Raw genomic sequence first — 233521 nt, forward strand, 5'->3', positions numbered from 1 at the left:
ATCAGCTGCCCTGTTCATGTGTCCTCTCCCGGGAGGACACTTTTATAACACAGTAACACTTAGGGAGACATTCCCCTCCTTTACTTCTGTTTCTCTGCAGATAAACAAATGTCAGGTATGTCTTGGATCCTGTCCCTAACTCAGTCAAGTTACTGTGTATCCATTACTCTTTGTCCTCCAAACACTGAGCTCTCAGTGTTCATCTGATTGGGTCCAGATTGTGAAGGCTAGAGTAGTCGTGAACAGGACTTGGGGGCCCAACTTTCCTTCTCCAGGACCCTCAAGAAGCTTCTCTTCCAGTTGGGTTCCTAATTTCTGGTGCTGCTGCTCAAAGGAGATGGCATGCTTTGAACTAGAGCCTATAATTAATGCCTACAGCTATGCCTTGATGGGAGACTGGAATTTTCATGTCAGAGAACAGGGACCTGATAAACAGCATGACTAGTCCAAATGAAACGGTCCACCCTTGGGCCTTCACTACCTTACAAGAAGAAAAATGGAAATGTACAATTCTTCTGCTTAAGGCACTGAATCTCTGCAAGTGGAAGGAACAAGAAGGTTATTAGCGCATCATTCTGGGGAACGTGAGGGACAGGGCTCTGTAGGAGAAAGCATCAGCTTAATGAAGGGCAACATAAAGCTCTACACCGCATAAAAAGGGGGAAGCTGCGCTTTGGCATCATCTTGCAGGTTTCAGTTCCCAGCAATCACGCTGGCTCAAGAGCAGAAGCACAACCGTCATCTTCTTTCTGTGGGATTCAGCCATAGGTGGAGAAAGGTGGTACCACAATTCTCTCCCAGTGGATGATGATGACGTTTTCTAGGCAGATGAGTGCGGAGGCTCCTGTCAAATGAGTGAAGAGAAAAAGGAAGTGGGAAGAGGAGGAGGGACTCTAGAAATGGAACTGCAACAACCCTGGAATAAAAATGAGGGGCCATAATAAGAAATGATAAGCACAATCACCTTGAAATTCAACCCTCTGCCCTTTTTTTCCCAACTTGCTTCTGATAACCTCTTTTACTATTTTGTAAATAACTTAAAGCAGGATGGGAAAAATGAAAGAGAGCCCCTAACAGGTTCTATTTTTCACTCTCCTTTATGATTGCTTTAAATAACAATTATACCATAAAAATCAAATCCACCCTTTTTAGCTTTAGGAAGGTATTAACAACAGCTAAGCCCTTTGAAACACTGTATCCCCAAACCACGACGGGCCTCTAAGGTGACTCTTCTCGACAGAAAGACTACTCTGGTTGTGCCCATTACATTCAGTTTTGTTGGGTAAAGGGCATAACGTGCAGCATCTTGAGTGCAAACGTGTTTGAAATGTCTGTCGGGAGCAAGTGTCGGGGGAGCCATGCCGCAGCCTCCGACGAGATCCGCGCTTTCTCCCTTTTGACCAGCAGGCGGCGCTGTTTTCCGGGCGCCCAAGGCCGCCGCCCCGCCCGCCTCTAAGGTCACTTCCGCTGCGGCCCCGCGAGGCTATGCCCTGCCACGCCTTGCTGGTCTTTTTCGAGCCAGTCTTTCTTCACCCAGCGCTGCCTACTGATGTTTGTGAACCACTGTGCTCTTGTGACAGTTTATGCTACTTGAAAACTTGCTTCTTGAGTCCTTTGAGACAGTGGAAATTCTTTAAAAAAACATGTATTTGGGATTGCGTAATCACTGATTTTTTTTTTAAACGTCTCAAATACATTTCAACTTGGCTAAGTAAAAAGAGCTTCTGACCCGACAAAGAAAGCAATATATGTTGGAAATTGGAGTGGTTAAAAAAACAAATTCCCCTTCCTGTTTATTCCAGACTCTTGCAGGTTTAGAGAGAGGGTCGCGAAAATTCAGCTGCGGCGCCATCTGCTGGAAGCGCCGCGACGCTGCAAGACCGTGCCGGGGAAGGAGAAAACGGGTTGCAGGTGAAGGTGTGGCCTTTTGCCCAGGAAAGCCTCCGCCACCAAGGTAGCATTTACATGCAGTCCCCTTATCTAAAAAGAGACTAAAATGACCCTACAAGAAAATGGCCTCGGTTTTGAGGAGCCTTCCGGCCTAAATGAACTGACATATGTTATATGGGTGTTCTCAGGAAAACCTGGGGCTTTAGGAGAAGAGGAGGCTTAACTCATTTCATTACTCCCGCACGATTCTCAGGTGCAAAGCTGAAAACTAAAACTCTATTTTCCACCAGTGCACACATAGAAGTATCAGGCATAGAAGTCACAATGTATTTGTTCTCTTGAATGGAACCGATTTTGCTGAATGGAAGGAAATTTAAAAGCTGAAGGGGGTGACAGAAATAAAATTAATCTGGGAGTGGGGAGGTGTTAAAATGTGGCCTTGGCCGTGGTTTGATATAAGGTCACTAAACCCTGCTACCATTTTCCAGACTCTTAAGTCAGTTCTGATTTACTTGATGATTTTTCTGTTTAGGAGGCTTCAGGCTCTTTCCACACAAGGGTCTAAACCCGTTTGCAAACACATTTATATTCATACTTCAAAACAAATCTCAATTCACCATTGCTGGAAACTTTGTTAAAGGCCATAATTAGAAAACTCATGGGGAACTGGAAGAAAGCAAGCTTTAGAGCAGAATTACAGTTGGCCCACCCATCTGGAAAAATATGGTATCACGACAGGAAACATTTGTAATGGAAAAATGTTATCAAACTGACCCTCCAGAGCTTGATAATAACATTCTAACAAAAATGAGTTTTTGTTTTCTGGGACGAGCTTGTAATGGTTTTCCTGAAAAAGATGAAGTAGATTTACCAACAATATAACCTTTTGGAACCTAACTGGTTATGTAGTTCTTCGGGTCCATGTCATGTGACTTCCATATACAGTCAGTGTTTTATAAAGACATCCTTTGGTGCTTCGATAACTAAGCCCTCATGGATGAGACCTACCTGATTCTACTGCCACAGTGAATACTTTTATAGAGAAAATGTTAACCCTCCATATGGATGCTTGAAGAAAATAAACTAGGAAAACAGGATGAGAAATAAGAATCCATTGTGATGATGCATGGATGGACTGTATCAGAGAACTAGAAGATTGAGTATATTTTCTATTTTGAATGAGCAAAGAGTTATTGGTTACCAAATTGTTACCAGTAGAGAAAATATTTTTTAATTTATTTATTTTTGGCTGCATTGGGTCTTCGTTGCTGCACAGGCTTTCTCTTTGTTGCAGTGTGTGGGCTTCTCATTGCAGTGGCTTCTTTTGTTGCAGAGCACAGGCTCTAGGCGTGCAGGCTTCGGTAGTTGTGACACACAGGCTCAGTAGTTGTGGCATGCAGGCACAGTAGCTGTGGTGCATGGGCTTAGTTGTTCCGCGGCATGTGGGATCTTCCCGGACGAGGGATGGAACCCTGCATTGGCAGGCAGATTCTTAACCACTGCGCCACCAGGGTAGCCCAAGTAGAGGAAATATTTGATGGCTGATGCCACATCTATCATACCTCTCTTCTACCAATGTGTTTGTGAGGAGTGTCTTTCATAGAAATAAATAGCTTGATAACAAATCAGCAGTGTGAGTGGTGGCATGCAGTGGAATTGAGCATCCCTTGGTGAAGGTATTTTCAGGGTCTCTGGTTTAGGACAGTGCAGGAGGGGATCAGAGGTGGAGCAGTGAGAGCCAGATAACTTAAGCCCTCGTGATCTCTTCAAAATTCAGAAACTGAATTTTTCTCTTCTATGGTTCTTATTGTTTCATTAGCTTATTTGTTTAGAGGGTGCCTGCACCCTCAGAACAGAGCCCCATGTACAAACTTCCTGTGACTTTCTTCACAGATGTCTCAAGAGTATTCACTGAGCACTATTTCTGGTGAACCCAATATAAAAAGTCTACACATTCCCCCAGCAATTGAGCTTGGGGTTCAAATATTTTGTGTTTGGCAAAACGCAAGGGAAATTTTTTCTAGAGATGAACTCTCCCTTGACTTTCAGCCTGTTCTAAATTGGGCTTTAGAGAGAAATGTGACCATTCTTTCAAAAACATGAAACAGATTGAACTTGGTAGAAGTTTCTATCTGGACCCTAGAATTAGGTAAATGTGTCTCTCACGGTCAAAATCCTGACTTCACAGAGGACTCGCCTTAACAATGTCAATTCAACTCACTTTTGTTCTCTCAGCACCAGTCAGTCCTCTTCTCCTCACTCCCTGCAAAATGTCAAGCTAACTCTTGCTCCTCAGTGGGTCTTGGCTTTCTGGACACTTCCTCCAAGACTTCCTTGATCTTTCCAGGTGAAGGGAGGGTGTCTCTGCTGAGTTCCCAACACGTTGTGGTTCCCCATCATAGCTCTGTCATACCATATTCCATTGCTTATCTGTCTCCCATACTAGACTCTTAAATCCTGTGAAGACATGCTAAGGCTATTATTATGTTCATTTAGCATCCTCAGTGCCTAATTAGTGCTTCAGTCCAAGCAGATATCAAGTTTTCAACATACAGAGATGGGAAGAAAGGGTATTTCTGATGGAGGAAATGACATGAGCACACACACAGGTATAGACTTGGAAGAATGCCCAGGAGCATGAGTATGGTTTGGCTGAAGCCTGTAAGGGACTGACAGGAGATAAGATGGGAAAGAGTCTGGGGTGGTTATGAATATTGTGAATGTTAGTTTAAGGCCGTGGTCATCAGAAGTTGAAATAGTTGCAAATGGTGACATTTTTGGTGTATTGTATATCGGATGAGTACTTTGCATATATTTTCATTAACAAGGCGGAGGCACAGATCTAGCCCATTTCACTTAAGGAAAATATCACTGAATTGGCAAAACTGGTGTACATGGTCAAACTGGGCAGGTAAATAGAATTATTTTCTATCAGAAAAAGGTTAGCTCCATTTTTAAATTAAAAACACCATATAACGGGACTTCCCTGGTGGTCCAGTGGTTAAGAATCCGCCTACCAATGCAGGGGACATGGGTTCAATCCCTGTTTGGGGAACTAAGATCCCACATGCCGCGGGGCAACTAAGCCTGCAAGCCACAACTACTGAGCCCATGTGCTGCAACTATTGAGGCTGCATGCTCTAGAGCCCGAGCGCCACAACTAGAGACAAGCCTGTGCACTGCAACAAAAGATTCCGCATGCCTCAACGAAGAACCCACGTGCCGCAGCTAAGACCCGACACAGCCAAATAAATAAATAAATATTTTAAAAATTAAAAAAAAAAAAAGAACCCAGTGTATTACTTCAAGGTCTTCCACCACCTCACTTGTGACTTCTAATTCTAAGATAGTCACTGTGCAAGGCACAGAGGCTTGCCAGGAATTTGTTCAGGGGATGAAGAAGCTGCTGCTCTGTCAGTGTTTCTTACTTGGCTCTCAAGAGATTCTCCCTCAGGCATAATGCATTCTCAAATCATCCCTTGCTTTGGGGACAAAACACAGTTCAGGATGGCTGAGGAGTTTCTGTTGTGAAGGGTCAGAGCAATTGGAAAGGGGAGGCTGGAAAAGAGAAATCAGCTCAAAGTCAGCCATTTCTTGGCAGATCACTTTCAGGAAAGGAAACATTTGGTACTTCGGAATCTGGAAATTAAACCTCTTAATACTATCTATGCTATGTACCCTTAAGTTACCTAGATCCCAGTTTGAAGACTGTGGTTTTAAAAAACCTGGATCTTGGACTTCCCTGGTGGCGCAGTGGTTAAGAATCCGCCTGCCAATACAGGAGACACGGGTTCGATTCCTGGTGTGGGAAGATCCCACATGCCGCGGAGCAACTAAGCCCGTGTGTCACAACTACTGAGCCCACACTCCAGAGCCCGCGCGCCACAGCTACTGAAGCCCACGCTCTCTAGGGCCCATGTGCCACAACTACTGAGCTCGCATGCTGCAACTACTGAAGCCCACGTGCCTAGAGCCTATGCTCCGCAGCAAGAGAAGCCACCGCAATGAGAAGCCCGCGCACCACAACGAAGAGTAGCCCCCGCTCGCGGTAACGAGAAAGCATGCGTGCAGCAACAAAGACCCGACGAAGCCAAAAAAAAACAAAACAAAAAAAACTGAAACCTGCATTTTATCCTACAGAACAGTGGTCTCCAGAGTGGAATATACACGAGGTACAGAAAGGAAATATTACAAATTCTGTTTATACTTTTTAAATGTCATCCTCTTAAACTTTCTATGTTGGTAGATGTTTACAATTTATATAAAATGAGCATAATTGTTGACTGCAGGTGAGAGCAAGGAATAGTGCCAGGCATCAGGGAAGATACAAAGAGGTATTCCCTGCCTTCAGAGAGCTGGCAGCCTAGCTGACACATGAAAAAGCAAGTAACAATAGTGAATGCTTGGCTAACTAAAGGGAGGATAAAAGGGAAAAAATTTAAAAGAATGTGGAAAGAGCAATTGTTTTTTATTCTGTTTTTAAACATGCATTTCCTGCAGAAAGAGCTGAATTTTCAGTAAGGCCCTAAAATGGTGATAGTCTTGCCACACTATTTTCATTTCAAATTCCAAGCATTCTATTTGGTCATGTTTCTTTTTCTCCATCTTTAACCACCAAATTGATGTTTTATTTCTGAGTCAGGGGACCATGCCTTTCAGTTCTTAGAAGAAGAAATACCTAAAAATGTGAGATTAAAAAGGATTTATCCATAGTCCTGGTCTTTCAGAAGATATCAACATAATGGTTAAAATGTCCAGGGAAAAAGGAAGTTAGGAGAGTAATTTCAGTAGCTTCCCTATTTTTAGAAATTCTGCTATGATCAAAATTTCCCAGGGAGAGGGATTTTTAAGTTCCCAAAGAACATCATAAGGCATAATGATACATTATAGCTGTGTATAGTAGATCCACTCTCAAAGGAGTTTCATGATCTTATCCTTGCATTCCCACCATTTATGTCTCTATTGAGTGTAAGGGTGATAAAAGAGGTCAAGAGGCATCCCAGACTCAGTCTGAACAGAAGCTCAGGCCTCCTGACAAAAACTGTGTTGGAAAAGAACCCTGAGGTGTCCATCTAGGTGCTTACTCAGACCCCACCCTCCTCACAATAACTCCATAGGCATTGTTTTAGCCATTAAACAGAATAAAAGAAAAGGAAAAAAAAAAAAAACAAGACTTGGAGAAGATAAGTATACTTGCCGAATACACAATTGCTAAGTGGCAGAGCTGGAATTCAACCAATGTCTGCTTTATTCAAAGCCTGTTTTACTTCCTGGGAGGCAACTGATAATTTTTGATGGGACAGTCTCAAAAATGTGGTAGAGGTAGAAGACAGATAACACAGGGTTTAGTCACTTATTATTCATCAAATATTTATTGACGAGGGTGGGACTTCCAGGTGTGGCAGAGTGAAGAGGTGGGCAAATCAACTCCCCCCCAAAAGCAACTTACAAACCTGGAAAAAAATGGTGAGAACCACCATTTTAGCACCTTGAAAATCGAGCAAAGGCATAGAATAATCTGAGAAGTGTTTGTGCTTGAACAAGTGCTGAAATTCAGTAATAACAGTGGGACTCTGTGGCATCCTTGCTTGAGGATGCTTCCATTTTCCAACCCTCTCCCCAGCCCGGTCAGCATGGAGATTTTGCCAGGATGGGGGGATGCTGTGAGGACTGGCACAGTCAAAGAGGGCTCACTTGAATTGGAGCAGGAGAGGGCCAATGGTACTACCAACCTGAGGTTGCAGTTGTGGCTTGGGGAAGAGTATTCCTGGCTGAGGTTGTGTACATTTGCAGCTGAGAACAGAGGATCTAAGACAGCCACATACTCCTGTCTGACTTTGAGGATTTGAGCATGGAGGAGCTGTGAAAGGGCCCAATGAAAAGTAAAAGTAAAAGCCCAAGTAGAATTGAAAACAGCCTGAACTTTAAATTTGTTCCCCTGCCCACACACCCATTACTAGAGGACAGAAGCCAGTTTCTGTCCCAACACTGGCTAACCTTTAGGCTACTTAGACACTGGAGTGACCCCTAGGAAGCCAGACTTAAAAATAAAAACAAGAAAAAATCAACTGAGCAGAGATATCGACAGCCACACCCTTCAGAGGAGACAGATTTCATAGATTTAACCAAGGCATGTTACTAAACACACAAACACAAAAGACAGCCTTAAGGGAGAACTCAGAATCCAGAGTTGCTACAATATAGTATTTAAAAATCTAGCTTTCAAAGAAAATATGCAAAGAGATAGGAAAGTATGACTCATTCTGAGGGAAAGAAAAAATCAATAGACTCTGTCTCCAAGAAGTTGGATTTATCAGGCAAAGACATCAAAGCAGTTATTATAAATATGTTCAAAGAACTAACAGAAATCAATGTTTAAAGAATCAAAAGAAATTAGGGCAATAATATATCAACAAATAAAGATGCTCAATAAGGAAACACATAACTTAAAATTTTAAAAATGTAATTTCTAGAGGTGGAAATAAGCAATACTTGAAACAAAAAATTCACTAGAGGGGCTGAAAGGAAGATTCAAGTTAGCAGAGAAAAAGAATCAGTGAACTTGAACCGAAGAGATCAACCGAAATTATCTACTGAAGAATAGAAAGAATGAAAATGGAAGAAAAGTGAAGAGAGCCTCAGAGACTTGTGGGACAACAGACCAACATATGTGTAATGGGAGAGGGAAGAAGAGGTCAGAAAAAAAAAAAAATGTCTGAAAACTTCACAAATTTGATTAGAAACATTAATCTACACATCCAAGTAGCTCAACCAACCCAACTAGGATAACTACAAAGAGATCCACACCTAAACACAGCATACAAATTGTTAAAAACCAACAATGGAAAGAAAATCTTTAAAGCATCAGAAGAAAACCGCCATGATGGGACTTCCCTTGTGGCACAGTGGTTAAGAATCTGCCTGCCAATGCAGGGGACACAGGTTTGATCCCTGGTCCGGGAAGATCCCACATGCCGCAGAGCAACTAAGCCCGTGCACCTCAACTACTGAGCCTGCGCTCTAGAGCCTGTGCTCTAGAGCCTGCGATCTGCAGCTACTGAAGCCCATGCACCTAGAGCCCGTGTTCCACATCAAGAGAAGCCGCTGCAATGAGAAACCCGCGCAGCGCAACGAAGACCCGATGCAGCCAAAAATAAATAAATACATTTTAAAAAGAGCTTAAAAAAAACTCTATATTGATGGGTTATAACATGTACATGTGAGATATATGATAACACTTAATGTATTATTATGTAATATAGATATAACTATATGATAAATAATATTAAGTGTTAATACAAGGATATATTTGAGATATATATTATAGCACAAAGGAGGGTCTGGGATAGAGTTATATTGGAGCAAAGTTTCTATATTTTACTGAAATTAAGTTAGTATTAATAGGCAATAGATACTAGTGAATTAAGATGTATATTATCCCTATAGTAACCGTTAAGAAAATAATTTTGAAATATATGGTAGGGACTTCCCTGGTGGCACAGTGGTTAAGAATCTGCCTGCCAGTGCAGGGGACATGAGTTCGAGCCTTGGTCCAGGAAGATCCCAACATGCCGCGGAGCAACTAAGCCCGTGTGCCAGAACTACTGAGCCTGCACTCTGGAGCCTGCAAGCCACAAATACTGAGCCCACGAGCCACAACTACTGAAGCCTGCGCGCCTAGGGCCTGTGCTCCACAACAGAGTAGCCCCTGCTCGCTGCAACTAGAGAAAAGCCCACAAGCAGCAACGAAGACCCAATGCAGTCAAAAATAAAATAAAATAAAATAAATAAAATAGTTGGCTTAAAAATAAAATACCAATATTTGGAAATAAAAAGGAGACATCAATGTTTACCCTACAAGAATTAAAATATTGGGACTTCCTGGTGGTCCAGTGGTTAAGAATCTGCCTGCCAATGCAGGGGACATGGGTTTGATTCCTGGTCCAGGAAGATCCCACACGCTGCGGAGCAACTAAGCCTGCACACCGCAACTACTACTGAGCCTCCACGCCACAATTAGAGATAAGCCCTCGCACTGCGTTGAAGGTCCCGCATACAGCAACTAAGACCCGAGGCAGCCAAATAAATTTAAAAATTTTAAAAAGAGTCTAGGAGGGACTTCCCTGGTGGTTCAGCGGTTAAGATTCCATGCTTCCACTGCAAGGGGCACAGGTTTGATCCTTGGTCAGGGAACTAAAATTCCACATGCCACGTGGTGCAGCCAAAATAATAATAATAAAAATAAATTGTTATAAGAGTTTAGGAGACCAAGGAGGAAACAACAATGGCATCTGAGAAAGAGCAGCCAGGAGGAAAACCAGAAGGGTCCCGGAAACCTAGTGAAGAAAGTGCTAAGTGAAGTGTTTCACAGTGTCAAATGATGTTGATAGATTAAATAAAATGAGAACTGGGAGTGACCATTGGATTTGGTAATGTGGACGTCATGGGTGACCTTTGGAGAAGTGGTGAGGGTTAAAGTCTGATTCCAGCGGGTTCAAAGAGTAGGAGGAGGAAACCGGAGGTATTGGTGGTAGATAATTCTTTGCTATAAAGATGAGGAGAGAAATGGGATAGTAGCCACAGGCAGAAGTGAAATCAAGAGAGGTTGTTTTGGAGATGGAAGAGCATATCTTAATGCTAAAAGTAAACGTAGAATAGAGGGGGGAAATTGATGCAGGAGACAGAAAAGAGAATCACTAGAGTAATATCCTCGAGTAGGCAAAAGTGGATGGGATATAATATACAAGTGGAAAGGTTGGCCTTGAATAAGGGCATGGGCAGTTTATTGTCAGTAGCTAGAAGACAGGCAGAAGTGCATGGGGACAGTCACAAATAGGTAGAGTGTTAAGAAAAATTACCCCAAATTTGGAAATAGGCTAACAGGATTACTGGGTATCTTTTTAGTGAAGAGCTGTGCTCCATCCAGCAGGCCCTCTGGGGATTATCTCATTTTCTAAGGGTCACTACCTTTGCTTGACTTTCTACTTATTATTGATTAGGATATTTAACAATTCTGTTTCTTTTCTTTAATAAACTTATTTATTTATTTAATTTTGTTTGCGTTGGGTCTTTGTTGCTGCACATGGGCTTTCTCTAGTTGCGGAGAGCGGGGGCTACTGTTGTGGTGCGTGGGCTCCTCACTGCGGTGGCCTCTCTTGTTGCGGAGCACGGGCTCTAGGCGTGTGGGCTTCAGTAGTTGTGGCGCTAGGGCTCAGTAGTTGTGGCTCGCGGGCTCTAGGCGTACGGACTTCAGTAGTTGTGGCGCACGGGCTTAAGTGTTCTGCGACATGTGGGATCTTCCCGGACCAGGGCTCGAACCCCTGTCCCCTGCCAATCAGGCGGATTCTTAACCACTGCGCCACCAGGGAAGTCCAACAATTCCGTTTCTTATAGCAAACTTATAGCAATGCAAATGGTTCTTGTCTGAGAGAAATACAAATGATTTCTATCCTATGGAAAAGATAACCTCACAGGTTAAGATTTTTTTGTTTTCTCTTGTAGGGCATTAACCAGTTTTGTTTCTACCTAGCAATCTTTTTTTTTTTTTTTTTGACTGCGTCAGTTCTTCGTTGCAGTGCACGGACTTCTCTAGCTGTGGTGTGTGGGTTTTCTCTTCTCCAGTTGTGGTGCGCGGGCTCCAGGGCACGTGGGCTCTGTAGTTTGCGGCACATGGACTCTCTCGTTGAGGCACGCGAGCTCAGTAGTTGTGGTGTACAGGCTTAGTTGCCTCACGGCATGTGGGATCTTAGTTCCCCAACCAGGGACGGAACCCACATCCCCTGCATTGGAAGGCAGATTCTTTACCACTGGACCACCAGGGAAGTCCCTCTTCCTAGCAATCTTATTCTAATATTTTTAAAGCACCTTTCCTGATGAAATATATCAACTCCTATTCCTCAAATGCTCTTTGCACCAGCCTTATCATTTTACTGGTTCCTTAGTCAATAAATCTTGGTCACATGTTTTTTTCTATATTTATATGAGTCATAATTTTAACTTTTTTCAAAAAAAATAAATTTATTTATTTATGGCTGCGTTGGATCTTCGTTGCTGCTCGGAGGCTTGCTCTCGTTGCGGCGAGCGGGGGTTACTGTTCGTTGCGGTGCGCGGGCTTCACATTGCGGTGGCTTCTCTTGTTGCAGAGCACAGGCTCTAGGTATGTGGGCTGCAGCAGCTGCAGCACACAGGTTCAGTAGTTGTGGCACACGGGCTTAGCTGCTCCGCGGCACGTGGGATCTTTCTGGACCAGAGCTCGAAGCCGTGTCCCCTGCACTGGCAGGCAGATTGTTAACCACTGAGGCACCAGGGAAGCCCGATTTTAACTTTTTGAAAATTATATTCTAACAAGGAAGGCACAGTACTAGTTGGAGCTGTGGACAGTCTCTTCTGATTGCTTCTATTTTCTCAGTGAATAAAGATGCAAAGGTATGAACTGAGTGAGAATGGAGGAAATTTGGAGGGTTTGAGGGTCCTGAAGAAGATATAAAAAAATTTTAGGAGAGTAGGAAAGTGAAGAGATTAAGGGAAATATAGTATTACTGCTGAGCAATGGAAGGCCCACTGGAGGTTAGTGGTCATGGATTTTAAGTGGATCTGTAAGCATGCCACAGCCATGCCTGCAGGCATGGGGTAGTTAGGGTTAGATTTAACCAGGTTTGAAGTTTTGCTAAGTGAGCACAACAAGGAAAATGGAACTAGGGAGTTGCAGGTGTAAGCAGGAGTGTAATTATAGTGATGGACTATGGAAGGAGAGATGTGAGGACATAAGGGGGTAAAGGACAGTAAAAAGGTGGTAGGATCAATGGCTTGTCAGTCTTATTAAGCAGAAGGGTTGTTGGATTGCTTTTCTCTTACTGGAAAGGTGGAGGTGGTGGTTGGATAATGGGATGCTTAAAACTGAAAACTTGAAGTGATGGGGTCAGTGGGGTGGGGATACTTATTAGAGCTAAGAAGTAAATGGGAGTATGAAAAGAAAAGCCATAAGTGTGAATAAAAGGGGAGAGATACAGGATAGTAACTCAGGCAGGAAATGACACTATGGTGGTTTAGTAGTAATTTGTGTAGACAAAGAGAATTAAGGGTCAAGCAAAGGGGTTAATTAATAAAGCAAGTTTTCAGAGGCTGTGAGCAGGAATAAAAACTAGGACACAAGTGGATGGGATTAGTATTAATAAAATTGGAGGGGACCCTAATGAGATAAGAGGGAGGATAATATCAGGTACAAGAAAGAAAAACATTTTGTGGAGGATAGGATGAAAGCTATTGGAGCTCAGGTTAAATCCTTTAATCCTGTCACTAAATTAGGAATCTAGGTTATCTGCTAGGAGTGAACAGGTAAATGTAGATTAGGAGCTTGAAGGATAGAGAAGCAATTGAGCGTTTCATTTCTTGGGAAATGAGTAAAAGAGATGGATGAAAGAGTCATACAGTAGTGTGGGGTGAAGAAAATTATGAGAAGTTCAAGTCTTTGAGGAAGGTGATAGATTAGTTTAACTTCCTGTGTCTCTCTGTAAAAGTGGAAAACACAATGAGCTACTTATGTGGGTTAATTAATATAATTTACACAGGTTACATGTTTGTCATGTTTGTCGTGATAAGCATCACAACAATGGGTACTTTAAATCCTTCTTGAGCTCCAGATCCAGATCCCCTTACTTACTAGACCTACCTGTGTGTTCTGGTGGTGTCCAAAACTCTCTACTGGGAGGCCAAACACAATCTCACTTCAACCTCACATCAAAAAATAAATAAATAAACAGAAGTAACCCCCGCCCTCACCTCCTCTGGTATTTCCTATCATGATTACCAGCCCAGGCTCCAGAGGTAGAAAATTCAGGGTCTTTTCATGTCCCTCACTCTCCAATCCAATTAGACACCAATTTCTACAGATTTCTACATTGTAAACACCTCTCAAATCTTGACCCTCCTATTAGGATTGCTCACAGACTGTTGTGAAATAAAATTCATATTTTATGACAAGACAAGAAAAATTTAAACAAAAAAGCTCTTCCCTGCCCTTTGGCCTCCCCTCTCCCCACTGTGCATTGTGTATCTGCGTCATGTGTTGACTAAACCTCCCCCATCAGGCAGGAATAGCTGCTTAACCATAAAGAGAAACATTCTCCTAGCATCAGCAAGACAACTCCATAAAAGATAACATTCCTGGGCTTCCCTGGTGGCGCAGTGGTTGAGAGTCCGCTTGCCGATGCAGGGGACACGGGTTCGTTCCCCGGTCCGGGAAGATCCCACATGCCGCGGAGTGGCTGGGCCCGTGAGCCATGGCCACTGAGCCTGCGCGTCCGGAGACTGTGCTCCGCGGCGGGAGAGGCCACAGCGGTGAGAGGCCCGCGTACCGCAAAAAAAATAAAAATAAAAAATAACATTCCTTCTTGATCTTGCAAGGGGTCACATGACCCACCACAATGACACCTAGATATAGATTATGTAAACTGTCAATAATACTTCATTTGATGCATAGCCCTCTGTCTCAAAAAACTTATATAACTGTGCCTTGACTTCTAATGGGCAGAACAGTTCTCAGAGCTTTCTGAGATGCTCTTCCTGGGTTATAATCCTCAGATTTGGCTTGAATAAAATTTTCCATTTCTTTCTTAGATCAACTGATTAATTTTTCGTCGACATTGTCCAAAATCTTAGGCGGTTTACATATTCCAAATTGGGGCATAAGGGAGTGAGGCAGATTGGTTGTGTTCTAATTCCAGGCATAGTGGGAACTAGCTCTCCCAGGTCAAATTCTCACACACTCTTGGATCGCTAGGCTCTAATGGGCTTATAGTCTCCAGTTCCAATTTGCACAGGAGCACAATCTGTGGTATCATATCAATACTTGGGGCCTTGTCTTAAAATGCATCTTTAGCCTAGACTTCTTTCCTCAAGATGATTTCATTTTGGGTCTCAGTGTCCTTTTCTGCCACTGGGTTATTGTCAAGCACTCCTAGCTCTACCCAGACTGGATTCCCTCATGTAGACATTTGAGGATCTGGGTTGGAAGTTCTGGTCCCTTCCCACCCTAGGATCCTTATGCCTATTGGTTCATTTCCTACTTTACTTCTCCACTTGGATGCCTAATGGGCATCTCATCCTTAACACGTCCAAAGCAAACCCTGACGGCCCTGCTCCTTACAACCCTTAAACCTGCTCCTTCCAAAGCTTTCCTCATCTTAGTATCAACTCCATTTTTCCAGTTGTTCAGGCCCAAACCCTTGGAGTCATTCTTTTGTTTTTTTATAAATTTATTTCTTTATTTTTGGCTGTGTTGGGTCTTCGTTGCTGCACGGGGGCTTTCTCTAGTGGTGGCGAGCCGGGACTACTCTTCTGTGGTGGCTTCTCTTTGTTGCGGAGCACAGGCTCTAGGCGTGCAGCTTCAGTTGTGGCACTCAGTAGCTGTGGCTCACGGGCTCTAGAGCGAAGGCTCAGTAGTTGTGGCTCACGGGCTTAGTTGCTCCGCGGCATGTGGGATCTTCCCGGACCAGGGCTCGAACCCGTGTCCCTGCATTGGCAGTCGGATTCTTAACCACTGCACCACCAGGGAAGTCCCCCCTTGGGGTCATTCTTGATTGGTCTTTTTCTCACTACCCAAATCCAATCCATCAAAAACTCCTATCCAGAATCTTGCCACTTCTCATCATCTCCTCTGTAACTACCCTGGCCTGCTCAGATTATTACAGTAGCTGCTTAACTGGTCGCTTGCTTCCATTCTTACCTCCCTACAGTCTATTCTAAGCATAGAGGCCAGAGTGACTCTGTTAAAACAAAAGTCTAATTTTTGTCATGACTTTACTCCAATGACTTCCAATCTCATTCTGAGAAAAAGCCAAATTCCTTATGGTGGCCTCTAAGGACCTACGCAGTCTGGACCCCACTCTCTCTAACCTTGTCTTCTACTGCTTTTTCCCTCACTCACACTCTCCAGCCATTCCCTCTGCCTGGAATGCTCTTCCCCCAGACACTCACATGGCTCAGCTCTTCCTTCAGATCAGAGACGCCTTCTTTGCCCCATTAGGTAAAACAGCACTCATTACTCTCCAGCTTTCTCACTCGGTTTTATTTTTCTTCCTACATCGTTTTTCTTCCCTAAATGCAGTATGAACTCCTCGAGAAGCTTTGTCTTGTCCTTAGTTCCTTGTACAGTGCCCAGTACACACTAAGGGCCAGATAAATATTTGTTGAATAAAACAAAGAATAATGTAATTTTGCATTTCTAGACAATCTTAACGTTTTCAGGGCACTATACGAAGTAACTAAATTGTATAAGGAAGCTTAGAAGCTATATTTTATTTTACAAATGATGAAACTAAAATCCACTCAGTCAGTTGTGCTAGAACTAGAATCCAGATCTCACAAATCCCAATCTAAGGATCTACTTCCGAGGCTGTTTTAAAGCAGGTATTATCCTGCAGATGGGGAAACTCCGATGCAATACAGCTGGAAACCTTGCCAAAGCTCATGTTATCTACTCACACTAGAAACCAGAATTCCCAGTTCCTAGTAGTTATAAAGGCTCTGAGAGTTTACATTCTTGTCACTGAGGAGTCAATAAAGTCATTACTTCAATATTTTGTTATCCTAATCTTTGCTTCCCCTACCCACAAGTGTCTTTCCCTTTGTGTTTTATTCCATCCTTGTCTCTAGAGATCAGAATGATTATGCTTGCTAAGTAAGTAACCACTACTTTTTTTTTTTTTTTTTTGCGGTACGCGGGCCTGTCACTGTTGTGGCCTCTCCCGCTGCGGAGCACAGGCTCCGGACGCGCAGGCCCAGCGGCCATGGCTCACGGGCCTAGCCGCTCCGCGACACGTGGGATCCTCCCGGACCGGGGCACGAACCCGCGTCCCCTGAATCGGCAGGCAGACTCTCAACCACTGCGCCACCAGGGAAGCCCCCCACTACTTTTTCTGATATCCGGACTTTGTCTTCTTCAGCTTCCATAACAACATGCTTGGGGTTAGGCTGTGTCTCCATTCAGGCTGCTATAACAAAATCCCATAAACAGAGTGGCTTATTAACAACAGAAATTTATTTCTCACAGTTCTGGAGGCTGGAAATCCAAGTTCAGGGTGCCAGCATGGTCAAATTCCAGCGAGGACCTTCTTCCGGGTTGCAGACTGCCATTTTATTGTTATATCCTCAAATGGCAAGAGAGCTCTCTGGGGTCCCTTTTATAAGGGCACTAATTCCATTTATGAGAGCTCCACCTCATGACCAAGTTACTCCTCCAAAGCCCCACTTCCAAATACAATCACAGTGAAGGTTATGATTTCAACTTATGAATTTGGGAGGATACATTCAGTCCATTGCAGGCTCCCTGGGCCCTGACCAGAGGCCATGAAACCCCTCAATTCAATCAAGCAAACCTGCATCAAGGAAACAGGTTTCATAACTTGTTAGGTGACCTACATTCCAGGGTTTTTTTTCTCTTTGAAACAACTTTGTTTTACTATCAGTCATTTCAGGCACAATAAAGGAGAAGAGCAGCCTGAATGTAAAATTTGTTTCTTTGTTTTGAAGACAAAGAATTCCCTCCTTCTCCTTTTCTTTTTCCCACAGTATGTGAACCTGGCTCTTTCCCTTGGGTTCAGTACAAATAAATGGAGCTGCTGAGGGAACAGTGTAAGCAAGTTGATTTTTGTAGTTACAGGCTGTTCCACATAACCCATTTACAAGGTCAGTAGGGACCACAGCTTACCAAAACAAAGAAGTATGTAATTTTAAATGAGGAACTCTTGATCGATCAGAAACAAGCAAAGACCTTCCAGGGTTTCTAAATGGTTTATATTCCTGACTATATTGTGAACAAAATATGCTGGAGAGTAAGGAAAAAAGAACACAGACTAGAGGATCAAAATATTAAAGTGCTACAAAAATAGAGTTCTATGAGTACAGCCCGTGTCTCTTAGAGCTCTGTGCCAGCCTCCTTCCTTCACTGTGTCTTATAACTGAATGTGATCATTACAGGTTTGAATGATTTGGGGAAATAAACATGTAATTAAAGTTGTAGACATAAAAGTGGTTTCATATTAATGTTTTTGGAGAGAAGACAGTGGTTAAGAAATGGGAGCCTTAAAACCAGACTCCTGAGGAAAGGGGTGAGGATCCCAGAGAGGAAGGCTGGACGACAGGCAGCATGGGCTGGCATGTGCCTTTAGATAAGTTACTTAACCCCACGAACCTCAATTTCCTCTTCTGTAAAATGGAGGTAGCAGTAGTTTCTACCTCATAGAGTTATTGTGGAGAGTAAACAAGTGAAAGCATGTAAACTCTTCTGTCTGGGGGTGAAATCCCAGAGTGATGATACTGGTACTAGAGGTGGAGATGCTGGGGTGGAAGGGTGGGTAGTAAAGGAGTTGGGGGCTTTTATAATCCAAGAAATAAAAGGACTGGAAAAGAAGGCATTGATTGGGAGTGGAGGGGCTAGGAGGTAACCCTTTCATAGCCCTGAAAGCCTGAACTGGGAGGAGAAGCCAAGCTGGGCTTTTGGGCTTTGGTTGGCTGTGAGGAGAGGATTGATCCAGAAGCCAGGGAATGAATCAAGCTCTGAGATTAAAGAAAAAAAAAAGTCCTTTTTATGCCAGAACTAAAGAACTAAGAGAAATGTCCTGACTTAGATCAGTGTGGAAGTAGGGGCAATGGTAAATGTTTAACAACCAGCTGAGAGTGGAGGTGAGAGCCTAATGTGTACTATTCACCAATTTCCATGGTGGAAATACATCCGTCATTGTTGATTTCAAGCTACCAATGTGATATCCAGCTGGCTTACAAAATTCCTAAAAATCTAACAGTTGGCTCTAGCAGGCTCTAACACGCCAATGAGTAGGAGGACTAGGACAAAAGAATCATAAAGCGTTCAGATTAGGGAGCAGCCCACTGACTTGTAGCGGGAGAAACAGACAGACACTGGAAAAGACCAAATGCTTTCAGCCAAATTAAACTAACTTCCTGAGTAATACGAGACTGTTTTCATCTCTAAATTTCCTAACTGTGTATAATTTATGCAGTGATATTCCTTCGTATTGAGGTACTATTGGACTAATTAGGTAGGAAAAAACAAATACTTAGTGTACTTGAAAATGGCTAGCTCTGTGTCCTGGGAGGAGGGGGAGGGGCAGTTAAAGACGTACCAGGAAAAGTGAAATGGGAAAGATTATCCTGAGATTCACAGTCTCTAAGTAAACCCCCCACCATCTCAGCTGCTGGCAAGAAGTTATAGTCAAAGGGAAAGACGACTCTCAGGCCCTTCCACTTTGGGCTGCCTGGGTGCTTTTTAGGTACATGAATAAATAAAAGTATTAAATAAGCTATAAATAGAAAAGATTTCCGGACTCCAGGATATGGTCTACTTACTGGAATAATAATGTAGATGATTGAGGAATGTGAGTAGCTCTTTTTAATTTTCTGCAAGAGTATTTTACCTGTCTATCCTAAAGGGATAGGGGAGGAGAATCAAGGGAATGGTTATTAATTACAGGAGAGATTAGAAAGAGCTTAGGGTAAGAAGGATTGGCTGTAGAATATAAAGAGGGAATACAGGGGAAACACAACCTACTCAGTTGCTTCATTTGGTCACTGTGAGGAAACGATCCCCAAATATTGTATTTTTAGGTACTATAAGGCAGATGAGAACAAACCAAGTGATATCTCAGTGGAAAAAAGATGTGAAATTTCAGAGATGAAAGCCAGTCCTCGCTGGTAATCTCCTAGAATGGAGCTCACATTTCACCTAAAGAGTCTTGATGGAAGAGAAGGCCAAAATACTGCTCCAGTCATGGGGGAGGAGAACTTCGAAAGAGTGTGTAAGCAAGTTATAAAGGTTGCAAATATTTGCAGAAAAAGAGCAATAAATGAAAGTTAAATGATCTAAGGATTTTTCCCATAAGAGAAAATAACATATTACCTAGAAGATAATGTCCTGCTCTTCTGTATTTACAAGACGAAGAAGAAGAAGAGGAAGAGGAAGAGGAAGAAGAAGAGGAAGAAGAAGAAGAAGAAAACTGCTTCAAAATATACACATGTTTTTAAATGCTTGTCATAAAGAAGGTGGCTGACTCTAACTGCAATAAGGAGTCCTAGCTGCCCTTTGGCGGTCTTGAAAGTAGGACAAATTCCCTTTTTTCTTGTCATGTTAGCCTGCCTTAAGAAAAATTCAACAAGTGGCTTTTCTAGGACATCCTTTAAAGAGGCAACTGCCATTGTAGGCGTTTGTTCTGGGTTCCACCTCTTGTGGTTCAAGGTAAATTATTTCAAGTCTCAGGACCTTATTTCCCACAGTTCCAAATAAATACACTTGTTAAAAACTTATTTTTGAAAACTCTTTCAAGGCACTATTGGAATAGAAAATATTTTGTTCTAAATTGCTATATGAGCACAAAATATCCCCATGCCATTATTATTTGTAACGTGTAATTTGTAACTGGACCAAGATAAATTCTTCAGTATTACTGGAATCCTAGCATAGCAATCAGGAGTTAGACTGAAAAAAACCTAAGGTTTGGTTATATCTGAATTCTTTTCTCTTTACTAATGTTGTGGACATCCTATATGCAGTGATTTAAAGCCCAAGCTCTGCGTGCCTACAGCCCGTGCTCCGCAACAAGAGAAGCCAACGCAATGAGAAGTCCACACACCGCAACGAAGAGTAGCCCCCGCTCGCCGCACCTGGAGAAAGCACGCACGCAGCAAGGAAGACCCAACGCAGCCAAAAATAAATAAATAAAATAAATAAATAAATTTTAAAGCCCAAGCTTCCCTGGGCCAGAGTAGATATGCAACACTTCTTTCCCTAAAGCATTGTAAGACTCCAACAAAAGCCCCATGTATAAGTATGTATCTAATGTACTGGTAATTCTTAGAAGACCCGGACTGAATGAAGCATGTTTTTGACTTTGCTCATTTTTGTACAGCTCACATGTACAGCAGAAGTCTCAAGTCACAGTATTACAGAATATTAGGGCTGGAAGAGGCCTTAGAGATGACCCTGTCCATTCCCCTCATATTGCACACACAAAGCCTGGGGTCCAAGGAGGAGAAATGCCTGTCCAAAGTTATATTGCCAAAAATGGCAGAGCACTGGCTCTGTTAATAACTCAACATGTTTGTGGTGAATTCTGAAAACTGTCAACTAGAAAGTAAGCCTCTCCTCACTTAGTAATTTTTAGACCCATAAAGACCTGTTTACGTAGAGGTTAAATTTTTAAGTGTCCACCCAGGAAAAAGATTCCCCACCCCCCCAAAAAAAAACCTAGCAGGGGGAAGAAAACTTAAATATGGATCCCAATGTTTAAAATGATTTTTAAATTAATTAATTAATTTATTTATGGCTGCGTTGGGTCTTCGTTGCTGTACGTGGGCTTTCTCTAGTTGTGGTGAGCGCAGGCTGCTCTTCGTTGGGGTGCGTGGGCTTCTCGTTGCGGTGGCTTCTCTTGTTGCAGAGCACAGGCTCTATGTGCGTGGGCTTCAGTAGTTGTGGCACGAGGGCTCAGTAGTTGTGGCTGGCGGGCTCTAGAGTGCAGGCTCAGTAGTTGTGGCGCATGGGCTTGGTTGCTCCGTGGCATGTGGGATCTTCCCGGACCAGGGCTCGAACCCGTGTCCTCTGCATTGGCAGGCGGCTTCTTAACCACTGCACCACCAGGGAAGTCCTTAAAATGATTTTAAAATGCAAGAGGATGAATCTTCATCTCTAATTTTGTCTACCACCACCACCTTAGTACCACTTAGTCCTTTACTATGTGTATGTATTCCGTATTATGTATCTCATTTAGCCCTCACAACAGTGTATCCACCTATGAATTATATATTATCCCCATTTTATAAGGGAGGAGATTTAGAGACATTAAGAAATTTGCTCAAGGAGCCACAGCTAGAAAACAAAACAAAAAAAAGCCAGAATCCAAACTGAAGTAATCAGGACTGCAAAGCCCTTAAACATAGTGTGTTTCCTCAGGGGCAATTTGCTTGAATATGAGGAGGTAGGGAGTTAGAGGAAGAAAAATAAAGGCACTTCGTTAATGAGTCATATGAAAACAGAATCTAAAAGTAAAATGCCGGGCTTCCCTGGTGGCACAGTGGTTGAGCGTCCCCTGCGGGTTCATGCCCCGGTCTGGGAAGATCCCACATGTCGCGGAGTGGCTGGGCCCGTGAGCCATGGCCGCTGAGCCTGCGCGTCCGGAGCCTGTGCTCCGCAACGGGAGAGGCCACAACAGTGAGAGGCCCGCATACCGCAAAAAATAAATAACTAAATAATAAATAAATAAAATAAAATGCCTATTATTTGAAAATTACCACACTGAACTATTCCCATCCAGGTTACTAGTGACTTCTTTTTCTTTTTTTTTTTTTCACACACACACTGTATTTTATTTTCACAAGAGATAAATAAACTGACACCAAGCATTGTAAATGGATGACCACAACAAAAGCAACAATGATTGCAATTACCAAACATGAAACACACTCATACTATGTCATAATATTGACATTCAGTCCAGTAATCCTCCACTGTAACAGCTCCTTTACTTTGCAGTGAAAATTGATTTGTGTATTTTTGCCTCTGAGTCCTTGTGGGATTTTTTTTTCAAACAGAAGGTCACAAAGATTATAATCATCCGCATCAGTTCACTCAGTCCCGTGTAATTCATTTTCTTTTTATCTTGATCTTTTGTTAGCACTTTTATGAGTTCATCAGTTTTCCATTAGAGTTCTGAAAATGCTTATTCATTCGGTTCAGCAGTATAGTCAGTTTCCAGAAACCTGTACTTGTCGGAGTGTTTTCCATGAATTCCTTGAAGATGAAGCGCTTTTATAGGAACATTTTTGCAAAAGCATCAGAGTACACCCAGAACTGTCTGTAAATTACTAGTGACTTCTATGTGGCTAAATCCAGTGGTCATTTTTGAGTTCTCTTGCTTGGCCTATTGGTAGCATATGACACTGCTGATCACTCCTTGCTTGCTTTCCAGTACCTCACACTCTCAGGTTTCCTCCTAACTCATTGGCTGTTCCTTCTCAGTGTCCTTCATGGTGTCTGCTTCCTCTCCCAACTCAATCCTTGGTCCTCTTCTCTCCTATTTCTACAGTCATTCCCTTAGTGATCTCACCCCATGTCATAACTTTAGGATGGAACTTAGAAGTATATCTCTACCCAGATCTCTCTCCCTTGAGATCCAGACTTTCATATCTAGCTATGTCCTGGGCGTCTCCACCTCTACGTGGACATCAACATCTGGACTTAACATGACCAAAGACAAACCACTCATGTCATCCCCCTCCAAGCCTACCCCATTCCCAACATTTTGCATCTGTTGATGGCAAAACCATCTTACTCAACCAGGCTAAAATCCTGGAGTAATCCTTGGCTTCTCTTTCCCTCACATGTGAGCCTTCAGGAAATCTTTCTGGCCCTATCTTCAGAATGTAGCCAACTCTAACGACTCTTCACCACTTCTTCTTGCTACCACTCTGGTCTGAGTCTCCATCATCTCTCAGAAGGATTACTGCAGTGAGTTATCATCCTGCTTCTACCTGTGCCCTCCTATAATCTATTCTCAACACAACACCAGAGGAATATTTAAAAAAAAAAAAGGTAGTCAGGTCATGTCCCTACAATGTTTTGAACCCTACATAGGCTCCCCGTGTCAGGGTTAAAACCACAGGACTTTGTAGTGGTTTACATGAAGCTTCAAGATCTGGCTCCCATTGCCTCTCCAACCCTCATCTCCTACTATTCATCTCTTCCAGCCAAGCTGGCATCCCTGCTCTTCCTTCCAGGAACACTCTTGCCTGGGGGCCTTTGGTGCAGCTGCTCCATGTTCTGGGACCACTCTTCTCCCAGGTAGCTACTTTGGCTAGCCCCTCAGGACCTTCAAGTCTTTGTTCAAATCTCACTTATCATTAAGGCTAACCTTGACCATCTTGTTTACGTTGCAACCTCCTCCCACATTCTCCCTTCCCAACACTCTCATTCCACTTTACTTTGCGCTGTTTTTCTATAGCACTCGTCACCTTCTAACAAATTATATAGTTTACTTATTATGTTCATTGTTTATCTTTCTTCCCTATCCTCCTCTAGAACATTCACTCCATGAGGCAGAGATCTGTCAGTTTTGTTCACAAACTTTTTTCCAAGCACCTAGAAACTGTGTTAAATATATATTTGTGGAATGAATTAAAAAGTTGGAAAGCACTAATTAGACTAAAATATCTAGCAAGAGACTAAGATGCTAGTTATTCCAGATTTCAGAATATCCTGCCACACAATAGGTGCTCAATGAGCATTTGATGAATGAACTATGTACTGTAATTTGAAAAGGAATCTCTGCACATATTTCCACAGCCTCCATTTTGTGTGGATGAGTTGGAGTGTATCTTGACTTCTGCCTATTCAGTATCCAAAACCTATTTTGCCTTTTTCTTCTTCAGGAAAAAGCCCTGTAACATATTCTACTATTCAGTCACTTTTGTTATCTTCCTCTCTTTCCTTTCTTTCTTTTTAATTGAAGTATAGTTGATTTACAATGTTGTGTTTCAGGTGTACAGCAAAGTGATTCAGTTATACTTACATATACATCTAATTTTTTTTTTTCAGATTCTTTTCCCTTACAAGGGAATTCCCTCCAACAGTCTGTAAACGCCCTTGCCTGGAAGCAATTGGGTAGTTCTGGTCTTTCGAGCATCAGCCATCTGTTGTTGCTTAGCCCTTGCAATAAATCTACCTGTGCTCCAAACTCCCATGTTCTAGTTTGTTTGGCCTCAGTGTGCCTGGGACACAGGAACTTGGGTTCCATAACAAGAGTGGTATATTTAGGATGAGGTAGTACAAGGTAGTGAGGGCCCAAGGGCAGCCCCACCACTCCAGCTGTGTGATCTTCAACTAGTTTAATTCCTCTAAGCCCTAGTTTCCTCATCTGTAAAATGGGAATAACTCACAGGGTTTGTCCAATGTATGAAATGTGATTAATATAGTCTGAAAAACAAACAACTCTGAATAGTACGCAATCGAAGAATAAAGGCTAATATTATAATGAACTGAAAAACAAAACAACAACAACAAACCTGCTTTTGCACCAAGTGGAAGGAGGTTGCTGTTAGGAACCACAAGGTTCATTTAAAAGAAGGTAGGTAAATAAATAAATAAATAAATGGATGAATAAATAAATAAAAAGGTAGGAAAATGAATAAAGAAAAGCAACAAGAAAAGGTGAGAAGTGCTCGCTTCGGCAGCACATATACTAAAATTGGAACGATACAGAGATGATTAGCATGGCCCCTGCGCAAGGGTGACACGCAAATTCGTGAAGCGTTCCATATTTTTATAACAAGAAAAATTTTTTTAAAAATGGTGAGAAAAAGGGCTTCGGGCCGGTTCATGGTAATTAGGACCTGGAATGGGGAGCCAGCCCTTCTCTCTTGGAAGTCCCTCAGCTGCGAGGGGAGCGGGCGCCGGAGCTCCGCGTAGGCCGGGCCCGCTGGGGAGCTGTTTTGCCGGGCCGCCCCTCCAGGGTCCGGGGTCTGGGGCCCCGGGGGCGGAGCAGGCAGCGGGAGGAGCTACGCTCCTGGGGCTCCCGCCGGGGCTCCCTTTAACTCGGTGCCTTTTTTCGCTTAGGCGTTGCCCCCTGACGCCTCCCGCACCCACTGAGGACTGTGCAGACGCCTCGCCTCCCTTCTCCTTCCAGTCGCCGTGCCCACCCTCCTTTCCACCCCACCGGCCCGTTCTCCGGCCCCAGGATGCCCCCTCCCCTTCCGGGTTCTTCTGGCTTGTTCCGTAGAGTTCGTTTCGAACTTTTGAACCCACCAATCAGCGCCACGCGCCCCTCCTCTCTCCGCGGGCAGGGTAAAATCGGGCATCCGGCCGGAGACCTTGGGCTCGGAGGCGGGGCCGCGGAGGCCGGGGCGGGTCCGGTGCCCGCCCTTCCGACACGTGGCCAGGATCGTGGTATATAGGATCCCTCGGGGCCGTCTTCCCTCTCACTACTTCTCCCCCGGACTCCTTGGTAGTCTGTCAGTGGGAGAGCTTCGTGGACGTCCCCTCGCCTCCTCCAGCCCCGCAGAACCCTACAAGTCTCAGTCATGGTGAGTGGGGTCCCCGGGTGGTGGCGTTGGGGGGAGAGTGCGGAGTCCGAAGGGGCGTCGGGACCCCAGTCCACGTGGGGCCACGTTCCGGACGCCTCCAGGCAAACTGGCTTCTGGTGGCCTTGCGGAAAGCCGAGTTCACCCGGGAGACCCGTCTACCGGCTCGAAGACGCGGCCTGGGCACTGCCTTCGGTGGAAGTGGAAAGCCCATTTATTTGATCCTAGATAGAGGGCACCCATCCCCCCCAGGGCCCGCTACCGCCCCAGGAAGGCCAGGGAGCCTTCACACTGGCTCCCAATGACTTATGAAACCTGAAAATCCCTCCCATTTCCCCCAATGATCTCACTTTCCCACTGGAGCATCTCGTGTGCTCCCGCATGGTAGGCGTTGCCTTTCCAGCGCCCTATGACTCGCTGCTGAGTCATCTGTGGCCAGACTCTGGCGAGAGCTTTCAATTGCACCATCCTCACCTGTTGTCGGGCTCTGGGGAGCGCTTCCGTTCGCACCCATCCTCACCTGTGGCCGGGCCGGGGTGGGGTGCGGTGGGAGGAGCGCTTCCGTTCGCACCAATCCACCAGGAGGGATGTAGGCAGGCTCCTCCTTTGAAGGGAATTACTGTCACGTTGTTTACTCCTGCATTTCTCGTGTTAATTTAGTGGGGTGTTTATAGCTGAAGCTTTCTACTTACAGGTTTAAAAAAAAAAAAGTCCACAAAGAGAGATTTTCTTATAAAGTCACAGAGTAAGCTAGTACTGACAAAGTATTCTCAGTTTTAAAGAAACTTCAAATTACACAGAACTTGAGAATTTTCTATATAGCTTCCAGAGGTATTGGAAACAAGTATCTGAGGAAATATCTGTTGGAAGTCTACTTAAAGTAGGCCGTGTGTATCAGATGTTTCAAAATAATATCTTTTTAAAAAGCAATGCAGTGAATAAATAGTTACCTCTTTAGGGACTACCACAGTTATCAAACGCATGTATGACTGTAACAACTTGCTTGAGTGCTTTTTACCAGGCAAGACCAAAAAGGTAGTGGTAAAAACGTGTTTCAGAAAGCAGTGGGGTAAAACAACTATACCCCAATGAAAAAGAAGAAGAAAAAAAAAAGAACGTAAGAAGTGGGACTGTTTAAAGGGCAGGAGAGCAGCAGTAGCAGCAGACCTATTCAGGCATACACTGGTTAGATTAATAGTTTTTTTGTTTTTAAACAAGGGACAGGGGCTGCTTATCCAGTTAAGGCTAGACTAAATGATTCCATTGTCTCACTTCATCTCCCGAGTGGCCAGGGGAGAGTGGAGGGCAAGCAGTGGCCACAGTCTAAACCATACCGTTGCACAATGAAAGAAACTCAGAAGGCTTCAGTAGAAGTGCTTCATTAGAATGACAGGATCATCTCAGATACTTTATCTCCCTGGGGCCTGGGGCTGTCACGGACAGATCTCTGGTTCTCTCCTTTCTAGGGCTGTGGAATGTCCAAAGTCCAGTTAAAGGTAAACATGATGCAGTTTTAAATAGTCATGGGTTCATTAGAACAAACAACTCCCCTTTCTCCCACGGCCCTAGAGCTGGGCAAGTAGAGGCAGGTAACAGTGAACTTGCTGAGGAGGTCAGCAGACCATGATTGTTTTATGGGGAGTGTAGGTGAGAAGGAGGGGACCATAAATCAAAGGTTGTGAGTGATTGGGGGTTTTATCTTGGGTTATGAAGCTAGGCCCTTTGAGATCTTAGGTGGTGTTGAATTTTCTTTAACTAGATTCCTATTAGCAGTTTTTAAAAACTTGAAACCCTCTTATTTGGAGAGAATGTAATGGGAGATATTTGGTGTGGATATGTGAAAGACCTCTGTCTCCAAAACCGCTAATCTGATTTATGATGGAAATACAATAAAAATCCTTTTTTTGTTTTTTCTCTTAAGTCTGTGGGTGTAGATTCTGTGTTCACTGCCTTATTTTACTAAGCAGAAATGAGTTTGGTAACATCCTAACATCGTTACAGTTGTGAAATTATAAGACTTTTCCCCCACGTTGCCAGAGATATACGTACATTCTACTAGAAGACAGCTAATTTCTTAAACTATTAATAAAGTCTTGGTGACACTTCTAGCTTTTATTACCATGTGTCTCCGTCCCCCTCCCAGCTTCCCCACCACTCTCCCCTCAAGATGCATTGATAGTGAAGGAAAATGTTTTTCCTTAAGATTAAATTCTTCCACAGGGTTAAAAGGCTGCCTCTGACCACAGTTTTTAAAATACAGGTAACTGCTGCTTATCTGGTGTTTTCTCCATGAGTCATATGGCTGTAGTTTGCTGGTTTAAGCTGGTTTTAAAGGGAGAGGCGGAAGCTCTTCTCTTTAAAGAATAGGATTAAAGAGGGACCAGAATGAGCTCTAGTTACACAGTCATACAGAGAATGAATCAGCTGGAAGGAGGAATTTTGCATGCCTTTAAGGAATCAGAAGGCATATTTCCCAGGAGTTGGGGAAAGTCTATTGCTAGAGCAGCTTGTATCATTCTGAAGGTAGAAACCTGACCTTGAACATCTAATGTGGCTACAAAGCGAAGGTCTGGTCTCTGGTCTTGCCTAGTAGTTCATTAACATATCTGTGGTTTTCCAAAGCATTTTCTCTGAGTTAGGCTGTTGCTTGTGAAATAGTCCCTGGGCAGGAGTGGCCTCCAGAAAGGTGCTGATCTCTTCTGAAGGCTAATAGTCATTTACAGTGAATCATTCCTAAATGTCCCACCTGATGTGTCATGTTCTGACATTTCCTTTCTTCCTCTCACAGCGTGAGTGCATCTCCATCCACGTTGGCCAGGCTGGTGTCCAGATCGGCAATGCCTGCTGGGAGCTCTACTGCCTGGAACACGGCATCCAGCCTAATGGCCAGATGCCAAGTGACAAGACTATTGGGGGAGGAGATGACTCCTTCAGCACCTTCTTCAGTGAGACAGGCGCTGGCAAACATGTGCCCAGGGCAGTGTTTGTAGACCTGGAACCCACGGTCATTGGTGAGTTGACCTCAGTAACCCCAATGAGATCCTGGGGGTCCGGAACAGGAGGTGTATCCTGGGGGCTCCATTGATGCTCTGGGGTCAAGCAGACTTGTGCAGGTTGTTAGTGATGGGTGGCTGCTTCATTTTCCTTTTCCAGATGAAGTTCGCACTGGCACCTACCGCCAGCTCTTCCACCCCGAGCAGCTCATCACAGGCAAGGAAGATGCTGCCAACAACTATGCCCGAGGTCACTACACCATTGGCAAGGAGGTCATTGACCTCGTCTTGGACCGAGTTCGGAAACTGGTAAACACAGTACTTTATTTAAAGTGGATGAGAGTTTTCTCTTACAGTTTTGAGAGACCAAACTGCAAGAATCACTCTTTGCACACTAAAATGAACTTTATACTGCCCACTAAATAACTGGACTTCTAAACCAGAGGGTCCTGAGCTATGGGACAACTATGTGGGGTGGGGATAGTGTTCTTTTGCCTCTTTCTGTGTCTTACAAGGCAGATTTGGGCAATTGCTCATTCAGTGAGGGCAGTTTACCTGAAGTCAAGGTGAGTACCAGGACACCTTAACCGTGTTACTGACATTTAAGACCATTAAATATCCTTGTTCATATTAATCAGGCAGCTTCCCAGCTTCAGGCCGAGACATCCCTTTTTAGGTCATCCTAGTCACAGTGAGTAGGTGGCTGACTGACATGTAACTAGTTGATCAAATTCATAAAAATTGGGCTGCTGACATGTTATTACAGAAAGTTCATAGCAAAAGAAGCCAGTGTAACACTGACTAGAAATAGCTGACACTGGGAAATTCCATCAACACTGAAAGTGGAGTCAATGGAGCTCCCTTGTTACAGAAGCAAGTATAAGTCATTGGAACTTTGAAAGTATTAAGATATAATCACAAAAAAGCAGTACCCTCGTTTTTTGTACTAGAGCTCAGGGCAGTGTGGACGGGCCCTGTGGCAGAAAAATCTAAGGCAACTATTCACATCGGTAAAGTTGCTAAGTGTTCTGTTTGCATCATTTTAATTAAGAGTCTGGCAATCAGATGACTCTGCTCCTTAGGCATGTGGGCAGCTTGTAAGTAATTAAAAATCAAGAATGAAGGCCTGGGTGGAATAGCTTGTCGGGAAAGTCACATTATGCTAAGCCCAGCAACAACTGGTCTATTTTGAAAAGAATGGCCTTACATCATTCATGGCTTCATACTTTTTCAGATGTTTATCATCGTCTTCCCAGCAGAACTGGGCTAATGGTTCCTATGTTTGCAAATCAAGCTTCAGCTACAAGTACTGACTTGGAAATCAGGACCTGCCTTTAGGGACAGGTAAACCTAGTAAAAGCCATTGAGGGTTCTGGAGTGAAGTTCATTAACTACCAAAACAATTGCATTTGTCCTTGGTGTTATTACTGTGTCCACATGAGGCTTAATGGGTGAAATTGGTAGACTAGGGCCTGCCCTGGCATTGATCTCATTCAGAGTATGGACCCACAGGAGAAGTGAACTAGGGGCTCAGTAGAGAATGTCCATAAATCTCTGGGCACCTTGAGAAGTGAAGATTGTCAACAGAATACTTTGTTTGAAATGACAAAATCATCCTTTCATACAATAGTCAGAATAGCTCAGTTAACTGGCGGAAAGCCCCAGTGACACAGGGACATGGAATTGTGACAGTAAATCGCCTTTCCCAGAATGAATAGACTTTCTGATAACGAGTGCTTGCTGTGCTGAGCACTGTTCCGGATACTCATTTAATTCTCAACAACCTGAAGTAGGTTACTATTCTCCTCATTTAATAAACGAGAAAACTGAGATTAAGAAATGAATTTGGTCAAAGTCACACGGCAAGGAACAGGTAGAGCCAGATCCAGACCCGGCCTTACTCCAGCACCAGGGCATTGGATCTTGGCTATTCTGTTGTGTTCCAGCTCAGAAAGCAGCTGCCGAAATCTGTAAGACATCCATTGTACGGGGCTGGTGGTCCCAGGCCTGCTGTTGGTAGCTCTCCAACTGATAAGAGGTTGCCTTTGTTCTGCGGTCACAGCAAGGGCACCAGAGGTTGCCCTCCCAGTCACCAAAACTTGAGCCCTGCATCCATTCCAGACCTCATGATTCCTCTGCCTGCAGAAGTGAAAACAGTTCATTTAAAATAGCCTTTTAACAGATCCCCTCCCTCCAGCTCCCAAGAGTTGATTGTGAAAAGTTTCTCTGAATCACTTAGCACTTAGAAGCTCTTTAGGGCTGCTTTCTTAGCAGATATTGTTCAGAGGATTTTTTTAAAGATCTCAGTCAATGTGATTATGGAATTCAAAGAAGTCATTGCACCTTTCACCAAGGCTAAAATGAAAACTCCTTTCTTTCTTAGGCTGACCAGTGCACAGGCCTTCAGGGCTTCTTGGTTTTCCGCAGCTTTGGTGGGGGAACTGGTTCTGGGTTCACCTCCCTGCTGATGGAACGTCTCTCTGTCGATTATGGCAAGAAGTCCAAGCTGGAGTTCTCCGTTTACCCAGCCCCTCAGATTTCCACAGCTGTAGTTGAGCCCTACAACTCCATCCTCACCACCCACACCACCCTGGAGCACTCTGATTGTGCCTTCATGGTAGACAACGAGGCCATCTATGACATCTGTCGTAGAAACCTCGACATTGAGCGCCCATCATACACAAATCTTAACCGCCTTATGAGCCAGATTGTGTCCTCCATCACCGCTTCCCTGCGATTTGATGGAGCCCTGAATGTTGATCTGACAGAATTCCAGACCAACCTGGTGCCCTATCCCCGCATCCACTTCCCTCTGGCCACATATGCCCCTGTCATCTCTGCTGAGAAAGCCTACCATGAACAGCTTACTGTAGCAGAGATCACCAATTCTTGCTTTGAGCCAGCCAACCAGATGGTGAAATGCGACCCTCGCCATGGTAAATACATGGCTTGCTGCCTGTTGTACCGTGGCGATGTGGTTCCCAAAGATGTCAATGCTGCCATTGCCACCATCAAGACCAAGCGCAGCATCCAGTTTGTGGACTGGTGCCCCACTGGCTTCAAGGTTGGCATTAATTACCAGCCTCCCACTGCGGTACCTGGTGGAGACCTGGCCAAGGTACAGCGAGCTGTGTGCATGCTGAGCAACACCACAGCCATCGCTGAGGCCTGGGCTCGCCTGGACCACAAGTTTGACCTGATGTATGCCAAGCGTGCCTTTGTTCACTGGTACGTGGGTGAGGGCATGGAGGAAGGAGAGTTTTCTGAGGCCCGTGAGGACATGGCTGCCCTTGAGAAGGATTATGAGGAGGTTGGAGCTGATAGTGTTGAGGGAGAAGAGGAGGATGAAGAATATTAACCTGTCTGCTGTAATTTTACGCTCTTGTCTTGGGACTGTCTCATTTGTGTTCTGTGGAGCTGCCCGTTATGGCCCTATCTTGTCAATAAAAGCGATATTTCTGTTTTCAGTGTCAAGCTGTATCATAGTAAATATTTGCTCTGCTTATTCAAGGCCCGTGTGGGATGGAGGAGGCTGGCGGTTTCCATCTTATCATTTGCTCAGTGTTTCAAGTGGCTTCTGTGTACTTGTGCCATGGGGTTTGTCTATTTCACTTAGACCTGAATTGACGACTGGTTATAAAATCATTTTGTGAGGCAACGGGCTCACATTGGGCCAGTGTTTTTCAAACTTCAATGTGGATGTGAATCGCCTGCAGATCTGAATCTGTAGGTCTGAGGTGAAGCTTCAGATACTGCCTTTTTTCTGGTTTTTTTTTTTTTAAAGCTCCCAGGTGTTCTTGGTCAGCTGAGACCATATGTGGAGTATCAAGGGGGTAGGTAACATAGCTAATAAATGGTGGAGCCAAAATTCAAGTCACCAGCCAGGCTGCCAGAACTATTGCCGTCATTATTCATAAAATATTGGAGTCATATGGGAAGGGCTTGGAATTGTGCCGATTTATCCCATACTTAGCCAAAACCTCCAATGGCAGATAAGATTGTGCTTTAAGAAGTTACTGCTTGGGGACTTACCTGGTGCTCCCAACTCAGGGGGCATGGGTTCGATCCCTGGTCAGGGAACTAGATCCCACATGCCACAACTAAGAGTTCGAATGCCACAATTTAAGATCCCAAGTGCTGCAATGAAGACCTGGCACAGCTAAATAAATAAGTAGAAGTTACTGCTTGGAGAAAGTGGAGCAGGCCGAGACACAAAATTACAATAGTCTCAGGTTGTTATGGTGTTGGTCCTTGACCCAGTGTGTGTCATTGGAAATATTTGAAGTAGGGGAATAATAAGGAAAACTGAAGGAATGTGTGTGTAAGGAAGGTTGGAGAGGAGAGCTCCCTAATTCGGACACTCTTCTGAGAACCTGTTGGAAGCAATGTGGTTCTTGAGCAGGGGCAGGAGGCAACTATGAGAAGATGAGGGTGGGGGAAGAATGCACATGAAAGTGTGGGTGGCTGGAGAGCTTGGTGACGTGCTCAGGGACTAGTGGTGTGGCCTGTAAGGTTGAACCAAGCAATGAAAAATGACAAGGATGATCAGAGGGCCAGGTCCTGCCAAAGGGAGGAGCCAGCTTTGGTGCTTAGGTGCTGGCCAGAGAGGGGAGGAGCTCTCAGTGGTAGGAGCTGGGGGTGGGTGCAGATCCGTTCACCTGAGCTTATTCCAATGGTGCTCTGTTACCATCTTTCTTTTCCTCCTGGTGTTTTCACCCGTTACCCATTGCTCACCTCTGCACCCTTAGTCTTTAAGGAGAGCATTTTATTTTTTTAAATATTTATTTATTTATTCGGTTACACTAGGTCTTAGTTGGGGCAGGTGGGCTCCTTAGCTGTGGCATGTGAATTCTTAGTTGCGGCATGCATGTGGGATGTAGTTCCCTGACCAGGGGTCAAATCCAGGCCCCCCTGCATTGGGAGCGCGGGGTCCTATCCACTGTGCCAAGGAGAGCATTTTAAAAATGAACATTCTGGGGCTTCCCTGGTGGCGCAGTGGTTAAGAATCCGCCTGCCAATGGAGGGGACACGGGTTCGATCCCTGGTCCGGAAAGATCCCACATGCTGTGGAGCAACTAAGCCCGTGCGCCACAACTACTGGGCCTGCGCTCTAGAGCCCATGCTCCGCAACAAGAGAAGCCACTGGAATGAGAAACCCGCGCACCGCAATGAAGAGTAGCCCCCGCTCTCCACAACTAGGGAAAGCCTGCGCACAGCAACAAAGACCCAACGCAGCCAAAAATAAACAAACAAATAAATAAAATGCACATTCTGGGAATTCCCTGGCAGTCCAGTGGTTAGGACTTGGCGCTTTCACTGCCAAGGGCCAGGGTTCAATCCCTGGTTGGGGAACAAAGATCCAGCAAGCCATGCAGCACACCAAAAAAAAAAAAATTTCTGTCTTGGAGCATAGCACAGCTTCCAGCCTGCGCTATTTCAGCTTTGTGCTTGGAAGGGTCTTGCAGCATTCATCATGAGAGCAACGGTGGTCTTATGCCCCGCAGGGCGAGGCCCAGCCCAGCCCCATCCTTGAGTACGGAGTCAGCTATTGCTATTCAAAATGATGGGCCACATTCCTTCTACAGCCTGAGCATGGGAGTTCCGGGGTGAAAATGAACCTTGGAGTGGCTGGTCACCCCAACTGTACTCAGAGACCTTCCCAACCCGGGGTATCTGCTGATTGCCACAGTGCGAGCTCTGGAGGGAAGAGGACCTTCGGGTGTGAGAAGGAACAGATAAGTCATCCAGCTTCAGCTGGGCATGATACCCCACAATACCTGAAAGGTCCGTTCTCTGAGCTCGCATGTACCAAGCTGGGTGCCCCGAAATGGGATTCAGGCCTCGCCAATTATCATCCCTCAGCCTTCAGAACAGGCTGGTGGAAACTAAAGAGCCTGAAGCCCCTGGGCCAGTCACCTGTGGCCAGTAGCGAGCCCCTCCAATGACCTCTGTAAGCCTTACAGGTGAATTCTCTTCTGCCAGGATGTGAAGAGGGTTGGAATCCTTTAAGCAGCCTCTACGGTTTCGGGGGGAAAGAAGGTGAAAGAAGAGTTTAGCTGAGAAAAAGTATTCCGGTAGAACAGAGCCTGGAGAATTGAAAGAGCAAAGGGCCAGAGGTTGAGGAGGGATCTGTCCTTGCAGTGAGGATTTCTCTCCCTCCTGTGCTGGCAGAGAGAGTGAATAGAAGTTAGCCTGCAGCAAGAACAAACATACCCCAAGGTCTAGGTCACTGCTTTGTGGATGACAATCATCTGATCTGCCCTTGAGCACAAATGGAAAGTCTGGGCTCAGAACTGCAGCCATTGCTGAGGCCACTGAGGCTTGATGGGGATAAATGGAGAAAGCCTAAGAGGGTGCAGCTCCAAGACTGGCCAGGGCCCCAGATTCTGGCTGTGCAGCTTATACGCTGCCCTCACCTGACCTGATCCGTGGAGCAATCTGCTTCCACCCCACGGAGGCTGCCCACCCTGGGAGAGGCCAGTGGGCAGCCCAGCAGAGCTGAGGTTCAAGTTGGGGTGAGGAGAAGAGAATGGCTGCGAGGACCAGTGTGCTGGCTTGTCTACCTGTCATCCCAGGTGTTTGGGAGGCAGCCGGCAGGTGTCTCTGCTCCCGCGGGAATCTGTCAAACAGCCCGCTATCAGGCCAGAGGTGGCCAGGTGGGGTAGAGCTTAGAAAGAGCCTGTCTTCAGGCCTCTAACTTCTGGAAGGTGTGTGGCAGCCCTGCCTGGGGTTGTGGGAGGGAGGGGAGGAGGCTCTGTCAGGGTGGCAGGAAGACCCTTTCATGTCTTGGGTGTTGCATGATCTTCACAGCACCTGTGAGGTGAGGTCATCACACCCCTCTCCACAGCTGAGGAAATCAAACCTTGGAGCGATTAAGCATCTAGCTTAAAGCTACAGAGCGAGTGGCCGAACTGAAATCTGAGCCCAGAGCTCTGACTCCAAAGCAGCACTCCACTCTGCTGGGCAGTCTCCGAGCACCCTGAGGGGAAGCTGTCACCGTGCCCGGAAGCCTTTCCAGTTCTCAGGGAGAAGGGACACGGAGGCCAGCCCTTGGGTGGAGCTCTAGGTGGAGCCACCGTTGGAGAAAGGATATCTCGTTCTGCTATTGTCAGATCGCCTCCCAGGAGCCCCATTCCTGGGACCAGGCGGCAGCACACTGATCCAGGGGCAAAGTCAGCTGGTCGCCACTGTCCAGGCGGCAGCTTCCTAGTGAGGGAGCTTTCATTTCAGGCTTCCTTCTGATCTCAGGGAATCAATTCTCAGATCGTAGAGATACGGAGTCTCTCCTTGGTGGGTAGCTGCTACCACCTGGCTGGACTCGTGCAGACAGGACAGCTCTCACCTGGAGCGTTGCTCCCCTAAGCGCTGGGGCCAGGATGGTCAGCTTCTGTCCACCAAGGCCACAAGGTGAAGCTGGCAGAGATGACCCAGGCAGATGGCTCCTGCAGCCCACTGCCATGGCCCATCATTTTGAGTAGCAATAGTCACAGGACAGCAGAAGGTGAAGGGAAAATACACCCAGTGTGTTAGGGTGGGGAAGGTTCCCATCTTCAGCCCCGTGAAGAAAGAAAGTCCCCTTTGCTGACATCTTATTAGCCTGTCACTGCCCCATTCATTGCAAGAGACTGGTGTCTCTGAGTTTGTCAGCCCTGATCAGGTTCTGGAAAAACTGTTCTTTCCTCCTCTGAGGGTCCCTCTGATTCTGCAGCAGGAGAAAACTATTCAGGAGCAGAGTCTTACAGAACTAGAGACATGTCTTCTTTAGTCATAATACAGGAAATGCTTTTGAACACTGGTCTCCCCACCAGAAGACTTCTTTTTCTCTCTCTTATAAAAAAGAGAACAGAATATAAAGCATTCCTAATTACATGAGAATTTTGTCTACATTCACAAATTAGTTTAATTCATTGGGGAGGTGGGTATAAGTACAATCTCATTGCTGTCACACTTCATCCCCTTCCCCCACTCCACTCTGTTCTTATTAAATATTTCATTTGGCTCACTGGAGATGTCTAGCCCAACAGTAAACTAATACTGAAGTGTCTTTGACAAAGGTAATCATGGCCAATTATACCATTATAACAGTTACTGCAGTTTTTAAGTTTAATTCATTCATTATTTTTGAAGAACCTGTTTGGTGCAAGTCACTGTGCTGGGTTCAATAGGGAATATATTTAGCTTTTTTGTCCCCATCAGTTTTTAGAGACAGATCGCATAGGCACAGTCCTAATTCAAGGCAGTATATGCCGCATGTCAGAAGAGGTGGGCAACCGTGGCAGCCACTATCGCATATCTACCCCCAAAGCCATTCCCAGCTGGTGGTTTTGTTTGCCAGCGCACCCTCTGGGCCTCTCCACCACCAGGGCAAATCTCAGTCTAAGCTCATCAAGGTAATTCCAGTTCTCTTGCCTGGGACTGGTTAAGGAAGCAGCAGGTGATGCAATTATGCAAATGAGAGGGGAGGTAAAGTCTTCTGGATGGGGGTTGATGGGAAGATATTCTTGGAAGAATTTCCTTGCTCTTAAAAAGGAACACAGCGGGGCTTCCCTGATGGCACAGTGGTTAAGAATCCGCCTGCCAATGTAGGGGTCACTGGTTAGAGCCCTGGTCCGGGAAGATCCCACATGCCGCAGAGCAACTGAGCTTGTGTGCCACAACTACTGAGCCTGAGCTCTAGAGCCCGTGAGCCACAACTACTGAGTCCACGTGCCACAACTACTGAAGCCCGTGTGCCTAGAGCCCGTGCTCCGAAACAAGAGAAGCCACCGCAATGAGAAGCCCGCGCACTGCAATGAAGAGTAGCCCGGGCTCGGGGCAGCTAGAGAAAGCCTGCGTGCAGCAATGAAGACCCAACGCAGCCAAAAATAAATAAATAAATTTATTTATTTAAAACAAAAGGAACACAGGGGGCACTTCCCTGGTAGTCCAGTGGGTAAGACTTCTCGCTCCCAATGCAGGGGGCCTGGCTTTGATCCCTGGTCAGGGAACTAGATCCTGCATGCATGCCGCAACTAAAAGATCCCGCGTGCAGCAACTAAGACCAAGTGCAGCCTAAATAAATATTTTAGAATTAAAAAAAATAATAAAATAGCCTGCTTATATTAAAAAAAAAAAAAGGAACACAGGGAAAGGATTTTCTCTTTTGAACCTTTGACATTATTTTGTGAGCACATAATACTTGAAGTTGCCACAGTTATCTTGTGACCACAACTGCACAGATATGACGACAAAAGCTAACATTCCCAGCCTAACAGAACAGAAAGATACAAAGAACCTGGGTCCTGGATAGGATGTTGAGCCCCTCAATAACTAGTCCTGAAACTTCTCTCCCTCTGGATTTTTCATTATGTGAGATTATAATCCTTTTATTGTTGGGTCATTTTGAGTTGGGTCTTCTATTGCTTCCTGCCAAAAGTATTCTAACTAATATAAAAGCCTCATGTGATAGTTCATAGAAGAGTTTAGTGAAATAGTAATAAAAATATTAAGACCTTTTAAAATTGTATAATCCCCTTTCCAGTGCAGACACTGGCCTGGGAGAGTAAAGATTCCATGCCTCCCTTCCTTTCTTTGGTTTTTGACCTTCCTCTGCCTGCAGTGCCTGGTCAACCAAACTGATCTGCTGCTTCCTTTCAGTCTTTCCAGGAGCCTTGGATGGACTTAAGCCACAGATTAAAAGCACCCAGAAGACATCTGCAGGCCTGAAAAACTTCTTCCCTTTGACATGCAATGGTGAATGGAGCCATAGCCTGATCTGTGGATCAGAAGATATAGATACCTTCTGATACAGAAGACCAAGGAGGCCCACTCTGGAAGAACCAGCTCCTCCTAGGAAGCCCAGCCAGAAGGAGCTCAACCCCAGGGCAGTCCCAAATCTTGCAGAGCCTAAGGAGCTTTGAGCTGCCCTTGTAGACAAGGGGGTGGTACTGGGGGACTCTTGGGACAGGAACCAGGCCAGGTTCTGGGGACTCCAGGGTATGAACAGGGGTCATTTGACCAGTTATTCTCTTGTGTGGGGGGCCCTTGGATCCTTGAGAGGAAAAAGCCTGAGAAGCTTTTTCTCCTTCTCTGGCCCATTTGGTTTCTTTTACTCTCCCCCACTGCTCCCCTCTCTCCCCACCCTCAACTTCTCCCTCCACTTCCATTTCTCCCTTCCCTCTCTCACTCATCTCCTCCTTCCCCATCCTCATTTCCTCCATCACCTCCTTTCCCTCTGGCCAGGTGCTAACACAACAGTGTGTGGCGGAGAGAATTCACCTGGAGAGTGAGACAACGTCTAACAGATGCTGACAATTGGCCCTCAACGGCTGTGAGATCCAACAGGCTCGCTCTGAAAGCTCAGGCCCAGCCAGACCCAGCTGTCAGATGAGTACCTGTGCGGCCTGCAGGCAGAGGGCAGACAGGGCCGTTTGTAGGGCATCAGATGCTTTGAACTTGTCCGTTCAGCTGCCACCTGGCCTCTCCCTGCAGGAGGTGGGGGGAACGTAGATGGCAGAGCTTTACGGCTGCAAAAAGGAGTCTCCTGGTGGCTGGCCTGAGGGGCAGGAGCCCTGTCCTGTCTCATCTCAGGCATGAGCATGCGCTCAAGAAATTCGTATCAGGCATAGTCTCTTATAAGAGACCTGCAGAATCAAGTGGAGACCAGGATGAGACGCCCGGGTTCTATTCTAATAAGCGGTGTGACTAACTCTTCTCCTTCTCTGTCACGCTTACCCAGTAGCCAGAACCACTGCCTTGCACCATAACGATATCTAGGACAATGGAACTAATCCACTAGAAGGAAGGTTGTGGACATTATGACACTTCACCCCTAAATGCTCCTGCAGGCACCTCCTAAGAACAAGAATCTTCTCTTATACAACCGCATTCCTGTCTTCACACCTAAAAGCGGTAATAATCATTCCATAGCATATCATACACAAATTTCTCCAGTAGCCTTTTTCTTCTTCAAATCTAGGATCCAATTTAAGTTTGAACATTGAATTTAGATGTTATATCTCTTAGTCTCTTGTCTAGAACAATCTCCCACTGTAGTGGGTTGAATGGAGGCCCCCCCCCCAAAAGATATGTCCATATCCCAGAACCAGTGAATATAACCTTATTTGGAAAGAGGGTCTTTGCAAGATGTAGTTAAGGACCTTGAGATCGTCCTGGGTTACCTGGGTCCCCAAATCCAGTGACAAGTGTCTTTATAGAAAGGAAAGAGAAGGCATAGACACAGAAGAGGAGAAGGCCATGTGAAGGCAGAGACAGAGATTAGAACAATACAGCTGCAGCCAAGGATCTCTGGGAGCCACCAGAAGCTGGAAGAGGCAAGGAAGGATTCTCCCCTAGAGGCTTTGGGAATATGCCTTACCAACATCTTGATTTTGGACTTCCAGTCTGCATCACTGTGAAAGAATAAATTTCTGTTGTTTTAAGCCACCACATTTGTGGTAATTTCTTATGACATCCCTAGAAAACTAATACACTCACTTTTTAAAAAAATGGCTTTGACTTCTTAGAGCCTAGGAATCATCTGACAGAATGTCCCAAATCTGAAATTGTCTTCACATTGACCTTTTAAAGTCATAAACCTGATCAAGTCATTCCTCTGCTTAAAACCCTCCAGTGGGGGCTTCCTTAGTGGCGCAGTGGTTAAGAATCCGCCTGCCAATGCAGGGGACACAGGTTCAAGCCCCGGTCCGGGAAGATCCCACATGCCGCAGAGCAACCAAGCCCATGCGCCACAACTACTGAGCCTGCGCTCTAGAGCCCGTGAGCCACAACTACTGAGGCCTGCATGCCTAGAGCCCGTGCTCTGCAACAAGAGAAGCCACCGCAATGAGAAGCCTGTGCATTGCAACGAACAGTAGTCCCCACTCACCGCAACTAGAGAAAGTCCATGCACAGAAATGAACTCAACACAGCCAAAAATAAATAAAATAAATTTATTAAAAATAAATAAAAATAAAATAAAACCCTTCAGTGGCTTTTCATTGCATTTATAATCAGCTATAGGGACTTCCTTGGTGGTCCATGCTCCCAATGCAGGGGGTCTGGGTTCGATCCCTGGTCGGGCAACTAGATCCTGCACGCGTGCTGCAACTAAGAGTCCACATGCCACAACGAAGATCCCGAGTACCACAGCTAAGACCCGGTACAGCCTAGACAAATAAATAAATATTAAAAATAAAGAAATAAATTTATTTTAAAAATAAATTAAAAAAATAAGCTATAAACCCTTTCCTCTGATTTAGAAAGCCTGTGGTCTGACTCCTCCCCACTCCTCTCATGTCACCTTCCCTTCTCTCCTCCCACCCATCTCACTCCAGCCTCACCTTTCTACAGTCCCGCAAACATGCCAAGCTCATCCCAGACTTATCCCTGCCCAAGTGACAACCAAATACAATTCTTAATCTTTGAGTACTGGATCAGGGGAAAACAGCTATGAAGGACATTATTGGGATCATTGTAGGGGTAGGGAAAATGAATATAAACTATATATTAGATAATACTGTTGTATCAATGTTAAGTTTCTTGGGGAGTTAATAGTACTGTGGTTGTATAGGAAAATGTCCTTATTCTTAGGAGATGCATGCTGAAGTACTTAGGGGTGAGACATAATGTCTGGAAATTACTTTCAAAGGAACTGTGGCAAAATATTAACAACTGGTAATTATTATACCCTGGGAAAAGATATATTGGTGTTGATAGCAATATTCTCTTTTTTTTAAGTAAATTTATTTATTATTTATTTTTGGCTGCGTTGGGTCTTCGTTGCTGTGCGCGGGCTTTCTCTAGTTGCGACAAGCGGCGGCCCCTCTTCGTTGTGGTGCGTGGGCTTCTCATTGCAGTGGCTTCTCTTGTTGTGGAGCACGGGCTGTAGGCGCACCGGTTTCAGTAGTTGCGTCACTGAGGCTCAGGAGTTGTGACACATGGGCTTAGTTGTTCCGTGGCATGTGGGATCTTCCCAGACCAGGGCTCAAACCCGTGTCCCTTACATTGGCAGGCGGATTCTTAGCCACTGTGCCACCAGGGAAGTCCCAATATTCTCTTGACTTTTCTCTGGGTTTGAAAATCAAAATAAAATGGCAGGGGGGAGGGGGAAATGGACAATTTAAAGAAAAAATCTTAATCCAGGTATGCTCGGATTTTTTTTTAAGATTTTTTTTTGATGTGGACCATTTTTAAAGACTTTATTGAATTTGTTACAATATTGCTTCTGTTTTATGTTTTGGTTTTTTGGCAGCGAGACATGTGGGATCTTAGCTCCCCGACCAGGGTTCAAACGAGTACCCCCCTGCATCAGAAGGCAAAGTCTTAACCACCGCCAGGGAAGTCCTTGCTCAAATTTTCATGTGCATTAAAAATCACCTAGGAAGTTTGTTAAAATGCAGAATTCTAGGGATTCAGAAGATCTAGGTGGAGCACTGAAATCTGCTTTTTAATGGGCCCCCAGGTGATTCTGAGTCAGGTCTCTAGGCCACACCACGAGGAGGAAGGTTCACTTAGCATCCTGTGGCCATAAGCTGCTCTCCTGTTCTCCAGTTGACCGGTAGCTAGTTGGAAGGGTCAGGTAGGCAGATGGATGGAGATGCAATTTTACAGTGAGGGCAGGACAGGAGATTGTGGACAGAGTAGAGGATAAGGGGGGAGTTGAGGACAGACTTTACCTCCTTCCCTGGCTTTGGGCTTCTGGGGGTGCAGAGGAGGTTCCTAGAGCCCAGGGGAAGAATGAGATCAAGGCTCAGAGGTCCTAATACCAGTGCTGCTATTCTATTTTACACACTCTTGGATAATTCTCCTCTTTATTTAATTAATTTATTTATTTTAAAGAATAGGGAAGTGCTTCTTTTTTTTAAACTATTTATTTATTTGGCTGTGTCGGGTCTTCGTTCCAGCATCCAGGATCTTTAGTTGCAGCATGCGGACTCTTAGTTGCGGCATGCGGGATCTATTTCCCTGACCAGGGGTCGAACCTGGGCCCCCTGCATCAGGAGCGTGGAGTCTTAACCACTGGACCACCAGGGAAGTCCCCTCATCTTTAAAAAGGAGGTCATAATAAATAGTTTTGGAGCATTCCCCCAAATTCCAATGTTCCTGAGCCTTGAGTGTTAAAACTCAATAAACGTGGATGGATTCCGACTGCAGACATGTCATTCTAGCATCTGGCCAGAAGGTGGCAGCAACACACCTCTCTTTTCCTGACTCGACAACCACGGGAAATATTTTTTTCAGGTGCCTCTGGGTTCCCTTCAGTTTAACCAACAGCTGTTTGACTTAGGTCCTGTGCTAGACACCACAGACACAAAAGTGAATAAGATCTGATGGCTGCCCTCAAATATCATATTGTCAGGGAGCAGGAGAGTCAGACATATAAACAGATTACTAGTTTACTAGCTGTGTGACGTTGGGCAAGTTGCCTAACCTCTCCGTGCCTCAGTTTCTCCAACTGTAAAATGGGAATAGTAGTAGTACCTATGTCATAGGGTTATTGTGAGGATTAAAAATGATAACACGTGTAAAATGCTTAGCATAGTGCTTGGCACATAGGAAATGTTAGCTATTGTTATATTATAGAGTGAGAGAACTGATGAGATGGAGAAGATACCCAGGGTGCTCCTTAACAGGGAGGAGTGGAGCCCCCAAATGGAGATAATGGGGAAAGGATTCCACGCCGGTGGACTCCTTCTGGCTGGGGCTCATCTGGGCTCCTGCAGGCCCAGAACACAGAACACCAGCAAGCCCTGACCAACCAGGACGTGTCTTCCTGCAGAGGAAGCCGTAATTTGCTAACTGTGCAACCTCAGACAGGCAACTTTGTCCCTCTGAGCCTCAGTTCCTACCCAAGTGATGGGAAAGGGGATCACAGGACCCGAGGGACGGTGCCAAGTTCAACATCTGAGACACTGTGGAGAGTTAGCTGTAAAGTCAGCCAGTTCAGGGGCAGCAGGCACCTGGAGCTAGGGATGCAAAGAGGAACCAACAGGAAGGCAAAGAGATCTTGGGGAGGACATTGGAATTTCCCCAGGATGTAGAGTGGAGGTTGAGCCAATCCTAGACCTCAAGGGGCAGGGAGATGCCAGCTAACCCTTAGGTACAAGTAATTAGGGTTATGTCATTGATTCTGTGTGTCTGTTTCCTCTCTGTCACATGGGAGGGGAAGAAGGCAATCAACAGTGTTGAGCACCTACTGTGAACCTCACAACATGCTAATCGCTTTATGCATAATACCTCATTTAGATCTCATGACACCTCTGGAAGGAAGGTATCATCATTCCTATTTTACAGATGAAGAAACTGAAGCTCAGAGAGGATATGTAACTTGCCCAGGGTCACACAGCTAGTAAGTGCCCAGTCTGATGGCCTGATCTCTTCTCCCATGACCTTTCCCAGCATTCCACCTTAGCCGCTCACTCCTTAGAAACACCCTGGGAATCTTTTTTTTTTTAATTTATTATTTTTGGCTGTGTTGGGTTTTCTTTGCTGCGCGTGGGCTTTCTCTAGTGGCGGCGAGCGGGGGCTACTCTTCGTTGCCGAGCTCAGGCTTCTCATTTCGGTGGCTTCTCTTGTTGCGGAGCACGGGCTCTAGAGCGCAGGCTCAGTAGTTGTGGAGCACGGGCTTAGTTGCTCCACGGCATGTGGGACCTTCCTGGACCAGGGCTCGAACCCACGTCCCCTGCATTGGCAGGCGGATTCTTAACCACTGCGCCACCAGGGAAGCCCCACCCTCGGAATCTTATCCATAAATACCCCAGCTCCAGAATCATGAATTCATGCACCCTGCTCTCCGAAAACAACTTCCTACCCTCTCAGTGCCTCTTTCAGTTCCTTGTACTGTGACTGGTCTTTGGCCTTGCCTGGAAGTCCAGCTATGGACCTCTTTACTCTCCCAATACCCCACCCTCTCTTGTCTACACACCCCTCCTCATCCAGCTTTGAGTCCATGGCCTGTCATTTAGCAGCTCTCTTGCCAGTAACCTAAACTTCATTGCTTACCTGCCTTGCAAACCTCTGGATACAGTGGTTATTTCTCTTTGAGCTTTCGCCAGGGCAGCCAAGGACAGCAGAAGGAGGAGGGGTAATAATAACGCTGGCTAATACTTATATGGCATGTGTTATGTGCCAAGCACTAAGTGCTTCACATACTGGAACTCAATTCCACCTCTAGCACTATGGGCTAGGTACTATTATTATCATCCCCACTGATGGGCAAAGAAAATGGAGAGAATAGAGGTTAAATCACTCAACCAGACTCAAAGCATACAGCTAATTAAGTTGAGGAGCCATGATCAAACCCATGCAGTCTGTCCAGAGTCCGTGCTTTGATCAGTATACTATTTTCCCAGTGCACTGAGGCCACCCTTCCCTCCTTCCATCAGCCAGGAAGTACTGGGTTCCTGTCACCCCGGTCCAGCACTGCTCTTAGTGGGGACAGTCCAAAGGAAGTCCAGATCCTTCTTCACTGTACTTGGGGGCTGACAATTTGTAATAGTAGTAGTAATAAATTAACAAGTTTTCAGCTTTTATTACGTGTGTCCTAAGTATTTTACATGTATTTATTTAACCCTCTCAACAACACTATGAGGTGGAAACTACAATTTTCCCCCTTTTGCTGGAGCCCATGAGAGGACATAGTAATGAGGCTACATTTGTACAACAGAGTGTTGGAATCAGATGGGAAGCTTGGTAGCTGGATGCCAGAGCCCTGGCTCTTAACCGGGACCCTTCCCTACTTTTCTTCCGGCCACAAGACCTCCCAGGCCCAGCTCTTTCTGAGGACGGTGGAGGAGTCTTCTCTGCATTGCCAGCAGGCCTGGTTCCCAAACCCAGGCCAGACCCTGGCCTTACAACTCCCAGAGCCCTGCCGAGGTGGTCCTGGTTCCCTCTACTCTGAGGCTTCTGGGTGGTGAGCTGGGAGCTTAAGCAGGGGAGAGGATGGGAACCCCACTGGTAATTCCCCAGGGCCAGCCCTAGAGGCCTCTACTCTGAAAGGCCCAGGTCTGCCAGCAGTTCCCTGTAAAAGTAAAGCCTGAGCTCATCCTCCCCAGGCCTTACCTGTCCCTTTGCGTGAAGTACTGGCTCAGACCCCCAGTTTGTACCCGGAGGACAGCAGGCAGGGCAGGGCAGGGCCTAGGCCGGAGTGGATGGGGCTTCAATGGCAGCTGGGGCTCAGCCCAGGGCTGCAGCAGAAAGCACTTAGCTTCCCCACTCCCCTCCTCACACCTATCAAGCCCCCTCCCCTAACCCTGGCAGGACCCTACCCCTCCCCACTTCCAAGAGTTAGTGGCAACCCGCCCTGGTTTATCCATCCCACCCCTCTCTCCCATCCTCCCTCTTCCCATTCCCCTGGCAACCAAACCAGATTCATCAAGGAGAAGGACCTGGCAGCTGTTCAGGGAGAGACTAATAGCCCAGAAGGAAGGAGGGGCCTGGAGAGGAGACAGAAGGCAAAGGCGGTAGGGATGTGAGCCTGAGGGCGTTGGCCCATCTCAGAGGACACACAAAGGCGGGGAGGCCCCTCTGCCCTGCAGTGCTGAGGGGATGGCCAGCCAGGGAGCCGCCCTCCTCATCCCCTCAGCCAGAGGTGCAGCCCGGAGTCCCAGACCTGTTTCCCCAGACGCCCAGCTCTTGTCCTCAGGGCCAATCCTACGCGGACCTGTCCTTACTGGAGAGCCCCGGAGTCCCCAGCAGCAGCAGCCCCTTAGCTCCTGGCGAGCCCAACAGGCCTCGGCACCTGGACTCCTGCAGACCATCCAAGCTGCCTCTGTCCACTCCTGGGCAGCCTGTGCCTGCGTTCTGGAAGCCGTTAGACATGCAAAGGCCAGACATCAGCCTCCCTGCTAACTCTGGGGTGGGGGAGGGTATGAAGGGCCCTGTGGTTGGGTGTGTCTAATGTGTGTGCACACAGGTGCACGGTGCTATTACGCATATGCATCTGTGGCTCTGTTCTGGGCCTTTTTCTCCTCTTCCAGTCCTTGAGCCTATGGGGATGGGCACTTTCTCTTTCCCCTTCTCTTCCCATCCAGCCCTCCTCTCGCTGGGTACCTGCAGCTCCTCAGCACTGGAAACAGGTTCCTGCCAGCGTGTCTATCTCTCAGCCTTGGCAGCGGCTGCTACCCTTCAGCGCCTCCCCTTCCTACTTCAGGAATCGCCCCGGTTCCTGTAAGGCCCTGACTGAGCAGCAGTGGGTTGGGGGGAGTATCCAGGAAAGCCAGACAGCACACGCTAGCTCACTCAGTTCAGCCTCCGGCATGGCACAGACCCTCCCAAGTGGGACCCAGAGCTGGGCCTAGTCACCCTGAGCCCCCTCTGATGTGCCCACCTTGTTGGGGCCTGGGGTAGATTGGGGATCTGTGTCTTTAAGGCTGAGACATCAGCAGGCAACCTCCTGGCCAAGTGTCCAGGGGAGGGGGAGGGGAAGAAGCAAGTCCATTAGCAGCAGAGCTGGCGCCAGGCAGCAACCCTTCACAGAGCCCTGGGGATTTCAGGGAGAGCAGCCCTTCCTCACCCACCTCAGCTGCCTCTGCACTCCCGTCCCCCAGATCTCCCTGGGTGTGGTGACAGAGGGGGCAGCTGACAGCATTTGAAAGCAGAGCCTAGCCTTCAGGGGCCATGTGGAGGCACAGCCTCTGGGGCCTAAACCAGGTCAATTCTCCCTGCACCTGGGCTGCGTCCTCCCTGCCCATGTACCAGAAGCCTGCCCTTTAACATACAGTCCACCTAGCCCCCACTTTTTACCAGCTCTTTCAGGCAGGGACCCCAGTTCCAGTGAGGCCCTCCCACTCTAGGCTCCAGCTCCGGATATTTGCTGGAAGGCACTGACCCCCCCAACACCCGAACCCCCCCCTCCCGCCTCCCTGTGGCCTGTGGTAGCCATCCCTGTCTCCTTCCCCACCAGCAACTGGGGGAATCATGTAGGCAGGGCGCCGGCAACCAGGGAGGGAGGGTGCGGCGCTCCTGCAGCTCCGCAGGGGTGGGGCGTCCCCCTCCCCACATAGCCCCACCGTCAGGCCAGTGGGAGGAGCAGCCCATGCCCCCCCTGAGCCCGCAGGGCTATAAAGCCGCCTCGCAGCGGTTTGCGGCTCCTTCCCAGCGCCCGGACAAGCTCTGTGAGCGGTGACGCCCCATCCTCGGCCGCCATGAGCCACCCGTCGGGCCTCCGGTCCGGCGTCAGTTCCACCTACTACCGCCGCACCTTCGGGCCACCGCCCTCGCTGTCCCCGGGGGCCCTCTCCTACTCCTCCAGCTCCCGCTTCTCGAGCAGCCGCCTGCTGGGCTCGGCGTCCCCCGGCTCCTCCGTGCGCCTAGGCAGCTTCCGCAGTCCCCGGGCGGCCGCGGGCGCCCTCCTGCGCCTGCCCTCGGAGCGCCTCGACTTCTCCATGGCCGAGGCCCTCAACCAGGAGTTTCTGGCCACGCGCAGCAACGAGAAGCAGGAGCTGCAGGAGCTCAACGACCGCTTCGCCAACTTCATCGAGAAGGTGCGCTTCCTGGAGCAGCAGAACGCGGCCTTGCGCGGGGAGCTGAGCCAGGCCCGGGGCCAGGAGCCGGCGCGCGCCGACCAGCTGTGCCAGCAGGAGCTGCGCGAGCTGCGGAGGGAGCTAGAGCTGCTGGGCCGCGAGCGAGACCGGGTGCAGGTGGAGCGCGACGGGCTGGCGGAGGACCTGGCGGCGCTCAAGCAGAGGTCAGGGGACAGGGCCGGGGCTGGGCGGCGGCCGTCGAGGCGGCCGCCAGAGGGAGTGGCCCGCCTTATCCACCTGGGTGTGTGCAGGCAGCATCCTCGCCGGCGGGCAACACCCTCAACCCCCGTCTACCACTTTGCTGAGTCTCTGGGGAGGGGAGGAAGGGGGAGTTACTATGTCTCCCCTGTGTATAAAGGGGCCACATCTCAGCTCCCAGCAGGTTAAAGGGAAATATGGGGCAAGTCCATCAGGCAGCCTGAAGGCCCCTCCTCAGAGTCCTGGGCAGTAGCAGCCTCTGACCCAGATCCTGGGGGTCGCGGTCTTACGGCTGGGCAGTGACCCCGGAGCTCAGCTTCTGCACACCCCTCCCACCAGGCTGGAGGAGGAGACTCGCAAGCGCGAGGATGCGGAGCACAGCCTCGTGCTTTTCCGTAAGGTGAGCTCGGTCTCCCCATTCCTACCCCCGGCCTGCGTATCCAGGGTGGCATCTGTGGGCAAAGGGAGGCGACCAGAAGCCTCCAGAGGCAGACAGGGAGGGCCAGGCTCTTCGTCGACCTAAGCAACCCCTCCCTGCTCTCGAACCCCTACTGCCACCCCGTGAAGGACGTGGACGACGCCACCCTGTCCCGCCTGGAGCTAGAGCGCAAGATTGAGTCTCTGATGGATGAGATTGAGTTCCTCAAGAAGCTGCACGAGGAGGTGGGTGGACCCGGGTGTCAGGAGGTTGGGGGCGGTCTCGTTGGAGCTGGAGTACAAGCTCTGGAAGAGACTGGCGAGTGGACCTGAGGAAGAGAAGTGAGATTCGTAGGGTAGACGCAGGCTCTCAACCCCCTCTACAGGTGGTTTGACTCACACCCCTGCGCCGCCTGGTGGCGAGCAGCGGAGCTGCACCCCCGTAACCTGGCCAGAGGCTTAGTACGGGCGTGGCGCGGGCCGTGCAGTACCAAGCGCGCCGCACTCCCTAGCGCCCCCTTCTGTTCATTCAAGTGTTCCTTCTCTTTTCTGTGCGCCAACCGCGCGGCCTGCGTGGGATCTGCGCGATGAACTCGGCCTCTCGCCCTGGGCGGCAGGAGCTGAGAGACCTGCAGATGAGCGTGGAGAGCCAGCAGGTGCAGCAGGTCGAGGTGGAGGCGACCGTGAAGCCCGAGCTGACGGCGGCGCTGAGGGACATCCGTGCCCAGTACGAGAGCATCGCAGCGAAGAACCTGCAGGAAGCAGAAGAGTGGTACAAGTCCAAGGTGCCAGGGCACGGGAGGGTTTGGGAGGACCTGGAAGCGTGGAGAGCTGGGGGGAGGGCGCATCTGGTCCACTCACGGCCGGGTTGCCCCCCTGGCCGCAGTACGCGGACCTGTCTGACGCCGCCAACCGGAACCACGAGGCCCTGCGCCAGGCCAAGCAGGAGATGAACGAGTCGCGACGCCAGATCCAGAGCCTGACGTGCGAGGTGGATGGGCTTCGCGGCACGGTGAGTACCAGGCTGTGCGCCCCCGCCCAGGGGGTGGAGGATGAAGGCTGCTCCCCCCATTGACGCCCCCTCTTCACCCCAACCCCCAGAACGAGGCGCTGCTCAGACAGCTGCGGGAGCTGGAGGAGCAGTTTGCCCTGGAAGCCGGCGGGTACCAGGCGGGCACCGCACGGCTCGAGGAGGAGCTGCGGCAGCTAAAGGAGGAGATGGCGCGACACCTGCGAGAGTACCAGGAGCTCCTCAACGTCAAGATGGCCCTGGACATCGAGATCGCCACCTACCGGAAGCTACTTGAGGGCGAGGAGAGCCGGTGAGAGGCAGCGGGTCGGATAGGGTTTGGTCAGGGCTTGCGGGGGGAGGAGTGGGGGGGAGGCCAGCGGCTCACAGGAGTAGCTGACCGAGTGCTTCGCCCCCAGGATCTCCGTGCCAGTCCATTCCTTTGCATCCTTAAGTATAAAGACGACTGGTGAGTCTTTCACGTCTGACTTCCAACTGTCTGTCCCCTTGTCCATTTCTGCCCTGACTGGACTCTTACTCTGGCTCTGCTCAGGGATTGGTTCTCTCCGTGAACTTCTGAGTCCTGGTCTACACTTGCCTTCGCTCCTCAGGCTCTGCCCCTCCCCGCCCCTCCCTCACCTCCCAGACGGAGTGAGGGCTTAAAACAAGAGAAATCCCAAGCCTCCTCCCTTCCACCTCTCATCTTGCTTTTTCCAGTGCCTGAGGTGGAGCCTCCCCAGGAGAGCCACAGCCGGAAGATGGTTCTGATCAAGACCATTGAGACCCGGGATGGGGAGGTAAGATGGGTCACTTGAGCGTAGGACCCCATCATTTCTCATAGTATTTCTGAGCCCCAGCCTGGCTGCAGGTAATCTTAGGGTGTTTGTGGGTTAGTGATTCTTGGGGTGGGAGTGAGACAGGGAGATGGAGGTGGATGGTCAGACTGGAGCCTCAACTGGTTATGCCAGGGAGGGGGGACACCATGCCACAAAGGAGCTGGAAGGAGGGTGGTGCTGAATGGTTTGTGCACCTCACATGCCTCGGCCCCCAGCAGGTGGTGACAGAGTCTCACAAGGAGCAGCGCAGTGAGCTGGACAAGTCTTCTACTCACAGCTACTGAACTTGTTGGTCCAGAGCTCCCTGACCCTGCCCTAGACCTCTAAGCCCCAATCCTAACACCAGTCCCGAATTAGTCTCCTCCCCCTCTGCATGTGTCCACCAGATGGCTCCAGTCACCCCTTCCCTGGCCGTGGCCAAACCCTACCCAGCACCACAGCTGGGCCTCTCCATGCCCACAGAGACATGATCCATATGTTTCTCATTTCTTATCTTGGTAAGAGTCTATATGTTCCCCCATTTCTTGTCCTGGTAAGAATCTATATGTTCCCCCATTTCTTGTCCTGGTAAGAATCTATATGTTCCCCCATTTCTTGTCCTGGTAAGAATCTATATGTTCCCCCATTTCTTGTCCTGGTAAGAATCTATATGTTCCCCCATTTCTTGTCCTGGTAAGAATCTATATGTTCCCCCATTTCTTGTCCTGGTAAGAGGCCAACCATCCCCAGGATGAGTCTACTCCTGCCACGACCCCAAGATTAGTGGGTGGGTCAGGGTCTGAGTTTCACTTTTAAATCAAATAAAACTGCTATCAAGGGAACCCTCTCCAGTGGTGATCATTTTGTAATGTATAAAAATATGGAATGACTATGTTATACACCTGAAACTAATATAATATTGTAAGTGAATTATACTTCGATTTTTAAAACATCATAAAATAGTAAATGGGGGCGGGGCGGGGGGACCCTCCCTAGTGCACTTTTGTCTGTGTCATGGGAGCGTCAATGCAAAGGAGGCTCAGCGGTATTTTCCCCTTGCCTCAGGTAATTTCTCTTCTGACTCCCACTATCTCGGCATCTATGACTCCTGTCTACCCCTCTGGTTTTCCTCCTACCTCTCTGTCCATTCCTTCTCAACTTCTGTGCCCCATCTGCAGCCCCAGATGTCCGAAGCAGAGCCCCTTACCTCGCTTTCCACCTTCTGCAGTCACGTTCTTCCTTCTGGATTCCCCGCCCTAAGATGAAGGCACCACTAGGACTTCCGTGGCCCCAATTAGAACTCACCTCATCTTATACTCCTTTCTTTTCTTCACCTACCCCCAATTCTGTTAATTCTACTTTATAACTCTTTCAAGGCTGTCTGGTTCTCCCCATCTCCACTGCCACCACCCTAGTCCAGGCCACCATCATCTCTTTTTTTTAAAAAAAATTTGATTTATTTTTGGCTGCGTTGGGTCTTCGTTGTCGCGTGCAGGCTTTCTCTAGTTGCGGCGAGCGGGGGCTACTCTTCGTTGCGGTGCGCCGGGCTTCTCATTGCGGTGGCTTCTCTCGTTGTGGCCCACGGGCTCAGTAGTTGTGGCTTGTGGGCTCTAGACTGCAGGCTCAGTAGTTGTGGTGCACAGGCTTAGTTGCTCCCCGGCATGTGGGATCTTCCCGGACCAGGGCTCGAACCCGTGTCCCCTGCATTGGCAGGTGGATTGTTAACCATTGCGCCACCAGGGAAGTCCCGCCACCGTCATCTCTTGCCTGGGTTACATTGTCTGCCTCAGTGGTCTTTTCCCCTGGCCTGGCCCTGCCACCCACCTAAACCTATTCATCACACTTAGCCAGCAGATCAAATTCTGTTGCCACCACCCCACCCCCTGCTTGAAAATGTCTATTTCCATGCTGTCCTCCAACTCCATTCCATCCTACCCTTGCCTTGAAGTCAAAATTTACTTCTGAATTTAGAATGATCTTTTTCACTCAATTATAGTGCTAGGTGCAGGGAGTAAGCCAGAGTCCCTGCTCTCAAGGAGCTCACAGTCTGGGTGGGGGACATAGATAAATAAGCATACAATTCCAACCTCGTGATGAGTGATGTGATTGGGATAAGGAGATGGTGTTGTGGGAACATGAAGAAGAACACCTAACCCAGCCTTAGGGTAGAGATGGCTTCCCAAAGGAGGCACCATCACAGTGAGCGCTGGAGAATGAACAGCAGTTATTCAGGTGAAGCAGGGAGAGGAAGAGGACTTTCTAGGTAGATACATCAGCCAGAAGACAAGAGGGAGCATGTCTGGAAAGTGAAAGTAGTTCTACGTTGCTGGAATGAAGGCTAGAAAGGAAGGAATTGCATTGAGGTTGGAAAGATGCAATGAGGGCCAGGTCACCGAGGGCCTTATATGACATATGAAGGCACTTAGAATTTATTCTAAGGAAAAGGGAAAGAAAAGGGTTTAACGGGTGAAGTATTCAGATCTGCATCTTAGAAAGGTCACTCTGGCTGTGGTGTTCAGACACAGTTGGAAGGAGAAGGAGGACCAGTTCAGAGACTGTGCGGTGAAACATGCAAGAGATGGTGGTGGGCAAAGAAGTGGATGGATTTGAGAACTATTCGGGGGGTAGAATCTGCAGTTCCTAAGTGGGAATTGTCAGTGTGAGGGAAAGGGAAATAGCAAAGATTACCCAAGGTTTTGAGTTGAACACCCAGGCAGATGGTGGGACTTTTCACAGAAACAGGGAAGATTGGTATAGGGAGACAAGGGGGCCCAAGACAACAACATCAGTTTTAGACTTACTGAGTGTGAGATGCCATGGAACAGCCAAGGGGAAGGGCTGGCAGGCATTTGTGTCCACAGGTCTGGAGTTCAGGTGTGATGGAATATTTTGAGATGCTGAATCTATCAGGATGCTTTCTGCTACAAGTAACATACAACCTCATTTTTTTTTTTTAAAAAAAGAAAGTAAACTACTTCATGTAACAAGGAGCCAGAGGTAGGTGGGCTCTGAAGTTGGTTGATTCAGCAACTCAATAATATCACGGACCCAGGCTCTGTCCATGGTTCTGTTCAGCCTTCCTCCTTGGAGGGAAGTTTCATCCTCGGGATGATTCTCCTCATTGTCTGAAGGTGGGTGCCAGTAGCTACTGCGTGATGCTTCTGTCTTCATATTCAGTGGAAGAAAGAGAAACCCCTCCTCCCAAGGATGAGATATAAGTCCTTTCCTTCAGACCGTCTGGCAAGGATCATTGGTGTGTCCGCTCCTGGAGCAGTAACAGTCATCACTGACTTGGGCTAATTGTCTGGTATGGAATGGACATTGGGGATCAACCACAATGTCCATTGCAAATATTACTCAAGCTTCCCACCCTTTTCACCCTCCACCCCTTGCCTTCTCTCCTTTTCATTCAATAGCATTTCTTATCTCAGAGGAGAAATGTCACTGAAGAAAAGCAGACAAAAGCTGTGGAGTTTCAAATATTTAGATTTTCAAGTGAGCAAAATTTCCAGTTTGGAAACTTTCACATCAGAGTCTGTGGCCTATGACTTGTACTGGATAGAAGGAAGAGTTTGAGCTGGGTTTCTCAGGTGTCCCACATGAGAAAAAAATGAAACCACTCAAGAACGGTGTATTAAGTGAGAAAAGAGAAGTGCCTTGGGGAGACTCGTAGAGGAGCAGAGGAAGTGAATCTTGAGAATTAACTGGCAGAGAGGTAGGAGGCCTCAGGAAGCCAGGGCAAGAGAGAGCTTTCCAGAGGGAGTGGCTAGCTGTGTCAGAGGATGCTGGGAACCCAGGTTAAGTAACGGGTGGGAAATGTGGGATTTATCAGCAAGGAAGATGTTAGACCTCAGTGAGGGCAGCTTCAGGGCAGGGTAGGGTCAGAGACAAAACATGGTCAACTGAAGAGCGAATGAGAGATGGGGAAGTGGAGAGCAGACTACTCTCATGAGATGTTTGATTGTTAAAAGAAAAGAAAGAACCAGAGCAAGAAATATCTGTGTTGGAGAAGTGAAATTTTGAAGAAAGGAGAGACTGCACCAATCGTTTTCAAGCTGCGGGTCATGAAACATTGTAATAAAAATTATTGGGTCAAGACAAACATTTTAAAATAAAAAGAATAGAAAACTTTAGGGTATGGTGAAGCTGTCATTTTCAGTGTATATATGTGTGTTCTGGGTTTTCATGTAAAATACATTTTTTTAATCTTGGATTGCAGGGGGGAAAAAATTGAAAAAGACCAGACTTGAACGAGTTTAAGTGCTGGGGAGAATTGAAAGAATCAATTTGTCACGTGTGGATCCAGCCACCTATTGAAATTATACAACCTCAGACTTGGCTGTGATTGAAGAGTTTTAGGAAAACTCAAAATCCAATTCTAATAAAGCGATCTGATGTTAACCTCAAGAAGACAGGGCTGGGATTTGATTGTGATTAAGAAAGCCTATACCGTATTGACTTTATTGTATTCTGCTTGTTGGAAGAGGGGAAGTAGTTTTCATGTCATCTGTAAGAAGGTCACCTCAAAAGTGAGGACGTGACCACATTTACTTAGCAGTTCCTAGAGCGAACCAGTTGTGGTGGGTATCCTGGACCCCAGGGAGGTGCCCACTCTTGTAGTGGAATAATTCCTTAGGGGCCACCTGCCGTGCGTGGAAAAGGGGGTTCAGTTATCTGAGTTGTGAAGAAGAGAGACTAAATGAATATCTCAAGCAAAGGGGAGTTCATTGTGAAGTTACACGTAGAAATAAGGGGGACAAGAATTGCAGCTGCCTGGGGTGGAGTGGGAGTCATTTCACAGGAACCCAGAAACACCTGTGTGACACGGGCTCTGCAGCCCCGTCAGGCCTCACGGAGCATGACAGGTGACAGGAAGCCCCATCCACGGCAGGAGCACAAGGCTCCCTGACCGGTGCTCCTACTGCTTCAACTGCTCCTGTCACAATAAGCAAATGACCTCACCCTCTGCCCTGGCTCTTGCTGACTCACAGTTTCCTCTTACTCGTGGCTTCAATTGTCCTACGGTTTCCATGACCAGATAGCAATTGCGCAAGCCGAGAAGATGGTGGGTTTGTGCCCCCAAAGAACCATCTCGCCCGAGTTAGAATTCAGGCTCCTTTTATACTAAAAGGGGAGGGAATAAAGTCAAATGCTTCCTGGTTCCCATCTGCCTCATGAGGGGATGTGTTCATTTCTTCCTCCCTGCAGTCATTCACAGGTGGACCTGGTCAAGATGTTTCCTGTGAGCTAAACAAAGGTATTTTAGCTTAATGCTCATTACCTGGGGAGCAGGGTTTCCAGAGATGGGCCATTATGTATAATTTAAGCTTATAGGCAACATCCCTTTAGTGATTAACTTGTAACAGAATACAAAAGGTTCTTCCTTATTCCAGTTAGAGTGATGGAAGAAGGGGTCACAAGCTAAGGAATGCTGGCAGCCTCTCGGAGCTGAAAAAGGCAAGCAAACAGATTCTCCTCTGAAGCCTCAGAAGGAATGGAACCAGACCAAATTTTAGAATTCAGACCCCCAGACCTGTAAGAATAAATTTGTACTGTTTTAAGCCACTAAATTCGTGGTGATTTGTTACAGCAGCAATAGGAAACAAGTATACAACCCTACATATTTTATAAGCACACATGCATAGGTAAGAACTTATATCAATCACATTAGAGTGGTGCCTATGGGGGAGAGCAGACAGGGAGTAAAGGGGGATTGATAGAATAAAACAAGAGAGGTGGCTTGCACCTCCCCATATTCGAGGTCCAGCAAAGACAAACAGAAGCAGGTCGCTCTGACTGCTGTATAGAAAACAGGTTGGATGCTATGACAGGCATAGCAGATATTCTGAGCATTGGCTGTTTGAAAGACTTTTATGATATAAAATCAGTCTCCTTGTACCTCGATTCTGTGAAGGTGGTGCCCTGAGGAGCAGGCATAAATATTTTGTTCACCAAAAGGCATATCGCTCATAGTAAATCACTCAATTTCTCTTACAAATTCGATTAGTGTGACTCCAAGATCTACTCTGGGTAGCCTGACAAACTCAAGTTTCCAGGTTTGTGAACTTGGACCCGGACTGCGCCAACTACCTTAAAATCATGTAAAGCCACTGTGCAGCCAACCTCCATCCTGGTGCCTCCCCATCCTTCAAACTTCAGCCTTATTCCTCCACGTATCCCAAATGTGTGATAAAGGGCCTTACACACAGTAGGTGCACAATGTTTGTCAGTAGCCATCCCTGCTAATCTAGTAGTCAGGATCTAGCACATTCACAGTACCTGTTAGTGGAATGAGGGGACTGTCCCCTTCCTTCCAGTCAGACCATCTTTCTAGTTTTATTTCCTACTATCCTACGTTCCATCTATCCCTAAGGACTTACCCTCCTCTGAACACTCCAAGTTTTCTTGCCTTTGCAAGTGCTGTTCCGAGTGACTAGAAGAGCCTTCTCTCTTTTACAGGAAGTTCAAATATTACTTCTTTTTGGAGGTCTTCCCTATCTCTCCAGGTATTCATTTGATCAATTATTCATTCATCCATTGACTCATTCAACAAATAGTGAACACCCTTTACAGGCAGGCACAATGCAAGGCATTGAAAATATAATGTAAGCCAAAAATAAAAGGTCACCACCTTCATGGAGGTCTAGCAGGAGAGATCAGGTTTAATAAACATGATACATTAGGTTCACATTGGTGAATATACAATTACCAACTGAGATACATGCTCTGAGGAAACACTGTTCTTTGAGAGCACACAACTAAGGAAACTTTTTTAGATTAGGGTGGGTTGTGAGTGGAGGGGTTCAAGGAAGCCCTCTACAAGAAAGTAACAGCGAACATCCATTTGGAGGCATGAATAGGCAAAGTGGAAGGTATTGCAGACAGAGAGACTAGAAGGAACATGACAAATTTCAGGGATTGGAAATGGCAATGGAGTGGAAAAGCAGAGAACAAGGGGGAAAGTGGTACAAGATGGGGAGTATGAGTGGGGACAGGTCAAGGCACAGTGGTAACATGACCAGATTTGCATTTTGGAAAGATTACTCTAGCTGCTATATGGTGAATGGATTATTGTGGAGAGCAAGAGAGAATGGAGGGTGGGAGGCTTTTGCAATCCTCTAGGTGAGATTAGGGTGGAGATAATGAAGAGGAAGAAACTAAATGAAATCCAAAGGTATAATGAAAAGGTGTGAAGGAGAAATTGGAAGGGGAGGGCTTGTATAATAGGAAGCACGAGTCAGGGAGAGAATCTACCAGAGTCCTGTATGCTTGAAACCATCGCCTATTTCCCATTAGAGGTTAACCCCTTCCATTCTAACCAGAGTGTCCTAGGTTCCCTCATTTTCACACCCCTGCCTGCCAACAACAGGCCACACCTCTCCCCAGTCCTCCAGGCCTGTTGTGTTGAGTTCCAATGACACTGTTTTGAGCCTTGTTTTCTTATCTGTGAATGGAGACCACACCTCACCATTCGTAAAGGTGGAGTGAAAAAAATGATTCTTTTTATTTTTGTTATTGTTAGCCTCAGTTCAATTTTTTCCAGCCCTCTCCGCCCGTTTGGAGGCAGTTCCTCGGCCTAGGCACAACGTACAGACGTTTCCTACAATGTGTCTGGAGCGGAGTCCCCACAGCTTGACGCCGAACTCTGATCAGAGTCGGGTGAGTGGTTCGGGCCAGCCTCCAACACCGTCAGTTAGCCTCATTCAGGACACCAGCCCTTCCCACAATGCCGCGAGACTGCACCGTCCCGCACCAGTCCCGAGACCTCGCGAGAGTACCCAGCGCCCGTTGTCTCCCAGACTCCGAGCCCACGCCTTCGCCGGCCTCAGAAAGGTCTCCTCCTTCTTCTTCCACCCCGCGCTCCGCTCTCGGATAGGCTGGTTGAGTCGGGTCAGTTTTTTTCCTGGCCAGAAAGCGGCTCGACAACTAGTCCTTCTTTTGGCCTCGCCTCCGAAGCCTGCGGATTGGACAGCTGAATCCTGTGACACGCGCCTCCGCAGGAGCGCAGACAAGCCAATCAGGAGCTTGGCGTATTTTACAAACTGGGGAAGTATCTGCAGCAGAAACCGAGAGAGTCCGGGGAAAAAGCGAAGAAAGTGAGGGCGACGCTGAGGGGTTCCGGGGGAGGTGCGGCACCGGGATCTTGGAGGGAATGAGGGCTGCGGGGGCTCGTAGGGAGGAGAAGCAGTTTGGGGTCCTGGGGCTAAAGAATAGGCTCAGAGGGTTAGGAGGAGACACCCAGAAAAGAGGCCTTGCAGGCGCCGGGTCCTCTGGGCGCATGGATTTGGGTGGAGGTGGGAGTATCAGGGATGTCAGGACCGAAGCCCCGAGCTGGCTGACCTTTGATCCCTGATCCTGCCTTCTTCTCCGTCTCAGTTGTAGTCGTCATGACTACCCTCCAAGCCACGAAGGATCCTCTCCTCCGGGGTGTATCTCCTACCCCCAGCAAGATTCCCGTTCGCTCTCAGAGACGCCCGCCTCTCCCCACAGTCAAACCCAGCGCCCTGGACCAGGAGAACCAAGATCCAAGAGTAAGAGGGGCGTGGGGGGGTGAAGACAGTGGCTACAAGGACGCAGCACACATCAGCAACGCCCCCCAACGCTGAGCCCCAGCTTTTTGTTCTCCCTTCCCCCAGAGATTGGTGCAGAAGCTCAGTAGTCAGCGCCCCCTCGTTGACTCAGCAGGCCCCAGGCCGAAAGCCACACATCAAACAGAGCAATCGGAGAGACTGGTGGGGAGTATTCAGCTTCGGAACCCCTTGGAGGAGCTCAGGCCTAGCCCTGGGAGACAAAATGTGGGACCTAGGCCCCCTCCCCAGACAGGTACCTGTTGGAAACAGTTTCTTTGGCTGGGTAGGAGAATTGGTTGGTGGCAGTGGGGTTTGGGGGCTTTGCATTCCCTGGGTCTCCTGCTTACTATAATTCCTAGTTCCTGCTCCTAGAAAGCTCTTTGCTCTTAGAAGCCCTTTGCTTTCTTCAGCAAAGTGTCATCTCTTCTAAAGCCTTTTCCGCCTCTCCCAGTCACAATCAATTGCTCTGTGTCCGAATGCTTTGCTATACTTCTTTTATAACATGTCCATACTTTGACTTGAGTCTGTTACCTCTCTATAGTTTGATGATAGCTTTCCTGAGTATGGGGGCTTTGTCTTATTTATCTCAGGGTGTCAGTGCCTAGAATAGTGTCTTACACAGAGCAAAGTCCTATGAATGTTTGGTGAGCTGAGTTCAGTTATATGAGTCTCTTCGGCTCACTCTTGCACCTCAATGTGACTCTGCTAGGCTCCCTGACCCCTCAGCCTCCCCGCTTCCTGTTCCTTCTCACCTTTCCTTCTCCTCTTCCCTTGCAGAGGCTCCAGGGACCATAGAGTTTGTGGCTGACCCTGCAGCCCTGGCCACCATCCTGTCAGGTGAGGGGGTGAAGAGCTGTCGCCTGGGGCGCCAGCCCAGTCTGGCTCAGAGAGTACTGGTTCGAGGGAACCAGGGAGGCACCATCCGGAGGGGCCAGGTAATGAGCCAGGATAGGAGGAGATCAGGCTGGAGTAGGCTGAGGAGGGAATCCTGAGCCTGTACTGATAGCGTCTCTTGGGGTCCTAGGATGCCCGGGCCTCTGCATACTTGGCTCCCAGAACCCCCACCCACCGACTGGACCCTGCCAGGGCCTCCTGCTTCTCCAGGCTGGAGGGACCAGGACCTCGAGGCCGGACCTTGTGTCCCCAGAGGCTAGAGGCTCTGGTGAGTGCCCTTGAGGGGCTGATACTCAGTGCTTCTGGGAACTCCTTCCAAGGACAGAGCTGGGCCTTAGGAGGGAAGGTACCTCATGATGAGCCAGAGGGTTGGTATGGAGGCCAATGGGGTTGTTGGTGAAGCCTGAAGGTTTGAGGCCTACCTCTGACTCTGTTTTTTCTCTTGCTCCTATGGCTCAGATTCCACCTTCAGGACCTTCCTCTCACCCCTCCGCTCCTCCCGGTTTCCAGGAGCTAAGAAGAGAGACAGGTGGCAACAGCAAGTGAGGAGAGGGTCATCTGGAAAAGAATGATTCAATGTCTGATACAGGGGTCCCTCAGAGCTGGGGCCTTCCAGTAGCTTTAGGACTTCCCAGCAACCCAGGGCGGAAGGGGGAAATCTGTGAGTGCTCAGGGTGAGCCCTTGCAATAGGGGTCAGGCCTTCATAGCCAGGCCTCAATATGACATCAGTTTCATCAGGTTGTGGGACAAGAAGGGGACAGAACTGAGAGGTGCCATCTCTTTTGTTTAGTGGCCAGAGCATAGACCGTGGCAGGAAATGGGATTGGGGTTTGATTCCTGACTCTTAGTACTTATGATTTGTGCAAGCTTGCCTTACCCTCCGAGCTCCAGTTTCTTTTCTTTTTTCTTTTTTTTTTTTTTTTTGGCTGTGCCACTGCGTGGATTGTGGGATCTTAGTTCCCCAACCAGGGATTGAACCCGGGCGCTTGGCAGTGAAAGCACAGAGTCCTAACCACTGGACTGCCAGGGAATTCCCACTTCAGTTTCTTTAATCTGTCAAATGAGGATAATGTTTGTATTATCATTTGAGGTTATCGTGAGAATTAAATGAGATGATGTTTGTAAAGCACTTAGCACAGGGCCCAGCTCGTACTTGGTACTCAGTGACTGCTAGCTGCTGTCCTTATCGCCATCAGGACTTCAGTGAGCCAAGCCTCAGGATTGCTTCTGGAGACCCTTGTCAAGCCTGGTGAGTGTGTCTGGCCATGGGGAGACAACAGGGGCAGGGGAGCTGCTTGTAGGGAGCAAAACAAGAGAAAGCTCAGCAGGCTGTGGCGGGAAGCCCAGATCAGAAGGAGACAGAGAGGACGAGATCTTCTTGATAGGCCAGAGGTTGGCCCAGTTGCACTTGTGTCGGAGGAGGTGGTCCCCGTTTCTACCCTCTCTCTGCCACTTCCTGTAGGGTTTACCTTCCACTCACTGTTCTGTCCTCAGCCCCTAAGAGCCATCACCACACCCCTAGCCCACTCAGGGTATTCAGATTAATGATTTACTACTGAAATCGTGCTGGCCTGCAAAGGGATGCTGGATGGGTCCCCACCCCTGATGGTGCAGTGGGGGCTGTCAAACTGGCATACCCTATTCGGAGGTTGCAACCTCCGACTAGGGTTGCAGGGCCCTGTGCCAGACTTTGATGTGTGTTCCAGACACTGCAGCAAATTTCCTGTCTCCTCCTAGCTTCCTCTCTCCCTGAAGGAGAATATGAAGTTGTCACTCACTCAGATGAAAGAGGAGGGGGCCCCCTCGGTCTGGCTCAGCGAGTACCATTAAAAGAAACCCGAGAGATAACACACACCAAGGTGAGCTGGGACCTTCCTCCTCTGTGCTGGGGGAAGGGCACAGAGGAGATGCATGGGGGGATTCCCCAGCAGCAGCGGCACTGAGGATTGTGGGTAGAGCCAGGCAGTCCCAGCCTGGATCTCAGCATGTTAACTTGGTCCTGGTTTGCCCTAGATGGACCCAAGGCCCTCTCCAGAGTGGTACTGGCCTCTGTTTACCAGGTGTCCGGGGCCTGCGAGTGAGAGGTCACAGTCTGGTATACATCTGTATCACCATCAGATCAGTGCTGAGAGTAAGATGGATCTGAGAGTTCATTCTTTCACTCCACAAGGGTTTATTGAACAGCTACTGTGTGCCAAGCAATGTTCTAGGTTCTGGATATACAGTAGGAAATAAGTTCACATTCTAGAAGGGGGAGACAAAAAATAAACACACGCGTAAAATATATAGTAGGTCAGATGGTGCTAAGTTATCTGTTTAAAAAAAAGAAAGTAAGGCACTGAAAGGGAAGGAGAAGTGGAAGGGGGTGATTGGTACTGTAGTTTCAGGTAGATCGGTCAGGGGAATCTCACTGAGGCGCGGCTAAGTGAAGAGCAGAAAGAGTTGAGGGAGTGAGCCATGTAGATAATCTGGGGGAAGAACGTTCCAGGCCACAAGAACTGCAGATGCAAAGATGGCATGTACCTGGTGTGTTTAAGGATCAGCAAAAAAGCGAGGCTGAAGCAGAGTAAGAAGGAAAGGAAGTGAGAGGTTAGAGCAATGACAGAATCAGGTTGGGTAAGGATTTATAAAACAGCGTAAGATCTTGACTATTACTTGGAATGAGTGCAAAGCCATGGGGAGGGGGGATGAACAAGGGAGGGACATGACTTGATTAGATCTCAAAAGAATCACACTGGCTGCTCAAGTGAGGACAAGAAAGAGCAATGCCAAGCGGGAGGGATCACTCTTCCACCTTGTTCTCCACAGGACGGCCGTGACTCCTGCCTGATGCCCTCCCCTGGCCAAGTGATACCACCTGCCATCACCCGGCCATCACCCTTTGGACGGGCTCAGCGTGTGCCTTCCCCTGGCCCCTCAGCTCCAGTTTGTATCCACAACTCCTGGGGGCTGGGATCACTGCGAGGTCTCGGTTTTGTCCCTGCCCAACCACCCCCATCTCTCCCCAGACCTCATATTCAGTGTTGCGGCGTCTCGCCATCCGCCCCAAAACCCAGTTCACACCCCTTCCATCGGCCCCCAGAGCTCAGCAGGTGAGAGAGGGCAGGGGAGGTAGCTGGCTTAGGCCAGGGCTGGAGGAGGAAGGGGATGGATGGGTACAGGGAAAGTCATGGCATCTCACTTCTGTCCCAGGCCCAGTGGTTGAGTGGCCTCTCCCCTCATCCTTGCCCTGAAGAGCCTGCCCTGCCCTGGGTAAGTATCTGAAACCTTCCCATGCTGAGATTCCTCGCTCTGTCCCGTTGGCCTGAGGCCCAGCAGTTTTGAAGCAAGTGGGCTCTCTGGAAAAGCTGCCTGACTCTCCAACTCCCCCTGCCTCTCTGCTGCCCCTCCTAATCCAAGTCTAGGGCCGCTCAGTTAAGGACCTGACCCCTTCCTCACTAGCTTGAAGACCCAAACTAGTCTTCTTCCTACTCCAGTCTGTCTTCCTCATGTGGCCCCTCTCCTCCCATGTGGCAGGAGCAGATTGCAGTCCGGTTATTTGACCAGGAGAGTGGTATAAGGTTGCAGGAGGGTCCTGGGAAGCCACCCGTGTCAACTTCTTATGGACCCCACCCCAGTAGAACCCCCAACCTCCAGGAGCTGAAGCTGCAGGTGGGCTGGTGTGGGCAACAGCTTTGATGCCTGATGGGCAGTGACAGGGCTGGGAAAGCGAGAAACGGCGGGGGTGGGGGTGGGCATGGAAATAGGACAGTGTGGGTACAAGACTTGCACCCACTTCTTGACATCACACTCTGTCCCACCCACAGCGCATCAGTATCCTGCAACAGCTTTTGCGACAGGAGGTAGAGGGGCTGGCGGAGGGCAAGTGTGCCCCCCTTAATGGAGGCTCCTCTCTGGATATGGTTGAACTTCAGCCCCTGCTGGCTGAGATTTCTAGAACTCTGAATGCCCCAGAGAATAAATCTGGGGCTTTTCATCTTCCTGGAATGTTACAGCACTCTGGGTTGCCCAAACCCTACCTTCCAGAGGGGTGTGGGGAACCAGAGCCCTGCCCTGGAGCAGAGCCCGAGGTAGCTCTGCTCTGCCCTCCAGCAGAACCAGGGCCCCCAGAGTCCTACCATAGGAGGGGGCCTGAGATATCAGAGCCCTCCACCCAGGAGGCATCAGAGCCCTGCCCTCTGGGAGAGCCTGGACCCCTTCAGGCCTGCCCCCAGGGGCAGACAGGACTCCCAGAGCCCTCCCCTAGGGTAGAGCCTGGGGTATCAGAGGCCTGCTCCCGGGAACCCAGAAGTCCAGAGTCCAGCCCATGGTCCTGCTGCAGTCAGTGGGCTCCAGCGACCACCAGCCTGACCTTCTCCTCCCAACGCCCACTTTGTGCCAGCCCCCCTATCCACTCACTCCAGTCTCTGAAGCCCCCAACAGGCCAGGCAGGTAAGGAGTTGGTTGGAAGGGGTTGTGAACAAAGGAGGTCCTCATCTCTCGCTGGGAGCAGGGCCTGCCCTGCACCAGGTGATTCTACGCTTTCTTTCCCCTACGTCCCTTGCCCCAGTCTGGCTCTCCCACAGGAAGAAGTGGGGGGCTGCACCTTCAGCCCTGTGCTCCTAATTGGCTTGGCCCTTGGTCGGGGAGTGGGAAAGGGCAGTATATGGTGGGAGTCTAGGACTCCAGAGTCTGCCCTGATCTCTCTGTGGCCTTTGGCCCTCAGGCCCCAGCAATCTGGCCCCTCGAACCCTGGCCCTAAGGCAGCGCCTCAAAGCATGTCTGACCGCCATCCACCGCTTCCACGAGGCCCGACTGGACGACGAGTGTGCCTTCTACACCAGCCGAGCCCCTCCCTCAGGCCTCACCCGGGTCTGCACCAACCCTGTGGCCACATTGCTCGAATGGCAGGATGCCCTGGTGAGCCTCCAGTCCACAGCCAGCTATGCCTGTGGGAAGTAGGAAGTAGGGCAGGGGGCCATCCTCAGCTCCTTTACAGAGGTCAGGGGGAAGAGCTGGTTACAGTTCAAGGACAGCTGGGCTGTGACGAGGTCAGGGGGAAGAGCTGGTTACAGTTCAAGGACGGCTGGGCTGTGACGAGGTCTTCTCTCTCCCTAGTGTTTTATTCCAGTCAGTTCTGCTGCCCCACAGGACTCTCCGTCATGAGGCATACGCCTCCACCCACTCCTGTCCTGCCTTGCACCTTCCTTTTAACCCTTATTTATTTTCCACACCATGTACTGGGAGCTGACACCCTTTTGTCCTTCAATAAAGTTTCTAAAATGTCCAAATGTCTGTTTTCCTCCGGTCCTACTTAGGCCAGCTACTGCTGTTTCTCCTCAATTGTCCACATGGTGGCAGTGTCCTCCAGCTTAGAGGCCAGCCCTGGGTTCTCAGTCTTCCCCAGGCTCCCTCGCCCAGAAGCTGTCCAGGTCATCCCACTCCTGCACACCCCACCCTCCCAGCAAGCACTATGAGTGAGTGGTTTTTTTTTTGGGGGGGGGCGCGAACGTGGGCCTTTGGGGAGCTGCTTTTCTCCTTGCTCCCTGAGATCTTGGCCGCTCCCAGGAGCCGTCAGCAACTCCTGCACCGCCTAGAGTTCCCTAGAACCCTCCCCCTGCCTCAGCAGAAAGCAGAAGCACCAGACCCATACCTCTGGAATCCTCCCTTGCTAGTGGCCCTCTGGTTGGCGTCTCCCTACAGTGTAAGGCCTCAAAGCTCTCCTGAAGCTGATACCCTTCCCCGTATCAGAGTAGAAACCCTGGGCTACTCCCCTCCTCGGCTTCCCCAGAGGCAGGCCTTGCCAGGAATAATGAAACCTTTGCCTCTGGCAGAGAGCGATAGGGTAGGGGTCCTTGAGAGGAGTGAGGAAAGGGTCAGCCACTTTCCCCCACTCTGTGCACCGAGTTAAGAGGCACACACATTCTCCCGCTTCACTTTATTGGAAGAGGCAACAGCAGCTGTAGCCCCAGGGCCTAACCCCCGATGGGGGTGAAATGGGGACTGCAGGATGAGTTTTAAATGCTAGGAAAGAATTTACTGGTTCCTCCAGTTCACAGGGAGGCTGCCAAGGCTAGAGCCTGAAGCCTGAAAATGGAGATGAGGGGAGGAGGGGATGGCAGAGAAGTTGTCATGACAGAGGACCAGCGCCTACCCGCCCTGATGTCTCCTCCCGCCTAGAAGGGCTCCTTCTGTTTCTGTTCTCTCCCTCCCCAAAAGCCAGGGCTTCCCTTCTGTTTTCTGCTTTCCGTGCCTCTGTGCTGCAGTTAGTGAAACTGTTTCCTAGCTCCCGAGAGAAGAGAGGGCCACGACCTGCGCCCCCCTCCTGGCCCGGCTTTCACAAGCATGTGCGCGGATGCTGGTGGTCCCTTCCCAAGCCGCTCTGCTCCTCCGGCCGGTTTCCTCAGCTCCCCAGCCACTCAGTTATACCCCGGAGCACCAAGAGTCCGCCCATTAAAGGCCACCTCCGGGAGCAGGAGGGTCCGTCCCACCCCCAGTCTCTCAAAGGATGGGGTGGCGCCTTGGGTGGGGCAAGCTGAAGGTGGGTGAGGGGGGTAGCGGAGGGGGGGGCGGGGGATGGGGCCCGACTCAGTCCGGGTAGATGATGAAGCCAGAGAAGGTGCTGTACTTGTTGGTGTTACCGCCGTGCACCTTCCCGCCGTCCAGCTTGATGAAGACTTCATCTCCCACATCCAGGTGCAGGATGACGCTGTTGCTGGCGTAGTCGTAGTTCTGGTCCGCGTCCTGAGCAATGGCGCTGGCCCGGACCTAGAGAGGGGGAACAGAACAACCCACTCATGCCCTGTGTGGAGCTGGGGTGATGAGGGGTCGGCCGAGGAGATGCAGCTGGGCCTGTGAAGGTGACGCGAGGGTAGCAGGCTGCAGGGTTTGGGAAGGACAAGGTGCTTCGCAGGCACTGCCATTCACTAGCTGCTGGGACTGGGGCAAGTTTCACGCTCTCTGTGGTCCTTAATTTGAGCTATAAGGTAGGAGGTAGTAATAGAACCTACCTCCTCAGGTTGTTAGGGTTAAATGAGTTACTACGTGTGAAGTGTGTTACAAAACAGCGCTTTGCACAAAGAAAATGCTATATAGGTTTTGCTATTATTATTATTTAAAAAATAAAATTAGACTGTAGGATAATTTTTAAGATTCTGAACCCACTCGGACCTTCTAAACTTGGGGTCCCTTCCCCCAGAGATAGGGCACAGGTGTGTCTGTGCGTGTGTAAGCAAGGGTGCAGGCTGTGGGAAGATGCCATGATGTATCCTCAGCCCTCCTCGATTGTCCCTCCTAGTGCCCGCGGGCGCCCCGACGTGGGGGTCGCCTTCCGCCCAAACAGGTAGTGCCTCTTCCCCTCTGGCCTCGCTGCTGTAGGTCGCCTCACCGACGCCTCAGCGTCGCAGCCAGCCCCCTCCCCAGCCCCCCTCTTCCTGTCCCAAGGGGGCTGGTTATTAACTGATTAATTATTCATCATTATTCTAATCACTATTTACCTTCCCCAAAGCCGCAGCGCCCGCACCGCGGAATACAGAGTGGGAGCCGTGTGGCCCCCGCCCCCTCGGGAAGCGACGCACTCTAGATACATACTCCCCCCCCGCCCCTCACAGACACGCCGTACAGACCACACACACCTACTCAGTGCCACAGGCAAGCAGCCACCGCTCTACTCTCGCACCTTCGCACCCTGCACCCACAGACACACTCGAATCACGCACACACACGCTACAGTCTTACACACATACACTCTCACTCCCTTTCCCTGGGCTCCTGGGGCGGCCCTGCTTGGGGGAGACCTCAATGTAGTGCCTTCGGTTCTTGGAGCGGAAGGGTGCTGCAGCGGTAGCAAGACCTGGGGTTCGGACAGGTGGGATAAGCAGGCCTGATGCGCCACGGTCAAATCACCCCATCGCGCACAGGGCATTCGGAGGTCACAGCTCAGCCCTAACCTTACACCCTGCGGCTTGCGTGGCCCAGGCACATTTCCCCAGCCCCACCCCTGTGGCCTCTGGCTCCCCCTAAGCGTGTCCTGGACCTTGAGCTGAGTCTTTGGGACTTTTCTTCCAAGCTAAGGCAGCAGTGACTCCGACTCTGACCACAGGAGCAGGGACCAGGCCGGGGTCCAAGGCTTCTGCTTTATCTGTTCTTGCCTCTTCCCTTCTCCCAAATTCGTTCCTGCAAGCCGCCTGGCTGGCCCCAGTGCTGCCTCATTTTCCACCTCTGCCTATGGACTCAGTATTAGCTGAGGGTAAGGCCCACTCTAGAATTGACCTCAGGCCCTGGGACTAGTAATAGAGTTGCCTGGAAAATGAGACAGTGTTTTCTTTCTTTTTTTACCTTATCCTTGAAAATCCAAGCTTAATGACCCCCATACGGGAACAGATACCAACTGCCCACAGCGTGATACCCGGACTCCATTCTAAATCGAAGGAGCCAGACTCCGGTAACTCGCCCATCAAGTGGCTGGGTAACCCAAAGGCCAGGAGGGCTGCCCAAGACAGGTGAAAAGAGGCTAAGAGGCAGGGTGAGATACCAAAGAGGTTTGGTGTATAGTTGCCTATAGTTGGAGTGTGAGGCTCTGAGTTTTAATTCTGACACCATTCCTAATGCTCCATAAGACCCTGGGCAGGTCGTTTTCTTTCTCTGGCCCCCCAATTCCTTTTGGACTAAATGAAGCGATTTCTAAGTTCTTGGCAATGTGGCCTTCTTGGATTTAGTGACGGTGTTTGGGGAAGAGGTTCGGGTTGCGTAATGAATGCAGGGAGAATTAGAAAGCTACCCTGTCTGGGGCTGGGTGGGAGAGGGGCAGCTCACCTGTCCATTCTTCATCAAGTCCGCCCACATGCTGGTGCCGTCACCGCCGCGCATAAGCACATGGTAAGCGAAGAAGTAGACACCTGGCATGGGGCAGGTGAACTTGCCACTGGCTGCCTCGTAAGCGTTGCCCACGTTGGTCACCACGTCGTCGAAGCGCAGCACTTCGTAACCTTCGTGTGGCCGCCGCAGGCCAGCATAGAAGGCAATTCGAGGCACGTAGCCGGCAGGGGGCGCTACCCCGCCGGGGCCTGGGCCTGGAGGGCCCGGGGGACCTGGCCTGCCCGGCTCTCCTGGAGGTCCTCTGGGACCTGGTGGTCCCGGGGGCCCTCGCAGACCTGCCTTCCCGCGCCGGCCCACCTCTCCCTTGGCGCCCTGAGAGAAGGGGGGTACGGAGGCGGGCGCGCCGTCGGGTCCTGGGCCTCGCGGCCCGTGGGGGTCGCACACCATGCGGCAGCGACCCAGCATCTCGTAGTGCGCCGGCCCGCGGGAGCTGTGCACTAGCAGCGGAATGGCCACCAGCAGCAGCAGCACCATGGCCACCCCGACGGCCGCGCCCGCCACCCTCTTGCGGCGGCTCAGCCGCGACGCGGCCAGGGCCAGCAGATCCTCCTCACTCTTGGGTGCAATGGTGGCGGAGGCCCGAGGCTCTCCGCGGGCGCCAGAGGCGGTGACCGGGCTCGGGCCTGGGTCGGGATCCCCCCGACGGCTGCGCCCGGCCCCCCCGCCCCTGTGGGCTCCCGCCTCAGTGGTGCCGTTCCCCAAACCTTCCGTCAAGGCGGAGGTCCCCCCGTTGGTTGGACCAGGGACAGCTCCCGACAGCTCACAGTCCGTGGTCCTCTATTACCCTCTCGTTCAGTCTAACGTTCCCAGGCGCCTGAAATCGGTGGCTTCTCGGACGGCTGGTTTCTTACAGATCTAGGATGCCTGCCCTCCGGACAGCTGCTTTCTCGAGGATGGCGGCGCCTAGGTCCCCGGCTACCCAGACGGATAGCTCCCGGCCGGAGCTGGGACTACTCTCCGCGCTCTGGACGTCCGGGGCTCTGCGCTGCGGGTGGCGCCCACCGGACGCGACCTCCTCGCAGGTTTGCGCTCTGGCTCTTGGCGAGCCTTGACCCACCTTTCTACCCTAGCCGCGGCCCCAGCCCCTGCTGAAGCCCTGGCCCCGCGTCTCTCTCCAGCTAGCGCTCTCCCTCTCTGCGTCCCTAACCTTCCTCCCCTCCCTCCCGGAGCGGCAGTGCGGGTGGTGTGAGCCGCGACGCGGCGGGAGCCGCTCTAAGAGGCCGCGGCGGGGGGGGCGGGGGCGGAGCGACCCCTGGCGCCCAGAGAGGGAAGCGTGGAGGCGGGGCAGGCCACGGCCCCCACCCGCGTCCCCCCAGCCTCTCGGTTCCTGACCGGCTCTAAACCAATTCTGCAGGGATTCACTGCCCTCACCCTATCCTTACTTTCACCCTCTACCCTGAGTTTGGTATTCTCAGAGCCCGGAGGAGGCCAGAAACGGGGATGGGATAAAAAGCGGTGGAGATGCACACACACAGAAGACAGACGTGGATTCCAGAGCTAAAAAGAGCCCTCCCCGGCTCCCCCCCTCAAAAAAAGAAAAAAGAAAAAAAGAAAAAAGCCCACGAGCAAACAACAAGGACTAGAAAAAAATAGAAATTCGCCACTCAGTGCCCGTGACCGAATAACATATGGTAAAGGGTTCAACGGGTACGGGTTGGCCTGAACTGGAAAAGGCAAATCTCCAGGCACCTCTACCCTCGACCCCCAGTGTTGGCGGAGGGGGCCGCAGAGCAATCGAGAGAGTGAGGGAACAGAGAGAGTGAGAAAACAGACCAGCCTGGGAAAGCGAGCAGGAAACCGACAGGAAAGCAGAGGAGCTACAGAGAAATCAAAGGGATGCAAAGCCACATAGAGACGCAAAGACAGAGACAAAGCTTGAAAAAGAGACTAAATGACAGCCCCAGAGGGGGAGAAGGAGAGACAGAGACGGAGAGAGAGAGACAGGAGCCAAGACAGGTTGACAGATCGAGAGAGAAATGTAAATGGCGCGCTGCAGAGAGACACCCAGGTCCGTGTTCGGACTCCAATGTGACATATCAACTGTGGGGACGACGTGGAGGCGGGGCGCTTCTTGGAGCGGTGTGGTAGGCTCTGGGCCTGTGCATTGTGACAGTGTGCTGGCAAGTGTGGACGTGTCCATGGGACCCTGGCCTTGTGTGTCCCTGGGTGAGTGGGATTGTGGATTGTGGATTGCCTTTGTGTGTGTGTGTGTGTGAGGGCTGTTTGAAGGGAGGTTTTATATTTGTCTTCCTCTTAGTCCCTAAATGTGGAACCCCATGAATGTCATCTTTCTTATCTCAGGACTGAAGAGTAGAGAGTTTACTGGGGAGAAAGAGTCAGAAGGCAGCTCTTGCCCTGGCAGCCCAGCCCAGTCCCACCCCTGCCCTGGTCCCAGACCTTGTCCAGCCCCAGGATCTCTGCCCCTTCACCCTTCCACAAAGGGCTGTGGTTAGATGGAAACTCAGAGAAGTTGGACCCCACATAATAAATGTTTGGGGGAGGGATTTGAAATTTGAAATTGGTTATGCAAAGTAATATAACTAAAATGCAGTTTCAGTGCTAGGCACCCACCTGTGAGGGGTGGCTGTGTCTGTCATCCGGGTGACCAAGAGGAAACACAAGCTTTGATAGGTCCCTCTCTGTGAGGGGTCTGCATCCTTCCTCAGGGTCTCGCCCCTCTGGGAGAAATTTCTTGCTCACAGGGACTCCAGGGCCAGAGGCCTGGAGAAGAGGTTCCAGGACTGGCGAAAGTGGGGTATTTGGAGGCCCTGGAGGTGGACAACTGCAAAGGATCTCTTAGAGACTAGGGTAAGCCAGTACTGTAATGTATAAGAGTACATTATGTAAAATGGAGAGCACAGGGCACATCAGGGCATAATTATTGGGTGGAAGATGATTTCCTCATCTCTTGTTTCCTGTACTCTTTCCCTGCCCCTCCCAGCCCGTAACGGTGCAGGAAGAAGGAGGTTGCTGAGGACGGGCCTGTGTGGAGGGAGGCCCCTACATGCTTGAAAGGGTTGGGAGAGAAAGGATTGGCAGTCAGTGGGGGTGGGGCCTCCTCCAACCATAAATACAAATTTTATTCAAGGTCTTTGTTGCCATTTGTCTTCCTCGGGGGGCTGAGGGCCATGTCGGCCCGTGCATGTCTAATTCCGAATCTGCTCCCCTAGGCTGGATGATGGATGGATCAGAGAGGAGAGAGCAGGCCAGGGCTCACACTGACCTCACCACCCGATCCTCAAGCCTCATCGGCCCCAGGTCCTGCCACCCCTCTCCCTCCTCCTCCGCCCTCTCCTGCCACCCACTCACTAAAGGCCCTCTCTGCTCAGCCCCGCTCCCCACCCCTACTCTCCTACTAACCAAGGCCCTCTTTTTGAGCCCCTCACCTCAGCCCCTTTCAGGTCCTAGCCCTCTTCTCTCGGAGCTTCCCTTCTCCTCCCATCCCCAGCCCAGGCTGTGAGCTTCGGTGACCAGCAGGGCTGCAGGCGGCAGCGGGTGTGTATGGTGGGGGAAGCAGGCTTAGCTCACAGGGAGCTGAGGGGCCAGCTCCATGAATTTATTCATGTTCTGTTGCTCTTTCCCCACGCTCTGGAATGAAGCTGCCAGCTCACCAGGTCCTTGCTGCTTCCTCTGCAGCTGTCAACGTTCGGCAGAGAAGGGACCTGGGTAGGGTCAAGGCCAGCTAGTGCTCCTGGGGCCAGAAGCCAAGTGTCTGGGCTCAAGAGGAAATACTGGGGCCCAGGCTGGGGTCTGGGACAATTTACCCAGAGCTCCTTGGGCAGCCAGACTGGGAGGCCCCAGGGAGGTGGTGTGGTTGGGAATGCGATGTAGGCCGAGACGTGTGCTGCAGGACATAGAATGGGCAGTGGAGGAGGGGAGAGGAGAGGAAGACTGAGTTCCCCAGGCTCCCCTATTTAAAAGCACAGCCCAGACTGAATCCTGCCTTACCCTCTGCCCTTGACTCTGCACTAACCCTGACCCTAATCCCAAAGTATACTACTTGACTCCTCTCCAATCCTAAAATGAATCCTAACTCCATAACCTGACTTTAAATAGAACCCGTCCCGACCTGTCCTGTCCTGGAACCTAGGGGTCTCCCAAGAATTTCCCCCAGGGCTTAGGGCCAGGTGTGTGTCAGAGTTCTGAGGACCAGACTTTAGATTAGCATGTGATTAGCATATGATTTGCATGTGATATGTGCCTTCTACTCTGAGGAAGTTTTCTTGTTAAAATTTTATGAAGTCTAGCGGAAAGGTCCTGGCTCCTTGAAGTTTTTCTCTTTTTGTTCCTTCTCCCACACTCCTTATCGCTGACCCAGACCCCTTCAAGGGAAGAAAGGGGGTGAGGAAATGAGCAGTAGGAAACTCATGGGAGGAAAGATGCTGGTAGAGTGATCTACCCCTGTCACTTGCAGTATAACCTCCACAAGCCTCAGTTTCCTCATCCATAAGAGCAGAGGAACCAGCTGGCTGATGTTACATTAAGATCTAAGGAAATGCACTCCACCGCCTGCCGCACCCCGCCCTCTCTCCTTCCTCACCCTTCAGGGCCGTCTATAGTGTGGTTCTTCTCCACTTCCCTCCACCCCACCCATACACACACTCTGGCTCTCAGCTCCTACATGTAAGATCACACAGAACTGGAAGCAACCTGGGTTGCCTGGTACCAGACCCCTGGTATGAAGAGAAGGGAAAAATGCCCACCTGAGAGGACAGGGAATAACATGGATAGGGAAATAACATTACTGAGTGCTTACAGCATTTTAGAGCTTTTACTTGAGAGTTACTGCATCCTCGATGCATCCCTGAGAGGATGTATTGTCTCCATTTTACAGATGAGGAAACTGAGGCCTGGAAATGAGGAATGCCTTGTCCTGTATCACCTTGTAAGTGGCAGCCCTAGAACTGGAGTTCCCATCTCCTGGCTTCCTTGTCACTGCCCTGGAGAAGAGAAATGACACCCAAGGCAGTGGAAGGGTGAGAGAAGCAGGACAGGAGTGGGGAGAGAGATTTGAATTTGTCTCAGTGGAGACCTATGTGTGTGAGGCCAACGGGGCAGGGCCTTGGCTCAGGGTGTCCCCCATCCCCCACCCCCAGCGCTGACACACAACAGGTGCTCGGCTGTTAGCTAAAGGATGTCGGGCGAAGTCAGCTGCGGAGAAGAGCTGTTCAGTCCGAAGAGGAGAGAAAAGGGAGGGAGAGGGAAACGAAGCGAACTGCAGAAAAATGTGCTCAAGAGGCCAAAGGCAGGAAAGCTGGCCAGAGTGCTGAGGACCGCTCTCCACTCACCACTGGTGGGAAAACAGTAGCGGCCCAAGAGCCTGCGCACACTTTGCCCTCTGGCGCAGAGGGTCGACAGGCCCCAGCGAGCGGCGAGAGAGCAAGTATGCCGCCAGGCCTAGGGCTTCTACTCATCCGCCGCACGGATCCCCTGGCACCGCAGCTCAGTGCAGCCTGAGGTTCTAAGGGCCGCCGCCAGAGCCCACGGGGCTGAGAACAGGCTCCTGGCTCCACAAGGAGGGGCTAGATATTGTTTCCAAGGTATCTGTCAGGCCAGCCCTTGACCCCTGGCCAGGTGCGGCTCCCCGCCATAGCCTCTCTCTCCACCTCATTTTGCTCCCCTCTCCCCGCGCCGTCCACCAACTCCAGCCTGCAGTTAATGAAATGTGGCGAGCGGCCGTACAGACAGCTGTCAGACCCCTCATTTCTCCTCCGGGATATTGGATCCCGCCCTGGGAGACCGACAGGTGAGCAGAGGAGAGGTGATGCGGGGAACGGAGGGCTGGGCTCCGGCTGGTGGGAGCCCGGAGCGCAGGGGGCAGCGCCAAGCTGAAATCTTCGAAGGCTCTGCGAAACGAGGTCGGCCGTAGCATGCTTTCTGCCCGGGGCCCCTAGCTCTTTCCTTCTCTCCATCAAGCAGGAGACTTCACACACCCCACAGCCACGGCGCCCTGACCCCCGTCGACACGGGACTCCTGGTCCCGCACCCTAGAAGATCTGGCCCCCCTTGTGCGCTGCGCATAGCGTCTCTGAGCCGGCGGCCGCGGCCCGGTGCTTCCTCCCACCTCCTTCCATCTCTTCCTTCTTCCTCCCCCTCCTTCCCGAGCTTCCTCCCCGGCGGCCGCGGCCTTTATTAGGGATTCCGCGGCTGTCGGTCCCGCCATCCATCCTGTCCGCTGGCAATTAGGCGGCCAGACAAAGAGCAGCTTCGGATGGATGAGGGTCCCGGCGGATCGGAAATGTGAAGGGTCAGCGCTGCCGCCCGCGGCGCACCCCGCTCCCCCTCCGCATAATCACCGGCCGCCCGTCACTCAGCCGGCCTCCCGGGGAGCTCCGGGGCCCGGGCTGGGGGAGGGCAAGGGCGGGACTGCAGCCTAGGTGCCTAGGGCATGGCGAAGGCGGACCTGCAACAGGGGCGCCTCCTGCTGGAGAATGGAGGACTGCGGGAGGCCGGAGGTACCTGGAGGAGAGAGAGGGCAGGACATGGCCCCCTCAGATCCCTGAAGGCGGACTGTGGGACTGCTGCCTGGGGGCTTCCTGTACAGAAGCGGGGACTTCAGCTGCGGGAGAGAGGAAGATGGTGGCCAACGCGCCCCCTGCTGGGAGGCTGCGGGACGAAGCCCTAGGGCCTCGGGTCTGAAGAAGTGGAACCGAGCCCAGGACGAGCCCCCCTAGGGTCTGTAGCCTGGTGCGCCTCCTACTGGAATAAAATGATACTGCGCTTCTATACCCGGATCTCTTAAGTGAAATCCAACCCATGCACATCAAATCCAGAAAAGCTGCAAGGCTGGGCGAGTCCGAATGGAGCCAGAGGAAGTTCAAGGAGTCCGGTTTTTACTGCGGGTTCTTTGGCGCTAGCTCCCAGCTGACAAATCAACATCTCAATCTGATAATTATTAGTCGAGGTGGGGGGAGACGGGCTTTCGCCGCCTGGGCCGCTTAGCCCTCCCTGAGGGCGGCAGAGAGGTGGGCGGTGCTGGCAGTGATGAACGACTTGGGGGGGGGCAGGGCCCCGAGCGCGCATTCATTACTCGACTGACAGGCGGGCGGCGGGCCGGACGGGCCGCGAGTGGACGTGCCGGGAAAGAGGCAGTGGCAGGAAGGAGAATAAGGGAGGCGTATAGCAGCCCCATTGCCCCGTCAGCTCCCGGTTCTTCACCTCGACCCTGGTACTTACTTGACTTCCTTAAGCTCAGCCTTTTACCTGTTGGAGATGGCCATGGTTGAAGAATTTGGGGAGCGAGGACGGGGACCTAAGCCCTCTGCTTAGGTTAGGCGATTGAAGATCTAAGATGTCAAGACAGGGTGTAGACAGGCTTTAAGACTAGGCGCTTGTACCTGACCTAGGAGGAACCGTGCATAATTGCGCACGCAGAGGTGGTGCGTTGTGACAGGGATTGATGGGTGTGGGTCGCGTGTGGGGGTCAGTGATTGTGTGTGTCAGTGTTAGGGACGTGTCGGCCTGATTTTGTCAGTGGAGGTGTGTGCTGCGTGTGTCTGAGGATGAGCTACCACCTCTCCCCGCGTGACTGGGCCCCCCCCCCCACATTTGCTGTCAGCTCTCTGTCTCCTGTTCTGTAGGAAACAGTAATGTGCACGGTGACAGCTGAGGTGTGCTGCCTGGGGAGAGGGAGGGGGATAGATGTTAACTGTGAGGGTGCTGGTTTGGACAACTGCTCCCTTCCACCACCTCCACCCCAACATCATCCCTTTCCCAAGCTTCCTGAAAGTAGTGGATGGTTTTTTCCAAAGTCTGGAGACCCAGTTGCTAAGTCCCGGGGAAGGAAGTGGTTACCACCAGAGTTTTCTACAGTCCACATACATATCCACATATACACAGTTGCCATCACATATACAGTCTCCAATATAAGATGTGAGCCACAACCCATCTGGCTTCCCCAGGCTGGTGGTGGACAGCGAGGAAGAGGTAGATCTCAGGACAGGAAAGGGCAGACCATTAGACCTCTCAAAGAGCCCATCTCTTTGGGGCCTGGGCTATTGCTTCTAGGACCCTTACCTTTTGGATTTCAGGTCCAGTTCCTAGTGGACACCTTGGGAGGATAATGCTAATTATATTCTAATTCCTTCCCCTAATAACTCTCTTTCTCCACCTGGCTTTGTCTCCACTCTCCTTCCCCACTCTCAAACACACCAAAGGGGGACCTTCCCAGTCCTGAATCTCCTGGGTCTATAGGTCAGGGAGTTGAGGTGATTCTGGGTCTCTGGTCCCCTGTTTTGTTCAGTGTGTCTTTGAGCCACCTTCCCTTTGCCTTGCTCTTCTTTAAACATAGGGTATCTCTTGGAGCCTCTATATCTTTGTCTCTGCACCCCTCCTTGTGTCTGTATGTCTTTACGTTTAGGAGTCTCTTCCAAATTTGTCTCCCTACTTTAGAGGTCTCTCTTTGTTCCTCTGGGGCTTCTCCCTCTGGGAATACCCCAGCACAACAGCGAGGCCCATGGGGATGGGGAAGGCCCCGTAGGGCTTCCTTCCTGCCCCCATCCAGAGGGGACTGCAACCTAAGGATGGCTAGGTAATGTCAGGGTCCGGCCACGGCCTGGGCCTGGTAGCTTCTCATTCAGGGCGCAGGCACCTGGTCGATGTCCTGCTATCCGCCCGCCCCCCCCCACTCCCAAGCCGCCCTCCTCCAAGCCCCCGCCCCCTCCACCCGCCTGGAAAAGGCAAATTTGACATTTTTAAATCCCGAGCCTTAGAGGGATCGATGCGGCCCGGGGGCCCCGCCCGGGGTCGATATTCCTGATTGGGAAGCGGCCGCTGAGCGGAGCCGGAGTGTAAATCACCCGAGCTGGGGGAGGGGGCGCGGGAGCCAATAGCTTCCCAGGCTTTCGGAGCTAGGCGAGGTCCCGGCCCGGCCCAACCCCAGGGCAATGGAATGAGGAGACCGATAGACCTTAGAGACCGAGAGACAAGCCCGCCTTTGGGCTCCCCACTCCCCAGCGCAACTCTAACTCTGCGGGGCGGCTCTGGTCTCGCTTCAGCGGCCGCCACCCTCCGTTGCCCCTGGAGCCGCCGGGGAGGCCGGTGTCGGAGCCAGCCATGCGGCGGCTCCTCTCCGGCCGCTCCCGCGGGGCCTGGGCTTCAGCGGCGGCTGTCACGAAGCTGACAGGCCAGGCCGACCGGGAAGGGGAGGGTGGCGGGGGAGAGGTGGGGGGAAGGCTGGCGCGGATCTGGCTCACAGTGGGCGCGCAACAGATGTTTGCGGAATTGAGGGACAGCAAGGTGGCGTGGGCACCGAGCGGCGCAGAGCCGGGGCTGCAGGCGCGGGCGGGGCGGGGGACGGCCCAGACCTGTCGGAGCTGAGAGTCTGGCCATCCAGCGGGGATGAGCAGGCACCCGAGGGCGCTCTGGGGAGGCCAAGCTGGATAGACCCCCTCTCCATGTGACCGGGGTAGCAGAGAACAAAAGAGAATGGGGTGAGAAGGCAAGTTCGGGCCCCACCTACAGCCGCCTCCGCCGCTCCTGCCCTCCAAGCCTCTCAGTTCTCTCTTGGGGAAACCGAGGCAGCCGAGGCTGAGAAGGGCCAGGAAGGTTAAAAGCGATGTCAGCGACGAGGCTGGGGCAGCAACCAGAATTCCCGCGTGGGTCTCTGGATTCACCTGCCCGCCCTGGGTCCGCCCTGGGTAAATACACCACCACGTCCCCACCGCAGCTCAGACCCTTCCTTCCCGCTTCAGCTTGTCAGATCCTTCGCCGGTTTATAGAACAACAATTTGGGGAAAACAATCCGGGCCGAGTGACGGCCCCGTAATTGTGACAAAGTGAGTGCGGGCGGCTGGAGAGAGCGCTAGGGCGGGAGCGCAGCGGGGCGAGGCGGAGGTAGGGGCGCCGCCAGCTCGCCCTGCCGCCCCCTCGTTCTCATTCCGGTCATCTCCCATCCCTCTCCTTGACTCTTCTCCAGTTCTTTTTCTCTCGGCTCCCCTCGCCTCCCTTCGCTTGTTCCTCCATCGCTCTTCCCTTTCCTCTCGGTAACGGCTTTTCTCCCGCCCCCGCCCCGCCGCAGCCCCTCCTCCGGTGCGCTTTTTCCTCTCACTTCTCCCTCTCTCCTCCGCCTTTCACTTGTTTCTCCATCCTCTCCTCGTGCTCAGTAGCCCTTGGGGCCCTGGCTCCCACCGCACAATCCGCTTCTCTCCCGCCCCGGTCCCGGCTTCCTGATGTCAAGCCCTGAGCCTCCTCCCCGGTCCTCACTTTCTGGGAGGCCAGCTCAGCCGGGCACACGGGGGTTCCTCCTGCCTCACAGCCAGGGGCGCGCGGCGGCCCGGGGGCCCAGGCGGCCTGCGTTTTCTCTCCCCCTCCCGCCGCTGCCTCTCCCACCCCTCTCCCCGCGCCCGGAGTCAGTTTGTTTGTCCAGCGGCGGCTGCCGACGCTGGAGCTATTTGCCGAGCTTAGCGCGCTGCTGCGCAGTGCCTGCCCAATTAAGTCTCACTCATTATTCAGCGCCCCCGTCCGCCCCCGCCCCCCAGCTGGCGGCTCCAGTGTCGCTTTGAGGCCCCTCCCAGCCCTGGCCCCTCAGCGAGCCCTAGGGGGCAACATGGGGAGGCGCGTTCCCTCGCCGGGCGGGGATAAGGACTGAAGGGGCTGGGAACGTAGGAGGGGACAGAAGCATTCGGCCGACTGCGGGGAGGCGACATGGGTGAGGCCCACCGCAACCCCAAGTCAAAGCTGGGGGACCTTGGAGATCCACGCTTTTCCTTTACAGAGGAGGAAACAGGCCCAAAGAAGCGGCCAGACTTGACCGAGGTCACGTAGCAGGGTTGGAGCCCACGACATTAAAATGAAGGCATCTTGAATCCCAGTTCTATTCCAGCATCGAGGCGTGAGGACGCAGACTATTCTCCTCGCGGGGAGGCCCTCACCCCCATCCCTTTTTGCTCCTAGTTCTCCCTCTCGCCAAAGTTAGCGACATACAGCTGACTTGGGGTTCCTGGGGGAACGGGAGGCTCCTCAGGTCTCAGGCTCAGATCTAGACGTAGTGCCCCTGACTGGCAGGCCTGGAGGCGGGGCAGTGAGGCAAACTCAGGGGGAGACCCCCCTCTCTGCAGCCTGTCCACTGGTGTGTCTGCCTTAGGGGAATTGGAAGTGGAGCCATCCAAGACAGCCTTGAACGGCATTGGAACAGGGAGAGAGGACTGCAGCCTGCGGTGAGGGAGGAGCCACCCTCCCATTTGCGGGGGTGGAAAGGGGAGATCAAGGGCTTGTGTTTTGCTTTTATAGGGGACCGCCCGGGGCTGCTTTGCCCGGGCATCTGGACAAGGTGAGTCTGGGGACCCGCCCGGCACCTCCCGTCCGCGAGCGGCACCGCCACCTGGCGGTCGTGGTGTCGCTGTGTAGGCGCTCTCGGCCTGGAGTGGGCCCTGCGTCAGTCGGGGTGAGCCTGGGAAGGCGGAATACGCCGGGAACACCTTAAACCGAGTTTACCCGAGCGGGCGGGCGAGAGGAGCCCCAGCCTGAAAGGTGATCCCTTAGGGGCCAGGGAGGGCCTTGGGGAGGGGCCTGGCCAGGACGGCCCGACTTCCGTGACACAGCAAACACAGAAAGACAAAGTCCATTTGCATGGACGTGGGAGCGGAAAGAGAGGGGCCATTTTGACTCTGTGGTCAAAGGAGATGACTGATCTGATGGGGTTTGGGAGCCGAGGTGCCCAGGTACTGCTGCTCACTCTGGGACTAGCGGGTGCTGGCTGGTGGTCAGGAGGCCCGCTCTGTGTAGAGGGGAGAGACTAGCAGGGGCACTTTACGCCTGGTTTGATATCCTGGGGATTCATCGGGCCGCTGTGGAGAGACTTTACAAGTTTGCCCTGGAAGGAGGTGGTTGAATTGCGGGGTGCCAGGGTCTAGGTCAAAATGTAGTTTTTCAGAGCTGGAGGGAACTGAGGACTTCTTTCAAGGTTGACTTGTGGAATGATGTCCTGGTCTGGAGAGATGGGAGGCTGGAGAGGGGCTAAAATCTCCGCCAAGTGTCTGAGGGCAGCCACAGTCGGAGCTGGGGCCGGGTGGAGCGGGCTGTGTGGCAGGGGACTTTTAAAATGTGTAGGAACTTTCGGGGACATTGTATTCACTCCGATTCATTCCACCTCGACCCCCGCACCCCGCTGACCAGGAGGTCAGAGGTCTGAGGGAAGGTCTGAAATTTAAGCTTCTGCTTTTTATTGTCCGTGTGCTGAGTTCTCAGTTACTCAACTGAAAGCATTTCAAACATTCTTCTCCCCTAAATTTGGAGTCACTGTGGTTGTAAAACACAGAGATGAGGTGCTAGACCTAAGGGTATGGGAGAACCACAATTTCAGGGAAACTCAGGAAGATCTGGACTTGACTAATATTGGAAGGAGAAATGGTTACTGTGTGGGGACCTGGATATAATCTTATGACTGCTTTTTTCCATGTCTTAGGGTCTAAGGATAACTCTGGACCCGTGACTGCCATGATTCTCACAGATGATCCCAGATTTTGGCATTCTGAGCAATGGCAGGGGCCACTGGACTTGTTCTGAGACCCTTCTCCTAGAGGATGGCCACAGGGCTCCTGATGACCTATGCCCTCTGGGCTGTAGGGGGCCTTGCTGGGCTCCATCACCTGTACCTTGGGTGGAACAGCCACGCACAGCTCTGGATGCCCCTGGGGGGCGGGGGAGGGGAAGGGATGGCCTAGGCTGGCTCTGGGAATTCTGGAAGTTCCCAAGCTTTGTTGCTCAGGCCAACAGACCCCAGCGGCAGAGGCAGAGTTCAGGAGGGGGGACACACCCTTTGAGTCCCATTCACTTTGCTGCCCAGATGATAGTGGGCATTTATTTTGGCCTTGTGGCTCTCATTAGCCTCTCCTTCATGGGCAGCTTCTATATTGTGGGCCTCCCACTGGCAGTTGGCTTAGGGGTTTTGCTGATGGCTGCTGTTGGTAACCAGACCTCAGACTTTAAGAACACTCTAGGAGCAGCGTTTTGTACTTCCCCTATTTTCTATGGCCACCCCATAGCCATCCTGCCCATCAGCTTGGCTGCTGGCATCACAGCCCAGAAGCATCGCCTCTGCAAAGCTTCAGTTGGGTCAGAGATGCTCAGTGTGAGGCTCTACTGCCTGGGCTTGGCTTACCTTGCTTTCACATGCCCGCTAGCATACAGTGCCATATGCAACACGGCTGCCACCCTTAGCTATGTGGCAGAGACCCTTGGCTCCTTCTTCAGTTGGTTCAGCTTCTTCCCCCTCCGTGGGCACCTGATGGAGTCTGTCCTCCTGCCTTACTGGGTCTGGAAGCTGCTGGTGGGAGATCATGGCTTCAGCAGTGGCTACTTCCCAGAGTGGTAAAAGCTCTATGAGTTTGTTCACAGTTTTCAGGATTAGAAGTGTCAGTTGGCTTACCAGGTAAGTTTTCTTCCCTCTCATTCCTGTCTGGAATGGCTCCGGAAGTGAGGCTAAGTCTTTTTTGAAAATATAAATTTATTTATTTACTTTTGGCTGCCTTGGGTCTTCGTTGCTGTGTGCGGGCTTTCTTTAGTTGCGGTGAGCGGGGGCTACTCTTCGTTGCGGTGCGCGGGCTCCTCATTGCAGTGGCTTCTCTTGCTGCGGAGCATGGGCTCTAGGCTTGTAGGCTCAGTAGTTGTGGCTCATGGGCTCTAGAGTGCAGGCTCAGTAGTTGTGGTGCCCGGGCTTAGTTGCTCCGCGGCATGTGGGATCTTCCCAGACCAGTGCTCGAACCCGTGTTCCCTGCATTGGCAGGCGGATTCTTAACCACTGTGCCACCAGGGAAGCCCTAGGCGAAGCCTTATTGGAGCAGGTACCCGTAATGTGGAAGTACTGTTTTCATGTCTGCTGGGTCAGCCCCCGGAAGGGTGTCCTGGCTTCTTTGGGCTTCTGTGTGCAATGGGTGAAGGTTCAGAGGCTCTAACAGGGAGTGGGGAAAGATACATGTATATTATTTACTTTTTATTGAGGTATAACATATATAGAGTACGATAATTTTATATAGATACCTATGTAACCACCACTCCAATGAAGGTATGGAATATTTCTAGCACTAAGAAGGTTCGCTCATACCCCTTCCCAATCTATCCTCCTTTCCTGGGAAAAAACCTCTATTCTGACTTCTATTACCATAGATTAGTTTTGCCTATTCTTGGGCTTCATATAAATGGAATCACTCAGTGTGTACTCTTTTGTGTCTGAGTTCTTTCATTCAACATTATGTTTGTGAGATTTATTCATACTGTTGCATGGGATTATAAACTGTTTGTTTTCATTGTTGTATAGTATCCCATTGTATGAATATACCACAGTTTATCTATCCACTTTTGTCAGTGAACATTTGGGTGGTTTCCAGTTTGGGACTGTTCTGAATAAAGCTGTTATAAACATTCTTGTACATGTCTTTGGTGGACATATATGCTTATTTCTCTTGCAAGGAGGAGATCTTGTCAGGGATGCCAAGTTCCAGGTTGGAAATTGAGCATCTGTGATTAAAAGCGAATCCTGGTTCTTGCCATGAGATCCAGAGGTTGTCCATGTTTCAAAAGGCTGGAATTCTAATCTGAGGTTCTGTGCCTTTCCCACCAGCAAGTGGAAGCCAATTCCAGCCTGATTTAGGAAGGGAGCAAGGAGAGGCTCAGGAGCCCTGACAACTTATGAGGTTCTAATTTGTTAGCTTGTGTCTCCCCTAAGGTTTTGGTTCTCTCAGAGGGGGCAACAAATGAAGAAATACATTGCAGATACCTGGAGCTCGTGAAGACCACAATTGGCACCAGGTGGAGGAAGCTCAGAGGCATTTTCTGGAGATCCAGGCTGCGTATGAAGTCCTGAGTCAGCCCAGGAAGCCAAGGGGATCCTGCAGGTGAGAAGAAACTTCCCTTGGAGGATGGACTCTTCCTGGCACAGCTGAGCAGCTTGTCCCAGCCCAGCTTTGCCCACATGAGGCATCCCAACAGTGTTTAAGAAGCTGTCACTTGCAGTGGAGATGAGAAAACCTTAAAGGGGTGAGAAAGCTTTTGTGGTAGAAGAATGTATTTATGTTTTGAATTTCTGAATTCTTGGCTATCGTATTCCTGATTATTTTTTCTTAAAATGAGATAATGCAATGAAAGACATATTATAAAACCAATAAAATATCTTTTAGAGTCTATACCACATTATTTCACCCCTGGTACATTGATGGATGATGGAGGAAGTTTACTTAACAATTTTTTTTTTAAATGTGCAAAGCACTGAGTTAGGTGATTGAAGAAAAATACAAGGGTTCTAATACTTCACAAGGTGTCCTGTGACAAGAGGGATTTGATCTATTCTGTGGGCTACCAAGGGGTAAGACTGGGGTTAAGTTTCAAAATTTCAGAAAAATATTTAAATTCCATTTGTAGGAGAACTTTCTAGGAGCTATACTTTTCCCAAGAAGGAACAAGCTGCTGGGGGGTAGGGGGGTAGGGTGTAATCCCCTATCACAGACTCTTCTAGTTGGTATATTGTGGAAAGCCCTCAAACTTTACACAGGTGGTTAGACTGGCTGAATTGTCAGGTCTTCCTGAAACTTGGGATTTGATTCTGAGCTACACACCTTGCTCCCTCGTTGTTTACAGTCCATTGGGGGATAATAACACAGGTACACAGATATCAAAGTCTGCCCCATTCAGTGTTCTGAACTGTGTCCTAAGAGGTGTAAATAGAATGCATTAGAAAATTGCAGAAGGAACAGATGACACTGTTTTATGGGGACTCATGGGAAAATTCATGATTTTATATCTCATATGGCTTTATGGGGACTTTGGGGAAACTCTAGGGAACCAATAACTTGAGCATCTCAAGGGGGCCTTATTTAATTCCCAAGTGTGGAAGGAACAGCCCAGGATGCCTCAGTTTGCAGAGGAAGACTGGAGACCAGGAACGTGATGTTAAAATTACGTACACTTACTCCAGCTTTCTTGCTTTTCTTTATTTGTGTGTACAGCACTCAGTCCTTTTCTTTTTTCTGGAAGTTAACTCTGAGTGGTATATGTATTCTTTTTAAAATTTATTTTATTTGTTTATTTATTGGCTGCGTTGGGTCTTCGTTGCTGTGCGTGGGCTTTCTCTAGTTGTGGCAAGCGGGGGCTACTCTTCGTTGTGGTGCGCAGGCTTCTCATTGTGGTGGCTTCTCTTGTTCGGGAGCACGCACTCTAGGCACGTGGGCTTCAGTAGTTGTGGCACGCGGCTCAGTAGTTGTGGCTCACAGGTTCTAGAGCGCAGGCTCAGTAGCTGTGGTGCACAGGCTTAGTTGCTCCGCGGCATGTGGGATCTTCCCAGACCGGGGCTCGAACCCGTGTCCCCTACCTTGGCAGGTGCCACCAGGGAAGCCCTGGCATATGTATTCTTAAAAAGTAAAATTACTTTGGCTAGTTTTCCCTACTGATTAAAAAAAAAAAAGGTCAGATCAATTGAGAGGAATGAAATTTGTAGATGTGTTTTTTTTTGCATCCATATATTAAAAAAATTTGCCAATGAATTTATATACCATGATTTTAAGACCAAATTAGGGACTTCCCTGGAGGTCCAGTGATTAAGGCTCCGCGCTCCCGATGCAGGGGGCCCTGGTTTGATCCCTGGTCCGGGAGCTAGATCCTGCATGCCGCAATCCCGGTGCAGCCAAAAAAAAAAAAAAAAACCAAATTAACTTTCACACTTTTTTTTACTATTAATTTACTCAAATGTTTCATCATATCAAGTTATTTTTGTTTTTTTGTCAGTATTTTTAAATTGAAGTATAGTTAATTTACAATGTCACACCTTTTTAAAGTTGTCAGAAATTGATATACATTTCCTTTGAAGAACATAATTTGTCAAATTATCATGTGACATTTTCATAGGCTATTAATTAGTAATTTATTGACATGTTATTTAGTACTATATCTGCAAAATGTAAATATATTAAAAACAGTCTATAAGGAAAAAGAAACAAAAGAGTGATTGAGGTTTTACTTGATTTGGAAAATTATTTTACTGTTCTCAAATTTTCTTATGAGTTTTTGTTATAAAAATATATTTTAATTTATTCAAACAGGAACTATTGATGAGGAGTTTCTATTTTTCCAACATGAGCAACGCTACAATAAATATCTTTAAATATGTGTATTGGTGCTTTTTGTTTTTCTAAGGCTAGATTCCAATAAGTGATAATGCAGGGTCAAACAGAATGTATGCTTTAAATCTTGATTGATACTGTATCAGGTTACTTTTGGAAAAGACTGTAAACAATCTACACTTCCACCAGCAGTACAAGTGGCCCTTTCTTTGTAACCGGTATGGACTGTTATCTTTCTTCTAATTTTTTGCCAACATGATGGGTGAGAAATAGTATCTGATGACTTCAGTTTGCCTTTCCCTGACTCCAAGTAAAGTTCAGCATCTTTTCAAATGTTTATTGGGCCCTTGCATTTCCTCTTCAGTGAATTGCCTGATGATTTCATCTACCTTTTTTTTTTTTTTAATTGTGTTCCTGTTTGTCTCTGTGAAATCTATTTTCTTGGTATCCTTGCTTGTTAGGAACCTTAGCCCTTCGTCGTATGTGTTGGAGATATTTTCCCCCAGTGTATGGATGGTCTTTTGACTTTAAACTTTTGGGTTTTAGAGTCAGGAGGATTAGGATTAGGATTTGAATCTGGTTCCATGAGTTTTTAGCTCTGTGGTCTTGGGTTTCTTTAGCCACTTAAAGCCTTAGTTTCCTCTAAAATTGAGATAATAGTACGTACTTTTAAAGAGTTGCTGTAATATAGAAGCTAGCACATGTAGAGTAAGCAAATATAACTAGTAGTTCCCTTTCAAATAGTGCTTGAGTGTCTAGTGAGTTACTGGTATAGAATGAAGGTTCTACCTGTAAGGATGAATTTTCCTAGAGTGTATTAGTGTATTTTGTATTAAAAAAAGTTCCTCTTGGCTTCCTGTAAATCTGTGTATGAATGCTTGCAAATAATGGTTAGAAAGAAATAAATAGGAATGATGGATTGTATTGTGATGGTAGGGTTACAAGTGTTCCCCTCCCCTTCTCTAGACTCTCTTGTTTTATAATTAAGAAAATTCCAGGACTTCCATGGTGGTCCAGTGGTTAAGACTCTGCGCTTCCACTGCAGGGGGCACGGTTCGATCCTGGTCGGGGAGCTAAGATCCCAAATGCCTCACGGTGCAGCAAAAAAAAAAAAAGAAATTTCCAGTCTTTCTTAGCTGTTTATGGGGAACCAGGGAAGTGTTTTGGGTTTGGTCATTCTCGGACTATCATTTTAAAATGGGGCGGAGCTCCTCTGGGCCAGTGATTATAGCAGAAGGCCTCAGAATGCAACAACTCTGAGGGTAAGATGAATTTAATGGGAAGGAGATGGGGAACTGCTTGTAAGATGGCCCTTTTTACCTGCAGATTCTCCTTGCAGAATTCTTGTCATCCTTTGACAGATTCATTTCAATTATGGAGGCTGTTCCCTGACATCTGGAGTTTCAGTCCTTCTATGCCGAAAAGCAGGGGTATTTATAGTTTATGAAATGCTGCAGCATAGGTCTGCTGCCCAACTCTTACCCCCATTGGTCACTTCAGTGTGGATTGGTATGAAGCTTTCCATAGGAGAGAGTTTGTGGGTGTGGGCTGGGTTACTACTTAAGAAGTGAGAAAGAGGTTAAAGAATGTTTACCTCTTAGTAGGAAAGACTGTTTGATTAAACCATCTTTGGATTTCATCTTCCCTCTTGTCCTGGCCTGTGAGCAGGTACTGAAATTGAGTGCTTCCCAGGATTAGGCTACCTACCCACCCCCAGAGGACATCTAGATGTTCATGTATCTAATAGCCAGTGGTGTAGCCCAGCCATTTTTTGAAAACAAAGAAATGGCACAAATCATATGAATTTAGAACTTCTGGAAGGAAATTCTGCTTTGCTACCAGCCCTAGAATATTATAATCACTAAGACTTTTCTGGGAATGTGCTTCCTAAAGGACTTGACATAGTGAAAATCAGCTGAAAGCAGAAATTCACTATAATATAATTATTTTTAAAAAACCAACTAAGATATTAGCAAGTGAGAGGTCTTCCTTATTCTCTACCTGGGTTGATGTAATGAAATCCAGTGATGCTGTACTCTCCCACTCCCACGAATAAAAAGCGTATAGACCCTTTAAAGAGTTGGAAGGGAACTGAGAAGGCCTCTACCCCAAGTACCTATCCGTAGCAGGATCTTGAGAATAGCCTGCCTCAGAGATGACCAATTCTGGCTTTTGATTTAATTGGAAATCCCCTACCTGTCCCACCTTTTGGACATCCTTAACTGTTGTTCTTTTATTAGACTGAAATTTGCTTCCCTGAAATTTCTTTCTAGATCTGCCATCTCTCTCTCTCTCTCTCTCTCTTATTATTATTATTATTATTTTGTCTGCGTCACGCCGCTTACTGAATCTTAGTTCCCCGACAAGGGATCGAACCAGGGCCCATGGCAGTGAAAGTGCCGAGTCCTAACCACTGGACCGCCAGGGAATTCCCTAGATCTGCCACTTCTTGCTGCAAAGAACAAAAACCAACAAAAAACCCATTCTTGATAAGAACCTGCCCTTCACCTCATATCCTTCTAAAGCTTTCCTTTTCTAGATTAAACATTGCCTTGTTTAAGGAAGCACTGTAATTTGGTAGAAAGAGGATGGGTGGAGAAGTGACAAGGGGGGGTTTTGCTTCTGCCTCTTGCGTGAACAGCCTGCTGACTTCGGATGAGCCACTTTACCACTCTGGGCCTCAGTTTTTTCCTTGTAAGGTGAGGAAATTGGACTTAGATGACCTTTAAGATTGCTTTCCACACTGGATTCTGGGTTTCTAACTGTTCGGCTGAAGCTTGTGAGAAGTGGTTTGGTTTTTCATCTCTCTGCCCTCTTGTGGACACTGTCTTGGGAAGAAAATAAAATATCTAATTGCTCAAAGAACAATATAATGGTCACCCCCCTATCAAATATTCACCTGTATCGAACTGTCAGTTTTCATTTATTCATGATGTCTTTTAGTCCTCACCCATAAATGTACATATCATATCAGGAATATAATTTTATAGTTTTTTCTCCTCCCTGAATCATAAGCATTTATATATATTACTAGGAAGACTTCATATATATATACATATATATATTTTACTGAGATATAATTCACATAACATAAAATTTACCCTTTGAAAGTAAAAAGTTAAGTGGTTTTTAGTATATTCATGAGGTTGTACAACCATCAACCTTAACTGCAGAATATTTTTACCACCCCAAAAAGAAGCCCCATACATAGGGGCAATCATTCTCCATTCTCTCCTTGCCCCCATCCCCTGGCAACTATGAATCTACTTTCTGTCTCTATAGATTTGTCTGTTCTAGACATTTTATATAAATGGAATCATAAATGTCTCCTTTTCTGTTTGGCTTCTTTCACTTAGCATAATATTTTCAGGATTCATCCATGTTGTAGTATGCATTATTATTAAATATTTTTAATTTTTTTCAAATAACATAATTATACTGAAATGCTGTATAATATTACCTTCTTGGGAGACATTTAAGCTATATATACACACAAATATACACACCCACCCACATATATATATTTGTTGTTATGAAGAATGCTGCATCGATATTTTCATGCTTCTAATTCATCTAGTCTCCTGAACTAGTTCAGAATAAATTCCCATGCGTGGGATTACTGGGTCAAAGGGTATGAACATTTTTATGACTGTTGTCAATATTGCTCTTAAATTGTGGTGCCCAGAACTAAATGCAATTCTCAGATGTGTTCAGACAGAACAGGGTACTGTGGAGCTATTAAGTTCTCAAGGTCTGGACAATATATCATCCTTTAAATCAAGCAGTCTAAGAATTTCTTAGCTTGTTTTTTGAGGGGGTGGTTTGCTCATGGGGCTTATAGCCAACTAAGGCCCTTAGGTCTTTTCCTAGGCTCTGTGTCTTCAAGCTGCGTTTGCACCTACTCTAGGACCTAGGAGGCTTTTGAGGACTCCCTGGATGGAATTTCTTTCTTTCTTTCTTTGTTTTCTTTTTTCTTTAGCAGTGGGTGGTCCTAACAAGCTAGCAGGAGGTCTAGGTTTACTGCAGTCTTAGCTGAGAACTGCAGATGGCGCCTGAAGGCTGTCACAAGGGTAAAATATATCCACTTTTTTTTAGAATCTGGTAGTGGTACCTCCTTAGTTGGTTCATTACCAGAGTTCAGTCCCTTCCTTTTGTTGGGAAGGTGAGAGAAACTGTGAAGTTGTCTTTGGATGTTATTCAGGTCAAACTCCAAATGAAGTATGTTTTCTGGATGTCATTTGATCTCGCCAGAAACTCTGGTGAAATCTCATGTTAGAGCTTTGCTTGAACACAAATTTCATGCCAGTTCACACCCTGAGAAGCTGCTTTTTTGGTTTCTCTTCATGTTCCTTGCCATCTTTTTCTCTTAGTCATTCCAAGGGATTGAAACTTGTTCAACTAACTGGTTTTGTTTGTTTGTTTTGCTAAGATGGGTTTTGAACAACAAACGCATAATATTTACATAGGGTTCCAGCTAAATGCGGTTTCATTTCTTTCTCTCTTTGGCTGTGTCGTGTCTTAGGTGCAGCACGTGGGATTTTCGTTGCTGCGCACAGGCTTCTCTCTAGTTGTGGCACGCAGGCTCTAGAGCGTACAGGCTTAGTTGCCCCACGTTGTGTGGGATCTTAGTTCACAGACCAGGGATAGAATCTGCGTCCCCTGCATTGGTAGGCAGATTCTTAACCACTGGACCACCAGGGAGGTTCCCCCCCCCCTTTTTTTTTTTTTAATGACTTTAGTCAAGGTCAATTTTTTTGGGTTAATATTTATTTATTTATTTTCCTTACTTTTTTGGCTGCATTGGGTCTTAGTTGCAGCACGTGGGATCTTCGTTGAGGCATGCAGGATTTTTCGTTGCGGCACGCGGTCTCTTCGTTGTGGTGCTCAGGCTTCTCTCTAGTTGTGTCGTGTGGGTTTTCTCTCTCTAGTTGTGGCACGCAGGCTTCAGGGCGCATGGGCTCTGTAGTTTGCGGCACGCAGGCTCTCTCGTTGAGGCACGAGAGCTTAGTTGCCCCGGGACATGTGCGATCTTAGCTCCCTGACCAGTGATCGAACCCGCGTCCTCTGCACTGGAAGGTGGATTCTTTACCACTGGACCACCAGGGAAGTCCCGAGGTTTCATTTCAATAGTTTGTTGCTTTCTTCATTTTCCTTTTCCTTTTCTTCCCAATTCTCTTCTTTCTCTCCACCTCTCATCCATCTGCTTACTTGCAAACTATTATAACTTTCAGCAAGACCTTGGATTTTCTGGATTTAAACCTCAGTGATAAGTTTCAATAGAATAGAGAAGTGCCCTATGTGGGAAAGTTGGAAGGGAATAATTTTAACCCATTCTGGCCAGACCTTAGGTCCATTTCTGGGCTAAGAAGCGTTGTGGGGAACATTCTCTGCTGCGCAGTGACTAAATTAGCATGAGAGCCTGGCTTCCAAGCATCACTTAAAGGGGCATTTTCCTTACCATCAGGAGGTCAGGCACCTTTCAAATGATTTAGTATCAGGAAAGGAATGGGAAGGGTATAGAGGAAATATAGATGTCTTCTATTCATATATTTCCCAATCACAGATCTGAGGGCCAGTGAGGCTCATGTTACTCCCCAACCTCTCCTTCCTACCCATAACCACCAGTTTGGACTTGGCTTCTGTTGCTACTTTCTCGTTTTCATTCCTGGGGTCCACAACAGAGAGTGTAAGTTTATTGCTTTTCTGTGTAATTTGGGTTGGAAAGCACTCGCTCATTTTATATTAAGTGACTGGGAACTCTGCCTCTTAGCAGGTGATTTTTCTTGTACAGCCAAGAGACTGATCATTTCAGACCCATCTCCCTTCAAACTCTAATTCTTTTCCAGCAGTGTGTTTTTTGTTCTCATGTTTATGTCTTTGCTGCTGTCACTCTTCTTTTCTATAATCCTTTTTCCCCTCTGCCAATCCAAATCTTTACACTTTTATGATCCAGCTTAAGGTTTATCCCTAAATGATGCCTTTGCTGATTAAGTCCATCTCCAGTAATCTTTCCTCCTTGAATTCCTTCTGCAGTCTTGTCCAGTTTGTACCATTCTATCAAGCATTTTCTTACATGTTGCCATATAATCATTCTCTATCTCACATTTTTAAGTCTTGTCTCCTTGACTATACCAAAGGCCCTTGACAGCAGGACTGTCTTCTCTCAATGCAAATAACAGGACATTTACTAAGTATGGTAAATTGCTACTTAAGGGAGTCCAGGTTTTTTGAGCATGAGCCACCCGTTTCTTTGCTTGGCCTTGCAATAAACCTTTCCTCCAAAAACCAAACAAACAAAAACCCCCTGCTATTTAACAATTTAGAGCCTCGGTTTCCTCATTTGTTAAATGAGGACAATGATGCTTGCATCACAGGGTTGTTGAGACATTCAAATGAGATGTGTTGAGGGCACTTTATAAACCATAAAACATTTTACAGAGGGTGGCATTATCACTTTAAAAAGTGGTGACAGACTGTATAAGTGAAAGAGCATGCTGAAATTCCATGCATGAACTTTCAGTAAAGCAGTATTAGTTATATATCTCACACATAGAAACAAATTCAATATCAAGTTTTTAATGAACCTGCAAGGCACTTTCACTGAACTGAGTGTTTCAAATCTGAGTTTTGGTTCTGACATTGCCACTAATTTCATGATTTAACAATTCAACCTTTGACAATTTAAGGCCTTTTGCAGCTCTAAACATCTGATGCACAACTGAATTTGGGTATGTTACCCATGTCTTTGAACCTCAGTTTTGTTATCTATAAAATGGGAAATTACAACCTAATCAAACCCCCCTTTTTTTTTTTTTTTGCGGTACGCGGGCCTCTCACTGTTGTGGCCTCTCCCGCTGTGGAGCACAGGCTCTGGACGCACAGGCTCAGCGGCCATGGCTCACGGGCCCAGCCGCTCCGCGGCATGTGGAATCTTCCCAGACTAGGTTACGAACCTGTGTCCCCTGCCTCGGCAGGTGGACTCTCAACCATTGCGCCACCAGGGAAGCCCCATCAAACCCCTTTAATAGAACTTTATAGAGTGGCTGTTCAAAGAAACATTAATCCTGCACAAAAAGTTTCCTTGGGGGAAAGCTGCACACTATATACTACATTCCCTTCAATATTTTTAAAAATTAATTTAAATTTAATTAATTATTATTATTTTTTGCTGCGTTGGGTCTTCGTTGCTGCACGCGGGCTTTCTCTAGTTGCAGCGAGCAGGAGCTACTCTTTGTTGCGGTGTGTGGGCTTCTCATTGAGGTGGCTTCTCTTGTTGCAGAGCACGGGCCCTAGGCCCGCAGGCTTCAGTAGTTGCGGCACGTGGACTCAGTAGTTGTGGCTCTGGGCTCTAGAGCGCAGGCTCAGTAGCTGTGGCGCACAGGCTTAGGTGCTCTGTGGCATGTGGGATCTTCCTGGACCAGGGATCGAACCTGTGTCCACTGAATTGGCAGGCGGATTCTTAACCACTGCGCCACCAGGGAAGTCCCTCCCTTCAGTATTAACAATGCACATTATCATGTTAAATGCTCTGGGAAGTAAACCAATTTATTTTTATTTTACCCAGTATTTCCCAAACTTACTTGGACCTGGAATAGTTTTTTCAGATAACATCTATTCAGCATCCCATGAAACTAAATTTCTAAGACACACAGTGTGAACTGCCAACATCAATATTCTTAGGTATCAGAGGTAGTCCAAGCAAAGGGAAAAGTACACCCTTATGAGATATTCTCTGCTGGTCTTCATGCTCGTTGTGGTTTGCAGCTTCACCTTTAGTCAACAGAGACTTTAACTTCAGCCTCTTTTTTTTCCCTAATAAAAACATGGAATCTGACAATCCATCACTTCAGATACAAAATATCAACTGAAAGAAAAACATGATAAAAGTTCTGATCTCAAGAATCTATTTGAAAATATTTTAAATTAGGTCGTGTTAATTTCTGCAGAATATATCTGCCAAGGTGACAACTGTGTCATGACTTACCTTTAGTTCTAATTTTGCCTCAGTCATTAGGTAACCTGGGATAAATCAATGCCCTTAAGCCAAACTAAGACACATGGATGTTATTTCTAAAAAGTCTTCTGTTGTAATCCATAGCAGTTACTCTAATCATTTCAAAAATTTGGTTGTTATTGTGTTTTCTTCAGAGTAGGTCACAGTATTATATGTTGAATTTATTACAGCATTTCTTTTCCTCCAATATAATTTATAGGCAGCTTTAAAACAATTTGCCACAATTTTTTTTTTTTTTGCAGTACGCGGGCCTCTCACTGCCGCGGCCTCTCCCGTTGCGGAGCACAGGCTCCGGATGCGCAGGGCCAGCGGCCATGGCCCACGGACCCAGCCGCTCCACGGCATGCGGGATCCGCCCAGAGCGGGGCACGAACCCGCGTCCCCTGCATCGGCAGGCGGACTCCCAACCACTGCGCCACCAGGGAAGTCCCCAATTTGCCACTATTTTAAATGCTCACTTTGTTTTATTGTGAAGTATAGCATATAAAATGGAAAATGTGTATGTAGTATAAAGAACAATGATAAAAATAATCTTTATAGCTCAGGTCAAAAAGGCATTTTTGAAACATTTGCTCAATGTCCTTTTAGAGAGGTTGAGTGCTGCATGGAGAAAGGGCGAAGGTGGACCATGATTGCAGTACCCCTCTTGCAAATTCCATTCAACAAAACATATGCTCTGTGTGACCCACCCTTCTTGGAGGGCCACTATTTCTTGAGTAAAATCCTTGTGAAGAGTCTACCCTTACTGTCAGTCCAGGGACTTAGCAAACTGTTCCTCTCAACAACACTCAGAACTCTCTCTTAGAGGAGATATGATTCCATCTCATTCGATTTCCAGTGATGTTTTGACAGCTCTTATAGATCTGACCTAGGCATGTTCCTTTATCCACCTCCCTTCTCTTTGAGTGGCATATCCACATACAAAAATTCTCTCCCATTAAATCAGGGACTCTCTTAGGAAAGGCGTTATGTCTTTCCTAATAGACTGTAAGGTTTCCAAAAGTGGGGATTTAATTTTCCTCCCAAAGAAGAAACTATTGGCTTGGCAAGCAGCATCAGGCCCTCTAATGAAGGCGTTTCCCAAGTGACTTTTGGTAGGTGAAACCAGTTATGGAATAAGATCTTGGATCCTATTGGTTCAGGCCCCATTCTTTAGTATGAAGTTTTCTATTAACCAGGGTAATATTATCCCATTCCTACACTGTATGGGAAGGAAGGAGAATTGTGGAATAATTAGTCACTCATTCCTCTTTGTTCCTATACTACTTTGCACTTTTCTGTTTCAGCACTTATCCCATGTTATAGTTAATTATTTACTAGCTTTTATCCTCTGTTACAACTGGATACTCTCCTTGAGGATAATGATCTAGTTTTGTGTTTTTTCTTAATTTTATTTATTTATTTATGGCTGTATTGGGTCTTCGTTGCTGCCCTTGGGCTTTCTCTAGTTGCGGGGGCTACTCTTCGTTGCGGTGTGCAGGCTTCTCATTGTGGTGGCTTCTCTTGTTAGGGAGCACGGGCTCTAGGCACAAGGGCTTCAGTAGTCGTGGCACACGGGCTTAGTTGCTCCGCAGCATGTGGGATCTTCCCGGACCAGGGCTCAAACCCGTGTCCCCTACCTTGGCAGGCAGATTCTGAACCACTGCACCACCAGGGAAGCCCAATGATCTACTTTTATTCTTTGTAAGTGACCCACACCTAGAACAATGCCTCCCACTCACTGGGTGGTCAATTTAGTAAATGAAGAGAGAGCAGGTATTTGGATGGTTTGCTTCTATTTGAATCTTTGAAAGAAGATTCAATAGTAAGCAACACATGGTGTAGTGCCCTAACTAGTTGGATGACCTAGTCTTCTGTTTCTTTAGATCTGTAAATGATATATGGTTGTATTAGGTTAGGCATTATTAACCAGGGGCCAGTGGGCTCCAGAGGATTTTTGACCCTTCCACTCCATGCGAGGTTAAAAACCAAAGGACCAGATGACTTCGTAGAGATGTACTAGTACTGCAACTCCAACAACAAACCTGTGGAAACCAAAACTACATTGTGACTGTGGTGTCTGTACACACTCATATATACTCTCTGGCTTGTTGTTGGTGCCTGTCCAGAGCCCCTTATGCTTTGGCTTCAAAAGATAAGAACATGGGGACAGATTCTGATTAACCTTTTCACTGCTGATTGTCTAAATGCCCAGCCTCTAGCCACTCCCAACAGATCGCTGACCAGTTGGCAGTGGGGTGAGTGCTTCATACATGGAGGACACTGGCTGGAAAGGCGCGCAAATATTAGAGATGGTTCTGGCCCCGCCCGGGGTGCTTGGGAATCTAACCACGAAGACAGAGGAGTATTTAACAGAAAGATTCGGGCAATGTGACCACAGCCGCGTAGGGGGATGCAGACAACTTAGTATGCCAGAAAGCCGACGCAGAAATGGACTTGGGCAGTGTGCCTGGCGGACTAGGCTGAGGACCCTCAAGTTACTCCCGAATTTATCTTGTGCCGGGCCTGGGAGGCGCATCCTCCCGCCACCACTCCGCATCTGCCTCTATGGATTCCCAGGAGGCTGAGCGGCCGCGAAGTCCGGACGTCCGGGCGTTTCCCGCAGCTGGTGGCTCTGAAATGGACTTTTGGAGTAAAACTTGGGTCGGGAAGGAGGCAAAGTGGAAAATGGTGTTAAGTCGTCGGGGCGGAGTCGTAGTGCCGAAATGGACAGCAGCCTGGGAGACAGAATCCCAACCGGGACCTAGTGAGAAAAGCCCCTCAGCAAGGTTCCCCTCCAGGCGTCTGCCTTCGGCAACCTCCGGGGGAGTTTCGGCTCTTTCCGGCAGTTCCAGCTCGGGCCCTCCACTCCCAGCGCGCGCTGTCTCCCCACCCCACGCCGCCCAGCTCCTTCTGGGCACTGGCCATTCTGCACGCGGGCGCGAGCTCGTGTCCCACCCGTCCCCACTTCCATCTAGTTGGTTCCCGACCCACTCTTCCAACCCCTTCCCTTTGTCGTTCTTCCCAATCCCTGGCGACGCCTGCGCTCCCTGGACTCGGGCGCGCGATCTGGCGGGCGGTGCGAGGTGCAAGGGACCGGTCACGATAGGAGCGGCAACCCGACGGACTGGAGGCGGCCTCCGGCCCCGCGCCTCTCCGCGCGCAGATCCCCGCCTCGCGGGCCGCCTCGCGCCCAGGCCTCGCTAGCGCGCCCGTTGGCTGCAATGGCCTGGAGCTCGGCGCGCCGGCGTCGCGCCGGCGCGAGCACGCGCCCTGTGCGCTGGCTGGTTGGCGCGCACGCGCCCGAGTGGGCTGCAGGGCGGGGCAAAGAGCTCGAGCTCCGGCGAGGTCGGTGTGGATCGGCTGGCCCTCCGGGCCTGAGCCGTAGCTGCGATTCCCAGCCCGCCGCCCGGCAGAGGAGGGAAGAGAGGAAAGGGGCGGTTGGGGCGGGGCGGCGTCCGGCTCCGGGAGAGCTGGGGGAGGAGCGCGGCGGCTACGGCGGCGGCTCTAGAAGAGGAGGAGGAGGCGGCGGAGGAGCTCCTTTCGTCTTCTCAGACCCAGGAGCGTCCCGGACGCAGAGCCGGAACTGGGGGACACGGCGACTGCGGGGGCCTGGGGTAGGTGAGGCTGAGGGTGCTGGGTGGAGGAGTTGGTGGGGGATGAAGCGGGGCACAGAGGTGCAGAGAGCGGGCTTGAGGGAAGGCACAGGGGGAGGGGGCAGTTGGTGGGGGGTGGGGTACCGAGAGGAGTGGGACGTGAACCCTTTGGAACCTGGAGTGCCCAGATGGTGAAAGGTTTCTGTGGTCAGTGTGGCGGGCCGAAGCACACGGGTCCGAGTTGGGGGGTTTCCGGAGGCATAGGCCAGGGAAACAATGGAGTGAGGGGGGACTCTGATGTGAGCGTGTGTGGGGTACTGGATTTTAAGAACCAACGAGAGATCGAAAGGGATGAAAGAATGGATCATTTGGTATGAGAAGTACAATGAACTGGGAATTCAACGGGGATGCGTAAGGTCATCTGCGTGGGTGTCCGACGTATTTAGGATTTGGGGGCAAAGTGGGATTTAAAAATAAGAGATAGGGGGACATTCTTGGAATGGGGGAGCGGGAAACGGAACGGAAAATAAAGCAAAGTGGGACAGAGACATAAAATATATGTGGTTTGGGCTTGAATTAAAGCAGAAGGATAAATCCAGTTAGAGAGTATAAGTTAGGTGGACTGGAGTGGCATTTTTCTCCTAATTCATCCAGGATGACTGGGTTCTTTTAGAAGGTGGATCTTTCTCTGTCATGTCCCTCTGCCAACGAGTACAAGCCGCTCTTTTAATAATTGGTTATCATTTATAGTTCATTTCATTGATAAAGCATGCTTGTAATATTTATTTTCCCTCTCTATGTAATTTACCTGCGGTTAATGAAGCAGGAGAGGACAGATCACTAAAAATAGGCATCTTGCTTTGAGTTTGGTCATTGATAATGCAGAGTTTAGGGTGTTTGGTCATTGATAATGCAGAGGTTAGAGTGTTTGGAGGAGAACCAAGAGTTTGTTTTCATTTAGACCGAAAGGTGATGAGCAGACTTGATAAAATCTAAGTTATCTGTACTTTGTTAGAATTACAGTTTCTCACTGAGAAATGAGCATGTACCATCTGCTACTGGTTTTATGCTTGTGGGGGAGAGTTTGGGTTCTGCCTCAAGAAATTCTTGATGCTGATTTCAAATTATCAGGCTGCCTTGTACCTTACATTTTGAATTAAGGTGATTTGAAAATATTGTGGGAAAGTATATTTGGGGTTATGATCTTTGCATTTCCTTGATACTTGGATTTCCAGACCAAATTTTGAATGGTACTGGGTACAAGATTGCTGATTTTGAAATTGTAGTTACCATTATGTGTTCATAAATAGTACACATTAAGCTTTTTATTTTGGGGAGCATTAACGTTTTGCTGACTCATCTAAGATTTCTGTGAAGTTTTCGGTTTACATTTCTCAGCTAGGTCTTGGATAGTGGCATTATACTATTTTATAAAAGTCCAAAAATAATGATCTAAATGTCACTTTTCTTCTATGTTATAAAAACTGAACAAAGCAAGAAGTGAGTGCAGTTTCCTCATTAGTGATAATGAGGCTCTTTATTGACCTCTTACGGTAGGCTAGGCAAGGTGCTAAGATTGTTTTGTGTGTATTATCTCATTTAATTTAATCCTCACTATCATTTCCTATTTTATAAATTAAGAGATTAAATAACTTACTAAGGTCACAAAACTAGTAGTAAATAAAGCTGAATTCAGACCCAGCTCTGTTTGATGCCTTCTTTAAATCTTTCCTGTTGTTCTGCCTGCTTTCTCCTCCTGATCTTGGTTGAAGTACAAGCAGCATGAATTGGTTGAAACCTGGGTTTGATACAGTGATTTAGGCAAAGATTGGGTTGATGGGCTGCATCTGTAGAGTTTATGGAAGGTTTATTGCCCCTGTGATTTAACAAATCTTTGGGGCCCCAGATAATAGGCAAAAACATCTTCTTGCTAAGGGTTTGTCCTGTGAGCACACTTAATTTTCTGTTCAGTCTGGTGTACTGCTGAAGTACTGTGCATACGTGGCACTCTTCCTTGTAGAAGTCAAGACAGCCAGTTGTGGAGCCAAAACCAATTAACTCAGGAAAACAGTCGAAAACTGCTGAGTGCTCAAGTGCCCTCCAAGCACCTGTTGAGTCCACAGTTGGTACTGGCATTATGTCTAAATATAGACGGGATCCTCTTAGAAACCAGGAGTAAAACAACTAGAACCGAGAGAAACAGCTGGGGCCTGAGGGAGGAGCCAGAGCTTAATGGCCACAGCATCAGCATAGCCTGTGGAGGCTGATCCAGGAGCAGCAAAAGCTACAGATACTAGTGAATTGCAGGAGGGGAGGGAATTTTGTTGTTGTTGAGCATTTAGGTATTCTAGAGACTGAACTCACTGTGTTTTATATATATTACTTTATTAGATCTTCAAACAATCCTTATAAGGTAGTTGTAAGCATTTTTCTCATATTTCAGATGAGGCTTAGAAAGGTTAAGTAACTTCATAATGGTGGTGAAAGAAGTTTGTATTTTTATTATTATTATTATTGTATTGCTGCTTGCAGTTTCCATTGTAGAGCCACCATATTAAAACTGGGAACTTAAAGTCACTCTTTAGGATCCACTGTGCTTCTTTGATAGAAGTAAAACTGATTATTTCAGTCTTGCTGCTTACATTGGAGCCTGGAACGTAAAGCTTATATTTTTCTGATTTAATTGTTGGGAAGGGGAGCCCATTGATTATTTAGCAAACGACCTCCTACAGAATATAATTCATCTTCTAATATATCTTCTCATTCATATATACCAATATATGATATTGATATATATATCTGTAGCAACATGAAAATGGCATGTCCATCCCTCCTATTCTGAGGTCTTGACATTCAGGCAAGTCATCTAGGCTCTGGAGGATGACAGTGAAGCATGCTTGTTGCAGACTCTTACCACTTTTCTTGATATGTTTTTGCCACAAAGGTTTGACCATCATCCTTGCTTGGTTACTTAAAAAAAAGTTGTGGTAAAATACACATAACATAAAATTTGCCATTTAAACCATTTTTTAAGTCTACACTTCAGTGGCATTAAGTACATTCATATTGCTGTGTAACCATCACCACCGTCCAACTCCAGAACATTTTTATATTCCCAAACTGAAACTGCTATTAAACAATAACTCCCCATTCCTCTTTCCCCCCAGCCCCTGGCAACCACTATTCCACTTTCCATCTCTAGGAATACTATTATTCTAGGCACCTTACATAAGTGGAATCATATAGTATTTGTCCATTTGTCTCTGGCTTATTTCACTTAGCACAGTGTCTTCAAGGTTCATCAGTGTTTTAGCCTGTGTCAGAATTTCATTCCTTTTTAGGACTGAGTAATATTCCATTGTAAGCATATACCACATTTTGTTTATCCATTCATCTGTAAATGGACACAGGTTGTTTCCACCTTTTGGCTATTGTGAATAATGCTGCTGTGAACATTGGTATACAAATATCTGTTTGATATCTGTTCATATGGTAATCCTATGTTTAATTTTTTTGTGGAAGTTTGGTGACTTTTAAACGGTGGTTGTAGTGTGTTCACCTGAAGGTAGTACTTGACCTTATGTTCGAGAGCTGCTGTTTCCTCTACTGACTTTCTGCACAGTTTGCCGGACACTTGCACTGGAAATGATTCAAGAGGAAATGATTTATCCAGTGTTCATGGCTCTCTCTTAGCTTCTGTCTAATTATATTTATGTGTCAAGACATCTGGCAAGCACATGAAAATACATTTCAACTTAGCAATAAAAGTACTTTTGAAAATCGTGTAGACGGTTCAGTTGATGAAGAAAGTGGGAGTTTCTGTTCTAAAGTATGAAATGTATCCAACGTGGAAGGAACCGTTTGTTATATACAGATCTTTCCAGTCATACCTATAAATGTGGATGATCATTTTAAGAATGTTATTCGTATGTATATTTGAAAAATGTGTCAATAGTGTAGAGTATCTTCAGTTCACTTTGCTGCCTTTGATTGAAATTTAGCGTGCTTTTTTTCATTTTAAAATGTTTTACATGTATGAGCTGTTGGTTATTGCTTACCAACAGAAGGGGTATATTGTTTATATCCCTTCTTTATTCATTGAAAAAAGTTTGAGTGCCTACTATATACTTTAAATATTTCAAGAAGGCCGCTGTAATACAGGAAGTACTGTTTGAGTCCATTTTTTTCTCCTTCCCTGTATATATTTGAAAGAGAGAGAGTTGTCACATAGTACCAGATATAATAGATTGAAATATCTACAGGCTGACAGTGAACTGTCTCTTAGGATGGGCCTAACCTCCAATTTCATTTTTTCTAATTGTCGCAGGAGGTTAATTACACCTGCATCTTGCTCCTTGAGTTACTGGGTTACAAAGGGACTTCAGGCTCACATGCCATTTTCTGGGAGCCTCATAGGAGTCTTAGTGAGCTCACACTTAACTTGGAGGTGGTCTGTTGGTTCTGAAATATTTTTCCAGAAGATTTAAAGTTTATATACACTTTAGGTTGCTGATATTACGGATTGGCCAGAAGCCAGCATTTACTCTCTATGTTCAAATCCACCATAGCGGCTGGTTGTGGTGGGCTCCTGAAATACACAGCCATCTTCTACACAGATTCTGCAGCAGCAGCCCCAGACCCTTGAAGTATTCTGTAGGGTCTGAGAACATAACCATCAGCGTAAAGGCAGCTTCTGCAGTCATTGTCCTGTGACTAATTTGTGGTTAGGGTTACACAGGGATTCTTACTAGTTCAGACCTTAAATGACAACCTTGGATTGTTGGTAAGGATTTTTATATTACTTAATTAACAAGATGACATGATTACTAGTTGTGGAGTGTGTGTGTGTGTGTGTGTGTGTGTGTGTCAGTGTTCATTTTTAGAGTTGGCTAAAGGGTGTTGGGACTGAGAAGCAGGTTTGTGATGAGGCCATTATACGATTATAGACGGGTCATGTTAGCAAGTGAAGATATCTTTTGTACCTGAAGATGCTGCCAGTGATGTTACTTCCTGTTGACGTGTATAGAACTGCAAAGACCTGTCTGTAAAACCTACAGTCTTTCCTCTCTTGAGTACATGTGATCTGTCCAGTAGTAAATGATCTGCTGCTGTTTGAAGGCTACCATCAGTAGTAGAGCAATACTTTTCTTTAAATTATCTACTTAGTCTCTGATTACAACATGTCAGTGTGGTCAGCCCACTGCTGGCTCTTCCTGGCTATCTTCTACTGTTACATTGATTCAGAATGTACGGTAGTGTGTGGTGGAAGTGACTCTTCTGCTCACTTTGGTTATCCTCTTATATCTTTATAGTAAATTGCCATCATAGCCTACCTTCGTATGCTGCACAAGTGCTCAGGACAAGGATCTCATCATTAGAAGCTCCCTCACATTTGATGAGAACAGTGAAACTCGTTTATAACTATGATAAATGATAGGAAATAAAGGTGTTGCAGGACCTGAATAGTAGGTGGCACAGAACCACCACAGACTAAGGCAGCCATTTAACTCAGATGCAAACTTGATGTTTTGTTACATCTTACTAGTCAGGACACACTAGGTTTCTTGAGATGGTTATCTTATTCCTTGTTAAGTTGACAGTACTTTAAACAAAGCGTTGTATTTTATGGAGGTCTTTTTTTGTTTTGGCTGTGCTGTGAGGCTTGCAGGATCTTAGTTCCCCAATCAGGGATTGAACTCGGGCTCCAGCAGTGAAAGTGCTGAGTCCTAACCACTGGACCACCAGGGAATTCCCTGAAGGTCTTTTAAAAGTTATTTGAGGGCTTCCCTGGTGGCGCAGTGGTTAAGAATCCGCCTGCCAATGCAGGGGACACGGGTTCTAACCCTGGTCTGGGAAGATCCCACATGCCGCAGAGCAACTAAGCCCGTGTGCCACAACTATTGAGCCTGCGCTCTAGAGCCCGTGCTCTGCAACAAGAGAAGGCACCGCAATGAGAAGCCCCCACACCGCAACGAAGAGTAGCCTCCGCTCGCCGCAACGAAAACCCAACGCAGACAAAAATAAAATATAAATAAATAAGTTTATTAAAAGAAAAAAAAAGTTCCACCTTCTGGAGGGTGAAGTCTCAGAATTTGGACACAGGTTTAAACCTCCACAGTAAATATTTTAGGGCGATATTTTGAGTCTATGCAAATATACTGTTTCTCTTAAAAGCTCACCTGTTAATTTTAGCATTCATCAGATCTTGCCTGCAGCAGTTATTACTATGGTATCCTAATTGTTATTTTCTGTTTCTCTCATTACTTCTACATTTATTAATTAGAATTTTTTTGTAAAGAGACTTGTACTTTGTCCCCCATTTATTTATTTAATAATTTATTTACACATTATGGGCTCATGGATATTTATTGTTCTTTGGATTATAACACTGTTTACTTTGTTGCTCACTAAATTACTTAAAAAAAAAAAAGTACCAATTTGCAGTCCTACCAGTAGTTGTAGGTAACGAACTTATACACTTAAAACATTTGCTATTATCTGGTGAATTAAAAGTGTTTTGTGGGCTTCCCTGGTGGCGCAGTGGTTGAGAGTCTGCCTGCTGATGCAGGGGATGCGGGTTCGTGCCCCGGTCCGGGAAGATCCCACATGCCGCGGAGTGGCTAGGCACGTGAGCCATGGCCGCTGAGCCTGCGCTGCGCAACGGGAGAGGCCACACAGTGAGAGGCCCGCGTACCGCAAAATAAAAAAAAAAAGTGTTTTGTTTTTCTTGATTAAACATGAGGTTGAGTGTGTTGTGTATGTTTATTGACTATATTTCTTTGTAAAATATCTTTTTATGTACTTTGCCCATTTTTAAATTGTTTTTTTTTGTTTGTTTTATAGAAGTTTTTTATAGTCTGGGTGTTAATCTTCTGTTAAATATGTTTTTTTCCCTTTAGGAAGGAAATTTTTCCATTTCTCATTTTTAAATTATAAGAGCAATATGCTTATTGTAAAACATGTATAAGGTGAAAAGTGAAAGTCTCCTCACCCTCTCTTCAGTCTCATTCCCCATACATAGCATGGTACTGTTCTTGCCCCACAGGCTAACAGTTTGGTAACTTTCCTTCCAGAACTTTTTCTGTATAGTTGCGGAAACATATATGTATGTGTTGTGTGTATGTGCAAGTGTGTATATATGTATATAAAAGCATACAGTTTTGATAAAAATCAGATCATAGAATATTAGTTCTTCAATTCTGCTTTTATCGTAGATTTAACAAATCATAGAATCCTAATATGTTGTAAATGTATGTTTCAGTGTCTTTCTCTCACTAGATTATAAGCTCCTTTGTATAGAGACTATGATTCTTCCCCCATTAAGGTATTCTTCTTCTATGTAAATGGCACCACCATCCAACCATTTGCTCATGCCAGAAACAGTTCATTTCTTTAACAAAGTATCAATATTACTGAGTGCCTACTATTTTTCTGATCTGCAGGAGTGAACTAAGCATAAAAATCCTTGCCTGCGTGCAGTTATATTCTAGTAGGGGAAGGCAGATATTAAGCAAAGGAGTAAAATGTTTAGTATTTCAGTTGGTGATAACTGGTATTGAAAAGAAAAAACTCAAAACAAAAAACAGGAAAGGAGACAGAGACAATGTGTGAACATGTGACTGTGTGACGGTGTGTGTGTGTGTGTGTGTGAGAGAAAGAGAGAGAGAGAGAGAGAGAGCGAGTGAGAGCACGGGAAAGACAGAGACTGAAAGGCGGTAAGGGAAAGTCTTGTTGAGAAAATAATATTTGAGCAAAGACTTGAAAGTCATCTTTGATCCCTTTCTCTTCCCCATACCTCGCATCAGATCCATCTCCAATTCTTGTTGATTTCATCTTCAAAATGTATCTCAAACCCACCTTCAAGTAGGTGGATTGCTTTGGCAGTAGGAGTTTGTGACAGTTCTCTTCCGTTTTAATGTTCTCAGTGAGTAAGGAATCAAAGTGCTCAGCTGAGAGTGAGGGTGGGGAGGAGGTGATGGAGGTTTGGAGAGTGGAGAAGGTGTGAACTTGATCGGGAGAGCGTAAGAGTGGCTGCAGTAGGGAAATACTGTATGATTGCCAGGTGGCATTAAGGATCCCTCCAGGTTTGTGGACAGGAATTTAAAGTGAGATTAGTCAACATGTTTTTTTCCTCCAGCCACATTCTGCTGCAGGGGTGTATGTTTGGAGTGGATTTAACCAGAGAAAGGTTTTACTCAGATCCTAGAACAAAACATGAGAGGGTCAAGGCAATGGAGAATATGTGTAAGAGAGTGATTGTGATAATACACTGTGGAATTTAAACCAGGTCAGGAGGGAAGGGAGGACGTGAAGTTGCCAAGAGATGGTGAAAAGTTGGTATAATCAGTTAATTGAATGTTGTGGTGGGATCAAAAGATGTTGGAATCTGAGTAGGTGAGAGATGGAGCATGGTTATGGAGGCATCATTGTGGGCTGTGTAGGTGAAGGACAAGATCATTGGAAGCAAGGAATTCAAAGAAATGAGATAGGAATTCAAGGAGATGAGTGTTAGAAAGATTATCTGTGTGAAATTGAAGCCACTGAGAGTTCGGACAGGAACAGTGTTGTGGAGAGTCACAATGTAGCGTTTTCCAGAGAGAAAGAATCCGTAGGGGGACTTCCCTGGTGACGCAGTGGTTAAGAATCCACCTACCAGGACAAGAATAAAGACGCAGATGTAGAGAATGGACTTGAGGACACGGGGAGGGGGAAGGGATAGCTGGGACGAAGTGAGAGAGCGGCATGGACATATATACACTACTAAAGGTAAAATAAATAGTTAGTGGGAAGCAGCTGCATAGCACAGGGAGATCAGCTTGGGGCTTTGTGACTACCTAGAGGGGTGGGATAGGGAGCATGGGAGGGAGATGCAAGAGGGAGTGGAGATATAGATATATATAGATATATATATATATATATACACATATAGCTGATTCACTTTGTTATACAGCAGAAAGTAACACAACATTGTAAAGTAATTATACTCCAGTAATGATGTTAAAAAAATAAAAACGAATCCGCCTGCCAATGCAGGGGACACAGGTTCGAACCCTGGTCCAGAAGATCCCACATGCCATGGGGCAGCTCAGCCCATGCGTGACAACTACTGAGCCTGTGCTCTAGAGCCCATGAGCGACAACTACTGAGCCTGTGTGCCACAACTACTGAAGCCCGTGTGCCTAGAGACTGTGCTCTGCAACAAGAGAAGCCACCTCAATGAGAAGCGCCTTGCGCAGCAACGGAGACCTGACACAGCCAAAAATAAATAAATAGATAAATAAATTTATTTGAAAAAAAGAATAAGGTACATCTGTATCTGTATCTATATCTATCTGGAGTAAGGTTTATTATAAGAATTGGCTCATGCAATTATGGGGGCTGAGAATCTGGGGGCTGTAAGCTGGAGACCTAGCAAAGCCAGCAGCGTAAATTCCGGTCTGAGTCTGAAGGCCTGGGACCCAGGAACACTGATGGTTTAAGTCCAAGTCCAAAAGCGGAAGACTGATAGCTCAGCTCAAGCAGTCAGACAGACAGAGAGAGAGAGAGAGAGAGAGAATGAGAATGAATTCTCCCTTCCTCTGCCTTTTTCTTTTTATTTTATTTGGTACCTCAGTGGATTGGATGATCACCTGCTTTACTCAGTCTGCTGATTCAAATGTTAGTCTCATTTGAAAACACCCCCTCAGATATATCCGGATATGATGTTTAGCCAAATATCTGGGCACCCTGTGATCCAGTCAAGTTGACACATAAAATTAACCATCACAGCCTGGTAATGGGTAATAGTTTTCACATGATATTCAAAGTAGAGATTTTTTAGGGAAGACAGAAGGAGACTAATTTGGAAGCATCAGTGAGGAGCAAGGAGGGCACTCCCTACCCCCAGGTCCAGTGGTATGAGGGGTATGGGAAAAATAACTTTCACTACTTGAGGGCTGTAAGGGAAGTATGGCCTCAGAGGGGAACCAGGTTTCAATTAGGATAAGAAGTTGAAGGGTCCAGAGTAGAGGTTGGAAATGTTGGGCACCAGTGGAAGGGCTTCAAAATTTGGAGAGAGGTGTGTGACACATGGGGACAGAGCAGGGAGTGTGTAGGACTAACTGTGTGGGGATTAGAAGGTCTGGAAGTCTGGGGTTTCTTTTGATGGACAATATAAAGATAAAGAACATTAAAAGATTAGGCCTGGTAGATAGCAGGCCGGTAGATACTGGAGGTGAGGGTGTGAGTGTTAGGAGGGAGGGAAGGGCAAGGAGTCCTGGATCCTGGTGAAGGGCGTTCTTTTAAATTTTAAATGTTTTTAAAATAAAAATTGTGTGTATTTAAGATGTACAACATGATATTTTGATATACATGGTATATCACAGCAAAGTGATTACTAGAGTCAAGCTAATTAACATATTTTCTCACATAGCTAACATTTTTTTGTGTGATGGGAGTACCTGAAATCTACTCTCTTAACAAGTGTCCAGTATCCAATACAGTATTACTAACTGTAGTCACTATGCTGTACGTTAGATCTCTAGACTTATTCATCCTACATAATTACAGCTTTGTACTCTTTCACCATCTCCCCATTTCCCCCACCTCCCTGCCCCTCATAACACCATTCTACTCTCTGCTTCTAAGTATTTGACTTTTTGAAAAAGATTCCAGATATAATGAGATCCTGCAGTTTTTTTCTTTCTGTGTCTGGCTTATTTCACTTAGCATAATGTCCTCCAGGTTCATCCGTGTTGTTGCAAATGACAGGATCTCAGGAAGGTCATTTTTCTTCCAAGTACTTGGACCCTCTTAAATATCTATCCATGGTGGGGAGGACTGTTCCACTGCAGGAGTAATGGATACTCTTTTGATGAATGCTGTTGGCTCTCTCTTGATGACTGCATATTAATGATTTTTGCTTTAAGTCTTATTGTCTAAAATTAATTAATGAATAATACTAATATTTTTTTGATTACTATTTGTATGGCATATCTTTTAATTTTCCTTTAAATTTTCTACCTTTCTGGCTCATTTTGCTTCAAATGTATCTTGGTAATCTGTGAATAGTTGGGTTAAAAAAAAATCAGTGTGACAACATTGTAAATCAACTCTACTCCAATAAAAAATTTTTAAAAATCATACAATAAAAAAAATCAGTCTGATAGTCTGTGTTTTGATAAGTTTAGCCTTTTCATATTTAATGTGATTCCTGATACTTTTAGACTTATTTCTGCCATTTTAGTTTATACCTTATTTTTTTTAAACCATGCTGCTTATTTGCTCTCATATATATATATATATATATATATTCTTTTTTTCTTTTACTGATTTTCAAGTTGAACATTTTATGTTTATGTATTTTTCTTTTTAGGAGTTAACCCTTACATTTTTAACATGCATACCTATTGAACTCTAAAATTAGTATCTCTGCCTTCCTGAACAATACAGGAACCTTAGAATGCTTTAAATCCCATTCCTTCTCTCCACTCCAGTCTTGTTTTTTTTTTTAATATAAATTTATTTTATTTTTGTTTGCATTGGGTCTTCATTGCTGCAGGCGGGCTTTCTCTAGTTGCAGCGAGCAGGGGCTACACTTCGTTGTGGTGCGTGGGCTTCTCATTGTGGTGGCTTCTCTTGTTGCGGGGCGCAGACTCTAGGCGCTTGGGCTTCAGTAGTTGTGGCATGCGGGCTCAGTAGTTGTGGCTCATGGGGGTCTAGAGCGAGGCTCAGTAGTTGTGGTGCACGGGCCTAGTTTATCCGCGGTATGTGGGCTCTTCCTGGACGAGGGCTCGAACCCGTGTCCCCTGCATTGGCAAGCGGATTCTTAACCACTGCACCACCAGGGAAGTCCTGGATCTTTACAACTTTTGCTGATGTTATGTGTGTTGTACTATTTTATGGGTTTGTTTTTTAATGGATATGGGGACTATTTTATTTATTTATTTTGAATTTTTGAATTTTATTTTTTTATACAGCAGGTTCTTATTAGTTATCCATTTTATACATATTAGTGTATACATGTCAATCCCAATCTCCCAATTCATCACACCACCACCACCCCCGCCACTTTCCCTATTTTATGTTTTAATTTGCATTCTCTCCATTGTTAGTAAGTTTGAGCATATTTTAATTTGTTTATTGTCATTTAATTTTTCTCTGTTGTAAATTATTTGTTCATTACTGTGGCTTATTTTCCTATTGAGTTGTTTGTTTTTTTAAATACCTATTTATTTTACTTATTTATTTTCCTTACTTTTTGTCTGCATCAGGTCTTAGTTGTGGCACATGGGGTCTTCATTGAGGCATGCGGGTTCTTTCGTTACGGCGTGCTGTCTCTTCATTGCGGCACTCGGGCTTCGATCTCTAGTTGTGGCATGTGGGTTTTCTCTCTCTAGTTGTGGTGCGAGGGCTCCAGGGCACGTGGGCTCTGTAGTGGAGGCGCTCGAGATCAGTAGTTGTGACGCGCAGGCTTAGTTGCCCTGCAGCATGTGGGAGTTTAGTTCCCTGGCCAAGGATCGAACCCACGTCCCCTGCATTGGAAGGTGGATTCTTTACCACTAGACCACCAGGGAAGTCCCGGTTTTGTTTTAAATTGAGTTATAGGTATTAGTAATACATGTGGATACTAATCCTTTGTCAGTATGCATTGCAGTTATTCTCCTAATCTGTGGCTCTTCCTGCCTTGTTTTTTTTTAATAAAACAACTTCATTGAGGTGTAATTGACGTAGAATAAACTATATGTGTTTAAAGTGGACAGTTTGATAAGTTTTGACATATACCTGTGAAACTGTCCATTACCCCCCAAAAGTTTCCTTGTTTCCTTTGTCATGCCCTTTCTCCCCTACTTCCCTCTCCCCTCCCCCAGGCAATCATTAATCTGCTTTCTGTCACTAGATTGGTTTGCATTTTCTGTTTTATATAAATGGAATCATACTGCATATACTAATTTTTTGTGTATGGGGGTCTGGCTTCTTTCACTCAGCTTAATTATTTTGAGGTTAACCCATGTTTATGGATAGTGTGTATCTATTACAATTTTTTTTTTATGCATTCAGTAACCAGCTGATGGACTTTGGATTGTTAGCAGTTTTTAGCCACTACAAATAAAAACTGCTGGTGAACATTTGTGTGCATGTCTTTGTATGGACATTTATTTTCTCTTGGATAAATACCCAGGAGTAGAATGGCTGGGTCGAATAGTTTAAATCCTTTAATTTTTTAAGGAATTGTCAAAGTGCTTTCCAAAGTGGTTTTGTCATTTTTACACCCCTATCAGTCTGTGAGAGTTCCAGTTGCTTCACATTTTTGCCGGTACTTGATGCGGTCAGTCTTTTCCATTTTTAAAAACTTCAGTCCTTCTAATAGTTGCATAGTGGTACCTGATTGTTTTAATATGCATTTCCCTAATGACTAAGGAAGCTGAACAGCTTTTCATGTGCATCTTTGGTGAAGTGTTTTAAAATCATAAACCCATTTAAAAAATTGAGTTGTTCATTTGCTAATTGTTGTTTTGAGAGCTCTTTATTCTGGATACAAGTCCTTCATTAGATATATGATTTGCAAACATTTTCTATCACTCTGTGCATTATCTTTTCTCATAACAATGTCTTTTCAAAGAACAAAAGTTTTGTGCTTTTGGTGTCATGTCTAAGAAATCTTTGTCCAACCCAAGGTTAAAAAGTTTTTCACTTCTGATTTCTTCTAGAAAACTTAATAGTTTTAGGTTTTACATTGAGATCTGCAATCCATTTTGAATTAATTTTTTTATATAATACCAAACTATGGGTGAAAGTTCATTTTTTGCATATGGATATCTAATTTTTCAGTACCGTTTGTTGGAAGACTGAATTGCCTTTTATCTTTGTCAAAAATCAATTGTCTGTATATGTGTGGGAATGTTTCTGGACCCTCTCTTCTGTTCCACTGATCTTTGTGCAAGTACCACATGGTCTTTGATTACTGTAACTTTATAATACATCTTGAAATCAGGTATTGTTCACCCTCCAACTTCTTTTTCAAAGTTGTTTTGGCCATTCTAGTACCTCTGCATATTCGTATGGATTTTAGAACTAGTTTGTCAGTTTCTACAAAAATGTCTGCTGGGATCTTGGTTGAAATTGCTTTAGCTCTATTAAATCAACTTGGAGAGAATTGACATTCTAACAGTATCAAGTCTTCCAGCCCAATAACAAATATATGTGTGTATATATATCCATTTATTTAGGCCTTTAATTTCTCTCCACAATGCTGTGTAGTTTTCACTGTACAGATCTTTCACATCTTTTGTCAGATTTATTCTTTTTTTAATTGTTGAGTCTTTTTAAAAAATTTTTGTTGGAGTATAGTTGATTTACAGTGTTGTGTCAGGTGTACGTCAAAGTGAATCAGTTATATATATACATATATCCACTATTTTTTAGATTCTTTCTCATATAGGTCATTGCAGAGGATTGAGTATAGCTCCCTGTGCTACAAAGTAGGTCCTTATTAGTTATCTATTTTATATATAGTAGTGTGTATATGTGAATCCCCATCTCCCAATTTATCCTCCCCCCCTTTCCCCCCAGGTAACCATAAGTTTTCTACATCTGTGACTCTATTTCTGTTTTGTAAATAAGTTCATTTGTACCATTTTTTTAGATTCTAAGTATAAGCGATATCTTATGATATTTGTCTTTGTCTGACTTACTTCACTCAGTATGACAATCTTTAGGTTCATCCATGTTGCTGCAAATGGCATTATTTCGTTCTTTTTTATGGCTGAGTAATATTCCATTGTATATATGTACCATATCTTCTTTATCCACTCCTCTGTCGATGGACATGGTTGCTTCCATGTCTTGGTTATTGTAAATAGTGCTGCAATGACAGATTTATTCTTACGGGTATTTTTTTTTATACTATTGTGTTTTGTTATTTTGTTTTTTTGGGTTTTTTTTTGTTTTTTTGGCTGCACCACGAAACTTGTGGGATCTTAGTTCCCCAACCAGGGATCAAACCCAGGCCCACAGCAGTGAAAGCGTGGAGTCCTAACCACTGGACCACCAGGGAATTTCCTGTACTGTTGTGTTTTTAGTTTCAGTTTCTGATTGTTTATTGCTAGTTATAGAAATACAATTGATTTTTGTGTACTGATTTTGTATTCTGCAACCTTCCTAAATTCACTTAATCTAGTATAGTTTTTTTGTAGATTTCATCAGACTTTTTCATACAAATAATTATGTCATCTATGAGTAAAGACAGTTTTACTTATTTCTTTTCAGTCTGGATGCCTTTTAATTCTTTTTCTTGCCTGATTGTGTTGGTTGGAACCTCTAGTACAGTAGTAAAGAGAAGTAGTAAGAATAGATATCCTTGTCTTGTTCCTGATCTTAGGGGGAACCCTATCTTATTTTTAAACCTTCTTTTAAAATGTCTTTTTCAGGTTGTTATATTATTTCTTATTCTTGGGGTGCAGTCTCTGATGGCTGTATCAGCTGATTTCCCTGTGGGAGGTTTGTTTCTCTGTGTTTGTTTTTTCTTTTTTTTTTTTTTTCTTTAAACACTGAACTTGGGAATTCCCTGGTGATCCAGTGGTTGGGGCTTCATGCTTTCACTGCTGGGAGCCCAGGTTGGGGAACTAGGATCCCACAGGCCACATGGAGCAGCCAAAAAACAAAAAAAGCACAAAAAACAAAAAAACTGAACTTAAGTCCTATGTGTCTCAGATTGTGGAATCATCTCTACTGTACAGTTTTTCATTTGCTCTGTTGTGGTCCTATTTCATTCTTTAGTTCTGAACCTTATTTATGATGAAGTGTCAGATTGAGGTCCTTGTACCATACGTGTAGTGTGAATTTAGACTTCACATCTGTGAATGATGCAGGCCTGGGATCCATTTTCTTCCAGGTAACCTTTTCCATCTCTAGGCGCAGGTGCAGTGCTTGCTGTTCTCTCAGTGAGCCGAGTGTTTCTATTTCCTGTTTCATGGATGGAGTAGACCTTTACGTTTCTTGAATTTATAGCCAGTTCAACTTGTTGGCTTGGCACAGGGACTATGGCCTAGATTCCTTTGCGGTTCGTAGGCATTAAGGCATCTGTCTGGTTTAGATATTCCTGTGTATCATTTGGCTTCAGCTCTGGACTACTGTAATAGCCTTGTTTTTTTTGGCTGGGCCACACGACATGTGGAATCTTGTTCCCCAACCAGGGGTCGAACCTGCGCCCCCCCTGCATTAACCACTGGGCTGCCAGCGAAGTCCCCTGTAATAGCCTTTTAAATGGGCCCCCCAGATTCCACTCTTAGACGCCTAATATCCATTCCCGACACAGTGATCATTTATTTGATTTAAATTTTAGTGCCTGTGTTGTCACCTTCCTTGGGCACCATTCCTACTCTCTGGTTACTCTGGCTTTTTATTTTCCCTAATGCCCTGGTCTCCCACTCATGTCAGGGCCTTGTACAAAGGCTGTTCCCTCTGCCTGGAATACTCTTCACCACCACAGCTCTTCTCCTTGCCATTGCCTCTTCATCTTTGGTTCTTATCTCAGATATCACTCTTGATTTCAGAAGTCTTTCCTGACCCCTCAGATTGGTTCAGGTTTTCCTGTCCTTGTGTATCTCATAGCTTTATTTATTTTTATTTATTTGTTTTTTTTTTTTTTGGTACACGGGCCTCTCACTGTTGTGGCCTCTCCCGCCGCGGAGCACAGGCTCCGGATGCGCAGGCTCAGCGGCCATGGCTCACGGGCCCAGCCGCTCCGCGGCATGTGGGATCTTCCCGGACCGGGGCACGAACCCGTGTCCCCTGTATCGGCAGGCGCACTCTCAACCACTGCGCCACCAGGGAAGCCCCATCATAGCTTTATTTTAATGGCATTTATCACAGTTTCTCTCAGATATAAACTGTCTGAGGGTAAGGACTTTGTCTTGCTCATCACTGTATTTCCAGCACTGTCAAGAGTGCTTATACAGGTAGATATACAAAAAAGATTGTTAAGTGGATGAATATATTCACTGAGTAATTTCCTCCATTAGACTGTAAGCTTCGAGAGGGTAGGACATTTTATTTTGTTCATTAGAGTATTTCTCAGTGCCTACAGACCCTGGGATATTATAGGTGCTCAGTAAACATTTGGTGACTGACGAATTGAATGAATGAGTGAGAAAAGTAGTTTTAAATAAGGAAGGAGGCCAGAGTAAGGTCATTTAATAAAGAATTTTATTTGCAATGCTGAGAAGCTTAAATTTTAGACTCCTTGGGGAATTTTAAGCAGGAGAGTGACATGTGCAGGCTTACATTCAATCTAGAAGGATCCCTTCAGCAATTATGTGGAGGGTAGTTGGAACATTATAAAGCTATTGCTGTAATATAGGAAAGAGATCAAGCCCTGATATAAGGTAGTTGGAATAGAGAAGACAAATTCAAGGAAATTTAGAAATGCTGTATGTTAGATTAAGATAATGACTGGATTAAGGTAGGGGAAGAAGGGGAAGAATCTAGCATCACTCCCTGAGTTTCTTATTTGGGAGACCACCTAGAGTAGGCACTCTAAGAAGAAGGGCAGGTTTGGGAGTGAATGAATTTAAGTGAGACGTTAATTTTTTTTTAACATGGGACATCTGGATAATTTTATTGATTTTTGGTAGATTTAGCTGGATTATGGATATTCTTTTTTTTCTCCCTCACACATACTTAATCCTTTATGTATAAATATACAAAACCTACCACCCCTTGTTTTTTAAGAAACTGATTTGAGTTAAGCAGTTCTTTTACTAGGGACATGTTCCATTTGAGTTTCCTGTGAGATATCCAGGTGGAGATGTACATAGGTAATATGGAGCTCAGTTGAGAAGGTCTGTTTCTGTACTAGTCCTTATAATTTCAGTTAAAACAACCTGATGGGCACCAACACCCATACATAGGCGCGAACCGGCGTGTCCTTGGGCTTAGAGAGCGGGACGTTCGGCTTGCGAGAGGGAACCTCTTAGTCGTGTACGGAGAAAGAACGATTTAAAAATGGGTGATGTTGAGAAGGGCAAGAAGATTTTTGTTCAGAAGTGTGCCCAGTGCCATACTGTGGAAAAGGGAGGCAAGCACAAGACTGGGCCAAATCTCCGTGGTCTGTTGGGGCGAAAGACAGGTCAGCCTGTCGGATTCTCTTACACTGATGCCAACAAGAACAAAGGCATCACCGGGGGAGAGGAGGCACTGATGGAGTGTTTGGAGAATCCCAAGAAGTACATCCCTGGAACAAAAATGATCTTCGCTGGCATTAAGAGGAAGGGAGAAAGGGCAGTCTTGATAGCTTATCTCAAAAAAGCTAATGCGTAATCGTTGGCCACTGCCTTATTTATTATGAAACAGATGTCTCATGACTTTTTATATGTACCATATTTAAATTGATCTCATACACTAGAATTCAGATCATGAATGGCTGATTTTTTGTCCTGATTTAAATAACATTGGCTTGTGGCTAAACGAATATGGTCAGCTTTTTGAATTTTGATAGTAATTGCGGTTCAACAAGTACTATCACTGCTTTCCCTTTCTAAAGAGATGATTAAACTTGAATAAGGAATATTAAACTTTTCAGGGATATGGTGAAGCCTTCTCAAACCCTATAGGAGATTGGTTTTATATTTAGATTTCTATAACTGATTATATTAATATATTTAAATATTGAGAAGCTCCCTTCACTGTCTCATAGAACAGCAAGAGTCACCTGTGTTTCAAGCTGTGTTCATTTGCCTGTTAAAGCAAGGGCTGAAGATACAATGACAATGTCCACTTTATCTTTTTGGTCTTAACTATGCCAATTTAATTAAAATTCTCTATCTAAAAAAAAAACAAAACAAAACCAACCTGATGATTTTGACTTTTTCTTTTTTTTATAGTTTTTTTTTGGCCACAAGGCATGTGGGATCTTAGTTCCCTGACCAGGGATCAGGGATCAAACCCCTTGCAGTGGGGGCACAGAGTCCTAACCACTGGACTGCCAGGAAATTCCCTACTTTTTCTGTCTTAGGCAGTTTCAGCATGCTTTGTCTCCCGTCTTTGCAAAGCTGTAGTAGATTTTTCTTCCCTTTGTTTCTGTCCTTTTTTGGCCCTTTGCCAGGTAAACTTAGGGATTGCTGACTTCTGACTCCTGCATTTTTCCCATGTCCACATTTTCCTCTCTCCTCTCTTTTTCTCAAAGATCATTTAATTTTTTTCCTTTTAGGGTTCTTTTAAATTTATTTATTTTTGGTTGCATTGGGTCTTCGTTGCTGTGTGCAGGCTTTCTCTAGTTGCGGCAAGCAGGGGCTACTCTTCGTTGTGGTGCGTGGGCTTCTCATTGCAGTGGCTCCTCTTGTGGCGGAGCACGGGCTCTAGGCGCACAGGCTTCAGTAGTTGTGGCACGTGGGCTCAGTAGTTGTGGCTTGCGGGCTCTAGAGCTCAGGCTCAGTAGTTGTGGCGCGGGCTTAGTTGCTCCGCGGCACGTGGCATCTTCCCGGACCAGGGCTCGAACCCTTGTTCCCTGCGTTGGCAGGCAGATTCTTAACCACTGCGCCACCATGGAAGCCCTAGGGTTCATTTTTATCAAAGTTATATGTATACATAGTTTGTGGAATCGAATAGTTCTGTAAAGTTTGTTAAAAAATAAAATACCTTTTCCCCTTTATTTCCCTTCAGAGGCACTTTTAGAGCTTTTTTTAGTTAATACTTTTTGGTATTTATCTCCATTTCTCTAAATAATATGCTTATATTGCTATTTCGGTACCATCAGTTGTAAGATACACCATAATTTTATGTACTACTAAAAAAGAGAAGTAGGCCCAAAATGGGTAATCTGTAAGAGGCCCTGCTTAAAGCTGGGAAACTATATGAGAATGTAAATGAGAAGAAGCCCACCACACAGAAAGGGACAGCAAGGCAGCTCACATGTCTCAACCCTGGCGTTGTGTAGGAGGGGTAAAAACTTTCTTTGGAATTTGAACTGGTTTTCAGTTTGAATTCACACTACCTATGTTGTACCAAAAACTCAGAGATTTTTAATTAGAGATTGTTTGAGGTTGGTAGTGTCTTAGGCACTTAGAAGAAACAAATAACAGTTGTCATCAGTTGTGTCTGGATTTCAGAGATGTTAAGATATGAAGAAAAAAAAAAAGCCATCTTAGAATCAGTGAAATGTGGTTCCATGTGCCAGACACTGTTCTTTCTTTTTCTAGGAGTTTTGCTGTCCTGGAGAGCAGAGAAATGGATACATAGCTGGAGGGGAAACTGGAGTTAAGAGTTGTCTTTTAAAATGGGAGCAATCATTATATACCTGAAACTAATATAATGTTATCTGTCAATTGTACCTCAATAAAAAACTAAAAATAAAATGGGAGAAGTAAGAATGTGTTAATACAATGCCAGTAGAGATGATCCAGTAGAGAGGGAAACAGTGCTGATGCAGAGTGAGAATGAGGAATGACTGGGCAGTAGGGTTTGGGATCTGGTATCCAAGTGGAGGCATTGGCTTTAGACAGGAGCGGTCAGTTCATTCACAGTAAGTAACAGGAGGGAAGAAAAGGCAAATGGGAACCGGTGGTGGTAGTGGTGGAGATTGCTTCCTCTTTCACTGAGAAAATGGAATGAAGGGCAGCAGCTGGGAGTGAAGATGGAGAGGTGTTGATGGCTTGAGGAGGAAGGAAATGAAATGAAATGGACCTATAGGGGGGTGTGGGAGAACGAATGGATAAGGCAAAAGTTGTAGGATTGTCATGCTGAGCTATGAGACCATTTAAAGTCAGCAACTGTGAATTTTAAGTGAGACTGTTTGGCATAGGTGTGTTTGTTTTCATCTTTTTCTTTTCAAAGCCATGTTTGGTTGCTTGTTGCAGGCGTAGCGTAGAGAGACAGTTGTATTTTTTACCATGTTATTAGGGAAAAATTTAAATATACAAAAGAAATAGAGCCCTCATGTACTCATCACACAGCTTCAACACATATTAACTCATGGCCAATCTTTTTTGTTTTTATTTTTTAAAGTCTTTATTGAATTTGTTACAGTACTGCTTCGGTATTTTTTTTACGTTTTAGTTTTTTAGCTGCGAGGTATGTGGGATCTTAGCTCCCCGACCAGGGATCGAACCCTCACCCCCTGCATTGGAAGGGGAAGTCTTAACCACTGGACTGCCAGGGAAGTCCCCCAATCTTGTTTTATCTGTTGTCTTACGCACTTCCATCCTTTCTTATTATTTTGAAGCAGTCCCAGACATCATATTTTATGCATAAATATTTCATATTGTATCTTTAAAAAATACGGACACCTGCAAAAAAAATTACCATTACCACACCAAAAAAATTTATAATTCCTTAATATCAAATATCCTATCAGTTTTCAAATTTTCAATTGTCTCTCTTTCACTCTCTTTTGGCTTTTGATTTTTTTAATTATTACTCAAAAAAGCTTCATTTTAAAAATTTAGTTTTCTGACTCTGTGTTTCTGCCTTTAACACTTTCAGAACGATTTTCTGCTCCTCAATAAGAAAAATACGCTTGATCCTGCCATGGACACATTTAGTACACGTGGAACCACACACAGTAGGCCCTGCTGACATGTTTTTTCATTTTAGACAACCTCATAAGAACTTTAGGTCTCACAGCACAAACTCCTAGAAGTCGGCCTGGGTACACACCACATGTGGATTTTGGTGCTTTCGCAACCTTCTTGGTTTGAAGGTAAACAATTCTGTTTCCAGGGGTTTGGGGCAGCCTAGTTTTGTTAGAGGCTGTGTTGTAGGATAGTCTACAACGGTATGTCAAGTGCCGGACCACTCTGAATGCCTTTAGATACCGTCCCTGGAAGAGGAAAAAGAAAGCTATTGTGAGCTCAAAAGTCAGATATGACGTCACTTGTCTCTTGAATGTCCTAAAGGGTTTAGTTGTTTGACAGGAAATTATATTTAGCAAGGGTAGGTGTTTTGCCAGACAAGTATGATAAAGTGTGGGAGGGTGCAAAAGTCTGAGATGCAGGAAAGGGAGTGATTGTAATGATGGACCTTGAGCTCTAAGCTAAGGTAGGAAATGACAGGAGAGGGGGTGGGATCAATTGCTTGTAAGTTCTGTTGAGGTCAAAGTGTTCTTGGAGTTGGGGTGCTAGAAGGAGCAGTCTGCAAAGATGGGAAGTGGTGATTGGAGAACGGGATGCAGATGAAGTGGAGATCATGGAAGGACTGTAGTTATCATACTGACAAGTTCTAGGATATTGACTAAGGGAGTGAGTGGCTAAAGTAGGGTAGAGGACAAGATCATTGCATGTGCGGAGGTCAAGGAACTGAGAGGTCAGAGTATCACAAGAGTCATCTAGGTGAACATTTGAAATCACCTGGAATTATGACAGTCCAGTGAGGTAGGAACCAAAAGCTTTGAGGTTTGAGAAGAAGTGACCCAGCTTATCCAGATAAATGTAGCAGAGGGGTGGGGAGGTGGAGGTATGGTCTGACAGGGGCTTTTTTTGGGAAGGAAGAAAGGGGAATAACCTGGAAGCAGAAAGAAGGTACAAGGTGAGTACCTCCTTCTTCTACCCCCAGGCCCAGTAGTATAACGGGTGTGGGAGAGAAAACAACCACAGATAGGACTGTAGAGAGAGCAGTGGCCTCGACAGTTAGATTTCAATTAGAGCAAAAAGGTGAAGGGACCATTCACACAAGAGGTTGAAGATATAGGGGGTTTTGCTGATGAGTTCCAGAGGATATGATGGAAGGATTTCAGGAATTGAGGGACGAGTGGGAGAGGGGGCTGGTTCATGAAAGATGGTGTACTTAGCCATATGGGGATGAGAGTTGGAGGATTTGGAATGACTCCAGAGTCCTGGGATTCTTGTAGTGAGTGATATAAGTAGGGTTAGAGATCATAATGAGATTAGTCTTGATGTTTCAAGGCAAATTGTAGTATAAGTAGATGCAGGATAGAGATATGGGAAGAAGCTGCAGGGTAAAAGGGTTCCTTGACTACTGGTGCTGGTGTAGAGGCTGGGGGAATGCACAGCTGGAGCTCTGTTACTTGCTTTCTACTCCTGGGACCAAAGTGACCTGCAGTAAAAAGCTGTTAATCCATCTCTTCAAAAACTAGAATTCCCTGTTCTATTTCCTGTTGTTTACCTTCCCTGCTTCTGTTTTCTCCCCTTTCTTACTGAAAAGTAGAATATTTGGATGTTTTTAGTACCCTATTCTTAAATATCCTACATATCCTGGAAACTGGTAAATGACACTGTTACTAGCTTGCTGGGGAAATGACAGCACGATTACAGTAAGGAAGTGGAGAGGTGTAGCTTTAGAGTTGGAAAGGGAAGGGAGGGAAGAGGTTTCAGGCAGAATTAGCTTTCAATTCCTTCAATCGGGCCGAGGAAACAGAGGAGTTAGAAGAGGGAAAGAGTTTGACCTGTGTCCTGGGAGGGGAGAGGAAAGTACTGTTTGGAAGGAGAGAACAGATCCTGTCAGTACCCAAGGATCTGTGTCCTGACAGGTTCCTGAAAGAGCTGTTGCTGGATGGGAGACTCAACTATTGCTGGATTCACTCATTTCAGTGGATATTTCCTAGCATCTACTATGTGCCAGGCACTGAATTAGATGCTTGGGAGATCATGTGGAACAAGTAGACAGGTTCCTCCTTACCTGGATTTACAGTCTAGCGGGAAAGACAGTTAAACAGAGATTACAGTTTAATGTGAAGGCTCTGATAGAAGTAGTGAGGGCTTTTTGGAAGCCTGTAGAAAAAGCACTGGATCAGTCTCGGGGGTAAGGAGGGGAAGAGTGCAGGTTCTTGAGTTAGTGACATCTGATCAGAGACCTGAAAGATGAGTGGGAATTAGCCAGGCAAAGAGAATAGGGAGGAAAGTTACATGTCCAGTTACATGTTTGCCTCTGCAACTCCCAAACCTTATCTTAGCCAGGGGAACAGGGCACAGAATAAGCTATTCTGATCACTCTCTTTATCCCCAATATTCCTGTACAACAGAGGTTGGCAAACTGCTGCTCATAGGCCTGGCCTGCTGCCTGGTTTTGAATGGTCGGCAAGCTAAGCATACATAGTTAGCAGCTCAAACTGTAAGCCAAGAATGGCGTCAAAATTCAAACCCAGATGTCTTAATCCCAAGTCTGTTTTCATTCCACTGATCACATTGTATTATAATTAGTTGTTTATGTTTTTATCTCTCAAGAAGAGACTTGAGCTTGAACAGTGGCTTGCTTTTTCTTATATCTACCATTTCTAGCACAGGGCGAGTCCCAAGTAATGTTTATTAAATGACTTTCATGTGTATAATTTTATCTGCTCCCTAACAAATCCTGTGAGAATAACACATACATAAAATTTTCAAATAAATTACGTTTACTCTTTTAAATACCATTTCTTCCATTTTTATTAGCAATATTTTAAAAATATGTCATTTAAAACGTTAATAACATTAAATGTCGCTAAAGATAATTAGAAGTATTTTGTGCTATAACAAACACTTTCAGGAATTGCTGACTTAATGACATATATGTACAGCTGTTTGTTCTTAGAGTAAATGTACGCGGCCTTCCGTATCTGTGGGTTCTGCATGGATAGATTCAACCAACTGTAGGTTGAAAATATTAAAAAAAAAAATTCCAGAAAGTTCCCAAAAGCATAACTTGAATGTGCCACGGGCTGGCAACTGTTTACATAGCATTTACACTCTGTTTACGATTAATTTACATAGCATTTTCATTGTATTAGATATTAAAAATAATCTAGAGATGATTTAAAGTATCCAGGAGGATGTGCGTAGGTTATATGCAAATACTGTGATGATTTATAGAAGGGACTTGAGTATCCGAGGATTTTGGTATCTGCAGGGGTCCTGGAACCAATCCCCTGAGTGGATACTGAGGGATGACTGTAATCTTGGAATGCTGGATATTTCTAGTTTTTGTCAGCATTTTATAATTTCTATGTATTCCTTTGTCAGCTGTCAGTTTTAGCTGCTGTCTTCCACCCCCTGGCACCACCATTTTAAGTTTGCTGCTTCTATCGTTTATGAATTCAGAAACTAGAAATCTAATCTTATTAAAACTGTGTATAAAGTAAGTAAATAGTCTTGGGGATAATACCTGTGAGTAAAGTGAAAATGAGGTTTCACTTTTTAAAAAAAATTATTTATTTGTTTATTTATTTATGGCTGCATTGGGTCCTTGTTGCTGCACTCAGGCTTTCACTAGTTGCGGCGAGCAGGACTACTCTTCGTTGCGGTGCACAGGCTTCTCATTGCAGTGTCTTCTCTTGTTGCGGAGCGTGGGCTCTAGGCGCACAGGCTCAGTGGTTGTGGCTTGTGGGCTCTAGAGCGCAGGCTCAGTAGTTGTGGCTCACGGGCTTAGTTGCTCTGCAGCATGTGGGATCTTCCTGGACCAAGGACTGAACCTGTGTCCGCTGAATTGGTAGGCAGATTCTTAACCACTGCGCCACCAGGGAAGTCCACTGGTTTTATTCTTAAGGATTTTATAACCCAGTTGGAGAGATCAAACGTACTGGGAATAATCGTAATGTAAAAGTATATTAACTCCAAATTTGTGTATCTCATTGCTCACCTAACATCTCTATGTGGTGTCTGTTATGCATCTCGAACTTAATATGCTTCCCCCAAGATTTTTCCCACAGTCGTCCCCATAACAGGAAATAGAGACTCTCCTGGTTACTCGAGCCTTAAACCTAGTTGATGCTTTTCTGTCTGTAACATTTCACATCTAATCTAGTTTTACCTTTAGGATACATGCTGAAGCTGATCACCGTTTCTACTGCTACCACCAAGATTCAAACTGCTGTTCTCTCTTTCCTGGATTATTGCATTAGCCTTCTGACTGATTTCTCTACTTCTGCCCTTATCTCTGTACAGTCTGTTCTCAGCAGACATCCAGAACAATTCCCTAAAAAGTAAGTCAAGTCGGGTTGTCACTCCTTTGCTCAGAGCCTTCCAGGGGCTTTCCATCTCAGAGTAAAAAACAAAGTTCTGACAGTGGCCTTAAAAGATTGTAAAGAACCTGGCCTCAGTTTACCTCTCTGGCCTAATTTCCTATGACTCTTTCCTCTGCTCACGTCCCTGTAGCCACAGTGACATTCTTGCTTTTTTTTTTAAGAAGCCAGGTTGTTTCTTCTTCAGAGCCTTTATACTTGCCATTACCTCTTCCTGAAATGCTTTTTCTATGGAGGTAGCATGGCTTTTCCTCTTTCTTTAGGTGTTGGGCTCAGATGTCATCTTATCAGTGAAGTCCTGAGTGTCCTTACCACCTTGATCCTGCTTTACTTTTCTCCATAGCACTTATTAGCATCTGACAGGCTGTGTGTGTGCAGGTGTATTTTAATTAATTAATTAATTAAAAAATTTTAACTTTACTTAAAAAAATTTGTTTCACTGCTGTCTCCCCATAGGCATAGAACAAGGGCTGGCAAGCTAAAAATGGCCTGCTGCCTGTTTTTGTAAGTAAAGTTTAATTAGAACATAGCCATGCACATTCATTATTGTATTGCCTGTGGCTGCTTTCACACTACAACAGTGGAGTTGAGTGTTGCGACAGAGACTGTAAGGCCTGTAAAGCCTAAAATATTTGCTGTCTGGCCCTTTACAGAAAAAGATTGCTGACCCCTGGGCTAGAACAGTGTCTGGTACCTAGTGGGTGATTGAATGGACATAATGTAAGTGCTCATTGTCAGGGTACAGACTGTACATTGCTACTGAGGATATAGATTAATATTTCAAAAGTTGTTATTAGACTTCAATAATTGGAGAATATGTCCATCATAATAATTTGTTCTAGCTGAAGTCCTTGAATTTATTATGCTCATTACTACCTGATAGCAGAGATGTGCCGACTTTTTGAAGGCTACACCTAATTTGGAGTGATAGTGTTCCAAAGGCACAAGGTCCTTTATTTTTAAAGTTTTAATATTTTTTGCCACGCCACTCGGCTTGTGGGATCTTATTTCCTCGACCAGGGATTGGACCTGGGCCCTCGGCAGTGAAAACTGGGAATCCTAACCACTGGACCTCCAGGGATTTCCCCAAGGTCCTCTTAAATGTAACCTTTTATAATAGTGCTACAGAAAGGACTCTAAATAATGAGTAGGTGGTAGTGTTGGTTGCATGCTGTGAAAAACATGAACTTAAATAAATGGATATAGCTCTCAGTCATTTTTGCTAAAGGATGGGCATATGGAATAGATAATAAGAATAATATTTGACTTTGGAATACATTTTTGGATTGCAGATGGATTAACCTGATTATTCCAGGTACTTCTAATAGTGTTTTAAGTAGCATAATAAAATCAAACTGGAATAAAACCAATTCAGAAGAATCTGGAAAATTGTATTGCTTCTGGCATCCTGTCTTTGTCCAAATCTTATCTTTCTAAAAGCTGCATCCAGTAGATAAATAATATCAATCGCACAAAGTGCCTGTGTGGAGAGGTGGAGAAGATTTTAGAAGTGTTTTGTTTTAAAAGGCCTTTACTGGAACTGATCTCAGTGTAGAGGAGGAGTCTTAAATCTCCTGCTTAGTGGACTATAATACTGTATGCTGAAAAAGCTAAGTTAAAAATGATGAAGAATTATAGAGTCAGGGCTGGAAGAACCTTTTTTTGGTTAAAAACGAAGAATTATAGGGTCAGGGCTGGAAGAACCTTTTTTAAAAATTATTTATTTATTTGGCTGTGTCAGGTATAGTTGTGGCACGCGAGCTTCTCTCTAGTTGTGGCGCGTGGGCTCTAGAGCCTGCAGGCTCAGTAGTTGCAGCGCATGGCCTTGGTTTCCCTGTGGCATGTGGGATCCTAGTTCCCTGACCAGGGATCGAACCCGCGTCCCCTGCATTGGAAGGCGGATTCTTAACCACTGGACCACCAGGGAAGTCCTAGAGCTGGAAGAAACTTTGTCCAGTAAATATTTGAATGTGCCCTAGCCACTTCGTTAGACACAGATCCAGAGGTGAATAAGACAGTCACTGGCCTCATGAGACTTGTTATCTAATCCTCATCCCCAGTCCGCACCTCACCTCATTTTATGTTGTGTGATGGAAACTAAAGCTTGAGAGATCCAGGACCTTGCCAAAGGTTATGTAGCTCATTACTGATAGAATGGAACTAGAATGCATATTTCTTATATGGGGAATAAAAGCAAAATATTCATTTATGCAGAGTTTCGAGTGCTTACTAATGTGCTTATCCCTGTACTACTAGGTGCTGAGGGATCCAGTGGTAAATATAATGGCCCCATCTCTTTGATGTAGAGCTTAAAGGAAATTTTTTGGGGAAACCAGAATTTTTCCCATTATATTGCATTATACTGTTTACAGTCTTTTATCTCATGGAAAGGTTAGGGGCTCTCAAAAATTCATTCTTTAATGTGACTTAGTTGAATGAGTTTAGTGTTTTTCTGACACCTGAAGTCAGTTTTACTGAGGGACTTTTGAATGAGAAAGGAAGAATTAGGTAGTTGTGGACTCTCTGTGGAAGAATGACCTTTACTTATTCCGCAATTTGTATAGAGCCTAAACTTCTGCCCTGTGAGCAAGAGAGAATCTTTCTTCTCCCTTTGTATTAGATGACTTTCTGCTATCAGGACCCAGAACCCAGACTGATATTTAAAATCAGCCATATTATGGGTTAAATAGACTTCTGCACACTGACCTCTTTCCTTTTAGTTACCCGAACTTGGGCATATGTAATGTATATGCTGGGTATGTATATACTTGGGGGGTATACGTATTACTCAGTGTTCAAAGAATCGTATCTGAAGCAGAACATATATTTTATTCTTTAAAATTTCTTCTCAAAGTGATTATATTTGATTTTTTCTTCTCAGTGCTTGCCTGCTAAAAAAAAAAAGAAAACCAAACCTGTGACAGTCTAGGAAAGAGTGAAAAAAGGTGAATTAAACTGCTGCTAAATAATTTAGGATGTCCTAGTTATTTGTTTTCATAGAGGATTAAGGCTTTTTTCCTTAAAATGTCTAGTTGGAAGTGTTTATACGATGGAGAAAGTGGTTACATTTTCAGAGTAAGTTATCTTGACCTCAGGCCTCTTTACGCTTCCTATTCCGGAGTCCCTTCTGCCATTCTGCGAGGTCCAATTAGTTCTTGGCTCAGCTGTTTTAGTTTCACTGCAGAAGTTGAGCTTAACCATGTTTATAATCTGTGAACATCATATTCCATTGTTTCTTTTAAGAGCTAGAACGTTAAATTCCCTGCCAGTGATCTAAAACATATTGAATTGTATATCTTCAAATGTAAAAGATTTATTTTCTCTGAACTTAGATCATGGCATTTAGCAATGAAGAGACCTTAGAAATTGTGGTTATTATATATTAGTGACGATTATTCTAGTTCTGCTGCAGGTATAACCACTTTTTAAAACACTACACATTAGTGTTATGTTGCAGAGGAGGTAGTATGACTACCAGTCTCAAATTACTTAATTATTAAAAAACATTTGTAAAATAAGTGAAATAATATGCTAGGAAGCAGCAAACCATTGTGTGCGTGTGTGTGTGTGTGTGTGTGTGTAAATGTAGGTGCTTTCAAGTAACGTTTAAAGTTAGACTGACATACAGTTTGAAACATAATACTTGTCACATTGTAATTGTATACATTTAAATCAGCCATGAAAATATTTTTTACCGTGGTCAAATCAAATATTTCTACTGTGGGAAGAAGAAGGAGTTGGGGGCAGCATAAAAATGCTGTTTTATTTGGTTGGTAATATAGAAAGGCAGGCTAAGTTTCACCTCCTAACATTTCAGGCTAGGGTCTCCAGGCATGTTGTTGCAGTCATCTATTGCTAAGGAACAAAACCACTCCAAATTTGGCATAAAACTCTTATGGTTCTGGGTGTTGACTGGGCTCAGCTAAGTGATTCTTGCATGAGTCCTCTTATGTACTGGTAGTTAGATGGGCCTGGGGTTATTTCGGAGGCTTCCTACCAGACTCACAAGCGTGGCACTTGAGCAGGGAAGTCCAAATAGGTAGAAGCTGGAATAGTTGGGAATCCTTGATATCTCTCCCTATTTCTGTATAGTCTTTCCAACATAGGGGCTTCATGGTAGCCAGACTTCTTACCTGGAGGCTTAGGGCTCTAAAAGTACTTGTTCCGAGTAAGAGAGCCAGAAGGGAACTATATTGTCTTTTATGACCTAAATTCAGAATCAGTGTCAATTTCCACTGCATTTTATTCATTAGAAGCAAGTCACTGGGACTTCCCTGGTGGCGCAGTGGTTGAGAATCCGCCTGCCAACGCAGGGGACACGGGTTTGATCCCTGGTCTGGGAAGATCCCACATGCCACCGAGCAACTAAGCCCATGCGCCACAACTACTGAGCCTGTGCTTTAGAGCCCGTGAGCCACAACTACTGAGCCCGCGCACCGCAGCTACTGAAGCCCTCGCGCCGCAGCTACTGAAGCCCGCGCACCTAGAGCCCGTGCTCCGTAGTGAGAAGCCACCGCAATGAGAAGCCCACGCACTGCAACGAAGAGTAGCCCCCGCTCGCTGCAACTAGAGAAAGCCCGCACGCAGCAGTGGAAGACCCAACACAGCCAAAAATAAATAAATAAAATAAATAAATTTATAAGAAAAAAAAAGAAAAAGAAGCAAGTCACTAAGGCCAATCCACATTCAAAGGGAAGGGAATTAGAGTCCACCTCTTGCTGGGAGGAGTGTCAAGAATATGCAGACTTATTTCAAAGCCACTTTAGTCTTCTCTCTGGCTACAAATTACGGTATTTATCTTCCTCCACATGCAAAACACAAGCACTCCTTCTCAAAGCCTCCAGAGTTTTATCTAGTACAGCATCAGGCTCAGGCTAGAGATCCAGGATCTTGTAATCTAAATCAGATCCAGGTGCAGATAAGGCTATTTGGATATATTAGTTCCTTGGGTATAGCTCCTTGAGTACCCTTGCCTTCACTTTGAAGACCTGTGGACTAAAGAATCACCTTATCTTTCTCCATACCCAGCCCACCCAATATGCAATAATGGATGGGCCTAAGATAACAACTTTAGACACTCCTGTTCAAAAATAAAGAAAAAATGTAAGGAACACAATAGTCACCGGTCCATACCAGTTCTGAAATCCAGCCAACATATTGCTAGTTGTGTGATTAGGGTTCAGCCCCTACTGCCTAGGAACCATCCTCTACGGCTCTTGGTTTTGCCCTTTGAATTATCATTCCTTTCCCATAAAGTGTATTCTCTGTTTGCAGGTAAGTAATTTTCCCAGCCTGTCTCCTGCCCACAGAACTTTGGGCAGGGTGGGGTGGGGGTCCCAAAAGGCTTTTTTCATTTTGTACTGTCTCTGTCCTTTTTAGTGCAAGATGACAATGTTTCTGCACGTAAAATTCTCTGTGACTCTTACTGAAGGGTTCACTCTATTAGACAAAAGCCACATTTACACATTGATATAACCCCTTCTCTCCCTTAGGCTTTGTAGAGGAGAAAAAAGTTTTCCTTGACCCTCTTAGGGTCCCTGGCTGGGTTTGAAAATTAAACTGGCAAAGACTGATTAAGAGGAGAAAAGTATACAAATTTATCTGATGTAAATTTTATGTGAAATGGGAGGTGTAAATGAAGACTCAAAGAAATGTTTGAACCTGAGTATTTTTATGCTAGGTTTAATGAAGAGTGGACAGTGTGGAGAAATGATAGATCAAAGAGTATGAAGTAAGTGTAGTAAACTGGGGGAAATATAGCAAGGCCTGTTTGTTAGGACTCCTTTCCTTGTCCCTTTGTCTTTGGAGATACAGATGCTCCCTCCTTCCAGGTATAGGGAGGGTACCTCTTACATGAGGGTTTTATGACTTGTTTCAGGGGAGAAGGTGGGGGGAGACCCCCACAGAGTGACCTTCCTCTTTCTGATCTTTTCTCAAGATTCTTCAGCTTAAAATATTCAATATGCTATGGTGCCATATTTTGGGGTAGCATGTCTTGAACCCTGTCAGCTTCCTTTGAGCCTTTTGTGGGACAATACCTTTAATATTCTTAGAAGGCCTAATGTTTGAAAGCATCTGTGAGACTCCACCTTAAAATCTCTTTGGAGTCCTAACTAGGGGTAGGCAGACTATGGCCAGTGATCTAAGATTTGTTTTTACCTTTTTTTTTTTTTTTTTTTTATTGAGCCACGCCGCGCATCTCGCGGTATCTGATTCCCTGACCAGGGATCGAACCCATGCACCCTGCAGTGGAAGCGCGGAGCCCTAACCACTGGACAACCAGGGAATTCTCTGTTTTTAAATTTTTATTTTTTTAAAATTTTTATTTATTTTATTTATTTATTTTTGGCTGCGTTGGGTCTTCGCTGCTGTGCGCGGGCTTTCTCCAGTTGCGGCGAGCAGGGGCCACTCTTCACTGCGGTGCACAGGCTTCTCCCTGCGGTGGCTTCTCTTGTAGCGGAGCACAGGCTCCAGGCTCAAGGGCTTCAGTAGTTGCTGCTCATGGGCTCCAGAGCGCAGGCTCAGCAGTTGTGGCACACAGGCTTAGTTGCTCCTCGGCATGTGGGATCTTCCTGGACCAGGGCTTGAACCCGTGTCCCCTGCATTGGCAGGCAGATTCCCAATCACTGCGCCACCAGGGAAGCCCCTGTTTTTACATTTTTAAAGGGCTGTTAAAAAATAAAAGAAGAATGTTCAACAGAGACTGTGTATGGCCCTCAAAGCCTAAAATATTTATCTGGCCCTTTATGGGAAAAGTTTGCCAACCCTTGGCCTAAACAAAAATTTAATCTTTAGGCCATGTTTCCCTGACACTGCCTTGGATTTGACCTTTGCCCAGAGGGCATTTCTTAATTTGAGAACCGTTTGCTGTATGGGGAGCCTGGGAATAAGAAACATTTATTTTTGGACCTAGCAAGTCCTGACTCCTTTGTATGTCCTCTATATTCTGCTTGAAAATTATATAATTCCTTCTTTTCTTATCTCTCTCTACCTGTACTTTGTGGCACACAGCTTAAAAAAAAAAGCAGTTGATACTTTTGACATTCTGCCTGGAAATCTCTACCCAGATCCAGGTGACAGCTTAGCTAAACCTTCCACCATTATCTAATAAGATTCTCCTTTTCTATAGCTTCCAATACGGCTTTCCTCACTTCCTTTTTTTAAAATGTTTTTTTAAATGATTATTAAATTTATTTATTTATTTATGTTTGGCTGCCTGGGGTCTTTGTTGCTGCGAGTGGGCTTTCTCTAGTTGCAGCGAGCATGGGCTATTCTTCGTTGCAGTGCGTGGGCTTATTGCAGTGGCTTCTCTTGTTGCAGAGCATGGGCTCTACGTGCGTGGGCTCAGTAGTTGTGGCTCGTGGGCTCTAGAGTGCAGGCTCAGTAGTTGTGGCGCACAGGCTTAGCTGCTCCGCGGCATATGGGATCTTCCTGGACCAGGGCTCGAACCCGTGTCCCCTGCATTGGCAGGCGGATTTTTAACCACTGCGCCACCAGGGAAGTCCCTCCTCACTTTCTTTTAAGCCGAGGATTAGCAGCCTTTTTCTGTCAAGGGCCAGATCATAAATATTTTAGGCTTTTTGGACCTTATGATCTCTGGCACACCTACTCAACTCTGCTGTCATAGTGAGAAAGCAGCCATAGACGTAGACAGTATGTAAGCAAATGGGTGTTACTGTGTTCCAATAAAATTTTATTTACAAAAACAGGCAGCAGGTTGAATTTTGCCAGTAGATTGTAGTTTGGTGATCCCTGTTTTAAGTCTTTGTTGACAGCTTCCTACCAGTGTCCTTAAGACCCTTCAGGCTTTCACTAACACTTTCAAGGCCCTTCTTGCTTTCTCCTGCCATCCAGTCCCAAAGCTTAACATTTTAACTTTTTGTTATGGAAGTAAACTACTCCCTATACCAAAGTCTGTTTTGGTTATCTTTTGCTGTGTAACACACCATGCCAAAATTGAGTGATGTAAAACAACACTCCTTTTATCTTTCATGATTCTGATGTTTGGGCTCAGCTAGCAGTTCTTTCTCACGGTTTCTCATGAGGATGCAATCAGATGATAGGTGGGACTGGAATCATCTAAAAGGCTTCCTCACTGAAGTCTCTTACGCAGTTAGAGGCAGATGGTAGCTGAGCCTGGGGTCATCTCCAAGGATTCCTCATTCACAAGTCTGGTGGCAGAGCTCGGAAGACTGAAACAGCTGGCACCCCTCGGACGTCTCTAACCCTCTGAGGCCTTGTCCCATGGTTTCTCCAGAATCAGGGATATAGGGTGGCTGGATATCTTATGTGGTAATTCAGGACTGCAAACTTGCCTGAACTGGGAAGGCACAGGCAGAGATTTTATCACCTTTTATGACCTAATTTCCGAGGTTGCTCAGTGTCACTTCTGCTTCATTCTCGTTGTGGGGAGGAGAATTGGACCCTACCTAATTTTTTTTTTTTTTTTTTTTTTTTTTGGCTGCGCCATGCGGCTTGTGGGATCTTAGTTCCCCAACCAGGGATCAAAACCAGGCCCCCAGCAGTGGAAGTGTGGAGTCCTAACCACTGGACCGCCTGGGAATTCCCAGACTCTGTGTTTTTGATGGGAGTAAAATCAAAGAATTTGCAAAGATGTTTTAAAACACAAAATGCCCCACACATATACCTATCAAAAAATTTTGGAAGCTAGCATATAGTGGGTCACACTTTGTTAGGGCAGGCTTTCTCTTTCCTGTTCATGGGGGTGGTGGAAGTAGGAGGTCACCTCCCATGATTTAATGTTGAAGGATGGATTTGTCAAGAGCTGTGGAAGGAGACTTCACAGTAACAAATACATCTTTTCTTCAGTAGAGATAGGACATGGGAACTTTGGACTTGGCATTTTTTTCTCTTTCTCTTCTTTCTTCTGTGTGAGAGTAGGTATAACAGTGCCTCCATCCCAAAAAGAGAAAACGAAAGGAACAAAGAAAGAAGAAAAACTCTCAAACTATTAAAAAGTCTGCCACAGAGATTTGTTTGAATCGATGAATAACATTTTTCCAAGGGCTAAAGAGTATGTGTACCTGTTTGTCATTTATACTTTCAGTTGAATTTAGCTAGCTTTCTTAAGAGATACCTTTAAGGGGGATTTTGAAAAGGGGGTAGGTGATAGAAGTAATTTTAAATTTGGGGGCTCTAGAGCAGGTGGTAAAGCAGGTTATAAGAAACTTTGAATAGCATTAGGGAATGGTCTTTAGAAGCACTCTACTGCCTGAACCCATCTGAAGAGACTTTGCTCACCTTAGCACAGTGATCTGGCTCCGGAGGTGAAATATTTGGAAAAGTTGGGGTATCTTATGTTATATATTTGTAGAGGCTATTGTGTTATTTTTTCCTTTTCTCTCTAGATGAAAAGAAGGTGGCAGTGAATATATTTCGCTTTATTGTTTATGGTCAACCAGGCAATGTGAATACTGCATTTTTGTGTTCTTCCCACTTTGTTTTCTTTTTCTTCCGGTGTTTCTTTTTTTCCCTTGCTCTCTGGATTTGTACATCATGAGAAATTTACCCAAATTCTCTGATGATCTGAAAAAAGAAGATGGCTTAGTGAATAGGAAGTTGTTAAAGAAATACTGCCATATTGCTCTTCCTACTCTGGGAAGAAGAAATGCCTGCATTTAATCATCTACCTTTTTTTTCCCCTTGGTATCCAGATCTATACATTGTTGAATTGGGGGTAGAGAGAAAAGCCTATTAACTTTTATCTTAAACGATTCGGTTATTTTCTTTACTTGGTATTTGAACAATACTCTTACAAAGCTTTAATAGAATCCTACAACACATGCTCGAGGTTTAAGAGCCTCGAGAAGAGTCAGAAAAGTTTTGGAAAGAGTTACATTCCCAAGGAGGAGGACAATACCTACCTTATTTTGAATTACTGAAAATGGTGAAGACTTCCCACTATAGTTCTTTAACTTCAGTTGCAACTTGGAAGTGGTGACATCTCTTTTGGGGCCTGGCATTTTGTACCTTCACCAGTTGTTTTGTTTATCCGCATTTTCTTTACTTCTAATTGACACACATTACCATCTGAAATGTTCCTGTTGGTTTGGAGGGAGTAGAGATGGGGAGGGAGAAGGAAGAGTTAACTTTTCATGCGTTTTAATCGGCCAGTATTTACTTAACTAATTTCAACTGGATGAAAACTTATCTTTTAGAATATTTAATGCATGATATGCTACATGCATTATCCATTCATATTAAGAATTATAGTAGGGCTTCCCCGGTGGTGCAGTGGTTGAGAGTCCGCCTGCCAAGGCAGGGGACGCGGGATCGTGCCCCGGTCCGGGAAGATCCCACATGCCGCGGAGCGGCTGGGCCCGTGAGCCATGGCCGCTGAGCCTGCGCGTCCGGAGCCTGTGCTCCGCAACGGGAGAGGCCACAACAGTGAGAGGCCCGCGTACCGGGAAAAAAAAAAAAAAAAAAAAAAATTATAGTAGCGTGGATTTATGAATGGCATGGGCAGCAAATTATTTCCAATTTAAATTGCTCTGTTCATTTTTGGACAAAATAATTACTTGCTAGAATAATATTTTTCTGGCATGTTACAAGCCATGAAAGTGGTTTGGAAGATCTGAATGAATGCTGAGTGTAAAGATTTTTGGTGCAACTTGATTTTACTCTTTCTTACCTCAGAGTGTCTGGGGATTAGTTTGATCCTGAGTGAGGATAAAAGCTGCTTCCATAGAGATTACTGGTTTCAGAGCTGTTTTAAATTTGGGACTTGGAAGCCAGAAGATCTGAGCATTGATATGCCTTTTCCCGCTGCATTAATGAATTTAAAATATGTTGTTGATTTAATGTTTGGTTTGTGTATTGATTTCTGGCTTTGGCTTCTTTAAGCTGTTTATGTATATTTGAATCAAGTTAGTTAAAAAATATTTAATTTTTCATGTGACATATACCAATAGAAGACAACCATTATTTTGAAAACAACAAATAAATGTATTTAATATTTTTACGATTGTACAGTTGTTGACTGGCAAAAAAATCTTTTGGAGCAGAAAAAACATTTGTCAAATGTAGATTTTTAGCTTAATATGAAGATGTACCATCTTTTTTAAAAAATTGAATGTAAATTTTATTTATGTATTTATTTTTTAATTAAATTTTTATTTTATATTAGAGTATAGTTGATTTACAATGTTGTGTTAGCTTCAGGTGTACAGCAAAGTGATTCAGTTATACATATATCCATTCTTTTTCATATTCTTTTCCTATATAGGTTATTACAGAATATTGAGTAACCATCTATTTTTTTAAGTGACTATAATTAACAAAAGTAGTTCAAACAAAAGATTTTAAGCATTTCTGAAATGATGAAACTCTGTTCTTGAGACAGTGCTTTGTTTACACTATGCATTAGGGGAAAAAAGCAGCTGGAAATATAATTTTCAAAGAATTCTTTTGTGAATTATGGGCTCTTTCAAGAATGATCAACAATGACTGTGCTTTTTAGAGTCTTAAATTTCAGAACTGGGAAGAGACAGGGCCTAAGTTTTGTTTGGCCTTCCTTAAATATGTGTATGAGTGGAAAAGGATGATTCCTTCCCTTGAGCTTTTGCATTAAAGTTTTCATCTTCCATGGCATATACTACATGTTGTATAAAATTCATTATTAAAAAGTTAGACAGAATACTGATTTTCATATAAATGTAAAATGAACACATGTAAAAGATGTTATTTAACTCATTAATTAATGGGAGAACCTGTAAGATGTTAAAAGTAGTTCAAAGGAGAATTCAAAGTACTGCACGTGTATAGGATCAGGTATGCTGAAATGAATTTACAAATCTATGCAAAACTGTCTTTTTCCATAGGGACGTGGGGAAAATCATTCCTCTCTCACTGGACAGAATTTGTTTGTAAGTGTATGGACAAGAATCCTTTGAATTGCTATCATTTAACTATAACTTACAATTATAAAACAGCTCAAATGTCATGAAGAATGCAGACCTTGTAGAATCAGGTAACTAGGGAAGGTGCACATTACACAGTGTCTAGTTTTCCATTGAAGATGCCAAGTGATCTTCTTGGTTCATTTCAAAGCCTCTCACAGTCTTTCATAAAAGAACAAAATAAATGGGTCTGCATTCTGGTTTTTGACAACAATCCTATGTCTGTTAGTCTTAGGGACTTAACTCTCATTCCTTGTAAATAAAGTCAGTTTTCAAAATGAAAGAAAATTAAGTTATTCTTAGATGGATATTTTCTGGTATTTTGATCAACATTAGAACACTTACTCAGGTTAGTGTTGAATTTTGGACCATTGGCAGATACTTAAACTGTAGCTTCAAATGGTTAGGTAGCAAGTTCAAGGAGACTACCAAGTGCATAATATTTTGTAGATACTCAGTTAGTAAAGAACAATAGTAATAATTTGAAGGAAAGTGGAAGTCTCCTGCCCAATTTTAATTCTTAAAAGTGTATATTATTACACCTTTAGCAACTTCCCAATGTTAAATACTTTTTACCTGGGCAGTTGAACCCAGGGGGAGAGGGCACAAAGTTGGCATTATCTACTCCAAATTCATGCTGTCTGCTTCTAACTGGACCTTTGCTGCTTCATGACCTTTTTATTCCTCTCATATGTATTCTCTTGCACTTTCCTGATTTTGAAGCAGCAGTGTGGTATCGTAGAAAGAGACAGAATTTGTAGTCTTATAGACCTGGGTTTGAATCACCACCCTACCACTTACCAGCTGTTAGATCTTGGGGAATTCTCACAGTCTCAAGTTCTTCAATTAAATGAGTCATAAATACTAAACAGGATTACATGAAATTTGTATATAAATGATGTAATAGCACATGGTAGGCAGTAAGTATTAGTTTTCTTATCTCTTCTTCTCAGGCCTTCAAGCTTCCCTGCTTTCTCTCCTCTTGTTTCTATTACTGAAATAATTGGAGTCATTTGGTATGACCTTCCTCATCTTCCCCTCTTCTGTCTCTATACAGAGATGTATATCTTTCTGTGTTTTTTGTTTCAGAAGTATGTTTCTTTTACCTCACAAGGTTTTTGTGAGGATTAAATAAGATAATGTGTATGAAATTGCTTAGTACATTTCCTAGCACATATTAGGCATCAAAGGAAGATTAATTGGATCTGAATGTAAGGTTAATTTTATCTTTGATATTTCCTCTCCTTTAGGTTATTTTATACTTCTGTAAGTATTACTCTTCTTTGTAGTATTTTTTATTTTTTAAAATTTTATTTATTTATTTTGACTGCGTTGGGTCTTTTTTGTTGCGCGTGGGCTTTCTCTATTTGCGGTGAGTGGGGGCTACTCTTCGTCGTGGTGCATGGGCTTCTCATTGCGGTGGCTTCTCTTGTGGAGCACGGGCGCTAGGCATGTGGGCTTCAGTAGTTGTGGCACATGGGCTCAGTAGTTGTGGCTCACGGGCTCTAGAGCACAGGCTCAGCAGTTGTGGCACATGAGCTTAGTTGCTCTGTGGCATGTGGGATCTTCCTGGACCAGGGCTCGAACCATTGTCCCCTGCATTGGCAGGCAGATTCTTAACCACTGAGCCACCAAGGAAGCCCTTCTTTATAGTATTAATATGTTTGATTTTTCCTTCTCCTCTTTTTTTTTTTTTACATATACATACATCCACTCTTTTTAAAATTCTTTTCCCATAAAGGTCATTACAGAGTATTGAGAAGAGTTCCCTGTGCTATACAGTAGGTCCTTATTAGTTATCTGTATTATATATAGTAGCGGGTATATGTCAATCCCAATCTCCCCCCACTTCCCCCCTGGTAACCATAAGTTTGTTTTCTGCATCTGTGACTCTATTTCTGTTTTGTAAATAAGTTCATTTGTACCTTTTTTTTAGATTCCACATATAGGTATAAGTGATATCATATGATATTTGTTTTTCTCTGTCTGACTTACTTCACTCAGTATGACAGTCTCTGGGTCCATCCATGTTGCTGCAAATGACATTATTTCATTCTTTTTTATGGCTGAGTAATATTCCATTGTATATATGTACCACATCTTCTTTATCCATTCCTCTGTCGATGGACATTTAGGTTGCTTCCACGTCCTGGCCACTGTAAATAGTGCTGCAGTGAACATTGGGGTGCATGTATGTTTTCGAGTTATGGTTTTCTCTGGGTATATGCCCAGGAGTGGGATTGCAGGATCATATGGTAGCTCAATTTTTAGTTTTTAAAGGAACCTCCATACTGTTCTCCATGATGGTTGTACCAATTTACATTCCCACCAACAGTGGAGGAGGGTTCCTTCCTTCTCCTCTTTGAAAAAGCATTCCTTTTTAAGGGGTAAACCCTTGAGGGGAAAACCCCTTTTGCTTGGCCTTGCTAGAACTCTGGCTAATACTCTATTTTGTTCATTCCTTTATTGTCAGACTGCTCAGTTGAATAGGTAAGGGGTTTGGCTGCCACTTTTCCACCACCTGCTCTCATTAAGCCCCTGCATTCTGATATACCATAATTTTCCCCTGAATCTGAAACAGCACCCTCCCAGTCAGACTCACACAAGGCTTAGAATGTAGTAGGCATTCAGTGAATATTAGTTGAATAATGAATGAAATGAGAAGCTTTAGAGTACTATCACTGAGGGCTCTCTAATGCTTTCGATCAATGCTTTTAAAGAATTCTGGTAAGAGACCATTATGCCGGAATTCAGTCTAACTGGATGCTAATGTATAACAAGAATTGTTTTTTTTCAGAAACCCATGGTTTGTATCAGATTCCAGGAAGAAATTTTACTTACTGTGTTTTAGAGAAAGTTTAACTCTCAAGGCAAATTTATTAGCAAAATATCTTTTCTGTTTTCTTCTATCAAGAGCACTCAGACCATTGTTTTTCCAGTTCAGTGATACTCAGACCTTGGTCCTTGAGCCCCAGGTGGTCCTTTCAGCAACTGTCTTCTTCTAAGACCTTTATTGTATTAACCAGACTATGCTGAGATAGGGTAACTATGCTGCCATTTTGTTAACAATAATAGCTAATATGGCACCAGAGGCGTATTCTTTTATTTTATTTATTTAATTTATTTTTGGCTGCGTTGGGTCTTAGTTGTGGCATGAGGGATCTTTTGTTGCGGCGCGCGGGCTTCTCTCTAGTTGTGGCGTGTGGGTTTTCTCTCTCTAGTTGGGGTGCATGGACTCCAGAGCACGTGGGCTCTGTAGTTTGCGGCACATGGCATGTGGGACCTTAGTTTCTGGACCAGGGATCGAACCCCCGTCCTCTGCATTGGTAGGTGGATTCTTTACCACTGGACCACCAGGGAAGTCCTGACATATTCTTTTAAATATAGCATCTCAGCTTTGGTGAATTTGATTTCTCTTTTGCCGTTTTAATAAGTAGACTTGTTTACAGTTAATTTTTTTTTTTTTTTTGGCCACGCATCTGGTGGCATCTTAGTTCCCCAACTAGGGATGGAACCCATACCCCCTGCAGTGAAAGTGCGGAGTCCTAACCACTGGACCTCCAGAGAATTCCCTACAGTTAAAATTTTAGCTTTATCTATCTAGTAGATAGTATTAGTTTGCCAAAAGTAATTAGAGCAAGCTTTCTTGGATTATAGTAGAAGTCTTATTCAGTACCATCCAACCTTACACAGTTTACTATTAACTGAAAAAATTGGTTAAAGCAAGATATAAAAATGATACATACATATCATAAGCATTTTATTTTTGCTTAAAACAAATAAATGTACATTTGTTCACCAAGCTTTTTTTTTTTTTTTGTGTGCGGTACGCGGGCCTCTCACCGCTGTGGCCTCTCCCGCTGCGGAGCAACAGGCTCTGGACGCGCAGGCTCAGCGGCCATGGCTCATGGGCCTCACCGCTCCGCGGCATGTGGGATCTTCCCGGACCGGGCACGAACCCGCGTCCCCTGTATCGGCAGGCGGACTCTCAACCACTGCGCCACCAGGGAAGCCCTTCACCAACCTTCTGATATATTATGTTATGAGTCTGCTGATGAGAGTTCTTCATCCATTTGGCATTAATTGCAGCCCATGATGCATTGCTTACAACTTCCAATTACAGTTTTTCTAAGTGGAGTGAGAACTCTTAAAGACTTGAAGCAATGAGTATAGACTCCTCCTAGATTTCTAATTTTTCCCCAAGGTTATTTATGTGTCTCACCCACAATTAAGTTGAGGATTTTTTTTTTTTTTAATATTTGGTTGCACAGGGTCTTAGTTGCGGCACGTGGGCTCCTTAGTTGTGGCATGCGAACTCTTAAGTTGCAGCATGCATGTGGGATCTAGTTCCCTGACCAGGGATCGAACCCAGGCCCCCTGCATTGTGAGCGCGGAGTCTTATCCACTGCGCCACCAGGGAAGTCCCGAGGGCGGTGTTTCAAATGATTTATATTCAGTCTTCCAGAGCCTGCAACTTAGTTCTCAAAGAAATAGCAACTTTTCTTACATTCGTAGTTCATTAATGTATTTAGTATTTCATTACAATCATGTAATTGTAATTATGGACACAACTGGAATTAAGTAGGTTTGAGAACAAATACATCAGACTCAGTATAGTATAGGGGGAGCAGAATGCCCCAATGTCAGTGTTACCTGTTAGCTGCCAGTGTTCAGCCAGGGATATTGGTCAGTGCCTGGCAGAGGGAATGAAGAGTATCAGTTAAACTGTGCCGTTAAGAGGCAAAAGGATGTCTTTAGTTTATTTTCTTTTTTGTTAAAGTTTTATGTAATATACATAAAGTAAAATGCAAAATGCTTAAGGGTACAACTAGATGAATTTTTTCACAGTGAACAGACCTGTATAATAAATACTCAGATCATGATAATAGAATAGTACCAGGATCTTAGAAGCCTTCCTGTACCCTGACCCAGTTTCTTTCCCGCTACTGTTGTGACCTCTATCTATCGATTAGTTTGGCTTATGTATGAACTTCATATAAATGGAATCATACAACATACACTCTTTTGCATCTGACATTTTTCTCTTAGCATTGGTTTTTTTTTTAACATTTTTATTGGAGTATAATTGCTTTACAATGGTGTGTTAGTTTCTGCTTTATAACAAAGTGAATCAGCTATACATACACATATATCCCCATGTCTCCTCCCTCTTGCGTCTCCCTCCCACCCTCCCAATCCTACCCCTCTAGGTGGTCACAAAGCATGGAGCTGATCTCCCTATGCTATGCGGCTGCTTCCTACTAGCTATCCATTTTACATATGGTAGTGTATATATGTCTATTAGCATTGGTTTTGAAATTGATCCGTTATGTCAGTAGCTCGTTCTTTTTCTGTATTGCGGTATATAGTGTTCTGTTCTGTAAATATACCACAATTTATTTATCCATTCTGTCATTGATAGATGTCTACATTTGTTTCTAGTTTTGGACTCTTAAAAATAGTGCTGCTATAAACATTCTCGTACATGTCTCTGGTGCACATATACATGCATTTTGTTGAGCATATACTTAGTAGTAGGACATCTGGTTGTAGGATATGCTTATGTTCAGCCTTAGTAGATTTTACTAAATAGATTTTTACACTCCCACTAGCAGTGTGTGAGAATCAGTTATTCCACATCCCTAGATGGCCCTATAAAAAAAAACTTTACCATGTATTTTTATCATTTTGTTTATGTCGTGTATTTGGTTTTAAAAAATATCATATAGAATATTCATGAACCCACCATTTAACCTGAGAAGTTTAATATTGAATATTGACAGTCTTACATGTTCTCCTCTCGCCTTTCAAGGTAAATACTCTAATTTTTTTTTTTTTTACTCTTTCCAAAAAATAGTTTTATCAGGTGTATGTGTGTGTCTAAATAATATATTGTCTAGTGTTAGTTGTATTTAGTTTTTTTTTTTAAAGAATATGTGTATGCAATCTGGGAATTGATTTTCTTTTCTTTCTTTTTTAATGCTTTACATTATGTTGCTAAGATTTATCTATATTGTTGTGTACAGTTGTAATAGTTGACTCATTTTTCTCTGCCATATAATACTTCATTTAGTGGATTCATCACAGTTTATTCATTTCCTGTTGATGACATTTGGGTTGTTTCCATTTCTTACTGTTATGAATTCTACATGTTTTCTGGTGTGCCATGAGCAAGAATTTCTCTTGGTACTTAGGAATGTAATCTCTGGGTCATAGGATTGATAAATGTTCTAGTTTACAAAATAATGCCTATATTCCAAAGAAGTTATACCAATTTACACTCTATCATCAATAGATCAGAGATGAGAGCCTTTTCATTATGAGAGAATTTAAAATTATAACCTCAGTTACTTTTAGAGATAGTTACTATTTACATTTACTATTTTTTGCCTGTGTTTGGTAACGTGTTTTTTAAGAAATTTGTTACCTACGTTTTCAAATGTATTGACATAAGGTTGTCTCTATTTTTGTCTTGTATTTAATGTCTGTAAGATCTATACTTTTAAAAAAAAATTCCTAATATTGATAATATTGATGTTTGTGCTTTCGTGCTTTTTTTTCTTTTTCCCTTCTTCTTTTAGGAGTTTCTTGCTGGGTCAAGCAGTCAATTTTTTCTTTCATAATTTTTTTTCTTATTGCATTAAAATTTTTAAAAATCATGGTAAAATACACGTAACATAAAATTGACCATTTAAACCATTTTAAAGTGTACAGTTCAGTGATGTTAAGTACATTCACATTGTTGTACAACTGTCACTACCGTTCATCTCCAGAACTTTTTCATCTCCCCAAATTGAAACTCTGTACCATTAAACAATAATTCCTCATTCTCCTACCCCACAGCACCTGGCAACTTTGTCTCTATGAATTTGACTACTCTAAGCACCTCATATAGGTAGAATCATATAGTATTTGTCTTTTCTGTGACGGGCTTATTTCACTAAGCATAATGTCCTCAAGGTTTATCCATATTTTAGTATGTGTCAAGTATTGGCACATAGTAATTTATCTTAAATACTTATTAATTGATCAGTTAATAATTTTTTCAAGTTAGAAGGTGTATTAGAAATCACTTTTTCTATTTGCGTGAATTTCCCTTTATGGATTAGAATCAGTGAATATAGCTCTTAATTGCCTTATTTTGTTTTTGCCTAATAGCTGCCTCCATTCCCTTGTGCTGTTTGTGCATCTGTGCTTTGGGGAGATGGGAGGAATGGAGTTTATATGTGTGTGGAGGGGGTAAGGATTAAATGATCAGTATTGTTTAAAACCATTATTGAAGAATTTATACAGCTGAGGATAATTTGGCTTGATTGGGCTTGGGTTACAGCCACCTGCATGAGGAGGAGGGTACAGACAACTCACCACACCGCTAGCAGTGAAATAGGAAAAGACAAACTTGTATGTATTCCTGCTCTGCTCCTTTTGAGCCCCCTCTACTCCCACACTTACAGCTGCCACTGATGACTAATGTTAAGCAATTTGGAGGGTCCTGTGTCTTTTAATAGTAGTAAGAGGAGTTGTGCTATCACATGGTTTCTGATTTTCCACTTAGAATGTATTTTAAATTTCCAGAAATTCTATTTTATTCCAATTTCCAATTCTGTGTTGTTCCAATTCAAGGTTTATATTTTAAAAAAGGAATTTATTGGTTTTTCTAAATGAAAATTCCATTTTCCAAAATAAAATTTGTGGTGATCAGACCTTATAATTATGGGAGTTTTGGGGTTAGAATGACATATGGATTGGAAAGTTAGTGCCAATGAATAAAAACTTTGTTGAGAAAACAGACTTATGGAAATGTCTCACATTCACCTTTTTGACCTAAGGAAATCATCTCCTTTGTTCCTAATTATTTTTTAGAATATATCATTGTATTACTGTGGGTCTCTCTCCTTTTTCTTTTTTTTCTTCTCCTTTTTCATACTCCTTTATAAAGTTAATGAGAATAATTATTGGCAAAAATGATATTGTGGAATAAGAACTCTTGGTTACTTTCTCATAACCCAAACCTTTAAAAGTCAGGAAAAATATTTTTATTTGGAACTCCCCATTTTCTTGTTCTTGGTTGTTATTCTGCAGATCTAGAAGTTAGTGTTTGTAGGTTCTTACTGACACATTTCTTGAACCCGTTGATTGGATTTCTAAGTTGAAACAAATGTTATTTAGGTTAAACTGAGGGTTTTCAGCTTTGGTTTAATTTACTAGGAAGGGAATCTTTTTAAAAAAAAGTATTACAGTTTTTTTGATTAGATAAGATGCTTGTATGGTTCCAATGCCAAAATAGAAAAAGGCCAATTGAAAAGTCTTTCTTACCCGAGTTTCCTATTTTTTCAGTTTCCATTCCTCAACGGATCATCACTGTTGCTAGTTTCTTGTTTATCCTTCCAGATATACAATATTTATGTATATATGATAGTATAAATATATTCTCCCCATCATATTCATTTAACAATATATCATATCAATACATAAAAGAACGTTCTCTTTCCTCAAAAACATTTGCATAGTATCTCATTGTATGAATAAACCATAATTCATTAAACTAGTGTTCCATTGATGGACAATTAAGTTGTTTCCAATCTTTTGCTCTAATAAATGTTGTTTCATTTGATAACCTTGAACATTCCTTTCCACATATTTGCAGATATGCTTGTAGGGTAAATTCCTAGAAATTCTTTTGCTGGGTCAAATAGTATATGTATTTAAAAAATGTTTTTGGTATAAATTTATTTATTTATTTATTTTTGGCTGTGTTGGGTCTTCGTTGCTACGCCCAGGCTTTCTCTAGCTGTGACGAGCGGGGTCAAGGCTTCGTTGTGGCGCGCGGGCTTCTCATTGTGGTGGCTTCTCTTATTGTGGAGCATGGGCTTCAGTAGTTGTGGCTCGTGGGCTCTAGAGTGCAGGGTCAGCAGTTGTGGCACACAGGCTTAGTTGTTCCATGGCATGTGGGATATTCCCGGACCAGGGATCAAACCCGCGTCCCCTGCATTGGCAGGCGGATTCTCAGCCACTGTGCCACCAAGGAAGTGCCTGTATTTAAAATTTTGATAACTACTGTCTAGTTGTTTTTCATAGGTATTGTACAAATTTACATTCTCACTTAGATGTGAGGTAGCCTGTTTTCTCCATAGTCTTACTACCAGTGTGTGTAATCATTTTGGACATTTGTCAGGGTAAAAAACAGTGTTTTAGTAGTTTCAAAGTGCATAAAATAGGCTAAGTATTTTTTAATCTAAGTATAAACGTCTAGTCTTCCCTCAGTATCTGCTGAGGATTGGTTCCAAGACCCCCCACAGATACCAAAATCTGCAGATGCTCTAGTCCCTTTATATAAAATGGCATAGTATTTGCATATAACCTAAACATTTCCTCCTGTATATTTTAAATCATCTCTAGATTACTTATAATACCCAGTACAATGTAAACGTTATGTAAATAGTTGCTGGCGTGTGGCAAAATCAAATTTTTCTTTTTGGAACTTTTTGGATTTTTTTTCCCTTGAGTATTTTTGATTTCGGTTGGTTGAATCCGAGAATGCAGAAACTGCAGATATGGAGGACTGGACTGTACATGGTATAAGAAGTCAAATAGTGGGCTCCCCTCGTGGCGCAGTGGTTAAGAATCTGCCTGTCAATGCAGGGGACACGGGTTGGAGCCCTGGTCCGGGAAGATCCCACATGCCACGGAGCAACTAAGCCTGTGCGCCACAACTACTGAGCCTGCACTCTAGAGCTTCTGAGTCACAACTGCTGAGCCCAAGTGCTGCAACTGCTGAAGCCCGCATGTCTAGAGCCCGTGCTCCACAACAAGAGAAGCCACCGCAATGAGAAGCCCATGCACCACAACGAAGAGTAGCCCCCGCTCACTGCAACTAGAGAAAGCCTGCGCGCAGCAACGAAGACCGAACACAGCCAAAAAGAAAAATAAGTAGGGGCTTCCCTGGTGGCGCAGTGGTTGAGAGTCCGCCTGCCGATGCAGGGGACATGGGTTTGTGCCCCGGTCCGGGAAGATCCCACATGCCGCGGAGCGGCTGGCCCCGTGAGCCATGGCCGCTGAGCCTGCGCGTCCAGAGCCTGTGTTCCACAACGGGAGAGGCCACAACAGTGAGAGGGCTGCGTACCACAAAAATAAATAAATAAATAAAATAAATAAATTTATTAAAAGAAAAAGAAGTCAAATAGTATCACAAAGCTTATAATAATTTTTTAAAAAAAGTCTTGCTTTCTCTGCCCTCTCCCCCACGATTCCCTATTCTAGCTGTCCATGGGTAATTACAACCATTTATTCTGGTATTAAACTCCATATTTCTTCATAGCATGGCTGTACTGACTTTTTAATTTTTTTAGGGGCAGTCCTATTACTGAAGATGAGCATTTAGTTTTCTTATGTTTCCTTCCTTCCTCATCTGTCCTTCCTTTTTTTCTGGTTCTATTCATAGGTACATTTTGTAACAATCTGTATTTTCAATTTAAAATAACTACAGGTACCTTTGTGTATAGCCCAATTTACCTTTTATTTGCTAGTGTTGTCAGGTCCTTATAATGCATGCCGGTGTGAAAAGTTATATACCCCAAAACTTGAAAATTATACCTGCTATATCTTTAGAGTACTTTGGATCATTCTGATTTCCTAATTATACATCATCTAAATTTGATGGAGTTGCCATTCTAAAGCTCTAACAATACCTGAAATTATGACCTACTGCTAGTAACCCATAGTCTTGGTAAAGTTCCCATTAGTTTTTGTTAAGTAACTTGTATAATCTATGATTCTTAACACCTTTTAGTTTTAGGAGACACATCTTGCAGTTAATATCAGCCAGTGTTTATTGACTGGTTGTCAATAAGTGTCAGGCATTCTTTTAAGTGCTACATCTGTATGAACTCATTTAAACCATATAACAGTCCTGTGAGGAAGATGCTAGCATTATTTGCATCTTACAGATAAAGAAATGGAGACACAGAGAAGGTAAGTAGCTTGCTTGTAGTCATTTAGCTAGGAGACGGTAAAGCTGGGATGGGAACCCAGGCAGTCTGGCTTTTAAGCCCTCACTTATCCGCTCACTATACTGCATCTATACTAAGGCTATATATTCAACCTCAGTGCTTTGGCTTGGATTTCCATGAGTAGTGATGGATTTATGCTAATCCATCCACATTTAACATTTTTCATCTCTTTTTCTTTTTTTTCCAAATCAGTATATTCCTGAAAATTAAGAAAAAAATTAAAGTATGTAATATAAAATTTACCATCTTAGCCATTTTTAAATGTACAGGTCAGTAGTGTTAAGTATATTTACATAGTTGTTGAACAGATCTCTAGAAATTTTTTGTCTTGTAAAATGGAAAATTTCTGCAGGCATCTCTTCATTTTATTGCACTTTGCTTTAGATATTGCATTTTTTACAAATTGAAGCTTCGTGGCAACCCTGCATTAAGCAAATCTCTCAGTGCCATTTTTCCAGCAGCATTGCTCACTTTTGTTGTCTCTGTGTCACATTGTGAGAATTCTCCCAATATTTCAAACATTTTCATTTTTACTGTATTTGGGTTTTTTTGTCTCTCAAAATATTTATTTCAAGTAGAAACTGGGAAGACAACCAAATGTAAAATAGTTAAATAAAAAACCTTGACGAATACACTCATTTGGTCATCAAAATATAAAAAGCTGAAAATAATATTACATTAGGTACCTTGATTGAAAACAGTGTTATTCTATTCAAGTAGTAAGCCCAAAGCAGTCCCCAACTAAGAGTTAAAGCTTGTCTCTCTATTCATACACACAGCCCTTAGACAAGAATCATATATGTTTTTATCCAGAATGGTCCCTCTACCCAAATTCTTGTCTTTTTATTTTTGTTACTTTTATGGAAATTATTCAGTGTGTTTGTGTGTTTTTCATCAATAAATTTTTTTTTTTTCAGAATGCCACTAAGCCACCACATCAACCTTGGACAATATCTGAATCATTTTTACAAAAGTGGAAATAGCCAAATAAAGGGTCTCAGGTTAAGTGAGAGGCGTGGGTGAGTTATTAATCGATATGGACTAATCTGTTCTTTGATCAGCACAGTGACATTGCTGAACGTGCTTTGAAAGTTGGCCCCACCTGATAACACCCCATGTGGACACAAACCTCTTGGTCCTAGAATCCTTTCTCAAAGGTATAAATGAGGCACAAAGTAGAAGAATGAGTAAAAGCTGAGTCTTTGCCAGAGTGGGGTGCTGGCCAGAGAAAGTCAAGTCCTTGTATACCCAGTTGAAAGGCAAAGTGTTCTCGCGAGGCTGTCCCCAAGGGCTGTCCCGCAGGGCACGTGTGAGGTGGGTCTGGTGTAGGAGAGACAGACTTATTGGGATGAAGGGCACCCAGCATCCTCCGGAGAGTCAGGGTTGGGGAGCAGACCCTTACCACCAAGGCCACCACGGACTCCGGGTTGCCATCCTGGGTTTGTCAGCCGGTCTCTGCCCTTTCCTCCTGGGCTGTCTTCCGCCTCCTGGCACTGAAGGTCAGAGGGCTGGGTTTTTCTTTCTGCTCCTCATCTGAATCTGACTCGTCACTATAGAGGTGAATGGTGGCTTGCACAGGGAAACTGGCCAGCACCTTCACCCCAGAACTCTGCAGGTACTCTTGATGCTTAGAAAGAGGTAAATAAAGTCTTACAGGTTGCTGAGACCCAAAGGCCCCCACTTCGATCCAAAGGTTTGTTGGTCCCCTCCAGGCTCAAGCTTAACAGTATTTGATAAGCTCCTCTTCCTCTTACTGTTGTCATGATGTCCCAAGCACTGTGAAGGAGCCCGAGATGGAAAGATGAGTCGGACACAGTCCCCCAGTTCATGCATTTTAAATCTCGCTTCCAGTTCTGCTGGGCTCAGCATCCTGGGGGGTCAGGATCCAAGGTCTCCATGGTGTTTGGCTCTTGGCCCTCGAGGTGGTGGTGGTCCCCGGGGACCGTCCCCCGGGGCAGTGACAGACGCATCCCCGCGCCTCCCGGGCTCCGGCTGCCACCTCAGGTCTGATGGTGCTCTTCGAGCCCGCGCCCCTCCAGCAGCGCTCACTACCGGCCGCGCCTTTAACCAGTCTGGCGAGGGCGCTCACCCTACTGTATTTGTTATGGTGATCTGTGATCAGTGATTTTTGATGTTATGACTGTAATTGTTTTGGAGCGCCACAAACCATGCCCATATGGGAGGCAGATTTAATGGATAAATGTTGTGTGTGTTCTGACTGCTCCACCAACTGGCCATTCCCCTGTCTCTCTCCCTCTCCTCAGGCCTCCCTATTCCCTGAGACACAACAGTACTGAAATTATAGGCCTATTTTGTTTTATTGTGTTCTACTTTATTACACTTCGCAGATAATTGCATTTTTTTTTTTTTACAAATTGAAGGTTTGTGGCAATCTTACATTATCAGATGATAGTTAACATTCTTTTAGCAATAAAGTATTTTTAAATTAAGGTATGTACATTTCTTTAGACATAATACTATTGCACACTTAATAGACTACAGTATAGTGTAAACATAACTTTTATATGCACTGGGAAACCAAAAAAATTTCTGTGACTTGCTTTATTGCGATGTTCACTTTACTGCGGTGGTCTGGAACTGAACCTGGAGTATCTCCAAGGTATGCCTGTACCTATGAAATCACAATATCCCATTTCCCTCTCCCTACAGCCCCTGGCATCCACCATTCTACTTTCTGTTTCTATGAATTTCACTACTTTAGATACCTCATGTAAGTGGAATCTTACAATATTTTTCTATTTTATGACTGAAACTTCATTTAGCATAATGTCCTCAGCGTTCATTTGCATCGTGACATGTATCAAGATTTCCTTTTTAAAGGCCTTTCCTTTTTAAAGGCCAAATAATATTCCATTGTATGTATATGCCACATATTGTTTATCCAGTCATCCATCAGTGGACATTTGGGTTGTTTCCACCTCTTGTCTCTTACATTGATAAATAGTGCTACGGTGAACATGGACGTGCAAATATTTCTTCGACATCCTGCTTTCATTTCTTTTGGATATATACCCAGAGGTGGGATTGCTGCATCTTATGGTCGTTCTATTTTTAAATTTTGAGGAAGCTTCATATTATTTTCTATAGTGGCTGCACCATTTTATATTCCCACCAATAGTGCACAAGAGTTCCAATTTCTCCACATCCTCAGCAACACTTATTTTCTGGGGTTTTTTTTTGTGTGTGTGTGTGTGTGTTATTGTGTTGTTGTTGGTTTTGGTAGCAGCCATCCTAATGGGTATGAGATGATATCTCATTGTGGTTTTGATTTGTGTTTCTCTAATGATGAGTGATGTTAAGCATCTTTTCTCTAATGATGAGTGATGTTAAGCATCTTTTTTGGCCATTTGCATATCTCCTTTGGAGAATGTCTGTTCAAGTTCTTTGCCCATTTTTAAGTTGGTCATTTATTTTTCTGTTGTTAAGTTGTAGGGGTTCTTTATATCTACTGGATATTAACCTCTTATCAGTTAAATGATTTACAAATATTTTCTCCCATTCCATAGATTGCTTTTTCACTCCTGATTATTTCCGTTGATGTACAGAAGTTTTTAATTTTCACATGTTCCTGTTTGTCTATTTTTGCTTTTTTAGCTGTGCTTTTGGTGTCATATTCAAGAAATCATTGCCAAATTCAATGTCATGAAGCTTTTCCTCTGTGTTTTCTTCTAGGAGTTTTAGATCTTATGTTTAGGTCTTTAATCCATTTTGAGTTGGCTTTTGTATATGGTGTAAGTGATGGGTCCAGCTTCATCCTTTTGCATGTAGATATCCAGTTTTCCAAGCATCATTTGTTGGAGAGACTATTCTTTCCCCATTGAGTGGTCTTGGTGCCTTTGTTAAAAATTATTTGACCATACATGTGACAGTTTATTTCTGGGCTCTGTATTCTATTCCATTCATCTAAATTCAGTCTTTATGCCAATACCATACTGTTTTGTTTTTTGTTTTTGGCCGCGTTGGATCTTCATTTGCTGCATGTGGGCTTTCTCTAGTTGCGGCGAGTGGGGGCTACTCTTTGTTGCGGCACCCAGGCTTCTCATTGTGGTGGCTTCTCTTGTTGTGGAACACGGGCTCTAGGCACGCAGGCTTCAATAGTTGTGGCCCGCAAGCTTAGTTGCTCTGAGGCATGTGGTATCTTCCCGGACCGGGGGTCGAATCCGTGTCCCCTGCATTGTCAGGCGGATTCTTAACCACTGCGCCACCAGGTTAAGTCCCCAAAGTCTACTTTAGATTAGTACTAGTTTAATTCTATAAGATAGCTTGTCTTTCCCCCTCCTTTGTGCAGTTATTGTCATATATATCATCTATATTTGTTATAAACCCAACGGTACAGTGTTGTTATTACTGCTTTATACAATCTTGTCTTTTAAATAATTTAAGAGAATGATATTTTTATTCTTTTTTTATTGGAGTATAGTTGCTTTACAGTGTTGTGTTAGTTTATACTGTACAGCGAAGTGAATCAGCTATACGTGTGTGTATGTGTATATATATATATATATATATGCCCTCTCTTTTGGATTTCCTTCTCATTTAGGTCACTGCAGAGCATCGAGTAGAGTTCCCTGTGCTATACAGTACGTTCTCATTACTTATCTATTTCATACCTACTATCAATAGTCAGCCTCAATTTCCCAATTCATCCAACCCCCCGCCCCCACTTGCCCCTTGGTATCCATATGTTTGTTCTCTACGTCTGGGTCTCTGTTTCTGCTTTGTAGTTAAGATCATCTATACCAGTTTTTTTTCAGATTCCACATATATGTGTTAATATAAGATATTTTTTCTCTTTCTGACTTCACTCTGTATGAGAGAATAAAATTTTTAAAACGCATTCTTGTATATTTACCCATATATTTACTTTTTCCAGTGCTCTTCATTTCTCTGTGTAGATTTAAGCTACCAGCTGGTGTCAGTGGATTCTCTGAGTTATTGGGGATGTCTTTATTTCACCTTCATTTCTGAAAGACAGTTTAGCTATCTGGATACAGAATTCTTGCTTGACAATATTTCCTTTCAGCATTTTGAATATGTCATCTCGCTGCCTTCTAGCCTCCCTTGTTTCTGATGAGAAGTTAGCCACTAGTTATATCTTTGCTTCCCTGTAAATGATGGGTTGTTTTTTTCTTACTACTCCCAAGATTTTCAGTTTGGGGCTTTCATCAGTTTTACTACATGTCTCGGTACGGACTTCTGTGTTTTGTAGTTGTGGTTCACTGAGCTTCTTAATGTGTAGATTAATTTAAAAAATCAGTTTGTATTGTTTTTGGTCACTTTCTATCCTTTCTCTCCACTTCTTTTGGAACTCCTAATTTGTGTATGTTGGTACACTTGTTCCACAGGTCTTTAAGGCTCTGTTTGTTTTTCTTTATTCTTTTCTCTCTCTTCAGATTAGATAATTTCTATTGCTCTTTCTTTAGGTTTATTTTTTATTCTGCTGTAGTATTCAACTCTAGAGTTCCATTTGGCCCTTTTTTATGATTTCTGTCTTTTTGTTGAGATTTTCTATCTGTTTAAGGCATTGTTCATATAATTTTCTTTAGTCTTTTAAAGCACTTTGATGTCTGTGTTTGCTAAGTCTGGCATTGAGCCTACACAGGGATGTTTGCAATCACATGGGGTCTTTTTTCCCTTCTCAGTTTGGGTCACACTTTCTTGCATCTTTACATCCCATAAATTTTTGTTGAAACTGTGGACATTTTACATAATATGTTGTAGCAGTTTTGGATTCTGATTTTTTTCCCTTTTGAGGGTTGTTGTTGCTGTTATTATTGTTGTTTTTTAAGTAACTTGCCTGGACTCAATCTGTAGAATCTTTCTCCTTGGTGTGTGACTGCTGATATCTGCTCAGTTTTGTTTCTGTTTTTTTAATTTCTGTTTTAATTTTTAAGTTTGGCTTCCTGGAGTGACACCTGTATCTACATTGCTTAGTGGTCAGTTAATGATTGGTCAAAGATTGTGCTAAACACCTTGAGCCAGTAAGGCTTCCTCTCTCTGCTGATCATTGTGTGTGTTGGGGAAACTCCTTCAAAGTTCAGACAGTTTAAAAGTCTGCCCTAACTTTTACTTTCTACTGGGCCCTTTTGTGTCTTTTCTGCCTGCTTATGCAGGCTCCTGGTGGACCCTTTCCAATCTCTCCAGTGCAGATGTGTAGAGCATTTATCAAGGCCCCTTAAGTTTTGTTTCCAGATTTCCTTTTTTAATTTCCGTCTAGTCTGCTGGTCCATTGCTTGCACCATGACAGCAACCTCAGGCTCGCTGAGCCCTTGGTCTTGCTTTTTCATTTGCCACCAAGAATGCAAACTCTTACTGACAATGCGGATAGGCATGGGGTTTTTCTGTGCTTTGCTTTAAATCAAGTCAGCTCTCTCTGTCAGTGAACCTGCTGGTTTTCATGGCTTTCGCCACCTTGGTAGAACTACCTTTCCCACTGACCTCTGGGGATGGGAGTAGCTTTAGGCAATAATGCCACAGACTCTCTCTGTTCTTACCCCAAGTTCAGTAGTTTCTCATGAATAACCACAGAGAAGGTAACATTTGAGAAAAGACCTGAAGGAGGTGAGGAAGTATCCATATAGATATCTAGGGGAAGAACATTCCTGGCAGAGGCAACACCTTAAGGGCCTTAAGGTGAGAACATATCTAAGTTATAAAAGGGACAGTAAGGAGGCCAGTGTGGCTGGTGTGGAGTACCTGAGAGGAAGAGTAGTAGGACGTGAGGTCAGAGAGATAAAGCGAGGATGGGGACAGGGTGTTAGAGCAGATAAGACCTTTTAGGCCACTCTGAGGGCTCTGGCTTTTACCTTGAATGAAATGGGGAGCTGCTGAAGGGCTTTGAACAGTGGAGCTGGGACATAATGTCTTATAATTTTAAAAGCAGCTATGTGAAATAGAAGCCAGAGAGTGGCAGAATAGAAGGCTCAGGATGCCAGTTAGGAGACTATTACAGTCTTGATCATGGCGATGCAGGTAAGAAATGATTGTGGCTTAGATAAGGGTGGTGGAAATCTTGGTACATGTCACGATGCAAGTGGAGATGGTAAGAAGCGGTCCAGTTCTGGTGTATGCATAAGGTAGAACAGATAGGATTTCTTCTGATGGATTGGCAGTGGGGAGTGAATGATACTGATCCCTTATTTTAAGGGAATTTTCCTGTATATTATCTGTGAATGTTTTTTCTCTTCCCTTTATTGAGTCCTATGTTTTTTGAGTTTACTGTATTTATTCTAATTATCCTTAGATTGGATCATTTTTATGTTCTAATATTATCTTCTAATTGCTTTAATATCTGCTTGTTTGTTTTTTTTTAATTCTGAAAGCCTTTCTCCACTCCGTTCATTCTGTTTTCTCTGTATCTCTTCTGTTTCTTGCTGTTTCTGACATCTTATTGAACCTTTAATTGTGGTGTTTTGTTTTTCAGGTTTTCTTCAGCTTTGCAGACATCTTTCTTTTCATTCTGTTTATTCTTATTCGTTCTTTCATTTATTTCTTAGCTCTTATTGTATCTAAATTCTTTTTTTTAATTTGTTTTATTTATTTATTTTTTTTGGCTGCGTTGGGTCTTCATTGCTGTGCATGGGCTTTCTCTAGTTGCGGTGAGTGGGGACTACTCTTCCTTGCGGTGTGAGGGCTTCTCATTGCGGTGGCTTCTCTTGTTGTGGAGCACGGGCTGTAGGCATGCGGGCTTCAGCAGTTGTGGCGTGAGGGCTCAGTAGTTGTGGCTCACGGGCTCTAGAGTGCAGGCTCAGTAGTTTGACACATGAACTTAGTTGCTCCGTGGCATGTGGGATCTTCCCGGACCAGGGCTCAAACCCATGCCCCCAGCATTGCCAGGCAGATTCTTAACCACTGCACCACCAAGGAAGCCCTGTATCTAAATCCTTTTTTTTTTTTTTTTTTTTTTTGTGGTACACAGGCCTCTCACTGCTGTGGCCTCTCCCGTTGTGGAGCACAGGCTCAGTGGCCATGGCTCACGGGCCTAGCCGCTCCGCGGCATGTGGGGTCTTCCCGGACCGGGGCACAAACCCGCATCCCCTGCATCAGCAGGTGGACTCTCAACCACTGCACCACCAGGGAAGCCCAAAGCCCTCTACATTCTTATTTGAAGTATTCAAATAAGTATTCAAGGGAGAATCTGCTTTTGGTTTTGCGGGATTAGATTGTTTTCCAGGTTGGGTTCTTCATCTGCGTAGTAATTTCTTCTCTCTCATTGTCTTTCTCTTTTGTTATTGGAGATTTGATAGTTGCTGTGTCATTTTTATTGATCTTCTTTATATTTTATGTGGAACAGTTCCGTTTATACCTTTTATTTGAGAGAGATCGTTGAAATATCCTTGATATGTTTCCCACCTAATTTGAGACCTATCCCCACCCAATCTTGCTTATCAACTATGGTTAGTGGTTCATTGTTGCTTTCATCCTCTTTTCAAGCTAAGGGCATGAAGGTAGAGAAGAGCTTGCCATTGAAGAGTTTAATCATTTTTGGTGATTTGAATTCTGTTCTTTTTTCTAAAGTCTCATAAAATGTTTTCTATCAGGCCTACTTTATCCAGTGGTAAATTCCATGTATTAACATAAAGCTTTGGCAGATTCTCCCAATGTGGCTTAATGCCCTGGAAGATGGCAAGCCCCAGAGGTTCAGCCTCCTTTTCCTGAGGTCCCATAGTGGTTTATAGAGTTTTGTTTTCTTTTTCCACACTTTGCAGCTTGTGGGATCTCAGTTCCCCGATCAGTGATTGAACCCGGGCCCATGGCAGTGAAAGTGCAGAGTCCTAACCACTGGACCACCAGGGAATTCCCTAAGAGGCTCTTACTCTTGATGGATTTTTTTTTTTTAAACTTACCCATGACTATCCCTTTCATTCTCCTCCTTCCACATTGGAAAGTATTTCATATAAGGTCACTCTCATTTCCTTCTTGGGTTGCACTTTTTAAAATGTTTATCCTATCAGGTGTCCAGGTATAAGAGTTCTGTGATCCTCCTCATGCTTTCTTTACCCAGAAATCTTGGACATGTATTTTTATTTATTTATTTATTATTTGGCTGCGTTGGGTCTTCGTTGCTGCACACAGGCTTTCTCTAGTTGCAGCAAGCAGGGGCTACTCTTAGTTGTGGTGCGTGGGCTTCTCACTGTGGTGGCTTCTCTTGTTGTGGAGCATGGGCTCTAGGCACGTGGGCTTCAGTAGTTGGGGCACACGGGCTCAGTAGTTGTGGTTCGTGGGCTCTAGAGCGCAGGCTCCGTAGTTGTGGCGCGTGGACTTAGTTGCTCCGCGGCATGTGGGAGCTTCCCAGACCAGGGCTCAAACCCGTGTCCCCTTCATTGGCAGGCGGATTCTTAACCACTGCGCCACCAGGGAAGTCCCTGGACATGTATTTTTTAAATGTTCAGTAATATGGAAAAAAAAGCATTTGTATCTTTGCAACTTATAAAAGCTTTCTGTAGTATTGACTAATCCAAATTTTGATGTTTCAGTTTTCCTTATCAAATTAAATTCCCCTTATCCTCTCCCCTCCCCACTCACCCCCTCCCCACCCCAAGTGTCTTGCAACTATACGTGAGCTGGGAAACTTGAGGGTTAGATAAAGGAAATTCTAGAAGAAGAGAAAAGACCCTTGATTTGGACAGGAAGAGCAGGTGGTAAGAGAGATCTTAGGGAATGATAAGAAGTAATTATTTTAGTCTGTGAGGCAGAGATGGGGATAAGATTTTTTTTGTATCTTTATTGGAGTATAATTGCTTTACAATGTTGTGTTAGTTTCTGCTGTACAACGAAGTGAGTCAGCCATAAGTATACATAAATCCCCATGTCCCCTCCCTCTTGCGTCTCCCTCCCACCCTCCCTGTCCCACCCCTCTAGGTGGTCACAGAGCATATAGCTGATCTCCCTGTGCTATGCGGCTGCTTCCCACTAGCTATCTATTTTACATTTGGTAGTGTGTATATGTCAGTGCTACTCTCGCACTTTGTCCCAGCTTCCCCTTCCCCCCTCCACGTCCTCAAGTCCATTCTCTACATCTGCGTCTTTATTCCTGCCCTGCCACTAGGTTCATCAGTACCATTTTTTTAGACTCAAAATATGTGTATTAGCATACGGTATTTGTTTTCTCTTTCTGACTTACTTCACTCTGTATGACAGACTCTAGGTCCATCCACCTGTTACGTTCCTTTTTATGGACACTTAGGTTGGGGATAAGATTTTGAGTTAGATACAAGCTAAGAAAAATAAGAAAACATGCTTTCTGAACTAAGAAGTTGGTTTGATTCCAAGATTAATGTTTCTTAAAGAGCAAAATATTGCTTTTTTTTAAACGTTTACAGTGATTTATTTTTTTTTAAATTGAAGTATAGTTGATTTAAAATGTTGTGTTAATTAAAATATTGCTTTTTATAACTATATTCTTTCTAGAGTACTTTCTTTTAGTAACTAGTTTCATTTAGAAAAAGTATAAAATAAAGCCTGTGGATATCTCTTAGAAATTTTGTATAGCTGTTACTGTAATAGTGAATATGTGTTTGTGTGTTTTCCCCCCAGAATCTCCCTGGAAAAAGAGACATGAATGTCTGCAATGATATTTCCTGACAAGAAGTTGATACGAGAGAAGAAAAGGAGATCGACAGCTAGTGAACAGAATTTTGAATAATCAGGATTTTTATATTTATCACCTCCAACTACAGCCTTCTGTTGCCTGTTTTTAAATCAGAGATCACTACAATCAGAACCAAGACAAGGCAAAAGGATACTTTTCTTCTGTATTTTTTGAGATTAAAAAAGCCTGAAATGTCTAGGAAACAAAACCAGAAGGGTAAGATTCCATGTGGGCATAAAATTGTTAAAAGCATAGTTGTGGAGTAATGATCACCATTTCTATCTGTACATAGTTTTGAGTGTTTTGAGTGATGTCATGCTTTTCCTCACCTAGTGCAATACTACTGATAGTTATAACTTATCTTTCTGTCATGACTGCACAATTAATTTTAGAAGAGTATGGAACATTCACAGCTTTATCTGTTGTGCCTTTAACTACCTAAGGATTTGTGGATATTAGATTATAGCTTTTTGTGTTACTAGTTTGTGAATTAATTCATATAACAATTGCTTTTCTACTCTTATAAACTTATTAATATACTTTTAGGAAAGCCAAATGCATCTTGAAAGTGCACTTTTTGGAGAGTGAACATATGTTATAAGGGGTAGGAGATAACTTACTACAGGATATTCTATATCCTGTGAGTTGATGTTTCTTCGGAGGCAGGAAATAAAGCAAGAGTAAATGCTTCTAGTCATCGATTCCTTCTTTAGCTTTCCTTCTGGGATTATGACTCTAGCTTTTTGTATAAAGTAAAATATAAGTTGCAAAGAGTCAAGAAATATCAAGAGTACTTATTAAGGAGGAAGGGACAATGAAGTCAATTTTTCAGCTTTCCAAGAACAGCTGCAAAAATGTAAAGGGACAAATAGCACTAGAACTGTCACACATAACTGGAATATGTTTGTTAAAAGAATGACCATAGCTATCCTGGATTTTTTTCCCCTCAATTTAATTTTCGATTTAAAGTTAATGTTCTTTAATTCAAAACAAAGCTGTAGACCGAGGTCTCATGTGTTAAATATGAAGGAAATGCTTAAAAAAATTTTTTTTTAATGGAGTATAGTTTATTTACAATGTTGTGTTAGTGTCAAGTGTACAGCAAAGTGATTCAGGTATATACAGACACACACATGCATACCTACTATTCTTTTCCATTAGGTCATTATAAGATATTGAGTATAGTTCCCTGTGCTATAATTAGGTCCTGTTGTTTACCTGTTTTATAGGTATAGTAGTGTGTATCTGTTAATCCCAAACTCCTAATTTATCTCTCCCCACCACTATCCCCTTTGGTAACCATAAGTTAGTTTTCTATGTATGGGAGTCTATTTCTGTTTTGTAAATAAGTTCATTGTATCATTTTTTTAGATTCTACATATAAGTGATATCATATGCTATTTGTCTTTCTCTGACTTACTTCACTTAGTATGATAATCTCTAGGTCCATCCACGTTGCTGCAAATGACATTATTTCATTCTTTTTTTATGGCTGAGTAGTATTCCATTTGTGTGTGTGTGTGTGTGTGTGTGTGTGTGTGTATCACATCTTTTTTATCCACTCATCTGTTGATGGACATTTAGGTTGAAGGAAATGCTTTTAAACTTAATTTTGACTGGCCAAATCAAAAATCTCATTATAAGAAAACAATATACCACAGCTGCTTGTGGTTTTGAAAGCTGTATTTTCATTGTATAGAAAACCTGTATAAAGAAAATCTGAGATCTAAGGAATGGTTAGATTACTAAAGAAGCTGAATTCTTCTGTGGAGTGAGATTTATCAACTGAAAAGTTTTTAAAATTTAATCTAAAAAGTTTAACATTTTTCCTTAAAAAGTTGACTTCAGATTGCTTTGACCTTTTAAAAACTATAGAGTCTTTGTTTATTTCATGCCTGTGTTGTTCCAGAGCTATAAAAGAGTATCATTGCTTTCTATAACTGCTATCCAGTTGCTGTAAAGTAAATATAAATTTTAGATCACATCATAGGCATTAAGTGCTAACAAATTTCGATTGAACGTAGCCTAGATTTACACTTAGTTGAAACAAAAGAAAGCTTATATGTTGTTAGGACTTTCTCTGAAACAAATATATACATATATATAACTGATATTTGAACCCCCCAAAATACAAAATACTTATAAAATTCTATCTCATTTAATTCATTTATATATTTAAAATTTCATAGTTTTGGGCTTTATTAGCCCAAATAATTATACTCACTTTATCAGCTTAGTTAAAATACATTAAAAAGATAGATACTATGGTAGTTTCTGTTCTCTAGTGACAACTCATTTACTAAGTGTCATTTTGTAATGAGTTATGTTTTTATTCCACAGTAGACCATGTTTCCATATTTTCCTATATCAGTAATACTGGTAAATTTCTTATTTAGTGAAACATTTAGTGGAGTTAAACTTGTATGGCTTAAATTAAGGTCAATTTCAGCTGCAGCCATTGATTGCTCCAAGCCTTTTAGCCAACACCTAGCAGAAGTCAGATCAGTGCTTCTCAAAGTATGATCTGTGAACTAGAGAAATATTTTTAAATGGAGACTGTTTAGAAACTTTTATTTTTTTGATGTTGACCATTTTTAAAGTCTTTATTGAATTTATTACAATATTGCTTCTGTTTTATGTTTTGTTTTTTTGGCCACGAGGCATGTGGGATCTTAGCTCCCCGACCAGGGATTGAACCAGCACCCCCTGTATTGGAAGGTGAAGTCCCAACCCCTGGACCCCCAGGGAAGTCCCTAGAAACTCTTTTATAGTGATTTGACAGTGCTGTAACATCCAAACCCTTTCAAAACAGTTTTATTGAGGTATAATTTAAATACTATAAAATTCATCAATTATAAATGGACAATGTTATTATTTTTAGTAAAAAAAAAAAATTTTTGGCCTTGCCGTGAGGCTTACAGGATCTTAGTTCCCCGAGCAGGGATTGAACCCAAGCCCTCGGCAGTGAAAGCACTGAGTCCTAACCACTGGACTGCCAGGGAATATCCTGTTTTTAGTAAATTTATGCAGTTGTGCAACCATCACCACAATCCTATTTTAAAACACCTTCCTCACCCCCAAAAGTTTACTCTTACCTGTTTACAATCAATTCCTGCTTTCAACCCCAGGCAAACACTGATCTACTCTCTGTGTCTTTAGTTTTGCCTTTTCTAGAGATTTCATATAAACAGATTAATACAATATGGTTCTGTGTCTGGTTTCTTTCACTTGGTGCAATGTTTTTGAGGTTCCGTAATGTTTTTTGATGTGTCAGTAGCTTGCCCCTTTTTACTGCTGAGTAGCGTTAAGGTATAAAAAGGAAAAACCCTGTTTCTTTTTACACTCTGCTACTCATGATGTTTGTGTGACCAGAAGTGTGGACGTTCTTCCCACATTGACCAATTCTCTGATACCAGCTGGGTGTCCCTACAATCCAATTCAATTCTGACACTGTCTACTTGGAGTTAGCGTTAGATCCCACAGGTTAAGGGCTCAGTCCCTCAAGACTGCTCCCACTTCAGACACCAATCTTGAGTAGTGGATTCCCAAGTTATCCACCCCTCTGTCCAACTTGGCTACAAACGGGTGGTTTCCACGACCCCCTTCTCAGGTTCAGTAATTTGCTATAATGCTCACAGAACTCAGGGAAACACTTACTACTTTTACTGGTTTATATACATAGAAGAGAATGTGATAAAGAATACAGATGAACAGCCAGATGAAGAGGTATATAGGATGAGGTCTGGAAGGGTGCCCAGTATAGGAGCTTCTGTCTCCATGAAGTTTAGGTGTACTACCCTCCTAGCACATGGATGGGTTCACTAACCTGGAAGCTCTCTGAACCCCATACTTCAGAGATTTTTTTCAAGGTTTTACCACATAAATGTGATTGAGTATTATTAACTCATCTCTAACTCCTCTCCTTTCCCTTACCCAACGGATGGGTGTGGGGCTGAAAGTTCCAAGCCTTAATTATGGCTTGATCTTTCTGGTGACCATGCCCCCATCCTGAAGCTGTCCAGGAACCCACCAAGTTGCTTCCTTAGAACTCCTATCACCCAGGAAATTTCATGGCATTTGTGATCTCTTAGGAACTGGAGTCAAATACCAAATATTAGAACAAAAGATGCTCCTAGCACCTTTACAGCTTAGGGAGTTACCAAGGTTTTAGGAGTACTTAGCCAGGAACTGGGGATGAAGACCAAAATATTTATTTCTTATTATACTACAATATCACAGGTTGTATCACATTTTGTTTATCCATTTACCAGTTGATTATTCATTTGGATTATTTCCGGTCTTGACTATTACGAATAATTATAAATTATGAACATTTGCTTACAAGTCTTTGTGTGGACATATGTTTTTGTTTCTCTTGGAGAAATACCTAGGAGCAGAATTGGCTAATTTTCAAAGAAATTGCCATGCCAGACTGTTTTCCAAAGTGGCTGACCATTTTATAATGCCACCAGCAATAAATGTTGGTTTTGGATGCTTCATATCCTTGCCAACACTTGGTATGGTGTCTTTTTTATTATAGCTCTTTTACTGGGTGTGTACTGATATTTCATTGTGGTTTTGATTTGTACTTCCTTAATGACTGATAATGTTGGCTGTTTCTTCATGTGATTATTAGCCATTTGCATATCTTTTTGGGTGAAATGTCTATTTAAATTCTTTATTCATTTTTACAAATTGGGTTGTAGGTCTTCTTCCCCCCCACAATTTTTTTTTAATTGAGGTATAGTTGATTTATAATATTATATAAATTTCAGGTGTACAACATAGTGATTCACAATTTTTAAAGATTATACTCCATTTATAGTTGTAAGAAGTTTTTATTCTGAATACAAGTCCATTATCAGGTACATGATTTGCAAATATATTTATATATTTTCCCAGTCTGTGATTTGTTTTTTATTTTCTTAATGGTGTCTTCCCACCGCTCCCCGCCCCCCGCCCCCCCACCCCCGCACCATGTGGCATGTGGGATCTTAGTTCGCCGACGAGGGAGCGAACCCGGTCCCTTGGCAGTGAAAGCGCAGAGTTCTAACTACTGGACCGCCAGGGAATTCCCCATGGTGTCTTTTTAAAAGTGAAAGTTTTTAATTTTGATAAAACCCAGTTTATCTTTTCTTAAAGATAATAAGTAAGGTGTAGAGTAAATCCTCCAACCTTTTTTCCCCCAAAGCTTTATTGGCTATCCTGGTTTCTTTATGTTTCCTTAGAAATTTAGAATCAGCTTGTCAATTCATACAAAAATATCTGCTTGGAATCTGATAGAAGTTGCATTAATCAATAGATCAATTTGTGGAGAATTGTTATCTTAACAATAGTGAGTCTTTCAATTCATGAATGTAGCGTATCTCTACATTTATTTAGATCTTACTTTCTCTCCGTAATGTTTTATAGATTTAAGCGAACAGACCTTGCAGTTCCTTTGTTGAGTTTATTCCTAAGTAATTTAATCTCTTTTTTATTTTTTATTTTGGTTGCACCAGGTCTTAGTTGCAGCAGGTAGGCTCCTTAGTTGCAGCTCACTGGCTCCTTAGTTATGGCACACGAACTCTTAGTTGAGGCATGCATATGGGCTCTAGTTCCCTGACCAGGGCTTGAACCCACGTCCCCTGAATTGGAAGTCGGATTCTTAAACACTGCGCCACCAGGGAAGTCCCAGTAATTTATTCTTTTTGATGCTGTTGTGAGTGAGACATTTGATTTTTGTTGTTGTTAAACTCACTTATTAGTTCAAGTAGTTTTTAGTTGATAACTTAGATTTTCAATATATAATGCTGTGTCCTCTGTGAATAAAGTTCGTTTTCCTCCTCTCTTCCATTCTAGATGACTGTAATTTCTTTTTTCTTGCCTTTTGCATGGGCTTGAATTTCCAGTATATTGTTGCAAAGAAGTGTGAGGGCAGGCATCTTTGCCTTGTTCTCACTCTTGAAGAGAAGCATTTAGTCTTTTACCATTAAGTATGATGTTACCTGTAGGTTTTTCCTAGATGCCCTTTATCAGTTTGAAGAAGTTCCTCTCTCTTCTTATCTTGCACCTTGCTGAGTTTTTACATGAATGGGTATTGGGATTTTGTCAGATGTTTTTTATGCACCTGTTTCAGTGGTTCTCAAACAGGGATGATTTTGCCGCCTAGGGGATATTTGGCAATGTCTGGAGACATTTTTAGTGGTCACAGCTTGGGGCTAGGGTTCTATTGGCATCTAGTGGATTTAGGTCCAGGATGCTGTAAACATTCTGCACTACACAGGACAGCTCCACACAACAAAGATGTGCTTGGCTTTATTTAAAGTGTCAATACTGCTGAAGTTGAGAAACTCTGATCTATTGTTATGATCATGTGTTTTTGCCCTTTATTTATATAGAGCATTATATTAATTAATTTTCATATGTTAAACCAATTCTGCATTCCTGGTATGAATCCCACTTGGTCATAGTATGTATCTTTTTTTATGTTACTGGTTTCTGTTTGTCATAGATTTCTACACCTGTATTCATGAGAGATATTGGTCTGTAGTTTTCCATTCTTGTGATGTGTTTGTCTAGTATATGATTCGTTCTGGAGAATATGCCATGTGTGCTTTAAAAGAATGTGTATTGATTTGTTGTTGGGTGGAGTGTTCTATCTATGTCAGTTAGGTTGGGTGATCATGATGTTCAAATCATCTATATCCTTACTAATTTTCTGTTTACTTGTTCTGTCATTTACTAAGAGAAAAGTATAGAAATCTTCAGCTGTAATTGTTGAATTGTGTATTGTTCCTTTCTACTCTGTCAGTTTTTTTGTTTGTTTGTTTTTGTTTTTGTTTTTTGCAGTACGCGGGCCTCTCACTGTTGTGGCCTCTCCCGCTGCGGAGCACAGGCTCCGGACGCGCAGGCTCAGCGGCCATGGCTCACGGGCCCAGCTGCTCCGCGGCACGTGGGATCTTCCCAGACCGGGGCACGAACCCATGTCCCCTGCATCGGCAGGCAGACTCTCAACCACTGCGCCACCAGGGAAGCCCTGTTCTGTCAGTTTTTAATTCACATATTTTAGGACTCTGTTATTAAGTGTATATAGATTAATAATTGTTATATTCTGCTGATGTATTGATTTTCTTATCATTACAAAATGTTCTTTTTATCTCTAGTAATATATTTAGTTTTTCTGCTAGTAATATAGCCGTTCCAGCTCTCTTACAGTTACTGTTTGCAGGGAATATATTTTTCATCCTTTTACTTTCAATCTGTTTGTGTCTTGGAGTCTAAGGGGTGTCTCTTGTAGGCACCATATAGTTAGATCTTGCTTTTTATCTAGTCTAACAACTCTACCTTTTGATTATTTAGTCCTTCACATTGAAAGTATTTATCACTATGATTGGGTTTATGCCTGCCATCTGTCGTTTTCTATATGTCTCATTTTTATTCCTTTGTTACTCCTTTATTTCCTTCTTTTGTGTTAAACATATTTTTTAGTGGTTTTTTTGTTTGTTTGTTTTTTTGGCTGCGTTGGCTCTTCGTTGCTGCACGCAGGCTTTCTCTAGTTGCGGCAAGCAGGGGCTACTCTTCGTTGTGGTGCGCAGGCTTCTCATTGCAGAGGCTTCTCTTGTTGTGGAGCGTGGGCTGTAGCTGCGTGGGTTTCAGTAGTTGTGAACAGGCTCAGTAGCTGTGGTGCACGGGCTTAGTTGCTCTGCGGCGTGTGGGTTCTTCCCGGAGCAGGGATTGAACCCGTGTCCCTTGCATTGGCAGGCAGATTCTTAACCACTGTACCACCAGGGAAGTCCCTCCTCTGATTTTTTTAAAGCTATTTTAAAAATAGTTATTTTATTAGTGATTGCTCTAAGTTGCAATATGCACCTTTAACTTACCACAAGCTACCTCAAGCTAATACTGACTTAATTCTGGTAAAATACAGTAACTTTGTTCTAGTATAGCCTCATTGCCTCTCCTCCTGTTTTGTTTTGTTTTATTCTTCTTTTTACAGGGTAATTTTATTTTATTTTGTTTTAAATTTTTATTGGAGTATAGTTGATTTACAGTGTTAGTTTCAGGTATACGGCAAAGTGAATCAGTTATACATATACACTCTTTTTTTTTTAAGAGCTGTTACTCTTAATCTGAAAATAGTACTTCAAGACCAGTAAGAAGTACACGAATCATCTGTTAAAAACATGGATAACATATTTTAAAAAGCAGTTCTCAGAGGATGAAAAGCAAATCATAAATAAACATATAACAAGCTAGTAGACCTCTTTTATACTCACTGTAAGAAACTTCTTAGCCCATGGGCTTTGCAAATGTTAAATGATATAACCCAGAATTTGAGATGATGTGAAGAAACACACTGTCTTGTTTTTACTGGCTAGACTGTGAATTGGTTACATCAGAAGAGTAGAAGCTTTCCATGATCCTGAAAAGAGGCTTTTTAAAAAATTAATCCTTCCCTACCAGATGAGGTAGGGAATCCTTCCCTATTCTGCTGAATAATATATAAGCCCTAGTTTGTTGTCCAAACATTTGTTTGTTTCTTTTTTTTAAAAAAATGCAGTAAAATAAATATGATAAACAAGCCTGGGGATCTGGCTTCAAAACACATGGAAAGCCGTGCAAGAATCACAGCAACATTTATAATCAGTTGTTGCAGACATTAAAACAAAAGCTGAGGCAAGACTCATCCTCAGAGGGCTGGAACCCAAGCCAGGCTTGTCATTTGTGACTTCCACCTTGGCCTGAGTGAAGATGTAGACACGTTGAGAATGAACAGAGTATTTTTAGTCAGAAAGACCTGAACTGGGGACCCATTTCCCTCTCAATGGGAAATAATAATAGTTTCCTTTTTTAAAATTAATTAATTAATTAATTTGGTTGCACCGGGTCTTAGTTGCAGCAGGCAGGCTCCTTAGTTGCGGCAGGCATGCTCCTTAGTTGTGGTTCCAGGGCTCCTTAGTTGCAGCTCGCTGGCTCCTTTAGTTGCGGCATGTGGGCTCCTTAGTTGTGGCACGTGCAATAGTTTCTATTTCATAGCAGTGTTTGAAGTTCAAGAGATGACGGTGTACAGAAATAAGATATGCATATGTCATTTGTTTAGATATCATCTCATGAATAATACTATTTAACACAAAATATTTGGAGACACAGTTCTAAGGGTTTATGTATATTACCTTGTTTAATTCCTCACAAAAATACCCTCTAACGTAGTTACTTTTCTTATCTGTTCTACAAATGAGGAAGCTGAGGCACAGGGATATTAAATTATTTCCCCAACGCCTCAGAGCTACTAAGGACCAAATCTGGAATTTGGTGCCAGACTGGGATTTGGTATCCTTAAACAGTCTGCTATATTGCTTCACTTGCCGGGCTTACAATAATAGCTTCATAACCAGCTTAGCAAACTGCAGTTTCTCCTTCTGTTTTGTACTATTATTTTCACATATATCTATGTATGATATAACTATATATGATAATTATGACAATATCATGTTATTTATTGTTTTAAACAATCTTATACCTTTGGGAGAAATTTGGAGAAGAAAAGAGAAAAAAATATATACATAGTCTCTTTTTTTTTTAATTAATTAATTTATTTTTGCCTGTATTGGGTCTTCGTTGCAGCGTGCGGGCTTTCTCTAGTTGTGGCGAGCGGGGGCTACTCTTCGTTGCAGTGCACAGGCTTCTCATTGTGGTGGCTTCTCTTGTTGTGGAGCACGGGCTCTAGGTGCGGGGGCTTCAGTAGTTGAGGCACACGGGCTCAGTGGTTGTGGCTTGCGGGCTCTAGAGCGCAGGCTCAGTAGTTGCAGCACACGGGCTTAGTTTCTCCGCGGCATGTGGAATCTTCCCGGACCAGGGCTCGGACCCATGTCCCCTGCATTGGCAGGCGGATTCTTGACCACTGCGCCACCAGGGAAGTCCCCATAGTCTCTTATATTTGCCCAAATATTTACCATTTTGAGTACCCTTAATTCCTTCCTCTGGACTTGAGTTCCTGTCTGGTTTTATTTCCTTTCAGCCCGAAGAATTTCCTTTAGTTTTTCTTGTAGGGCAGATCTGACAGGAATGTATTCTTTTAGCCTTTTTAAAAGTCTGGAATGTTTGTATTTTAACCTTCATCTTTGAAGGATAGTTTTGCTGGATATAGACTTCTTCTTTGACATTTTTTTTTCTTTTAGCACTTAGAATATGCCATTCCACTGAATATGTCATATTATTCTTTGTTTGTGATGAGTCATTTTTCTACTGTTGCTGTTAAGATTTTCTCCTTGTCTTTAACAGTTTGACTGTGATACAGCTTGGTGTGGCCCTTTTGGGAATTTCATCAAATGTTGGCCATAATTTCATCAAAAAAATTTTTTTTTCTGCTTCTTTCATTCTCTCCTCTCCTGCTAGGAATCCTGTTATATGTATAGTGGTAAGCTTGGTGTTATCCCACAGGTGATTGAGGCTCTGTTCATTTCTCTTGTTTTTTTCCTACTTTTCAGATTGTTTAATTTCTGTTGATTTCTTTCTTTCTTTCTTTCTTTCTTTCTTTTTTGGCGGTACGTGGGCCTCTCACTGTTGTGGCCTCTCCCGTTGCGGAGCACAGGCTCCGGATGCACAGGCCCAGGGGCCATGGCTCACGGGCCCAGCCGCTCCGCGTCATGTGGGATCCTCCCGGACCGTGGCACGAACCTGCGTCCCCTGCATCGGCAGGTGGACTCCCAACCACTGTGCCACCGGGGAAGCCCATTTGTTGATTTCTTTTAAACTTCACTGATTCTTCTGCCATCTCAGATCTGCTATTAGGTCTATGTAGTAAGCTTTTCATTTGGGTATTGTATTTTCAGTTAGACTTTCTTTTTAGCTCCTTTTCGTACTATTTCTCTATTGAGATTCTCTATTTGCTGAGTTGGTATGACCATATTTTCCTTTAATTTTTTGAATATATCTATATTAACTGTTTTGAAGTCTTTGTTAAGTGCACCAACTGAACCCTCTCAGAATAAGTTTCTATTGACAGGTGTTTGGGTTTTTTCCTGTATATGAGTGAATCTTTCTTTTCTTAAAGCTTTTTTAAAAAGTGGATAGTTTAGATAATATATTGTGTTAACTCTGGATTGGTATTAATTTTCGGAGGGTATTTAAAGAATTAGTCTGGACTTAAAACTGAAGAATCTACCTCCATGTGTACAGCCACTAATATATCTGCACATTTTTAAATTCTAATTTTTATTATTTATTTATTTATTTTTTTGCGGTACGCGGGCCTCTCACACTGCGGCCTCTCCCGTTGCGGAACACAGGCTCCGGACGCGCAGGCCCAGCGGCCATGGCTCACAGGCCTAGCCGCTCTGCGGCACGTGGGATCCTCCCGGACCGGGGCACGAACCTGCGTCCTCTGCATTGGCAGGCGGACCCTCAACCACTGTGCCACTAGGGAAGCCCCTGTAATTTTTATTTTTTAGCTTTGTTTTTTTATGGGTTGTCCCTGTGTCTGCAGTGTTCAGCCAATGATTTGGACCAAGGTTGTGCTCAGACATCTCAAACCTATAGACTCTTATCCTCTGCTGATTGATCTATGTGGGTTGGGGAGCACATTCAAAATTCAGACAGTTCTCAATTTTGCTCTGACTTTTACTTTCCACTGGTCTCCCCTGTACATGTACAGAGTTTCTCATTTAGTTAGGGATGTGTAGAAAGTTTATCTAGCTTTTCATTTTTCTGTTTTTTTTTTTTTTTTTTTTTTTTTGGCTGCACCATGTGGCTTGCAGGATATCAGGTCCCCAACCGGGGATGGAACCTGGGCCCTCTGCAGTGAAAGCATGGAGTCCTAACCACTGGACCGCCAGGGAATTCCCTATCTAGCTTTTCTATGGCTCTTTCATTTCCAGGATTTCCTTGTTAAATTTCCTATTTGGGGCTTCCCTGGTGGCGCAGTGGTTGAGAGTCCGCCTGCCAATGCAGGGGTCACGGGTTTGTGCCCCGGTCCGGGAGGATCCCACATGCCGCGGAGCGGCTGGGTCCGTGAGCCATGGCCGCTGAACCTGCGCGTCCAGAGCCTGTGCTCTGCAACGGGAGAGGCCACAACAGTGAGAGGCCTGCGTACCGCTAAAAAATAAATAAATAAAAAATTTCCTATTTGTTTACCACTCAGCCAACCAAGACTCCAGCTTCAGAGTAGCAAAGCAGCAAGTTTTTCTATTCATTTCCTACTGAGTTCTGCACTTGAGCTGATGGAGCTGTGAGGTTTTGCCCTCCTCTCCAGATCAAGGTAGCTTTCTTTGGCAGTAAAGCTGCTGATTTTCATGGTTTGCCCTGCCCTGATAAAGCTATTGTTCCCCAGGGAGCTGGAAATAGGAGAATGGGAGCAGTCCTAGGCAAGAAGGGTACAGACTCCACTGTTTTGACACAAGGCCCTGGCAGGTTCTTAGTAATTTGTTGTGTGCCTTTGGTTGATTTCCATAGCCCTGAAATGGTTGTTTTTGGCAGTTTTGTTCGGTTTAATACTTGCGTTTTAAGGAGAGGACTTGCTGAACCCCTCATGCCATCCTAGCCCTTCAGCCCGGTTTTATTGTATTTTATAAAAGCATTGGTCCTCAAAGGATTAGAAATTAAAACAACAACTAGTTCTTTATCATAGATTGTTTGGCTAGCACTGAGTTAAGTAGTGGCAACAGAGAGTGGATCTTCAGACCTTAAATGGTCTACTGGTTCATGTGGCTTACTAGTTAACTAGGTAAGAAATGTTTCTGCCAGAAATCTCCTGTGGGCCTTACCCTTGGTTTATGTATACTGTTTGTTGGACACCTAAATGCCGAAAATCACGAGATAAACAAAAGAACCTGTGAGTAGAACCTAAGGCAAATATTTGAGAACCTATCAGGTTTATAATGTGAATTTATAGTGGAATAGATATACATAACTTTTTACATTTTTCTGACTGATCTCTGAATCCAGCACTGGATTATAGAAAACCAACTCTAGGGGTAACCCAAGGTTGGGAATATAGGCTTAGTTGTGATTCCCACAGGTTACTAGTGTATCTTATATTATTCCTAATTGGCCTTTAGAGACTAGAGAAGGGTGAGACCGAACATTGTAATTTTAAAAATATTTTAAGAGTACTGATTTTGTCAGATAATTTTGTCTCTCAAACTTAACCATGTATCAGAATCATCCTGGATATGGAAAAAGAAAATTCTGAATCACTATCTCTGGGGGTGGTATATTAGACTCTTTTTAACAGTCAGGTTTGCTAATATTGTTCTAGACGTAAAAACTGTTTGCCTATCAGTGTCTAACTATATCAAGTTACAATGATAAGAGCAAATTCATAAGTAGTTTTTTTGTCGACTTCATCTTGCATTTAAATTTGGTTCTCTCTCTTCCTCTTTTCTCCTTTGTAAAACTATTCAGCTATAAAATACCTCCACATTTGATATTTAAACCTCCGAAACACTAAAACAGCTCACTCAAATTTTGTAGTTGATCATGAATGACCATTTTTTTATCCTGTGGTACCATGCTATCACTTAATTCCTTTGGTACTTTTCATCTTATACAGAGCTACCTATATGTTTCTCTCTTCCCCTCCTCTCCTCAACTTTTTTTACCTTGTAAAACTGAAATTCTGCACCCACTGAACTGTAACTCCCTATTCTCCCTTCCCCCAGCCCCTGACAGCCACCATCCTACTTTCTGTCTCTGTGAATTTGACTGCTGTTGATAACTCATATAAGTGGCAGTCCTTTGGGTGAAGCAAAGAGAATAGAGCAGCTGAGAAGCTGAATGCTGACAAATCCTGGAGCCAAGTGGACTGCAGTTGATATAGAAGGCCTTCTGGGGTGTGAGGGGGCACTTGTGATCCCCTATGCTCTGGGATAGGTTTGAGGTAATGTAGGTGCCTTGGTACAAGCAAACAAATTCTCTCTGGAAGAAGGTAACCTCACAAATTACTTTTACCATAAATTTTAAAAATAGAGTGTTTAGTGTACAATAAAACATAATTAGAAACATGAGGCAATGAAATAATAACAATATGGAACAAGAAATGTTAGAAATAGAAATGCTACACAGGAGACCCAAATATTGGAATTATCCAAAACAGACTTAAAACAGCTATTCTTAAAAGGTTCAAGGAAATAAAGACAACTTGGAGAAATTCAGCAGAGAACTGGAAATCTTGAAAATCCAACAATCTTGCAAGGATCACATGAGCTAAGTTCTCAACAGAAACCACAGAAGCCAGAAGACAGTGGAATGATATCTTTAAAGGGCTGAGTAAAAATAGCTGCCAGTCTGCAGTTCTATACACATCATCTACAGTAAAAATATCCTTCTGGAATAAAGAGCAAATAAGTGGTTTGAACAACAACAAAACACCAAAAATGAACCAAAATAGAAATCATCACTGTCAGAACCCCATTGAAAAAAGTACTAAAGGTATTGAATACGGAAGAAAGACTACCCAGTTGGAAAGTTGGAGATGCAAGAAGGCACGAACAGCAATGAAAACCACAAATTTGTGGGCAAATCTAAATGAATATTGATTGTATAAAACAATAAGAATGTTTTATTAAGATTTAAAAATATATAAAGAATAATACAAGATCGATGGCCCATAAGTTTGGAGGGGCATAAGCTTTCTTGCTTTGTCAATGAAGAGGGTAAAGCTACCAACTAATATTAGAATTTTCAAGTCAATAATAGATGTTATAATCTCCAGGGAAACTATTAAATTGAAAGCATAGTTACTACATGCTACAACACAGATATACTTTGAAGATATTATGCTAAGTGAAATAAGCCCATCACAAAAATATAAATACTGTCTGATTCCACCTGTATGAGGTATCTAGACTAGTAAAATTCAGAAAAACAGAAAGAAGAATGATGGTTGCCAGGGGCTGGGGGATATGGGGTGTTGTTGAATAGATAACAGAGTTTTAACTTTGCAAGATGAAAAAATTCTGGAGATTGGTTGCACAACAATGTGAATGCACTTAACACTACTGAACCATACATTTAGAAATGGTTAAGATGGTAGATGGCTTTTTTTTTTTTTTTTACCACAATAAGAAAAAAATAGTGACTAAGCAAAAGAAAACTCTTCTGGATATGGATGTATTAATATCAGCCAAAGTAGACTTTAAGGCAGAAAAGCATGATTAGGGATAAAGGAGGAGCAGTTCATAATGATAAAGGATTTAATTTAACAGAAAAATTAATTCTAATAACAGCTTTAAAACAAAAATTGACAGAATTTAAAGAACTACACAAATTCACAGTCATAGTACATTCTTTTTTAAAAAATAATTTTTCCTCTGAATTTTGCAACTCTATCCTAAAATGACTGTTCCTCATATTAGACAATTATAAGGATACATAAAATATTTTTTTAAAGTAAAAAAATAAAAATAAAATTTCAAAAATTTATTTATTTTTTGGCTGCATTGGCTCTTTGTTGCTGAGCGTGGGCTTTTCTCTAGTTGTGGTGAGTGAGGACTGCTCTTTGTTGTGGTGCGTGGGCTTCTCATTGTGGTGGCTTCTCTTGTTGTGGAGCACGGGCTCTAGGTGCGCAGGCTTCAGTAGTTGCAGCACACGGGTTCGGTAGTTGTGGCTCGTGGGTTCTAGGGCCCGCGGGCTTCAGTAGTTGTGGTGCGTGGGCTCAGTAGTTCTGGTTCGCGGGCTCTAGAGCACAGACTCAGTAGTTGTGGTGCATGGGCTTATTTGTTGCACGACATGTGAGATCTTCCTGGACCAGGGATCGAACCCATGTCCCCTGTATTGGCAGGCAGATTCTTGACCACTGTGCCACCAGGGGAGTTCCAGTCATAGTACATTCTTAACACAGATCCCTTAGTAACTGATAAAACAAGCAAATGAGGGATTAATAAGGATATAAAATATTTGAATCATATGATTAGCAAATGTAATTTGCTAATATTTAATCATCATATTTAGAACAGTACCTCCAACAACTGTTTGTTTATTACTTTCTTTTCCAGTGCATCTAGAACATTTTAAAAATTAACCATATACTGGGTCATAAAGCAAGCTGCCACAATTTTTAGATAGTTAAAATCATACAGGTTGTTATGCACACAGTACATTTAAGCTAGTTATCCAAAAGATAATTAGAAAGTCTCCAAATGTTTGAGTATTAAGAAATATTTCTAAATAACAGTTGGATCAAAAGAAGAAATCAAAATAGAAATTAGTATTTTAAACAGAAAAATAACAGAAATTTATATATAAAAACTTGTAGGATACAGCTAAAACCATGCTTAGAGAGAATTTTTTTTTAGCTTTAAGTGTCCAGGCATATCTCGTTTTACTGTACTTTGCTTTATTGCATTTCACAGATACTACGTTTTTTATAAATTGAAGGTTTATGTCAACCCTGTATTGTCAGATGATGGTTAATAAAGTATTTTTTAAATTAAGGTATGTACATTGATTTTTTTAGACATAATTAGACATAAATGTGCATAGACTACTGCACACTTAACAGACTACAGCATAGTGTAAACATAACTTTTATACGCATTGAGAAACCAAAAAATTTGTGTGACTCACTTTATTGCAATGTTCACTTTATTGCAGTGATCTGGAACTGAGCCCGCAATATCTCTGAGGTATGCCTGAAAATAGTCTGCAAATCAGTGAGCTAAGTGTCCATCTTAGGAAGTTAGGAAAAGAAAAACAAATCATCAAAAATGTAAATGAAAGGAAATAAGATGATCCATGAATAATAGAGTTCTAATATTTATGATAGTTCTTTTTCTTGCTTTATTGTAGTTGCTAGGACCGCCAGTTGACTAGGAGTAGTGAAGCAAGAAAGTTAACTATGTGAGAGGATGCATGTGTTAATTATCTTGATCTTGGTAATCATTCCACAGGGTATAAGCATATCAGGTCATCACACTGTACACTTTAAATATATACAGTTATATTTGTCAGTTATTCCTCAATAAAGTTGGGAAGAATAAAGAAGTAATGAAGCAAGCATCTTGTCTTGTTTTCTGGTCTCAAAGGAAAAGCTCCCTCAGCATTTCACCCTGTGTTGATGTTTGCTGTGGAATTTTTGTAGATACCATACATGGAAAGTCCAAAAGAATCTAAACTACTAAAATTAGTGATTTTAACAGTGTTGCTGAATATAAGATCATTTTACAAAAAGCAGTCACACCTATTTATATCAGCAATAAGTAGTTAGAAAATGAAATATAAAAATAGATGCCACTTACAACTGTACCAAAAGTATAAAATAGAAAGAAATTTAATTAACAATGTGTAAGAACACTATCAGAAAATGATAAAGCATTATTGAAAGAAATGAAAGAACATTTAGATAGAAGGATATACCATATTCATGGATTGGAAGACTCAACATCTTGAAGAAAACAGTCCTCCAAAATGGATTTATAGATTTAATGCAATTCCCATTAAAAAAAAAATTGTTTCTCTGTAGCTTGACAAAGTGATTCTAAATGTATATAACAATGCAGAGTGCCAAGAATAGCCAAAGAATTCTTGATGGTCAGAGAATTTGCTGTGTCAGATGTTAAGACATCATAAAGCTACAGTAATTAGGACTATATGGGATAGGGACTTACCTGGTGGTCCAATGGGTAAGACTCTGTGCTCCCAATGCAGGGGGCCCGGGTTTGGTCCCTGGTCGGGGAACTAGATCCCACATGCATGCCACAACTAAGAAGTCCGCATGCTGAAACTAAAGATCCCACATGCCGCAACTAAAGATCCCACATGCTGCAACGAAGACCTGGCACAGCCCAGATAGATAGATAGATAGATAGATAATTTAAAAAAGACCATGTGGGATAGCCTTAAAATAGAATCATAGACAAATGAAACACAGAGCCTAGAAACAGATCTATTCATATATGGAGTTTTGTTCATTTAAAAGGTAATACTGAAGAGCATTGAGGAAAGGATGGTCTTTTTTCTGTTAGTTCTGAGACATTTAGAAATCCATGTGGAAAAAATATATAACTCTTGTTCCTTACTTTACTGCGTACCTATAAATCAATTCCAAGGTTTAGGTTATAGACCCAAATGTGAATGGCAAGATAACAAAGCTCATAAATGATAATTTAGAAGAATATCTTCGGGCTTCCCTGGTGGTGCAGTGGTTAGGAATCCGCCTGCCAGTGCAGGGGACATGGGTTCGAGCCTTGGTCCGGGTGGATCCCACATGCCGTGGAACACCTAAGCCCGTGCACCACAACTACTGAGCCTGTGCTCTAGAGCCCGCGGGCCACAACTACTGAGCCCACGTGCGACAACTACTGAAGCCCGTGTGCCTAGAGCCCGTACTCTGCAGCAAGAGAGGCCACTGCAATGAGAAGTCCATGCACTGCAACGAAGAGTAACCCCAACTCGCCACAACTGGAGAAACCCACGTGCGGCAACGAAGACCCAATGCAACGATAAATAAATAAATAAGTAAATTTATTAAAAAGAATATCTTCAAGACCTAAGAATAAGAAAGACTGTTTTTTTGTTGTTGTTACTTTTTTCCTTAATAGCATTTTTAAAGTGTTTTAATAGACTATTTTTTAGAGCAGTTGTAGATTTACAGCAAAATTGAGCAGAAGGTAGAGATTTCTCATATGCCTCCTGCCCCTACACATATATAGATAGCCTCCCCCATTATCAACATCCTTCACCAGGGTAACACATTTGTTACAATTGATGAACCTATACCAACACATCATTATCACAGAAATTCCATAGTTTACATTAGTATTCACTCTTGGTGTTGCACATTCTTTGGGTTTGGACAAATGTACAATCACATGTATCTACTATTATTGTATCATTCAGAGTAGTTTAACTGTCCTAAAAATCTTCTGTGTTCTGCTTATTCATCTTTCATTCCCCTCACCTCTGGCAACCACTTATCTTTTTACTGTCTCCATAGTTTTGCCTTATCCAGAGTGTCATATAACTGGAATCATACAGTATGTAACCTTTTCAGATTGCCTTCTTTCACTTAGTAATATGTGTTTAAGATTCCTCTGTGTCTTTTCATGGCTCATTAGCTCATTCCTTTTTAGCATTGGCTAATATTCCATTGCCTGAATGTATCACAGTTTATCCATTTACCTACTGAAATACATCTTGGTTGCTTCCACGTGCAGGTTTTTCTGTGGGAATAAGTTTTCAGCTTCTTTGGGTAAATACTAAGGAGTGCAATTGTGGAATCATAGGGTGAGAGGATCCTTAGTTTTGTAACAAAGTGCCAAATTGTCTTCCAAAGGTGACTGTACCATTTTGCATTCCCACCAGTGATGAATGAGGGTTCCTGTTGCTCCACATCCTTGCCAGCTCTGGTGTTGTCAGTATTCTGGATTTTTGGCTAGTCTAAGAGGTGTGTAGTGGTTCTGATTTTAATTTGCATTTCCCTAATGACACATGATGTGGCATATCTTTTCATATGCTGATTTGCCATCTATATATCTCCTTTGGTGAGGTGTTTATTAAGGTCATTGGCCCATTTTTTAATTGTGTTGTTTCTTATTGTTGAGTTTTAAGAGTTCTTTGTAATTTTGAGTCTTTTGCAAATATTTTCTCCCAGGCTGTGGCGTGTCTTTCATTCTCTTGACAGTGTCTTTTGCAGAGCAGTTTTTAATTTTAATGGAGTCCAGCTTATCAATTCTTCTTTCATGGATTGTACCTTTGGTGTTATATTTAAAAAGTCATTGCCAAACCCAAGGTCATCTAAATTTTCTCCTAAGTTATTGTCTAGAAGTTTTACAGTTTTGCATTACAGTTGGGTCTGTGATCCATTCTAAGTTAAGTTTTGTGAAGGGTATAAGGTCTGTGTCTAGATTCATTTTTTGGCATGTGGATGTCCAGTGGTTTCAGCACCATTTGTTGAAAAGACTGTCTTTGGTCCATTGTATGCCTTTGTTCCTTTGTCAAAGATCAGTTGATTATAATTCATATATATGGGTGTATTTCTGGACTCTCTATTCTGTTCCATTGATCATTTTGTCTATTTTTTTCACCAATACTACAGTCTTGATTGCTGTAGCTTTATAGTGTGTCTTGGAGTTGTTTAGTATCAGTTTTTGAGCATTGTTCTCTTTCATATTATTGTGTTGGCTATTCTGTGTCTTTTGCTTCTCCACAGAAACTTTAGAATCAGTTTGTCAATATTCACAAGATAAATTGCTGGGATTTTGATTGGGTTTGCATTTAATTTGTAGACCTAGACCAAATTGGGAAGAACTGAAATCTTGACAATATTGAATCTTCCTATCCATGAACATAGAATATCTCTCCATTTATTTAGTTCTTTCTTTTCTTTCCTCAGAGGTTTGTAGTGTGTAGTTTTCCTCATATATATCTTACACATACTTTGTTAGATTTATACCTAAATATTTTTTTGGTATGCTAATGTAAATGGTATTGTATTTTTAATTTCAAATTTCACTTGTTCATTGCAATTATATATTAACCTTGTTTCCTGCGACCTTGCTATAATCACTTATTCCAGGAGTTTTTAATGACATTTTAAAATTTTTATTATAGAAATAAAAAATTTTTTGTATAAAAGGTAGAATAGTACAATGAACTCCCATAAACCCATAACTCAGGTCCGTAATTAACAACACGTGTCCACCCCTCAGTGAATTATTTCCAAGCAAGTTTTTTTTTTGGCTGTGTTGGGTCTTCGTTGCTGCACACACACTTTCTCTAGTTGCGGTGAGTGGGGGCTACTCTTTGTTGTGGTGCGTGGGCTTCTCATTGCGGTGGCTTCTCTTGTTGCAGAGCACGGGCTCCAGGCGCGCGGGCTTCAGTAGTTGCAGCACGCGAGCTCAGTAGTTGTGGCACACGGGCCCTAGAGTGCCGGCTCAGTAGCTGTGACACATGGACTTAGTTGCTCTGAAGCATGTGGGATCTTCCCAGACCAGGGACTGAACCTGTGTCCCCTGCATTGGCAGGCGGATTCTTAACCACTGTGCCACCAGGGAAGTCCCTCAAAGCAAGTTTTTGACATCATCTCAGGGAAGGACTTTTTAAATAGATATAAAAATCACTAACCAAAAGAGAAAAGAATTAATGTCAATGTATTATTACATTAAAATTTAAAACTTCTATTTATCAAAAGGCACAGTCAAGAGAGTAAAAAGGCAGGGCTTCCCTGGTGGCGCTGTGGTTGAGAGTCCGCCTGCCAATGCAGGGGATGCGGATTCGTGCCCCGGTCCGGGAAGATCCCACATGCCGCAGAGCGGCTGGGCCCGTGAGCCATGGCCGCTAAGCCTGCGCGTCCAGAGCCTGTGCTCCGAGAGGCCACAACAGTGAGAGGCCCGCGTACCGCAAAAAAAAAAAAAAAAAAAGTAAAAAGGCAAGTCACAGAGAAGAACTTTGCATCATGTTTAAATGATAGAAAACTACTACAGATCAATAAGAAAAAGACAATTCTCCCTCCAAAAGCTGGGCAAAAGTAGGCATGTCAGGAAAGAGAGTATTAAAATGGCTAATAACATATATAAAGGCACCGAGTCTATTTAGAAATGAATGAAATGCAAATTGAAACCAGTAGTAGTGAGATACTACTACTCTTGCACTAGTAAGGCTAAAATTAAAAAGAATAACAGTGCCAAGAGTGTGAGTATGTGGAGCAGTAGAAGTTTTTAAAAACTGCTAATGGAAGATTAAATTTGTGCAGCTACTTTGAAAAACTTTTTGATATTATGTATTAAAACTGAAGATATGCATACCCTATGGCTTAACTTCTGTTCCTGGGTATACTCAAGAGAAATGCATTTCCAGGTACACCAAGAGACTTGTACAAGAATATTCAAAACAGTGTTGATTGTATTGTCCCAAAACTGGAAGTGACCCACTTGTCCATCACTAGCAGGATAGATAAACAGACCATGGCATACTCATACAATGCAATACTTTTAACAAAGAAAATGAACAAACTACATTTACTTGGAAGAACACGCATGATCTTACAGTGTTGAGCAAAACAAGTCATGCACCAAAAATAAAATATGTACGGAATTATTCCTTTTAAAAGTAAAACTATACCCTAATATTTAGTCAAATGTGCTTAGGGGGTGTCAACTATAAAGAAAAGAAGTTTGGAGCGTGGTTACCTTTGGCAGATAGGAGGAGATAATGATGAAGGGGGTCATAAGGAGGACTTCTGGGGTACTAGCGTTTTATTTCTTAACTGAGGTAGTAGTATTTGGGTGTTTATTTTGCGGTAACTGATCAAGCTGTAATACTTTTATGTGTGTGTGCACTGTAAATGCACATACACATAAAAGTATTGCATTCTATAATTGTAATTTCATATATAATAATTCCATATATTTCACAATAAGATTTTTTTAAAGACATTTCATTAAGGCAGAATGGGTTTAAACAAGTGTGCTATTTAGGTAGCATGTTTCTTACATTCACAAGTATAATGCTTAAAAGCTAGTGTCCACTGTGATAATTGTAACAACTATTTAGAAATTGAAATATTTATAATCAAAGTAGATTATTGATCCATAAGTCAGTTTAAGAAAGAAAAGCTGACAGATTTAATTCTTATTTGCATGAAGGTTAATGAATGAAGAGTGACAGATTTTGCGGTGCTGTGTATTATGAGAAGAGTCATCGTTTTGTTGGAGACAGAAGCATGCAATTAGGATTGCCTTCTTCATTTCTGTACTTTGAAGCAACGGGGATGAGATGGGGTGGAGAGGGAAGACAGTCACTGATTTACAGTGCTAGAAGGAACATGCAAAGCAAAGTCTTTTATAATGACAAACAGAATATCTCTCAGATCTAAACTGAAATTAGTTCTACCACATATGAAATGAAATGCAGTTAAAAAAAAAATCGCTCCTCCTTACTCTCCTTCAGGTTCTCAGGAATTCTGCCAGCTAGTGTGCACTGATTTAGTATTTGAAGGTTTGTTTTACTTTTAAATATCACAGTTCATAAGTGTTTTAATTTTTTTGACTTATGAAATTGAGTTTCCTTCCTGGATTAGCTGGCAGAATTCTTGAGAATCTGAAAGACCATGAGGAATAGGAGAGAATTTAAAAAACAAAAATAAAAACCTATGCATTCAACTCACCCAGTGCATGAAATAAGCCCAGAACTATGGTATATATTGTAAGGACATCCAAGAGTAATGATCCCATAAAATAGAAGATCCATTAAACAGAGAAATATTAGTGAAACCTAAAAAGAGGGTTTGACTTGTAAGAGACTGAATATAGGCCCTTAGCAGTGGAAAGTATGTTTTTCTTAGACTTAATGTTTTTCTTCAGACTCAGCTCACACAGAGGCATATTAGAAGACTTGATTTATTCGCAGACTGACTTTCTGCTTTTTAGATTATCTAGTTTCCTTGATTCTCCCCCCGCCACCCCCGTTTTTACTGGCTGTTCATCTTTTAGCCACATCACAATTTATTTCTTCCTTTCACAAAAGGCTGGGAGAGATTAACAAGCAGAAAGGTAAAACTCAGTCAGTCCTTCTCACTGCTTGGAAATAAAGAAGGTCTTAACTAGATATTTTACTTTTTATTCTATTTTACTGCCGCATTCCTTAAAAAAAAAGCCTTGAAAGTTGGCTGTAAACAGATAACAAAATAACCATCATGTGGCTTCATAATTTTCTAAGTAACTATTTGAATTCATGTAATCCCTGGAACTACGTACAAAGTTTTGCATATAAAACATTAACTCAGAGATAATCTAGAATCAGCAAATAACATATACTGATCTTAGTAATTAAAGATTTGAGTTCTTTATTTTAAAAAAAATCACAGTTTTTAAGTGCTTTAAATTTTTTTGACTTATGAAATTGAGTTTCGTTTTTGAAACAGCTGGCAGAATTCTGAGAATCTGAAGGACAGTATGGAGTAGGAAATAATTTTTTTAAATTATGCATTTTATTTCACATGTGGGAGAACTAATTTCAGACTAATGAGAGATGGCATTGAGACAGAAGTTTGGCATTAAAATCAATATCATTGTCTCCTGGCTATTCTCTAGAATACGTTACTAAGAAAGTTTTGAAACGTGGACTGAATTTCCTATCTACCATTCAACCAGTGAACCTTTTAAATAATGAGACACTCAAGAACTTTTGGAACTTAAAAAATAGAAGCTTATTCTGTTGCATCTGTGTGAAACCTGGGAAAATCTATTGGTGAGAGTAAAGTAGGATTTAATTGCTTGCATAATAAAACCCGTGACTTCCCATCAAGCTCTGCCTTGAAAACTCAGAACTTATTCTAGATGTTAGGAAATTTCCCAGTGTAAGCGCTTTGTCTATAAAAAGAGGCACAACATACTTCAGAATGTAGCTGAAGAAGCACTCAAAGGAGCAAAGTAAAGAAAAAATTTAATCAGCTCTTAAGACTAGATGGCAAGGGAATTCCCTGGTGGTCCAGTGGTTAGGACTCCGCGCTTTCACTGTCGAGGGCACAGATTCAGTCCCTGGTTAGGGAACTAAGATCCCACAAGCTGCACAGTGCAGCCAGAAAAAGAAAAAAGACTAGATGACAAGTGAAAGCAGAAGCAACAGGAAGATAAAAGGCTGCTTTCTTTCATTGAAGACCCACTTAGCAGATTGATTGGTAGTTGCAGTGTGGATTTTTCTGGACAATGAAGCCACATTAGTCATCCGAAATGGCTAGGAAGACCAATCGATGAGACTCCTTACAACCTACTAAGAGGATCGGCAACTAGGATGGAGCTTTCTTAAATAACTTTTAAACAACTAAACATATAAAAGTGCTAGCATTTCAGAAAGCTACAATAGTATACTATAGTAGAATTACTTAAAGCAAACTAGAAATCTTACAAAATGGCATTTTGACATAGTTGCCTTTCTAAATTTCTCATCTCTGATTTGCTTCCCTTTTAAGCCTGATTCCCCTTTATTTACACATATCCCCCCTTTTAAAATAAGTATCTTATTTCTTACCAAAACAGTCATAATTCTTCTAAGCTTAGAAGGTAAATTGACAGAAGAGAGAATTACCACCTAGGAAACTGAAGTTGGTGGCATCTTCAGTTTGAAGTTGTGAATACACTCTAGGCTTTAGCTAGTAGTGCCTGTGACAATAACTTTCTTTGCCTTGCACTCACATCTGTGCAACATAACCCCTGTCCCTATGTTTGCCATTAGTGCCCATGAAGAAACTGAACTCCACTTGTAATTTTAAGGGTGATTTATATGTGGATTATTCTCAAAATTGGCATGAGAAAAAGCAATTGCAAGAGACTAGGTATCTTCTTTTAGGTGGTTCGGTACTGGCTGTGTTCAGTCTAAAGGAGAACTTCAGGTTGTTTAATTGTTCATGAGATACCACTTCTGGCACTTAGCCTCTGCTTTTGAGTTTGCTTTTTAATTTTTAAAAGGAAGTTGATACAGTTTGGGAAAATATGACAAGTGATCATCACACTTGTTAGGTTATCTGTATGTCTAGGGTTCTTCACCTCTGGGCTTACCTGCACTTAATTGGCTCTTAACTGTATGACCTGTCTTTGGCCACGGTGAAATGTGAATAATTTTGTAATCCAACTTGTTTCATGTATGTAGGAGGAACATCGGTGAGTAATAACAAAAATCTGAGATCCTTAGAAGAAAGGTGATATACCACCTTTTTGTTAAAATAATGGCAACTTGAGAACTAGTATATTTGATGAGTTATGGCACTTTGTGTGTAGCATAAAACTTCGACTCTGTCCTTGATTCTGCAGTAGGTTTCTTACTGTATAAGTTTGGGTAAAGAATAGTACCATGACTGACTTTTCTCATCATTGTAAAGTGAAGAGAAGGTATTCTGGAAGGGATTATATTTCCACCTTTCTCCTCACTTGTCAGATTGGATAATATAATAATTTGCCATCATGTCAGTGAAAAGAAATACATAAACAATCTAAAACCATGAGTTTTTAGTTGTTAAATTCAAAGACACAAATGCATTAGCCCCTGTAAGAATCCTTAGACTTACTCCATGTCTGGGTTGAGCCCCCTCTATGCTTCTCTCTACTGTAAGCAGCCTGGAATTTGGGGGAACAGACTTTTCCATGAAGGAAACAATCTTCTCATTGATAATCAGATTGAATTCACTTTAGTACTTTCAAAGAGCCTTACTGCGCCTTAATAATATTAGCGCTGCTAAATCTTTTTAGGTAGGACCCTAAATAGTAAAGCTTTCAACAGTCTCCACCTTGGGCTTCCCTGGTGGCTCAGTGGTTAAGAATCTGCCTGCCAATGCAGGGGACAGGGGTTCGAGCCCTGGTCTGGGAAGATCCCACATGCCGCGGAGCAACTAAGCCCGTGGGCCACAACTACTGAGCCTGCGCTCTAGAACCCGCAAGCCCAAACTACTGAGCCCACGTGCCACAACTACTGAAACCGGTTTGGCTAGAGCCTGTGCTCTGCAACAAGAGAAGCTACCGCAATGAGAAGCCCATGCAGCACAACAAAGAGTAGCCCCGCTCACCACAACTAGAGAAAGCCCACGTGCAGCAATGAAGACACAACGCAGCCAAAAAAAAAAAAATCTCTGCCTCAAAATAGTGTTATGGTGGGCATCTAGTATATGTATTTAGTACTGTGCAATTTAATAAGCTATGCATAGTTGCTATCATTATTAGAGAGATTGTTTATTTTTACTGGTCTCTTGCACTAGACTATAAAACTCAGAGCAGGAACCATAGACGTCTTGTTTGCCAATGTATCCTCAATGCCTAGCTTGGCTCGTGGTAGGTGCTTACCAAGTATTTTTTGCAGAGATTAATTTGGAATCTCAGTAAGGGATCCTTACATTTAAAATTTTACATTAGAAAACAATGCTATTTTCTTTTCTTAACATTCTTTATAATTAGAACTTAAATTTTTTAAAATTGTGATAAAATTTACATGACATAAAATTTACTATTTTAACCATGTTTAAGTGTGCAGTTCAGTGGCATATTTTCACACTGCCGTGCAACCATCACCACCGTCCATCTCCATACTTTTCCAACTTGCAAAACTGAAACTCTGTTATCTGTTCAACAAGATCTTGCTTTCCCCCTTCCTCCCCAGCTCATAGCAACCACCATTCTACTTTCCCTTCTTTTAATTTGACTCTCCAGTCACCTCATATGAGTGGAATGATACAGTATTTGTCCTTTTGTAACTGGCTTAATTCACTTAGCATAATATCTTCAAGCTTCATCCATGTTGTAGCATGTGTCAGAATTTCGTTCCTTTTTAATGCTGAATAATATTCCATTGTGTATATATATACACACCACATTCTCTTTTTTTTTTGCAGTACGCGGGCCTCTCACTGTTGTGGCCTCTCCCGTTCCGGAGCACAGGCTCCGGATGCACGGGCTCAGCGGCCATGGCTCACGGGCCCAGCCGCTCCGCGGCATGTTGGATCTTCCCAGACCGGGGCACGAACCTGTGTCCCCTGCATCGGCAGGCGGACTCTCAACCACTGCGCCACCAGGGAAGCCCCACACCACATTTTCTTTATCCATTCATCTGATGATGGACATTTTGTTTCTTCTACCTTTTGGCTATTGTGAATAATGCTGGTATGAACATGGGTATACAAATATTGGATTGGCCAAAAAGTTCGTTCGGTTTTAAGTAAAACTAAAAGACACATTTTTCATCTTCACCAAGAATTTTATTGAACAATGTATTCACTAGCCGAACGAACTTTTTGGCCAACCCAATATTTGTTCAAGTTGCTGCTTTCAGTTTTCTGTGTGTATACCCAGACGTGGAATTGCTGTATCATATGATAATTCTATCTTTAATTATGTATTTAAGGAGTCACCATATAGCTTTCCACAGCAGCTATACCATGTTACATTCCCACCAGCAAGGTATGACGGTTCCAGTTTCTCCACATCCTCACGAATACTGTTTTCTCTCTTCCTTTGTTCCTTTCCTCCCTCCTTCCCTTCCTTCCTGCCTGCCTGCCTGCCTGCCTTTCTTCCTTCCATCCTGAGAGTTGTGAATATAATCAGACATTTTAACCAAATTAATTATGAAACATTGAATACAATATGGTCTTCAGGTTAAATTATAAATTAAAAACAGAATTAGACTATGTTTCAAAGTTTGTTGAGATATGTGTTCAATTACAAAGAAGACATACAGATAGATGGCCAACAGGTACATGAAAAAAGGTGCTTAACATCACTAATCAGGAAAATGCAATCAGAACCATAATGTGATATCACCTCCCACCTGTTAGAATGGTTATTATCAAAAAGACAAGAAATAACAAGTGTTGGCCAGGATGTGGAGAAAAGGGAACTCTCTGCACTGTTGGTGGGAATGTAAATTGGTGCAGCCACTATGGAAAACAGTATGGAGGTTCCTCAAAATATTAAATATAGAACTACCATATGATCCAGCAATTCCACTTTTGGACATTTATCCAAAGAAAGCAAAAACATTAACTCAAAAAGACACATGTACCCCCATGTTCATTGTGGCATGATTTACAATAGTCGACATATGGAAACAACCTAAGTGTCTATTGATGGATGAATGGATAAAGAAAATGTGGTGTATATATTACAGTGGAATATTATTCAGCCATAAAAAAGAAAATCTTGCCATTTGTGACAACATGGATGGACCTTGAGGACATTATGCTAAGTGAAATAAGTCAGTGAAAGACAAGCCGTATGATCTCACATACATGTGGGATCTAAAATTTGAAAATAAAAGAGCTCATAGATACAGAGAACAGATTGGTGGTTACCAAAGGTGGGGGGTGGGGGGAGGACCAAATGGGTAAAGGGGGTCAAAAGGTACAAACTTCCAGTTATAAAATAAATAAGTCCTGGGACTGTAATGTACAGCATGGTGACTATAGTTAATAACACCGTATTGCTTGTTTGAAAGTTGCTGAGAGAGTGTATCTTAAAAGTTCTTACCATAAGAAAAAAATTCTAACTATGTATGGTGATGGATGTTAACTAGACTTATTGTGGTGATCATTTCACAATATATACAAATATCAAATCATTATGCTATATACCTGAAACTACATAATATAAAGTTACATATATGTCAATTATACCTCGATTTTAAAAAAAACTTGCTCAAGTCTGGTTTGATATATGTGATAGTCAGATATTTCTATGTTATCCTCATTGACATAACTTTTGCCTGATTTTTGAAGCCAGTGAAAACAATAACAAAGCCTGCAATATTTACAAATATGTCAGTGATCCTATAAATAGCATACTTTTCCCAAAATGTTCCTAAATCTGTGCTATTTGAAATAATTCCAAGAAACCTGTGAGATGGTTCCTGATAGAATGAGATAAATGATAATAAGAAAGCTCAGTGTCAAGGGTTCCTCATATCCTTTATGAATCTTGCCAGAGTATAGTATTTAACTTCATTTTTTTTTTTTTTTTTTTTTTTTTGCTGTATGTGGGCCTCTCACTGCTGTGGCCTCTCCCGTTGCGGAGCACAGGCTCCAGACGCGCAGGCTCAGTGGCCATGGCTCACAGGCCCAGCTGCCCCGCGGCGTGTGGGATCTTCCCGGACCGGGGCACGAACCCGTGTCCCCCGCATCGGCAGGCGGACTCTCAAGCACTGCGCCACCAGGGGAGCCCTAACTTCATTTTTTTTTTTCTTTAAAAATTTATTTCTGATAGAGTATACATGACCTTCTATCATAGAGTAGTTATAAAAGTATGAGACCCTGCCTTATTTCCTACCAATGGAATTAAGTAAATCTTAGGCTTTCTTTGCACGAAAAAATAAGAGAATTGTTAAATCACTAAATGTTGTTGGTGGGAATTAAAAATGACTTTCCCTATCATGTTGAGAGGCACTTAAGCTCCAGTTCATTGAAGCAGGGTTTTGAATCTACTTGAGTTGTTGGTTTAAGTAAAAAGAGGCAATATTAGCTGGTGAATAGACAAGTTAAGATGTTAAGTTATTGCTGCCCTTTTTGGCAAACTCATGATTTAGAATATAAATACAAAATGGGCATTTGTGCCCTGGGAGGCTGACTTGTACAGACTACAGGTCAGACTACAGGTTTCTTGCCCTTGGGCTTCTGGTTGAGTTTGGCTATTGGACAGCATAGACAGGAGACCAGAGGCAAGGAGGAGAGTGAGGTAGGAGTATCTGTTCCCCCAATCTTTCCCTGAGGGGTCACTGTGGGCTTACTGTGTCCTTTGACTAAAGGACTATTATCCTATGGCTGTCTCCACACCAGATGAAACAAAGATGAAAGAGCCTGCTCTCTCTGGGTTCCAGTAATTGCTCCCTCCTTACCTTCTTTAAAACCTCCAGTAGCAATATACGTTGCTATTATTAGCCAAGGAGTACTGTGCTCTATCTTGTGGTTTCCCTACTCCCTACCAGCACCTTCGAAAATAGTCCCTTCATTAAACTCTCTTCAGATTTCCCAGTCTAAGTGTGCTGTTTGTTTCCTGCTGGGATCCTGACTGAAACAGCTGCTTTATGTATTTTTTTTAACATCTTTAATTGGAGTATAATTGCTTTACAATGGTGTGTTAGTTTCTGCTTTATAACAAAGTGAATCAGCTATACATATATATATATATATATATATATATATATCTCCCCATATCTCCTCCCTCTTGCGTCTCCCTCCCACCCTCCCTATCCTACCCCTCTAGGTGGTCACAAAGCACCGAGCTGATCTCCCTGTGCTATGGGGCTGCTTCCCACTAGCTATCTGTTTTACATTTGGTCACGTATATATGTCCATGCCACTCTCACTTCGTCCCAGCTTACCCTTCCCCCTCCCCATGTCCTCAAGTCTATTCTCTACATCTGTGTCTTTATTCCGGTCCTGCCCCTAGGTTCTTATGCTTTATGTATTTTTAATCATTATCCTAACTGGTATGCCAAATAAACCCTAATAATACTTATGCTAATTTGAGGGGGCAGTAACTGAAGGTGTTTGCAGAACTACCCTTTGTTTTCCTTGCACTTGGTTTCATCTAGCATGTTGTTAAAGGAAAAAAAAATAAAAAGTGTTAGATGATGTAGAAATTAGAAATATGAATAGTTCATTTAAATATAGATTCCAAAATGCTGTTTTACCTTAAGTATCCCCTCTTTTCCCTAAAAGAGATTGGTGGTTTGATTCCTTAGTAAGATTACTGATGTCCTTTGTATCATCTCAGTGCTCATTAATGTGTCTTTGGGAGAGAGTACAGTTGACCCTTGAACAACATGGGGGTTAAGGGTGCTGACCCACAAGTGCAGTGGAAAATCCTTACAATTGGGCCTCAGTGTCCACAGTTCTGCATCTATGGATCCAACCAACCGCAGATTGTGCAGTACTGTAGTATTTACTGTTGAAAAAAATCTGCGTATAAGTAGCCCCAGGCAGTTCAAACCCATGTTGTCCAAGAGTCATCTGTACTTACAACTGTCAGGTTATATCATCTGGATAACCTAAAGCAATTCTGAGAAGGTTGCTGGGTAGTAGTATTTTGGCTATATAAGATTTTTATCTGTACTGTGTCTCTTTTCAGTTAATAAAGATAATTGGGAGTTAACCATATTATGTCGTCACCTGGAAAATTCAGGCTTTAAATACTGAGTTTGTGTAAATGTGACCTGATTTTTCATTCAGGGAACAATCATGATACTGCCAATATTACAGAGGTTAAATCTAACTTAATTCACAGTTCAATGGTAATTGGCAAACATAGTTTCTCTTTGAATGACATTGGCTCTATTCATATCCTCTTTTCCACTTTTAGTACCAAAATATTGTTATCATTCTAACTTATAATTATCAGTCTTCCAGAGCAACTAGGAGGTATTTTAAAACACAGGATAACGATTGAGCTGTAAAAGAGGCTTTAATTAACTGGGACAAAGTGAGAGAGTGGCATGTACCTATATACACTACCAAATGTAGAACCGATAGCTAGTGGGAAGCAGCCCCATAGCACAGGGAGATCAGCTCGGTGCTTTCTGAACACCTAGAGGGGTGGGATAGGGAGGGAAGGAGGGAGACACAGAGGGAAGGGATATGGGGATATATGTATATGTATAGATGATTCACTTTGTTATAAAGCAGAAACTAACACACCATTGTAAAGCAATTATACTCCAATAAAGATGTTAAAAAAATTTTTTTTTAATCTGAAATAATAGTAAAAGAATTTGGAAAGCGCACTAGTATATTACTGTATTTTTTATACCCCCATCTTATTCCATTCAGACTGCTGTAACAAAATACCACAGACTGGGTAGCTTATAAACAACAGAAATTTACTTCTCACAGTTCTAGAGGCTGGAAATCTGAGATTAGAGTGCCACCATGGTCTGGTGAGTGCTTTCTTCTGGGTTTCAGACTTCTCATTGTGTCCTCACATGGTGGCAGGGGCTAGAGGACTCTGTAGAATCTTTTTTATAAGAGCACTTATCCTGGGACTTCCCTGGTAGTCCAGTGGTTAAGAATCCGCTTTCCAATGCAGGGGACGCGGGTTCAAACCCTGGTCAGAGAAGTAAGATCCCACATGCCATGGGGGTAGCTAAGCCCACGCGCCACAACTACTGAGCCCTCACACTCTGGAGCCCGCACTCTGCAAGGAAGAGCCCACCGCAGCCACATAAGTAAATAAAATTAAAAAAATAAAAAAGAACACTAATCCCATTCACGAGGACTCCACTCTCCAAAGGCCTCACCTACTAATACCATCACTGTAGGATTTCATATATGAATTTGGAGGGGAGAACACAAACATTCAGACCACAGCAACCCCTTTTCTCAAAATTTCCCCTTTTACTTGCTTTGTTGAAATTCTAACCCCCAAGCTACTCCCAAGTATGGTGCATGGATCTGCAATGTTGATACCGCTTGGGAGTAAAAACCTCAGGCCACATGCCAGACTCCTGAATCAGAACCTGCATTCTAACTGGAGATTTCCCCAGATGTTAAGTATACACATCAGAATTTGAGAAGCACTCTAACCATGTCCTAGGATCGCATCTCATTAGATTAAAACAAAGTTGTCAAGTGTTAAAGCTGAGGTAATTTGTTGATCATATAGTCACGGGTAAAGAAACTGATTAAATTCATAGGTAGCCTTTTCTTTAGAAGTGCAGGGAAGCCAAACTCTTTTCTGTAGTTACTTACATTGAACTAAGTTTTCCCATTTGTGCTGGTAATGTAAACTCAGGTACATTGCTTTATCAAGTATTATATTGGGAACACAAACAAATGTGTTCATGGAGTTCATAGTCTAAGAACATGGTGTGTGTGTGTTGCAGTCTGGAAGATGGAAAGTACTTTTATGTGTTGTTATTATTAATGCCACAGAAGCTCTCATTCTCACATTTTCATATTTGTTAGTATTAAACTTTACCTTGAGGAGCTATTTACTTTACTAGCTACTTTACTTTAGAGGGTCTTTTAAATTAACATAAGATAGTTAACAAAGATGCCAAGGATTACTGGACAGTCTAATATAGGTGATGTACTTAGTGTTTTTCTCAAGCTGTGACAGTTTCTATTAAAATAAAATTAATTTTATAATTTTAATGCAAATGTAGTTATCAGTTATCTATATAATAGAATTTGCAAAATAACAACTAACTTCTTGTTAGCTGTTTATGGGAGAAAAGCAGCTAGTATTGGCCCTTCCATTTTACGGGATGGATTATATGTTAGCTTTGGACCATGTTGAATATATTTTTTCCTTCTCATTGTTTCAGATTCATCAGGATTCATTTTTGATTTGCAGTCCAATACTGTACTGGCCCAGGGAGGAGTTTTTGAGAACATGAAAGAGAAGGTATGACTAGTTACTGTGGATAAGAAACTTGAATGTTTTGTTAAAATTTAGATACTAATAAAATCAATGGCTATACAAACTCATTAAGAAAGTGAAATTTTAAGAACAAAACTGTATGAATGCCACTGTATATCAGAGAGTAACCACCATGAAGGTTTTGAGGAATCAGAGCCTATACGTGCAACTTGCTTTGCATGTATACATATACATATATTTATTCTAAATTCTCTTGAAGACATCTTAATATTAATTAATATTATAACAATATTTATATGGCTAAGTGTGTATCTCATTTAGCAATGTTCTTTTTTTTTTTTTTTTTTTTTTTTTTTGCGGTACACGGGCCTCTCACTGTTGTGGCCTCTCCCATTGTGGAGCACAGGCTCCGGACTCGCAGGCTCCAGACGCGCAGGCTCAGCGGCCATGGCTCACAGGCCCAGCCGCTCTGCGGCATGTGGTATCTTCCCAGACCGGGGCACGAACCCGTGTCCCCTGCATCGGCGGGCGGACTCTCAACCACTGCGCCACCAGGGAAACCGTAGCAACATTCTTTAAAGAACAATCTGAGTAGGATCTTCCCTTTTTCTTTTTTAGGACAACCCAATTTTTATTTTTTGATTTTTATTTATTTGGCCATGCCGGGTCTTACTTGCAGCACGTGGGATCTTCGTTGCGGCACGTGGGGTCTTTTAGTTGCAGCATGCGGACTCTTAGTTGTGGGATGCAGACTCTTAGTTGCGGCATGCATGTGGGATCTAGTTCCCTGCCCAGGGATCGAACCCGGGCCCCCTGCATTGGGAGCGTGGTGTCTTAACCACTGGACCACCAGGGAAGTCCCAGGATCTACCCTTTCACTTGAAGAGGATTTTTAAGTCCAGGAGACTTTAGAGCAAGAAGAGAAATAAATTTTCTAAGTAATATACCTTTGGAAGAAAAGGTTGTTTTTAGTAATATAACCCTTAATGAGCTATACTGAGAAAAACATTTTAAAAAAAAGTTTTATGTGTGTTCTCTGTCTTATTTTAAAAGTATATTGTTGATTATGGAGTCATAGATATATATTGGTTCAGTAATATAAACACTTTCACATTTTAAGGTATCAGAATTTTACCTTTATCATTGAATCTGTTATTTTTGCCTGAAGCCCATGTTCTAGTGATCAGTGCTAAGTTTTTTGCTCATTTCAAAAATGTATATTACAAATTTGCCCTCTTTGTATTATAGATTATATACCTTCCCATTTGTGTGGTTTTAAACCTTATCATTGTTCAATTAAGCCTGAAACAAAAAAGTATAGAATGATATGAAAACAAGTGTACTAAGAAAGACTTAGGTTCTAATACAGATTCTGCTAATTACTTGAACAAGATACTTTACTTCTCTTCGTCTATAAAAGGACTTCCTTTTCAAGCAGTATGGCTGACTAGATACCCTGAAAACATTTCTAATATACAATGCTTACAAATACAGAATGAAAAATAACATACATCATTTTAAATGCATAGATGGGGAATTCCCTGGCGGTCCAGTGGTTAGGACTCTGTGCTTTCATTGCAGAGGCCCTGGGTTTGATCCCTGGTCAGGGAACTAAGATCCTGCAAGCCACATGGCACGCAAAAAAAACAAAAAAACCCAAACCTTTTAATACTATATTTGAACTTTTATTATTCTATATGAACTTATGTTGTAAGAAACAAAATTTCCTAGCTCTATCCACTGAAAGGACCTAGAAATAATGACTCCCTGGTAGCAATAAACACACCTAGCTCTTAGATCTTGGTTTCTAACTACCACTTTCTACCAAAAAGAATCAGGTCTTCTTGAAAAAATAACCAATTTCACATTGTGCAGTAAGACAAGAAATGAAAATTATAAGGATTAGAAAGGAAGAAAAAAAAAACTGCCGTTATTTATAGACAATACTGTTGTCTACATAGAAGAACCAAGAAAGCAACAAATTATTAGGAATAATGAAGTCATCAAAATAGCTGGATATAAAATCGATATACAAAAATGAAAAAAGAATATGCAATTATTATAAAGTATTTTTAATCTCAAAAGATATAAAATACCTTAAAATACCTTAGGAATAACTGACAAAATTGGAATTCCCTGTTTTAAAGGGAAATTTGGCATTTCTAATGAAATTGTAGATGCCCTACTGTTCAGGAATTCTACTAGTGGTTATATACAATAGAGGCATCCTTTCACTGTTCACAGAAGACCCTTTTGTTTTTTGTTTTTTTTAACAATTTGCTAAACATTGTCATAGGCACTGAGTATTCAGCAAGTAAGCATAAGCATAGGAATATTTATTATAACATTTTTCATAGTAGCCAAACACTGGAAAGAACGTAAATGTCCATCAACAGGAGAATGAATAAATTGGCTATATTCATACAATGGAAATGCTATGTAGCAGTTAAAATAAATGAATAAGATGCATTTATCAACATGAAAAATAAATCTACAAAAATTGTTACATGAAAAAGCAAATTGAATATAGACATGTACGATATGAATGCAAAACAGTAATATGGATTACCTGTGGATACATACATACATCATAAAAGTACAAAAACATGTATCAAAATAACACCAAGTTCAAGGTAGAGATCTCTGTGGAGAGGAGGGAAATGGGGTTTAGGAGAGACTTCATGGGCACTTCAGTTGCATATATTTTATTTTATTAAACTGGCTGTCATATAGTGAGTGTTCATTATGTTTTATATACCTGAAACAGTTTATAATAATTTAAATTATCTTTAAGCATTATTATACAATTAAATGATATGAAGTAAACGTTTTGAAAAATGCTATACAAAAATCTGTTATTGTTGGGCTTCCCTGGTGGCGCAGTGGTTGAGAGTCCGCCTGCCTATGCAGGGGACACGGGTTCGTGCCCCGGTCCGGGAGGATCCCACATGCCACGGAGCAGCTAGGCCCGTGAGCCATGGCTGCTGAGCCTGCGCGTCCGGAGCCTGTGCTCCGCAACGGGAGAGGCCACAACAGTGAGAGGCCCACATACCGCAAAAAAAAAAAAAAAATCTGTTATTGTTGGTGGTTCGTTAAACTTCCCACCTTTCTCTGTAGTTTGCTAAAAATGAGGAAATGTTGATGCTAAATTAATACCTGATACCTAAATTAAACCACCCTTTCTTGAAACAAAATCTGGCACAAATCTTTTTTAATTAATTAGGTTGCACTGGGTCTTAGTTGCGGCATGCGGTCTCCTTAGTTGTGACATGAGAACTCTTAGTTGCAGCAAGCATGTGGGATCTAGTTCCCTGACCAGGGATCGAACCTGTGCCCCCTGCATTGGGAGCGTGGTGTCTTAACCACTGTGCCACCAGTGAAATCCCCTGGCACAAATCTGTTTCTAGAAATGTTCTGCTTTTCTAAGTTTTGAAATTAATTTTTATGTACTGTTATCACTCAGCTATTAATCATTCCCAGTGAGATGGTTGTATGTACTCACACTGACACTCAAGAGTGATATATCTTGTTAAAAATGAAATGGTACCCTTTCTGTTATTCTCTGTATGAGATCTCAGTTTCCAACTGACCTACTGATATTAGAATTAAATGAACTTGTCTTCTTTTCCAGATAAATGCAGTACGTGCAATAGTTCCCAATAAGAGTAACAATGAAATTATCCTGGTTTTGCAGCACTTTGATAATTGTGTGGACAAAACAGTACAAGCATTCATGGAAGGTAATCCTAGCTCAATATTTTTATAAGTTTGTATTTGTTCAAATAGAAGTTGCTTCAGCATTCTATAACATTCATTCGGCAATCTGGTGTTTCATAGATGATATAGCAGACGCCATGATAACATAACATACCATGCCATTTTTAAAGATATCTCTTAAAGCTCCCTATTTCAGCCCTAGAAGTAATTCGTTCATAAGCTATATAATACCTGGAATAAGAGACAAGCTGAGAAGACTCCATCATTTTATTCAGAACGTTCTCTAATGGTAGTTAAGAAGAAATTAGGTGGCCAGTGGTATAAGGGACTTGATTGGAGTTGGGTGTAATAAGAATTTAAGAAACAATGACAAAGTAGTGGTCCAGTAGCTCAGCCACAGATGGCAGATTCAGGGACTCAACATTCTTTTTCAGGCTCCAGTACCATTTAGTCTGGCTCTGGCAAGTGATTCAAATATATGGGTTTGAGTATCCTTATTTACCATACAAAAAATGGTAGGCTTAGCCAAGCCTTCTGATTTATAGAGTTGAGGAGTGTTTTACAAACTTCTTTCCACATAACTTGTTTGGGGAAAACTGCCTAAAGCTATCGCATCATGGAACAGTGACAGCGACATCAGAATAGGTCTCCCTGTTCCTATTTTTCTGAATTTACCAGTATAGAATAAACATGTCCAAATACTGTAAGGTTTTTCTTCGTCTTCATCTGTTTTCTTTATAATGTTAGTATTTGGGTCTAGGGTAGTATACAGTTCTCTCTGAAACAGTGTAGCTAAGGTGGTGTGTAATCTTCTGAAGGAGAGAGGATACCGTACTTGGGCTGAAACCAGTCATCTTTGTATTCGGTCAAAGATATATAAATAAAAGAATCTTTAAAATGGTCAGGCTACATTAGTCTCTTCTTGGAAGAACTTAACTGAGGAAATTGAATGGAGAAGGAGAATCTAAATGGGCAGGTATTCTAAAAGGTAAGCATGATATGATTATCTCATTACATTAGCTTAGAGACTTGAACCTTAACTTTTCCTATTGGGAACTTTGGAGATTTTCCAGCAGTTACAAAATTCGGGGACACTAATTCCTGCTTGAGCATGCATGTGGTAGGAGAAAAAATATGTAATTGGTTTCTCTTACAGGTAGTGCCAGTGAAGTACTCAAAGAATGGACAGTAACAGGCAAGAAAAAGGTAAGAATGAATTAAATTTAGAAGTGTGATATCAATATTTGTATTATAAAAAAATTTAAGCTCTGCCAAAATATTTGGAAGATTTACATATGCATCTTCAGCTTACCTGGTTAAGAAAAGCTTTCTTCTATGACACTGAAACACAGCTATGTACATAGAATACCACACAATCTCCTCCACGTGATTTTGGGCAGGAAGCAGAATGACTCTGCCATGGTGCAATTGCGGAGGGTATTAATATTATTAATATTAGGCAGGGGTGAAACTAGAGAGCATGTCAAGGAAAGCAGAGGTCCTCTAGAGAAAGTGATCTAGTCCAGCGGTTTTCAACATAATTCATATCACAGGTCAGTTAAAATAGTTCAGATTCTTAGGTCAGACCACTTGTGTTGTGATCTCTGATACTAATGAGCTTTGGCTTAAAGCCTAAAGAGGGGCTTTGCTACTATTAGCTATGCAGAGGGGTCTGATGGTCCAATTCAGGGAGGTAGAAGGCACTTGGGCTGTGGAGTCAGTCAAAACTGGATTTATATCCTTTTTCACTACTTACTGGCTTTATTTCCTGGGAATATTGTTTAACCTTAGTGTGCCTTATTGTGCTTATCTCTAAAATAGGAAAATAATATGAACAAATGCAAGTACTTAATACAGTGTCTAACATATTAGTTCTCCTTATCCACTTGAAACCGAAGTGCCTTCCCCAAAGGATACTAGCTGGCCTCAGAATGCTTCCCGTAGCTCTTTACTCTAAATCTGGTTCCTTTAGGAAGTGCTTGAAGTGTGAATTTCAATCAAGTATCTCTATGAAATCTCTTTAGGGTCTATATTAGGTTAGTGCTGGAGTACTGGAATACTTTCTTGATGACTCCACATCACTTCATTAGGAGTTCTGTTAAGTATTGATTAAACCAGGCTTGACCCCAATGACCCTTGAGAATTTTTTCTAAGAAGAACTTAATACTATTACAGGTTCCCCTGAAGCTCTCCATACCTGTAGCTTTGAGTATTTGCTTAACTTCTTCCCATTGCTTTCACCTAATGTGAGTGTGTGTTCTGGAGAACAGCAGCTTATTAATTTATTGGCCCAGGATAATAGGTTATTAGTGATGTGAGATATGCATGAAGCTGGAAAAGTATGTGTTGGAGACATAAATTTCTTAAAATTTGGAGAAAGAAAAATGGCTTCAGTTTGGCAGTCCCAAATGCCCAAATCTAGTTCAGTTAACTGCTGGGATTAGTTCAATAGGATGTGACCATGAACAGTTACTGGGACAGGTATTATATATATAAGACAGTGATATGAAAACTTAGCCAGTTCACATGGGAGAAAGTATTTAAGAGAAAGAGAGATGAGAGCTGTGGAGAGGAAAAAATTATATCTAGCGTTACATTAGTATTCCTGTTAGGGCCATGAAAGGGGTTTAGGGTAAAATTAATTCAGTCATGTCAGTCTAGCCTTAGAAATAGAATTACGTATTTCTAGTAGAGCTGTGGTTTGACAAAATAAAAGGTAAAGGATTTTTGTTTTAATTTTAGTATTTGCATAGGTAATATATTCATGTGGCTCAAAATTCAAAGCTATAAAAGTGAATATACTGAAACATCTTTATCCCTGGGGATAGTTCCCAGCCATTTGGTTCCACACACCAGAGGCAAACTGTATTATCAATTTCTTATGTATCTTATGGGATATTTTATACATATATATAAGCAAATATGAATATATATTCTCCTCTTTGCTTGCTCCTTTTTCATGTAATATATCTTGGAGCTTATTCCATGTCAATATATAAAGAGCTTTCGTGGTTTTTTTATGAATGTATACTCATCCTACTGTTTAGATGTACCATAACTTACTTAACCGTTCCTTTATTGATCAACATTCAGGTTGTTTGCAACCCTTTGCTATTATTAACAATACTTCAGTGAATAACCTTGTACATATATCATTTTGCATGTGTTAGTATCACCTAGGATAAACTCCTAGAAGTGGAATTGCTGGGTCAAAGTGTATATGTATTTGTAATTTAGATGAGTATTACCAGATTGCTATAGAGAGAGTACCACTTTGCACTCCCACAAGTGATATATGAAAATGCCTGTTTCTTTATACCCTCAACCCTACAGTGTTATGAAACGTTTTGAACTTTGCTAATCCAGTAGCTGAAAAATGATATTATAGTGCAGTTTTTTTCCAAATGTTTTTTTACTGTGGTAAAATACACATAAAATTTACCATATCTTAACCATTCCAGATCTCTCTCTCTCCTTTTCTTTTTTGTTTTTGTTTTTGGCTTTTATTCTAAGTTAATATCTGGACTAATATGCCAACGAAGGGTTTATATTTTACTTCTTTTTTAAAAAAAATTGAGGTAACATACCTGATTGACATATACACACTACTATATATAAAATAGATAACTAGTAAAAACCTACTGTATAGCACAGGGAACTCTACTCAATACTCTGTAATGACCTATATGGCAATAGAATCTAAAAATGAGTGGATATATGTATATGTATAACTGATTAACTTTGCTGTACAGCAGAAACGAACACAACTTTGTAAATCAACTATACTCCAATAAAAATTAATTTAAGAAAAATTGAGGGGGCTTCCCTGGTGGCGCAGTGGTTGAGAGTCCGCCTGCCGATGCATGGGACACGGGTTCGTGCCCCGGTCCGGGAAGACCCCACATGCCACGGAGAGGCTGGGCCCGTGAGCCATGGCTGCTGAGCCTGCGCATCCGGAGCCTGTGCTCCGCAACGGGAGAGGCCACAACAGTGAGAGGCCCGCGTACCGCAAAAAAAAAAAAAAAAAAGCGAGGTATAATTGACACATAACATTATATTAGTTTGAGGTGTACAGTATAATGATTAACTATTTATATGTATTGTGAAATGATCACCACAATAAGTCTAGTTAACATTCAGCACCATAATGGTATCAAAAAAAATTTTTTTGTCATGATGAGAACTCTTAAGATCTACTCTTAGCATCTTTCAAATATTCATCTCCAGAACTCCTTTCATTTTATAAAACTGAAACTCTATACTTATTAAAAAGTAACTCTCATTCCCACCTCCCTTCTGCCCCTAGCAACCACCACTCTACTTTCTGTCTGTATAATTTTGACTACTTTAGATAACTCATATAAGTGAAATCATACAGTAATTGTCTTTTTGTGACTAGCTTATTCAATTAGCATAATGTTCTCAAGTTTCATCCATGTTGTAGCATATTAGAGAATTCCTTCCTTTTAAAGGCTGAATAATATTCCGTTGTATGTATGTATCATATTTTGTTTATCCATTCAACCATCAATGGACACTTGGGTTGCTTCCATGTTTTAGCTGTTGTGAATAAATGGATGTACAAATATGTCTTCGAGACCCTGTTTTCAGGTCTTTTGGGTATATGGCCCAAAACAGAATTGTTGGATCATATGATAATTCTAATTTTTTGAGGAACCACAGCAGCTGTACCATTTTATATACCTACCAGCAGCGCACAAGAGTCCCAGCTTATCAACAGCCTAACACTTGTTTTCTGTTTTTTCTGATAATAGCCATTCTAATGAGTATGAGGAGATATCTCATTGTAGTTTTGATTTTCATTTCCCTTATGATTAGTGACATTGAGCATTTTCATGAGTTTGACCATTTGTATATCTTCTTTGGAGAAATGTCTATTCAAGTCCTTTGCCTGTTTTTTAATCAGGTGGTTTTTGTTGTGGTTGTTGAGTTTTAAGAGTTCTCTATATATTCTGGATATTAATCCCTTAGATATATGATTTGCAAATATTTTCTCACATTCTATATGTTGCCTTTTTTCTCATGAAGTCCAATTTGTCTGTTTTTTTCTTTTGTTAACTGTGCCTTTGATGTCATATCCAAGAAATCATTGCCAAATCCAGTATTGTGAAGCTTTTGTCCTACATCATTTTCTTCTAACAGTTTTATTGTTTTAGGTCTTACATTTAAATGTTTGATCCATTTTGAGTTAATTTTTGTATAATGTTTTAGGTAAAGGTCCAACTTTATTCTTTTACATGTGGACATTCCAGTTTTCCCAGCATTATTTGTTGAAAAGACTGTCATTTTCCCATTGAGTGGTTTTGGCACCCTTATCAAAAATCATTTAGGCATATATGTGAGAGTTTATTTCTGGGCTCTCTATTCTATTCCGTTGGTCTATATGTTTGTCTTTTTTTTTTCTTTTTTAAAGTTTTTTGGCCACGCTGTGCAGCATGTGGCATCTTAGTTCTCTGACCAGGGATCGAACTCGCTCCCCCTGCAGTGAAAGGGCAGAGTCTTAACCACTGGACCTCCAGGGAAGTCCCTATATGTCTGTCTTTATGCCAGTACTACACTGTTTTGATTATTGTAGCTTTGTGGTAAGTTTTGAAATCAAGTTGTGTAAGTCCTCCTGTTTTGTTCCTCTTTTTCTTTTCTTAAAAAATTTTTATTGAAATATAGTTGATTTACAGTGTTGTGTTAATTTCAGGCATATAGCAAAGTGATTCAGTTATACACACACACACACACATACTTTTTAGATTCTTTTCAGTTGTAGGTTATTACAAGATATTGAGTGTAGTTCCCTGTCCTTGTTGGTTATCTATTTTATATATAGTCGTGTATATATTTTAAGCCCAAACTTCTGATTTATCCCTCCCTGCTCCCCACACCTTTCCCCTTTGGTGACCATAAGTTTGTTTTCTATGTCTGTGAGTCTGTTTCTGTTTTGTAAATAAGTTCATTTGTATCATTATTTTAGATTCCACATATAAGAAATATCATATGATATTTGTCCTTCTCTGTCTGGCTTCACTTAGTATGATAATCTCTAGGTCCTCTTTTTCAAGATTGTTTTGGTCCCTTGAGATTCCATATGAATTTTAAGATGGGTTTTTCTATTTCTACAAAAAATATCATTGGGATTTTGATATGGATTGCACTGAATCTGCAGATCACTTTGGGTAGTATTGACATTTTAATATTAAGTCTTCCAGTTCATGAATATGTAATGTGTTTCCATTTATTTATGTCTTCTTTAATTTCTGTCCACAGTGTTTTATAGTTTTCATTGTACAAGTCTTTCACTTCCTTGGGTTAACTTAATTCCTATGTATTTTATTCATTTTGATGCTATTGTAAATTGATTTATTTTGTAATTTACTTTTTAGATTGTTAGTTCATGTATCAAAGTACAACTGATTTTTTTTTTGATTCTTTGGTCCTGCCCCCACTTCTTATTTTTATTTTTAAAAATTTTTTATTTTTAAATATTTATTTATTCATTTATTTATTAGGCTGCATTGGGTCTTAGTTGTGGCATGCGGGATCTTCGTTGCAGCACATGGGATCTTTCACCGCAGAGCGCAGGCTCTTCATTGTGGTGTGCGGGCTTCTCTCTAGTTGTGGTGCGTGGGCTCCAGAGCGCGTGGGCTTAGTAGTTGCAGTGCGCAGGCTTAGTTGCCTCACGGCATATAGGATCTTAGTTTCTTGACCAGGGGTTGAACCCACGTCCCCTGCATTGGAAGGCAGATTCTTAACCACTGGACCACGAGGGAAGTCCCCAGAAGTACAACTGATTTTTCTGTGTTGACTTTGTATCCTGCTGCTTTGCTGAATTTATCTATTTGTTCTAACTGTGTGTGTCTGTGTGTGTGTGTAATCTTTAGCGTTTTCTGCATATAAGATCATATCATCTGCAAACATATTTTACTTTTTCCTTTCCCTCTTAGATGTCTTTTATTTCTTTTTCTTTCCTAATTGCCCTGGCTATAACTTTCAGTACTGTGTGGAATAGAAGTGGCAAAAGTGGGCATTCTTACCTTGTTCCTGATCTTTGAGGAAAAGCTCTAGTCTTTGACCATTGTTCACTGTGGGTTTTCATATATGGCTTTTATTATGTTGAAGTAGTTTTCTTCTAATCCCCATTTTTTAGTGTTTTTATCATGAGAAGGTATTGAATTTTGTCACATTTTTTCTGTATCAATTAAGATGATCATGTGGGGTTTTTTTCCCTTTATTCTGTTAATATGGTGTATTACATTGATCGATTTCCTTAAGTTGAACCATTCTTGTGTTCAGGGAATAAATCCTACTTGGTCATGGTGTATAATCCTTTTAGTATGCTGCTGAATTTGGTTTGGTACTGTTTTGTTGAGAATTTTTGCATCAATGTTCATAAGGGATATTGCTTTTTTTTTTTTTTTTTTTTTTTCGGTACGCGGGCCTCTTACTGTTGTGGCTCACGGGCCTAGCTGCTCTGCGGCATGTGGGATCTTCCCGGACCGGGGCACGAACCCATGTCCCCTACGTCGGCAGGCGGACTCTCAACCACCGCACCACCAGGGAAGCCCAGGCATATTGCTTTGTAGTGTCTTTGTCTGGCTAAGTCTCAGGGTAACGCTGGCATCACAGAAAGAGTTAGATAATGTTCCCTTCTCTTCAGCCATTTTTTGTTTTGTTTTGTTTTTGTTTTTTAAAGTTTGACAAGCCTAAGTGTTTGGTAGAATTCACTAGTGAAGCCATTGGGTCCAGCGCTTTTCTTTGTCAGGAAATTTTTGATTACTGATTCAATCTCCTTACTAGTTAGATTTTCTATTTCTTCATGATTTAGTATTGGTAGGTTTTGTGTTTCTAGGAATTTAAACATTTCATCTAGGTTACACAATTTGTTGGTGTAAAATTGTTCATAGTATTTTCTTGTAATCCTTTTTATTTCTATAGAATTGGTAGTAATGTACCCACTTCCATTTCTTATTTTAATAATTTGAATCTTCCCTCTTTTTTTCTTAGTCCATCTAGCTAAACGTTTGTCAATTTTGTTGATCTTTTCGAAGAACCAGCTTTTGCTTTTATTGATTTTCTCTACTTTTCTGTTCTCTATTTCATTTACCTCTGCTCTAATCTTTATTATTTTCTTCCTTCTGCTAACTTTGGGTTTACTTTGTTCTTTTTATTTATTTTTTTCCTTGTTCCTTAAGTTGTAAAGCTAGGTTGTTAATTTGAGATCTTAGTTTTTTTGTTGTTGTTTATTTTTTATTTTATTATTATTATTTTTTTGAGATCTTAGTTTTTAATGTAAGCATTTGTAAATTTCTTCTTTAGCACCGCTTGTAAGTTTTGGTATATTGTATTTTCATTTTCACTTATCTCTAAGTATTTTCTAATTGCCCTTGTTATTTCTTCTTTGATCCAGTCATTGTTTTAAAATGTGTTGTTTAATTTTCACTATATTGTAGATTTTCAAGTTTTCCTTCTGTTATTGATTTCTAAATTTATCCCATTGTGGTCAGAGAAGACACTTTGTATGATACCTATCTTTTAAAATCTGTTGAGACTTCATTTGTGCCCCAGCATATCATCTATCCTGGAAGATGTCACATGTGCACTTGCGAAGAATATGTGTTCTATTGTTGTTAGGTAGAGTGTTCTGTATATGTCTGTTAGATCTATTGGGTCTGTTGCATTCTTTAAATCCTTTATTTCTTTACTTATCTTCTGTCTAGTTATTCTGTCCATTACTGTGAGTAGGGTATTGAAGTCTCCAAGTATTATTGTAGAGCTGTCTATTTCTTCCTTCAATTCTGTCAGTTCTTGCTCCATATATATAATTTTTTTAAGATTGATTATTTATTTATTTATTTGCTTACTTATTTTTGGCTGCATCAGGTCTCAGTTGCGGCACGTGGGATCTTTGTTGAGGCATGCAGGGTCTTTCATTATGGTGCGCAGGCTTCTCTCTAGTTGTGACGTGCGGGTTTTCTCTTCTCTAGTTGTGGCATGCAGGCTGGGTGGGTGGGCTCTGTAGTTGTGGCATGCGGGTTCCAGAGCACATGGGTTCTGTAGTTTGCAGCACGCAGGCTCTCTAGTTGAGGCACACAGGCTCAGTATTTGTGGCTTATGGGCTTAGTGGCCCCGCGGCATGTGGGATCTTAGTTCTCTGACCAGGGATTGAACCCGCGTCCCCTGCATTGCAAGGCAGATTCTTTACCAGTGGACCACCAGGGAAGTCCCTGCTCCATATATTTTGATGGTCTGGGTCTGTCAGGTGCATAAATGTTTCTAATTATTAAATCATCTTTCTGTATTGAACTTTTTATTAATGTGTAGTGTCCTTCTTTGTCTCTTGTAAGCTTTTTTTATTTAAAGTCTGTTTTTGTCTGATATTAGTCCAGCCATCCCTGCTCTCTTTTGGTTGCTATTTGCATGGAATATATTTTTCCATTCTTTCACTTTCAATCTATTTTTGATTTTGAATATAAAGTGAGTCTCTTGTAGACAGCCTATAGTTAGATAGTGTGTTTTTATCCATTCTGCCATTCTCAGTCTTTCAATTATAGAGTTTAATCCATTTGCATTTAAAGTAATGACTGATAAGGAGGGACTTCTTTCATTGTGCTATTTGTTTTCAATGATTTTAGATTTTTTGTCCCTCATTTTCTACATTACTGTATTTTTGTGTGTTTAATCAATTTTTTGTAGTGAAATGGTTAAATTCCTGTCTCGTTTCCTTTTGTGTATAAGCTGTAGCTATTTTCTTTATGGTTACCATGGGGACTCCATTTAACATCCTAAAGTTATAACACTCTAATTGAATTTATACCAACTTAACTTCAATAACATGCAAAATTTTTGCTCCTTTACAGCTCCATCCCCACCCTTTTTGGTTGTTGATGTCACAAAATTACATCTTTATACATTGTGTGCCCAAAAATATAAACTAATAATTCTTTTAAATGCATTAGTCTCTTAAATTATGTAGAGAACAAGATCTGGAGTTATAAACCAAAGTTGCACTAATATTAGGTTTTAAACTGATAGTTGGTTGTGTTTTTTTTTAATGTATTAGTCTTTTAAATCATGTAGAAAACAAAAAGTACAGTTACAAAACATTGTTACAATAATACTAGCTTTTGTAATTGTTCATGTGTTTTACCTTTATCAAGTTCTTTATTTCTCCATATGCCTTCAAATTACCATCTAGTGTTCTTTCATTTCATGTTACAGGACTCCCTTGAGCATTTCCGGCAGGGCAGGTCTGGTGGTTATGAACTCCCTCAGCTTTTGTTTATCTGGGAATGTCTTAATTTACCCCTCAGTTTTGAAAGACAGTTTTGCCACATATGGGATTCTGGGTTGACAGGTGTTTTTTTTTTTTTTAGTGCTTTGATTATATCTGCCTTCTTGCCTCCAAAGTTTCTGATGAGAAATCTGCTCATAATCTCACTGATGATCTCTTGTGTGTGACAAGTAGCTTCTCTATTGCTTTCAAGATTCTCTTTTTTTTTTTTTTTTTTTTTTTTTGCGGTACGTGGGCCCCCCACCGCTGCGGCCTTTCCCGTCGTGGAGCGCAGGCTCCGGACACGCAGGCCCAGCGGACACGCAGGCCCAGCGGACACGGCCCACGGGCCCAGCCGCTCCGCGGCATGCGGGATCCTCCCAGACCGGGGCACGAACCTGCGTCCCCTGCATCGGCAGGCGGACTCTCAACCACGGCGCCACCAGGGAAGCCCAAGATTCTCTGTCTTTTGAAAGTTTGATTACAATGTGTCTCACTGTCTCGTGGAGTTCATTAAGCTCCTTGGATGTTTACAGTCATGTCTTTCACCAGATTTGGGAAGTTTTCAGCCATTATTTCTTCAAACATTCTTCCCTTTCCCTCCTCCCCTTCTCCAGTTTACCCGATGCTATGTTGGTTTGCTTGATGGAGCCCCACAGGTCCCTTAGGCTCTGTTCACTTTTCTTCAGTCTTTTCTTTCTCATCCTCAGACTCAATAATTTCAATTGTGCTATCTTCAAATTCCCTGATTCTTTCTTCTGCCTTTGAATAATCCCTTTAGTGATTTTTTAAAAATTTAAGTTATCATACTCTTCAGCTCCAGAATTTCTCTTTTGATTTCTTTTTAGGTTTTCTAATATTTCCATTTTGTTCATACTTTGTTTTCTTGACTTTTCCCACATCTTCCTTTATTTCTCTGAGCATCTTTAAGACTGTTGTTTTAAAGTCTTTAAATTAAAAACAAAAACAAAACAAAAAATGCACTAGGCATTTGAGGAAAAATAAATTCTCATTACAGAAACTGCTAGCTTAGGAACATATTACGAATCCAAGTTTATATAATTAAAGTGAATCTTTGGATGAAAAAATAAATAAATTCTTTAATATATCTCCCAACAGGTCTTTTTTAGGGAAAGTTTCTGTTGATTTATTTTTTTTATTTTTTTTGCGGTACAGGGGCCTCTCACTGTTGTGGCCTCTCCCGTCGCGGAGCACAGGCTCCAGACGCGCAGGCTCAGCGGCCATGGCTCACGGGCCCAGCCGCTCCGCGGCATGTGGGATCTTCCCAGACCGGGGCACGAACCCGTGTCCCCTGCATCGGCAGGTGGACTCTCAACCACTGCGCCACCAGGGAAGCCCTGTTGATTTATTTTTTTCCTTTGTATTGGCTACACTTGCTTGTTTCTTTGTGTGCCTTGTGATTTTTTTGTTGAAAACTAGACATTTGAATCTAATAATTTGATCACTCTGGAAATCAGATTCTCCCCCTTTCTCCAGATTTGCTGGGTTTTGTTATTATTATATTTTTAAATTGTTGTAAGCTGTCTCTGAACCAAGGGTCAGCCTAAGGTGTAAACTTAAGGTCTTCTCAGGTCTTTTCTAAGCCTTTCCCTGGGCATGCATTGGTTACTTTGAAATTTTTTCTATATATGAAGTTGTTTTTGAACATCCTAGTCTTTGATGTCTGGCTCCCAAAAGGGAATAAAGAAAAATGAAGTGGGGAGGAAGGGGACCACCCCTTTAATTCCCCTGAAGGTCACTTCAGCCAGAGGGGGAGGGGCTTGCAACAGTGGGAGGAGGTACAACAACAGTGGTTGCCTACCTCTTTGTCTCTACCTTTGTAATCAAAAGCAGCAGTCAGTGATCACAACACAGATCCCAGATATTTGAAGGACAGGTTCCTTTTTGACTACCCTCGCTTCAGCAAGCTACATGCCAGCTGTTCCAAGAACAGGTGCACAGCTGCCTGTTCCCTAGCTGGGGGTGGGAGGGTGAGTATCTGCTGCTGAGCTCAGAACTGAAATTGCCTGAAATTAACCACAATTTACCATCCAAGTCTTCTGGAAATTATAAGCCTTCAGTAGACTCCAGAGTTCCAAAATAGTTAGACAGATTCTGCCAGTGTAATTGTCGTCTAGGTGGGGAGACAGATTTCTGGTGCAGCAGCCTCTGCAGGGCAGATTTAATTTGTCTTTATTAGACTGAAGTTTCACTTCATTCCACATGTTTATATCCTACACCACTTTTTCTGTCGGGTTATTGTTTTGTTTGTTTTTTGTTAGAGCTCTCTCTTTATATTTAGCTCTTTGTATATATTACACATTTTTTCCCACATTTTTTAATTTATCTTTTGATCTTTCTTATGGTGGGTTTTGCCATGCTTTAATATTTTATTTTTATGTGTCTGAGTTTATCCAAAGCATCTTACATAGTTATGTTAGTCAGTACTTGAACATATACAAAAATGTGTTCAGTTTCTGGAAGAGCAAATGAGAAGTTGGTAACATTGGTTGCCTTTGGGTAGCTGGAGTTACCTCTCTGGATTGTGGGGGGTGTTCTTTTTCTTTTCTTTTTTTCAAATCTTTAATAACCATTAGAACAAAAAGAAGAAAAGCAAACCAAAACCTGCAGCAGAACCAAGTAACAGTATCCCAGATTCCAATAAACTGGTTTCCATTCAAGAGGAACAGTCTGCGCCTTCCTCAGAGAAAGGTGGTATTAATGGTTACCATGTCAACGGCGCCATCAATGATACTGAATCTGTGGACTCACTCAGTGAAGGTATGGAGGCACTTTCAATAGATGCCAGAGAATTGGAGGATCCTGAGTCTGCCACACAAGATATGCTGGATAGAACAGGTGAGTATATTAACAACAGGTCTTTGAAAAGTTCCATTCTATTGAAAAATACAGGGGCTTCCTGGTTGAGAAACCAATCAATAAATTAAATCTAGTTAGCCTTTTACTTTTTAGTTTTGTTACCTCTCATGTGAAAGAGTCACATTTTGTAATTATCAAAGGCCTAGAAAAATATAATTCTTGTTCCATTGTCTCATATTTTAATTTTAGTCTAAATCAGCCTTATGGAAATCTTCTAATTTAATAGTCCCATAGTACTTAGAGATTACAGAACATGACCTTAAGATGTTCTTTTAATTTCACCCTTATTAAGGAAAATGATGATGACGAGTTGATGTTGATACTATTATTCTAAAACCCAACGCAATGAGGAATATATAAGCATAACTGTAATCCCATGGCTTTCATTAGAAGTAGACTGTTGGTTTTTTTAGTCCCACATTTGTTTTTTAGTAAAGAATTAAGGTTAGTTTTATTTGTAAATTCAGGTATCTTGTACATTTTGTTTCATTAACCATTTTGATGAGTGCTGGGAAGATACTGGGAATATATTTTTTAAGCTAGGCTTTTTAATTACTTGTTTGTTAATCCAGTTCTACTTGCTCTGTTGCTGCTGGCTTTATAAATGTAATGCCAATTTTAAAATTATGCTGTACTTTTCAGATGTTCTTTTATTGATTAGTTCACATGCACACACACACACAAAGACTCAGAGAAAAACATAGCACCTCAAACAAACCAAAGATAGTCAATGGCTTTCATTTTTTTCTGAACTAGCTTTCCTCTCATTTCCTAACGCTTTGCCCTTTCTATTCCCTAAAGCTTTTAAAACTCTTCTTTCCCTGGGACAGTGTAAAAATCTTTTCCTCGACATAACTTAACAGAAGCTTGTCAGAAGGTGGTGATATTGACTCTCTTCACTTCCTTGTGCCCAGAACTACAAGGAAGTTACCAAGGTACAGGGAATGAGCTAGCCTATCTGGAGATGAGTTAACAAAGCATCCTCCTCTTCAATTAGGATGCCTTTTAGGGCTAAGCCAGACAATACTCATAGCCTCACTGACTCTGCTCTTTGTTCTGTTTTGTCAGTTGATTCTGTTCACAGCCTTTAAAGAGGCATCGTTTTGGCGCATTTTTACCTTTTTTCTTTGTGTATATTTAAGACTGCTTGATTGACCCCTAAATTGTGCTCTAATATACTGGCCGCTTCCTTTGACAGGATCCATGCTGGAGAATGGTGTCTCTGATTTTGAGTCCAGGTCTTTGACTGTGCACTCTGCTCAGAATTCTCAACAGAATAGAAATGCTGCCAAATCTCTCTCAAGACCTACCATAGGACCTCAGCTTTCAAATCTAGGAATGGAAGATGTTCCACTCTCTTCCACCAACAAAAAGCTAGGTAAATCAGAGGCCTTCCTTTGAGAGAAAACGATAAAATCTGTGTTTTTAGCTCAAAAGGGCAAATTACCTTTGTTCTCATAGGTAAGGTTTCAGAATGGGCAGCAGGTAATACTTTTTCTGTTTTCCAGGCAGTGTCTACCCACCCTTTCCCCGCTTTGTGTACACAGTTGGAGTCTGATGGTAGTTTAGATGCTGTACAGTCTTGCTACAATGATGGGGATCGTTTTTGTGAGCGAAAGTCAAGGATGCCAGGATGACTTTTCTGCTAACATTAACCTGTTTGTTTTATTTGCTTTACTGCAACATTTCTGTGCTATTTCCTTCACTTTTATCTCCTGGTTGACTCAACAGTAGAAAGCTCTGCCATCTCTGAAATGACACTTTGAAGAAATATTTTAATTTCTCTTCACAACTTCATGCTCTTACTGATACCCGTAAGACTATAGCTTTAAACGAGGTCATTTTCTCTTAAGCATTTACTTAGCATTGACTGATGGTAACCATTTGCTTTTCTTTTAAACTATAATAGTTATTTAAATAATCAGCCAATAATTAAACAGATTGAGATAATAGCCCTTCTGCCATACATCTAAGCATGGCAGTCCACTCACCTGAACAAATGAAACAGAGAAATGTAAAAGACACTTGTAACCTGTAGCTCTTTATTGAATTATTTATTCCACATGAGCCAAATTTAATTAGCGAGGCTCTCCTTTTTCATCTTTCTAATATAGTCCTCAACTTGGTGCAGAAAGGCAAGTCTGAGACTATTTACACAAGCAAAACTAAAGGCACAGGGCTTGAAAGCTTTTAGGTAGATTTTAAAGAAATCGAGATGAGGAAGGATTTAAATAAAAAATTGAAAATCTGTATCTTGGCACATTATAAATTTGTTAGATCAGTTATTCCAGCTACTAGTTGTAATAATTTTGACATTGGTGAATATAAAAAGGTTAATAGAACTCTCAGAAACTGGTTAAAATGTGTTGGGTAGGTAAATGTATTTCATCTTTATCTACAGTGTTGGCTTACCCACATATAGTGCTTCAAACTGTACTACCGAGAAAGAACTTTATCAATTTTGTAATGTCTACATGGTGAATTGTATTCTACTAAATCCTGTTATTTAGAGAGTTTTGAAAATTTGATACCTACTGACATAGGTTTTCTTTTAGTTTTTTTCTCTCTGTGTTTCATTTCATTTTGGATAGTTTCTAAAATTGACGTCTTCAAATTTATTTATCTTTTTTTCTTTAATAGTTTTTAATCTGCTGTTAATCCAATCCAGTGTAGTTTTCATCTCAGACATTGTGTGTTTTGGTTTTTTTTTTTCATCTCTAGAGGTTCAGTTGGGGTCTTTTTAAATATCTTCCGTGTCTCTCCTTAACGTGCTTATGCTTTTCCTCTACCTCCTTGAACATATGGTATCTGATTATATTAGCTCTTTTGATGTCCTTACCTACTTGATTCTACATCTGTGTCATTTCTGCACCTGTTTCTATTCATTGATTTTTCTCTTCATTATGGATCAGTCATATTTTTCTGCCTCTAGTAATTTTTTATTGGATGCCAGACATTGTGAATTTCTCTTTGTTGATTGCTAGATATTTTTGTATTTCTTTAAATATTCTTGTGATTTATTCTGGGACTGTTACTTGGAAACAATCTGAAGCTTGCTTTTTTAAGCTTTGTTAGATGGAAATAGAGCAACCTTTAGTCTAGAGCTAATTACTGAGGCAGTACCCTTCTAAGTACTCTACCTGGTACCCCGCTCTGGCTGGTATGAACATGAACTATTCCTGGTCTGGGTAAGCTCTGAGGATTATTCCCCCTGCTGCTTTCCAGTGGTTCTTTTACCCGAAACATCGGGTAGTTTCTGCACACCCATGCACTCAGAATCCTCTGTAGGTCTTTGTACAATTTTTTCATTTTTGTGTAGCTTTCTCCTCTCCAGTATTCTGCCCTGAGAATTCTAGCCACCTTGGCCTCACTGAATTCTCAACTCTGTCCCCTCAATTCAGGGAGACTTGCAGGCTCAGTTTCGGATTTCTCCTCCTTGCATTGCAGCCTGGAAACTCTCTTATGGCAGTAAGTTGGGGCAGTCACAGTCCTCACTTTTTTGTGTCTGTTTTCTTCGCAGGGGGGTGGGGGGTAGTGGGTGAGAAGTACTCTGCCTATTGTTCATTGTCTGAAAACCACTGTTTCATATATTTTGTGTGTCTCTGAAGTTTTTTAAGACAGGAGGGTAAATCCAATTCCTATGACTCCATCTTGTCTACAATACTTACTTAAAAAAAAAAATCTATGAAAACATTAGTTTTTTGTTGAGGAGTGTGGCCATTTAGGAAGTACTCTTAGTCCATGTGACATTTGTTACGTTACATGCTTAGGTGTTCAGATCCAGCTTTCAAGTCACCTGTGCTCCTTTTTTTATTGGGGTTTTTTCAAGGTTCTAATATTGAAAAATCTGTGAAAGACCTCCAGCGCTGCACAGTGTCTCTTGCACGATATCGAGTTGTAGTTAAAGAAGAGATGGATGCTTCCATTAAGAAAATGAAACAAGCTTTTGCTGAATTGCAGAGCTGGTAAGTTAAGTTGCTTTTGATATCGGTAGCACAAAAATGATCGTTTAAAAAAGATGGTTAGTCATTCACCAAATTCTTTAATTCCAAACTCTTAACTACTCTACATAGTGGAGAAAGACTTAAAAATCCTGTGCTATGTTTAGCTTTCTGCTTCATTCTACTTGTGGTCACAGTGTGGGAATGAGTGGTAGAGAGAACTCATAATGCTTTAGGAATGGGCCTAAATTAATATTAACATTGTTCGGAAAGGGACAAATAATTAAAGAGTAGGTCATGCATCCTTACATTAGGGTCTGTCTTTTAAACGAGGAATCTGTAACCAATGACATGATGTTTTTGAACAAAGTTATAAAGTAGAAAAGATGTCTTTGTTTTCCTAATGCACCCCACCCTAATGGTCTCTTCTGTGCCCTATTATTAATCATTGATTTATTTTAATTTTGTGTTTTTTAAGCTTGTTTTTAAAAATTCTATCTTAAAATATATGTGTTCTGTAGGGGAAATAGGGTTTAGTAGTTAAAGAGGTTTGAAAATACTTAAATTTTTTTTTACTACTGGACTTCTTAATGCCTTTTCAGTGCTAATCTGCATTGTGAATTTACAAGAGGGAGCTATTTATCGAATATATTTGATTATAGATTAGAGAATCTTTGGGAGGAGAAATATATTCTAATTTTTTTCTAGAACACTGAAGCTGTTTTAACTATTAGACAGTAAAGTGGTAACTAATTCTTAAACCATAACTCCTTTCGGGGGGGTATTTGCATTTTATAAGGGACTTTTTTGAAAATGGAAAAGACCTAAGGACCAAATTAAGTAAAATGGTAGGAAGACAAGCAGCTAGGTTGATATTTGGGGATTTAAGACTGTCCATTCTGCTTACTTGTAAAACTTGCGTGGATCTGAAATGTGAGAGGAAGTTTTCATGAATAGGGAGGACCTACACCACTCTTCCTCCCAACCATCCATCCGTTTTCTTGCCTGTCTGTGGGCTGTTTCCTGAGGTCATATTCAGCCATGTCTCTGTTCACAAACTTAGTCTGGTCACTTCATGCCACAGCAGACAAAAGATAGAGGGAGTGTGGGTAGCCTCAGTCCTCCTGTTTTGTGGAATTGAAGAAGGGAGTGAATTAACAAAGATGTAGAATAAAGCCTCCAGAAAGTTGCTGACCACTGCTTTTATCATTTGCAAAGTGTAGAGGGGTCCATGAACCAAAAAGTACTTTTAGGATAGATAATTCATCTGCTAGTCTACCCATGCTTTGTCCTGAATCCCAAGTTTCCCCTTTCAGGTTTTATAGCTAGAAATTCAATGTCATATCTTCAGTTTTTCTTCTATACATTTTTACTCTAGCCAGATTACTCGTCTCAAAACTTAACGTACACATTTCCTCTTCCATATACTAGTTAAGGCCATTTTTCCAGCCTAATAATGCTCTCCTATATTTTCTGCTTATCTAAATCCAACCAGTTCTCCAAAATTCACCTTTAATAAACTCTAACTTCCCCTGGAAATTTTTCTAGGTAACTGATTTCTCCTCTTCCTGACCCTCTGGGAGAAAGCCCCATGCCCTTTGCTCTGGATTATTATCATATCAGATATTGTTGGCTCAAGAAAAGAATAAAGAGCTAAGAGTAGAGCATCACAACTTTACCTTGACAAACCTCCGGTCTCCATGATTATTTAGTTTACTGATTACTTAGCCACAGGATCTGATTCCATTCAGAACCAGCCTGAACCAGGAAATACAGTTCCGGGAGAGAGATTTGTGAGTCCTTGTTGACTTGGAACCCAGTCAGGGGGAGCCTCCTTTGATAAATGACAAATGAAATGGTTTCCTGCCTAGAAACTGTGTATTTAGGATTGATTAGCAGGCGTAGAAACCAGGTCAATTTAACTTGAGGAAAGACATTACCTGCCCTTTCCTGCTGGTGTAAAGCCTTCTCTCTGGATGATTGGGTTTTTAAACTGGCTTATTTCAATGCCCCTGTAATTTCTACGTCAAGATATAATTGGCAGGTGAGCTAACTCCCTTTGGCACTGAACCAGAGCTTGGAGTTAATGTCACTTAGGAAGCCATTTTTTGTGTTGGTTACAGTATAAAAGAAAAGAAAAGCGTTCTAACAAATTTGCAACAGTAAGATTACATTACACCTGACGGGGCATTAGGGGAATGATGCCGATAACTGCTTTCACATCGAGGCCAAATGAAAGCTGACATTTACCTGTGGGAAGGTAAAAGCAGAGGCGTCCCAGGATGTAAAACGCCAAATCTGTTCTTATTGGTGATCCAGTAATAATCATCTCTAGACCCAGGTTTACTTTTCTTGTTAATTAATAAAATTTGTCTGACACATTGTTGGAGCTCCTAGCTGACAAGTTTAAGGCTGTTAAGGAGTAGGGTATGAAGTAGAACATGAAGCTGGAGTGTGTAAACTACTTCGGACAGTTGTCATAATATGTGTCGGTGAAAAGTGCCAACAAAATACACACTCAGCCTGCCTTTTAAATAAAATTTCTGTTTTATTGAAAGTCAAAAGGTACTTACTAAAAGGAGAAAATGGGTAATAAATTTGGGATTCTACAGCACATAAAGTCAATGTACGCCTGTGCTTAAGACTGAAGTTTTTCCGGCTGATTCCTCATTCACCTTAGAAAAGTTATTTCCTTTTATTTGAGCTTCTCTTTTCTTCTTATAATAAACTTAACAAAGGCTTTTAGATCCTTAAATGTAAAGCCCATCTATAGAGATGGTGAAAATTTAGAAAATAATTTTATGAATGAAAGCACTTTCAAAAATGTCTAAAAACCATAGAAATAAAGGAATGGGCTACTGTTATAATGTGTTATCAGAAAGGTACCTAGCACTCTTTAGTTTTAAATTATTCTTCAGTTCTCGCATGTTTAGTACATTGATATCTTATTTCTACTAGTTCTTGCCTCCGTGGTTCTCAATATTCTTTGATTTAAAATTCTAACCCTTTAACCATCTGTGAAAATAACTAAGTAGCATACGAAGATTACTTTACAGTACCAAACATGTTCAATCATACTGTCTGATTTATTCATCCAGATTTCTGTCCTGTGCAGAGGGAACTTTATATTTTACTTTACTATTAAAAGCAATTTGAGTCTTAGGTTAAGCTATTTGCCTAACATGACATCGTAAGTTGCAGACTCAGTATTTGAATCTGTGTGTTCTGACTCCCAGTAACCTATGCTCTTCATCCCACCCATCACTGATGGCTCACTTCCCCACTAAAGCTTGAGAAGAAGGCTAGAGACTCTTGATATCTCATACGTTATCTCCTCCTCAGCTTAAAGGCTGTGTAACAGAGAAACCCCACTGCAGGGAATTTAGGGACTAAGGAATTCAGTTGTTATAGAATAGGGTTAGAATGAAGAGGACCAGGATTTTGACTGAGCCTATGAACGTCTTTAAAGGACTTTTTTAGTTCAATAAAACAAAACTATAAGAAGGACCATTCCATCCAAAATATTTAATGTTCTTTTTGTGTTGTAATTCGTAAGGGCCTAAGTCACTCTTCTTAAGTCACAATTTGGAGTGACTTGCAATTCAGTTATTCTTCAGGTCAGATCTTAGTTGTGGGAAAGGCATGAAGATTTTAAGAGAAAGGTTACTGTGGAGGGGGTCAATTAGAAAAGATTTCTGGGAGGAAATGAATCATTATCAAGCCTTGAAAACGCATGGAATTTACACTGGCAGAAAGGGCGGGGATCCTTTAAGAGATATGATATAAGCAAAGGCATAGAAGGGACATGTAAGGACTTCACAGTGTAGCTAGAGCTAAGGGCCAATAGTTGAAAGTAGTGAGAGATAAGTCAGAGGCTAAAGTAGAAGGAGAGCGTTTGATGAAGGAATCTGAATTTTGTTTTTCTTTTTTTTAAAGTTTCCTTTATTCCCTCTTATTTTTACTATATTTCCCATAATTATAACAATTGTTTTTAAAAAAAATAGAAGTCATATAACTCTACCACCTTAACACATAATTAATTTTTTATTTTTTGTGTTCCCTGTGTCCCTTATCTATAAGCATGCGTAATCTTAATAGATATAATCATAGTGAGATTGTAATTTTGTAGTGTATTCTTTTCACTTAAATTATCTTTGATTCACCCCTTTATAACTGCCTGCACTGTGTTAGTATGTGTATGTGTTTATTTAAGACTTTCTAGGGACTTCCCCGGTGGTCCAGTGGTTAAGGCTTCACCTTCCAATGCAGGGAGTGCAGGTTCGATCCCTGGCAGGGAGCTAAGATCCCACATGCCTCACGGCCAAAACACCAAGACATAAAACAGAAGAACAAATTCAATAAAGACTTTAAAAATGGTCCACATCGGAAAAAAAAAAAGAAGAAGATAAAAAGGGACTTCCCTGGCGGTCCAGTAGTTAGGGCTCTGCGCTTCCACTGCAGGGGGCACAGGTTCAATCCCTGGTCCAAGAACTAGCATCCTGCATGCTGTGAGACGTGGCAAAAAAAAAGAATTTCTAGACAGTGGATCTGGAACGTATAATGATTTACCAGAGTAATATGAGGGCATTTTACTAAACAGATATCCTGCTGAAACTGAGAAATCAACATGAGTACAGAAATTAGAATAATAATTGCTGTTGCCATTTATTGAGGTATTATTGTATGTCAGAAACTTTTATGCGCAATATCTATATATAACAATATCATTTGTAATATTATACTCACTTTATAGATGAAAAAAATGGGCACAGAAAAAAAATAATTTGCCAAAAGTCATACTTGTTATTAAGTGATACTTTTCCACTGTATCATGCTTCCTTTTTTGTGTCTTACCAGGTATCTCTGTTTGCCTTTATTTTTTCAGTCTTCGTCTTCCTAGTCCATATATGTCTCCCTTTAGATGTTGCTATCATATCCAGAGAGAAGGTTCAAAAAAACAAGTCCTGGTTTAGGATCAAGTCAGCCACTCGTTATGTGGCTTAACACTCCAACTATTTTTCCTTACCAACTAGAAACTTGAACAATGAGCTCCTTGGTAATCTAGATTGCTACTGTTTCTTTTTCCCAAAACATATTGTAAAATATCATCGAATCATATGGTCTCTAGTATTACTGTAGAATCGAGATGCTTTGACCACTGGAGAAGAACAGAAAGAAAGGTTTTCCATTAAGGGCCTGTCCCACAAGAACAGCTTATATCCACATTCTAACGTCTTAAAAGCTACTTGAGATTCTTGAAATATGAAAATTACATTACATGCTTTGTAAAGGCCTCCTAACAAAGAGGAACCGAGTTTTCATAAGATTCAAATTTGATTTAATAAGCTGATTCTTTCCATTCATTTTACCCCAATTGTTCAGCTCAACATGATGACCTGGCTGCCTAACTGGTGTTTTTTGTTTCTATTTTGAGCCCAGATGTGTGTACCATACTCATAAAACCAGTGCTGGGAATACGGCATTTTATGAAACACTTGAAGCATCATTAATTCTCTGCTAACAAAAACTACTGAAAATTCTCTTTTTTGGTTGTTTTATCTGAGAAGGGAGAAGTGTCTTCAGAGAAATAAAGGTGTTTGCATTGGCTTTGCTTTGCTTGGATTTCTGCTTTAGTGGAATTAGAATAACTAGGTTTTAGGTTTTCAGCAAATAAAATCAAGTTCAAATGTTTTGTAAGAACATTATTGAGTGGTTTAGAGTATAAACGCTTGAAATAATTAGTTGGCTCAGGAATTGCGGGAGTCGTTTCTATTATAACATTGTTTTCTAATGCAACAACCATAAACAAATGACAGTTCACAGTTTTTTGGTACCAAGGAATTACTGAAGGCAGTAGCTTTAATCAATAAGCTACATGTTAAATATATTAATTAAAGGGCTTTTTTCAAATGATGGATATATAATGCATCTTAGAGATATTAATGGTGATGCTACGGGAACAACTACTCTGACCAACTAAATTACGCAAAAGCTTTAGAGTAAGTTGAGGAGATGTGAAGATGGTAAAAAGTCTTGGTAAGGAGAGAAGGAAATAGAGAACATTCAGACATTTACCAGTCTTTTTCCTTAACAGTGACAAGACATCCAAGACCATCTTTCATGGTCAAAGAAAGGATATGGAAATTCTCTATGCTGTATGAGGCCCAGGCTTAATAAGACCTAGTGTCTTTCTAAACAGAGTCCCAGCAATATTTAGTGGATTTTCATTATCAGTTTCTGAGTCCAGTGCTCTCAGATGCCCATCATCATGTATTTCCATTCAGGAAAGCCTTGACAGAACAGTTGCAAGCTTAGTACCCTCAAGTACTGAGTAAGAAAGGTAACAGAAAGTCTGGCAGGCTGAATGAGCCTTTCAACACTCTCTGAGAGGACTCATTGCTTGTGGCTATGGCATCTGAAACCTGTTACCTCAAACCACAGGTACTTTTGAATCTCTTGGCCACAGATCCATCCTGGGACCGCCATACAGCTTAGAACACGTGGAAGCTTTAGCTTAAGTTTCCTCATTGTCAGAAAGTTGTATTACAGTAAATTGCTGTTTTTAATTGTGAAAAATGCCTCTGCTATTTATCTTATGCTTAGCCTACTTTCCACCTTTGCACTCTTCTCACCTTCTCTGTTTATTTTGTGATGCGCATGTTTCCGCACTTAAACTTTCAATATACAGAAAAGTTGAAGGGATAGTACAGTGATCGGTGTATTTGCTCTGTGTGTGTGTGTGTGTGTGTGTTTTGGTGGAACCATTTGGAAGTTGCAGACATAACATGGCCATCCCTAAATGCTTTAGCATTAATTACCTAAAATGCGGTTATTCTTCTACACAACTGAAATACATTATGTGATGTACTTTTAAGAAAGTTCTTAATAGCCTTTTGTGTTGGTGTCAGCCTATCTTTAGTGACGCTCTCAGCTAGGAATGCCTGGGGGCACTCACCTGGACTCCTATGAGCCAGTGTTGTGGCGGACTGACCCTTGTGGTTCTTACGATTGCCACATGCACCTCAGCAACAACTATCAGGGCATTTTGAAGAAAAAAACAAGGTTTATTACTGACAAGTCGTGGAGGCTACATGGCATGCCTGGAACCACACAGCGAAGTGCGCCTAAGGAGAGTACAGACCTGGGGTCATGCCTTTATTGGGGTTGAGGGTGGGGTGCCTAGGGTTTTGCGGGTTCTTTATTAGTAAATTTAAAACATAAGAGCAAGAAAGCGTGGGAAGGAAAAGTAGGATCACTCCAGTGGGTCAGTTATCTAGGTCTCCCAGGGCCTTCTAAAAGGGGAACCTCATAGGTGGGGTGGCCTGGCTCTTTATGAATGTCGGCAACCGAAAGCTTAATGTTGGGCACTTACATTATAACCAAAAAAGCTAATCGTCGGGCACTTACACTACATATGATTTAACATTTATTCATTTTTCCATTTTAAAGACGTGTAAAAAATTTAATGAAAAAAATGCCAAGATTCATCAGGCTTTTCTCTGAGAAAATATCCCAACAGTTAGCCAATAGATTCCTCTGTTTAATGCTTGGCTGACATCACAGGACCTTTCAGTAGGTGTTATCAATAGAAGGTAACGTGACAAACAACAAACAGAAAGAAATAGAAGTGCCTACTGCTTTTCAGTGTTTTTTTGGCATGAAAGGGTAAGCTTTTGTTTCGTTTTTAATTGATGTGGTCATACGGTTGCTCACACACTGCCCTGTGAATTTCTTAAGAAATGAGTTATTCAAGAGACAAAGGTTATGTAAATGGATGCTAATCATTCTTGCAGGGAAAAAAAAGTACCATCGCGATGTAGTAGCTCATACTGACACAAAAAAGTCTTATTGTGACAGTGCAGAACTTTTTTCCTTGCTGAACAAGTATCGTGTGACATTCTACTTTTTCATAATAAAGGTTGTTAAGCTGCAAAAGCCTTACTTGTTTGCTGAGCTCTTTTAATAAACATTTTACAAGCTTTGTCAGAGACAAATTTGTCATCTGATGGACACAGTGTCTGCATCTTAAGGTGATTCAGCGACAGAAGAGGTAATGATAAACTCGAAGCCTGGTAGCTCCTGTCTCAGATGTGCTTCTGTTTTGCCTTTTAGGTATTCCAAATGCTGCTAGAGTTCTTGGAGCAAAATATTTGCCAAGGTTTGGGGAATGCTTTCTTAGCAAAAGTATTGCTACCCTATCACAATAGTTGTATCTTCTCTCTAGTCTGGTGCTTTGGGATTAATAATGCCAACCAAATTTGTTTCTTTACAAGTCTGTGTATTAACATCATGCATAATGATTATCAAACCTGTGTTCTCCAGCACTTTACTGTAACAGATTTTGCTCCTTGAGGAAATGTCCCTGCCTTATACTTTTTTGTATATCTCACTATAGTCTCCATATTAACTACTTTGTGCCAGCATAACAACATATTGAGCTAAATTGAATTAGACTGTGTGTGTGTGTCTATATGTGTGTGTGTGTGTGTGTGTGTGTATATATATATATATATATGCATATGTGTGTGATTAGTTTTACAACCAGAAACAAGAGGAGAACTTTTATTAACGCTGTAGTTATATTCCCACTCAAAAGGAGAAATTAGAATGAATTTCAAATATGAAGAGATTTGGAACATTTCCTGTGTGTGCAGGTATTAAAGTTTTAGTTTTGTGTTTTTGTTTTTGGGGTTTTGTTTGTTTGCCACCGCTAAGCAAAACTGATATGGTAAGGAAAATTAGTTTCATCCAGAGGTTTAATCCTAGGGCAGCCTATTATTTCTTTATATGTTCGCTGAAGGTGGTGGGCTCTTATCTAAGAACATAGAAAAGCTTTCCCATACAAACCATTTACATTTGCAGTGGAGAAAATTCTAATTGACCATTTAATGTTCTTTTTCTGTAAAAAGCCTTCCAGAAACCTTTGATTCCATCTTTTCTGGATTACTATTAAACGTTTACCTGAAACCAGCACAGTATATGTATGTCTTTTAACTACTCTGCATTCTTAAGACTAAAGCGCCAGTGGACTTGGTGCAACTGTGCTAAAATGTTGAAGATCTATAAATCCTAATCGTGGGTAAATTTATCCTGCCCTAGCAGGAGTATTGCCTGGTAAAAATTCATTAGAAGCAAAGCTGTCCAATTTTATAGACCAAAATATAAAATAAAAAGTATGCACATATGTAGAAATACGTAATTTCCATGAGGGCTTCCGCTTTAGCACAACTTACCAAGAAATGTTTTGTAGCTTGCTACTGCCATCTACTGGTTCTCAACTCTCAGATGAGTAGTTACTGGTTTACTGTAATATAGAGAAATAAAAGGGAATTAGGTTTCTTTATTGGAATCTTTCAAACAGTCTTTGCTGAGGGTGAGATAGGATTTTCATGTGGTATATACAGTGTTTATTTTGTAGTATGCTTTTAGGGAACAAACTCATAAGTCTTTCTCCACTATTAACAATGTGCTGTGTTCCTGTTTGAGTTTCTGATCAAACCTTTTTTTCCCTTTGTCATCCCTTCCTAGTTTAATGGATCGAGAAGTGGCATTGCTTGCTGAAATGGACAAAGTGAAAGCTGAAGCAAGTAAGACTGATCTTTATTAAAGCTATTACCTGCCTCTCAACCCCCATAACAAAAGCTCAATATAAATGCCACAATAAGAGTTTATATATTTGGTTAAACAGTCTTGAGCAGTTGTACTATGCTGGCATAGGAATCCTTTCAGGTGAAACAACTTTACAAGAGCCTGTTTTTCAATATTGCCAAATTTTAATATTTTGAATGTAGAGTTCAGAGACTAACTACTTCATGGTATCTGCCACCACAGCACCAATTAAGGAAATTAAGGAAAATAAAGTATCTTGCAGGTGCCTGGGTTTTACTTTGTTTTTTCCTCCAGTGATTGAACAATTCCATTGGATTTTTTTCTGCTTGGAAAAAAACCTTTGGCATAATCAGAGGAGACATCACCAGGTTGCCTACAATTAGTGTATACATTCCTGTCATTACCTCTCTCGGAACTTCCTTTGTTTTCTCAGGTTTTAGAAACTTCACTCAGTGTCTGTTATCATTGGGTAGGGAAAAAGTCAATTAATTGAATTTGAAGGTTCAGGATACCCATGACGAGGGTTCTTTGAAAGCTTACTAAAATGGAGTCTGGAGGAATAGTCTAACTTGGATAATTTGTGGGGTTTTATACAGAAGAACGAGATATCTGTTTTCTTTCATTTCTGTTAAGGGTTAGGTTAAAGATACACAGCTATATGAAAAGAAAGGAATGCCAACTACACCTTGTACAATGGCATTGATTTGGGACTTTTCAACAGTTTTTCCTTCGTGCATTGAATGCCAGATTCGTAATTAGGAAGGTTGTTTCTTTTAACCTACTCTCAAACTGGTGAGAATGGAAATAGGTTGAGATGATGACTCACAATTAAATCATTTGTGTCTGTGGTCATGGGCCAGAGGAGGCAGCTTTGAAGCACTGAGCTGAGTTCAGTTTTGATCCATTTTAATGAAATTTTAAGTATATAACAGAGATGCTATCCATTGTTTTTCAGAGGTGAGATTTCATTTAAATTGAGTGGTATATCCTGAAATTTCCGGTGACAGTTTCAGTCCATTCTTGTACCTATGTGTTCTCTTTTTGAAATTGAAGTTTCAGAGAAAATAAAATTAGTGAGAAGACATAGCCCCTAAAAAAAAAAACAAACAAAAACATAGTCCTTACTGTTGAGAAGAAGGTGCTTTTTTTTTTTTTTTTTTGCTACATTGGGTCTTTGTTGCTGGGCGCAGGCTTTCTCTAGTTGTGGTGAGCAGGGGCTACTCTTCATTGCAGTGTGCGGGCTTCTCATTGCAGTGGTTTCTCTTGTTGCGGAGCACAGGCTCTAGGCGCGTGGGCTTCAGTAGTTGCAGCAGGTGGACCCTAGAGTGCGTGGGCTCATTAGTTGCGGCGCGTGGGCTCCAGGGCACGCGGGCTCAGTTGTTGTGGCTCGCAGGCTCTAGAGGGCAGGCTCAGTAGTTGTGGCGCACGGGCTTAGTTGCTCCGCAGCATGTGGGATCTTCCCGGACCAGGGCTTGAACCCGTGTCCCCTGCACTGGCAGGCGGATTCTTAACCACTGCACCATCAGGGAAGTCCGAAGGTGCTTTTTAAAATACATCTTTTATAGAAAATTTTGAACATATTTCAAATAGAGAGGCTAATATAATTAACCCCCAGCACCCAGCCTCAACCAGTTATCAATTCATGGTCAATAAATTATCAAATACAGTCCACCCGTCTCATGCTAAAAATCCTAGTTCTCAATGACACTAATGTAATTACTCATTTACCAATAATATCAAAAAGGTGTTTCTTTTCTTTACACATTATAGTTTATTAATTATATGTTCATAGTACTTCACAGTTCAGAGTTTTTTCGCACTCATTCATATGTGATGTTAATATCAACCTTATGGAAGAGTTAGGTTTTTGGATTTTATTTTATTTTTTTCATTTCATAAACGAAGAAACAAGTTCCTTGGAAAAATGTGAGTTGTCCAAGGTCATATAATTAGGCCCTCTGAGTTATATGATATGTGTAGAAATCTTTACTTGACACATCTTGAGATCTGTAATTTTATCTTAGAATCCTAGAATGCTGGAGCTGAGAGAAAGTGAATTTGATACAAATGGCAAATAGGTTTTATCTTGGGAGCCAGACCAACAGATCATTTGTATTTGTTGGGCCTTTGTATTGAGAAACTTTTGTATGCATGTTCCTAACTTATTGGGAAAGTGTGCCCTTATCGGTTAACCAGACATGGGCATGAGCAGCCCATGGGTGGCATATATGTGGCAAATTGGACTAAGTAAACTTGCTAAACACATTCAGCTCTACACCTGATGTAGCTCTTTAAAAATTCTATTTTTTTCTCACGTAAATTTGGCTAGTTTCTCAGTAGGTTACAGGATTCTGTGTATAAGTTAGGAATTGAGTTTGACTGCATGCCACAGAATGGCCTAAGGAAATGTGAGCTTGTTTTTCTCTCATGAAATGAAAGGTCCAGAGGTAAGCAGTCCACGGCTCTAGGGCATCTCCAAAATGATATGAGGGGACTTCCCTGGTGGCACAGTGGTTGAGAGTCCACCTGCCGATGCAGGGGACACGGGTTCGAGCCCTGGTCTGGGAAGATCCCACATGCCGCGGAGCAACTAAGCCCACGCGCCACAACTACTGAGCCTGTGGTCCAGAGCCCGTGAGCCACAACTCCTGAAGCCCGAGCACCTAGAGCCCGTGCTCTGCAACAAGAGAAGCTACCACAATGAGAAGCCCACGCACTGCAACGAAGAGTAGCTCCCGCTCACCGCAACTAGAGAAAGCCCGCACACAGCAACAAAGACCCAACGCAGCCAAAAACATAAAATAAATAAATAAACAAATGAAAATTCCTCCTTCAAAAAAAAAAATGCTCTGGGTAACAAAGCAAATTTTAACGTTCCTTAGATTAAATATTAGCATTTATCCATCTCTGTTAGTGTAAACCTTTTAATGCTTTCAAAATATAAGAACTCAGGGAAAACTCTGAGTTTTCAGATGAAACACACAAATAAGGCCAATTATCAGTTAAGTCTACAAAACGAAAAATGGCATTTAAACGCACAGTGGTGTCTAGATATCCTTGATACTACTATTTAAATAAATAAGAGCTAGGTTTCGTGCAATTACAGCTACTAAAGTTAAATCAGAATAAAAACCAAGTCCTGGGCTTCCCTGGTGGCTCAGTGGTTGAGAGTCCGCCTGCCGATGCAGGGGACACGGGTTCGTGCCCCAGTCTGGGAAGATCCCACATGCCGCGGAGCAGCTGGGCCCGTGAGCCATGGCCGCTGAGCCTGCACGTCCGGAGCCTGTGCTCCGCAACGGGAGAGGCCGCAACAGTGAGAGGCCCGCGTACCGCAAAAAAAAAAAAAATGATATGAGGGACCCAGGCTTCTCTATCCTTCTCCCCAGCCATCTTTACATTGTGCTTATGGTCAAAATATACATCCAACGGCTCTAGTCAGGGAAGGGCAAAATGTTACATGCAGGCTAAGACTCCTTTAGAGAGCTTTCTAGTAAGCCTCGCCTCTGAATTCTGCTTAGATCTCAACGGCCAAACTATACCACATGATACAGTTATGTGCAGCAAAGCCAGGAAATGTAGCTTTTTTTTACCTAAGCACATTGGTACCCAACAACATTAGACTTCTGATAGAGGAGAATGGATATTCAGTCACTAACAGTCTTTGCTACAGTCCACCCGTCAGCTACGCTGCAGTCCTCTTTTTTCCAAAATGAGAACACACTCACGTCCTTCTTGATGGCAACACCTCCACAGTCTCCTCTAGTTCACGTATTCAGCTGAAAGTCCAGGACTTCTGGGTAGTTTCAGATCTTCCAACAGCTCTGGTTATGGTATATTGTGGTCTGGCATCACATAAACTGAAAGAAACGTTATTACATAGATAGGGAGAGAAGAGGGTAATTATAGTAAAAATTCCCACTTGGACATGCAATGATCAAAGCTTACTGGACAGGAATAGTAGAGTCCCTGCCCCAGTGGTAGAGAAAGTTCCTTGGTTCATTTGGCAGCCCCTAGATCTGCTTCCTGAGAGGATTTCTTCTGCCCTTTGTCCTCTGTAACCCCTGGCTTTCTACTCTGAGAGAATGTTTATTGTCTGTCATTCTTCATGGCCATACCTGAGTTACACATCTGGGAGCAAGCCAGAGAAGATGCTTCTTGAAAGGCTGTAAATAATCTAATGTCCATCATTAGGGAACTTGGTAAATAATTGTTGTATATCCACATAGTAGAATACTAGGTGGCTATTAAACAGAGTGAGGGGAATCCAATGTATAACTAAGGAATGAACTTCAAGACATAGTAAGTAAAAAGAGCGAAGGTAAAGGAGGGACCATTGTGAGGGGAAAAAAGAGAGAGAGAGATTGTATATGCAGAGAGTATAATGGAAAGTATACATAAGAAATTGTTACCAGTGGTTTCCTCTGGAAGTCAGAACTAGGAGGGACAGTTTTATTTTTCATTTTATACCCATTTATTCTAGATGTATTCTTTACCTTGTGCATATTTTTGTTTTAATTTATATGCGTCTTGATAAAAATTTTTTTAAGTGGGAAGAGGAGAAAGAGAAATGACAAGTGATGTATGAGTCTTTATGATTCATAAAAAGCATTTACCATGTAAACTGCCTTCAGAGTCCCTCAAGAAGGTGGAAACTGGACCTTTGGTATTTTCACTTTCTGGATGGGTGGGCAGCTAAGCCTTTGGCTGTCCAAGTACATACTGCAAGACCTATACTTCTAGTTCTTCCTTGTCCTATTTAGCAGACCATAAGAGTCATATTCCCTTTCCTCTACAGTGGAAATTTTGCTCAGCCGTCAGAAGAAAGCCGAACTTCTAAAGAAGATGACTGATGTGGCTGTTCGGATGTCAGAGGAGCAGTTGGTTGAGCTCAGAGCTGATATCAAGGTAGAACCTCCTTCTCCTTTCTGCCTTTCTTCTTACCCTCAGGGACTAAAGTAGCAAATCTCCGTAATTCATGGCTGTATCTAATATATTTAACTCATGATCTCCTCTTCCCAAACCTGGCCCTTTTCCTGGCCCTTTCCCTTTCTCTGTAAATGGTACTGTCCATCTATCCAGTGTCCAAGCTGGAAACCTTAGGGAATTTCTCCTTTTCCCACAGTTCAGTCTATCAGCAGACCCTGTCCCTTTGACCTTCTGCGAAATCTCGGATCTGACCTTTTCCCTTTGTCTCCACCACCACCATCATGATCAAGCTACAGTGATCTCTTGCTTGGACTTTGTGGTAGCCTCCTAACTGATTCCACTCCTCCTCTTTGCCACTGCCCTGGCCTCCCCACCCCTTCATATCTGTCCCTCACATTACAGAACCTACTTCAAACTTCCCGTTGCTTTCAGGATAGGCTATAATCCTTCACGGGCTGTAGGGCTCTGTATGGTCTGGCCCTGCTGCCGTGCTTTGCACAGCATCCCCCTTGTCCCCTCTGCTCCAGCCATACTCGCTGTCCTTTCCACAGACATACCCTGTTCCCTCCTGTGAGGGCTGCTGCACATGCTTTTCCATCTGTCCAGAACATTCTTTTCCCTCCCCCGCCACTCCCAGCACGCACCTCACTCCTGACCTCATCCTTCCTGACTTTCCTGACGTGTTCCCCCTGTTTGTGCCTTCCTAGCACACTTATAATTGTATGTGCATTTGATTAATCTGCCTTTCCCACTCGATAGTGAACTTTACAGTGACAGGAACTGCTGTGTCTCCAGTGCCCTGGCACAATGCCTTGGCGCATAGTAGGTGTTCAGTAGATAGTTAAATAGTTGGTTGGTCAATTCTGATTTTATAAGAGAAAAATGAGCAATTTGAGGTGTTGATTATATTGTAAACTGTTTATAAAGATTACTTGGATTCCACACTCAGATGTTTTAAATTCTTACATAAAGAACAGTGTTTCTGAGACTAAGATGGGAACCTGAGAGAGGTTGGGTTATTCATGGGTAGTTGTGGACACTGACATTCTAATTAATTGTTTCTAAACCGTGAACTCTATGGCCTTCTCTGCTCCTGTGCCCTAACTCTGCTCTTTCTGAACGTGTGAGATTTATTGCCATATTTAAGAGGAATACATGCTGGGGAGGCTATATAACAGCCTTTGTAAAATAAAAGCATAGATGGAAGATCATCTGAGACCTTACAGGCATCCCTTGTTACCATCCTGACCCAGTCTTTCACACAAACCTATGTCGCGTTATTATTCTCTCACTCCTTCCCCTTAGGCTATATTGGGGAGAAATAGTGAAACCAACAATGCAAGTTTTAAATTACCATTTTCTGATTAACTAAGACTATATTGCTAAATTATATAGAAAGTCTTCCTCGCACTGATGCCAGTCAGTCTCATTCAACTATCTGGGAGAAGCCAGAAACCCCTTTGGAATTAGATAAGAATTCTGGCTCTCGCGGGCTTCATCTGTTCCCCTTCCCACGTGGTTGAAGAGCTGCTAGAAATATTTCTGCAGGCTGACTAAGGATCTGTTTCTCTCCACGTTTTCAGTGTACTGAAGTGGGTGCTGTGCAATTTAAATGTCTTATTTCCAGATCATTTTATTTCCGTCATTCCTGTTATGTCTTTGGCTCAGGAAACCCTAGAATGTGTTTCAGAATTAATCTCAGACTGATATTACATGTCTGAAGCCTTTGTTATAGAGATTCTTGTGCTTTCCTAAGTCACAGTATACTCTGAAGCTTTAGGGCTTCAAGTCCCAGAGGTAATTTTTATTTCTCCTCTCCCGTTTATTGCTTCTAGGTGCATCCCGAGGATTCTGATGCACTTGATTCTACCCCTTGAAAATCCAAAGTGGAATTAGGCCACCCCCAGTTAGAGGACTGCCCTGAGTTCAGTTCTTCTGAATTATATCTAGGCCTTTAACTTTTCTTTCTTACTCTCTTGTACGTCTGAAAAAATGATTCCAGACTACCTTAGAAATTGTTTATTGAAATAGACCCCCAGAAGCACTTTATTCCTGACATGTTTCTAGCCCCACTATTTCTATAGTATAGTTAGTTTTTGACCCAAGGGGATGGTTACTTCTCAGCTCAGTCTGCTTAAAAGGATTAAATTACTTGCAGCACAAACTCTTCTCATTTGCAAAGCTGACTTTTCACATGAATGATTTTCCATCTCAAGAAATTGTTCCTATTACAAGGACTAAAAAATCCTACTTTATAAAGCGGTGAAGTGGGTTTACTAAGGAAGTTTATATTAGAGAACACCGAATCATCTATTTAAATTAAGGAATCATTGTTGTAACTTATGAGCATTTCTGCTGCCTCTGCCTGTGTATAAAATGGAACAATGGGGAGAGTAGCTAACAGTGGAGAGAAAGGTGGTCCTCCATCATGAGTTCCTTCTTTCTCCAGAGTTTCTCTTGATTTACACCTAATGACCATTAGCATTTCATAAAGCTCCCAAATGGACTTATCTTCGGGCCCTTAAGGAAAATGACTGAATTTTGTCAGTCACCCAGCATTGGTAATACGATGGCCATGTATGTAATGAACTTTGAAGCACAAAAAGAAAACAATTGAGAGTAATTGTTTCGTCTGTTTATAGCAAGCTATAAATCCCACATATATTGTTTGTCTCACCTGGAGGCTTTTCTTTGTCTTTTCTCCAGCACTTTGTTAGTGAACGTAAATATGATGAGGATCTGGGACGAGTGGCCCGATTCACCTGTGATGTAGAGACCCTAAAGAAGAACATAGATTCATTTGGACAAGGTGAGGTGCTGAGAGATTCAGGGCGCCGGAGACGGTGATGAGAAGACCACCCTCTACTAACTAGAAACTGAAGTGCCGATTGGCTTCTCCCCTGATTCTTCCTCAGTCCCTCTTGGGTTTTGGTTTGTTTGCTTGTTTTTATGAAAAGGAACTCTGAGATACTTAATAAGTCAGTGGACACAGATGCTTTGAGCTCTGAGGATAGGCATTTTCCAGCTCCCTAAATTTGCGGTCATATTTTTTCATCATTTCCTGCTGAGCTGAGAGGTGTTTGGTATATAGTATAAAGATCATGTGGCCCTGGAGTCAGACCAAGTTTGAATCCTTGCCTCTGCACTGTACATTGGGCCGCTCATTTTACTCCTTGGTGGAGATAACGATACCTGCTTTGCCTAGCGCATAATAGGTGTGTGTGGAGGCAGGGCACGGTGGTGCCTCTGTGTTGAGAGCCTGTAGCGACACATCAGTCAAACCCAGACCCCGAGCTTGGCTCCTACGTTCTTTCTGTCTCGGTGTGAAAGTGAAATAAATGTTGGACCTAGGGCAGTGATTGTGAGTTCAACATTAGCCCAGGTTTAAAGCCAAGGAAAAACATCTGTGGGGTACTTTTTAGACCGTTGAATTCTGACAAAACTTGAATTGAAAATATTAGTATTTTTCACCTAGATTGATATTTTGAATTTGGAGTTATTTTTGCAGAAAGAGCCTTGGGAAGATAGATATTTGTTGTAAAGACTAGTTCTGTTCATATGTAACTCATCTTGCCTCATTCAAATTTTTAAAAAAGAATTTGGCTTTTTATTTAACTTTTTCTTTCTTTTTGAAGTCTGTACTTTAGAATGTTCCTTGCATAGGAAAGCGAACATATGGCCCGTACTATTGTTCCTAGGCTTAGTCAGCCGCTGGAGCCAAAGCCAGGAGTTTAGGTGGTAGGAAACGCCAAGAAGTCATTAGTTGGTGGGGGGATGGGCCACTTACAAAGCGGTGGGGATTTGGCAGGAGTGGAGGAAGAGGGCAGAAGGGAGATTTTCCTTCCCGTTACCTATTTATAAGCTTATCTTTACAAATACTCAGATAGACAGTCCTTTATCCTAAATTGCTCATTGTGAGATGGAGAAATAGGGAATACGTTACCCACCATGCTCTTCTATCGTCTGACCACATATCGCTCACATTTCTGTCTCAGTGTCCCATCCAAAGAACAGCTATTCAACCAGATCTCGATGTAGCTCGGTGACATCTGTGTCTTTGAGTAGCCCGTGTGATGCCTCTGCTGCTTCCTCTTCCACCTGTGCCTCTGCTCCCAGCCTTACAAGTGCTAACAAGAAGAACTCGGCACCGGGGGAGACTCTTGCAACCACAGCAAACTCCAGTGGCCGGCCCTACCAGCCTCATCGAGAGGTAACCTAGCTTCCACACTGAGCAACTTATGAAGGAATGCTGCCAGGTGGTCACAGCTTCAACACTGACAGCTCAGTACATTACCTTCCTCTCTTTATGCCCATTCCACACCTATTTTGAATCCCTCCGGCCTCAGTTATTTCCAGAGAAAGCATTTGGTATGTATGTTCCAAATCACCAGCCAGTTTAGATTTCCTGTCGCCAAGACTGCTGACTTTCTGATGTTGGCAGTGATCCTAGCTTTGTAGGTAGTAGTATATTGCCTGGTAATTGGTCACACTGGGAGTCATGTACCCATCTTGAAGTAGAAAAGCACCACTAGAAAGTTGAAGTATAATCCATAGTTTCTTTTCCTTGGGTTGTTTTTTGTTTTGTTTTTTTTTGCGGTACGCGAGCCTCTCACTGTTGTGGCCTCTCCCGTCGCGGAGCGCAGGCTCCGGACACGCAGGCTCAGCGGCCATGGCTCACGGGCCCAGCCGTTCCGCGGCATGTGGGATCTTCCCGACCGGGGCACGAACCCGCGTCCCCTGCATCGGCAGGCGGACTCTCAACCACTGCGCCACCAGGGAAGCCCCTTTTCCTTGGTTTGAAGGAGATACATAAGAGCAGTCCAAGGCAGTGCTGTCAGTAATTCTTCAGACTGGTATTACATTGGAATTGGAGGACAAAAATAAAATCGTATGCCATACGCTTTCTGGGTTGTAATGTGAAAGGTATGGTAAGTATCACAGCAGCGTGATTTAATCTGTGGTTCACGATATACAGCAGAGTAGATCATAGTGATGTTTATTTTATTATTATTCCAGATGTTCATTATCTTTACAAATGGCTTATGATCTACAAAATTCAGACGCGTGATAAGATACTTGCCCAACTGAGGGCTTGTAACAACCTCAGAGGATGCTCTTTCCTCCTTTTCTGCCCAGCTAAAGAAAAGCTCTTCAGTGGAGAAGAGCATAGGGGTGAAAGGCAGGGGGTAAATAGTGAATGATTTATTAATTCTGATTAGTGTCTAGATTGGATTGGCTGATCAAACTCTGTGGGTTTTAAGAGAGAACTGAGTCCCAAGCCTGGGATACCGCTATTAGGCTTTCAGAATACTCCTCAAGAAACTGAACTGGAGCAAACGGGGTGCCCTAACGCCACAGTGCTCTGAACATTGTCTTCTTTTATCCTTAGGTATTGCCGGGGAACAGACGCGGAGGACAAGGCTACAGGCCACAAGGCCCAAAGTCCAATGACCCCACGAACCAAGGACGACATGACAGTGGGGGTCGTTACAGAAACAGCTCGTGGTATTCATCTGGTTCCAGGTACCAGAGCGCTCCATCCCAGGCGTCAGGAAACACTAGTGAACGGGGCCAGACTCACTCTGCAGGGACCAATGGAATTGGAGCCAGCATGGAGCCCGGCCCACCCAAGCCCTCATTCAAAAAGGGGCTCCCCCAGCGCAAACCCAGGACCTCTCAGCCTGAAGCCGTGAACTCTTGAGGGAGATTCCAGCTGGCCTGTCTCTTCTATCCCACACAATTCAACTTGGTAACTGGACTTTAGGAAACTTGTAGTTAGGTTTAATGACAGAAAGAAGTTTGCACCTTCACTTTTGATTCCATTCTAAATATTTTGGTTCTTCTCTCCTCATTTCCGCTTTACCATTTTTTTTTGGAAGGGAAGCTGTTTTTTTCCCTTGACCTTTCCCAGTGATATGGATTGATTCTGACTGTTCATTTCCCCCAGGAATCACCGGCACCTGTTGCCAGGTTGCCCAAGGGTACGCAGTGTTCTTCCCAGTACCGCAGGCCTTCAGGGGCCTGAAGAGGCCTTCCTCAGCAACCCCTGCTGTCCAGTCTTTCAGGAGGAGGTGGGTCAGGCAGCTGGTCTTGCTGCCTTTCTAGTCTAAGCAGAAGCCACACTTGCCAGTCAGGTTCCCTGTAAACAACAACGTGACCAAGGGAGGCAGTGAGGGGGTTGTGTACTGGCCTGGATTAGCCAGAGAAGGGGAAACTGAATTGGTGAAAAGGAAGGAACACTAGGAAACATTTGAGAATCTGCCTGTGCTCCCAGAACGTGCCTGAGATTGACGCTCAGATCGGGGTTTCAGCCTCTTGCTTGGCACCGTAGCTTAGCCTGCAGTTTCTTCCAAATGCCCCAGCCTTGTTTCCTATTACTTTAGACTGCAAACCAGTCTAGGGAAGTCTATGGGAAAGTAGCATTTAATTAAAGGAAAAAAAAAGTCTGTCTTCGTTTCAGTGTTTGAAGATTTTTTGTTGTTGTTCTCCCTCTTTCCTGATTCCTATTCTGACCCTGAACCAAATTTATAGCAATATAATTTGTGTTAATCTAAGGTGTTAACCATCAAAAAATTGCCTCTGTCAGTCTTTAGAGTTGAATAAATAAAAACAACTGCATAAACGGTCCCACGTTTGTTTCACAGCAGGAAGTGACTTCATTTCATTATCTCTTTTTCTTTGGGCCTCGTGGGGTAGAAGTCACTCGAACAGCTTGTTCGGGGCTTAAATGAGGGTGTCCAATTCCTAAGTCATTTGTCCACTGCTTACCTTCAGAACCAAATTAAATGTAAAAGCCAGGATGAGCAGATGCAGCGGTTCCTCTTGGGAAAAGGTCTGTAGGAGAGGGAATGGTGACTTTCTGAAGGAGAGCCTACCAGTTCAGAAAACCCACAGCTGCCAACAGCTCACCCAGGCAACCGAAGGTTCTGTCCACACCCCTGTCTTCCACTGCCTGTCCCTTCACAGGAGTAGTGGATATCACAATGTAACGGGGTTCCTGCATGTAGCAGGCGGTGCTGGTGCCAGAGTGCCACACCCACCCCAGCCTCTATGATTTAATAACAGCAGAGCTTTTT

The 233521-nt window shown here is 43.2% G+C and overlaps 6 protein-coding genes, 1 long non-coding RNA gene, 2 other non-coding genes and 4 pseudogenes across 20 annotated transcripts; 8 read left to right on the top strand and 5 right to left on the bottom strand.

Moving 5' to 3' along the window:
- Window positions 1-24847: 24847 nt before the first annotated feature.
- On the bottom strand, window positions 24848-28334 carry LOC149747989 (uncharacterized). The gene is made up of 2 exons (XR_016394919.1): window positions 26443-28334; window positions 24848-26158 (listed from the first exon to the last, which is right to left on the bottom strand). It is a non-coding gene; the product is annotated as an uncharacterized LOC149747989 (long non-coding RNA).
- On the top strand, window positions 25107-25213 carry LOC115803520 (U6 spliceosomal RNA). Its single transcript, XR_004024261.1, has one exon. It is a non-coding gene; the product is annotated as a U6 spliceosomal RNA (small nuclear RNA).
- On the top strand, window positions 25837-32435 carry LOC111174052 (tubulin alpha-1C chain). The gene is made up of 4 exons (XM_022572317.3): window positions 25837-25971; window positions 28757-28979; window positions 29122-29270; window positions 31345-32435. Exons 1-4 carry the CDS (start codon window positions 25969-25971, stop codon window positions 32317-32319), a joined length of 1350 nt encoding a protein of 449 aa, XP_022428025.2. The 5' UTR covers window positions 25837-25968; the 3' UTR covers window positions 32320-32435.
- Window positions 32436-38597: 6162 nt separating this feature from the next.
- Window positions 38598-51251, top strand: PRPH (peripherin). 4 transcript variants are annotated; one of them, XM_089920675.1, is made up of 10 exons: window positions 38598-39851; window positions 40157-48627; window positions 49001-49061; window positions 49229-49324; window positions 49696-49863; window positions 49965-50090; window positions 50180-50400; window positions 50507-50556; window positions 50805-50884; window positions 51139-51238. In XM_089920675.1, exons 2-10 carry the CDS (start codon window positions 48086-48088, stop codon window positions 51205-51207), a joined length of 1413 nt encoding a protein of 470 aa, XP_089776801.1. In that variant the 5' UTR covers window positions 38598-39851; window positions 40157-48085; the 3' UTR covers window positions 51208-51238. The 4 variants fall into 4 exon arrangements, with proteins under 4 accessions (XP_089776801.1, XP_022428018.1, XP_022428019.1 ...); XM_022572310.3 differs by having other exon boundaries at window positions 40573-48627; XM_022572311.3 differs by having other exon boundaries at window positions 38598-48627; window positions 51142-51251.
- TRNAQ-CUG (transfer RNA glutamine (anticodon CUG)) lies at window positions 42902-42974 on the bottom strand. Its single transcript has one exon. It is a non-coding gene; the product is annotated as a tRNA-Gln (tRNA).
- A 7241-nt stretch (window positions 51252-58492) lies between the features above and the next one.
- Window positions 58493-66843, top strand: TROAP (trophinin associated protein). 7 transcript variants are annotated; one of them, XM_089920671.1, is made up of 15 exons: window positions 58493-58998; window positions 59279-59433; window positions 59516-59725; window positions 60250-60407; window positions 60497-60634; window positions 60826-60908; window positions 61564-61616; window positions 62105-62226; window positions 63176-63292; window positions 63376-63459; window positions 63560-63619; window positions 63884-64018; window positions 64174-64798; window positions 65073-65266; window positions 65465-65637. In XM_089920671.1, the coding sequence occupies exons 1-15, from the start codon at window positions 58508-58510 to the stop codon at window positions 65510-65512; spliced, it is 2673 nt and encodes an 890-aa protein (XP_089776797.1). In that variant the 5' UTR covers window positions 58493-58507; the 3' UTR covers window positions 65513-65637. The 7 variants fall into 7 exon arrangements, with proteins under 7 accessions (XP_089776797.1, XP_089776795.1, XP_089776796.1 ...); XM_022572269.2 differs by having other exon boundaries at window positions 58901-58998; window positions 59539-59725; XM_089920674.1 differs by having other exon boundaries at window positions 58918-59029; window positions 59539-59725; window positions 61564-61624; window positions 62083-62226; window positions 65465-65618.
- Window positions 66844-66934: 91 nt separating this feature from the next.
- C1QL4 (complement C1q like 4) lies at window positions 66935-69911 on the bottom strand. Its single transcript, XM_022572335.2, has 2 exons — window positions 69161-69911; window positions 66935-67114 (listed from the first exon to the last, which is right to left on the bottom strand). The coding sequence occupies exons 1-2, from the start codon at window positions 69695-69697 to the stop codon at window positions 66935-66937; spliced, it is 717 nt and encodes a 238-aa protein (XP_022428043.1). The 5' UTR covers window positions 69698-69911.
- Window positions 69539-77364, top strand: LOC149747991 (uncharacterized; annotated as a pseudogene).
- A 4154-nt stretch (window positions 77365-81518) lies between these two features.
- On the top strand, window positions 81519-84181 carry DNAJC22 (DnaJ heat shock protein family (Hsp40) member C22). Its single transcript, XM_022572256.3, is given in 4 exon segments — window positions 81519-81867; window positions 81870-82592; window positions 83886-83946; window positions 83949-84181. Coding segments are annotated over 4 exon segments (1140 nt in total). The 5' UTR covers window positions 81519-81744.
- Window positions 84182-97636: 13455 nt separating this feature from the next.
- Window positions 97637-233072, top strand: SPATS2 (spermatogenesis associated serine rich 2). Of its 3 annotated transcripts, XM_030763099.2 has the most exons (14): window positions 97637-97881; window positions 147629-147730; window positions 157269-157539; window positions 191035-191114; window positions 194722-194830; window positions 195964-196013; window positions 207687-207948; window positions 209168-209347; window positions 211799-211934; window positions 221439-221497; window positions 226315-226424; window positions 229152-229254; window positions 230441-230655; window positions 231835-233072. In XM_030763099.2, exons 3-14 carry the CDS (start codon window positions 157515-157517, stop codon window positions 232144-232146), a joined length of 1641 nt encoding a protein of 546 aa, XP_030618959.2. In that variant the 5' UTR covers window positions 97637-97881; window positions 147629-147730; window positions 157269-157514; the 3' UTR covers window positions 232147-233072. The 3 variants fall into 3 exon arrangements, with proteins under 3 accessions (XP_030618959.2, XP_030618960.2, XP_022427962.2); XM_030763100.2 differs by lacking the exon at window positions 147629-147730 and having other exon boundaries at window positions 97637-97885; XM_022572254.3 differs by lacking the exon at window positions 147629-147730.
- Window positions 97896-144632, top strand: LOC111174031 (cytochrome c pseudogene; annotated as a pseudogene).
- On the bottom strand, window positions 118475-133767 carry LOC149747992 (large ribosomal subunit protein eL34 pseudogene; annotated as a pseudogene).
- LOC149747993 (protein ripply3 pseudogene) lies at window positions 147998-148580 on the bottom strand (annotated as a pseudogene).
- Window positions 233073-233521: the final 449 nt, after the last annotated feature.

The sequence above is a fragment of the Delphinapterus leucas genome, chromosome 11 (genome assembly GCF_059928025.1).
Source record: "Delphinapterus leucas isolate spDelLeu-1000000601 "Yukka" chromosome 11, BTC_Dleu_Yukka2, whole genome shotgun sequence".
Classification (NCBI taxonomy): domain Eukaryota; kingdom Metazoa; phylum Chordata; class Mammalia; order Artiodactyla; family Monodontidae; genus Delphinapterus; species Delphinapterus leucas.

What these genes read in the sequence shown, in the direction of transcription:
- LOC111174052 (XM_022572317.3), top strand. An exon ending in CCTGGAACCCACGGTCATTG is followed by an intron (nt 28,980 to 29,121) that starts GTGAGTTGACCT and finishes TTCCTTTTCCAG; the next exon opens with ATGAAGTTCGCACTGGCACC. An exon ending in TGGACCGAGTTCGGAAACTG is followed by an intron (nt 29,271 to 31,344) that starts GTAAACACAGTA and finishes TTTCTTTCTTAG; the next exon opens with GCTGACCAGTGCACAGGCCT.
- PRPH (XM_089920675.1), top strand. Translation starts at nt 48,086, where the DNA reads ATGAGCCACCCGTCGGGCCTCCGGTCCGGCGTCAGTTCCACCTACTAC. An exon ending in CTGGCGGCGCTCAAGCAGAG is followed by an intron (nt 48,628 to 49,000) that starts GTCAGGGGACAG and finishes CCCTCCCACCAG; the next exon opens with GCTGGAGGAGGAGACTCGCA. An exon ending in CTTAAGTATAAAGACGACTG is followed by an intron (nt 50,557 to 50,804) that starts GTGAGTCTTTCA and finishes TGCTTTTTCCAG; the next exon opens with TGCCTGAGGTGGAGCCTCCC.
- TROAP (XM_089920669.1), top strand. Translation starts at nt 58,508, where the DNA reads ATGTGTCTGGAGCGGAGTCCCCACAGCTTGACGCCGAACTCTGATCAG. An exon ending in GAGACAGGTGGCAACAGCAA is followed by an intron (nt 60,909 to 61,563) that starts GTGAGGAGAGGG and finishes TATCGCCATCAG; the next exon opens with GACTTCAGTGAGCCAAGCCT. An exon ending in CGGCCCCCAGAGCTCAGCAG is followed by an intron (nt 63,460 to 63,559) that starts GTGAGAGAGGGC and finishes CTTCTGTCCCAG; the next exon opens with GCCCAGTGGTTGAGTGGCCT.
- C1QL4 (XM_022572335.2), bottom strand. Translation starts at nt 69,697, where the DNA reads ATGGTGCTGCTGCTGCTGGTGGCCATTCCGCTGCTAGTGCACAGCTCC. An exon ending in ACTTGATGAAGAATGGACAG is followed by an intron (nt 67,115 to 69,160) that starts GTGAGCTGCCCC and finishes CCCCCTCTCTAG; the next exon opens with GTCCGGGCCAGCGCCATTGC.
- SPATS2 (XM_030763100.2), top strand. Translation starts at nt 157,515, where the DNA reads ATGTCTAGGAAACAAAACCAGAAGG. An exon ending in AGCTCAGAGCTGATATCAAG is followed by an intron (nt 226,425 to 229,151) that starts GTAGAACCTCCT and finishes TCTTTTCTCCAG; the next exon opens with CACTTTGTTAGTGAACGTAA. An exon ending in CCTACCAGCCTCATCGAGAG is followed by an intron (nt 230,656 to 231,834) that starts GTAACCTAGCTT and finishes TTTTATCCTTAG; the next exon opens with GTATTGCCGGGGAACAGACG.